General features: G+C 42.0%; 3 protein-coding genes across 5 annotated transcripts; all 3 read left to right on the top strand.

Moving 5' to 3' along the window:
* Nucleotides 1–3,752: 3,752 nt before the first annotated feature.
* Nucleotides 3,753–108,495, top strand: BCR (BCR activator of RhoGEF and GTPase). Its single transcript, XM_010121129.2, has 23 exons — nt 3,753–5,657; nt 53,628–53,812; nt 64,065–64,169; nt 64,682–64,867; nt 68,508–68,615; nt 70,365–70,425; nt 71,323–71,375; nt 71,723–71,863; nt 81,220–81,341; nt 82,577–82,745; nt 84,120–84,239; nt 85,161–85,236; nt 85,834–85,938; nt 86,757–86,831; nt 88,020–88,117; nt 88,608–88,739; nt 96,421–96,480; nt 96,619–96,728; nt 97,568–97,707; nt 99,208–99,342; nt 99,926–100,031; nt 101,031–101,193; nt 101,776–108,495. The coding sequence occupies exons 1-23, from the start codon at nt 4,142–4,144 to the stop codon at nt 101,863–101,865; spliced, it is 4,056 nt and encodes a 1,351-aa protein (XP_010119431.1). The 5' UTR covers nt 3,753–4,141; the 3' UTR covers nt 101,866–108,495.
* Nucleotides 108,496–112,074: 3,579 nt separating this feature from the next.
* Nucleotides 112,075–181,314, top strand: SPECC1L (sperm antigen with calponin homology and coiled-coil domains 1 like). Of its 2 annotated transcripts, XM_086761228.1 has the most exons (16): nt 112,075–112,204; nt 127,488–127,677; nt 132,329–132,488; nt 133,466–135,099; nt 136,059–136,266; nt 141,590–141,663; nt 142,131–142,306; nt 144,129–144,292; nt 146,221–146,312; nt 151,870–151,960; nt 153,876–153,959; nt 155,792–155,948; nt 159,518–159,620; nt 170,378–170,494; nt 171,385–171,444; nt 173,660–181,314. In XM_086761228.1, exons 2-16 carry the CDS (start codon nt 127,525–127,527, stop codon nt 173,747–173,749), a joined length of 3,363 nt encoding a protein of 1,120 aa, XP_086617354.1. In that variant the 5' UTR covers nt 112,075–112,204; nt 127,488–127,524; the 3' UTR covers nt 173,750–181,314. The 2 variants fall into 2 exon arrangements, with proteins under 2 accessions (XP_086617354.1, XP_086617355.1); XM_086761229.1 differs by lacking the exons at nt 133,466–135,099; nt 136,059–136,266.
* Nucleotides 181,315–188,204: 6,890 nt separating this feature from the next.
* Nucleotides 188,205–216,704, top strand: ADORA2A (adenosine A2a receptor). 2 transcript variants are annotated; one of them, XM_086761749.1, is made up of 3 exons: nt 188,205–188,257; nt 204,289–205,181; nt 212,694–216,704. In XM_086761749.1, exons 2-3 carry the CDS (start codon nt 204,832–204,834, stop codon nt 213,652–213,654), a joined length of 1,311 nt encoding a protein of 436 aa, XP_086617875.1. In that variant the 5' UTR covers nt 188,205–188,257; nt 204,289–204,831; the 3' UTR covers nt 213,655–216,704. The 2 variants fall into 2 exon arrangements, with proteins under 2 accessions (XP_086617875.1, XP_086617874.1); XM_086761748.1 differs by lacking the exon at nt 188,205–188,257 and adding an exon at nt 188,500–188,622.
* Nucleotides 216,705–239,201: the final 22,497 nt, after the last annotated feature.

Below are 239,201 nucleotides of genomic sequence, written 5' to 3'. Positions count from 1 at the left end.
CTCCATCTATGATGGATGCTTTGAGACCAGAGTTTTTTTGGTTGGTGGGGTGTTTTGGGGGTTTTTTGGATGGTTGGTTTTGGGGGGTGTGTTTTAGCCGCACCGAGACTTCCCCTGCAAATAACTCACTATTAATAACTGACCATCTAAAATGAATCTTGGCTTGTGTTGCAAATGACGAATTGCTTAGGACCACACAAAGGAAACCAACTAATTTGCAAGTTTTTAAATGTTTCTGGCTGGTTTATGCCATAAATGTTTCTGTTTTATCTATGGATGTTAATCTATTCTATCAGTAACTTAATTGGCTCCGAAGAAGCTTTAATATTGTGGAAAACAGTGTCGGAGCAACTGTATTAACTCTGAATATAGAAATATAATTTTTATAGCAGTTGAAGCTCTCATAGTGATCATGGCAACAGTTGCAGTGCCAGCTTCCTTCTGGAATTTGCAGCTGAGAAATTGGAGAAGTGAAATTCGGAGGCAGTCTGAAGCAAAGTTAAAGAAGCAATTGTAATAATTGATTTCCCAAAAGAAGTGCTACTGTTATGCTGTTTCTTATCTTAATAAGTAGAAGCTAATGTGTTAATGAGTTTCTATTTAAATAAGTATGCCTAACTGTTTGAGCAAAACAACTGGTAGTGGATCAAAAGCCATTTAAGAAACAGTCACCTTGCAGGCAAAGTTAATTTCTTATTATAAAAGCTTTTCCTTTTAATTTTAGTGATGTTGTTTCTGTCTTCTGAATGATTATTTGACACTCTAGGAAATTATTATTTATATTCTTATAGGTAATGTGATTCAGATCTTTCCTTTTGGTTCCCAGTTCAGGCTCGTTTCATAGTGGTATGACTGGAATCCATTCTTTATGAACAAATCTGTCTCCCTCTGTGTCTTGTCAGGTTTTCATCAATAGAGGTTGTTCTAGGGAGTACAGAACAACACACCAGTGAGCAAATGCTATAAATTCCTCTCTGTATCGTATCCTCTGAGCGTGTGAGTTAAAATGAAGTGTCTGGCAAGTTGAAGTTGTAGCAGAATCCACATTTCGTAGTGGAGATGGTTGATCAGGTTCTTGTATTTTTGGCCAGAAGGTTGTTCTCACAGCATGAAATCGCCATTCTCGGTATTCTAAGAATGAGAGTTCCCATTTTTCTGGGTTCATGGAATGATTTAAATTGGATGGGTCTTCTTGAGATGTGGTTTCTTAGTTTTAGTCAGACACTAATCAGAAATCATGTTTTATTTATCTTTAAAAAGACTCCTCTTATGTGCTTTTTTTTTTTTTTTTTTTGTCTTACAAAACCTTTGATTCTTTCGTGTGGGATCGTGCTGAATAAACCGTTCAGAACTGACAGCTCAAGAGTTTTTAAGCCCAAGCCGACTGGCTCCTCATCCCCACATGAGGGAGCTCTACGGTCACTGCAGTGTTAGTACCGTTTTGACTGGGAAGGGCTTTGCAATCTCCTGTAGGCCAGCAGAGGGTATGTGCTGCACAGTCTGTAGCCCCCTTATCACAGGATTCTTAGCCTCCCATCACAGATCTGTGTCTGCCAGCGTAGCCTTAATAAAATTTTGTATCCTATTAAAATAATACTCTGTTGAATGCATAAAGTATTAGCAAAAATCCAGAGATCCCTTCAGTTCCCACTGGAATTTCTGATGTTGTAGTATCTCAATAGATAAAGAGAGTGCAGTTGTTTAATAGTACGATTCACTAAAAGTTAGGTGTACGTATAGAAATCCCTCCTCTGACTCATCAGAATTCTTGCTCCCTCCAGAGAGGGCACAAATTTCAGAAAAGTGAACTCAAATAGAAAAAACTCTACACGTAAAAAAAAAAAAAATCAGAAGTTATTTCAGTAAGAGCAATGTATGAATTCAGAACATATCCTTATGATGCAATATACCTGTCATTATTACAACCGTGCCAGTACAGTCTTAAACTTCATACTACTAGAAATACATTGCATGTCAGAATTTTGTTGTTCAAACTGGCACTAAGGCAAACAAATACCAGATATTATCAATTTATTTTATTTCTGTTAAAGACAGAATGTCTTGAAAGATTTATAGAGGTATTTACTAAGCATATATATTTATTATGATTTAGATTGTAATCTCTTTTCCATATAGGTCAGCCAATGCCTGTTGTGTGTGAAAAGCTGAGGAAACAAGTGCAGGAAAAGAGGTTAAAGCCAGGAAACAAAAACCAAGAGGGATGAACTGTGAAAAACTGACTACATGATTAGCCATTTATGATGACATGTCTGAAAATACCCCAAAATATTTTGTTTGGTATATAAAAAAGCATGAAGAGAAAAACTATTTAATGGATTATGAAGCATTACATATCTCAAAGGTAAGAGAGCTGCTCCTGTGGACTTGCGCTTTTCATTCCTATGGGATTTTGTTAGTTCTTGTTGGGATTACATCCTGCCCTCTTTTCTAGTGACATGTACCAGAAAAGGTACACCTCCCTGCAGACATGAAAGAAGCAGGTTTAGAGGGGATAGGAGGTGTACATATCTCACTTTTTCCTGTCATTGAAAGGGACAAGATGGAACTTCAGGTGTATTTGTTACCACTTGAATTAGTACATGGAAAGGATACAGGGCTTAAGCAAGATTACGTACTGTGATTTCAGAATGAGTAATGCTCAACAGCCAGACTTTTGTTTAAATCATTTGCCACCCTTCACCCAGAGCTGAGGCGTGGGACTGAGTTATTTGGGCTAGGGTAATAGGCAGGTCGAAAGTGAGACTAATACCTGAACAAAGCAGCCTTTATTGTTAACATCATAGTGATTCTGAAGTACCAGTTGCCCATCTCTGAAATCTAGCTTGTCGTTTAGTGGCAAGGAGGGAAGGATTGAGTGAATGACAAGCCTACTACCGAACAGCGCTTACATGACTGGGGGAAAACATGACCTTTGAAGGTGAACTGCATCGGTGCCTGAGGGGAAGAGTGTTGCTGTGAACACAAGAGAGAGTAGGGAGATGTGCTGGTGTTTATACACAGTATATGAGGGCGTGGGTGGAGGTATGGACAAGAATGGATCCCTGGCTATGCACACAGGGATGCGTGTATGACATGTTTTTGCCCAGGCTTAGATATAGCCATGTCTCCCTACAGTGATGGCCAGGCCCGTGGCTGCAAGCGTGAGCAGACCTGAGTGTACTCGAGTTTGCAAATATCTGCCTTTGTCTCTCAGGCAGCACCGTCGAGACGGGCGCAGGGCCAGGCCCGGCAGAGTCCCGCGGGCACGGCCTCCCGCAGCCGGCCCGGGCTGCCCCTTTAAGAGGCCCCAGCCCCGTGTCAATCGTCAATCGCTGCGCTTGGCTCCTTCCCTCTCCTCCCCTTCCGCAGCGCTGCGAGTCGGAGCGCCGCCGCCGCCGGAGCCGGAGCCGGGCCGCGCCATGGGCAGCCGCGGGCAGCCGCTCCCCCGCCGCCAGCCGCCGCGCCGAGGGGGCTCCCGGGGGGCCGCGGGGCGCTCGGGCACCGAGGGGTAGCGGCAGCGGCAGAGCTCGCCGCGGGACGCGCCGCCGCTTCGCCGCTCTTGCGCGGAGGCTCCGGAGAGCGTGTGCGCCCGGGGGACAGCACAATAGCCGGGAGGAGGAGACAGGGAAAAGGGGTAGGGGGAGAGGAGGAGAGAGAAAGAGAAAGCACAACACGGGGGCTGGCGAGGGGAGGACGGAGCGGAGGACTTCTGAGCGGGGCTGCGCCGAGGACCGTGCCCAGGACGGCGACGGCAGGAGGTGGGTGGGTGGGTGGGGGGCGATATTTACCTTCCCTCCCCCGCCCTGCGCCGGCTTCTTTGTCCAGCCACTTCGGAGTGCTCTGGGATCGCCGGGGTGGCAGCGTTGTTGTTCGCTAGGAAAACATCGGTCATGCCGGGGAGAGAGTAGCGAGCGTACGCGGGGCTGGGGTCGGCGAAAGCTGAAGGAAACGGGGAGGAGAGACTGCTCCGAGGATTGCCGTTTGCCTCCCAGTTTCCCTGCATGAACCGTGGAAGAGATGTATTGAGTTGACCCTGCCGGAGCTGTTTTTGCTTTTACATGTGAGATCCGGTTGGTTTATTCTCTCCACCTATCTCTCTCCAGCCTCCTTCCCATATTCTCCACTTACTCCTGTATGCAAAATGGTGGACCCTGTGGGGTTTGTGGAGGCTTGGAAAGCACAATTTGCAGACTCTGAGCCTCCTAAAATGGAGCTGAAATCTGTGGGAGACATTGAACAGGAGCTGGAGATGTGCAAAGCATCTATCCGGAGACTGGAGATGGAGGTCAACAAGGAGAGGTTCCGCATGATTTACCTGCAGACTCTTCTGGCAAAGGAGAAAAAAAGCTATGATAGACAGAGATGGGGTTTTAAACGTGTTTCTCAGTTGCCTGAAGGGAGTGCCGAGCAGCAGATCCAAGACCTGCAACATCACCAGTCTGCTGACCAAGACGAATATGAAAAAAGCAAGTCACACCACGGCGAGGAAAAGTTCAAACCCAGGATACCCTCTCTGCGGAAGCTGTCTACCCAGAGTGATGGGTCAGACCTGTCGCCTTTGGACAGTCCCCATCATGGAGAGGGAGAGCAGGACAGGTGTAAGTACTATGGTGAAGAGAAACTGAAGAGAGTTGTAGAAGATATGGAGAATCGCTGTGATACAGATGGCTCTCCTTCAAAACATAGATCGGCTTCCACTCGCAGGCTAGTGGGATCTGCTGAGAAGGAGGGATCATTTGAACCTATTTCTAAGGAGAGAGGGAACAGTACCAGTGTGGCAGCCCTAAGGTCCAATTTTGAGAGAATTAAAAAGGTTAATTCACATTCTTCTGGAGATAACAAGGATGTTGTTGAAAAGCCCTTTTATGTGAACATGGAGTATCATCATGAGAAGGGTCTAGTAAAGGTCAACGATAAAGATGTTTCTGATAAAATAAGCTCTCTTGGTAGCCAAGCCATGCAAATGGAACGCAAAAAGTCTTTGCACTCCCTCCCTTCTAATATGGTACCCAGCTTCAGTGAGTTCCAGAGGCCTGCTTACAGGGGAAGGTCCTCGGAGACCAGCTTTGGCTATGATGGAGAATATGAGGATGCTGAACTGAACCCCAGGTTTCTCAAAGATAACCTGATTAATGCCAACGGCAGCAACCGCTCACCTTGGCAGCCCATGGACTTTCAACCCTATCAAAGTATCTATGTTGGTGGAATGATGGGGGAAGGAGAAGGGAAAGGACCTATTCTGCGAAATCAGGGCACAACTGACCAGGAAAAACATCTCACTTGGCCCAGGAGATCTTATTCCCCTAGGAGTTTTGAAGATATTGGAGGAGGATATACTCCTGATTGTAGCTCTAATGAGAACCTTACTTCCAGTGAGGAAGACTTCTCTTCAGGGCAGTCCAGCCACGTCTCCCCCAGCCCCACCACTTACCGCATGTATCGGGATAAAAGCCGTTCTCCCTCCCAGAACTCTCAGCAGTCCTTTGACAGTAGCAGTCCACCCACCCCGCAGTCTCAGAAACGGCACAGGCAGCAGCAGGTCATTGTGTCTGAGGCTACTATTGTGGGTGTACGAAAAACGGGACAGATCTGGCCAAGTGATGGAGATTTGCCTTCTGGGAGATGTCACCAGGACAGCTGCTTCCATGGGGATACAGGTGTGTACCAGCTTTTTGTTTAGCCTTTTAAATGTATGAAGCAGGAATTAGCATCATGGAAATGAATGGGAGAGGTTTTCTAGGTGGGCCTGGGTGAATCACTCGAAGGGGGGAACCGTTTAATGTGAGAAGTCTGTTTGATTTGTAGTGGGCCTGTTTTAGGAAGGTCCTGCACAGGTATAGGTCAAACTGTGTTTTAGGAATACATGTTTGATTCCCACAAGGGTTGATTCAGGCTTCTCTTGAGAGGATCAGCAGAGTCCCATGTTCATCAGTTCTCAAAGTTTCGATGTGAACACTCAAGTAAAAAGAAGCCAGAGCTATTCAGTATTCAGCACCAGCTTGTTCCTTCCCTCTTATTCTTGCGCTGAGGAGCAGCTGAACTCTACCTCAGAGGTGGTAGTGTGCCAACATGCTACAACCTGAGGGTTTTACTGGAGCTTTACCAGTAATGATGCTGTTCCCACAATCTTGTTTTTTTTCCTGTCTGGATTAATTGCAGTGCTAGTTTCTCGTTCCGTCTCGTGTCATCCTTCAATTAGAGCTGATTGGAGGTGTTGATTGTGCAACCCTGTTCTTGAAGCTTTCTGCTATCACTAAGTGAAGGCAGAACTTGGAATATCAAGAAGCCCTGAGGGAGAGCTGTAAATTTAATTTCAGCAGTCAATTTTTTTTTTCTTGGGGAAGAATCAACAGTATTGGAACCCATTCTTATGCAAGCCAGTTAGGCATGCAGGTGTGTCTGTGGAATCACAGTGGATTTATAGTTGGTGGAAGACACAAACAGTGAACTATATATTGATTCAGGTAGATTTATTGAATGTATGTGGACATCTGAATCTGTTTAGAAAGGCACATAATGTAAATAGTATCTTGTGCTAACACTTGTAGTCTTCTGTGCAATAAATGAAAAAGTCAAATCCAGGAATGAAAAAAACTCAGTATGATTGCTTTTATATACTTCTGTAATTCTAAATCTGTGAGTTACCTTGTGGGTTTTCTTTGTCTCTTTGAATCTGTCATTTTAATAAGGGGTTAACGTAAGGGGTTATTTGTCAGTGTGGCTGAACTCATGAAGTAGTGCGTGAATGCGAGCTGTTCAGAGATGTCAGCTTCTCAGGTTGTCTGAGCTGAGTGTTTTAGTTCTCAGAGGAGTAACTTTGCTGGAAGGAGATGCCTGGTTTTACTTTCCCTGCTGAGTGTTTTTTACCAGCAATACTTTTGGGAGCAACAATGGAGGGAGAACTCTTCCCTGCCCCCCCCCTCCATCCTTACATCCTGTTGTGTTATTGGAAGGCTGTACGGTTGTAATGGATGTTCACTATATGTGAAACCTCAGTACCCTGTCTCCTCACAGTGACTTCTTCCTTATCAGATTGTATGCACGTACTTGTTTGCTAACTAGGATGACTGCATTCTTGTTCGGTTTCATGCATATGTTTGTGTCTTATGGGTAATACTTGCAATGCAGAGGAGAGGCTGGGTCTTGTACTGGTTTAAACTGAGCTGCAGCCATCTGTTTCTACACTTGTTTACTGATGCTCTTTAGATGACTGGGAAGCCTCCTAGCAGTTGCAGTTTTTGCAGAAAGAAACAAAGGAGCAAAAATAACAAAGGTTCATAAAGCTTGAGGATAAATTCAGCTTTTAGAAAGGCAATAGATTATTTTAAATAATTTAGCTGGAATGCAGTGATTAAAAAAAAAAGAGGCTGCTGAAAAGTCGGAGCAGTTATAATTCCTGGTTGTACTGGAAAGCTTTGTGTCTTGTTCCTAAGGATGGACTCACAATTGCAGGCAAGGACAGAATGTAACTGATCCACCTGCTGCTTTCCTCAGCATAGGGGCTAACATGGCAAGCTTAGCAGGAACCTTTACCAGATGGCTAATCAGTACTGTCTTGCACATTAGCTGGTGGCAACTTTTTCCTTAACCAAAAAGGCTTATGCCTTCAGGAGGGCTATGTTTTTGATTATTTTCTACTGAGCATCATTTTATATAAATTTTCTTTTTTTCCTTTTTTTAGGAAGAATTTTTGATCTGAAACCAACTGGCAGAACCTCTCTTTCATAAAACAAACAAAAAGCATGAGAGCTCACTTTGTGATTAGTTGGTTGGCTACCATTCCCAGCTATCACGCTCTGATGCGGACTGTTCGCTATCACCATGTGATGTGAAAACAGTTCATGGATCCAGCCAGCTTTTCCTGCACCTGTGATTCTGCCAGGCTTCCCTGAAGTTTTGCTTGAGCAGAGAGTGCAAGTTTGAATCACAGCAGGTTCTGGCCAGCCTTAATGTTAATTAGCATCAAGTGGGATTTGTTCAATAGTATTTGGCTTCTCTGTGCATTCAGATTTTTGTGTGCTTGCTGGCTCTGCTTTTCATGGCTATAGCCATATTAATGCTGAATGTGGCATGGACAGATGCGACGTGAACTTTCTGTCTGGATCTGCCATCTCAGTGCATCTTGAGCTTGGCCAGCAGACATGTGCTGTTTTATCCAAATTCTTGAATTGACAATCAAGTGATAATTTCCTGCTTTTATATTACCAAAAGGGACTAGAAGGGGATCACCTAACTCTCAAATGAATGGGATCCAAGCCAAAATTTGGATTGGGGTTCTTGGAGATGAGTTATGAAAAACCTTACATCAGACCGAGGTAGTAGGCTTTTAGTTTTTCCCAAGGAACAGAATGAGAGCTTTAGGGTTGAGATTTGGTAATAACTGTACTTACTATTAAATGTACTTAATGGAGCCCGGGCTCCAGATATTTGTGTTAGAATGAATTATGTATCACTAGTTTCCTATAGTGGGAATAGAAAAAAAAATCACATCTTAACTCTGCATTAAGCTTGAATATTTTTAGTATGATTGTGAAGGAAGAACAAGATTTTTAAAGTTGCCTACTGTTAAACATTAGTTGCAGAGACAGACACAAGAGAGGCCGCCCATTGTGCATTTGTTCTTATAATCAAGGGGAGAGTTGCATAGTGCTGTTACGCAGTGACTAGGCCTCGCAATGGCCTCAGTTGGGTCAGTTTTTAACTAGCAGCAGTTTGTTAATTGAGTAGAACGCTGGAGTTGTTGCTTGGCTTTGTTGCTTACTTCACAAAATCAGTGCATGTTCTCTCATAGCTCTGTGCATGAAATGATTTTATCTACCTGCATAACAACATGGGAACTGTATCTGGAGTCCACATAGATAAAATTTACCTGTAAAGCTGCTTCCTTAAAGAGCCCCAGTAGTGATTTCTGATCACCTGAGAGGATTTGATAGCGCTCCCACAGAGTTCTGCCGGGCTCTCCCTATAGAGAGCTACTAATAGCCATAGTGCTCAATGTAAGATCAGTTTGGAGATATAATTCCATTGGGAGTAAAGTTTTACTTATTTTAGCTTCTAAGTGTGGGAATGCTGAATGTCCCTTTCTGAAGACCATGGAGCATTCTCCATGTTTTTAGTGAGTTTGATGTAGACAGAAGAAAGAGTGCTGGAATGTATCTATGCATGTGAACCGGGAGATTAAAAATCCATGTTCTCAGCTGAGCAGAATGCCATTTTGAAGTGCATACTTAGAGCTGTAGATTCTTCAGTTTCTGTATGCCTTAAATGCCTGACCAGATAGGCAAGCATCTGAATTTCCTGCTTTTAAGGCAATCTTTGACACTACTTAGTTTTAAAGCTGCAAGAGAGCATGCAATATGTTGTTTCATGCAATAAATGATTTCTGCAAGGGTCTCTTCCTCAGTTACTTGCACGTTCTGAGATCTTGGATAAGCTTCTTAATTCTACACTTCTTCCACAGTCTATTGTATTCTCTGGATTTTACAAGATGTAGTTTGAAAAGTGCTTTGCAATGTTTTAGCAGTGAAAGGATGACTCATGAGGGAACAGGCCAGTGCTGTTGCTTCTCTTTGGAAATACAGCTTTCCTTTGAGCAACTGACGCAGACTTCAGTCCACTGTGTAGTGATTCTTCTTTCTGAGGATCTGAAATGTTAGAACTTTCATAATGTGCAGCTTGCTTGTTAATTTTAAGGGCTGCTAGCCACATGTCCTGCTGTCAGTCTGTGACTTACATTGGGTCAGGAATGAGGTTTAAGTTTTCTGACACTTTAGTTCATTTTGCTGTTACTTTTTACACAAGTTTCAGTCCTCTGCTGTGTTATCAGTGGATTTCCTAGGAGCACTAATAACAAGATGCTGTTTAAATACCCGCCCTCCCCAGCTTTCCAGCGATTTAGTGGCTTTTGAGATTATAAAGCTGCTTGTGCCACCACTCCCCTCTTCTTAGTCTGGAGGAGTGAAGAGCTCCCTCCTTTCTCTGCCAGATTTCTCTTTCCCTCCAGCTGAGTTTAGTGGAATCTATGGAGCTTCTGCTTTATGTCCCCAGTAACTACAGCGTACTCCGCAGTCCTGTTTGCTTGTTTTGTTCCTTCTTCCACAAACAGTTGTTAACTTTTACCTCAGGCCTACCATAAATAATGGCATGGAGATAGATTTTATTTTTGTTTTTCTTAGGTTCACCCTAGGTGATGGAGTTTCTCCTACCCCAATGTTCAGGTTCTTTTGCAATCACAGAGCATGTGCTTTGCAGTGAGAGTGTGAGTGAGATATTTCTTGCCTGTACTGGAAAGCCCTGGAGAGGGCTGATGTCACCTGATCTGTGTATGTGAAGCTCATTTTTGTGGTCCATGACAGATATATTGAAGTGGAACTGGCTTTCCTCTGGAGTAAGTAGACAGAGAGCTATGAATTCTGCTAGTAATGGGTTAGGTAGGAAGCTGCTTGTCATCCCTGCGTAGTTACCAGCAGTTTAAAAGTGGCCTGTGTGGCAGTAGAGATGAGCCCACTTTGTGCAGCTGCCATCGCTGTATGAGGGCCTAGCAGGCAGGCAGTGATCTGTGACTTAGCAGGTGAAACACAATACCAGTGCACACCTAAAGTTTGGGAGTGTTGTAGGAACTCAAGGCTAGGAGCAAGCTGCAGCAGAGCCATATGGATATTTGTGCAGCATCCATACTGTGGTGACTGTAGACTAGAATGCTGTTCTGTGTGCCAAAACAGTTGGACCTAGGTGATTTCACAGAGCCAGGGGCTAGAGCCCTAAAGCGTTGCAGTGATTGCCACACAAGATGATAAAGCCTTTCATCTGAGCAGGAAACGTGTAGGCAAGTGGAACCACAATATTAAGCCTGTAGCTTAGTGAGCTGCTCTTATAGTCCTTGCTGACTCTGTTCAAAGTACTGGAAAAGCACTGGTTCATGGCCAAAGCAGTTGAACTGACAGATGTGTATGAACTGTGCTTCACAATTGTCAGCCTCTGTCCAAATGCTTTCAGAGGAAGAACACAGTGAGGCTGCTGTTTGGTGCAACATTTTGGTCCTGCCCTGAGAAGTGGCAGGGAGAACTGGGACCATCTGTGAGCTTACTGCCTGCATCAGTGTGTTACCTTCTCAGAGATGGGTGGCTTCTTTGTAGCTTGCTGAAGGAAAAAGAAGAGAAAGAAGGAGCAGAAAAACATGATGTCTTGATACTTTTTTTGCACTGTCTTCGTTTTCTGGATTAGAAGACTTTTCAGCTGTTTTTCCCTTGTAGAACCGAAGGTGCGCAGGGGAGTGAAGAGCTGAGGATGGGGATGGGCATGGTAGAATTGTTAGGGTTTGGAACTAATGAGGAGACTGGGCTGGTGGAGTGAAACTGATTGCTGTGTGGAGGAATAGGCAAACATGAGGAGAAGATGAGTCTGACTAGATTGCTGTAAGCACTGACCATGGCCTGTGGAGTGATTTATTTGTGCATGTGGGTGATGGACTTTAAAGCAGTGAAATACATTGGGGAATGAGGTGCTTTGGTCTCCTCTGTTTTCTCAACTCTAGCAAAGCAGTTGCACAAGTGTGTTGTTTTAACCTTGAAGATTTTCACTGTTTAGTGTAAGTATACATCACCCTTTGTACGGACTTCCACAGGTGCAAAACTGGAACACTTTCCTTTTGATTCTTGCAGTTCTCTGAAGCTAACGTTGAGACAAAGAAAGCTAGGAGTCTACTGATTTGTAGAATTAATTGCTCTACCACCTTTTCTAAGTGCTTCCATTCATCTAATATCTCTGGTTTGGATATTTGGATAAAATGCTAAGTATTGTGTTCAGTCACTCATTCATTGACAGCTTGCTTTTCACTGCCACCAGGAAGCTTCACTGAGGTATGAGCAAAGGTAGTAAAATGAGTTGGGTGGAATGGTGAGTACGCATCCTGAGTAACAGACTAGGGGAGTGGGGACAAATAAGGTTTAATTAGAAAACTTGCTAAACCTTCAAGTGTGGGTTAAAAAATGCTTATTGGAATACTGGGCAGCACACTATAGCTAATGATATTGACTCTTAAAATAAGTTTTTGGGGAGGGTGATTTGTAATCCAAGTTTGGTATTGCAGGCTGTCTGAAAGATGGGCCAGCAAAAGAGACAGAAGCCTGCGAAGGTTTGGGCCCCAGTAATAGCCTGGAAACAGGTCTCTATCTTTCAGTTCTAGCATGTTTAGCAGTTCTCTCTCTAACGCCCTCCCTCTCTCCCCAGCCTCTTAGGGATAAGCGGTTATCATGCAGAGGCCAGGGGGACCTGTATTTCGGCTTCAAGGAATTTTGGAGGTCAGTCCATAAAGGTTAATGAAGTGAGACTTGGCAAGCTGTTTGAGGAGAATTGCTCCATTTCAGTTACCATAGGGACGCATACTACTCTTCATGAAAATCAGACTGTTGATTGAAGGCACAGCTTATTTGGAGCTTACTTCCCCTTAGAGAAACCAAAACTAGCAGGTTTTTTTTTTTTTTTTTTTACTGTCTCCTCTTTGATTTGTTCTGCCCAGTCAGATAGGCATGGAAAGAACAATAAGGACCTCATCCTGTTCTTTCCCTGTTGAAATATCATTGACTTTTCTAATCTCTTGCTGGCACACACAGAAAAAGAAATGGTGTTCTGGTACAGGTTCAGTGGCAACTTTGCTGTGTGGATAGAGGGGTAGACTCCACGTTACAACAGAAACGCTGGCATGGATTAATTTGAGCGAACTACATGTGAATTAAATACTTCCAAAACAACAATTTGAGTGTATTACGTTATTAAGCAGGTTTTGGCCAGCTCATTGATGACAAAGTGAATTGCTTTCCTGATCATATCTTTAAATTATATGTAATGTGAAAGTAACCATGAACTGTAAGTAAATCCTTGAATGTTGGTCTGTCTTACTGCTGAGGCAGTTTACAAGTTTATTAAGTTCTTTAAATTTGTTTTGAGTTGTGCTATGTGTGTTTTAAACAGTAAAACTGTCCCATGCAGGATCAGTATGGTGTACTACTTTCACAAAATCTGGTTGCAGTTTGCAAATCTTCCTGTTACTAAAATAACGAAAGCATGTCCCTTTTGTCTTCTTCCCAGCTGCCAAAGTGGTATCTCTCAGACTCTTTCTTAACCAGGTTACGGCTGATGTAGTAATCAGATTATTGCAAATGTAATTGGAATGTCTATTTCGGAGAAAGCTCTGCCCAAACATGGCAGCTGGAGCCCAGTTAGTTGCTCGTGGTTACACGAATACATGAGGAGTATGTGTGTGAGAAGCCACAATGTTTGCCCTATAGGAAGAATGAATTAGTAAAGTTCAGTCTGTTGGTTTATACTACTGATTTGTTCCTGTTGGTATTGCAGGCCCTTTGCCTAGTTGTTATCTTCTGTTGTTTTGTTATTTGCAGTCGTTTCATCAATCCTTGTTGTTTCTGGGGTTTTTATTTATTTATTTATTTATTTATTTTCTGTTTTTTTAATTTTGTGGAGGGAGGAATTATTTTCTAGGGAGAATAAATCCACCACAACCTTCCTTCTTTTAAAAATAGTACATTAAAAAACCACATTCTCTTTTGGAGCTTCTGCTCACATTAAGTCTCACTCTGAAGTATCCAAAAGCTCCAAATTACTTGTAGATTGGTCTGTGACAACTGGATAGTAACAACTGTAGCAGGCTGCTGTGGTACTCACAGTGTTATCTGAAATCTAAGAAGGCAGCTTTTGCAGTGGTTACTTAGTAGTGAGCAACTTGTCTGTTTGGACTAGGCAGCTCCTCTATGTTTGTGACCTGTCCTTGATGTGTGGAGGAGTGCACTGTGCAGCCTTGACTTGCTATATCTGTTTACTTCTTCTTAAGGACTTCAGAATATTTTATGCTCAACACTGAAATGCAGCTACTTCTCTGATGGGGTATGTGCCAGCTATTATGTTACCAGAAATTATATACTCTCTTGGCTGCAAAGCTAGGTAAGGAGTGCCCATTTTGAACCCGCAATACGGGTGAGGCTGGAGCAGGTTCTAGTTGTTAGGATAGTTAAAAAACGAAAACAAAACCAGGAAAAAAACCCACAAAAAAACCACAAAAAACCCAACAAAACCCACAGTTACCTACGGTCATACTGGTGTGTTCTTTTAAAATGGGCCAGCAGCTTCCTAGAATAATCAGTTCTGAAGAGAAATACCTCATTCCCTGGAGCATCAGGCTTCAAACGTGTCTGAGCTGCTAAAAAGTAAATGTGATTAGTCTCTTGTCACTAGGGAGGTATAACATACAAACACAGAATGGTATCTGCTGCAGCCTGCAATTACATAGGACGGTATGATTTTGCCCAGGAAGATAGTAATGGCCTGTCAGCCTGGCTGTGCTCATGGTTTCCCAAAAGAGATTAGATTATGGTGCTTCGTATGAGCCAAGGCACAGAAAAGCATGTTTCTGTGACTGCTAGCATCCAGCTGCCTCAGTTCATAGCAGTCTTCATTTTTGCTTCCTGCTAAGCTATCTGTGTTCCTGATTATTATTATTATTATTATTATTTTTTTAATAATGATCAGCACTGACATTACCACATGAAGTTTCAGTAAATAATATGCTGAGAAAGTGAGTTTTTCACTGTTGGAAGACTTCTGTGTGTTGCCCCTGTGCTTGCCCTTTACCTCTTCTGCAGGCTGTCCCCTTTGTTCCAGTCCTTCTAGATTGAATGTTTGAATGTGGGAGTTCCCTTCCCTTCCCTGAGTGTCTTCTCTACTTTGCTTTACTGAGGTGATCACTGGACTTCTCAGTCTGATAGGGATGAAATCACTGTCATCACTCTAAGAAACCATAGTAGTGCCTCAATCTGGCAATGTTCTATCATTCTCTTTGAGGAAATTGTAATATTTGGATGAATATATTCGTCATTGCTAATTGTACTAATGACTTACATGAATTTGTGGATTAGCCAGCAGAGAACATCCCTTTGTAAACTTCTGTGGAAGTTCTTGTGTCTAAGCCTAAATGTGGTGGATAGCAAGCCCAGTGCTTAGCTATGATTAAAGGAGCCTTGTATAGATGGTGTGCAGCCTGCACTGCATCAGTAACTGCAATGAAGAGCAGTGCATCTTACAGTCTGTTCCTTGCTTTACTTTTATTTTCTTTAATAAAAAGCTGATAAGTGAAATCTGAACTGGAAAGAGGAAAAAAAACTGACAATACCTTCTTAAGCCTTGAGAAATACACCACTTCTCTAGTCTAATGTTCATCATCTATAGCTCCTGATACAGGGTAGATGGATATCAGGAAGAGAATGCTTTAGCCAAGTCCAGAGTATTGTCTCAAAGGTGCTCTTGACTTCCTAACTTGCTGGAACAAGTATCTCAGCTCATGTAAGCATGCTCCTCAAAGGCCTTCAAGAGCTGCTTCTAACTATGACAGACAACTAGTACACTTAGCACAAGCAATACATTGGGGCTAACAATCACCCAAATTACTGTTCAGGTGAACCTTTTGTTCAGCCTTTTCTCTGCTGGCTTATTTCCTAAGGAGCTTCCCCATAGGAATGAAGTATGCTGAGAACCGTGTAACTAGTTTGGGTGCTCCATGGTCTGCTGTTGCCCTCTTTCCTAGGAGACCTGTGATCCCTTGGTTGTAATAAAACCAAAAGGCAGATGTTGCCAACAGCACTGCATGATGACTGTGTATCTGATCAGATGGAGGGGTCTGGTGTGGGAGAAAGGGGACTACGTTTAGTCCTCGTGTGTCTCCAGAAGAGCCAGCGTGTGCTCCCCTCAAAAGGGAGCCTTGGAACCACTTGCTGTCTTACACTTATGCGACAGTTCTGTTTTTATAAGCACAAAGGCCTTTGGCAGACCTGACTGATGGTCCCCGTGCTCTTTTCTGATGATAGGGATAAAAAAAATGCCATGTTGTTCCTTTGATATTTCAGGTGGAGTATTGAGCTACAGGCCTGGCTGCCTTCTTGAATTGATCTGTACTGAATGACAGTGATGACAGCCTGATTGCAATTTTGAGATTGTTTACATGGTCTGATGCTCTTGTCATTCAGATGAGGGCTGAGTTCTGCTTCATGTGAGCGCAGGAGCTCTCTTATCTTATGAATTTAGATCAGGGCATATTGAAGAAAAGTGATGTTTGAACACATAGCCGAGAGAATGCAGACCTGTCATTGCAGCCGTTTAGTCTTTGGAGAGGCACTTCCTCAGTTTGATTTGCTGAATTTCTTGAAGATTATCCTAAGTACAGCTGAGCAGTTACACAAACCCATAAGCCTTTCCCTTTGCAGTTGTTGATAAACCACACTGCTTTTTGTAGAAAGATACATGTAGAATTTACATATCACTCTGACTCCTCCTAATCCAAATTGATATTGCAACTTCTGTATGTGCTGAGTGAAAAAACTTTATATTAGTAAACTGATGGTCAAAGTAAACTAAAGATTTGGAGCTACTAGAGTACTGGCTACCATGAAACCATGTCAGTTTTAGGTTGATGCTCTTTACTTCAGTATTAGGGAAGAGAAGATGATCTTCCTTCTCCTCCAGTGGTAGCACTTGTCCGTCTTGCCGGGGGTAGGAGTGGGCAGAGCTGTAGCATCTGTCAGTCATGGGAGGAGACAATGTTAAGGTGAGGGGACTTGTATCCCAGGATGGTGTAGCAACAGGTCCTGTTGCAGCCTCCACCTCAGGGTGAGGAGTATGTCTCAGCCAATTTCGTCTCATCTCAGCAGAGTTTTAGTAGATGGTTCATAGTATCGCAATGTTTCTTTAGTACCCCCCACTGTTAGCTTGAGAGCACTATGACAATGTCTGCAATTTGATATTGATTTTATCTTTATTCTCCAGTTTGTGTTCAATGTCTCTCACCGCTGAAAAACTCTGCATTGTACTGAAAAATTCTGTCAAGGAGGTGAATGGGTGAAATAATGCTGAGCCCAGGAGAGGATAAAATCTAGCACTCCCTAAGGTAAATGAGGAACTGGCTGTGCCTGGAAGAAGCAGGTGCCTGTACCTCTGCTGCAGAGGGCAGGCGGGTATTGGTACACTAAACTCAGTTTCAAAGGGAGCCCCTTGAGTACATCCAGGGGAGCAGGGCACTGAAGGGCACCTCCAGTAAAATCCACGTGGTAAGGTGCTGAAAATATGAATTCTTACCATGCAGTCACAGAGCTGAAGTCAACCTGCCGTTACCAGAGTTTCCTGCATTGCTAAAAGGGTCACAGTTCCCATCAGGAGAAAATATTATCCTAATGGAAAAGAGGTAGAGTTTGGAATAAGTAGCAAGGAAGGAATTAGAGACCTTAATTAATTTTGATTTTTTTTTTTCTTTTGCTTGGACTGTTGTTTTTGTTTTATTTAACAGTTGGACACACCAGTGCCTACTCTTGAGAGCTGTAACTATCTCAGGAAAGACTTGATCCAGGACTTGTTAATGTCAGGGAATTTCTAGTGACTGTCTTGCTGTGACTGAAGCTCCACAGCACTAGCTGTGTGTTTCTATATAACTACCTGAACCAGAATTTCCCAAGTTACCTTGGTTTTGAAGTGTGGGCTTGATCTCTGACTTCAGAAGAGCTGGTAGGGTTTTCAGAGGCCTATGTTATAAATGTTTTAAAACTTACATGCATGCAGCTTATGCTGTCCAGTTTCAGTAGCAGTACTGCAGATGTGATTGAGAGCTATCTGTGAACTATCCTGGGCAGGCAGTTCAAAAAAGCAATTCTATTTTAAAGTTTCCCTTACCTTTCATCCATATGCATCTGCCATGCCTCCTGGACAGGTGTTGTGGAAACACTAGTGCAGTTTGGAAAGCATTTTTAATTTAACAATTCTTTCAGCACTTCTCTGCCTCTGCTGTCTTACGAGGCAAAAAGGCAAGAGAAAGTGATAAAATTATGTTTACATCAAAACATCAGATATGCTTTTTTCAGTTTGTCCAGTCCTTGGAGGTGAGGACTCCTGTCAAAATAAATTTTGGTGAGGTAGGTTTTTTTTAGTAGGCATGGAGAGACAAATATGTCTATTATGTTTTTAGAGTATCTGAGACAACAGAAGAAGATGCCTTCCATTCAGCTGGGCGATCATCTCCCACAGACTTGAGTTCTCTTACACCGTGGTGTGATCTTAGCTGTTTGAATGTGACTGACCTGTCATGTTTGTGTTCAGCAAATATGCCCTAGCCCTGACCTTGACTACCCCAAATTTATTCAGGCTTGAGCACTGACCTATACATAATTTGTTGTGGTCTCACGTCTGGTCAAACTAAAATACATACTAATGTGATCTAAGCTCTGCTTTGTTTTGTGCTTAGTATGTAAGTGTAATAAAAGTCATACTGCAAAGAAAGGATTACACATCTTTCCACAGTTAGTGCCTATCCTCCATTTCAGTAATTATAAGAAACCTCAGTATCTCCACTTAAAGCAAGGAAAGAGACTTGATTATCTGTTATGTAAAAGCATTCTGAATGTATGTGTGCAGAAGAAAAATCCTAAGAGGAAGAATTTTTGAATTTAATTTTTTTATTCTGTATGTAGGTTTTCCAGACTTGTTTCAGTTATGTGCAAATACGCACTGACGCACAGATAGAAGCACCTTTATAAAGTTCCACCGAATTGTAATTAGATCAACAGCTGGTTAAGGAAACATCTGATGCTAAGTCTGTTTTTCCCATTAATGGACACTTGCCGTGTAGGGCTGGTGCACTTGCAAATAGGCTTGCTTAATAGTATTTGATAGCTGGTTGTGTTGTGGTCGTGTTTTTTTCTTTTTAAGGAAACCAGTCCTTTGCAATGGTAGTGAATGTAAATGAATGTAAAGAATGAAAAGTGGACCTTAAAAGAAAAACAGCCTTAGGTTTATAACAAGTTTTGATCTTATATAGTGATTTGCAGAAATAAATTTCCAAATGTTTTAACAAGGAAGTATGCAGCTCAGTCCTTTGAGATGCTGAAGCTCAGGCTTCTACCTGAATGTTAGCGTCCTGGAATCCAGTTTGGAGCATTTCTCCTGGACCACGCTTATTGTAGCTGGTAAATGAATTAACTTCCTCTATATGTATGTGTTTAGAAATGAGTTTATATCCATATGTAACTTTCAAAGGAAAATACTGTAAAAAAAGAAAAAACAAAATACAACAAAAACCCCTCAATTCTGTTGCTGGAGACTTGCCCTTTCACTGATTTCTAGAATTCATATACTTCCTTCCACTGCTTCTTTCTTTGTTCTTAGTTCTGTGTTCCTATTAACTCATTCAGTTTCCCCTCTAAATAATTAAGTTCAAAGTCTGGATTGCATTTGCCTACCTAAGGCTGTGATTGGTTCTGCTTATGTATTAATCTCTGTTTTTTTCACTTTTAACTTTTCCTCTATTGGTTTTAAATTTGAAGCAAGGGCTGCTTTGTGTTACAACCTGTATTTGTATGTGTCTGTCAGTATTTTCATATTATGCCCCTTGAGGCTAAGTCTTGATTCAAATTGTCTTTGGTGATAACACTTCATGCTGTGGCATGCTGCCCTGTCAGCTGTGCCAAGAACTGTTCATTTCTAGGTTCATGCTGAGAACTGGATCAGGCAATTTATCTGTGGGGTTTTTTGATTTCTTTTTTTCCAAGCCAAAACCAAACAAAAATCTCAAAACTCCCCAAACCAAAACCCCTCTAACCATGGGTCCCATCCATCCTCCCACAAATGTTTGTGTTGGAGCAGCAACTGATTGGTAGGTGTTAGAGGGGAGAGAGTATAATGCCACGAAAGACAATGTACGCTTAAATCCCTGGTCTGCTGGGGCTCTGAGGTTGTTAATTCAAATAACAATGGGAACGTTAATGCTGAGAAGTCATGTTTAACTTTAGCAATTTCACTTCTGATTAGCCAGCTGCTTTGGGATTTCATGAAGAGGTTTGGGGTATCCTTTGAGGAGAGTACCTCTTCCCTAGTCATATGCTTTCTTTCTGCTGTTGGGGGAGGAGCGGTGGGGAAGGGAGAAAAGGCAGCCTAAGGGCTTGCTGGTGTTTGAAATACTCTGTTTTGTGGAATAAATCTAAGCAGAATGCTAGGACTGGAAATAGGGGAAAAGATATATTTACAGTCAGTATTGTTTGCAAGACAGACCAGATGACATCCTAGTCTGTCATTGATTCCCCTTTCAGTTGCCTATGTAAGTACTTCATGGTTTTAATTATTATATCAGCAAATACATTGACTGTTTACAGCCAGGAAAAGAAGATACAACTATTCTTTTCACTAAGACTAAACAAAGTCTCTAGCTTCTGATAAAAGATTGCTTAGGTTGTAAATAATCCGAAAGGAGGACTGTATGTATGTCAGGTCAGCACAGCTTTTGGAGGAAAGTGGATCAGCGTTAAGTAACTTGCATTTGTTTTCTAGGAGCATATGTGTGAGTGTTCATGGGCTAAGATTTTGTTTTATTTTTTAATGATGTAATGAGACATCTGCAATATTACATCTTAGAACTACGGAGTATGTGAGTATTTTCCCTTGATGAGTGTTTCGGGGAAGGGGAGCTTTAGAGGTTATTGCTAGACCTTCTTACACTTCTTTGTTTTGAAATATAAAATATCATTGTCCTGGCCTAATAGTACAACTAAGACTGTGTCAAATAGCATGATTTGCTTAAAAAGCTTGGTCTAGAATAAGGAGGGAGCAAGGGTCATCAGGAGAAAATATAGGGAGCTTACAGCATTGAAATATCTTTACAGTTTCTCTTTTCAATTTTATTTAGGATGTTTACTTGACTCCTAGATAAGACTTCTATTTTTACCTGAGAGTGCTGGCTCTGCACAGATTTGTGAGCTCTTCTGACTTAATCCTGCTGAATTCCTGCCTGTTTAGCAGCCAGGTGCTAGATTTCTGGCTTCCAGCTTCTTTTGCGCTTTCTGTTCCTGTTCAGTCCACAAACATGGAAAAAATTGCCCCACCCTGCTGACTCATTGTGCCCAGAGCACTCCCTGTATTCCTGAAATAGGATTAATATCTGAGGCAGTTTGAACAACTCAACAGACACGGATCTGGTTCTCTTTTGCCAAACCTCTTTTTAAAATAGCTGGTTTCTTCTCTTTGGCCCATCAGTCTTGTCTACGTGCTCTACCAGGCCTCAGCCCCAAGGTGATTTCCTTATCTCGTATTCATTTAAAGGGCTTTTGCAACAAATACAACTGTTGTAGAAATCAACCGGTATGTAGAATAATCCTTTTAACAGATTTATTCTGATACTCTATTGGGTATTTAAGTGGATTTCACTTCATCATTGAAGTTGATGCACGTCCTTGAGGATGGTTCCGAATGAAACCTGCCACTGTCAAATGCATACCGAGTGTGCCTGGGAGATGTCAGGCAGTGCTGTAGGCTTGGGGAGGGATTGCTATTTATAGGGGAAAACTAGGAGTAGCAAACTGCTTACACTGTTTACCATTGTGCTTTCTACAACTTGGTCTCTCAGATAATACTCAGAAAGTATAGTTGCTCTGAAAGGACTCAGAAGTTCCCTGTTACGAGGGCAAACTCACGTGCTTTTGCCTGCTCTTACACAGGCACCTTGCACAGTGTGCAGTTGTCTAGTGGCTCACCCCAGAGGCAGCTGTGCTACTGTATGTATCCCTTTAGCTTGTTTTGCTTTGGGATCAAAGGACTGTGTGAAGGCAAATGTCAATTATTAATTCTTGGTTTTAAAAATACACAAAGTGACACACTTCTTCCCTTTGATTGAAGCAAACAGCAGTCTACCTCTTCCCGTCAGCATACTGTACAGCCCTGTTGTAAAGTCTCAGGTTTTGAGTTCTTGCAAACAAGTGCATCCTGCAAAGGGCCGTATTTGGCAGTGAAATAGTCAGCAAAATGCCTGGAAAAGAACGTTGCAACCTTGAGCACAGCCCTTTGGAATGTAGCAGGTTCCTGATAAGGCAGAAATTAGGTGGGTGAATGTTTTTCAGAGAAGCAGGCCTGTAGAAAGGAATAGTGTTTAAGATGTTGTGAGTTCCGTCTTTAAAGAATCTTGGATTTTGTTTTAAGTATATTGAAATACAGTTTTAATTATATTAAAGTCTGTGTGAAACTTGTGAGTAAGGTTGGTTATTTACCTTTAAAAGGATAGCTTATCATTCTAACATTACAAAGGACTGTTTTGGAGAATGGCTTAAAAAATCCATATAAGGGTACTAGATCTGTCTAGGGAGCAAGGAGGAGAAAATTCAAGTCTTAAGATTTTTTGCACAGAAGAGGAAGTATTTTTCTTTCCAAATGTTCTCTTGCAGTATTGTAACGATACAAGCTTCTCTGCTCCTGGGATCTGTGTTTCAGAAACATGGATAAGTTAGACTATCTATAGCCTGTTCATCCAGGGAAATTGGCTCTGGTAATTCCATATAAAGTGTCCAAGATCCTCTGTGATGATCACCTATGGATGATAGGTTTGGGATCTTGACCCTGAACTTTTGTTCTTAGTTCTAGAATTTAACCTTTAAGGCGGTCTCTACTACATGCATCTCATCTGTGAAGTGGGGTGGTAACATAGATGCTAAAGGCTCATCTCAGTCTGGGGTGGTTGGGTAAGTATGGTTTGACCTTTTCTGTTTTCAGCAGTTGTGCTAGAGCCCTGCAGTGGATAAGGGCCTAAAGGGAAAAGCTAGTTATATCTAAAATCCACATAACCGTCTTGTCTTTCCTTTTTCTTGGCTTATTCCACAGTTACTTGGATGACAAAGAACCATACTGGTGACCACAGCTGCTTTTATGTAACCAACCAGACAGCTATTTTTTAATTACTAATGCATGTAAATGGACTGAAGCTGTAAAGTAGTTTGTGTCTCATTACCAGACTCCTTACTAGGAAGCTCTTCTCTCTGTCTTTCTCTCCAAGTGTTTCTATGGCACTAGCACAGTAGAATCCAGGGTTTTGACTTTTGTTCACTTAATACAGTGCAAGTGACACTTTTTTTTCCCCCGTAACTGTTGTTAATTGAATTATACTTTGCAATACAGAAATTATGTGGCCAGAGAATATTTCAGGGTGTACAGTCTATTTTCTCCCTGAGTTTGCTTAAGAAATCAACCCAGCCTCTAGCTGGCAACAATAAAGCAGACAGGAATAAAAAAAAAAAAATCCAGTTTTCCTGTGCTACAAGATTGACTTCTAGACTAACCGGCTTTTCTTATTTACATTTCTCCAAAGGCAGATCTGTATGTTGGGTTTTTTAAGGGGAGTGGGTTGATGTTTGGTTTGGGGCTTTTTTTTTTTTTTGTATGTTGTTTGTTTTTGAACTGCTTTGGAAAGGTGGATTTACAGTAAAGGTGATTTGAGTTTCAGATTGACTTACTAAGCACTAAGTTCCTGCCAGAACAGTACTCCCCCTAAATTTTAAAGCCTTCCAGGTAGGTGTCATTAACATTCTGGTGTAAGATCAGTGAGAGAAGCTGGTGTACTTACTCAGCAAAGGAATGCAGCTGTATTGTGACTGTGGTATACTAGTGAAGCCTGGAAACTTTCTGTATCTTCCCTGCAGCAGCTTTGCCCAGCTTTTCACTGTTTGGTGATCTGATTTATACTCCTTGTACCTGTTGGTTGTTGTTTTGTTTTGTTTTGTTTTTTTCTCTGTTATTTTTGTTTCCAAAGCTCCTTTACTGGGCCCTTTGCTTATTCTACCTCTTAAGGAGAACTTTGAAAGCTCAAGTTGCTAATGCTCTGCATCGGCAGCTCCATAAACCAGTCTTTGTGGTGAGTCTGTTTACTATCAAGAAATAAGGTGTTACTGTTCAAAGGAAAAAGAAATGCCCAGCCCTCAGGGAATGTACTGTCTGAGGGGAACAGTACCTACACAGCTCTATTTACTTTATGGTAAGTAACCCTGCAGTGCTAAGCCCTCCTGTGTATGCACCACGTTACTCGTCACAGGCTTTTAATCATTAGAGTGCGCTCTGATGTGCAGGCATCAGTGTGATAGACTTCTGCAGTGGCACAGTTCCTCAGAAAGGACTGGACTCCTATTTTGAGCTAGTTTTGGTAGGATTCCTACCCTTCCTAATGCAATGGAAGAGCAAACTTGATTTCAGCATTGGGAAATTGGTTTTATCTTCTGAGTTATTCTGCTTTCTGCCCAGCTGTGCAATCTGAGCTGTCAGGTGTTGAGCCTACTCTATCTCCTGATCCTTTTCTATGATAGTGGTTGCTTTTTTCTTGACCACTGTGATATATTCATTTTTGTAGTCCCATAAGGTTAAGATTACTTCTGCCCCACGCCTGGGAGCAGAAATGTATCTTCCTCGGAAGTGGCTGTGGTCATCTCGGATGTGTACTTCCCTCTTTGTTGACGGGGTTTTTGGTTGTGATGTTTTTCTCCCTTCTCAGTGCCCTTTATCATTCCAGTCTCTCCTGGTCTCCTGTCTGTACATGCATCCATGGTTCAGTTTCACATGTGATTAGTGATTCAGTTTCACATATGATCAACTCCTCTTTGGTGTTGATCTCTCTATCCTGAGCCTAATTAAACCCTAATTGCTTTCTGATACCTGAGTAAGAATCTTCTCTGTGTATGGTTTGCTGCCGCACAAACCCACACTGGCTTATTAGACTGTCTTAACCATATAATTGAGCTATACTCTCAACTGTCTTCAGAAAACAAATGCGTTTCGCTTCTGAGTCTTTGTGTCCCTCTCTCAACATTTTGCTTCTTAGTCTTTGCTTTTTTTTTTTTTTTTTCCCTTAGTCATCATCTGCTGCTAGCACAATGCGTTGTCACCTTTGGGGCAGCTCTACAATGTGACTGGGAGGGCGGAGGGTGGGAAGGTTGCAACTGTAGCAGCAGCCTTAGGGAAGCTGTGCATCATGTGAATAGTGGCTTGTGAACTGTTAGAGGGGGTAATGGACTTGTTGAGGATGCTTCTAACTCTGCATCTGCTAAAATGGTTATTGTTTATCTTTCATAGGCAGCACATGCATTTGAGAGTCTCGAGTGACTGACAGGAGTTGAGCTATAGTAAAGAAGAACGAATGAAGTGAGAGCAAATAGCTTTAGATACCTGAAAAAGTGTTGAAACAGTAAAACTGCACTTTATCTACTCAAAGCCAATTGTTCTGTTACCCTCAACCTTTGATATCCCATGTGTTTATTGTCCCCAGGGGTCATGATACTTCTGTAAGTTGCAGAAGAGCTGGAGCTGTACTGAGTAGCAGTTTAGTTGTAGCAACTGTACTGCATCTGAGTTACTCAGTAAGTACAACCTTCATCAGGAAGGTTTGTAAGACTGCTGCCAGGGAATGTATAAGCAAAGCCTTAAGGAAAGGGCTGCAGTTCTATGGATTGCATCCTTCTAAATTGTTGACAGAACTTTTTTTTTTTTTTTTAATTTTATTTTTATTTGACTACGTTTTCCTGAAAACTGAGGACCCAGGACTGAGGTGGTGGGGAGACAATATCTGCAAATCAACAGCATAACAAAGAGTATCTGGGTTATATTGCTCTGCTTTCATCTCTAGGAACTGCTGTGGCACCATTTCTAGCTACAAGATTTAGGCAGGGTTTTCCAGAACAGGTTGTTTGTGATCCAAAATGGACCAGCCAGAGGGAGGGTAAGTAACTGTCAGAAACCAGGATGAATAGGTTGCCTGTCTGATCCATCTTGAAATGTCTGACCTGTCAAAGATGTCAGAATCTGGGTATATGCTGGAGGATAAGCCATACTTGCGTAACATCTTGGAGGGTGTTTGAGAGAGAGGTGAGGTTGGAGGGGAGGGGGAAAGAGATGACATTTAATCCCTTGCTTGCTGAACCATAAAGGTTGGCTTTGTGTTGGTCTGCTCTCCTGCACTTCCCTCCTACTTTAATGGCTGTGATGAATAACAAATGGAGGCAGAGCAGTGAAAACAGGAAACATAATCCCTCGGAAATAACTGGTGGGAAAGGGAGAGAAGAAACTGTAAATAAAGGAACCTGTGCTTTCATGGGGCAACCCCAGAGAGCAGCTAGTGGCTTGTCAAGGACAAGCAGCTGCTATTCTCTGAGGTTACCAGGGGGTCGTCTTGAACTCCTAATAAAGAGAGGAAGGCCTAACAGTAGGAGAGCTGTAGTCTGTCCTGTTGGTATTGTTGCTTGCTTTGGTTTTGTTTCTTTTTAAAATGAAGATTCAGAAGTGCTATTCTTGCCTTGGCTACAGCGTGAAGTTTGGATAGGATATAATTTATATTCACATATTGTTAATAAGCTGCAAAAGCCCTCAGTTTTCTCTGGCTGTAAGAAGTGAATATTGCTTCTGTATTGTTGTATTTAGACTAGACAAAAGGAGAAAAAAAATGTGATGATGAGAGTGGTAAAGCACTGGCACAGGTTGCCCAAAGAGGTGGTGGATGTCCCATCCCTGGAAACGTTCAAGGCCAGGTTGGACGGGGCTCTGAGCAACCTGATCTGGTTGGAGATGTCCCTGCTCCTTGCAGGGGGGTTGGACTGGATGGGCTTTAAAGGTCCCTTCCAACCCAAACTATTCTGTGAGCCAGCAGTGTGCCCAGGTAGCCAAGATGGCCAACAGCATCCTGGCTGGCATCAGGAGCAGTGTGGCCAGCAGCAGCAGGGAAGTGATTGTGGCCCTGTACTCAGCATTGGTGAGGCTGTGCCTCGAATACTGTGTTCAGTTTTGGGCCCCTCAGTAGAAGAAGAACATTACGTTGCTGGAGCACATCCAGAGAAGGGCAACGAAGCTGGTGAAGGGTCTGGAGAACAAGTCTTATCAGGAGTGGGTGAGGGAACTGGGATTGTTAAGTCTGGAGAAGAGGAGGCTGAGGGGAGACCTCATTGTTCTCTACAACTGCCTGAAAGGAGGTTGTAGGGAGGCAGGTGTTAGTCTTTTCTCCCAAATAATTTGTGACAGGACAAGAGGAAATGGCCTCAAGTTGTGGCAGGGGAGATTTAGGTTGGATATTAGGAAACACTTCTTTACTGAAAGAGTGATCAGGCACTGCAACAGGCTGCCCAAGGAAGTGGCAGAGTCACCGTTCCTGGAGGTGTTCAAAGAATGTGTATATGTGGCACTCCAGCATATGGTTTAGTAGACGTGGTGGTGCTAGGTTGATGGTTGGACTTGATGATCTTGGAGGTCTCTTTCAAACTTAAAGATTCTATGATTCATGGAAGCCGAAGATGATTATTTCCTTTGTAAATTGGTTTGAACTTTACTTAACATGAAGGGAGACAAAAAAGCATGCCAGAACTGCCTGTGGGTGTGTTTGAACTCCACCCCATGGCAGCTCTCTTCATTAGGAATGGCCAGCAGCACTACAGAACTCTGGCTGAGTTCGCTTGTTCCAGTTAACTTTGGTTTGGATGCCTTTCCTGAAGCATGCTGGGCATGTCTTTTTTTTTTTAATTTTTTTTTTTAATTTTTTTTTTTAAACGTCTGTATGGATATGGGAGCTCCAACAGCTGTATAATATCTCCTCTGTCATAGCCAGAGGGAGAAAATAAGTTTTATGGATCAGTACTTTGAGCTTTTTGTTCCAAGGGGGAGCCTGTATTAGTGGAAGAAGAGGTCTCATACCTGTGCACATGAACTGAAGTCTGGTGGTTAGTAGTTGTGTTGTGTGGAATGTGGCAGCAACTTGGATGCTGCAGAGCCTGGTCTTGATAAAGTAATACAAGAAGGGAAGGTGAAAAACTGGGTGACTTGCCCGTTTATTGCCTGTTTCCTTATGACTTCTGTTGGTGGAGTATGGATCTATGTCAGTGTTTAACTGTAAGTCAGTCAATGGTAGAGAAATTTATCTGTGTATATTTTTAGCAAGTTTCAGCCACTACTTGTGTGTTTGTAAACATTGTGAGAGTTTGAGAAATACCGTTTGGGTGGCTCTTGCACTCTGGCTGCTGTGCAGCTCTGCTTGCATTCTTGACTTTCTCAGAGTGCTGCTGCTTATGCATTTGCCTGATCTAACCCCTGTTAATCCAGGAGTTTAGTGCTCAAACTTCTGCTCACCTCTTAAGTTTGCAAGGGTACATACAGAAAACAGCTGTTAGACCAGCTGACAGCATTAAAAACCAGAAGATGCTGTCAAAGCTGAGCTGCTGTTAATTAAATGAGTTGAGCTGTAGAGTGTAACTGTACTTAGCTTGAAAATTGCAGGGCCAGTGCCTGAGAGGTGTGGTATGTCTACATCTGAGTTTCACTGCTTGGGTTTTAGAGGGATAGCGACTGTTTAGCTAGTGGAACACAGAGAACCAGAGGAAGGTGCAGAAAAGTTTTGAAAAGGAAACACACCTTGTAAATGTTTTCTAACCATGTTATATTGATTCTTCTGTTGTCCCTCCCACAGCTACTACGCTAGTTTGGCTTACCATTTTCTCTTGTATTTCAAGGATTGAACTTGGAGGACTTGGCTCTGGGGAAAACTGTAGCTTTTCCTGCTGCTTAGATTCACTTGCTGCTGCCACCACCCTCCTAACTTGCTGCATTGGGTTCTAGCTGGGGTCTGTTGAGACCTTTCAGCTGTTCTGCTGCTCCTCCCCTTCTGTGGCTTTTTAACTGGCCACTTGTTCTGATCCACCTGTTGCCTGTGGTATGGGAGCTTGCTGCACGCCCCATGATGGTATCTGCGTGCTGGCTGCCTGGCTGTGGGGCAGGACTGAGCTCCTCTGGCAGCGTGCCAGTGCTGGCATAAAGCTCGATGGCACTTTTGGTTTGTTCCAGTCATTGGTCACCTGGATCTTGCCAGAGACTGGCTGGTGGAGGCTGTGGGTTACTGTGGCTAAGATGCTTTGTCAGACTGGCTTTTCTCCTCTCCTTATCCCAGAAAGGCTGCAGGCAGGCAAGGTACTGTGCTTAACTTTTTCCTCTTTTAAATTCTCCAGCCTTAGGTGGACTTGGAATTTCCACAACATTAAAAATTAGCCCTCAGAATAAGTAAGTACAAGCTGAATGGAAGGAGAGGACGTCAGTACACGGGCATCTGTGTGCTTGTTCCGTTGCCTCCCCTGTTTTCTTGAGTCCTTTTTTTCCATGCTTGCTGATGCTCTCCCCTGGGTGTGTTAGGGGAGAACACCCTCCTCCCAGCCCCCACACCTCTCCCCTGCAGCTGCCAGTGAGAGGCACAAAAGATGTCTGTCTGCTTGCTTCATGGGCACAGCTGACGGCTCAGCAGTGCTTCAGAAACATGCTCTGCTACAGGTGCTGGGGAGGGAGTTGTAGGGATGAGTGCTCTGGTGCTGTTTTCTTGGGGACTGGGGAGAATTCCTGAATTTTTATCTGCTGCACTGAGAAGCAACAGGAAGGGTTTCTCCTCTCACGTACATGCTATGAAGCCTTTGGATCTTCAGCCCTTTTCTGCTGAATGTAGGGATTACTTCTGCCAGCTACACAGATCTGTTTGTGAAAGAGCTGTACGTTGATTTTAGACTATAAGTGCCTTTGTCAAGGTTATCATGCACGTCTGTAAGAAGGGTTATTTCTTTTTTATGGGGAGAATTTTGGGGTCCTGTTTGCTTTTCAAAAGTTCTGTGCATTGTCTCAGTGGTACTCGGTCACTTGTAAATATTCATCACCTTTGAAGGGATTAGTGAAGAGGGTTATAAGAAACTTCCCCTAGAAATACATTTATTTGTAATTATTACACATTCTGAACAACAACACTGTGAATTCTTCTACACAAGAAAGTCTATTTCTTCCTAGACAGAAAATGTCTTGGGGGCTGCAAGTTCAGCTCTGATTAACAGCTGCTTGGATCAGTTTGGAATCTGCTGTAAGTTAAAGTTTACAGGCAAACTTTATTCTTCCATTGTTTGTTTGGACAGGGGAGACTGGAGAATGATGAGAAGAAGTAGAGAGGAGTATGGAAGACAGAATATTGTTTTTGATTGTGATAGGGATGCCGAGAAGTTCTTTGTGTAAAGGCTGAAGTAAAGGAGCAATCATCTTTGATAACAGAAAGGCTTTCTGTTCATAGTCCTTGTGTTTAGGTACTGCAGAGAGTGTGCTGTCTCCAGTTACAAAGGAGTGAGCTAAGGATAGCATGAAGTGTGACAGAGAATTTCCTGCTTGTGTTTTAAGAAGAAAACTGTCACCTTATTACATGAATACAGTTTGGATTTATAAAGCTTGAGAAAATTACTACATGAACAGACATTCATTGAAAGCTCTGAAGATGAAACAAAACTGAAATTTTATTTTATTGGGTTTGTTTTTGCTGATGCGCTTCATGCATCATCTATTAATCAACAGGAACAGAATGATGGCTGGCTGTACTCAGGTGCAGTCAACTCTAACTTTTGCACATCTGAAGTCAGTGCTGCTCAAGATGACACTTAGTATCTGTTACCACAGGTTTCTGGTTTTAGTTTAGTTTTGTTTCTATCTCCCTGGCAAAACATGAAGTGGTTCTTGCATTGACTTGTTTCTTTCCTTCAGTTTAGTGGTAACCACACCCATAGTTCAAGCCTCAGCACACTTTACATTCCTAATTCCTTAACTGCTGAAATCTGGCCAGAAGTGCCAATAAATTTGTTTTGGGGAGTATGGTTTTTCTGTATCAGTTAAAGTGTCTGGGAACATACTGTAACCATGAAAATCTAAACGTATCGTGTATACCTATGAAATCCTGAAAAAGAAGATATTCAAAGCTCTGCCTGGCATATTTTAAGCCCTGTCTGTGTGAAACATGATTTAGAAAAGCCTTGTAGAACCAGCTCTGAAATTCTGTTCATGTCTCATGTGTTGATTTGTGCACGTGAACATAACAGAAATCAACTCATTTTTGCTCAAAAGAAGTTGGTCTGCAGAGTATGACACCATTTATTTAAGTCTAATTCCAGAATGTTTTAAAGCTGAATTGTTGCAACTGAATCAGGATATTCCCTTATGGTGATGGTTAATTAGGGATACCCTTTTCACTGGAGACTGTGTCTTCTTTCCGCTGCAAGCTGGATTTATCAATGAAAATCAGTGGACTAGCTCAATGGAAAATTTGCATCTTTTGGCTTACTTTTCTGTAGCATTTCTTTGTCAGTCCAGTCTTACAGCTTAATCAAGGTCAGGCTTCATACTGAAGCTGAAAATTGGTATGAGACGAAGGTGATTTATTAAATGAAATGACTTTGGGAACACCTCAGTAATGTAATTTGTCTCTTGAGTAAGCAGCCAAACTCCTTGTGCTGGTAGAGTGACGTTCCCACAGCGCTCTCCAACTGGACTGGTAAACTGTGACCTCTCCTGCCAGGAGCGGATTCTCCCTGCTTTTTGGTGTCCACTCCTTTCTGGGAATGTAGATCTGCTGTAGTCAGAACTAGGGCTGTAGAAATACCTAAATAATTTCTTAATTCCACGTGTCAGAGAAGCAGCACATAAAGCATGTAATGTTACCACTTTTTTTTCCTGTAGCAATTTATAATCTGTGAATACGCGTAGACCTGTCATCTGGCAAGATTCTTCATTTGAACTGGCATCTGTCCTTTTTGGTCTCTGTGGCCTCTGGGGTAATCATTTGCAGAACCACCTCTTTGCCACCCTCCTACTCCGTAGATGTCTACTTAAACAGACTCGTGACTTCTCTGTTGTCTGTTCAGCTTGATGTCCCTGCTGTCACTGCAAGGTGATGTAGAGGGGAAGAGGTTTTTGTCACTGCAGTAATCCTCAGCCAGCTGGTTCTTCTGGTGGTGAAAAACTACTTCATACTCTCCAGGAGGCTAATGTCTTCAGAATTTGTTGAATAACTGTGTTATGACTGCAGCCATAATAAGCTGTAATTGCAGACAAATGCATGTACAAGTTGGCTGACACTATTTTTTGCATGCATAACGTCCTTATCTGTGTTCTTTTGCGTGACTGTTGCAGTCTGGTCTTACTTACTTTACTGTGGCAATGTTGAGAGGCTCCTTCTCCAGGAAATCTGGTTTTATAATGTTCTAAAAGCAAGACAGACACACTCCTTTACATAGGCTCTAAAAGGTGTAGTTCTGATGTTACGGTTTGCAATGCAGATGCTATCAAAAGTTTTAAATAACTTACGGAGTATGTTAAGTTTGGTTTTTGTTCTTGCATCACAATGTGCAGAATTTTTTTGTGCTTCTGTCATAAGGCTTTTTCTCATTTTTTTGCAGTGCATGAAGTCTGGGTTCCTTTGAAATTCTTGTTTCAGGAAAAGGTACACAGTCTGATTCATTGACACGCTGATGTTTTGGCATCCAGTATCGTCCATATGCATACCATATAAATTTGTTTAGTTAACATAAGAGCTCTGACCATATAGGACTTTGAACTGTGTAACTTTTTCCTACTTGCTAAGTGTGCAAGACTTCTTGAGGAGCAGTTTGGCCACCTGGAGCATCACCTCTTCCTCTGCCACAACTACCCATGCAGATGTTGTCATGAAGGTGAAAGTTATCCTTACTCAGGGCAGAGCCTGTGCAAAGGCTAATGTATACCTTCTCTTCCAGAGTCAGTGGAAGGAGGCAAGGGCTCCTGCAGAGCTTCATGCTGGCCCTAATTTCCTTAAATATTTAATAACGTGGTGTAGGTTATCCATTGATGTGTGTGCAGTGTCGTCTTCCTTATCTGTGTGTGCTGCACGGAGCGTACTGCTTGTATAGCCCCTGAGTATGTTGTGTGACTTGTCAAATCTAAGCCGGGTTTCAGTGACTTGCCCCAGGGTTACTCCTTTTCCTCGCTGAAGGGTACTCTCCTGCTTATTTTAATTACAAGTGTTTCTTCATTCTATCTTAAATAAAATACCGGATCTTTTAGTTTTTTCTAATTTGCCAGGCAGTCTTATAGCACGCTGTTGGGGGGGCATTGATTAAACAAAATATTTGGATTTGCTTATCTAAGTGCCTTATTTTACAGAAACATTATTAAGAATCAAAATAGGTCAAATGATCTGCAGATCCTAGCTGTGTCTACTTGTACATACTGAGAGCATCCTGCTTTGTGTGTTTGTGTTTCTGGAGGACTGGTTTTGTTGTGTTTTAAATTGGATTATTTTGCAAATGACTTTCTTGTCTCTTAAGGAGCACATGCTCCAAAACACTGGAATATTTGACTTTTTAGTATTTCTTATAGTGTTTTTAGTGTTTCTTCTAACCATGTGTTCTGACATATTGTCCCACTGGCTTCGGTAAAAAGAGTTTCCTCAAATGAATTACAAGAATCTTTTTTTAGTAACAATCTCTTTTGTATTTCTTTGTCTGGACCTACACGTATCTCAAACTTTTAATTGGGGAAAAAAAAAAAAAAAAAAAAGGAAAAAAACGGTTCCTGATGGAGAGACCAGACCTGTACGTTGTTAAGCCCACGGTAAATACTTCAGTGAGTTATGTGTAGGGATCACCTCCAGAGTTCAGATTAGAAATGCCTCTGAAATGTAGATTATCTGCTGAAGATCAGTGCTGACGAGCATCCACATGGGATTTGATTTAGCAGGAGAAACCAGCTTGGAAGTGGTAGCACAGAGGAAATCTACATAAAGTACTAGGCAGCATTTTGATGAACAGAGCAGATTCTTCCAGTGCGGAAACATTGTCTCAGCTGTTTGACTAAGAATTTCCAAATGTTTGATAGTTACAGACTTGTTTTTTTCCTTCTCATTTCTGAGACCTTATTTCGTCTTAAGCCTAAAGATGGAACTCCAGTTTTATAATGGTAATTGCCATGCTGATAACTGTCTTTAGGAATGTGGCAACAACTTAAAAGCGTTGGAGGATGCCACGCGTGAGCATGAGAAACACAGTTGCGGAAATAGTTTTAGCAATTCAGTTAATCTACTTCTGTATTTCTCAAATTGCTGTCTTTTTTTTTTTTTTTTTTTTTTTATTCCAGGGGACAAGCTTTCCTTAGCAAAATTTGCAGGGTGACATGAGTGCAAGATATAAAACAAAAGCAAATTTTAAAAGTGCATCTGTTCCAATATAGCTTGAGGTGATAAGAAATCAAGGCTTTACACCGCTGTGCTGTTTGGAGTACAGTTTCTCTGCCTGTGGGCAACAATGTATGCAGTTAAGGTTCACCAAGTAACTTTTCACACACCCTTCTTAAATCATACCATTGTATTTTGGGACAAAATAAGAGGCAGGACTTTGGAATTTCCTGGCATTTGTTGAAGCACTAGAACTGCAGTATGTTTTTAAATCCTCCCCCTCTTCTTTTTTGGTCAGTCTCCTCTTTGACACTTTTAAGTGTTGCTACCTGTGCCTCCTTGCGAAGGATGAGATGGCAAAGCTTCCTCATCTGTTAGACTGCAGTCTTCAAATTCCTTTGTGTTAAAGGGAATTAATGGGGCTAAAGGGCTGGCTGAAAAAGCTTTGCCAGTACGTATTGCTCTCCAAAGAATGGTTATGCACATCAGCTATTTGCCTTCAGTTTTGCTAGGGAGGAGAACTAATTTCTTTCCTGCAGAATTTTAAGATTTGGTTACTTCTTGAGCCTAAAATAACGTGCCCTGTTGCTTAAACCTTGGTAGTAAGCTGAGACTTAATGAAGAAGCATTTGGTTCTTCCACTCCTTAACATGTCAAGTTTTCAGATTTTCCTTGCTTGTGTTCTGCTGGTAGAGACCAGGTGGAAAATAATAAAGCCCCTGTGCTTATCTGTGGTCAGCACTGACTGAAAGGGAGGGCTTATCTCTCCTCCCCATGTGTCCTAGAGGAAGCCAGGCTGAAGCAGTGAATCCCAGATCTTAGCAACAGGAAGAACCCAAATTTGACTTAAAGGGGATGATTGATTGGAGAAAACAAAAAACAAACAAAAAAAAAAGACACCAAATAATTGGGATTGATGTCAAGTGGCTGAAGCTCTGTTTGTGGTGTGCTGAGGTATGGCAGTGGCCCAGCTGCCTTCCCACTGCAAATACAGAACTCCTGGAGTGGTGGAAACTGCTCAGGCTGAACCAGCAGTCTGGTCATGTGTGCTGGAGGTCAAAGAGCATCATCCTGTAGATCTAGTTTTATTTATTGATTGAAATGCCATTCCGTAGAAGCATGCATAGCAGGTTTCAGCTCAATGTAGTCAGTGAGACTCCGGATTGTCTTTATACAGCCTGTGTGTGTGAGTGGAGGGATGGTGGTGTGACATTTACAGGAGCTGGCTTAATCTTTCTCTTTGTTCAGCTTCCTCATGTTGCAATACCTTGATAGCGGATGTGATGTTGTATTCCAGAGCATGATTTTAAGAGGAGCGGAGGATGTGTGGGAGAGCGATGCCCTCATACAATGACCTTCCTACCTGTAAACTCTCAAAATAATAATGTGTAAGTGTTCAAGAAGATGACAAGTCAATTACTGTCTAAGCTTATCCAAAGACTAGCTGCTGGGACTGGCATCCATGAAATCACAGCTGAAGGGAGGGTGTAGGGGTAAAATCTGTAACCGTTATGAATTTGTGACTGGTGCAGTTTTTTCTCCATGCCCTTGCATAGGCTTTGATTAATGAATTGGTTGTAGGAAAGGTAGAAGAGGAGTAAAGCATGGCATTCATAAGAGCTTGGTTGCAAAATAGTGCATTGCGGCTTGGAGGTGATGGGAATATATGTAAGATTTTGAGTGTCTTGGATTTATGTAATTCTGAAATTCTGCTGTTGTGTGTGGTGGTGTGTTTTGCTTGTTTCTGTAGTAACTTGAAGTTGTCTAATTTTCCTTGTCTCAAAAAGCTGTTCCTGAATGATGCTTTGGAATTTCCCCTCTTTGCAATTGAATAATTCGGTCCTTTGCTATGCAGACTGTCCTAATTCACTTACCAAACCCTCCCTGCTATGAACATTTATTTTTTTTGTGTATGTACATTGTGGCAAGTGGCTAACTTAAGCAAAGTTGTGTTAATGTTACCAGTAATAACTGACTTTTGCCCAAAGATCTCTAAATATTTTTTTAAAACTTTTACTTTAAAGTTCCAAGTATAAGTAGATATTATCTCAGTTTAAAAATGGAAGAAGTCTAACTGCTCACTTGCAGAACAAAATACCCCAATCTTCTTAGCTGTTGTCTTTCTGTCACATGTCCTGATATTAATAAATAAAATAATAAATTTAGCACATCTGTACATTTTAGAAAGATAAGAGTAACGGAAAAATCTCGGATTTGGACAGTCACGTTTCTAAAATACTAGGGCTCATCCCTGTTGCATGAAAATAATTGCTATCCCAGATAGTTAAACACAAAGGAATTAAATATACAGCAGGATTTTGTGCCTTGTATTGTCTCAGTAACCATGGTGCCACACTATCAAACTTTGCAAAAGAGTCTCGTAGATGCTTTTCCAGGGATTGCTGTGAATCACTGACTTTTTTTTTTAAGTCAGACTTTGTACCTTTGCAAGATACAAAGAAGTACAAGTTAATTGTGCCACTTATGAATAGAGAACTGCCCAAGTTGATACTGGAAGTAGTGATAGGTTTTCCCAGTTTCTGGAGCAGTCTGTTTGCATTCAGAGCTGTAGTGTTAGAAGCAATTGAATTTAAGTTACTGGAGTACTCCTAATTTCCAGCAGTCCTGGAGGTGTGGAAAGTGCTTTCTGCCTTGGATTTCCTGTGTGCCAGGGCTTCCTTTCTCCAGCTGTCGTACTCAGAGAAGCCACTTTCTCTTTGCCATCCTGTCTCTTTGGATTGAGTTCTCTGTTTGTCACCACTCTTCTACTCTTCTTTTTCTCCTCAGTTTGAAGTTTTGTTCCTGCCCTTGCACACAGAACCATACCTAAATTAAGCTTTAGTCCTCCTAATTTGCAGCTCTGACTCACTCAGTGCAAAGCTGTTTCCCCGAAAGTTTTATCATTTGTGTTGGAATTTTTATATAATTCTTATGTTACCAGGATCATCCATTAACTACTGCCAGGAGAGGCATTAACTCACATGTATGTATAATCTACTACACAGATGACATTAAATGTGTTCCCCATGTAAGGAGGAAAAAGGTTTCAATTCTTCTAATGCAGTAAAAATCTCTGTAGGCAGGAATTCCTGATCCTTTGGAAGGAATGCCGAAGGAGCATTCAGAAATTATTGGGATTGTTTGCTTGTGAAAAAAAAAAAAGTTTGAGTTTCTGTTTAAAGCAACTGCTTTTTTTGTAACTTCTACTTCAAGCCTTTTCTTCAATCTTTTCTTTCGTTTCTTCTGAACAGTACTGCAGGATGTCTGTGCTCCATGTCTTGCAAGTAATGACGTCCCAAGAAATACTGTTTCTTTTTCCATGTTCAAGCTCTTTTCATCACTGATTGAGAGCCTTGCTTTGTAGGATCGCTCTCGTGGGCTCTACTGTTTAAAGCTTGGAAGTGTTTTTGGCATTGGGTGCCATTGTGTGTAATACTTCTTGTATCTGGCATGGAAGCAAAGGGAGGGACTAGCACTGGGAACTGGGAAATAGGTTTGACTATACTCGTTGTGCTAGAAGTAATTAAATACATAAAATAAGTAGCTGTAGTAGTGGATTATGCTAGTTTTCAGTTACATATGGTGAAACTAAATGGGAACCTGTTACTATTTAAAGAAACTAAGCAGGAGGGGCTTGTCCAAGGTGGTTCCCTCATTCCCTTATATTGAACTCCATAATCATGGGCAGTGGAGAGGGAGACATTTAAAATACCCACCAACTATATGGGGAGTAACTCCTGACATAAAGGCTTCTATTCATGGCTTCATTTTTTTTCCGCTCTGTTCTCACTTCCCTTAAATATATATTTTTATATACAGCATTTGGGCCTATTGGTTGAGCTGGTTTTGGTAGGTTCAAAATGGGAACGTGGTGTTTTTAGGCTAGGCACTAAACCACAAAACTAGCTGAGCTGATTGCATGGTGCCTAAGTCTTCCTGGCGTGATGCAGCCTCGGCCTCCCATTGTTTGCAGGCCTCCAGATGTGGAGGGCTGTGTGCACGACCCATGCTGTTGCATTCTTAGGATCTCGGTAATGTATGGACAGCATTCAGTAGGAAAAGTGGATTATTAAGAGACTTTGAAGGAGGTGAGAATCTTTACTGGATGTGTCCTCTTCAGAGTTTCTTACCAAGTGACGCAGGGCAACCTGTTGTGTTACAGGCCAGGTGTTCTAGCATCTGTACAGCTATAGGGGGTAGCGTTCTTCTTGTTATACAAAAAGGCTTGGACAGTGAAATAGGAATATTCACATACAAAAACTTTTCCAGCCTTGACTTCTTGACTGAGCTTGTGGGCTAAGTAAGAGAAGTCTTGAGTTTCTTGGAGGGTACCAGGCAAGAAGAAGCTTTACGTTCTGGTCAGAAAGAAGCAATGGGGAGAGGCAAGCCTGTACTGTCTAGAGGGCAGATTAGAGAGAAAATATCGTTACTGGGAGCAAGGTACATTTTAATTCTGGACTGTTTATGTGTCTGAAAGATGAGTCTGGGTTTGGATAAGAAATTGTATATCCAGAGGGGAGCTTATTTTGCAATATGATCATTCCAGGTTTTTGCTGGGAGGTGGGTTTTAAACAGCTGTCTCTTGAATGCACAAGCTGTCTTAGTGCGTGCTGGTGCACGTCTCTCCGTACTCCCCACCGTAAGGCACAGCATGATGGCCTGCACTCCCATCTGCCACTGCTGGTTGTTTACATGCACCTGGTGAGAAATAGCGTCGATCAAAAATGTACTTGTGAGACTAGTTCATGGGATGCCAAGACATATGATGGTCTCTGGTAAACTCTGGTTCTGCTTGTGCCATTTGCCTGCCCTGGAGTTGAGGAAGGAGGCCTAAGCTCCTGTGTTTAAGGGAGGCTCTGGGCTTAAGCACTTTGGTGCACTGCTAGTAGCTATAGGGTTAGTACTGTCATCTGACAAGACTCCCTGTTGCAGTAACTGCTTTTTCCCGGTTCTGGAAGGTGGTCCATCCATAGCGAGTGCATGCTGGGTTGTTATGCCTCTGTTACTGAGTGTCTGCATCATCCCCAACACCTTCTGCTGGGAGAAGTGCCAGCCTCGTGTAAAGAGCCCCCTCTGAGAGTGGCTGATAGCCAGTAATCCCTTTAGAAAAGTCTGTGTGCTGCAAGACTGCTGTGCTGCAGATCCTGCTGTTGCTAAATTTTGCATTTCACCCTTGGCTTTTTGCCAGGTCCCATGAGGAACTTGGTTTCCAAGAAGCAATTACAGAGAAAGAATGGTGGCTGCTCCTCACTAGGGACCTATCAGTCAGTGCTGCCCTTCCCTGTGGGAAGGGGGACAGCCGTGGAAGGAGGCTCACATGTTAGGCTCAAATCCTCGTAATCAGGACACAACAGCAGCAGGAATACTTTGTGCTACTCTGTTAAAATAGTCCCTTGTGTGAGCACTTCAGGTCCTGAGACTCTCACTGCGTTTGCTCCTGTGACCCTTTGTGCCTCTTTGAGGCAGAACAGCTGGTGTGCATGACTTCAAGTTAACTTCAGGTTCAGTTTAAGATTAAATCTCCAGGCTTTGGAAGAGGGACCTGGCAGCTGTAAGGTCCTGTAGTGACCAGCAGAGAATAGGGGGAGTGACTAAGGGTGAGTAACCAAATCCTTTGGTTAACATCCAGTGTATGTGATGTCCAAGCCATCATAGTGCCACCCTTTGACAAGGGTCAGCTGTGCTTTTTTCCCTTCTTATTCCCCTCCCATTTGTCAATGTCAGATGCTGATCATAGGCAGAGGAGAAACTGTACCTAATCTTGCAATAGAGTTGGACAGTGTGGATTCTCTTGCTCCTGTTGAAGAGGGGTGTGCTAATCAAAGGCAAGAGACTCTATCTGCTTGACATAAAACTGAAGATTCAGTACTTCAATATTTGCAAGAGAGTTTGTGGGTTCAAGGGTTCTCTGGCTTCACCTAGAAAGTTCTTACCTTGCTTACTGAATTCAGCCTCCATTAACACACATGGATCATCGGTGCAGGTGCTTATGAAACTTCATGTATTTTCTTGGCTGTAACATTCAGGAGTAATATGCAAAAGGAATGAGTATTGCTTGGTTTGTTTCTCTTCTGCTGTCATTCCTATCTGTTAAAAACAAGGCCATAAACAAAAATGAGGCTATTCCATAATTTTACATCTCTACCAGGCTGCTGTTAAAAGACAGCTTGCCCTTTATGAAATGATCAGTTGGTACTGAGCTCCAGCCCATTGTTATTTTAGGATAGAAGAGGCATGTGTCACTTCTTGTAGCTCCTTCTTTGTCTAGCCACTTGTGGTCCACAAGCCCTGTGTTGCTGATGTGAAACTAACAATTTAAATGGTTTTGATTATTAAGAGGAAGAAAGTGCCTGAGGATATTTGTCAACTGTTGTGTGAACTGTTTCTTCCATTACTACTTGATGTCATTCTCTGTGGCATCTTTAACACCTGCTGTTTTTATAGTCTGCGCATTTTTGATTGAAAGCTTCTTGGCCAAGGATCTGAGCTAAAATTTGCTCAAGTTGCTTGGGTCTAAGTCTTATTTTCATTAACTACTTGGGTTATCAGGTACCGGTGCGGTTCCAAAAATTCACGTCCCAAGTAGAACACATTCCAGTTTAAGGTTTGGGGGGTGGTGGTGGTGGTGTTTTAGTCTGTCTTCCATTCTGGCCAAACCCTGCTCTTGGGGCAGGAAACAGCTTTCCACTTTATGTGAGAGGGTACCCTGCTTGGTACATGGGATAGCTAGTCCCACATAGCGACTTACAAGTAGTAAAGTAGTAGTTCTGTCTTTCTACTGTAGTACTATTGACAAGAATCTTGTCTTGTCCCACTAATTCTTCAAGTTGTCTCAAACCTACCAAAGTACATGAGTCTGTCAGACAGTGTAGTTGTTATTTAGAAATGCTGCTGCAAATTAAACTGAAGCATTAATCCAGGAAACGTAGCAGTGTGCAGAGAGGTTTTGTAAAAAACAGTTACTGTGCTGTTGAACAGTATCTGCTCTGTGCAGCTCGCAGTCTAAAACGTCAGAACTTCTATTTCAGGGCTGTTTCACATTGCTTGAAGCATTTTAGGGCTGGACCAGGGATCAGCACAACACGTCTTCCAAGTTTCTGTAAAAGTCCTAGTAAAGCAGTATCTAAATATAGTGCTGATGTACAAGCGTTCCTTTATTTTTCCCCTGTTGTGTTTTACTTGCTTCTGGTTGTACATTTATTCCATTTAAAGAAGGTTAGGTTTTTCTCTGAAGTTTTCACTCAAAATATTTGACTGCCTACAAACACAATATGGAAGACGAGATTAAAATAAATAAATACACTTCCCATAAAAGGCATGAAGATATGAGGCAGCTAAGCAGGCCACAGCTGTGCTGCATGGAGGAGCACAGCCATCCTTCTGGGTGTGTGCTCTGTTACTGGCACAAAGATTAGCTGTATGTCCAGTTTACTCAGTTCAGAGTAAGAATCTGTACCTGGCTGATATTTTCCCTTCCAAAATGGTCCAGTCAAGTCAGAAATTGTGGCCTGGATCCTCTCCCTGTGATGGAGGGAGCATAACTGTGAGGATTTATTCTGTTGTCAAGCCATTGGTGCCCTTCCAGTAAGCGGTTTATCCCATCTAAGATTTTTGTCTGCTTCCAGACATGCCTTTGGACTACATGGGGAGTTTAGATTGACACCTTTCCTAAATCATTTGTTTTAGGGTAGGTGAGATGAAACCAGCTTCCAGTGCAACACAAATGGATGTGAATTGGTATTTCCCCACCTCTGTTAACTTCAATTGAGGCCAAAGAATCATTTAGGTCTCTGTTCTTTCTAAGATTCTAGTCACTTTATGTGTACTTGTAATGCGTTTGGGCACAAAGTTCTGTTATCTCTTGCTTCACACAAAGGGCTTTTGGCTTGAAGATTTTGGATTTTGTCTCAAAAATCTGAGATTTTTCTGTTTGTAGCTGTAGGTGGCCCTCCCTAGGGCTTCTCTTAGTGGTTGTTGGATATGTAGATTGTTTTTCCTGTCAAAATACAGATTTCAGTGTCAGTTCTTGCATGGTATCTAATAGCCAGGGTTTCCATGGCCCCTGTTCAGGTGCCAGTCAGAGGCGTTCAGGCCTGCTCATTGCTTTGGCTGAGCATAAGATGCCCCTTGATTGAGTGCTGCAGTGAGCAAAGGCGTGAGCGGCTCAGTGCTCGTGACGCAATGGGAGCTGGTTCTCATCACCACCTGCCTGCTGGGAGGTGCTGGGGCAGTTCACGAGCTGCCGATGTGGCGATACTGCCCGTGGTTGATAGCTCATGCAAGACAGCCCCTATTCCAGCTACTCCCACTTACTTTCCTTTTTAATGCTTTGTTCTCTAGCAAAATGTTGCTTGTAAAAGGGGGAGGGAGGAGATCCCAGGCTATTATCTCCTAAGTAGGTCATAATTCTGGTAAATAATTGATTTATTTTTTTCAGGCTTGAAATCAGAAGCAGGCCTTAAGTGCCAGTGTCAGACCACTGTGATTATCACTCCTTCTGGAGTTTCAGTGCTTCGTCTTGGGAAATGGTTGTCTGGCTCTTTTGGAAGGGGAATGCCACTAGAAATAAAAGGAGAAAATAATTCTAAAACCATACAGAGAAAGTGTTTCTTGCTGCTATATTTTTTTTTAAGTTTTTTTTTTTTGGCTTTGAACCAGGTCCTCTGGGGTAAACTAATTCTCTAGGTCTGCTTCTAGCTTGTGTTATGCTCTAGACTAGCTGTGCGAACTCTCTCTTTACCTGTTTTTATTAAACAATGGAATTTGGAAATGAAAGTGTTAACAGCAGCAGGCGCCATCATTGGCTGAGTCTGCTCTGTATGTGAGTGTCCATGCCGTCTTTTAAAATCTTGTCCGGCTGCGCAAACTGCTCTGCAGGGGTCTGGTGTGGATTCCTTGGGTTCAGCCTGTATTTTGGCACAGCCAAATTCTGTTCCCAGATAGATGGGACAACTGTTCAACCTTCTGCTGGGGCAGGGTCTGTGTGCGTGTACGTATGTATGTATATGTGTGTATAGATATAGATGTGTGTGTGTACACACGTTTGGCGTATATATTTTGTGTTTCTTGCCACTTTGTGTCCAGAGTGTTTTCCTAACAAGCTTCCTTCACCACTAGGGAAAGAGAAGATCTTCTGCGGGAAAGTGGGGCGTGGGGACACCCCCAGCCCCAAAATGTGTTTATTTTGTGACTCGCCTGGGAATGAGTCCTCTTTTGACGATCCTTAGCTACATCACAGCAATAGTGCAAAGGCTTCCCTAGGGCCTGCAGCAGAGAGCTGTTTTCACAAGCAAGTCCCTCTCCAGCACCAGCTGATGTGAAATAGTTTCTGAGTGCCCTTGAAGAAGTGAGTATGTGGCAGCTACAGATGTCTGCAGAGGCAGCCGGGCTCTGATCCTGCCTGGGTCTGAGTGCCTCTGCATATCCAGAGCTCTCCTTGAAGCATTAGGGAGCCACAAGAGCTCAGTTCTTGACTTTGGTGCAAAGTTACTGCCTGAAACTACTTTATGACTTGCTGGGCACGAGAACCTCTAATCGTTTGCTTTGAGAGCTACTGTCTGAGCAGGAGCTCTGCTTTGTGTATGCAAGTTTGAGTACAGAAGAAAGCTGTTGGGGAACACCATCATCTCCATAGGTTGTTGCATCTTAGTTGGGACTGGTGTGGTCCTCTTTTCCATTGGATGAAATTCATTAGCCTTTTAGTGCTTCCCCTTGGCATGGCATCAAAATCACTTGTTGGCTCATTCATACTGTGGGGTGGCAGGGCTTAATGAAATGATCGTGTAACACATCTCTGTTACCAAAATAAGCTCCCTCTTATCCCATATTTTAGTAAAATCTGAACAGCAATGAATCAGTCAATGATGCTGAAGTGTAAAACAGCACTGTTGGTGTCTGGTGGAGCACATCAGATTGAGATGTTTCCTCTCATCTGCTCTTCAGCTTCTCCGAGAACTGCGTCCAGCATCACTATGCTGCTTGTTTTTGAATTATGTTTTTCTAAATTTATTCTTCACTATCATCATAATTAGAGGGGGACTTCCACTTCTAAAAGCAGATTCTGCAAAAGAAGCATGCAGTTTGACAGGAAATGTGGTATGATATGTTGAGTGAGAACTTACGGAATAAATCTTGACATGTGACCATAACTATCCTCATCTTATCTAGTAGTTTCAAGAGAAAAGAGATAGGGAGTAGATGGTGTTTATTAATGCTGGTAAGGAGCTGTGTTCTACCTTTAGCAGCTTTAATTAAAAAAAAAAAAAAAGTAATTTGTGTAACTGCCTTGCCATGGTTATGAATGACACAAAACTGTGTTGTTTTTTCTTCTCCAGCCAGATGACAGGAAGACACTGAGCTTGGGCAGCAGCTGTGTTCAGGAAAGGTTGTTAGTGGTGTAGGCAGAGCCATCTGCCTAGCAAGGCATTCAGCTTGGGTTGCTTGTTCTAGGCCAAGATGGTAAATCAATAGCTTATTTTTTTACAATGTAACAAGTAAGATGTCAATGGCTAAATTTACAGTATGAACAGGGAAATGGTGGCTAGCTTTATTGGCTTCTTAGTATCTCAGCTGCACTAGTGAGAAAACAAAACAGTATGGGAAAAAAAAAAAGCCGAAACAACTCATCCTGAAAGAGGCTGAAGATCTAGAAACAGAACAGTATTCTTAGTAGGCACGTTTACTGTTTTTTTGCATAGACTTTAATACGCCCTGCTACCTAGGGCTGGTCCTCTCTTCCCTTCCCACAAACCTGTCAGTTCAGTTAAACTCTTGTTTTAACAGGCGCTTTCCTCTCTGCATGGCAGGACTTTTGGCTTACTCTTATTAAATACAGGAAATGGAATATATACATTGTGGGTTTTTCTGTTAGCGGATCATGTTGTGGCAATTAGTCCATTTTGTTTCTATTAATTTTCTAATGTCTTTTGCTTCTCTGGAGATTCCTGTTGCCAAACATTGTTTGAAGTGACTGCAAAGCTCTGAGACAACTGTGAAGAACAAAATAGTAAATAGTATCCTCATCATGGCTGGAATGTTCATCCGTTCACCTGACAAATCTTAGAGGCACACTAGGTAAGAGAGAAGCAGACCCCCAATGTAGTTAGTACACGCAGTTTCCTTTTAGGCTTTGTTACTAGATTTCTTTTGAGAAATGAAACCAAGGCAGTAGTTTAGCACAGCAGTAGTACTGACCTGAACAGTCACGTTTGCTCCATCCCACCTCTATGCTCAGTTATGCTGATGCATTGTGTGGAGGTGATCAGTGAAACGGAATAGGGAACTGCTCTGGCTTACAAAATAACACTCTTGACAGTTATTTTTAGCTTAGCCAGCTCCCACTGTGGTTTGCTGTGCTCTCTGCAAACATGTCTGTTGTGGGACAGCGAGGGATACATGGACAGGAACCTACAAAGAGGGTAGATGCTGCTTGGGTCCTAAAACTTTAGCTCTCCTAATACAGCCCTTGCTTTTGTTGGGAAATAGCCTGATTTCTAGGTTCTTCCCCTTATAGCTCAGTGTGGTTAATTGCTGTTTACTTGGTTGGCTTTGTTTTGATTTTTTTAACCTGATTTTTCATGGAAACCATTTCTCGATTTCAGTCAGCTTGCACCTCTGATTTAGTCAGTGCTAAAGTTCCTCGTGCCTTCGGTGCAAAGCTGCATGTACTTATGGATGTATCTGCCTGTCCATGTATTTTTATATTGAAAAAAGTCTTTAATTCTGAATGACCAGGCCTAAAATTTGCTTTCTGCCTGATAGGCTTGCAGTGAAAGAGAGCAGCTACACTTGGTGCACAATCCTGAATAAGGAATGGAAAAGAAAACTGGAAGGGCATTCCAGTTTGCTCTGGGATTTACTTTGCCAAGAACATTCAGTGGCCTGACTGCCAACATGAACTGAACACGGAAACCTTTCCAGCCTGACTGGGAAAACATAGAACAGGAGAGGAATCTAAAGACACAGACCCTGGATGGAAATAGATTCCCTCTCTGCTCTCTCCCAGGCAGGAGTCTGGGAGGTTATGTTACAGGGTGTTACATTGTGCCATATGACTTCGTGGTAAACATTTAGGAGAAACAGTAAAAAAAAAAAAAGAAAAAGACAAGAGGAATTTCACTGTTTTGCGCCCTGCCCTCTGAGTTAAGTATTCTCACACTCTTCCTTGAATGGATGGTACCTATGTAATTCAGGCCTGACCAGGATTTCTGTCTTTGCCTGTTGGCAGCATATTTGCAGCCACTCATGCTGGGCACATACCTGATTCATACAGTGTTTTTTCTCACTGATGTTTAGGGATCTAAGTGATGGTGATTAAACCTTTTAAGTGCTTTGGAGGGCAGGTGGCAGCCAGTAGGACATAGACATTGTCAGCCCTCAGAGAAATGTTCAAGTCTTCCCTTCTGCAGTAACTCTGGGTAGCTTGCTTTCCTGATGTTAGTTACATACAGCATGCTTGTACTATATCTGAACACTTACAAATTGCTGTGGAGACACCCTGTATTTGAAAGGCCACATCTTCTAAACATGTAACTTGTTTTCCTTCTAATCATGACTGTTATCATCAACTGGACTCCTCTGTCTAGTTTGTGGTGCGCAATGATTGTGCTTCCCTCCCAGTATTTCAGTTTGATTGAAACTGATGCAAGCGTCAGATGCCTTGGAGAGACGGGAGTTCACACCTCTGCTGCTCTCCCCTTGCCGACCTCCGTGGCATGCACTGTGTCAAAGCCTGGCGGAATGGAATGTGTGGGTGATAGCTTGTTCTACACTCCTTAGCACATAGCACTCCATGGTTGCCAAGCCAGAGTTGTCTGAAGCAAAGATGAGCTGTGGGGAAGTTGTGTTGGCTGGCAGAAAGGAAACCTTTGGAATTTGCATGCTACAGTGCAGTCTTGTCTGGTAGAAGCTGGACTCTCCTGGATGATCAGTTTAGCTTCTTGAATTTTTCTCACATGATAACAAGTCTCTAAGTAGCCTTAGTGAGCAGTTCTTTCTGTTCTGGGTGAGGATGCCTTAGGCTTCCCTGAGGTGGAGAATGGCCTCGGTAGTCCCAGCTTTCACATCATGGCTGAATCATGGACCCTCACTCTACATGCATATTAGATCTGTGTGAATGTTGAATCTGCCCCCAGAAAGATGCCAATTAGAGCAAAATGCAACAGCATCTCTTGGTAACAGACTGCTACAAACAGATCAGACCTGTCCTCTGTCTCCGCGTTAACTCTTCATGGAATATAAGGGCAGATTAAAGAACTCTGATCATCTTTTTTAGATGTTTAATGATCTAAGTTTGACACATCTAAAAGTTTAAAAGTGGTCTGCAATTAATTCGTCTTCTAAAGACTTAAGGGCGCTGTCTGCTCCAAGGATAAAGCTCATCTATGGTAGAGATAGAAGTTTCTTGGAGGCTCGATAACGTTTATGGCCTGAGATCCCCTGGGCAAGGGAGGGTTGAGAGAACCACTAGCACTCTTGCTTCCTTATGCAAGGTGCATTGCTTTCTCCTTCTTCTAGCTCAAAAATAAGATGCAGTTCTCAATCTCTGTGAGCACGCACACACATGCACTCACATGTGCGCACACAAACACACCCTTAAAAGAAAATGAAACATTAGATAAAGTTTGCATGTGACAGATACTTAGTTCTGCAGCTTCCTGACATGCTGCAGGAAGATGACTTCTTACAGTGGGAGAGGGGAGGCTGTAGTTGTCATTCCAGTGCCCAGCTATGTATTTAGAAATCTCCATTCCTGCTGTACTAACCCCTCTTTCGTCCTATTCCCTAAAGAGTGTTTCATTGCAAGTTACCAACATACAGCACGCTTTCAGAGCCCATTTTGTGTCTGCCTGCAGAAGGGAGACTGCAGCATGGCTGCATTGTGCGAAACCGCTCCTTTACCGCTGCCTTGGTTTTGTGTGCTGATGGATGTCACCTGTGGGTGGGCTGTGTTATGTTTTTCACTGCAGTTCTCCTTCTGCAACCTATGCTCCCAAACAGCTTGTTCAGCAGTGGTAAGCAAGATTATCCCCTGTGGACAGTTTTCTTCTACGGCAAATGATGGGATGCCTTGAGGAAGTCTAACAGTTAGCACTGAGAGTTGAATTCTCTTCATATGTTTAAAGGAGACGTACAGTTTGAGGCCATAGGCAGGCTGGAGCGAGCTTTTGTGACTTTTTACCTTTCTGTTTTCATGGTCATCCAATACTAAATAACGTATTTGCAAACTAATGGGATTTTTTGTAGCTAGATTAGTTGGTTTTGTATTTGAGTAGGGGCTTAAAGTTTCACTAAACGTATTTAGATATAGAGGTACCGTCTTTACATAGAGAAGAGATCGAGAGCATGAAGGAGAGAGTTTGCTTTGAATCGTTTACCATCCTAGTGGAGCCTTTTCTTTATCAATCTGAGAAGAATAAAGCCATAGGGATTTGACATGGCAAGCGTAGGGGTTTTGTGTGGTGGTTTTTTTGTTTGGTTGGGTTTTTTTTGTTTTTTTTTTTTTTTTCTCCTTTTGATACTTCATTCTGGGACAGGCTCCTGATTAAGGTAGACAGCATAATTATTGTTTGTGGATCTGAGTTTTGTGTAGAAGCGTACAAAGTATTGCATGCACTATTTCCTGTTTTTGGAGATGATGATTTAGAAGGTGTCAAGGAAATAAGCAAGATGCTTAGTTTTCCATAGTTTAACTCTTCTATTTTTTTAGTAAGAGCTGCTATATTCCCTAGGCAACTGCATTCACAGCCCATCCATACTGATGTACTTCTACATGTGCTCAGCAGTGGGCCCAAATCCCTGATCCTTCTCCAAGTAGGCTGGCCAGCACTAAGAAGTAGAATTGCATGATTCTGTATTGTTTATCACCAAGCAAACAGCAGTATGTAAAAACTGGATCTAAGGTCAGTAAGGCATATTAGTAATTTAAAGGTTTAAAAAAAAAAAAAAAAAAAAAAGTCTTGCATTCTGGTAACTTATCCCCAAACCATCCAAGTGTAAATCCCAGGAATTGACTAAGCTTCAGCCTAAAGGAAACTCAAGCAGTGTTTTGTTAATATGATGCCTTCAGTTGCAGTACAAGCTTTTAAGTATACCCACCCCTGAACCAGAATGCATACATCCCTTCAGTTTGGATTTCTGTGTCATGAACTAGATCAGAGAGCTGATCCAGCTTAGAATGGAAGTGTCAAAGATATTTCTCTTTGAGCTGGCTGAGTTCTTTATCTAAACCATAGACGTCTGTGGGGTTGCAGAGCTACGGGGGTAAGAGGGAAAGAGCCATGCAGTGGTTTATGGCTTGGTGAGGGAAACCTTAAACCCCTATTGCTGCCAAGACAGTGCACTGTCAAACTATGGTCTCACGCGTTCCTTGGTATAGAAGCACACAGTCAAAGCGTGCAAACTGCCTTAGCTCTCTTCTGCTCTGCAGCTGCAGGAATGTTTTTGGAGTGAGTATAGAGATTCCAACCTTGTGCTAGCCTTGGTACTGTTTGCAATGAAGCCACACCGATGCGGGGCTTTGGCATGAGGTGCAACTCCCCTTCCCCCTCCAGGATTCTAGGTATTTGCTTAGGCAGGCAGGTCTGAGCTGCTGTGGCTTCGCTGCTCTTTTAGCAGGATTAGCTGGAGCACAGCTAGCTTGGAAGCTTCTCTGCACGGTGCTCTTAAGCCTCTCAAGCAGCTATGGATGTTGTGGTACTTTGAAAGTATGACACATGCGTTTGAACCATTGTGTGGTCCTGGATTAGATGCAGCTAATCTTTCGTTTTACTTAGAAGTTAATTTCTTTTTCCTTTCCTGTTTTCAAGTTAGATCTATGACTTGATTTCATATTCCCAAAGAATGAATGCGGCACGCAGCAGGAAGGGTGTAGGCCACAGGACAAGGGAGCAGTGTTGCTGTGCTGTCTCTGAGTGCCAGTAAATTTGTGACTAACTGTAAACTTGTTAGATTCTTCCTTACCCCCCTCGGCAGGTGAAATCTGAGGCAATGAGGGAGAGGAGCAGTTTAGAAGAGGGGAGGGACAGGATAATGAAGAAAAGGAATATTAAGTTTGAGAAAACCAAAAGAAAATGAAAAGGGAACAGAGGTGAGAAAGGAGGTGAGAGGATGGAAGCAGTACCTGAGGAGGGGCATGGTGGAACAACAACAACAACAAAAAGCTGGAGCAAAGCAAGGCCAGGGAGGCCACTGCTGTCAGCACCAAAGGTGGAGGTGTATGCTTGAGGGTTTTAGCAGAATGTATGAATTGATGATGAGCCTTTGTAGCCCCAGGTAGTCCACTGCACATTGTACTGGTGCAGGAGAGCAATACTGTAAGAGAATGTCAGAGGGCCCGTGGTAGAAATAGCTGCTCTTAGGTGCTGAGAAGGCTCTTTCTATGAGTCACAGCTGCTGCTCTTTCTCTGTGGGACGGGATCTCTTACAGGTTACCCAAAGAGGAGGGGAAAGGGGGCCTGCTGGTGAGGTACAGAAGCATGACACACATGGAGTAGTGTCCTCAGTATCTGTCTCTGATACTCTCTTAATACATGTGTTTGAGCCCATCATCCTTGTATGCCAACCGTTTTTCCTTAGTTGTTCCTCTGTTATTCCTGTATTTCGTCTTTCTCTGGCTTTGATGGCTCGGTTACTGGTGATTTACTGGCTGGCCCTAAAAGGAGAATAAGAATGCTCTTAATGCTTACCCCATCTGAGACACTGGCTAAGAAACTAAGCGCCCTTGCTTGGGCCAGCGGCTGTCTCCGCTTGCCATCTACAGTAGCAGCACCCGGAGCAACTGGAAGTGTCGGAGCAGGTGAGCTCCGGGCTGTAATCTCTTTGCTGTAGTCTTTGTGCTGCCAGGTAGAGCCTGAACAGCCTGTGCAGCATTGTGCTGGGTTTAGGAGATCTGAATAACCTAGTTTCCCTAGCAACAGTGGTCTCTTTAATCACAGAGATACAAGTCTACCTCTGTTATTAGTGTTAAGACTTGCGTAGTGTATCTGGCTACAGTAATACGTTGCTTCTGTTGGAAAAAATGGTAGAATAAAAGCAAGACAGTCCTTCTGCCTTGACGATAATTAAAATCTTCATAGGTGGATTTCAGTGCTGTATGCAGCAATAATAGGAAAAAGACAGCTTATAACTACTTCTAAGATTTTTAACGTGTGAAGGATCCCTGGAGAACACAGAAATAGTTTTAAATTCTGTATAGAGCTTTCTGTGCACAGATCTCCCGGCAGTCTATGACGCTGATTGAGATGTGTTATTTTCATTTTTATAGATCGGGAGATGAAGTGATTCAAAAGTAGACTGAATCTTGTTGCGAAACTAGGAATAGATATTCTCTTCTGAGCCCAAGTCCTCCATCTGCCCTTTCCTGCAGTTTCAGATAAAGGTTTCCCTGTGCAGTAGGAGACAGAACATGTTATGGAAAGTAGAAGTGTGAAGCCTGCTTTTTAGCAGGAGAAAGTGAGGAAAGTGAAAATACTGTGAATCACTGCAAACCTTTCTGCTAATATATTTCAGTCTGCATTCACTCCTCCATTAACAGAAGTGAAGCAAACTGTAAATTTTGAAAGTGAGCATTGGAATGAAAGAAATATTCCTGCTTTAATTTCTACACAGCAACATGGACATATGTGCAGGAGAGATTGGTTTGGATAAGAGTAGTTTGAAGAAGCTTCTACGTGAGGAGGCTATTTTTACTTTTTGGTGTTTCCTTGCCTTTTTGAGTAGTGCAAGGTGGAGGCCATGCTGTTTTCTCTTCTGCATTCTTTTAGCCAAAGAGCTTTTGAAAATTTCAGCATGAGACTGTTTGGCTTGCAGGTGTTGCAGATATTACCTGGCTTTGGAATATCTGAAAATCTCTTTTGTTTGTGACTGACCGTCCTTATTTCAGCAACTCCCTTTCAAGCCTCTGTTCGCCAAATCAATTTACTAGTGTGTCTTCTAAATGGTTGAGGAGCTCTGGAAACATCTAACATCTAGAGAAAAGTCTCTTCCAGAGAACAGGTGCCACCTTTCCACACCGCCCCCCCCCCCCCCCCCCCCCGCCATTCCTGCACAGTCTAATGAATCCTTTGAGGGGCTCTGAGAGCTTGAACACAAGGTGATACCACGAGTGGGTGGGTGACATAAAACTCATTGAGCTTGTTAAAATAATATTGCTGTGGTCTTTCAGCAGCCTGAAGGCCTCGTATACAGCTGTTATTTAGCTGGGTGGTATTTGGTATGAACTGAGACAGAGGCTCACTTCTACAGTGAGTTTATTGTTGGATTTTCAGTATATTGTTTGCCTAAATTCCCTAGACCAGCTCTCCCTCCTGAATAAGCCACATGGATCAAGTTTTATTCTGTTCCACACAAAGTTCACATCCTTTACTGGAATGAGTCATGCTTTAACTGAGTTTACTGTGAAGGAGGAAAGTGGGCTTTAAAATGTTACTCCTCCACCCTGCTTTCGTGATGTACAACAGGATTATTAGTATACTTGGCAGCTGCTGCTTATTATTTTTGCAGAACCTGGATATTTGTGAAAACAAGTAAAAATTGGTTCTACTTGTGTTCAAGTGTGAACTTCATGCATAATTTTAAACTTGTAAGACAAAAAAGCTGTTCTTGTTTGGGGCTTTGCCTTCCCTAAGGCTTGCCTGCTACTGTAAAAGTGGACCTAGCTTTTCTCTCTGTGGTTATTCTTCAGTTTGGGGAGAGGAGTGGCATTTTGTGACTTGTAACTGAAGGGGGAGGAGGAGCTCTACCATTTTGTGTTCAGTGGCCTGTGTGTGGCTATTGCTGTTACACACAGGACGCTTATGGGCATTGTCAGGTGAAAGCGCTTCACGGGCCCACGTAACTCATATTTAAGGTTGTCTCCAGCTTCTCTCAGGCAAGATAACGTGTGATGTGCCACTGTGCAGAAAGCAAATCTTGGTCCCCTGGATGTATTTCTTTATGCAGAAAAGTAAAAGACTTTTTAACCTACGGTAGAGGGAGCTGCTCAGTGTGTGTCCTTGATACAGATTTTTGCAGAAACAGTCTCTGTGTGCTGCTGCTAGAGATAGCAGAACCAATTTTACTACTCATCTTTCCTGCAGAAATTCATTAATATCTCCTGCAAGGATGGTTACTTTGATTCTTCGTATCACCATACTTCTTTGTTTGTTTCTTGGTTGGATTGGGGTGGGGGGTGGGGCGCGTAGGAAGGAGCAGGGTGATGGATTGTTCATTTGTTTGAGGAGTTAGTCTCAAAATTGAGGAGGAGGAGCAACCAATAGAAGAGAGCCTCTTGGGATTTTCTTTTTGGCAGTAGGCCAGTTCACTTGACATGTGAGACATTTCTCTCCTAGTCCTCTTGTTCCTGAGAGGTGTGGAAAGAGTTGTGTTTCTCCCCTGAGCTATGTATTATCTGTGATTGCTAAACTGGCACTGTTCTTGTTCTACAGAAAAAAACAGGGTCTGTTGCCCTAACCCACTGCATTCCTAAACCCAGAGTGCGTAACTTTTGTGGAGCCTCCAAAAGGATTTATTTTGATGCTAATGCTTTTGAAGGAAAACTTGAGGGAAGGAGCTGTAATTAAATGAACACCAATGGTAGATATTAAAAAAGACTTTATCTTTTAGGACTTAGAATCAGTGAAGTGAATGTTTGGTAACAACATGAGTTTAATTAAATGTACATGTCCATTTGATACATATTTAACTATCACTGACTCTGGGTTTACTGATAGGTAATCATAATGGCTGGGAGACAGACAGTGCCTTGATTGACCAGCCTGTCTCCTGTCCAGCTTGACTCTGACCAGACAGATTTTTCTCCTCTGTTTTACAGATGCTTCATTTGGTGGCACACCACCCAGCTATGCGTATGATGCAGACCGTGCTGAAGAACAGAGGCGACATCATGATATGATGCCTTATATTGATGACTCGCCATCGTCTTCACCCCATCTCAGTTCCAAGAGCCGGGGCAGCCGAGACACACTATCTTCAGGGTCTCTGGAATCTACGAAATCAGTGAGTCCTTTCCTGCCTTTTTGTAGTCAGCAAAGCCTTTTAGGTTTCTAAGGGCTCGACTGCTTTAACAGGAAACAAAGACAGTGACTACCAGCACCGTAGGACAGATTATGTGACATAATATGGCAGAGCCTGATTGATACTATATATTTAAAGCTAAATTGAGGCTTCTAGCTGATACTAAGCCTAAACTTCAGGGGTAAGTGTTGTGTGTATGATTTTTAAGCCTCCATTTTTCATGCTTTGGGAATTATAGTGGAGAGAACTGGTGATTAGTTACTGTTGAGAGGGTCTCTAAATACCAGGTAAATATTTTTGAAAGGAGACCCTGAAACAAAACATCTTTCATTAAGATGTTCATACATCTGTGCATGTGGGATGTCATTGCCTTTCACATGGAAAATAAGAGTTATTTTCAGGTAGATTAAAGGCTTTGATAAAGCATCTGGAATATAAGATATGTTTCTTTCACCCTGTGAAAATGGAACATGAGGAACTAAAGCTGCTAGCTCTGAAGTATGGTGGCTTTGGGTGAGAGATGGTCACTTCTCATAATGAATCTGGCTATTAGTTAAATCATTATCTAGTTACTCAGTTATGATAGATTAAAAGTTCAGAAGGCACCGTCCAGCCTGACCTGTGGTTTGATGTGGACCTTCAGGCTATCTTGCTTTATTTTTGCTTCAGGTTCAGTAGCATGACTGTATCTTGGAACTTAAGGAAAATTTCTATTTTTGTTTTTACAGTAGTCTTGGTAGAGAGTCTGCTGCTTGCCTTGGTAAATAACTATTGACTCTGCTGTCTTCACAGTCAAAAATGTCTTTGTTTCAACTTGAATTAATTTCTTTGACTTTCAACCTTTGTTTCTCTTTATTCTTTTACTTCCTAGATTGTAGAGCACTGCAATCCCAAGTTACGGTTTCCCAGAATATCTTTGTCATCTGCAAACTTTTGTTTTTCCCCAGGTCATTCATAAAAATACTTAACAGCACAAAGATAACTGTCACTTCCTTCCTACTGTATTTCTAAGAAAGTGTAGCCAAACAACCTTGAATTCTCACATTGTAAATGACACTTTAAAATCTGTCACTTAAGTGGCTTAACTTATGTGTTGGCTTTCTATTGTTCTATTCTATTAATTGAGATGTCACGGGAGAAGATGATGGGTATTTTACAGATATCAGTGTACATGTACATCAACACCATCACCTTTATCAGACAGTTTTATTTATCTTGCATCAAAATTATGTGAAGAGTCTGACAAGTTCCACAAACCATTGCTACTTAGCATTCATTATATACTTCCTTCTATCACTCTTTATTAGTTAGTGCCATATCATCTGTTTCCTTACTGTTTCTAGGATGAATTAGATTAAGGAGCCTACTTGAGACAGTGTTCTTGTTCTTTTTTCTCATTTATAAAAGTACATTGTCAAGATCTCTTAAAGCATTATCAAGTACATACATTGTTGATGTTTGCTTAATTGTATTTGACTATGAAGTATGGAATCTAGTTAGTGGCTTATGCTTTAGTGTGTTAATTCTGAAATGCTTTTCTTAGCACAAGAATTCTCATCTTGAGAGATATGTAAGAGGCTTTTGAATGAAGAAACAATCATTAGTAAATTCAAAAGCTCCAAGAACATTGTAATATCAGCTTGAGATTTCCAGGTTATGTTTTTCAGGATGAAGGAAAAATGCCACGTGACTACATCTGGCTGAGAGTTATCTTCAAAGAACCAGTTGTAATAGTGTCTGTGACTGGAGGCCTGGAAGAGATGCTGCCTTAATATTTAATCTTGTCCTTTATTTGTTTTAATATTGTCTCATAAGCATTTAACAGCAGTTAATTTCAAAGTTACTTTAATAATGCTAGAAGGCTGCCTTTTTAAACATAATTTTGAACATAAATGGCTGGGTTTTTTTTCTCTGACTGTAAAAAGATGTTTTATGGCTTCAAAACGAAAGACATGTCCTGATACAGATTAGACTTTTAATCGTGAACTTCAACTCCTTCAGTTGATCATTTCTGTAATTAGTCCTGAAATGACAATGCCACTCATGAAGGATGGTGCATGACAAGGAGGAAGAGACTGATTTTATATATGGTTGCAGTATTTCCCAAACAAGTTAAACTTTCTGTCATGACAAGTTGTTAGATGGCTTTTGCTGTATGTTTTCAGCTGTAATGGAAAAGACATCAGTAACGAAATTAAGTGTCAAACTCACTGTGCTGAGCCAAGCATATAAAATATGTGGGACCAGAAGAATACCAGGACGTATGTCTTTTCTGCTTTCTTTTTCACTAAGCTTGATTAGCAGAAAACTTTTTTTTTGTTTACATATGTTTGCTTTTGTAGTTGTCTCCTTGCCCTCTTACTTCTTTCTTAGGTGCCTGCAATTACTTCTGAAAATATTAGATTATCTTTATGACCAGAGCCTAGAAATCAGCAGTTAACTGTATGTAACAACACAACACATGCAGTAAATACACCACTTTGACAAAATATCAAGATTGTGAAGTCATTCAGAAGTTAAGAAATGACTGTGACTATCCCGCCATGCCTTGTGCCTGTAGCCTTGTCTTGAATCTTTATGATAACTTTCAATTACTCAATCATGTCCTATTTTTTTTTTTTTCTCTGGGGCTCCTGCATTATTCAGTCTATATAGTAAATGATGCTCACTGGATTCAATATTTTATCTCCAGAGCTCGCTATACGTACACCTTCTTTACAGGACGCTGTGCTGGAAACTCTGCTCTGAGTACAAAAGTACTCACTTCCTTTTGGCATGACCATTAACTCCAAATATAGCTGGAATGCTGCACAGGTTTTAATTATCCTTGCAGTGTTCCTGTGAGATAAGAGGATGCTGTGATCGCTAACCACAGGTAATCAAGGCAAACAGATTGTAGAAAAAGTGTCTGCTAATTTTGGGTGCCTAATGTGAGATGCGTAATGTTCTGCAGAACAAGATTCTGACTTTTAATGCACTTTTCTTTACATGTAAATTTAAATCCATTTAATTTCACGTGCAGCCAAGAGTTAGTAACACTCCAGTCAAGCACCCAGAAAATGGACCACATTGCAAACAATGTTTTGGTGGTGGTGTGTTTTTTTTTGTTTTGTTTTGGTTTTTTTTAAATGTAAGTCATTTGTTTACCATCCCACAGACACAGCAGCATTCTGGTGTAATGTTTTTCTGCCTTACCCATGAAACCAGCTTTCCTCTTGGAGTTATTGCTATCTGGATATTGAGGGTATTTTGCTTTGACTTACTTTGTGGGCTTGCTCTTGGCTTTCTATTTTTCTGACAAATGTTTGACTGAGTCCTTCCGTCTCCTTATAGCAGCTATGGCCTTTGGTTGCATAGTGCATCAGGGTTCCACCTGCTCTTACCAACCATCATAGAGAAAGTGCAGAGTGGCAAAAGCAGAGTCTTTTTCTAAATGAGGATGTAGAGATACCTCCTAGACTACTTGTGGAGGGGCTTCATGTTGTTCCCTCAGTGTGTAGGGTGACCAGTTCCCAGCACCTCATGTTGTGTGTTCCAGGAAGGGAGGGCCGCAATTGACTTCCAGAAGGGTTGTGGTGTTCTACACCGTGTTATTTGGGATCTGTTTTCCAGTCCCCTCTCCCACCTGCATCGTATAAGGAGACTAAAAGACTTTTGCTGGTCTGCCTCCAAACTATACCACTTCAGCCACCTCTTACGTGTTCATATTCCACCAGCTGCGTGTCTGTTGCACAAACATCTCTGGCTATCCCAGGAGTGTGACAAGAGGTGCACCAGCATTAGTTTTGTCTGTGACCCAGAGAGGATATAATCAACTTGGGTGTTTATAGTGTGGATCTCAGCATCCCCTGACTCATCGTTTTTGTGGTGAGGAGGCTTAACGAATGCTTGCATTGAGCAAGGTAGGTTGTACACCCTCTTCTGGCTCTTCTAGAATCTCGTGCTGAGCTGCTGACGTGTGTCCTGGCATAAAGCCAATGCTTTTGCCAAACTTTGCCTGTTGCTGTGAAGCAAGCCTACAGGGGAAAGAGGAAAAAGGAGAAATATGTTCCACTAATGCTTAAGCTGTTTGTTTATTTAACTGGAGAAATTATTTAATTTTCCTGAACTTTGCTTTCTGTAACAGTTCAACTGTTGTGATTGAACTTCCAAAAAATTCTGGAAACCTCTCTTGGAAAATGTCAGCCCAGATGTTTGCCAAATAAGACAATGCTGGTAGCTTCAGAAGGTGTCAGACTATTTGTAATAGGTAGTGATAATTCACTCCCAGAGACAGAGAGAATGTGTTTGTCTTCCCCATCCAGCTAGACTGAAAAGTGGAGAAGATAGTTGGATACAGTTAGAGGACAGAGTGAAAGCTTGCTACACTACTTTCGGGGGACAGGGAAGTGTTGGGATAGCTGGAAAGTTAGTGACTGACATCCTTCACTAGCGAAGAGTTATTGCCAAGAATTTTGGAGTGGGTAGCTTGCAGCTTGGAGGCTAAAGAGACTGAGAGAGCATGGGAAGCTTCAGTCAACGTGATCCTGTTGCTGCTACTCAAGTAGGGAGAGATTGCACGATAGGAAGAGTAGAAATGAGAAAGGCCTTTCAAGATCTGCTCACCAACAAAGCCAGGCTCAAAGACACTTGTGGAGCTGAGGGTGTGGGGCTCTATGGAAGTGGGTGCAGGGCAGGCAGTGGAAAGGCAAAACTGGTTCCACTCTCTCAGGAAATTAGGGGAGTCGCTTTTCTAGAGTTTGAAAGATGAATTTTTTGCCAAAATAGATTTTTCCAGTTCTTGTATATATCATACCCAGGGAGGCAGGAATGCTAAAGCTGAGCTACTAACTCCTACTTTCTATTCTGTTTGGAGGGGAAATTGGCTGGCACTTAGAGATTTCCAGGTGGGATTTCTCTTCCCTTTCCTGCTGTGCATTCCGTGGTTGGCACAGCATTGGCAACCATTGCCAGTCCTCAGAGCAGATTCTTTCGTTCTCACTTTCTGCCAGCTATGTGGAAAGCAGGACTCTGGCAGAGCAGGTTGTGGAGTTTTCTCCTAGCTTGGTCCCGAGGGAGTCCAGAAAAGTTGACCTCTGAAGCTACATTAATAAATAGGAGTACTGGTCTGCTTGGTACTGCTGTTGCTAGCTTGTCCTTCCCTCTCCAACGTTTACAAATCCTTCTCCTTTCTTCCTCTCAGTATTTAGTTTGTTTGTTTGTTTTCTTTTACGGTCACTTTCCCTTCACCACCCCAAAAGATGCAACTTCCCTTTTTATTCTCCAGCTCTTTGCTCCTTAAGGGCTCTGCCTGGATGTACAGCCCTTCCTGAGGAGAGCTGGCACACCAGCGCTGATGTTATAAATAATGTTGGCTTCTCTCTCTGCTCCTTCCCCTCCCTGCATGGAGCATGATTGGCTTGGTTACAGAATTTGCCCTGTTTAATAGCACCAAGATGATGGGACACCTCCAGCCTGTTAGCAGAAGCTTTCAAAGATATTTACACTTTAAAAATTTGAACGAATACTTTTGCATAGGCTGTCAGCTTCTCTGTGAGATTCTGAGCTGTCCTTACGGGAAACCTCTCCCTTGAACACGTTCATTGCAGAGCATATGAACACGCTGTACCGAAAGAAGGTCTGAGAGTTAAAGTGCCTTTTAAACGCCCACTTGGAATCACTGATTCTCTTCACAGAGCTGTGCCGGCAGCAACCACTTTGCAAAATCTCGTGTGTTGTGGTTTCTAGATTCTTAATCTGTGTTCTTCTAACATTTGCAAGAAAACAATTATTGCCGTTAATTTAAACAACAACCAGAAAGCCGAGAGTTTACTTTAAACAGAGTCAGGAAGAGCTGAATCTGTCTAATCCTTGGAGCTGGTAAATCTCAGGCTTGCGGTAATTGAATACAACATGCAATGCCAACCTGGTTAGTAAACTAAAGTGCTTAGGCTGACAAGCTGTAAACACATTCAAAACAGCCGCGGCTCGGAGCCAGTTTATGCACGCTCTCTAATATCTCCAGTGCTTCTACGTGCTCTGACTAGCCTTGGTTCAGGTCGCAGGATTGCACTTATGACTGTGACTCAATCTTTTGGTTTTTAAGTCTTTGAAATGGCGAGAAGCACCTCTCAGTTGAGAAGAAAACACCAGAACGTTATAGGCATGAGATGCCTGTGAAACTTCCTTTATACTGCTTTCCACCTTCCTTTCTGTTTTCTCTCTCATTTATTTATTTATTTTTTTTTATAAGTGTGGTTCATGAGGAGTGGGACCAAAGCACTGATTTACTGCTTGCTTGTTCAGAACTGGCGTGTTGGGTCCTCACAGCTCCCATGGCAGACAGACAGGAATGCTCTAGCTGCTGCCCTGTGATAGTCTTGTAAGACAGATTTATTCTGAAATGTGTGGGAAGAGAGGTAGCCACAAGGTGGAAGGGTAATGGAGAAAGGCTAGAAATGGATGCTGGCATCAAAGGCAAGGACAGAGTCAGAACATGAAATACCAGTCAGACTTGTACAAGTCAAAAACAGGCTGACCAAGCTGGTTAGGAAGCATGGGATGGACTGCTGACCACCTGGCACTCCCTGCTGAGTGGTTAGAGTTTGCCAATACAGGCTGCTCCCACATCCTGCTGGGAACACCCCATCTGCACTTTGATTAATAGGTGTATTTTCCCCTAGCTAATGTGGTCTGGTAGATGTGGTACCAGCTCTTCCCCTTGCCACAAGCAACTCAAATTCTGACTGCTTCCATCTTGCCAGGGTAGGGGAAAGGAGTCCTCAGCCTTGGCAGGTCTCCCTGAACCAATGGGGAGCTCGATACCTACGCCCAGGATGTTCCCTTTCTTCACTGCCCTTCTGCCTGGAGTGCAGAAACAGAGCAGTCAGTCAGGCTGTTGGGGCCACAGCGTTGCTCTTTGTTTCCCTTTTTTATCAGGTATGGGAAAGCAAGAAAGTGCCCTTGGTACTAGGTGCATCGCATCTTGGTGTGCTGTAAGTGGAGTGGAAGGACAGTCTCGCAGTATCTCTGTCTGCTGATTACTCTTGTTTTGGGTGAGCAGGTGAGCCTGTTCCTGGTTCTGTAAGTGAGGAATGTTGTAATAGCAAATAATAAACTTGCTCCTGTTCTTCCTAATGTTGGCGCCAGCTCCCAGTGAATTTGTTAGTCCTGGAGTACATTTCCTAACAAGTGAGACTTAAAAAGCACCCTGAGGCTGAAGAAGCACAGGGGCTATTTTCCAGATGTTCATCCAGCAGCGAGAGATGCTGCTCAGTGCAGTCCCAGATGACATTGCCCAAAAAGCCCTCCCTCAGCAGGAAACTCCTGTCCGGGCACTGGCTCTCAGGAGGAGATACAGAGCGGCAGCACAACGCAGACAGCAGTTCGTATTGATCCCTTATGCTGCAGGAGCAGCAGGAGATCATCTTTTCACAGATAAGGAATCTGTATGTAAATTTGAGGTACTGCATTGGAAACCTTGTAATGTGCTATATGATTATTGGATAAACTCCCCGGGGGTTTTGTCAGCAGCTGCTGCACTGTGGCTTAAAGCAGACAGGCCCTGCTGCATCAGGGGCTGGAGTTTTGCAAGCATCACACTTGGAGAATGTTCCTGTTATAAAGGGTTAGGACAATACTGTGGGCTTTGCAAAGCGGCCTTGCGGTAACAGCCAGGAAGGCAGGCCTCTGGTGTGTCCTGGGAGATGTTTGTCTCTCTGAAAGCACATCTCTCTTAAAGAGAGGAAATTAACATTCAGGCAGAAAATGCTGTCTCTGTCAGCTGACAGTGCCCGGCCTGGCTTTTAATTAAAGCTTTTCTTTGTGAAGAGGAAAACTGTTCTCAGTGCTGTAAGGAAAACTGTTGTGCCACTGTCGTAATGGGGAAGTCTGAATCATTTAAATAACTTGTCATTGTGTGCTACTCTTCTTAGATGTTGCAAACATACCCAGCTGGTTTTTAAATCCTCACCTCCTCCAAGAGAACCTACTGAAGATAATTATAGTGCTGTGTCAATATTGACCGGTTACCTCATCCGCAGCAGTGGGGACTTCGGAGCACTGTTAGTTTTTCTCAATGCTTCTTTATGAAGCTGCATTTTTCTTCTGTAAGTGTTGTAAGAAATCTTTGGAAAGCAAGAAGGATTGTGTTTTTCTTGCACAAGGGCTGCTGGGAGCTTCCCACAGCTAGCTACATCCCTGCCTCTTCGGATGAAGGCAATCTTTGTTAAACATTTTGGGGCTGTCTGTCTTGATTATGTGTATGTACCGTGCCTTACAAAATAGTCCCTGAGGTGGACATCCAGGCACTATTGGTACAGAAATCATAAGGAATGGTCATAACGTTGTTGCATGTTTCTGATCGAGCTGTAACAGGCCATCACACGGGTGCTCTGTAGGTGCACAGAATCTGTCACAGCATTCATTTTACCATGTAGTTTGTCACTGGTATTTTTGTGAAACCTTCTGAACATGACTGCTGAATTACAAATTCCTAGCTTCTTTGAGATGCTCTTTCAAGGTTTTAAAAGGCACTGTGCTTCTTACTGAACCTCATTGAAGGGTAGATGCAAAGACATGCTCTTCTTTCCATACAGTATCTGACATGTGTGTAGATTTTACTCATTTCCTCAGAACAGCTTCTGTCTGCAACTTCTATTTAAGAGGTGATGGTGGTATTTGACACCTCACAAAATTTTGATAAAGTAGTTGCTGCAAGGTCTTTTAGCCTAGAAAATGGCTTGTGAAGTTTAATGAAAGCATTCAAAAATCAGAATGGTTATTGATGAGGCAGAATCCAGAAATTATCTAGGAGCGTGAGGATCCGTTTCTTTCTTAGTGTGGTGCGTAGGCTGAAAGTCACACTCAGTGTGATCGTTACTGGGTGCTTACCTGTAGCCAAGACACCTCCTCTCCACAATGAGCCTCATATGTACATCTGCAGGGTTCAAAGCACAGGACCCTAAACTAAATGGAGCTTTTTTTGTTAGCTATTAAAGGGCCTTATGTACGCCCTATAGACTGGAGCATACTGCTATGTTTCCTGATCTTCCTGCTGCTGAAATCGATAGCTGACGGTTCCTCAGGGTATTAACAGGAGTAGGATGGAGCCCCAAATAGCCTACCCAAAGCCCTTGTAAAGTATCTGCCCTTTCAGATCCAACTACCGACTCCATTCTCAGGGACATTTAACAGCCTGAAAAGGTTGCAAGAATTGTAAAAAGCCATTTCTGTGAATGACAGGAATAAAAAGAACTGGAAATAAGATTCTGTTAAAGGAGAGTGTTGTTATTTATAAGCTTAATTGTTTGGCCACATATTTTTTTGAGTTTATGGAAATATTCAATTTCACTTTATCTGGTTTAACATTTTTCAGGTAACAGTTTTGAGAGGAAGGATAATTGATATTCAACAGAGGGGATTACTGCTTCTCTTAACACTCAATGCTAATCTTCTCTTGATGTGTGCATTTGCTCATTAATGTATTGGGTTGGGGTTTGGGGTTTTGTTTTTTTTTTTTCTTCTCTTTCTTCAGTTATTTTGGTTAAGAACTCCTTCATGGAATCCCAATAAGAAAATCAGCATATGCGTTCCAAGCAGTGCTGATTATTCCATCCTCTAACTAAAAATACACATTGTGCAAGCTGGCACTGAAAAATAATTTAGTGAATAGCAGAGAGTATGAGAAAGAACAGCCATCTTAACAGCGATGTCAGGCTGTAACTGCTGTATATTCATGTGCATCTGTGTAGATGCAGGGGAAGTGATCCTGTCTGCTTAGAGAAACATGGCTTTGGAGTAAGATTATAGAGAAACTCTCATGGGAGGAGGGAGTGAATTGCACATAACTAAGAGTCTCTAAGTTTTTTTTTTTTTTTTAGATGGATAAATTCTGAATTTTTAAGTTCTGTGTTTTCAATTTTGTGAAGAAATCTGGGCACCTAATTGAGGCACCAAGGTTGGATGAATAAAGCTAACACCTGTAAATAATCTAAGTGATATCAGTTGCTGGTAAATCAAAATTTTCCTTAATGTTTTGTGTTTGCATATTTCTAGAAACAAGACATTGAGCACACGTGGGTTTTTTGTTTGGTTGGTTTTTTTAATCTGAAAGTAAACAAAAAACCCAAGTATGCTGTGGTCTGCTGAATACCTTTTACTCTCCATCCTCATTCTTGTTTTTTTCTTACTGCCTGTCTTTTTTTATCTTTCTTTTTTTCTTTTTCTTTTTTTCTCCTTAACAACCTCTTTGTAGAGTGAGCCAGACCTGGAGAAAGGCCTGGAGATGAGAAAATGGGTCTTGTCAGGAATCCTAGCCAGTGAGGAAACCTACCTGAGCCACCTGGAGGCTCTGCTGCTGGTAAGTGCTGGTGGCAGATACCATTTCCAAACACTGGTACTTGAATTTTCACTGCTGCTTCCATCCAGAGGTTCCCAGAACTTTGCATACTAGGAGTTACAAGTTGCTGGGTGCAAAGGGTACCTCTTCTTCAGTAGAGAAAGAGAGGCTTAAAGAAAGGACTGGATATGGCACAACAAGGGAGTTATTAATGTGGTAGTATCCAGGAGCCCTGTCTTTTGGTGTCCTGTGCTAATTATTAGACACTTTCCTGTACAGTTGAGCAGATATTAAGGAAATGGAGTGCAAAGGGATTTTAATCATGCCATTAATATCCTGGGAAAATCCACCTACTAGGGGTGGCTGATCCCCATGAGAGAATTTGTTGATGTCTAGCTTTCAGGAGTTGTGTGAATGCAAATATCACTTATTAATAGGATGAAAAACAACTCTCTGGAGGGATGTGTTGTAATGTAGTAAGGGTGAATGTGCTTGGTTTGCATGATAACGATTTCCTTCATTCCTCATTTCAGCCTATGAAGCCTTTGAAAGCAGCTGCCACCACCTCTCAGCCTGTGCTGACTAGTCAGCAGATTGAGACAATATTCTTCAAAGTGCCTGAGCTCTACGAGATCCACAAAGAATTCTATGATGGGCTCTTCCCCCGAGTGCAGCAGTGGAGTCACCAGCAACGTGTAGGGGACCTCTTCCAAAAGTTGGTGAGTCAGCTACCATCACCAGAGGTTCTGTTACCTCTCATTCATCTCGCAGGTGCTGCTACGATTTCCTTTGGTGACTAGACCGAAATGATGAAAGCCCGTAGCTGTATTAGATGAGAGGCTTCTAGCTTTGCCTCACTGCAGTGAGGGGCCTACAGCAAAAGTGGCTGTTTCATTGCCTTTAATTAAAGACTCCAGCAAGCTATGCTACTAATACAAATACAATTTCAGAGAAATGTTGAATCTCCAGGGTGTCTGCAGTGTCATTAAAACACTTACTGTAGAGGAAGATGGGAGAATGGCAGTGTTTAAAAGGGTACTTTTTAACACTGATAGCTAAGGGTTTCTCGTTATTGCTGAACTCCCTCACACATACTTCCTTCTCTCTGTGGTGCTTTGCTCTATCTTGTGCCGATTTTCTCTGTTTTATGGTCATCACCTTTGGCTTTGCTTTGCTACCATCATCATGGCCTTGATATTCCCCTTGCTACTATGCAGATGCAGTCAACCCCTGCTAAGAACCCTCCAAGCAACCTCTACAAAATTCTGAGTGCAGAACAGGACAAGGATACATACAGCATATTCCTGAGGCTGAATTAAAATTGCTGGATTTCTGAGCCAGATGACAAATTGTTTGCATTCTAGGAGATTCCTTTGGCCCCTTTAGCCTCTCCCCTAGCATGTGCAGAGAGCAAAGGATTAAAGGAGCTGTTTTTTTCTTTTTAGAAAAGAAAAGAATCTCTGCATTCCTGAGGTGCCTCTGATACTCAGGGTAGGAGTGACATTCCAGTGAGGGGTTTATTGGATGGGGAGTGTGCTTTACCAGGGTCACTCAATTGTTAGCAGGTGTGGAGCCCAGCACCAGCCCATCCCCTGTGGAGCAGGGGGAGATGGGCCTGGAAGGTGGTGTTTTCCATGCACACCATCAGCTCAGGATCAAAATATGGGAATCTACTTTTTACTGCCAGCATGTTTTAGCCAGGAGAGGTCAAGTTTGGTGCCTTGGTGAGTAGTTCATGGTATGCAATTTGAGCAACTGGTTTAAGAAGACAAAACCACCTGCTGCTGGTTGCTGAAGCAAAGATACAGAAGGCTGTTGAAAGCAGAATCCTCACAAGCTGTATTGAAAGTATAGTGCAGCAATGACGACAGCAGTAGTTGAAGGCCTGAATATATTCTCTACCACTGCTGGCTGTTGAGCAAGCTTTGATTCATCAGACAGCTACTCGGGCCTTTGTTTAAGACCATTTTTTGCTGCTGGTGATCACAGGTCCAGGAGTTCAGCCCTTCTGGCCCTCTATTTTTATGTTCCCCTGATTTTTATGTATTTGTAACAGAATTGTTGGTTTTGTTGAATTAGTATTGGAAATAAAAGAGCAAATTACCCTAGTGCAGGAAGCTTTGAGCTAGCTTAGCAGGTTCAGTTTCTGGTGGTTTGGTACAGTATCAGTGGGAATTGTGAACTCTGCTGGATGAGATAAAGCTAACAATTCCTGGCAGGCAGTGGGAAGCAGCTACATGAGAGAGACAGCAAGAACATCAGGCATGACAAGACATCTATACAGGATGTACATCAAATTTTTTGGAGCAGACTGTTTATTTGTGGTCATGTCATGCAATCTGTTGATAAACACTGGAATCCTTGTTATTATCCTGAGGTCCCTGGGGACATTAATTTCCTTGACTATCATGCAAAACAAAGCACCGTAGATTGAAGTTATAGATAGTGCATGCAAGGATTTTTAGAATTTCATGTGGTCTGGCACAAAGTACGATCCATTTGCAACATCAGTGACTGTTTTTTCACCTTTTTCCTGTTGAAACTAAGGAAAAGAAAAAAGACACTAGGCATGTGGGAGTGAAATATGCTTCTCATTTTGGGGGAATATTTTGTATGTTGTTTTATAACTAGAAAGGAAACACTTTAGAACTGTTTTTAGAAATGAACAAATATTATCATTGATTGTTTTCAGGAATGGAAAAAAAATTAACCAAAAGGCAATTATTTCTACCAAAGCTTGTTTAATTTTCAGTGTGTTCTTTTTAATTGAAAAAGAGAAAACTTAAACCATCATGAAAACTGTACGTAACCATTATTGCTTTGATTGGAAGCTCAGTTTTTAATGAGAAGTATGTTTTCATGACGGCATGTTTAGTAGAGGAAAACAAAAGCTTAGAAAGACTGTTCAGGAGTAGCAGGAAATGAAAGAGCCACACAGGAATGGAGAAACTTTAAAGCTCTGCCATTTTAGCTGGCATCATCTAAACTTGAATGTCATAACCCCTGCAAGTGACTGGTAATTCTGACAGCATCGTCGTCAAAGAATTGTGCCCCAATGGCAAATACAGACTTTATTCTCTCCACATTGCTAGGTCTGAGCGCAGTTCCCTTCAGCTTCAGTCGTAACTGTATTATTTTGTATAAGGGTTGAGATTGGTTCCTAATCTTTCACCAAAATGTGCCCTAGGAAATAGCTTGCTGTTTCTTGGCTTCTGTTAGCTAAAGAAATTTGTGCAGGGAACGTTCTCCTGAGAGTGGCTTTTTCTCTTCCATCGTTCTTGCACAAAGTCCCATAGAGAATGGAGAACACAATGACTATGAGAGAGCAGGAGAGGAAAAGAGCACTCTCTGGGAAAGTTAACTGCTCTGCCTGTTGCTCATCATGGGCAGAAGTGTCAGGGAAGTTGCAGAAATAATAAGGTAAGTGCAAGCTCTTCTGGTAACAAACTTTTAAATGAAGCCTTTTACGGAACTCCACCTGTTGGCTCGCTACTGACCGTGCACTTGCAAGCATGTTCAAGCTGCCAAGGTGTTTACAGCACAACCTGTGCAGCTCTGCAACACAAAACCATCTCTGCAATCCAGACAAGCTTGGAAGCTACCCAGGGATTCCCCAAGCTGGATCTTAGTTCTCTGGCATGAATATGGCTGCAATTCCTAAGTCAGCAAACGGGCTCACCGCTAAGACTCAGTGATAACGGTGGTTTATTACTGCACTCTGAGGCCTGCTTCATCTTCATCTGGACCAACTGCATATTTCTTCTGCTGGAAAAACTGCCATTTTCTGTCACCTAGTGCTGCAGTCACTGCCTTCCAAACACTTTGTGCTCTGGATCTCTATTCTATATTTTCAGCACTCTGCTGCCCTTACAACAATGTTCACTAATGCAGATATGAGTTAATATCTGGGTTTTATTTAGTGTGTCCATCATGCAAAAGCCAACAAGTAGCTTACTGGGGTCACATTTGTGCTGTTGGGCTGAATCTTTCCTGTTTGATTCATGTTTTGTGGCAAATAGCCAGAAGCTCCAGTTACATCAATGAGCTAAAATATTAATAGATTCTAATCTGGCAGTTCAGACTGGAAAAATAGATGGCAGTAACAAGGATGTGTCATTCTCGCAGGCTTCTGCATCCTTCACAAGTGAACTTGTTCAGCAGAGATGGAACTGAGTGCATGGGAGCACCTGCACTGGTTAAGTAAAGCTGCCAGGTTGGAGATGTCTTTCTGAGCCTGCTCAACATGCCCTGCAATGCTTTGGCATGAAGGAACATGACCTGATCATTAGAATCTGGGGCTGACCATCCCAAACTGTCTTCTTCCCCAGCATTCATTTTATTTTGTTTTGCTTCCTGCAGGCCAGCCAGCTGGGAGTGTACCGGGCCTTTGTGGATAACTATGAAGTTGCTATGGAGACAGCAGAGAAATGTTGCCAAGCCAATGCTCAGTTTGCTGAAATCTCTGAGGTAATGTCATGGTATTCAGACACACGAGCTGTCTGGATCTGACTAATACCCTGCGATGTCACTCCTGTCTGTCCTCCAAGTATCTTTGCAGCCCTCACTTCTGGAGTTGTGAGCCTCCATAGGCTCACTGCTTCAGCTCATGTTGTTACAGCCATTTCTACTTTGGAGTAATAGAGATTATCAGAAGGCACCTTTATGTGCTGTCCCCAGCCAGGGAATCTTGTAAAAACTGGCGTTGCTTTGAACTTCTCAGCAATGTGCTGCCTTCATGCCTTTCTAGAAGAGAAAGCTGTATTTGAGTTTCTCAAATATTTCTCTTGCTAATGATAATGCTGACTGTGGTGTAAAAAGCCATCCTTAATGGCTTGCGTTATGGCTGTCAGTGGAATCGCAGGCTCCACGGGCGTGGAGAGGAGGAGAGGGTAGCTCTCTGTTTAAAAAGGCAAGTGTGTCAAGCATAATCTATAATATTATTAACCGAGCTGCTCTGACTTCCTCTCCTTGAAACGAGTACTTTGTGTTAAAGCATTTTGAATACCTTTTTAGGTTTCCCAGGCCACCAGCTTTGCCTCTAGTGCATGGTCTCATTGACTCTTTGTACTGCAGTGATTATATCTTGAAGAATTTGGTTGCTAAGAAAACATGAGCTTGACATGTCTGTCCTTAAAAACAAGCAGATAAATAATCAGAACTAAGTAATACTAGGGTGCTTATTGCTCTGAAAAAACTTCCGAGTACTTTCAGTATTACATGTCCCTTTAGATTTTTACGATAAAGAGGAAAAATAGAACATCTTTGCTCTGTGAAATAAGGGAAGCAAGACTTCCCTTTTGGGATGTGCTCATCAGAATGCAAATGTCTGCTATTCTCTCCTTTCTTGAGGATTTCCATCAGGTTCTAGTCCCTTCACCACTTCTGTGCGCTAGTATGTCAGCTCATTGGTAAAGTAGCTTCCCCTGTGCTTACTTTTCTGTCAGTACTAAAATGCATTTCATGGACTTTCTCACTTATTGATGGTAATATGTATAGTCAGTATTGTGGTAGTCACTAGAAGACAGAATAGAGATTAAGGCTGCAGGGTCCTGGGCTCTGTGCAAGTGTGATCCCTGGGTTGTGCAGTTTTCTGAAGGGTAATGCTGAAATCGTACTAGTATCTGCTGTATTTGGAATGATGGTGGTGATACTTTTGCATTTGTGTCCTGGTGAGGATTTCAAAGTTCGGCACATTAATGCATATAGCCTTACAGTTCACGTGCAGAGTCACTGGTAGTGTTCCTTTGCTGCCATGAAAGAGAGCTGACTTGTCCAGCGTCACCCAGCTCTGATTACAAGTATAAGAAAGTGTAATCTGGGGGTACTAAATCCCAGTCCTGAACTTCATTTGTTGATGGTGTACACATACTGTGATAATGGCTGTATCCTTATGGACCTGCCTTCCTTCTGCAGGTGATTTTAAAACTCCACCATCCGTGTGTCACTGTAGGTGGTTCCCTGCTTTGCTGCATTTCTGTTGACATGCACACCGAAGAAAATTGCTTAATATTGGAGATGTGTGGGTGCCTATGACATGGCAATGGTGGATTTACTGGGAAGGAAGGCACATTTTTCCTTCACTGACTTGAACTGTGATAGGGCTGTCCTCCATTCACACTGAGGCCCTCCCTTGGAGGAGCAGATAGTCTCTTACATTCCCATGTGGTATTTCAAGGTGATTGACTGTCTGCTACGTGGGTTTTCTTTTTCTTTTAGAATCTAAAGGCTAGAAGCACAAAGGAATCTAAAGATCAGACGACGAAAAATTCCTTGGAAAGTGAGTGATCCATGCAGAGGAGACTGTGGTTTGTCAGGACTGTGTGGGGGCTGTTGCCAAACCTCCACTCTCCCGTTTTCTTTTTAAATGCTGGAGGGTTACGGAGTTTCTTCTGGCTCTATCTGGGAAATTCGTTCCCTTTTGCTAAGTAGCAGAGCTTGTGCGTAGTAAGCTGCATGCATGCATGCATGGGGAAGCCCCTGCCCGGCTTAAAACCTCATCAGTCCTTTTGGGCAAAACCAGGCCAACCAAAGGACCGCTGTGATTTTAAGAGAACATCTGCTACCCAGTGAAAGCACAAGCACAATCCTAGCGGTTATTGTTACATGGTTTTTGCCCTGTGGTGGCATCTAGGGAGCCTGGTCAAGATCAGGTTCCATGGTGCTTGTGTCTATGCACATAAGTAGAAGACAACCAATGTTACAAGCAGCTTCCATACTCACTAATACAAAAGCCAGTCCCCTTCCTCTTTTGGCCTGTTATCAGGGTTTGGAAGCACTCAACGTGTCATGCTGAACTCCAGAAGGAGGGATTTGACTTTAAGAGTGCAAGGCCCAGTTCTGACCTGTGGGACCAGGCAGGTGCCAGGGAATTGGCAGAAGTGTGCCACGCTGTGTGCAGTTGTTCTGTACTAGCTGGTGTGCTCCACACCCACTGGTTGGCAGGGCGTGGGCATCACAAGTGGGCATCTCTTTGCTGTGGAGCATGTTTATTTCCTCTGTATGTTCATGTGTGTTTTATTGGCTGTGCAGCACATTAACCCTAGAGAAGGGAATTTTCCAGTAGCTCACTGGTTAATAAACCTGTACCTGTACATTCAGGTGCATTGGACAAGTTGCTCTGTAGAGGCTGTATCTAGGTACCCCTTCCTTATGTTCCTGCTGCTTTTTTTCACAGCTTTATTATACAAGCCAGTGGATCGAGTGACTCGCAGCACACTTGTCCTGCATGTAAGTATCTGAAAGGTATTTTTCAAACTTTAGGCCACTTCCCTATTTTCTCCACCCTTCACATTTTCCATGGAGCGGCAGGATTGCAAAAATAAACCTGTCATGCTGCATGAGAGCTTCTTCCCTTTATGCTAAGGGGAGGGAGTCCATAGGTAGGACGCTGCTACCTCTTCAGTGGTGTTACCGAGAAGTGCAGAGTATTATCCTCTTCCTCTAGAGATAAAGCCTCACTCTAACTTGTAAGGAGAGGCTGGAGCATCTCGTTCTAGAGCTCCAATTAGGGGCCCTCAGACCCTTCTGCTTTCCAGTGCTGCTCATGGTTCTGTTCTTTGTGTTTCTGGTGTCAGGATTTGCTCAAGCACACTCCAGTGAGCCACCCGGATCATCCACTCCTGCAGGATGCTCTGCGGATCTCACAGAACTTCCTCTCCAGCATCAATGAGGAGATCACTCCTCGTCGGCAGTCCATGACTGTAAAGAAGGGGGAGGTGAGTCTTCCTGCTTTGGTTATTTGCTCAGTTTGTAAATACTAGTTATGCCTCTTCTGTAGAGCAGACTAGGAGTTACGCTGTTAATTTGTTTGTTGCTAAGATACAGTTTATGCAGTGTCCTTGTTCTCTGAAGGATGTCGTACAGCTCCTCTCTGTTTTATATTCAGAAAACAGTTTGGAAACCCAGAGGAAAAGTATGATTAGAGTTTTGTCCTTAGCATTGTTAAAATAATTTATCATATGTAATTTCTATGATGCATATTGCTATGCACTAAATGGATTTGTATTTTTTGTGCAAACTGAAAACAGGAAGCCTGGGAGGAGAAGAAATTAAGGAAACATCAGAAGTCATAAAAGATTAGGAAAATCTGTTTTCCAGAATCTTCGTTCTCACCATACTCATTTTTTGCTTCCTCATTTGTAAAGAAGAATATTGTAAACAGGACTAGGAAGCAAAACAAGTGGAATGGCTTGGGAAAGCTAAGAGACGTGATTGACTCCTGAGGGTGTAATATAGCTCTTCTTAATTCTGCTAGGAGCTGGAATATAACCAGAAAGTTTGAAGATGTGCAGTTCCTTTACCTGCATGCCATCTTGTGCTAGGAGGGCACAGAGCTACGCAACAGTGAAGTCCTGCATGCTTCAGTGGGCTTGATTCATCTGCCTCGTGATTTCATTAGAAAGCAATTCAGTCCTTCCTGGTGGGGAAAGGCCAGGACCTACAGAAGTATTGAGGGAAGGATGTAGGAGACTGAACAAAAGAGAGACGCAGCTCAGATAGTTTATGTGTAAGAGGAATTGTGGCAGTGTGCCAGAGACACTGGCTGATCAAAAGTGACCCAAATTACCCTGTACAAAACCATCTCTTACAAAGCCCAGGAGATTGTTAAGATACTGTGAACCTTCATGATGTATTCCCAAATCCTGCCAGTGAAACATGCTTGCTTTTAGCTGTTAAACTGATTTTCAGCTGACAAAGATTTCCTAGAAGCTGCAGTACTGGGAATTTGCTGCACTTTGTCCTGCAAGTCTTGTTCATTGTCTCATTTTGTCAACTGAAGAGGTCTGCAGCTGAGAAGAGGAGGGGCTGAGCAATTTGAGTCTGAGGTAGAAGCTCAGACATCAGTCACTAGGGCCTCTGTGATAGTAGATGGCCTCATTAAAGTGGATGCTGATTGAGTTGTAGCAGAAATTGCAGGCTAGAATGCCCCTTTGCAGGGGAGGGAGCATTTTGTGTTCTCCAGTTGTCTGTCAGCATCTCAATGAGGGATGCAGGCTTTGAAAAGTGTCACGCAGAATCCTAATGAGGTGCCGGAGACCAGGCAGAGGGGCAGGCTCAGGAGGATGTTCCTGTTGATCTCTGTTTGGAGTGGTGCATTTTTCAGATCTTAGAAAGCGGGAAGCAGAGGCTTGTCAGGACGGGGCTCAGCAGGCCTGTTCACACTCTCACTGGTCCTGCAGCGACTCAGTGTATGATGTGGGGAGGGAAAGAAGGGGGCATAGCCAAGGAGAGGGCTGCGGGTCTGCTGGAGGGGACTGGGAACCCTTTGTGCTCTGCCTCGCTGCACACAGCTCGCACTGAGCCCAGGGGAGAAAAGGACTTGCTTCTGATGCTTCCCAGAGTTTGCCTTCCACTCTGTGAATCTGATGGTGGATGCTGTCTTTAATCATTTGGCACCAATATCCCACTATTTTCAAATGGGTAGCGCCCCAGTTGACACCACTCTGTATCTACAGAATAGGTATGTTCACTCTCTGCGAAGTAATCCAGAGATACGAGCCTGTTCCCAGCTACTCCCTGTGACTTAGCAATAGCTGCTCCTTCCTACAAGATTCTCAGCTTGGGGTCATAGCTGGGTTTTGTTGATGCCTGTAAATCTTTCCTTTACTACTTATCCTTTCCTCCCACTTGCCTTGCTTATGCTTCCCCTAGGGTGACAGGACAGTGTGCAGTTTGCATCTCCTAATTGACTGCTCTCAATGCATAATGCATTTTTTATTTTAATGAATCACTGGCTTGCTTTGATGGCTTTTTTCATTATTTGTCTTCCTCCCATTGAAATTTCCTTGGTGGAAAGGAAGGAGAGAAAACAGCCCTTTCCCCTCATGTATTGCTTAGGTGTTGATCTCAGTTATCTTTTTTCCCCAGTCCTTGCCTTTTATGTGGAATATTTTTCCCCTTTGAGTGTGTCGTGGGGAGGAGTCAAATCTCCTTTGCCAGCCTCTTGCTTGAGCTATTTTTTTCAGGATTGCTTTGAACTGGGGAAAGCAGCCAGTTGTTAATCTCCCTAGTGACAGGCTGCTAGGAAGAGGAGTGCAGGTCAGGAGAGAGTACAAGCTCATCAGCACAGTATTCCTCCCTTTTGTAAAAGGTGATTCCCTGCTCCAGGAGCATCCACTCAGTCTGACCTACCTGCTGTCTTCCTGCGTGCTGTCAGGTGTCCTTCCAGAACCAGCCTTCTGGTTCTGCTTGGCTCAGTAGGCTTTTTTCTAATTTTAGAATAATGCATATAAACTGGAAGTTTTCTTTGATGTATGGACCTGGTTTAATTTGCTGGGCTGAATGAGTATTTCAGGTAGAGCAAGGAGATGGGAACAAAGGGAGTAAAACCATTTACAAGAGGGACAGGAAGGGCTCCAACAGGGAAGTATTGGTGGGTTAAGCCTAAAAACACATAGTCTGGTCCTTGCTGCCTGCCAGGCTGACTGTAGCTAGTCTTCTCTGCTTTGTGGTTTGTTGAGGGCTGTGGAACAGAGCAGCTGGGAGAGCACCAGCCCCAGCTTGGCAACACAGCGGGAGCCAGGAAGGCTTATCTGGGCCTTTGGGACTGTTTCCATTCAGTCTGATCTGCTGCATTCTCTTGCTCCCTCCTTTTCTTCCCAACTTTCTACTTTTGTTGGTTTACTTTTTAGGTTTTTTGATGGATTATCTGAAAGTATCCACTTCACCAGCCCTCTAAATAACCAACAAATGCATGGAGGGAAAGGGCTTCTGAGTAGCACTGCATCTTCTAACTCGGAGTGTGAGTGGTGGAGAATCTTCCACCCCTTGGGACCATGGAGCAAGCATCTTAATTGCTCACTGCTGATCCTTCTTCATCACTATCCTCTTGGCTTAAATAGGGAGCCTGTTTAAGTTTCTGCTGGGGATGGTCTCTTGGGGAAGCAGGAAAATGTGAAGGTGAAGGATGTGCCACTATTATGTGCCAGAAGGAAGGGAGTAATAACCTTTCTAGTCTTATTAACAGACCAGCTGTATGGACTGCATGTTTTTTTTTTCAGCTAAGCCTGGATGCAAATGACTGTAGAGCTTATGTTGTCTTTTCCTGCTGGAAGTAGAGGCTTGTGTTTCCAGCTAATTCAGCCTGTTCTTGTAAAGCAGGAATTCATGAAACTGCAAAAAAAAAAAATTGTGGAGTGATGGATGGTGGTTCCTTTCTTGCCTGCTGCTCATCTAGTGCTCTTTGCAGGATGTTGTTTCAGGGCACTTCAGGCCAACCTCAGTGGTGATGGCTGCCATTTTGCCTTGCCCCTGGCCATGGAGTCCCACCCTCTCTGAAGTGTTCCCATTGGTATTTGTGATCCCACAGAGGCATGGAGGAATGGAGTTGCCTAAAAATGAAGCCTTTTGGAGTTTTGGGTCACTCAGCTGGCTGAGTGCCTTAGTGTCTGGTCTCATCAGTACCAGTCCAGACACAAGAGGGCTGACAGGCAGTTAGTTCCTTCTGGGATCCAGCCTACTAGATCACATGTTGGATCAGTTTATGCTACTGTGCCCTGGGGAGAAGAGGCTGCTTGGCAAGCTGCTCTAAATGTGGTTTTAAGCTGCAGTCAAGAGAGTGGGTATCATTGCCTTAAGCTCCTATTTGATTTGGTAGAGACCAAGTGTGCTAGGGAAGGGAAAGGACAAAGGACATTTGCAAGGGAGAAGTGCCAGCTAAAGCCTTTGAAAAGCTGGGAGCTAAGCTCAGACACAGGCAGCCATGCACAGCTTGAGGTCTGGTGCCTACTGCTTCTGGAAGCCTTGGGCAGATGTTGGCAGTGGAGCACTCCATTTTTGAGCATCTTGGATGCTTAACACTCTGTCTTACAGCTGGAGTCAGAGTGCTCCTGGTGACAGGAGCTTTGGAAAGAAAAAAGAAAAGCTATTAAAATGCTCAAAGAGCAGCCAATTTAGCTCCCTAGGCGGAGCATCCCTTTATTCTGCAATGCTGGTCTTGCAACACATGCGCACACACAAGGAATCATTTTCTTCCTACGCTCTGCAGAAAGCCAAACCACCTCTTCCTCACTGACATATGCCAATACCCATCTCCCGCTTTTACCTTCCTCCTCCTGCATCACACATGTTCCAGTCCTTCCCGGGGCTCTCGCCCACACATGCTGCAGGCCTCTGCTGCCACCACATCGGATGAGCTCTTTCCTCAGCACACAAGTGAGGAGATGGCCTTTTGTACAGCTGTGTCTCTGGATGAGTAGATTTTTAAATTCTGCTTTTTGTAATGCCTCAGACAAGCTGGTCTCCTGCCACGCTTCCTGGAGTTAAACAGTACGTGACAGCAGCAGGATTTATCATACGCAAACAGCACAAAAACACTGTAGGATGAATAGATGAGCACGCATGTAGTCGTGAGGTTGGTAGCAGAGGAGAGGGAGATGCTCGCTGACAGAGGTAAGAGGAGGAGGACAGCAACAGGCAATCCAAAGAAGGTATCCAAGCACTGAAAGATGTACAAAGAGAGCTCTTCTGTCCAGAGCACTGAGGTGGGTGGGAGAAGCAGCAGGTGAAAACATGCAAAGGAGAGCTGGGCCTAGGAAGACTACTTGGGACTTATATTGCAGCAGTACAGGAGCTTTGCAAGAGCCACTGAAGGTAACAGCCAGCCCAGGCTCTGTTGGAGACATTAAAGATGATCCTAATTCACACCGTTATGGTACAAAATAGGAAGTTTTCCCTGAGGCTTCCTGGAACGTTAGCTGAGCTGTGCTCCTATGCACCTTACAGTCTTGGGGCTTTCTGTGGAAGAGAGGGTGGGGGGGGGGGGTCACTCTGCCACTGTACTGCCACTCTGATCCTAAGCTTGTTTTCTTGGATGTTGATTTGGTGTTTCTGTAGTCTGTATGTCATTTCAGGACAGATAGGAAACTTTTAGCACCTTTGGTAACCTTAGCAAACAGAGTAACTTTGGAAAGAAGGTAGAGAGATGGCTTCCCACGCGTATGTATGCTATTGTATGTCACGTATAGCGGGATCAGCCAGCTGAAGAACCTCATGTTTGACAGGAGGCTGCCAAAGGAACAGCTGTTGCTGGCCCTGAGTGGGAGGAGTGGACCAAAGTGGTCTTTGGTTCCCAAACTGCTAGAGAAGGCCTGTGGAGCTGAGGTGGCACGTTTATCTTACCAGCATGAGTCCTGCCTGAGGGGGCTGCTGGCTCCCCAGAGTGGGCTAGGATGGGCTGACTCATGTTGGGAGGTCCAGGAAGGTGCCCTGCGCTCCCTCACTGTGGAGTTTGGCAGGGATCTGGCAAGCCAGTTGGGAAATCCTTTTATTGTTTCCCTCTGACCTGCTGAACCCTCCCAGCAAGATGAATCATTCACAACAAAGGATATGACCCTTTGCTGGAAGTGCTCCTCCTCTTCTTCAGTGATGCTGAGCAGCCTGGGGCATGCCTGTTGTGCCAAGTCTTGTTTTCCAAGAGAAGCTGGTAGTTAGATCTAATATCAAGCTCCATACCTCTGTGAGGAGAGATTTCTTGACTTGATCCACAAATGTTTTCTCCTGTCCTCTCCTCCCCAGATACTTGGTTGTTTTTGTGGCAGTTTACCCCTGCTGCTTGCTGAAGGGAGACCTTCCCAACTAGCTCATGAGCGAGAAGATATGAAGAATGAAATGTCTGGGAAGCTCAGTGTTTTCCTCCCAGTGGCTGGCTGAAATACATCCCTTTCACCTCTTTACTTCTGTTCCAGTCAAGCTTAGGAAATACAGTCTTGTCTTCTTCCCACCCAGCTCTCTTTCTGTGAGATGGTGCTGCCAAAACGTTTTTGCTTCCTCATGGTAGTGCTGTCTCTCATGTCAGTCAGGGTATTTTGTTCCCAGGAGCGCTAGCCGAAATAAACTCGGTGCAAATGAGTGGTACCTCAGTCCCAGGTGGGAAGTGTAAGGACTGTTGAATCACACCCCTGTTTTGGCATCGTATGGCTGAGCTTTCTGCTGGGGTTGTGGGGAGATGTGGGACAGAGAGCATGGCTGCTTGGAGGAAGTCTGCTTGGATGGTGACAGCCAAGGGCTGCGCAGCAGCAGGTTAGGTGCAAATTTAGAAGGCGGGAGAAGGGGTGGCCTGGTTGGACCAGGCAGACCCTGTGAGGAAGTTTGTAGCTTTGCTGCAGGGAATACTGATGGGCTTTTCTTTTCTTACTTTGTGGAGGCCTGACACAAGGGTTTCCAGTCACTGGTGCCTCTGAATGGGCTTCCCCTTCACTTGAGGGCACGCTTGTCTTCAAAATGCCCTGGTCTAGGTGATGGTGCTGGAATACTGACAAAACCAGGGGCTGACCCAAGGCTGAGCAGTAGTCCTCCAACAGCTCTCACGGGCCTGTGCTCTCCATTGCCTGTGAAGAAACACGTTGCCACATTGGTGGCCATGTTGTTGGCCTGTCTGCCAGCAGAGACATCTTCCCAGGATGGGGTGCTGAGTCCGTGCTCTGGACTGGCCTGGGGTGTTTTTCAGCTAGGAACTCTTGGCGGGGTGCCGGGCTGGGGTCTTGGCTGATCTCACACACTGCCAGCGCCTGGCAGAGGGGGACAGGGGGCCAAGTCAGGACTGCGCCGTCGCCCTGCCAGGTAGGGAAGGCACAGTGCCACATCCTACTGGGTAGCAGAGATGAGCGAGCTGTGAGAACATTTTTAAACCTAGGAACAATGAGCAGAGGTTGAGCTGGCACAAACAGATATTCTCATTGCCTCGGAGGAGCTGAGCTGATTTGCAGCGTAATTAATATGCATCAGATCTAGAAACCTGAGATTAGGGTTTTGGCTTCCTCAGAAAATATCCTTCCCTGCTTCATTATTGCTCCTGAATGAAATTCTTTGCAACTGTGGGGAGTGTTTTTGCTACTGACAACATACCTCCTCCTTTTAATTTATTTTTAAAGCTCAATGCTTCTAGTTTCCTACCTAGGGTTTGTTCACCAGGCAGGAGGGGGAGGCATGTACAAGTGCACATCAGCAGGAGAGACATGAATGCAGGCAGGCGTTCTCTCCAAAACCACTGAGGAGAAGCCAGGAGGATCACGCCCACCTAAAAATAAACATTAACATATGTACGAGTCTTTCTGAGCCTGAATCACTGCTGGATACCAGATCTTTGCAGACTCCTGCCCAGAGATGGTGCAACAGTCTGCTAGGGAGCAGCCTTGCTTCCTGGCACTATGGGAAAGGGGCAGCTTTTGCTGCTGCTCACAGATTTCCAGGACCTTTGTGTAGTAGAAGGCAGCACCAGGCTGAGGTGCTGGCAACTGTGTGCGTTAACAGCTAACCATGGTGCTAGTGCAGCTGCAGACAGGAAAATGCCGACTCCTAGTCTGTGCCAGGAAGTTTAGGGCACTGTGGAACAGAGCGTGGAAACAAGAATTATGTCTGCAAGGACATTTCTCTGCCTTATGTTCATTGCCATGATGCCTGCTGGGCGCAGGACTGATGTGGTTTGTTTTCATTTTGGAAAGCCAAGATGGGAAGGATGGTAGGCAGAAAGAGAGGCAGCGTGGGGGTTTGCACTCCCACGCCCTCCGCAGTAGATGGCTCAGGGCTTGTTATGTCGTGTGGCAAACAAAACCCATAGGGCATAGCCCGAGAAACTGAGGCAGCAGTGCTGGCTGGGATGCCCTGACCTTGCTCAGGTTAGCTGCTTTCCTGTTGCGTACTGCTGCGAGCTGAGCACAGCTGCCGCTTGGAAATGAGCAGTTTTGTGTAGTGTTTCCCAGTGTGGGGATCTCAGGGATACTGCAGGTTGGAAGGAGTCATACTGACAAGTCCCAGGCCTGGGCCTGGAGAAGGCTGGCCTGAAGTGAGGCAGCAGGGGCAGGTTGGTTAGCGGTGGACACTGGGAGCAGATCTCTCCTATCCTCAGCCATGTTGCTGTCTGTGTATGTACAGTACGTGTAACGTGTCGCTCGTTGGTGCCAGGGAAGCATCCTCTTAGCCAGAATAGCGAGGAAATAGTAGAAGTTAGGGAAAAGTACCATACCATAGCTGCGTGCAGAAGCTGATGTGCCAGAAGCTCTTGCACTGACTGGGAAGCAAGGCAACACTGACAGTTGTACGTATTGGTGGGAATAAAATTTGCCAAAAGTTGAATACCCCTGAATTCTGTTTGAAAATCAGTGGGAGATAGATATTCCAGATGTGCACTCCAAGTCCTATTGGTCCTTACATCAGAGCAGAAGGCCTGAGCGTAGGGCAGAGCTTGAAACTCTCTGGCTTGGTCGCCAGTAAGAGCACACAGCCATGTCTCAGTGCCAGTGCTCCAGCCCTTTTGTCTTTAACTATGGTGTCCCCATAGGGAATTAGGAAAGCGATGCTTCTGCCTACCAATGTGTGCCTCTTATTTAGGAGTCTGTAAAGCTCCCTGGAACTGGAAACAGGAATAAAGCCATCAGGGTTGTGCAGCTTCTTTGCATCTTCTAGGTTTGAGGAATGTTTACATGATAGATAAAAGAGGTTTAAATAGGCATTGGGTGGGGGCATACCCAGATGGTCCTATTTAAACACAGGCTGATCAGGGACTGCTGAGAAGTTTGCTAGATACCTATTTTGTTCAGGAATTATCCCTTAACAGCACCTGTAGCAAAGCAGCAGCAATGGCATTCAGCTGTGAATGCTGACAAACTACTGCTGTGAACGGGGAGTGGAGGTGTTCACTCCTCTCTCCCTGTGGGGCAGCTTAAACTGGATTCAGGGGCTGGGTAAGTGACTTCTGAGAAAAGTGGTGTTTGCTGCTCTCTGCTGGTTTGAGGGGCGATGATGTGCTGTCAGTGATTCTGGTCCTTGGGTACACAGGATCTGGGCAATGACTCACAATAAATTACACTTAGGCTCAGGAGCAGGTGATGGAGGGAAGCCTGAAGTGTGACCCAGAACCAGATAACAAAGGAGATGCATGGCCCTTTCTGCGCCTGGGAGAGAGGGCAGCAGCAGGGAGCAGAGCTTACGGCAAGGAACGTTTAATAGCCTTTTTTCTTCTTTCTGAATTAGACCAGTTTGGTAGGAGTCATGTCCAAGGCATGTGTTGCCCCAGTGACAAATCTGGGGCTCGTATTGCACTAACTGAAACATTTTTATCCTGTTTTTTCACCAGCACCGGCAGCTGCTGAAGGACAGTTTCATGGTGGAACTGGTTGAGGGTGCTCGCAAGCTACGTCATGTCTTTCTTTTTACTGATCTGTTCCTGTGTGCCAAGCTCAAGAAGCAGATTGGAGGGTGAGGTTTTCTTTCTGGACTATGTGCTTTGCACCTCAGCTTCAGCAGAATCCTGGGTTTAGCCAGCAATTTTAGTTGAATGTGAATACCCCAGACCTGCGTAACTGCAATCCACAAGATGCAGTTAGACAAAAAATTATCAGCAAGGTAGTACTGTCTTTTATGTGAGACCTTGGCCAAGTCCTGATCCCTCAGGAAAGGTTAATTCCTCCCACCCCTGCCTCCCTGCCTCAAGCCTTCCTAGGAAAATAGGATGTGCTGTAGCTGCTGGTATTCTGGACAAATGCCATTCATTTTTCTACCTCCCCTTTCTTTTAAGAGCTGATATTCCTCACTTTCTTTTGTTACTAAGGTTATTAATTTTGGCCTTGCAGCTACAGCCAGTGGACAGTTTTGGAGAAAAATGGGAAAGGTACAATAAACAAACTATATGTCGGCCCCAAGGTGCAGCTATACAAACAGTTTTGTTGATATTTGTCAGAAATGAAAGGGGAGGAACCTTTACCAACATACCTGAGTCAAACAGGGCTTCTCTTCATTTCATAAATGTTCTGCTTGGGGAGACCCCTCTCATCTTCTTGCTTTCCTCGAGCAAAAAGTTGTCCCTGCCCCTTTTGAAGCACATGCTTGTGAGGAATGAACCTTCAGAAGAGTGGGAGGTTCCCAAGAGTGGAGGTACCCAACAGTAGAGGTGGAGAGGGAGTAAATCACACTAACCATCTAAAAAGTAAACTGGTTATCCTGGTGAAATCACTGGAGAATGGCAGTTATGAGCTGTAGTTTTTTCTGGTTGGATTACACAGGGGTTTATGCATACTGGATCACCTGCCGCACTTGGCCCTCCTAACTCAAGCAGAAGAGACCTGGTTTTAGATCACTGGTAGCAGCCAGATCAGAGGCATGGCCTGGCTTTTGAGCTTTGCCTCTGTGATGGCTTCAAAGGGAGAGCATGCAGGACTGAAAGGGTTTCCAAAAGATCATTGTGGTTTCTTAGGATAAAAAGAACTAGATGACAAAGCAAATTGCCTTGTTCTATTGTCCTTGTGCTATTGGCCCTTCTAGGCTTTCTTGCTGGGAAGCAGCCCTTTACCAGGCTTTTCCCACATGGGAATCACAGTGAGGTTGTGCCAATTTCTGAATCTTATGAACTATAGCAGGGAAGGTCTTGTGGGAAGAGGGAGTGGGCATTGCCAAACACCAGTAATAGTAAAAGGTTTGGACCTTCTGTCTTTCAGAAAAAGCCAGCAGTACGACTGCAAATGGTACATCCCGCTCACTGACCTTAGTTTCCAAATGGTGGATGAGTCTGAGGCAGTGCCCAATATCCCGCTGGTACCTGATGAGGAGCTGGATGCCATGAAGATCAAGATATCCCAGATCAAAAATGACATCCAGCGTGAAAAGGTAAAAGAATTTGAGCACTCAGTGCCAAGTACAGACCCGGTGTCTCTGCTGGGATGATGTGCTGTTAGAATCAGCATTCCCAGAGCTGCACAGCATGGGGGTTCATGCTAAAACAGACTATTCAGTAGAGGCTTGTGGTGCAGCTTTTTATCAGTGATATCCAGACGCTCTGCAGCCCATCTTTGCTCATCCTAGTGTATGGCTTGAACAATGGTGTTCTTTGAGGAGGCAGAAGCAAAAGACCCTGTAGTTGTACCCACTAGCTCTTCTGCTTGCGTGGAACCTCCTGTGACTGCTATCCCTGAGCGTCCATGTGGAGGACGTGGCTTTTAAGCTATGGACATGAGAAGGACTGGGAGTGTGGCATGCCAATTTCTGGCTGTTAAAGTATGATCCTGCAAGTGCTTTTGGTCAGAAGCCATGTACTTCTCAGTTTTTGCAGGCTCAGTTATGCTTTTGAAGCTTTTTCTGACTTTACCGGTGTCAAGGCACCAGCAAATATATGAAGAACACCAGATATGCAGACTGGACAGTCTAACACAGATACAGTGTCTCTGGCCCAGGCTTCTCTTTGCTTGCAAGACATGTTTTCTCAGAGGTGTTAGACTCCAAACCTTCCTGTAACCCAAAAGAGAAATAAGACTTTGAAAACTGTAAGCCTGCTGGTATGTAGAACAGGATATGAATAACGTTGCTTGTACTGTGAGAAGACTATCCCCTGCAATTCCAAAGAACAAGCTTCAGCCTCTCTGCCCTAGCTGGCTTTCAGAGAGGGATTCCTGGAAAAAGTAAGATATTAGGAGGAACACCATGTGGAAGCCTCTTACTCACAAGGTGCAGGTGCCTAAGATACACGCTTCAGTGCATCAGTGCCAACCAATATACACGGTTGGGTTTGGGACTGGGTTTTATCCAAGAAAAACCTTTGTTTTCACCTGACCTCTGTTGAAAATGGATCACTGTGTGGCAGGTTGTAGAGAACTTTGACAACAGACTTTTGAGGAACTTCAAGAGAAGTTCCTTACAATCTCCTTAGTTAAGGATGCTTGTGGAGGAGCTGGCAGTGCTATGGCTGCCCAGTGACATGATGCTGCTGCAGCTTCTGAAACAGAAAGTAGAGGGTATAGCTGGGACAGTGGGGCAGCTGCAACTGGGGAACAGAGCCAAGTCTGAGTGTAGAATTACTGCAGTTAACACCTTCCTGAGCACCTGGGAGCCCTGTGGATCCTGTTGACAGCATTTCTCCTGCCTAGGGTCCTTTGGCTACTCACAGAGGGAAAGGAATGTGGATCTTAAAATGTCTGTCAGTGTAAATGGAGGCAGACATTGGAGAATGATGTGTGTCCTCTGTCTCCTCTCTCCTCCACCCTTCAGAGGGCCAATAAAGGCAGCAAGGTCATTGAGAGGTTGAAAAAGAAGCTCTCAGAGCAGGAATCCCTCCTACTGTTGATGTCTCCCAACATGGCCTTCCGGGTACACAATCGCAATGGCAAGGTGAGTGGCTCTTCTGGTCTCCCTCAGTGTACAAGAGAGGCCAAGGGGAGGGGTGCGTGTTTGTATACTCTGTTGTACAAGGAGGTCTTCTTACCCCCCTGTCTGGCCTGAAAGCACTTTCCAAGCAGCAGACACCTAACTGTTCCTACACCAAAGGTTAGGATGACATCTTGTAAGGCTATGACTAATTTGTTTGTAACATTGACATTTAAACAATGTTAGAATTTAATCCCTACCTCAGCACCTGCCTGGCAGAGCAATAGGAACAGCTCTTTTCGTCTAAGATAAAGCTCTGCAGCAGCTGCCTTCTAGACTCCCCTTCAAGTTGAAGGCTTAGTGCACTCGGGGCTGTCTCCTCAGGACTGTGGGCTGCAGTCAGTACCAGGGATGCAGAACAGTTGTGAACAATCTCCTTTAGTACCGTGGGATGCGCAGTGTGCCCTGCTCGGCAGTGCTGTAACCTGTCACTGTGGCCTTTCTGTGCACGTGGCAAAGGATGCTCACAAGATCCTGTTACTACTCAGTGAAAATCCACAAGCTGGTTGTGCTTCCTCAGCTTGCATCAGTGTGTGCACCAGTCTGGGCTGGAGGCCTTTGGGTTTCCTGGTGCAATTGTTATGAGTAGCATGCGGCTGCCATGGGAGCTCATGCTGCCAGGGACGCAGCTGCTGTTTGCAGGGTGGAGCTCTGCGAAAGCTCTGACCGCAGGGGTCCGTGCTGGCACCGCTGGCATGCTGCTAGGAAGGCCCAGTGCCAGAGTCCTGCCTGTCACTGACAAAGCTGTGGTGCAGGGCAACTGGCAGGAGTTCTGTAAGGACAGTACAACAATTTCCACTGGAGGAGGGTGGGAGGCAGGCAGGCCTGCTCTCAGTGGTTGGTCATTCTAATGCATACCTCATTTTCTTCTGTTTTCCTGGGTAGAGTTACACGTTCCTCATTTCATCAGACTATGAAAGGGCAGAGTGGAGGGAGAACATCCGGGAGCAGCAGAAGAAATGTGAGTGTCCTTCAGCTGGGCATTGGTACAAATACTGTGATCTTATTAGAGAGCAGGAGTCGGGAGGATGAGGTGTGGAGCAGGGTTCCCTGGAAAAAGAGAGATGCGTCAAAATCCACAGCACAACATGGATGTCTTCTGTCTCTGCACATCTGAGCCTGTCTGGGGGACTTTTACTTGCAGCAACGTGTAGGGAATGTATAGAGAGAGCGCTTAGTAAGTGTGTGGAGGGATTCTCCTATTTACCGTAGAGATCAGAGCTCTACCTGCTCCAGGTAGAGGGAACAGCTGCACCCTTTTACCTGGCTCCAGTCTGAAGAAATTTATTTACTTTTTTGGCATGGGTGTCTTTTGGCTTTGAAAGAAAGTAAGAGCCTCCTTTGTTTCCTGTGAACCATCCTGAGACTTTTTACTCTAAAGAGTAACTAAATATACCTTCAGTAGAGCTGGGCTGCGGCAGCAATACAGACCTGAGCATCACGGTGCTTTTGCTGAGCATTGCCCAGGGAGCAGCTATCCCATGTATGGGAATGAGGGAGCATGCATCCAACCTCTGCTTTGAATTTTAATTCCCCCTGCTTTGAATCTCCTTGGCAGGCTTCAAAAGCTTCTCACTTACATCGGTAGAGCTCCAGATGCTGACAAACTCCTGTGTGAAGCTTCAGACAGTCCACAACATTCCCCTCACTATCAATAAGGAAGGTGAGACCTTTGGTTTATGCTTTCACATGGTACAGCTGCGGTGGAAACCTACCTCTGCCTGCCTTTGCATTTCCCCTAGAACTGCTCTTACTGTTTCTTTTTGCTACTGGCTTCAACCTGATGATGAGTTAAAAACTGAGAGTTCCTGTAAAACAAAAGCTGAGACCATATGTGCCCAACTTGTGAGTTTAGTTGAAGTAGATGATAGTGTACAAAAAGAGAGCAGCAGGAACAGGAACAATCTGTCATCCCAGTGTTACTTGCTGCAGTAATAAAAATACAAGCTCCGAATGATATATATGGCTACATCTAAATCAGTAAAATATTCCTGGACATCCTTCAGTGTATAGTGATTGACTATTAAATGGTCTTTACATACAGCCATCATGCCAGGGATTGGAGTGCCTGTTAGAGTCCTAGCCTGGGACAACTTTGAACTATACCTGGGAATCCTTTGGAAGAACACTAGTTGCCAAAATTGTGTCCAGGACCATCCCAAATTATGGTTTAATCTGCTAGCATAGACTTAGCCTCCATATTTTACTTATTCTCCTTTGAATTTCTTCCATGCTGTCTTGCTGACCCTAGCAATGTCATTGTAAAAGCCGCACATTGCCAGAAGGCATTACAGGTGAAACAGGCACTTAACCTGGATCAGCCTCCTCTTCTGCTGAAATGGTGAGGTCACGTGCTCCTGCCATCCTTTCTAGGGACAGTTTACCTTCTGCTCGTTAACCTGGGTAATATCGGTCTCGTCACTCTGTCTCGCTCTTGGCTCTTCTGTGCACCTAACAAAATTCCTTGGGTCTTTTGTACAGATGATGAATCCCCTGGACTCTATGGATTTCTGAATGTCATTGTCCACTCTGCCACAGGATTCAAGCAAAGTTCAAGTGAGTTGCAGTTTGTAATACACAGAGGTATTGACAGGGGTTAGATAATGCAGGTGCTGTGACAGCTGGAGCGGGCTGGTTTAGGATTGCAGCATCTGGGATAACAGTGAGGAAGAGAGGTGATTTGGGAAACTGGAAGTGAAATCAGGCATTGATGTAAATTTAGGGGAATGCAATTTTTTAATGCTACTATTAATTCTCAGAAGGATCAAGGACCAAGCATACAGCATTAATTTTCAGGCCTAGTCTGTTGGTATATTTTTTTTTGAGCAGTGTTTCCTAATTACCCAACAGTTTTAGATACAGATCAGCCCTTATCCTGAATTCTTTCAACTGTATTTCATTTTGCAATGAAAGCATTCTCTGATATCCAGAATTTTTGGTGTGAAGGACGTGGTGTTAAAACTCAGGGGAGTGATTTGATAGAAGGATCAAAAAAGGTGAAAAAATAGAGTGAAGGGGACACCTGCAGAAATAAACATGCTTCCCAGCCATTGGTGAGGATAATCTAGGAAAAGCTGCAAAGCTTACCTTGTCATGTGCCTGGGGATCCTGTTCTTATCTGAGCTGCGTGTGCAGTCTTGGGAGGAAAGGAGTGAGCTCTCCGTACGTGCTTTCTGTTAGCCTTCCTCCTGCTGAGCAACTGGCTTCCCAGGTGCTGGTTAACATCACTTACAACCTAACTTTCAAAGAGGGGCAATGTCTACAGCTCATTACTAGCTCTTCAAAAACATCAGATATCACACCACTTTGCGAAGATAATGAGTTTTTGATGGCTGGCCCCTAACCTGCTCTCTGAGGGATATTATGCTGCTGCTCTTCTCAGTGAAGTTGGTTCTGATGTGTTGATGGGGTCCAGTATCTACCTGGGGAAGTTTCATTTCTCGTTGGTATACACCTTCTGCTCATTGTGGATTGATCTGGGAAATACTGGGTAACAACATAAATATCTGATTCTTGTTAAAGGTGAAGGGCTTGTCTGTGCAGAGGTCATTTATGGAGCTTTGCTGCTACTTCAGCCTCATAAAGGCAACTCTGCTGGTCCAGATGGTGAGATTTGGGGTGGACAGTGTTACGAGTACTAATATGAAGAAGATGCAAATGAAGACACGCCCTGAAAGTGATTAATACAAGTTAGGAGATTCTAGAAATTTTTTAAAAGTTTCTGTGCCTGTCTCCCCCCCTCAGATTTGTACTGCACATTAGAGGTGGATTCTTTCGGGTATTTCGTGAACAAGGCTAAAACTAGAGTTTACAGAGACACCACAGAGCCCAACTGGAATGAGGTAGGTTGGATTTTTCTTAATATGACTTGCTCCATGTGCCAAACATCAGTGCACAATGGGCAGAAAACCTACAAATGGAAGAACTTGCTGCGTGCTCAACACTTGTGCTGCATATGCTGCCTCTCAGAAAGAACTTTTATGCCAGGTTCATTTGGCTGTCAGGGCTTGTGGATTTTCTCTTGGATTAGCTGTAGTTAAACAAACATTTTAGTGCAAATGAGTCTTGTCCAGCATTTCATCGTTTGAACAGATGCGTGTTTCAGTGAAAGCTGACTAAGGAGTCAAGCATCTTAGTCTCTGATTTGACCACCTTTTATATACAAAACACAATTTCAGTTTATTTCTAGGCCAGCTCCATTAGAGAGGAGATTTTGGTCAGTCCCTAAGTGCTCCCTCCTGATGAATTTTACGGAGACTATATTGATTATTAAGAGACTAGTGTCCTGCTGTGATGTATTCATTGCTCTTTCCTTTTCCTGGTGCCCTCCAGGAGTTTGAGATTGAGCTGGAAGGCTCACAAACTCTGCGGATTCTGTGCTATGAAAAGTGCTACAACAAAACCAAGCTCACCAAAGAGGATGGAGAGAGCACAGATCGCATAATGGGGAAAGGGCAGATCCAGGTAAGACTGTGCTCTGCTACCCTTACTGCAAAACAACAGGACTTTTGAATCCTGGAGCACACCAGGGAGACTTCTTTCTGTCTTCTGGTTTTCTCAGTATTGGAAATTTTTCTCCAGATAGTGAGGAATACAGTGCGATTCACAGGTGGGAAGTCAGCAGCTTTTCCCCTCTTGCCTTGTCCCCTGTGCCTATGTCCGTACCCTTGTGAAATAGATGGTTTTTCATGAAAATTTACATCTTGATCTCTGATTTGCCTGTTAACTTCAGAACTTCCAGCACAGTATATAGGAACTGCACTGTCACTGAGCCCTGGGCGCTTTTGAGGATGCTGCATTTGTGACAAAAGGGGGAGACTATACTGTCCCCTTGGTAAATCATGTGGAAGAAATGCTGCTTTCTGTACGTGCTGGAAGCTGGCTGATGTGGTAGCAAGGCCATGGAGGACAGGCTTATTGTCCTGATAACTGCTATGTCCAGAGTGTAGCGTCCATGACAGCAGGCTGCATCTGAGAGAGATTTCCACTGCTCAGAATCGGCATGGTACGCTTTGTGTGTGTGGTAAATTTGTAATACAATAGGGGAGATGATGAGATGATTGCAAACGGATGCTGCTCTCAGGGAGCTGCTAAAGCTCCATGCAGGAGAAGTCAGGCCATTGATGGAGGATGACATGGAGAACATATGTTCCCCCTCTTCTTCTAGTTTGTTGCACTGTCTGTCCACAGCTTTAGGAGGGTGTTTAAATCCTTGCTCTGTGGACAGATTCTTTGCGTTGGACTGGCTGTTGAACAGAGCAGAGACCCTGCCCAGATACCTTTTTCTTTCTGGTACGCTGAAAAATACCACCAGTTCTCCTCCGTTTACGTTTGCCTCTTTATCACTCCCTGGATGACAGCTTTCTCCAACGTTTGAGTGATGGTCACACAGGCCAAGGCCATTTGTGGGATTTCGGAAAGAGCTCCGATTGAGGGCGGCCTGCAGGATCATCTCTCACCTTTACCTAGAAGGGTTCCTTGTCTACCTGAGTTTCATTAGGCCTCTTCCTCTCCTTCCCTCCTTGCAGCCCTGAGGCCGGCATGCCGTTTTCAGGGAAAGCTTTTGGCATCAAACGTGGATATTTGAAAGAAAACTTGCATACAAATCAATAAATACTTACACAGGGTGCCTCCTGTGTACGTCTCAGGGTAACCAGAAAGCTGTATGTCCCTTCTGCTAACAAAAGCTTATTTTCCATGGAGCTGAGCAACTACAAAATAGCAAGTTTTCAGCCCTGAAATGCCCTGGAGATTCGTGTGGTTATAATGGAGAGCCCTGAAATCACTGACCCTCTAAATTAATCAAATATTTTACATAGAATGATTGAAAAAATAATAAAATCTTTTAAAATTTGTAACAATTTTTTTTCACAAGGTTGGGCATTTTTATTCACAGCAGTTGTACATTCTGTTAAAACATTTTATACTTAAGTTAATAAGTAAAAGTACTCTTTCATAGAATCATAGAATCATAGAATGGTTAGGGTTGGAAGGGACCTTCAAAGGTCATCTAGTCCAACCCCCCTGCAAGGAGCAGGGACATCCCCAACCAGATCAGGTTGCTCAGAGCCTCATCCAACCTGGCCTTGAATGTTTCCAGGGATGGGGCATCCACCACCTCTCTGGGCAACCTGTTCCAGTGTTCTATAACTCGCATCGTAAAAAATTTTTTCCTAATTAGTGACACTTGAATATTAATTGCATCTTGATTCTTTTATAGAAGCCTAAACAGTGGGAAGTTTAAAAAAAGCCCAAACATACAATAAAAATGTTTTTGATTAGTGTGCAAAAGTTGCATTCTATTGCAAAAGGCAAATGCAGAATTTCTCTTGCTTTCATTAAATCCTTTTTAACACTATTGAATAACTGCAGAGAGAAGTCGTAAGAGAATCTGGTAAGATTTTGGGTTGATAAGAATTATTAAAGGTTTTTATTTAGTTTTATTTTTAAAGCAACCACCATTTCTCCATTAAGAAATCATAATAATGCAACAACAAAATCAAATTACAGCCTGTGGCTGAAGGTTGTAATTTCAGTATTAATGCTGTTCAGGATTTTCCCAGGTGCTTTTATATTAAGTTTTGTTTACTTCAGAGTTGCTAGTGCATCTACAGCTTTCTGTTTTGTTGTTGTTGTTGCATTGTCACTATTCAGCCAAAGCCTGTCTAGTGTAAAGGCAAGGTCTGGGAGCTGGATGAGGTTTTTTATTTCCTAAATTTCCTTTAGTTAAAAACTCTGGGAACATCAAGAGTCGTGTCTGCATCCTCCTGCTGATGAAAACAGGGAAATTTCTATGTTAGCTAAATGGCAATGTATTGTTAAGCCGTGTATTATTGTAAATCTACAACTTCCCACTACTGGGATTTCTGACTCACTTGCTGCAGTGATGAAGACAATGCATCAAGGAGAGGAGGACTGTCTTGGCTGTGAAATGTTTATTAAATCTCTCCGTTACATAATGGCACTGGAGGAAGGAAGACTGAAAATTGGTCCATGTGGTCAGAAGCTTCCAGGAATGAGCAGCAATTTTAATAGCTCCCATTACTTAAATTTATTTTCCTATGGAATATTTTATTTACCTGTCTTTATAGCCACATGCAAGATCATTGTTGCTTGCCAACCTGTAAGTTTTATCCCTGAAAAATAAAACCACAAGGTTTTAATATGGGAGAACCTCCTGTAAATGTAGAAGTGAAGTCCTCATCAGACCTTCTGGGAATGGCAGCATTGGGTGTGCAGTGTTCTGTTAGATCTCAGGCGTGAGAAACACAGGGAGAGGAGCTGTACCTGGGTACACTGTGAAACTGAAACTATCGGGGGGCTTTGGGGAGGAAGAAATGGACATCATCTTATAGGAGGAAACATGGGGCTTAGCACAGTTGTAAGCATCAGCTCCTCTCATTTTGAATTCTGTTTTTTTTTTTTTTTTTTCCTTTCTATTGTTACCTTGCAATCCATCTTTGGCACTTGGGAGGCTGGCCCTTTTACTCCTTGAATCTTGCACTTCACGTCGCAGGCACATCCATGTGTTTTGAGTGTAGCAGCCTTTTGTTTGGTCCTGAGACTCTGCAGCTAAGTGGGCACATACGGCAGCAAAGCTGGCCTCTGCCTTGGGAACAGCCTGCATGGGTAAACTGATACTGCATCCTGTGATCCATCTCCTCCCGTTGGTGCCTCCTAGAAACGGTTTCCTTTGTTGGTTTTTTTTTTTTTCTGCATGATCAGCTTAGGCAAACCATTTCCTTCTCCCTCGCAGCAGTGCTGGAAAATCAGAGAGGATATGACCTTAGATCAGTCATTCTGTGGTAGCAGCGCGACACTGTTCCTCTGTTGCCATGCAAAACAATCACTGTTATCGGTGTAATTATCTGGGATGTCTCATAGCAGCCCACATGGCTATTTTGGACCTCTAGGTTGTCTTCCACGTAAAACAGATTGTCACATGCTTTACTGCCCAGGTGTCAACTCAGAAAACCTTTTACACACTGGAGTTTGTTTAAACAGTTTGCTCATGCGGAACAGTATCCCGGCAGAGGAAACAGGGTGGAAGTGAAGAAGGCAATGGATCATGTCTGAAGGGTGATGGTGGGAAAGATTAACATGTCAGTGGGGAGCTTTGAGAAGAATGGTGTTACGGCTGGAGTAGGAGTTTCCAGCAGCAGTGAGACTCTGACAACATGTATGTCGCATCCGTTACAATTAAAAATTGATGGAGTGTAAATTGCCAGGGAGATTTAATAAAGGGAGGAAGTAGTGTGAATAAATAGCGTAAAACACACTAACTGTAAGCTTGCCTCAGTCCTTGCTCCCAGGCTTTTCATTTCCACTGATGCTTCTTCGTTTTTTCCTCTTTCTGTATGTTTTCCTTTCTCTTCGGGGCGGGGGGGAAATCATAAAACTCTCTGTGGTGGTTTCCTAAAGCAGAGCACAGACACACCAGTTCTTAGTGCCTGGCTTGCATTTGCCTTTGACCAGCATCCTCAGTTTGCCTTTTTCCCAGGTCCTCACCGCTCTGCCCTGCACGCTTAGGCTCCGCTGGCTGCTGTACGCCAACTGCTGTCCTCATTCAGCACTGAGCTGTGCCAGGGCCAGAGACTCGCCCTCAGAAATCCCTGTGGTGCGGAGCTGCTTTGTTCTATTGTGTTTTGGGCAAGGTACAGAGAGGCATTTGTTTAATTCATCAGTGAATTTGGGGCTGTAGTTTGCCACTGCAAATGCGAAAGAACAGGCCACAAGAGGACTGGAGGAGTAAAGACGAACTGGTTTGTTTGTATTTTTCCTGTGCAGCGTGCGCTTTTGGTGGGCACTGTGCAAACGTGCCCATGAGATACAGTCTTTGAGGGCTTTAGCAGGTCTGTCTTGTTTGCATAGGTCATGGAAACAACACAATTGTTCACAGTTTTGGTGGAGATAGGACAGGTCCTTTTGTCACTTCAACCAAGCAACTGTTTGGAGGAAATGTTTAGAGGTGCAGTAAATTTCACTATCAAATTAACACAGAAGCAGCCATTTCCCAGTGCTTCCCACTGCGTGAGCCGGCCAAGCGAGCGCTGTGTGCTTGCTTGCTCGCTCGCAGCAGCTCCCTTTTGGCACGCTGTCTGCAGCTTGCATTCTTCTGCTCAGTGTTACTTCTTCCAGGTCATTGATCTCTAAACCAGGACAGAAGACAGCATGACCCCATTTGTCACAGGCCCTCTCTGTGCTGGAGCATCACGCTCACTCCCTCTGTCTTCAGCCTGCTGTGTCACCTGTCTGCCCCAGCTGCCCTTTCCCCATTTGCTCTTGCTGGCCTGAGGAGGCCAGTCAGCTGAGGGTCCTGGACCGAAAGCTTGCTCAAAGTCTAAGTGCCTTCTCAGTTTCCTGATGACTCTGTTACTTCCTGCTGTGACTTCATCAGACTGTTAGACCTCATGTTCCTGTCTCTCTGTGTTGCTGAGAGCTTATTCAAGCTTTGCTCTTTTATTAGCTCCATCATGTCACTTTGTTATTTAAAAAGCACCGGGGGGGGGATTTTTTTTTTTCTTTTTTTTTTTTCTTTTCTCCTTGCTGTTGTTATTACCAGTGATTGATGGCGGGTTGGCTGGGGTCAGCCAGACGTGCTCCCTGGTGATTGTTCTCCCCAGCTGTCTCCGTTCCACACAAGCTGTTTTCCAGCAGGAGTCACGCAGTGGGTGGGGAGGGCAGGGGTCCTGCCAGCCCTGCAACAGCGCTCAGAGATGCAGGGAGCAGCAGGTACATGCGCAGTCCTTGTTCAGCTGCAGTAGTTACCCGGCAAAGAAGAGTCTGCGAGCTCTCAGCTCCAGCACACTGCTGTTGTTAGTCGTTTGCAGCCATATGATACTAAGACAGAGTAGGACTTTGTTTGGCTCGTACTTTTTACCAGCTATGTACTTGCGTTCGTTTTGTACAGTGGTAGGAGTTCTCTGGTCATCACTGAGACATAACCAGTAATACCTGTTAACTTAAATAAACTGTAACTGGACCCTACTGGACTCTTCCTTTAATCTTTTAGGGAAATATTCAAAATCCTCTTTCCCCTTCAGTTTTAAGCAGGCTCTCCCTGCTATAAATAACACACTCTCAGTGGCTCCATTCTAAAAGCCTATGGAAAACTGCTGCTGAGCCGGAGGATGGGCTGTGACTGTGTGTCAGCACGGCCGGTTTGGCAGCTTAACACTATCACTGTTTAGGCAGCTGGAGATCAAGCTTTCAGGAATACTGAGCGTGGTTGCTCTTCATAGGAAACCAGACACTTCAGAAGTGGTTTCCTCTTGATTCTGGGAAAGAACACAGTTGTTGAAAGAAACCAAACTTCCAGCTCGGAAATTCAGGGAAGAACAGCCTAGGTTCTGGCCAACTCGTAGGGACCTTGGCCAGCCACGCAGGCGGGGGCGGATCTGTTCCACGAGTTATAAGCAAACCCTCTTGGCCAGCAGTCTGTTATTTGGGTTTGCTGAAGCACTGAAGCTAAGCACTGCTGCCCGTTGCCTATCTGTGCAGTCCCAAAATGTGGGAGCTACTGGTGACTGACTATTCCTTACAAGGGGTCTTCAGGAATTTCTGCCAGAGTTGCACCTACAGGAACCGGTCCAATTCGACGGGAAAGCACTTGTGTGCTGGCAGCATCCCGCTGTGGGCTCACGTCCGTAACAAAGTGCGCGGTGATAAGGTTGGCCTGACTTGCTTGTCTGTTGCTTCTTGGGGTCTCTGCAGCGTGGCAAGCAGGGAGAAGCTTTTGTCTCTGCTGGTTGTCTTTTTTGGGGAGTGGAGAAGGTTGTGGGGGGACTTTGTAGCTGTCAGCAGCGTTAGGCTGGTTTGCTGTTGATCTGAAAGAGAGTGTAAGCATGAGTGTACCTAAGATCTCCCGGAATATACTGCCGCTGCCATTGTTTCAACATTTACCTCTGCCTGTCAGAGAGCTCTGCTTCTGCATGTGGCTCTCTCTGCGAGGAAGGAGCTGTGCTGCATACGTAGCTCTAGTTACTGAGTGTCTTTTTGTTTGCTGATGACAGTAAACTCAAAACACGGAGTCTACTGCATTTGTTTCCTGGTCTTACTGTGTCTCAGTGTTCAAGAGCCAAGTGTTACAAATCCCCCACAGGAGGCAATGAAGTCTGCTTGCTTCGGCTGGGTCTGATTGCTGCTAGAAGTCCCCATACAGGCAGGTCTTTTCTCTCTTTTGCCAGTCTAGCTTGGGCCGAGTGTCACTTGTCAGCCGTTCGGATGTGTTTGGCCTCTCCCAGGCAGTATTGGAATTGCTGGGTGATGGTTGAGTATTTCAGTCTGCTGCGCCCCAGCCTCACCTCTGTCCACTCAGATCAAGCAAAGCTGAAAGTGGGAGATCAGAGCTTTGCATCAGAACTTGTTTCTGCTTAAGGAATTCTTGCAATAGCAGGGCCAGGTGTTCTTCTTGCCTCCATCCTCAAGTTGACATGAAAAGGAATAGGCAGGTTGACGTGGGGCAACTTTCTGTGATTTCTGGGCTGATTTTCTCCATTTTGGGATCCGACAGAGGTTTGGTTTGTTTAAAGTTACTTGTCTCTATATATATCACTTAATATTTCTCCTTCCTCTCACTATTAGGGTCATCACGTCTTTTGAATGCAGGGGAACGTAGTCCTTCATGGAAGCTATTGGCTTCATAGCCAAGAACTATGAAGTTCTCCAGCCTGGCTTTTTATTTCAGTGCAGTAATTTCACACGCATCCAACCTCACCTGTCTCTAGAAAACTGCAGAGCCAGTCAGTTTCCTCTATTTCAAATCAGTTATTTCAGACATCTCTCCTCCCCTTTTCTGACTCCTGGCCCTGTGGGATGGGACAAATCTGGCTTCTGTTAATGTGCCTGTTGTGCTACATCAAGGAATGCAGTTTCTCTTTCTATGAAAGCTGAAGTTTTTGACTATGCAGACAATGCACACATGTTGCTGGATTTTCCATGTGTGTGAGTCCTCACCAGCCCTGCTTAGAGAACTGCACAGTGCCCCGTTACCTGAAACCTGGGAAACCTTGGAATATGTGTTTTCCTATGGAAAAGAAGTACCATGTTAAAGGCAGTAGTGCTCTGCTCACTTGCAGAAGCCTCCAGGCTAGCCGATTTCTCTGAAGTCTGTTCCTAGCTTACAGGTAACTTCCATGTTTTTCAGCTGGACCCACAGGCATTGCAGGACAAAGACTGGCAACGCACAGTCATCTCAATGAATGGAGTAAGTATGGAAAACAGCGGTTAGCACTGCTTCTGTACCTCTTATGTGCTTTAGTTCTTTGTTCTCCATTGCTGCATTAAAAAAAAAAAAAAAAAAAAAAAAATGTTTGAAATGTAACAGCTCTTCTCTTGTACTCAGGTTGAAGTGAAGCTGTCGGTGAAGTTTACGAGTCGGGAGTTTAGCCTGAAGAGGATGCCATCCCGGAAACAGACTGGGGTTTTTGGGGTCAAGATCGCTATCGTCACCAAGTGAGTTCATGGGTCTCGTTTCTCTCTGTTGTTTTTCGAAAGCCAGTTGGCCAGTGTGTTGCACCTGTCTTTACCCAAGTGAGGGATTTGTCAGTCCAGCCTGTTCCACCTGGGTCATAGTGTAGATGGCTGTGGCTGCAGAAAGGAGATGCTGCACATTCTCTGAGCTTAATTTTTTGCAGGGGAAAAAAACTAGCCTGCACACAGGCTTTGAAACCCAGGGTGTTTACTTACAGCATATCACTTTTCTGGGTGCCAGAAATACCCCTTGCCGCCTTACTCTGTAGTTAGCTGACTTGGTCAGAAATTTCCAGAGCCACTGAACAGTGATGTTTCCTTTCCATAATCAATGGAAATGTTCAAGTTCTCCGGAACCGGCTGTATTATTTTAACCCCTGATCTTTTGTCATGAATTGTTTGCCAGAAGAAACCTGTTTGTTCTGTTATATAGTTTGGCAAGTGTGGCATTTCCTCCCTATGGAATTGCATTAATTTGAAAGCAGCAGTGTTGCTATGAATCCACGGACTGTTTGGGAATCCTCTGTTTACCTGCACAAAGTCACAGACTCTAGGGGCACTGGGACTTGGCCAGAAGCTCAAGTGCTTAGGGCAGCTGCAGAACAGGCAAAGCCAGGCTGAGACACTCAGAGAACCCTCTCTGGTATGAAAAGGCATTTTTAGCTAGGTCTTGATTGCGTTCTCAGACTTTCTGCCACCCCATTTTCCAGAAGAGGTTTGCACAGCAAAATGATTGGGTGAATTTAGCCGGCCTGGCTGGCTAGGGTAACGAGCATTGAGGGCATGGGCTGTACTGAGCAATTCTATCCGGCTTTCCTAAGGAGAGAGAGATCGAAGGTGCCTTACATAGTGCGCCAGTGTGTGGAGGAGATAGAGCGGCGTGGAATGGAGGAGGTGGGCATCTACCGCGTCTCTGGGGTTGCAACCGATATCCAAGCTTTGAAAGCTGCCTTCGATGTCAGTAAGTATTTGTGTCTGATGTTTTCCTTTGCACTCTGAGAACCTGCATGAGCTCCGTGTCAGGTGGCTATGCTATTTTTAATCTTATGTTCCCCAAGAAGCATTAAGAGGTAGAGATTCTTGCACAAGGGGGATAATTTTAACCCTGGCTGCATGTTTTATTAATATTCTTCAGCTACAGATATAACCCAAGACATACAATGGGGTGGATTCTTATACCAAATAATGCATTTGTTATTCTTCCCAGCAGACTTGAAATGGTGGATTTGCCTGCCTTGCCAAATCTTTGTAAATGGGCAACGCCTTTCCAGGAGAAGCAGCAGCAATCAGAAATATTAATTTCCTCACTGTTGTGAGGTCTCCAAATTAATAGAAGTCCTTGAAATGAAGAATGTTTTGTGAAAAGAAGCCAGCAAAAAAAAAAAATTTCTAAGGTTTACTAGGAAGGGTATTCACAAAACTGGAGTTGGGTGGACACAGGGCTACTGAATTCTCTTCTATGTCTAGATTGATGTGCACAGATTGTAAAATTTGGTAATTTTGACCAACCGTTGTGACTCTTTCTTTGACCTTGAGCAGAAAAGGGCTCCTTACTGGTGCTGCATTTAAGAATGGCATGTATGTCCCAAAAGGAATCCCAGATCAGGCAGATGAAACACCTCCAAACTGCTGAGGTACAAAAAGTAAAATTCTGCCCTACTTCCAGCCTTCACATGATGGACCAAGGACTGCTCAAGCCACACTCAAGCTCTTTTTTGAGGCAAGCAGTCATGAGGTCTGTGCCAGGTGCCCAAATTCAGTCTCCCTGCACTTTTTTGTCACTTATTTTGTGCAATTTCTTCCTTCTTGTATTTTCTTTTCAATCCCCTGAAGCTACCAAACACGTTGATTTGTGACTCTTCACCAGTGCAAGTAAAGGTGTTTCACGTTTTGAAAACCAACTTTTAAAATTTATATTAAATGCTGTTTTACACTGGGTTTCATGGCACTGGCACTGCTGTGGTCTGGTCTGTTTGGTTTAGGGAAAGGGTGTGGTTTTGTTGTTCTTAATAGTAACAAAACAGAAATGTGAGCCCTGAATTGCCGGTGTACTTCAGCTGCAGTCACTGGGGAGTTGGACAGCCTCAGAGTCTCTTATTCTAAGCTGTTAGAGGCAGGGAATTGGAATAACAACTGTTGTCGCTAACAAAAGTTGAAATGCGTATAAACACAGTCAAGCAGGGCTCGTTCCAGATCTGGCCGAGGCTGCTGGCACAGCATAACTGACCTCGGGTAGTGTGGGGTTCCCTCCACTTGATTTAAAGCTGTGAACTCTTTGCAGTCATTTGTGCAGCACTTCTTGGTTGTCAGAAAGTAGCTCTCTTAATCTGGAGAAATGTAAACAGGAAACTCTCAGCTATTTGGGCAAAAACAAAGGATAAACAAAGAGAGCCAAGGCAAGAAAAAGAATGAATGCAAGGCCAGCAGCTTCTTTACCCTGCTTCCCCTCTCCCTCTTTCAGATAACAAAGATGTGTCGGTGATGATGAGCGAGATGGACGTCAATGCCATTGCGGGCACCTTGAAACTGTACTTCAGGGAACTGCCTGAACCCCTCTTCACAGACGAACTGTACCCCAACTTTGCTGAGGGCATCGGTAGGTAGCAGCAGAAACACCCCTCCATAACTGACACTTTACTGTAGGAGGCTGCTCCCAAAGCAATACAAAACCGTATTTGTATGTTGGACCAAAGCCTGGAACAAGCTGTTAGGGAAGTGAAACGGAGCTCAGAAACAAGCCTTGGAATGACATTTTCTTCCTGTGAGTTTGAATATGGGCAATTGCCATGTTTTTTGTAAGTCAAAAATGTCCAGGTTTCTGAAGGACAGGTTAGTGGAATGACAGCCCACTTGTTGAGGCTGTGCTTCCCGTCTGCCCCATTCAGCCTTCTTTGGCAAGGAGGATATTCGTTGTCTTACTGTGATGCAGGGGAAAAACATCATAATAGTTGCAAGTCTGAAAGCACTTGAACTGTTTGAGCGAAAAGGATTCTCTACATATCCATGAAATAAAGGAAGGACGTCCTCTGGGATATTGATGTGCAGTTCTGATCTTCCAGCCTGTGACGTAATCACAGTCCGTACAGGACCATCCGTATTTGTTGGTTTGGGAAATCATGCAGTCAGTTAAATTTTCGATCACTGCCTGTGGTGATGTTCTGTTATTTTCTGTCTTGTAGCACTTTCAGATCCTGTTGCAAAGGAAAGCTGTATGTTGAATCTATTGTTATCGCTTCCAGAACCCAACCTTGTGACATTCCTTTTCCTTTTGGACCATTTAAAAAGGTAATATGTGGATCCTTTAGAGACATATTTAATGTGTAAAGCATCATTGTTTTGAAAAAAGGGAGCTTTTTCCTTGAATTCATGCTGAATTACACAAATGAAGCAGCATTTGCTGTGAATGCTCATCAGATAACTATTGTCTCATACTCACTTAGTGAGATGCTAAATCCTGAATTCCATTCCCACTCATATTGAAAGGATTACGACTGAAGGAAAGGGGTAACAAAAGTCTTGGGGTTTATCTAGTGCAGATGAAATGCAAATTTCTGCTGCAATATGACTGCAAAGCTGCACCTGCATCTGGATACAAAGATCAGGAAAGGTTTTAAGTGTAAATCATTAAGCTTAGGCCATGTTTAAGGGCTTGTGTGCCTTGTCTCAAAAGGTGTCTGCGATCTAACATATTTTTAAAAATACCAGCTTTGCACTTCTGCTAACTGGAGTTGTCAGTTCCTTGCTTAGACTAGTCTCTCTGATTAATGCAATAGGCTACCTTAATACATGCACAATGTGTTATTTACATATGTATTTTGTACATACCAGAGACTGTCACTGGAGAGATGAAAGATAATTTTTCTTTCTAGATAATCCAGACTGAGGTTCTGGATTAAAATCCAGGAAATCTGGGTTTTACTTGTTTCTGCTGCAGATTTTTCTGCCTTTGGGTAAATTTTTTAACCTGTTTGTCTCAGTTTCTCACTTATGAAACTGAGATGAAAAACACTCCTTTATTCCTGTCCCACTTCTGCCTCTCCAGCCAGGAAGCAGCAGTCTCTTTCCCAAGTTTAAGCCGTTTCTGTAGAGTGCCTGGAGACTGTGGTTGTGTCAGATCAAGGTGTTGCTGGTATATGAAATTTATTGAGGCACGCATGGATAGGGTGGTTAACTGAATGCATGTAAAACTTTTTACAAAAGGAATAAATATGGTTTCTTACTTAAGGACACTTCCAAACTCAGATATTTATGAAGATCTGCCTTGGTCATTGTTTCTTCTCCCAGGGTTGCTGAGAGGGAAAGCATTAACAAGATGTCCCTGCATAATCTTGCAACTGTCTTTGGACCAACGCTGCTCAGACCTTCAGAGAAGGACAGTAAAATCCCTGCTAACCCAACCCAGCCTATCACAATGAGTGACAGTTGGTCACTAGAAGTCATGTCCCAGGTAAAATCCTAAATGTGCTGTTGAATCTTGTGAGAACAGCGTGTGGGAAACTGCAGTCCTCTAGCAAGGCCAGGCTCAGCCACCCTCCTGTGTTTTCTTGACAGTTTTTCTTTGAGAAATATAAACAACTTTCACCCTTACACAGACATTTTAGTCTGTTTCTTCAGGCAGTTCAGTTTGCATCTATACTAATGCAGCTTTTCATGAAAAAATATCAGTGTGCATGCAGTGCTGTATGTTTTGTGCTTGTGCGTAGGTTTTTGAGGGCTGTCTCACAGCGCCGTATTGCTAGCCTGGGGTTTTGTACTTTCTTGATTGAGTAATGGCAAATTATAGATGAGATTTTTTTCAGTGCAGTGGATCACAACACCATTTTTATACCCTGGAAACTGAAAAGAGTGTCTCTGAAGCACTGCAAGTTTTAACTTTCCTGCTATCATACACTGTATTAAAGCACATGCATAACTGCAAGATGTTCCTGTGGAGAGAGCTGCAGGCATGGCTGCCAGCTCTCAAATAGCCAGGGTGAGAGTGAGTTAACAGAGCTTTGTTATTATATTACCTCTTTCTTTCTCTTTCCAGGTTCAAGTTCTTCTGTACTTCCTGCAGCTAGAGACTATCCCTACCCCAGACAGCAAGAGGCAGAGCATTCTCTTTTCCACAGAGGTGTAGGTGCCTGTAATACCAACAGGACACACAAAAATGCTCTTGGCATAAATCTGCCACACCTGAGAAAAAGACGACTGGTGTTTCTTCAGACATTACTGGCCTGTTCCTGTCCTGGGGAATTGTGGTCCTCAGTGCTTCTGCTGTTTGTTAACCAGAGAAAAGCTAAAGAGAAAGGAGAAAAATCTCTACTTTTGATTGGTAGGACCAGAACTGAACTGGAGAAGGAGCTGTGCAGGATCTCCACTAGAAGGAGCAATAGGCACTTGAATAAATGCACCACAGAGTATGGCTGTTATTCTTGTTGGGAATGTGACAGAAGGTATTCCTCATTTTATGGATTTAATTTATCATAAAGAAACGTCAAGATTTCTACTGGACCACTTGATAGGATACCCCTTTTTGGGTGAGGGGGAGCTAAAGGACATATCACAACTGTGTCTTTAATAACTGCTGTTTTTAAAGTACTGTTCTAGGCCACAAACATAGCATTGCTTTGCAAGAGGAGAGGAGAAGGGAAGGGTCTGGGATCTAAGATTCCCTCCTCAGAAATTCAAGTCTGGATTTGAAAAAAGTTCAAACAAAATGAAACAGTTTTGTGTACAACTAGAGCTGTTGGCTTGTTGGGGGTTTGTTTTTTGTTTGTTGGGGGTTTTTTGTGTCACCCGCCCCTTCCCTTGCAAATGTCTATGCAGCTCTGGGGAAGGAGATGCCCTGCTTTTGCCTGTGTTGCACTTCTGATGGGTTTTCTTAGGTTAAGGGAGCCCGACCCAATGATGTCACGCTATAAATAAATACAGCAAATTGAAGAGAGGCAGGGAGGATTAAAGTAAGCAATTCTGTTTGATTCTAAGGTTTATTTGCTTAGAAAAGCAGGGGCAATATTATTCAGGCAGGATTGCTAAATTCTTCAGACCCCAGCAAATGTAATGAAAATTAACTGGGAAGATACTTAATTCCCAGCACTCCAAAGAAAAGATGTTATCACTGCAAAAACAACTAAAGCATTTGTGGGCAACAAAAAATAATCAATGGCTATCAGTTTGGCTGGCTGCTTAATCCAAACTTTTATCAGAACATCCTTTTTTTTGATACTTGAATTTTCGGAGGCTTTGTACGTTGCTTCTACAGGAGTCTTTTTCTGATAGATACAAATACTTTGATAAAATGTGTCAGAATGTACTTTATGGACAATCCAGCAAGTGGCATGCATTGTGTGTCCTCCAAGTTGTGAAAATTCCAGTCCTGTTTTAAATATGAGCAGTGAAGAAATTCCTGTGGAATACAGCAGTACAAAAGGTCTAGCTAAATACCAACTTTGTGTTTCCCTGCCTACATCAGTTAAAGCCCCAGGGGTTACACAGGCGGAAAGGGCAGCAGTATTTGCCTGGGGAACTGAAAGCACAACCTCATCGCTGGTATCCAGAGCAAAGTATTCTGGCTATGAAGCAGTTGTGCCAAATATCGTGGGGGGGTGGGAGCGATTCCATTTCCATAAACAACTCCAGCCCCCTTCACTTCCTACCCAGTTATGCAGCATCCATTTAGGGGCATCCGTCCATTGTCATCCTGGCGAGAAGAAAAGTACAGCTTGAAGACAAGGGAAGGAATCAGCATGAGAAGGGGAGGGAGAGAGGGAGGGACAGATTTTGAAAGATTGGTAGAGTTAGGTTGTCAACATCATTTGAGGGGAAAAACAACAAAGAAAGCAACCCCTGTTATGCTGAATTTCACATTTTCTGATGGGTGATCTGCAACCTCTCGATTAAAAAAAAAAAATCGCAAAACAAAGGGGTCTTTCAAACAAATGGAAATAAAAAAATTAAAGGGAAATTATTTTGTAGTCACTGTAATTCTGACTGCTGCATAATATTAGAAATTATTGTACTGTGAAGCTTCAAATTCCAAAAGGAACCAATACAAATTTCAATTTTGTGAGTATATTAATATTTTGCATGCTTTGTATGGATTCTTATAGGAATTTAATATTGCTTAGTATCCCTCCCTCCTTAGGTCTGGGAGCAAACCTCTTTGTAATGTAATGTACAACTAGAAATTCCTTCTCTCTTCTATGTATTTCCACTACATTCCAGCTTCTGAACCCATAAAACAGAAAAAGTGTGTATAGTAGGAGGTGCTTTTTTGGGGGAGGGAGGGAATGAAGGCAAGGAAACTTGAAGGCTTAAGATTTTGATATTTTTAAATTTTTTTTTTTTTGCCTTCTTTGAAGGTAAAAATTAGTCACAATCCTGAAAAACATTGACTTAAGAATAAGTCATGCAGACCAGTAAACCACACTCTATGGTTTTGTTTTTATGTATTTGTTCTCATTTTTCCATAGTGGCTCTATAGCAATCCTCTGACTGCAAGCTGCACACCTACCCGTTCCAAGCTGTTGTTTGATTTATCTGAGGCAGCAGCACTGCCGATGAATTAATTTAAAAGGAAAAAAAAACAACCAAACCACACCAGGTGGTTGGGTGACAGCCTTTTCCTTTTGGTATCTGGAATCTGTGGCTGCTCTGTGCAGTGTTGAAACTGGAAAGCAATACCATAATGACTGTGCCAATTTACTTTTGCCCAACTTTTTTTATTTTTATTTATATAGGAAGTTAATATTAATATTGAATTACTGATTTATAGTATGTAACCATGAGAAAATGGCTTTTGCTTTGGTTACTGTTACAGGTTGTTGCTTTTAGTCTCTCATTACAGTGCTCAGTTCTGATGTAACATTATCTAACATGCAGGCATGTGGATCAGGGAAATAAAAGTTAATTTAACTTAACCCGTTAATTATTTCTGTTAAGTATGAATATGTTTTCCCCAAAGCTGGTAATTTTGGGCTGGAAGAGATAGCGCATCTTATTGCTGATGATGAAATCATGGACTGATTTGAAGTACGAGAATTGATTTCTTGAATTTCCTTTAATTTTGCAATTAAGTTTTTTCAAATAGTCTTATGTTTTCAGAAATTAAGTAGTTCCAAAAGTCTTTTATGTTCTTTTCCCAGGGATGTTGGTTGGTTTTGTTTTGAGAGGTATTTCTGTTATTTTTTTAAATAAGCCTTATCATACTTAAACAAAAAGGGACTTGCAAAGCTTGGTTTTAGAGAAGGCTGCCTGATTTCTACTCTTAGATAGTCATTCCCTTGCGAGTTGTGTCAGAAAACCTAACTCTTCCATTCTCTATATTAAAAGGTACAATATAAACAACAAAAGAACAAACTAGCAAAAAATTACCCTTTGCATGTGCACTGGGAGTTCATGCTCTTCCAGTTTCTAGTGTATTGGAGAGACCTTTCTAAAAATATAGGTTTTGGTAACAGGAATCTGAAACGTTAAAACTTTCAACTAAAGAAACTGAGTGTGTGTATCTCCAGTTTAAGGAGAGGAATAAGCATCGGTTTCCTGGCATTTAGAAACTATTTTAAAATTCCCATGGATGATTTTTAAACACAGAATAGGTTTTTAAGTAAAATTTTTAAAAGTTGAGTAACACAAACTACGGGAAAAGTTTTCAAGGATGACACGCAGTAACAGTTACTAGGTCAGTTTCAGCTTTGTGTTTGTGTGTGCTTTGTATGGAAGGGGAGCATCTGAAACCAAATTGAAACGCATCCATTAAAATGCTGCTGCTGTTCTTTATTCTTGCACAATTTTAACAAGTTGAGGTAGTAGCTAAGCTGTTTCAGGCTGTATTTTAATGCTGCTATTTTTCAGTGTATCAGCTAAGGGCAAAATACAGCAGTGTGGTGATTATATTTGCTGGTGCCCGCTGCCTGCCTCGGTTCTGACCTGCAGTTGCTAACACAAGGCAATCGGCATGCACCGTATGAAGTAAAACAAGTAAAACTGCAACTTTTTTGTTGGCCACGAGGTGGTGGAACCACAGAGTATGTTTATGGGAGATGCAGTATTTTTACAGTTTATTCATTTTATCTGTTCAAAAATTTGGTTTGTGGTTGTTTGTGTTAATTTTCTACGAGTTTATTTAAACAAATGTACTGTCCTTTAAAGCATCCATGGATCTCCAGATCTGTTTGTCACCTTGTAACACTGGAAGGCATCAAAATATGTTCATTTATCTTAATGTGCCATTCTTTCAAGTATGTATAAAATGTAAATTGACCAACATGGCTTTTAAAAATGTTAAAAATTTGATGGCAAAAAAATCAACCCTCTCTGATTCCTCCTTGGTTAATCCTTTTGTTTCAGTGCTTGGTCATTACTGGGATAATGTTATCAGATGTGGTATTCTTATTATGGAAATTTTAGTAAGAAATGGGAAATGTTTAAGAAAAACCCCTACCCTTTCTACTTTAATTCAAGAAGATGGGGACAGAAGACCAATACATTCATGATAGACTTAAGGGATTAGCTTCAGTTCCTTGAAGAAGAAAAATCTGAAAGGGCAATTCCTAAGTAGATACAATCAAATTAAACAAATTCTTTCTTGCTACTGAAAATTCACAGTTCAGTGCTAAGAAAGTAAAGCTTTATCACTTGCTTTCTACCTTTCCCCCCTGCTCCCCCCCGACTCCGGCAACAGACAGGGAGGAGCAACAGAGTCTGTGTATTACCAGAGATGAAACACCACTGCAAAGGAGAGCACCAATAGAACCAGAAAGGTAAGACTACTGTTAAAGCTAAAAGGCCATTTCTGGGCTGCAAGGATAAAATGACACAACGCGCTGTAATGATGAAATGGTTGAAAGGGTAGGACCAAGGCAAACCTGAGTGTACATGCTAGCTTGATTCTCCTCCTTCCATGACCTTATCACTACATTTAGGCATTCTAGGTCAAGCAAAGACATACATGCTGTTACCAAGAATTAGAAAATTATTAAATGACCTAGTTTGCCTCCCTCCATCTCATAGTGGGATTGCAGGAGATTGTTGTAAAAACATGCACGTGAACCACGTGAATATTTTCCATGTCACTTATTTCCTACTGTCACACTTCACTTTTCAGTAAGACAGACACCTCCTTTTCCAACAAAAAACACTTCACACCATTCTGTACTGTAGAAACTACCACAGCGGGAGGCTTAGTTTGTAGAAGAGCTATCCCTAGAGACAACTAAAATATTTCGTCTTCTGGTGCAGAATGGACAAGGTACTGCTAAATCTCTGGGCTCGCGTAGGCCTGTTCTGCAGGTTAAGTAAAGATTCTATTATTTACACCTGTTCAAGCATATTTGGGAATTAATATGATCACAGAGTCCCCAAACCTATCAGAAGTGTTCATTCTGTTGCGTTGTCTTAATTGCAGTCATGTTCAAATCCTCTTGTCAAAAGTCATTCATCGGAATGGAGAAAACTTTTTTTTCATTTTCCACTAGAGCTTTTTTTGTGTAACTTGCAGTGTTTTTCCTTGGTGGTAAGGTGTTCCAAGAGCCAAAGACATTCTGCAGATGAACCATTTCTCTGATCTGCAGAGTGATTTATATGACAACGCCATTTTATATCCCTGTGGATATATGAAAGGGCAGGCTTGTGTACAAAACAGCTTCCTGCCTGGAAGGAGAATACAGCAGCTTTCTGCAGATGACCCAAATCAAGGATCACAACGGGTAGAGCCCACCAGTGAGCAGATGGCCTTGGTCTGTAGATGCTCATGTGTCCCCTGGAGCAGTTTGAGTAAGATCCAGAAGGCAGGTATGGGAAGAGACTCATCCAGTTCCTTCTTACTGTGCCTAATTCAATGATCAAATGCCAATCTACATAGAGGAGCTGAAATTTTCCTCAATTTTAGTCCCATTTGGGGAGAAATTGGGACTACAAAAATGGCAGGGATTATGCAAATAGTCATCTGAAAACTCATCCATATCTAAAAACGTGCAGAATCCTGGATAAGACTTAGCTATGCAGGGACAGATGTTTCCAGATTCAGGATATCAGTACTAAAAGTGATTACCAAGGCAGCAAAAAGAGGGTGAGGAACTGTAGCGTTGGATGACTGAGAAGCACCAGAATGAAACCGTGAATTTTAAAATGATCCCACAGCAAGATACTGTGAAATGCTGTCCTTCCTGTGAATGTCCAGCAAAAAAAAAAAAAAATAAAACTAAGCCTTCTCTTGCCTAAGTTGTGTAGTTTGTTCTTATCTCTAGTATTACAAGTGTTTATAATCCGTGAAGAATTGCAGGGAAAGGAGTTAAGACTATTTATTTAAATATAAATACAATGAAATTATATAATTAGTGCTAAATTATCAAGTGTAGAAGACAACTTGTTATTGTTTGGATAATTTGGGATTTAATCGGTTAATATTGTTGGCATTGTTTTAACAGTACCATGTTAGGGAGTCAGTTTTTGACATTTTATACTGCTGTTGCTAGTGCTTCAGTAGCTAGTGCTCTGGTTTTGGAAAACAAATCCTAATCCTAATAGTTTAATGCTGAAAGGTGTTGAAACTGTACTGCTAAACATCTCTCAGTTTAGGCCCAAAGAGAGGGGAAAAAGGAAAGGGAAAAAAAAGGGGGGGGGAAGTGTCAGTCTGACTTTTTTTTTTTATTTTCTGAGAAAAGTGGTATGAAAAAGGGATCAAAAAACTGTATTTAGGGGAAAAAAAGTCTAAGGCATTTGTAGCCTTTCTTTGTACACAATGTTAAATAAAATCTCCTGTATCTATGTTTGTCAGGTTCTTTTGGTCTTATTTAATAACTGGGCCTACATTAAACTGAATGTGTAAATTACATTCAGTTTGCCAGAGGTAAGGAATTCAATGCTGGTGTTTCAAAATAAAAGCTATTTAATGTTTTACAAGGTAAAAGCTACGTCACTTAAAATCTAGAGTTTAATACAGGGTTATTGCTGAATTAAACTAACACAACTATAACGTGTGGAAATCTTTTACATGTAAGGTAGAGAAGAAGCTGAGCAAAACACTCCATTTTCAGATCTGTATTAATCCTTTTGTAGGAATACTGCTTCAGAATGCAGCCAGTCTCAAACCTTGGAACCTTTACATGTGCGTGCAGAGCACTTCAGCTGTAGTTACTGTAGTATTTGCTAAGAAAGCAGCTCTGGCCTCTAGTTCTTCAAATACAGCATTAAATTTGCGCTCTTTGTAGGAAGCACTGTGGAAACTGAATCAGTTGCTTAAACCAAGTTCTCTTAGTGCTTTATTTAAATAAAATATTACTTAAATTATTAATGTAATTCAAGTACATTTATGTTTCAATATATTCCAAATTTAATAAAATATATAAACCTTTCTGTAATAAAGAGATACCTGCTTGAAAGCTCTCTAGCTGATTTTCATTCAGCGTGGATCACGACGACGACATGTCTCAATGGCAATATGCAAAGCAGAGAAAAATTTGGCTGACTGCACAGTATTTAAAGCTACACTGAAGGTACAGGTCAAGAAGAAAACGTATCATGCTTATGCCTGAATTGGGAAAAGAAGGGGAAACTCAATGACTATTAATACTTCCTACCAGTGGTGTATCTGTATAATACAAAATAGTTTCAGAGCAGTTTTCAGATACCTCCAATGTGGAACTCTTGTCCAAAATGGTTCTCACTCAAGGAGAAGGCATTCCTTTGCAGTGCAGCCACACTGAACCGTTGGAATGCCCCTGACTGAGCCTGGAAGGTGTCATGTCCCACACCAGGTGCTGGCTCCTTCCCCCCAGGAGCTCTGCTCACACAGCCATGCTCCTACCCACCAAGCTCTTCACTGATTACCAGGCCGGCGCTTCCGAGGTGCTTCCAGTTGCTTTCCCCAACCTGAAGACCCTGGGTGAGCAACACTGCCACGGGCTTGAGACGAATGGCAGAGTGCGAGCTTACACAAATTCGGCCAGTACACACAGTGCGCCACTTCCCTGTAACGAGGGAACAAAAATTAAGGCTGGAGCAGGATGAGCGTATGAGTGCATCATCACCATGGATGCTCTGTGGAAATTGCTGCACAGTCCTCTCCAGAGCAGGTGTCTCTTTGTTTTGCAGGCAGCCTTCGCCCTGCTTCTGAGGCTTGGACAGGCTGCCCTGAGGCCTGCGGGATACAGCTATCAGTCAGACAGGATCAGCTCTACCTGCCCCGCTCCCCAGAGACGTTTGTCTGCTCCTTGTTAGAAGCCTCCAATTATGGAGATTCTGTAATCCTCTTGGGCAATCTAATCCAGGACATAACCACAATGAGAAAGTTTTTTCTAGCAGACAGTTAAACCGCTCTTGCACACATTACAGGATATAATGCTGCAATATAATGCTTTTTTTTTTCTTCAGTGACCGTTTGAGTTCTTTAACTAGGATACCAGCACTACACGTACTGTCAGCTAGCAGCTTGTTCATTAATTCACTAAGCTGAACGAACCACATTCTGTTTCCTGCTAGAAAACAGAAAGCAGAGCCCTTTTGTGGGCTACTGTGAGAAATGTATCAGACAAAACAAATGCAGATATTTTTCACATCCCTAACAAAGAAGTAATGCTGCTGATTATCATCAAAATGCCATTCTTCTACTGATAAATAACTTAAAAATCAACCCAAAGGTGGAAACACAGACTAACATTTTGTTGAACATATCATGGATCAGAAAACCTAGTGGGATTACATTGATCATACTGTTAGAAAACAAACATCAGAAATATTACTGAAGTATAAAGGAGCCTTTCAATGTCAAACAAGTAGTACACCGTGTCTGTGCAGCAGCCTTCCAGGGGAATCCTCGCCAGCCAAGAACAGGAAGACCGACAGAGAAACAGATTGGGAAGGACATCTAAGTAAAATGACAGACTTCGTAACACACATGAATAGGAAAATTTTCCCACAATGTAAATCAACCTATGCTGTAACATCTGGAAGCATACACCATCTCAGTTTTAAAGGGAACGCTGATGAAATATAGATGTTGTTTACTTTGATTTAAAATTAAAAAAAAAAAATTACGTTTCACCCAAGATACAAGGGGACTGCAAATCACACTTGCCCTCACCAACCTGCAGCCCTATGAATTCTAGGGGAGCGTCTGCAATGCAATCTTACACTGAAGCATTTCTTTTGCTAAAATAGCTGAATTGCTGTTGGGAGAGAGGCTTTAACCCGTGGTCTGAGCTAAACAGAAACCCTGATGGGGAAACTTCCACAGGAATATGTCAAATCAGCACATTTTCTTAGTTACTGTGTTCATAGCACTTTCCAGCCAATGCCTGTAAAACAGACTCTGCTATACCTCCCACTAACGCACCAACGCTGTAATTTGGGTTTATTAACTGCGGTTGCTCGTTATTCATGACAACAGTCATATGTCCTGCACAACAACGATGAGCTACAAAGCTCAGCTTAGTGCGGTCTTTCAAAAGCAGCTGAAAGTCTGAAAGCTTGTGCTCACACGCAGTTCTTATAACCTAAGAAGACAAAAACATTCTCTACAGCATTTAAACGGTTTTTATTTACTTCTCACTCCACTGAAAAGCTGTAATTATCTAATATTGCACTGTAAAGCACGGGTTTCGGACACCCACAGCCCCTCCACTCCCCCCTCGGCCGGTTGCTCCGCCCGCCCCGGGCAGGCCCGGGCCGCAGCCGCCCGTTCGCGCGGGCTCCGGCCAAAGCCGTTGGACGGTTCCGGCCGTACCGGCGACGCCAGGCAGCCGCGCGTTTACCCCCGGCTTTGCTGCACCTTGGCGGGTTCCCTCTTCAAGGTTTCTCTGAAGCTTAAAATCTACGCGTTTACTCCCGGAAAAAAAAAAAAAAGAATTTTTTTTTTTTGTTTTACCAGAGTGAGACCGTGGCCTCGGGCTGGGGCCGCCGCCGCGTCCCACAGGCCCGCCTCAGCCGCCGGGCAGCGCGGCCCCCTCAGCGCCGGGCCGCCGCCGCAGCCAGGGCGGGCAGAGCCCCCGCGCCGCCTCGCCGGCGGTTTCCCGGGCACCACCCCCGCAGGCAGCGCCCGGGGAGCCCCAACCGGTTGCCGCCCCCCCACCCCCCGCGGGGCAGCAGCACCCCCGGACCCGACGCCGCCCTCGCGCCCTCAGGTGCGGTGCGGTGCGGTGTGGCGCGGTGTGGCGCGGTACGGCGCGAGGCGCCTCGCCCGACCACGCCCCCTGCGGGAGAGGCGCGCGAGGCAGGGAGAGGGGGCGACGGCGCATGCGTCGCCTGTGCCGGCACACACCCCCGCCCCTCGGGCGCAGGGTTGACGCCTGCGCAGTGCGGTGGCACAGCCCGCGAGGGGCGGGGCGGAGGGGGGTCCCTGGCTGTCCCCGCACGCCCCTCCGCGCCCCCTCCCGCTCCCGCCGGCGGCGCTCGCGGCCCGGCCCGGCCTGGCCCGGCCCGGTCCGGTCCCCCGAGACTCGGGTCGCGCCGCGAAGAAGCGGGAAGGAGGCGGCTGCCCGGTAAGCGCCGAGCGCAGGCGAGCCTAGCCTAGCCCAGCCCAGCCCAGCCCAGCCCCGACCCCCGCCCGCCGGGGGGTCGCCCGCGGCCCCGCAGGCCCCAGCAAGGGCCTGTGTCCCGGGCTCCTGCCGCTCGCCTCGCTCCCGCCGGCCGCAGCGCCTCACCGCCGCGGGGAACCCCTTCCCGCGCTGCCCGCCCCGGGGCTCGGTCTCCTCCTCACCCTCCCTGTGCCCCGAGGGGCCGCCGGCCGCGCTGTCAGCCCCACCGCGCCGCCCGCCCTCTCCGCCGGCCGCCGCGGTGACAGCCGCCCCGCTCCCGCCTCGACTCCCCCCGCGCGCCTCGGGGGCCGCCCGCCCGCCCCTCGCTGGCCGAGCGCGCGGCCGCGTCCCTGTCACCCATTTTGTGACGGTCCCAGCGAGGCGCCGCCGGCGAGGGCTGCCCCGGGGGAGGCCGGCCCGTCTGCCCGGGAGGCGGTGAGGTAACGGAGGGCTTCGCGAGTCCCGGCTAGCGGGGCGGGCTCGGGTGTGCATCCCACGGTGAAATCATTTGTTTCGCGCCACTGGCTTGTTTCTGCGGAAAGGGGGTTGGTGGTGCGTGTGGGAGCTTTCTGAGGAGAGGGGTAGAGTGGCTGCTCTTGAGCACCTTTGTAGCTTGGTTTTGGTGTGAGGGGGAGGACCTTTGTCTGGATTCTGGTCTCACACTTGTCTGGAGTGCCGTTTTTCTGCGTTTTTATAGCTGAAAGATCCTACAAGTTCCAGTTTTGTGCTTGTTATCTGCCTTCCTGTGCCTCACAGTATTCCTTCTTGCAAGCCTTGCATGACCCGGTAGGGCCAGGGATGGAGGAAAGCAGCTTCCTATAGCTGGGCCAAAATCAGAGAGCCTGTTCTCAGAGACTTCTGTGCTCTGTGTCCTCAGAGAGAAAAGCAGTGCAGTGCTGATGCTCAGCAAACTGCATGCTTCTCTCCGCAACAGCATCTCGCCATCTGTGATTTCATGAAGTGTCTGTCTGTGCTAGGATCTGGAAAACATAGCTCTCTGGTAGCAGAAAATTTGCCTTGTAAATGATTCCACTGGGTGAAAAGTGTTCTGAAGAGCCGTAGGTTCTGCCTGTGGGACGTAGTCTATGCAAGCTCTACTCGCCCCAAAAGCAAACATAAACCTTCTGTTGCTGCTTCCTGCTTAATTAATGGTATGGACTTTGGCTGCTGAGATGTAGGCAAACTAAAGCCAGTGGCTGCTTTTAACACTCTGTGGATCACAGTGTAGTTCTGCAGTAGCTCAGAAGTACAATTTTTCCTCCTCACTCCAGCCTAGTTGATTGTTGTTAGGTAGTTGCTAACAAAAATAGAAAGAGCATGTTGTTGTAAATGGTCTGAGATTAAAATTGAGGACCTGAGATGGGAGTAGTTGCTTGTTTCTTGTAACGCTGCCACTTAATCTTCAGTTAATGGAAAAATCAGATTCTAGACTGGTAGACTGTGTGAAATAAGAGAAAAGAAAACTTGATTTTTTCAGATGTTTTTGTATGCCTGAAGACCCATGTCTATTTTTCTTTCATTATTGAATACAGTACATAATTGTGGGGAACAAAAAAATCTCAAGTTTTTTTAATTTATTGTACCATTTCTGTCAAATACCGTGCCATCTAGATAAACACTGCAGTCCGCATTTCCCAGTTACTTTGTCTGCTCAAGTTGAAGAACCATTTGTTGACATGAGTTTTGGTGTGATCACTGATAAAGATCTGTGTTCTATCTTTAGTGAAGTACTGCTTTATTAAAATTTGATGATGATGGAACATCACAGTAGGCAAACCTCTGTGCAGGGATTTCCAGTTTTCATGGACTGTACTTTTTATTGTGTTTTGCAGCGTACTAGCTCTGCAGTATTTTCTCTTTCCCTCCATGTTCCAAGACCGCGTGATCTCTGTGGCCTTGCAGGCATGCTACTGAAGGTGTCTCCTGCGTCAGGCTTGAGGAGAGGCTTGAGTGAAGGTTTCCCTTAATGGAGAGTGTGTCCATAGAGGCCAATCAAAGAAAGCTTGGGTGTTAGACTGTCTGGTGTGTGATCATTCGTGCTAGAAAGTTGTCAGCACGGTCACTAGAGTATGGCTTTAGCTAGGCCACCTAGCGTTTTCGTAAGCCATACCTGGGCGTCATGCAGAGGTCGCAAATGCCAGGACTTCTCCAAACACACATGGGACATGGCCACCCTTTCTGGATGGGGGAGAGGGAAAAGCAATTTTTGTTGTATAGTCACAAACCAAGCAGTGCAGATTTGCTTCTGGGCTTGAGAACAATCTCTGGCCTGTGTTAGTTACTAGTGTAAGGTGTAGCAAATGAGTTTTAAAAGTTTCTGTCTAAGTGCACGTTGGAATATTTATTTTTATATTGCAAAGATTTCATTATACAGAATAGATGAGGTGAGGTACAGTTAACATTTTAGGTATGAGTAAATATATACTTGCAAGTAACATGGTGAAGGGAAATAAGTTTGTGCCATTTTTGCTTTACTGTTAGTATGAAAGAGGAACATTATTCTCAGAAGGTGGAGGCGTGCAATGAAACTCCTTAAGAGATCTTTCACGAATGTACTTCAGAAGTTCTTTTTTTCTTGCCTTGATCTTGTGACACCGGAGCCTGTCTTGCCAACTAGGATCCAGTTCTAGAAGTGTATAATGCTATTAATGGGACTGAATCTCTATTGCTCAGTGGGAAATACAGCATAAGAAATGTTATGCTTGTACTTCCTGGCTTCAAAAATCACTCAATTTGGTCTTATTTTTAGTCTTTATACTGAAAAAGGGAGGAAAAAATGAGTGTTAGAAGCTGAGTTATACACTTAATCATAGCCCTAAGTGACTAGTCACAAGGAATGTATTACTTGTTTCTTTTGAGCTTACTCCAACTGAAATGATCAGAGAAGCCACCATTTGGAGCACTTAACAGTTCAATGCAGGCTGCAGGTAATCATAGAATACTATCTTTTAATGTATAAATAATTAATAATTAGAATTTTCACACACAAATACATAATTTTCTTTGGGGAAGAGGACTTTTTCCTTTACTGTAAAGGCACTACAACTTTTGATCTTCATCTTTGCAAGTAAATGTCTCAGGATACCTTAGTTTTGCAAAGAACTGACACTGTGTTGCAAATAAGTGGCAGAACTAGTACCTTCCCAAATTACAGAAAAAAAGTAATACATTAATAAATTGTGAAGTTAGGTAAAAGGACACTTTTAAAACGAGATCAATCTGCAAAGTTTCGGTACCAAAAAGGAAATAAATTTAGAACTAGCCATTTGTTACATATTAAAGGGTTCTAAAGCCACTTAAGCAAATTTTCAGAAGAGAAAAAACCTCATTTTTACTTACTTCAAGACTTGGTTTGACATTTATGAAAGATCTTGCATGATCCTCAGTTGATTTTATTTTCCAGGACTGTTTGCCATAATGAAGCCAAACTAATGATCGCTTGCAACTCTCTGGTATGTATGCTGTTTTATTCAGGAAAATAAACTAAGCATCTAACATCTACTATTTAAATAGTATTAAAAAAGAATAAAGGTAGTATTGAAGTACTTGTGTGACGTATTTGATGACATCAGCCTGAAAGTATTGGTATTTTTTCTGGTACTGAAAACATTTCCTTCGCTTTGGTTACTTAGCCAATGTGGAGTACGTGTTCTGCCCAGGTATGTGTGTGAATAACGATTTCCTGTGGGATATACATTTAGTGGGGCGGGTGGAAAGCTTGACCAAGAGGCTGGCATTCTTATTGCTCCTTGAAAATTTCTGTGTTCTTCGTAGTACATTTCTATATATGTTCTTAATTAAAAGCACACAGTGGTTTTGGCAGAGCCTTCTTGAAACTTCAGCTACAGAATTTCCTTGCCATGTGAGGCTTGGTGCTGGAGAGGCTCCTTCGACATATTTCACTGTTTGTTTCTGAAATGTTGGCAGTCTTCATATTGACAAGTCTTAACTGACATGGACAAGTTTATAAAAATGATCTATTAGATCTTGACGTCCTCTGTTTAGCCATAGGATTTTTTTTTATTATTTTTTATTTTTTACTGAGTTGCCAAGTTGTACTGAGCTTAAAGTTTCTTTTATTTAGCAAGCTAAATGACACTGAGATTTGATAATGGGTATACATTTAAAGTAGCATCAGTTGTGCAGTGAAAAATCTTTCTTTCTTTGCAAACAATGGTCTTGTCTGTTTCAATTTGCTTTTCCCTAAGAAGTAACCAGTGTTGTAAATAGTTAATGGAAAATATTTCCTTCAAGTCCCTGAAGGAATATGGGCTTTTCTGGAGGAAAAGAAAAGAAAAAATAATTATACTGTTCTTTATAGACACAATTGCTACCTCAAATCTGACTGAGTAACTCTGCTCACTTGAAGTTCCAGTTTTGCTTTTTTTTTTTTCTCCTGTGACAAAGCAGCCTTTCTTTCCTAGCAGTGATAGAATCCTGCAAAGCTACTTTTTATCTGCACTCACTTATATCAGATTGACAATTGCATGTCTCTTCTGGAAATGACTAACTTCTTAAGTAGGTACAGTTGCTGGAAGTTGTTGTCATCAAATTATTCTTGATTTATGATTTGTAAATATGAGATGCATCCTTGAATGTGGCAATATCACCGGGTTTGACTATACTGGGAAGTTTTCATCAAGAATTAAGATGTTGAAATGAACGGTTTCTAACATAAACTTTTCCCCCACAACTGTTGCTATTCTTCTTTCTAGCCTTACGCAAAGCTACGGGAGAGGGTTTTCTCAACCTGTAAGTATGGGCATCTCTACAACTTTGAAAATGTTTAAGGGTGCTGTTGTGCTGTTCTCCAAAGGTTTTGATGGTTTGCTGTGGTAGATATTACTGTGATTTACAACCAAGCTCAGGCACAAGGAACTGGTTATCTCAAAGCCATAGAGGAAGATGGGCAGATGTAGGAATAGAACCCAGAATCCTGATTTAATAATGAAGTATATTTGTTTCATAGTAGATAACGTCCTTTACCAATATAAATCTGCTTAATTAAGTGAGCATTATGGATTTTCAAGGATAGCCTATTGCCCTTTCTTCAGTGCTGTGGTCCTTGGTCTTTTTCTTCTTCCAGATGCAGTCAGTACTGTGAGGAACACACTAAGGGTAATGGAAAGGAGAGTAGAGCTGCTGGAGGTCCCTATGGCTTGTGCCGTTCCGTGGTGTGGCCAGCCCTTCGTTCCTGTGGCCTCAAAATACAGGGGCTTGGTCCCATATCTGTGGACCACTGTCTTTTCATATACCTCAGGTGGCTCTCCTAACTTCCTTTTGTTTCCCACTTACAAGGTTATCAGTATTTTCAGCCCTAAAAGCTTTTCATTAATGGCAGGAATTGATTTACTGTGTTTATGCATCAGTTGTCACAAAGAAACAAAGCCTCCTGTTTATACCACGTGCTCCTAAGCTCTATATTGTGCTTTCAAAGTTTGATCTTCTATATGCTGATATTCTATGCTTTGTACCTTTTTTTTTTTTTTTGCGTTTTAATTCTGTGTGTCTCCTTGAAAGATACCCAACACTTTCAATTCATAGTAAACAGTGTAAATTCTATTTGTGAAAGCTCACTCAGGAAAAATATTAAAAACATTTTAAAGCTTATAGTTCCAAGAGTGCACATGAGATTTCAGTCTACTTTCATTTCAAGTTCCGAAGTAAGCTTACTATATTAAAAACATAAAATTATACGGATATGCATTATAAGAACTTTTTGACAGTTTTCTGAAAATATTTCTGATATATACCTGTAAAAGATAAATAGGATCCATCTACAGAAGTAATTTCCATTAAGTCTATAACTTATGGACATTAGTGTTGTAAGTAAAGGATATTTGAAGGAAAAAATAACTATAAAGGCTTCAGTATAGCCTCTTTTAGTAGAAAGACTACATTTTTCTGGAGGCAATGGGAAAACTATTCCGAGGCCTTCATCCAAACATCAAAGGCTCACCACAAAACCTGGAGGTATAGGAGCTTCTCAAAGAAATACCGTAGAAGTGTTTCACAATGGAAAGTGCTGAAGTGTTAGGCACTTGGCATTCCATGGCAATATCGGCACATCAGCAGTCACAGCGGTTAGGGATGCTGTACTGATCCTGGGCTTTTACTGCTTTCCCAGGTTCCATCCCATGTATAGTCATGTGTTGCTCCAACAACCAAACTGTCCAAGGAAACAGGGACTCCATAAACTCATTAGTGATTCACCCTTTTCTGGAAGGTGTGGAATAAAAATGTGGAGGAGAAACAGTGTCTTATCTTTTCTCCTTGGGGATTTTAAAAAAAATATTGACTGCAGATGGGAGCCTCTCTGTCCTGTCCCAAAGGCTTTTCTCCTATATGACTCAAATGTATGTCCTTGGGGTAGGTAAGTGCTCCTCCCTTAGCAATACCAAGGTATTTAGGAAAGATTTGCATGCAGTCCTGTCTCGTCTCTGTCTGCCAAGCCTGAAGGATTTTAAACCAAGTAATGAGTGTGCTGCTGACAGGTCTTGGAGGTGAAGGAAGACGTGGGTCAGAGCACAGAATTCAATTCCATAGGTTTGAATTGAATTGAACCCACCCACAGACCCCCTGTGATGGTCAGTGCCCTGTTTTGTCTTCTGATAATTCTTAAAAATAACAGAGTTCATCTGTTGCCTCCTCTATCTTAACCACAAGGCTCCACAGAGTATTGCGGCTTGGAGAGTGGTGGTGGTTGGGTGGCAATAAGAGGTTCATTTAAATCAGGGCTGTTGCTGAGTGTCCAATAGCCTGAGACTGAATTAAAACAAATTTGGGGCTACATCATCCCTGAAAGGGTGAGCCTTCCTTCTTGTTCCCTGTTCACAGTCCCACAGCTTCCTTCCTGTGGTATCTAGCAATTATAAGGTGAGGCAGATCAGTCCTGATCTGACTGAAAGACAACTCATCAAAAAACAAGCTATGATCCTTAAAATTGAAAGAAAGGAGAGGGCTGAGGAAGGGGTGGGACTGCCTTTTTTGGTGACAGGGTACAATTAAATTATTTTCATGACTAGCTTGAGCAATCCCCAGCCAGCACTTCCTTCCCCCAGCCTTAGCTAGACTGGCTTGTGGATGGGCCATTCCCTTGGTCCAGCCAAGACTGGGATGATCCTCCTGGGGCTGGGAATCCCAGAGCTGTAAGCCCCTGGGGGCTGTGAAGGTCCTCGGGGGATGTATCTCTTTATGCTTCTCCTGTTCTCTATTTTTTTGGTGCAATGCCTTCAGGAATGTTGCCAGACCAGGTCGATGGTGAAGCGGACATAGTGAGCACCCAGTCACTTCCCAGTTCCAGAAATCCAGGCAATAGAAAGCTCTCAAGTTGAGAATACATTAGTCAACAGCTATTAAGAACAGATTTGTTGTCGTAACCGTGCTTGAAACAGGATTTGAAGTTTTTTGGTTTTGCATGAGCTGAAGATCTGATGGAGTGTTTTGGATGAACATTGGACCTGGTCAAAGTTCTTCACTTATCTTACAGGTTTTACCTGTAACATACTTGTGCTGGGAGCCACTGGTCTAGCTCCTCAAGTAATGCGTTGTGCGTCCTATCTCTGTCCCTCTTTTTCTGATGGGACCTAGGCTACTGCCTGCCTTTCTTCTCCCTGTGAACTTCATTCTGCAGAAGCCTTAGCTGCAGTTGTTGATACAAGGGTTCAGCTGACAATGTTTTTGATGGACAAAAGGGAAGAGGTCACCACTGGTCACCTCCTCTAGCCAGCACTTCTGGGAGCAGCTGTGCAAGAAGCAGAGTGCACTGCAATGAAGTGGCATTTACTGAGCTGGTCAGTTCGAAACACGAGGAAGCTGTAGTGTTAGCTGTGCGCCTTTTGTTGTGCTGTTCTGCCAAATTCCCTGATTTTAAAATTGTATGTTCCTGGTTTTGAAAGTACTTCCCTGGCAGTGCAAGGAAACCTTCCGTGTGTGCAGGGGAATCTGATTGTTAGTTAAGGAACACAAGATATACTTAGGGTTATGTGGCACTAAATACCTTTGTAACTGGAGGGTTATTGATTTTTGTAATAGCACTTACTTTAGAGCATGCTGGGAATGATGATAGATCAGAACAGTTTCAGTTAACGTGACTGGCTGACCAAGTGTCACTTTTTAGACTGACTGCTTTTATAATTAAAGTTGGCCAGTCTTTTGGGAAATTTATTGTGGTTTTTTTTTTTTTCCCAGACAACCTGTAGTACCAAAGTACAAGTTGGTTCTATTTTATTGGAATATTTACCTGAGAGTTTTACAGAGAAGGTTTATATTTCTGCTAAGTTTGTTTAAGCCTTTAAAATCTGACATAGAGGTGTAATTATTATCCAGGAAATAGGTCCTATATTACATCATCTGTTAGTGCACAGCTTGAAATTTGGATGCAACTGTGAAATTTACCAAAAAGAGTGAAAAATCACAACATAGCCAAAACCGGCCTTAGTGTCCCTCCACGTTTATCATACTAATGTTCTGCCTATTATATTCCCTCTTCTGTTCCTTTGTCATCTTCTGCTGGTTGAGTTTTGTCTCAGGCTTGCACTTTCAGGGACATACAGCCTGCCTTCAGATACGAGGGTATTTTTCGTGACGTGTCTGATCCAGACAAATGAAACAAAACCTGTAGAATAGCAGTGTGGATGGTATTCTCATCTTTAGTGTGTGCAGTCCTGGTTAATGGGCATCCTACAGGGTACTTAGCCCACTTAGAATGTTTTTTTTTTTTTTTAATTGGCTCTAGGATGGATACCAATAAGATGTAGATTTACCTGGTCTTTTGTTCTGGTTTCCAAAACTGCAATTCAAATAGTAAAGCTTCTGAAGGTGCAGTCAATGTGCTCCCCTTCCTCGTAAAATGGATTCCACATGCTAGGAAGAATCCGTTGGATTTAGTTGATGAACAGTTGTTTTTTCTTTCCTCAGCAGTGGTTTGAAATAGCAGTTGTTTAAAGTAGGAGCTTGCAAACAAGACTGCATTATTTAATTTTGTTATGAAAAGGCTTTTAGAACACAGTTTGTAAGTTCAGGAGTTCTTCTGTAAATGTTCCTGTCACTTGTCTGGAATGTTAAGTATTGCAACGGTTACACATTGCTCACAGCAGTTACTGCTCTGAAGCTTTCTCCAAAGAAGGAGTAGAGAAATTTAGGTGTATAACAGCCAATTCTTGCTCAAAACTCTGGTGTTTGCTCCCTTCTGTTTAAAAGAGAAGTAGCAGTAGCAAATGTGGCTTGAAAACAGTGTATGGATAATGTAACTTAAAGGTAGAATTCCTATGTTTGTAATTCTGCTTGTAATGGAACGCTGTAAAGGGCCTTTTGAGTTTTTAAAATAGAAAGTTATAGGAAAGTCTTTCCTCTCCAAATAACTACCTGCAGCAGTTGTTCCAAGTTTCAGCACCCATAAATTACGTTGACATCTGTATATTTTCCTTATGGCATAAGAACACAGCAGACACTGCCCTGACTGGAGCAGGGATCCATCCCACCTGGTGCTCTGGGTCCAGCCGCAGCTGTGAGCAAATGCCTCAGAAAAAAAAAAAAAAAAACAAAACCAGAGTCTTCCCTCCTACCCTTACTACGTTCCCATCCTGCAATTATTTTTGGCTCAGAGGGGTTTCTGAGCCCTTTGTGCTCAGCTATTTAGCACCCATTAGGGAATTTCTCTACCCTGTGCATGTCCAGTCTCCCCTTCTACTTGTGCTTTGTGCCGCCACAGCATTCTTCCAATCTTCATTAAAAATACAGATAATTTTTCTTATTCTGAACCTGTTTGTTGGTTCTTAGTTTTAATACTGGAAGAGATGATTAATGGCCAGTCCCTGTCTGCCTTCTCACTGCCGTTCAAGATTTGATAGGCTTTTGTCATATTCCCTGTGAGATGTCTCACGGGAGCTGTTATATACCTTTGATCTTATTTTTGCCCCTTGCTGAACCTCTTTGAGGTCTATAACAAATCCATTGTTAGAGGTTGAGAGACCAGAACTGCACATACCAATTAAAGTGTGAGTAGATCGGCAAAAAATTGATTTGTTGAATGTGATATTTCAGTTTTATGGTTTCTTTATTCCTTTCTTTAATAATTCCTGGAATTGCTTTGTTTTTTTTTGCCTTGCTCCAGACACTGTACCGATAGTTTAATGAAATTGTGAATCAAAACACTGAAGTCTTGCTGGGCAATACGGATGAGTTGAGAGCACATTTATATATGAAGCTTTTATATATGAGGTTGCTTTTCCCCAAGAGATAGAATGTTTTGTATTTACCTGTATTTAATTTTGTTTGCTAGTTTTATTGTCTGCTTAGCTTTGTAAGGGTCTTCTGTAATTCCATGCAGTTTCCTCTTATCCTTGGTATCTTAAATAACCCTCTAGCATGAGCAAACTTTCAAGTCACTAAAACTGATGTCTTGATGTTAAGCAATAAAACAAATGTACTGCTTGCTCTGGGCTTCTGGAATCCAGTGGTTAATGGATTCTGGTTTTGGAGTTATTGAGCAAGAGACATCGTTTTAGACTGCCCGTGCAGCTTGCAGTGGGAGCTGTGGACGTTGTAAACATAGAGAACTCTGTCTTCACTACGTAGCTTGTTTCATGTCCCAGACATTAAGTTGTTGGTGGCTATGCTGTCTTGCCTGCAGAGACTTGGGAAAGTTCTGAACCTGTGTTTTATAGGGGGTTGAAGAGGCTGCATTTCATAATCTTTCTTCACAGTTCTGCCATTTGGGACTGTGTAAGTGGCCTAAAAATGTCATTCCCTAATTATTTGGGCACAAGTGTCAGCCTAAATATATCAAGACCAAAGAACTTGTACAAATAGAGAGTGAAAGTGTACTGACTCTGTTGCTCTTAGATGTGAATATTTCTATTTTCGTCTGTATTTTGGGTATTTGATGTTTCAAAAATGCTCAGAATCCTCAAATTTGAGGGATCAGTTGTTTTTATTTTTCTGGAACTCTTAAAAGAAAATTCTAAGATTATAATTTTCTTAATAATCACAATTTTTTTTAATAGATAAAGCTGCTTAATATCTCTTGATTCTTTGTATTTTCAACCAAAGGCAAAAGGCTAATACCTTCTTTGCTGCTTAACCCTCTCTCAGCTTACAGGCAAAGGAAACTATGGAGCCTTACTTTTGTGACAGCAGTATTAGCATAAGTAAGCATAGTAAATGATGAATAAGATTTAAATAATCACAGTAAGAAATCACCACCTCCCTCCCCCCGCTTCAGTTTTCAGGTTTCCAAAGCGTCCATAAGAGTAGCCCTGAAAGCACTGCGTCTTGGCAGCGTGGAGGTATCATATCAGTTTACAGTAAAGAGCAGAGCCATGCTATTGGGCAAAACACTTTTAAATTATTATTTATGGAGTTGTGTTTGCAGTTGGTATAAAATGCAGGACTGGTTTCACATGCCTCCACCAGAGCAAGGAGAGCACGCTCTTGAGCAAGATTCTCTTTTGTTGCCTGTACTATGTGTGCTGTGGAGAGAGAGACGTCTGGGAAAGGATACAGGTTAGAGCAAAGAGTTACATTTGAGTTCAGGAATGCAGTCTTTCTATCTGATATTTTGGGCTTGTTTTGGCTTTTTTCCATCCTGATTAATTTTTATAGTTGATGCTGTAGTGCTACCATTAATCAAATGTTTTCCAGTAATGTCTTGTGTCTGTTGATGGATGAGTATTTTGTTTAGTAGTGTGATATGAGGGATATCCAAAAGTCTCTCTTGATTGTCTCGTGGAGAGACTGTCCATGAGACTCTTAATTCCATTACAGGATTAAGCTTCTATTTCACTCTTTCTTTTTTTTTTTTTCCTTCTTTTTTTTTTGAGGTGGGAGGAACTATGTGTAAAGGGAAAGGAAGTCTTCAGTAATTCATTCTTTCTCCGTAGGGCAAAATATAAACTACAGTTTTATATGCAGTATTTGCTTTTTAAAACAATAGTGTAATAATATTTTAGCTTTCATTTCAATTATTAATATTGTGTGTTAATCTTCAGAAACTTTCATTTGGCTAGTGAGCATTTTATTTCTTATTTTAAAATTTAAGTGTTGGGCAGAGACAGATTTATTGTTGGTTCCTAATACTGAGCCTTCCTAAGGAATGTGGTGTTACTCTTTGAAAACATAAAGTTAGTCTTTATCTGTAATATCTGCCTTTTGAGAAACTGGGTGAAGTAGGGCTTTTTTCACTTACAGTTCAACAGTATTGATGTCTTCTGTTTTCAATGTTGAAATCCCATCCTCTTTTTCCTTTCTGGAGAAGGCAGGAGGGGAGGAATGGGCACCGAGAGGTCATAAATTCACTTTAGGAGCCTGAGTGAGCAGCTGGTTTTAGAACCTCTAAGGCTAATTAATGTCTTGTCCTTATTTAAGTTAAGTTGGACTCATTTGTATCTTTTTATCAGTTTTTAAACTATAATTACACAGTCTTTTTTCAGTAAGAAAGTAACTACCAGAGCTTAGTTCCCCTGGAAGAAAACCAGCAACAGCGGTACCTACCCCTCCCTGTCCCTTAAGTATCTTTGAAGTTTCTACCTTTGAGTTTCAGTAAATCACAAATAGTGTTTTTCAATGTCAAATTTATGGATCTTTTAAAGTAATGCTGTGATGAAACATGAGGATTATGCTTAGTTACTTTGGTTAGTTTCACTTACTTACATCACTTTGCTATGCAGTTGCTGTTCTTGAAGCAAATACTGTTCAGTGTTTTCAGGAACACTTCTAAAACATGCATTTAAAAAAAAATCTGTTACGGATGAGAAACACTTGACTTTACACAATCTTTTGTCACTGATGGCCTCTGTGATATATTTATAAAAGTATAAACGGTTTGTACTGTAAAAGCAAATCTTAGCCTGTGTTTGTTTTTGAGATTGTACATCCAATGGCTTATGTTACTGTATTGCTTGCTATAATAAGCAGATCCCGAATGTATTGATCTTTTGCTGTGCATGCAAAGATCATGTGTGCGATGTGTGTGTGGCATGTTGTAGGAGGTGTCAGGCGTGATGGAAGTACTGTGTAGGCTTGATAAATGTGTGTTGCAAATGGCCATTGCCGGGTGTCTGCAGGCCAGCTGGAGCTACTGCTTAATGCAGATCGCCAGCCAAGGCTGTCAAGCTCTGCCCACAGGTATGATAGCCATATTGTTGCCAGTACCCTCACCTTCATTATAGCACTGCTTTTCTAGCTCTATGAGCTGTCGAAAAGCTGGGGTTCTGATTTACTGGCTTTGTTGCAAGAGTATAGTTTTTTCTTTGAGGTAATTTTTTTAAATGCAGTCAGCTTCACAACAAGCTGTGCACTGAAAATGTGATTATTTCTAAAGCATGCTATGGGCAACATTTTTAATATAATCTGTAGAACAGCAAATTCGATAGTAGTAGTGCCAGTTTTACTAAACAGCTCTATCCTCTTTGGCCTTTTCAATTTTAGTTTTCAATTTAATAACATCAAAAGTGCCAGTAAGTGTTCAACTCGTAAACATGAAAAAGGCAAGAAAGAAAGTGTGGCAACTTGGGCCTACGTGTAAATATTAGCATCTGCTTCTGGAGTCTAGTAGGCAGTTGTACCACTTAAAATTATGTGTGTGCAGCAAACATAGTACCTTCATGAGGCTTTTCTCGTTTGGGTTTTGGTTTTCTTAGGAGTGTCTTATTTCAAATTATCTCTCAGTTATTTAATCTTTTGTGAATACGTTGTGGTTAGTAGTAGCTGTACGGCAGGACCAGTGCATTTTTGACATTCTGGTGATGAAACTGCAACAGCAAACAAAGTTTTCTGTGTCTGTTCATGCCAGTTTTCAGAGCTAAAAGGAATCTGGAAGCTATAAACAAATATCTTCAGTGTCTTAAAATGAAACTTCCTGTTGTTTCTTTTAACAGCACTTAGGGGTCTGAGGAGGCAAAACTCCTGGAATTTTACTGACTTCTATCAAAGTCAGGCTTGAAATATACTTGTATGCAGCTGAGGTAGTGATGGGGAGGAAGGAGAGTGTGTGAGTGTATGGTGTTAATTTTGTTAGCTGAAATGAGTAGTACTCCTGATCACTGTGATTTTGTGTCGCACGTCTGATGCACTCAATCATGAGTCTGCTTTTTGTGCCTTTGAAACGCTTCACTTTTTAAGAGATGGAAACAACTAGATGTGTTTCATGTTTCTAATCAGCCACAGGATATTGGGCTCAGATAAACCTGATCACCTACTTCCACTCAGAATCTGTAAGACTGAAAGGGGAGTTGGAAGTTTCCTCCTCTTAATCTTCCATCGTATGTCTTCTGACTCAGGGAAGATGAAGAAAACAGCTGTCAATTGTCTCGCTCTTGCAAGAGGGAAGATGATCCCAATGTCTCTAGTCTTTCTGGTAGTCTGTGATTGAAATTCTGGCTGTTGGCTAGTCTAACCTTTCTTATGTTGTCTTCTGGAATTAGCAGTTCTTGGGATAACTGCAGTGTTTGGCTCAGCTGCAGCTGCTCCGGGTTTGAGTAATGTCAGCTTTGTTTTCTGAGGTTTCATTTCTTTGCTCGTGTTTGGAATGACAGTATTGACAGTTGTCTACTGTTTGAGAAAACTTGAAGGCAAGGTAAAGATGCTGATGTGTCCCGACTGCAGACCATGAAATTAGGAATACTTCTGGTTTCTTCTCAGAGATTCCCCTCTTAATCGTATGACTATTATTAATTTTTGTAAAATCCCATGTGTTTATTTATGTGATTTTTAATAATAAGTGCTTTCAGGGAATCTGAATTTTTCAACTTCTTTTAATTTTTATGAAGTACTTTCTTCTCTGCAACTGCTGTTACTCTCTCAGTACTTTAGTTACCAAGCTGGTGGTAATCTTTTCTCAGATCCAGTGTTGTTGGTAGTCAGGCTGTTGCCTGAATACTCCCACAGTGTTTTCCTTCCCACAGTCAGAAATAAAGAATGTTGCTGCCCTAATAAGCCTTTCTTTTGCTTGCTAACAAGTGAACTCGGGTCAGTTATAAAATATCCTTGGTTCAGGGCTATTTGTGGAAAGAGAACTGGAAAAAAAAATGTAATTAGGAATGGAGCTGTAGGAAGTACATAGTTCTTGGTAAAAATTCCTTTTTAAAAAAAGCAAAAAACATTGGTCAGTCACATGCGTTCTGTTTGGCTCTAATTTGTGGTCTTTACTGCTATTCTGAACTGCTGGTCTTAAGTAGAGCGTTATAAAAAAAGACATTTGCTGTTCATTTTTATTTTACATTTCAAATTTCTTTCTTTCTGCTTGTAGATTTGTTTGTAAATGCATCATAAACAGACAGCCCAGAATGAAGAAAGCAAGCAGGAGTGTTGGCTCAGTGCCCAAAGTGCCTGGAGTAAATAAAACTCAAACAACTGAAAAAGCCAAGCCGGAAAACGGCTCCTCAGTGTCTGCAGTAACAAAACTCTCGAAAACCGGGGGATCAGCATCTCTTCTAAAGGTAATAACCAATAGAATGTTCTGATTATTTATATTTTTTACAATAAGGCTTTAAAAAGAGTAGAATTTTAAGGCATGTCTTTAATGCAACTTAGACTAGAGGTTTGTTACATGAATAACTGAAGGGAATTTGGAGAGTTACAGAGCACTGGGCAGGGTAATAGGACCCTGTGTGGCATTCGTGCGGTATTTTTCATGTTGTTATGTGTGATGTGATGGAAAGCAATATATTTTGCAGAACTTGGCTATTCTGCAAAAGAAGCAGAGTGGAAGTTGTGTTCTTATGAATGTTATTGGTAGTGTCATGTGTTATGCCTGAATGGTGCGTCAGTGACTAATGGGACTTGATAAGAACTATTTATGACTTCTGAAAAAAAGAACTAATGAGGTATCTAACATGAGAAACTTTTTGATATCAGTGATCCGTGTCAGGTCAGTGCAGCTGCATTCTTCTAGCTGTTTTGGCCTTTGCTTTCTGTGAAGCTGAATTTCTGCTTGAGCTGAATTTTCACAAGTTGATTCTTGCTCCTAGAACAAGTTCAAAGGTAGAGCTTTTCTCTTATATTAGCAAAACAGGGCAGTAGATCTAGGAGCATATATGGTTTTCAACAACCAAGAAAAATAAGACATACTGAGGTATGCTGGTGTGGAGCTCTCATCTGGAAGCAAACACATCTGGGTTGGATGGATGGTATGAGCCTGCCTGGTCTGCCTCCCTCTCCTGGTGTGGAAACATGGCTGGGCCCACCTCCTTCTGCCTTCCTGCAGCCCAGCATGCAGAGCTGCTGCACTGCTGCTGCTGCCCTGGAGCACATGGACAGAACAAGGAAAAGGGCTGGTGTCTGCAGGTGGGACCTGAACCACTGTCACCTACAAGAAGCCAGCTAGGCCATTTAAATAACTGGCAAATAAAGACCAAAAATTAAGGAAGTGGTAAAGGTTGAGATGTCTCTGTAATAGCTATGCAGGATTACTGAAGTCAAAAGGTGTGTTCCCTTTCTCTCTTTAAAAGAACTGTTAATACTTTTGCTGATGAACTTGCAAGCCAAGTTTCAGCTAGATTTTCTACTAGTGCCTCCACTTTTGTCTGCCACCCAACGTATCTTGCAGTTTTCTTAACTTTAAATAATCTTTTGATGCTTATTGACACTACTTACTTAGTATTTCTAGAAACCTCTCAAAGAATACAGAAACAAAAGTCCTTTGTAGTTTACTTATCAGAGTTTTTTATGTCGTACCTCTCAGGGAGATAAAGGAGGAAGGTGATCTAACACTGAAGAAATTTGACCCAGTATGCTTTCAGTTTTACTTACATTAGTAACACTTCTGGCTATGTTTGGGTGTAGGATTAGAATTTATGTAAGTTTTATGTTTGAGGCACAATGAAAATTTTTCTCTTAATTACTAAGACTTACCTCAGCTTTATGTTACAGCCAATCTTATTCATACAGATGGATGTCTTCTATTTGTTAAGCTGCTGTTGTGCCAACTATGTGGCTTAATAATAATGACAACTCTTATCTTCCTTGAGTGTTCCATACTTATACAACAAAGTTAGTTTGCATTTTTTTGACTTGCTGATACTGGCAAATAACTTCAATTGCAACAGCTGATTAATTTATTTAGTCGTCAAAGTAAATGTGCATATAGATATCAAAGACTTTGAGTTGGATATTGAATGAAAGGCAACTATTAAGGAGTAGAAATATACACTTACAGTACTATACCGATCTTTATTCCGTCAGTAATAATGTTGCAAAATTGAAAATTACTTAGGAAAAAATCCGGACTATAATTACACTCTCCTTCATGATTTAACCATAGACCAGCATTCAGCTTTGGGTGGGCTTCTTTCGCTATGTATTGTTCTATAGATTTGTCCTTTTCTGTGAGGTTTTCAAAGTGTGTTGACAATGAGCACAGGAAGAAACTGTGAGACCCACCCTTCTGTACAGCTGAACACTGTTCCAGAGGTCGGTCAGTCTGCTTCAAAGCGTTTTTGTTGGTTACTTTTTTGTAGGTTTTTGGCTCCCGCTTTGCCCAGGACTTTTGTAAACGTTTAGCACTCCCCACCACCTCACACACATTATTACAGCAGAGGGTTTACTGCCAGCCACTTCTAATTTTTAATCTGTCAAAATCTGTTGTTATTCTGCAAATAACAACATATTCTTATTTTTAGGGTAGTTATTTTTTTACTTCTTTAGCTAATGAGCTTGTGATCATGCTGATGCTCACCACTGTAATTAGATGGCAGCTGTACTTCATACAAATGGATTGCAAAATCCAGTGTCCCTGAAAAGCCAGGACTTGGATACCAACATTTGAATATTAAAAATTAGAATATGTTTTCAGTATTCATGTGTCTAGGCTTCAGTATTCTGTTTGCAAAATGCAGTAACTTAATTACAGATTGTTGTGAAGTTGATGTTTGAAGCACTCAAATACAGCAACAACAAGCATCAAAGAAAATCCCAGGCAGGAATAATTAGATATACATATATATATATAAAGGGATTTGAATGAGGTGTAGTAAATAAGATATACGTGTTGAGAAACTAAGATGAAATGAATTGTAGAGCTGATCATTCAAGTTTCATTGCACTGAAAGCAGATGTGGGGGAAACGAGAGTATGAATTGTATAATTATGAAGTGGTTTTTAATATAGAAAATCAAAATAGGTCTGGATGACCATTTCTAGTTACAATATTTTCTCTTTTTTTATTTTAATGTAGAGTTTTTAATGTTAAGCAGGATTACATTGTTTTCAGTAAATGGGAGAAACTGTTCTTCCTTCAGGGAAAAGCTGTTTAATAAACATAGGACATAGATTTTGCTTCCATTAAAAATATACGCCTCAAAAATACTTAGATTTTGAAAGTCAAGAATGATTGCCATTATGGAGCCTTAAGAAAAGAGAGCTGCTGGTTTGTAATTTTTCCAAAGGTTTGCTAAATAGTTTTCTTTGCCAAGAGTATAGTGTTACAGTTTTGAGAAACGGTTTACTAATTGGCTGCAGAGGAGGCAGTGCCTTCCAACCCTGACTAGAAATAGTTTATGGGTAAGTCAGAAGAAGAATGGCTGTCTTAAATTCCTTTGTTCAGCACGGACTGGAGATGACTAATGTCAGAAAGTGTATATTTTACTTAGCTTTTTTTTTCTTTCAAGCTGAGTCACATCTTGACCTATTTGGCTTGATAACATGTACTTGTACTATAAGTGTCTGAAAGCTTGATCTAATTTCCCCATTCTTTCAACAGGGTAAAAATGCTGACAGCTAATAGTCCATTTGAACTATCACATTCACTGACTGATGGGCAGACTAAGTAGCAAAATAGAAAATCACTGTTCCATGCCTTTTTCTAACACCGTGTTTTAGGTGATAGTTGCATCACAAGGTTGCTTCCCTCCCTCTCTACCCCCATGCCCACAAAATTAGTTTAGATATGAAACCTGATTAGATTGCAGATTAATGGAGGTTTGTCATACAGTAGCAGTAGTAGCCAATGTACCTTCATTCTTAGTGTATAGAATCGTGATGTCTGGCATATAGTTTTTAACATGAATATGTACGGGAGCTAGAAGTTATGGACCTGCAGAATTTGAATGTCACAATGTAAAGCAACTGGTAAAGTCCTAAGCTCTCCCTTTTAGCTGGGATGCTGATTGAGACTTTAAATGTGTTATCCAGCTGAATAATACAGTTTCTCAAGGAATGCTGCTAACACAACTGTTTTTTTTTTTTTTCTTGCCTTTATGATGGAAAGGATGTTTAGCATATTTTGATTGTTTCTCCATTTGAAAAATTGCATTTTATAGAGTTGTAAATTTTGCCAATTAATGCTTAAGGACTTAGTATTTCTAGAGCTCACTTTATTCTGAAAGAGGTGTTCTCTATTTGAGAATCCAGTTCTTGAGACTCCTGTGCTTACTGCCTTGTTGCATTCCAGGCAGCTTTTGTGGCTAACAGTATTTTCAGGAATGATCGTATGAAGTCAGACAAAACGTCCATCAAACAAATATCCCATCTCTGAGAGCACCTGGTAAACAGCATGAAAACAAGGCAAGGATACATGGTGAGGGTGGCTTTCCTCCCCGCCCACCTCCCCATACTTTCTTAGTGTCTAGTGATTTGTGGATTAGTATTTTGAGCTCGAAAGGATATTTTACTAATGTTGGATTGGTTTCTGTTGTTGCTTGGTTTTATCTTTTTGTAGTAGGCTTCTCCACCAGAAAACCCTTGATCATATTCTATTAAAGGACATTATACAAACTTCCTAGTATTTGCTGCTTTAATTATCTAAGAACTGTCTTCATTTTTACGCTTAAGCAAACCTTCAGTCAAAACTGAGAAGTGTTACACTGCATTGTGTTATTGTGCTTTTCTTTTTTTTTCTTTTTCTTTTTTCTTTTTTTTCCCCCTCCTGGGTATTAAAACATTAGTCGTTTTGTCTGAGAGAGAGAAAATTCTTTTTCTATGGTCAATCATATGTAAGGAATTGAAGTTCAGTTTCAACTTACCAACCAGCACGGCGCAGTACATTTATACTTTTCAGCATTCTTGTGTAGACACATGGCTAGTCAAATATGGACTTCTAAAACTGATGGAATCTTTAACAACTTTAAAAACTGCTTTTTCCCTTTCTTTCAGACTAAGAGTAATGATGACCTCTTAGCGGGGATGGCTGGTGGCGGTGGAGTGACAATGACCAATGGTGTCAAGGCGAAGAAGAGCACTTGTGTATCAACAGCATCTTCAGCTTCAGGGACGACCATGAACAGTCTGGAAAGTAAACCCAAAACTATTGCAGGTGAATGGATATGTTGATCCATAAAGATAGTAGTTGGGTGGCTTTTTGTTTTCCTATCATGTATTCAGGATCCAGGCTGCCTAATGAAGTGGTCAGGAAGGCCACGGTCAAATCAAACAACTCCTGTGCTCTTTTCCTGTTTTTTAATTGCCTTTTTGGAGGGTATTCCTTTTAATTTTTTCAGTACTGATTATGCAACTACTATTAAAACTAAATGATGTAATTAATCTAGAGAATCATGGATTTGTCTAAAATTGTTTAATTTGTTTAAAAATTTCCATGCCACAAGCACTAAATCATTAAGATTTAGCCATCACTTGTTGCAGTCAACATTTTGGACATTCTGTATTGCTTTATAGAAATAAAGTAAGAGAGCTTTCAGAAAAGTTAAATTATTTAGTGCGTTATCAATATGGATGGAAATATGTCTTGCCTTCCATTGCTGTGTTTTGAATTCAGTAATGGCTGCAAAGCTTTAAAGCATCTGGGAATAAAATAGTAATAATCTATCCTCATCTTTATGAAATTAAATGAAAATACAAAAAACCTTAAATTTCATTTTGGGGAATCATAATATGCAATTCATTACTTAAAAGCTTGCATTCAAGCTACTGAAAAGAGAGACAAATGTGAACTTGTAGGAGTAGCACTGCTGCAGTTTTTATACAATTTATCAGAAGCTGTTGACAAAAAAAGAAACTTGTAAATGTTAAACTTAAATGTTTAACTTGCAAATGTTAAACTTTTCAAAATACTAGTAAAGCATAGCACTTGGTAAAGCATGTATCAATTAAAATATAACTGCACTGATTCATGATTAAGGTTGTATAAATGTTTACTCTAAATGTATTTTATGACATGTATTTACCAGCATGATTCAGAAAATCAACCACTGTATTGCTGATACAAAATACAGTGTCTTCTGTTATAGGTACTATATTTTAAATTAATGTTCCTAACTTTCAAAAAACATACAGGTACAAGTTCCACAACTAAGCGTAGCACTTCATCTGGAAATAAAGAGTCAAGCTCTTCTAGAGAAAGAATACGCGATCGTTCTCGTTTAAGCCAGAGCAAAAAGCTGCCTTTGACTGGACAGGGGACGAATGATACGGTACTGGCAAAACGCTCCCGTAGTCGCACCAATCCAGAATCGGACATTCGAATGAGCAAGTCCAAATCAGACAATCAAATCAGTGACAAAGCTGCATTGGAAGCAAAGGTGAATGATCTTTTGACACTAGCAAAAACTAAAGATGTGGAAATCTTGCATCTGAGGAATGAATTAAGGGATATGCGTGCTCAGCTGGGACTTAATGAAGATCAACTTGAACGTGATGAAAAATCTGAAGAAAAAGAGGCCATTGTTGTCCATCAGCCGACTGATGTAGAGTCTACGTTGCTACAGTTACAGGAACAAAACACTGCCATCCGGGAAGAGCTCAACCAACTGAAGAATGAGAATCGAATGTTAAAAGACAGACTAAATGCATTAGGGTTTTCTTTGGAACAGAGGCTGGACAGTTCTGAAAAACTCTTTGGCTATCAGTCTCTGAGCCCAGAGATTACAGCTGGCAACCACAGCGATGGTGGTGGTACTCTGACATCTTCAGTGGAAGGTTCTGCTCCTGGATCAATGGAAGACTTGTTAAGTCAGGATGAGAACACTTTGATGGACAACCAACATAGTAATTCCATGGATAATTTAGACAGTGAGTGCAGTGAAGTTTATCAGCCACTAACATCAAGCGATGATGCCTTAGATGCTCCGTCATCTTCGGAGTCTGAAGGCGTACCAAGCATAGAAAGATCTAGGAAGGGAAGCAGTGGCAATGCAAGTGAAGTGTCCGTAGCTTGTCTGACAGAACGGATACATCAGATGGAAGAGAATCAACACAGTACAGCTGAAGAGCTCCAAGCCACACTTCAAGAGCTTGCAGATTTGCAACAAATAACACAAGAGCTAAACAGTGAGAATGAACGACTTGGAGAGGAAAAAGTAATTCTAATGGAATCTCTGTGCCAGCAAAGTGACAAATTAGAACACTTCAGTCGTCAGATTGAGTATTTTCGGTCCCTTTTAGATGAACATCATATTTCATATGTAATTGATGAAGATATGAAAAGTGGTCGCTACATGGAGTTAGAGCAACGTTACATGGACCTTGCAGAGAACGCTAGGTTTGAGCGAGAGCAGCTGTTAGGTGTTCAGCAGCACTTGAGCAACACTTTGAAGATGGCAGAACAAGACAACAAGGAGGCCCAAGAAATGATAGGGGCATTAAAAGAACGAAATCACCACATGGAACGGATTATCGAGTCAGAGCAGAAAAGCAAAACAGCGATAGCGTCTACCTTAGAGGAGTACAAAGCCACAGTAGCCACTGACCAGATTGAGATGAACAGGCTGAAAGCTCAGTTGGAGCATGAAAAGCAGAAAGTGGCTGAGTTGTATTCTATACACAACTCTGGAGATAAATCAGATATACAAGATTTGCTGGAGAGCGTCAGGCTGGATAAAGAAAAAGCAGAGACGTTGGCCAGTAGCCTGCAAGAAGAGCTGGCGCACACTCGCAATGATGCCAATCGATTGCAAGATGCCATTGCTAAGGTAGTGTTTGAAACAAACTGTTATATTTTAACATCCTGCATACACCATGACTTACTGTTGGTCATGGTAGTTCTTTTAGAAGTAAAGGGTTAATTACTAGGTTAATCAGATTGCAGTAGTGTTAGGATTGATTACTTTCTCTCTTTCTCTTAACATTTGTTATCCAAGTGACAGAGGCCTTTAAAAAATTATATGGACACATGCAGCCACAGGGTAACTGTCATCGTTACCTTTAAAAAAATACTGGTCTTTAAACTCCACAACTTATTTCAAGGGCCAAACTGAAACAGTATTTGAGATACTTGTTACTTATGTTGCAGGTTCATGAGGCAGAATAAAATAGCCTCCCTGCTCCTGAAGGGAGAAGTCTACTACCTCTTCCTTTCCCTGTTTTGTTTTGTTTTGTTTTGTTTTTAATTCAGTTCAATAGCTTGTAAGACTCCCCTGGGAACTACTTCAACTCACTAACACATCTCACATGCAAATGTGAGTCTTAGTTAAGGATGAATCATCTCACAGGTCCAGCAAGCACTAAAATTGATGCACAGAAGAGAGCAGGCTTCTTTTTGTGGCAAGAGAAAGAAAGGGTAAACAGTTTCCCCCACCAGCTCCTCCCTATTCCAAGGCAGCTAGATGTTAAATTGGATCAGCTGCCTATGAAATCACAGCCTTGGTACTATGGTGTTGTTGCTTCACTTGAATGCAGGATACTGCTGTTAAGAGTAGCTGCGGAATGCTCATCTGTTCAGCTTGGGAATAAAAGAGTTGAATTCTGCCTTAGAAAAATAGTTGCAGTAGAACAATACATTTTTAAAGGCTTATACTTAACTTCTTGTCCCATACATTTTTATGGTTGCAAAAATATATTGTAAGTATATGAAGTATATGTAAGTTATGAAATTAAAAGTATGTTTTAAAATGCAGCTTATTTAGTTATTATAAGATATGTTCTTTTTCAGGTTGAAGATGAATACAGAGTGTTCCAAGAAGAAGCCAAGAAACAAATTGAGGATCTCAATGTGACTCTAGAAAAGCTTCGGACAGAACTAGATGAAAAGGAGACCGAGAGAAGTGACATGAAAGAAACTATCTTTGAGTTGGAGGATGAAGTGGAGCAGCATCGTGCTGTGAAACTTCATGACAATCTCATCATATCTGATTTGGAGAGTAAGTGTTAGGAGTTTCTCTTCTAAGAGAAATAATAATTTAAGGACATCTGAAGCAGAATGCTGAAACAGTGAAAATATTTTCACTTGTCTTCCGTATGTCTGAATGCAAGTCACACTGGGCTTTGCAGAACCCTTATATGTTGGGGGAAAAAGTCAAGCTGGCCTTGCTTTTCCAGTCCCAGTAGCAGCTGGTGTGGGAATGAAGACCTGTGAATTGAGAATAAATATGAAATCTGATAATACTGTGTTCAAAGTAGAAAAATATATAATTTCAGACTTAACAATAGTGTGCTGCTTGTGCCTTTTGGAGACCGGATGATTGATTTAGTGTTTTGGTGGTGGTGTTTGTTTTTTAAGAATGCTCACTTTTTCAAGTACTCAAATATTAGGAGTTATCAGGTGGCTTGAGAATGTGTATAACAAATTATTTTTCCCACCTGAAGAAAGGTGTTTTTAGTGGAGAAATGGGTGAATGGAGGCTCTGAAGTTACAAATGTCAGAGCTGACTGGGCAGCATGGATGTATTGTGTATCTCTTTCTGTGTGGATTTGCTCAAGTCATCAAACTGACCTGTGAACCCAAAAGTGAATCGGACAAACTTCAAGCAAGGTAGAATAAAACCTTATCTGTTGACTTTTGCCACTGTAGAAGAAATGGTTGGGACTTATAATGAAACTAATGTTTACTGTATACTTGTCTAGCTCTTTGTGCCTTAGTTCCCTCTCAGATCTCCAAGACCTGCTCAGACATTCCTACCATGGGCTGGAATTCTGCAATTAGTCTCCATCTAAATAAGAACTTGGGCAACTGTTCCATGGCAAGCTGCATTTGCGTAGCGCTACTTACAGAATTCAAGTGTCTGCTATTCTTTCATGGTATACAAAGACTAAACAAGATAAGAAAAAAAAAAACAAAGCATAATCCCTTTAACAGCAAGGGAAATATTCATAGAAAGGATTTTAAATTGGCCTGCTGTCAAGAAAAGGTAGTGTCTTAGGCAGGCTAAATTGTTTATTCAACTGAAGCTCAGTGTCTTCAGATGTGCAGCTATCAGCTTGGTTTTCCTAAGCAACCTTCTTTATCTTGAAAGGCAATTACAGTTTCTCTTTACAAAATTGCTTTAGGTTTTTATTCTGCAATTTTTTTTTTTCATCTTTGTGTTCCAAAACCAAGTTGTTTTGTAGCAGTCTTAAAAAGGTGGAACGCTTTTTTGGTTGCACTGTTTTGTCCTTTAGCAGAAATACATTCAACCAGAACACAGCACCGTGGTCGAATGGACGTTTAGGTGTCTGTTCAGTAGTGTCTGATTACAAGGCAGCTCTGATTTTCAGATGCTTGTGCTCATCGCTCTTGGAATAGTTTGGAAAATTGTAACTGTGGTTATGCTGGGTGATGCTCTAGGGACGGGATCGGTTATGGTTGCAGGCAGCAGAGTGGCATCTAGAGGCGGCCGGGGGCACGGCACCGCAAGAGCCGGGTGACCGCAAACGGCGCGTGGCGCTAGGTGGCGGGTGGCCTCTGCTCCTCGGCCCCGGCCGCGGCCAGCGAGCCGAGCTCTCGCGTCAGCCGGCTGCCTTGGCTGAGGGGGGAAAGAAACCCGTGCTGGAGCTGACAGCATAAGTTTTAAACTCTGCTGTATCTCATTTGAAAAGGATCTTGACAGTAGCTGGGAAACTAAATTTTTACATTACCGTATTTAGGCCTTTTCTCCTATAGTGTTGGAAAAGTAAATTGGATGTTACTTTTCTAATTGTTAGTACTTTTTTTTTTTATTTGGCTAATGTTGGGCTCTGAAGTTGGAGTAATGTCAGGGTCTTAGAGCTATTGTCTGACAGCGATGAGCTCAAAAGCAAGATTGGTACGCAAATTGCCTGATCTTTGGTATATTTGTAACCAGTGCCTCTTCCTTATATAAGGAAGCGGTAATTCTGAAGTTACCTGTAATGCTGGCACTACACTGTGTGGTTGAGATTATACTGCGATAGCCATTTCTATGCTAAAAAATTGCAGTGCTAGCCTAGCCTAAGGCAAACCAACATAACTAATACAAAAACTGCCAGAGTGCCCACTGTGGATCTGCCTGTGTCCGGGATTACTTGATTTAGTGTTGCTGATTGGGAATTGTGATGTCGTGTGTTGAAGCCACTGTGTGTATCTGAATATTGTAAATATTTTTTCCTTTTTTTTTTTCTTTCCTTTTTTTTTTCCCCGTGAGACTCTTGAAATTAAACAATTGAATGTTGACACTCATTTTTTTATTTCATAGTGATAAGTTCTAACTGCTGACTATAATTAGTAAAAGTTACAGAATACAGTGATACGTTTTGTCTGGCAACCTTACAAAATTCAGATGATACCTTAGTTTCTCCCTCCCACCTTTCGCCCTAGTTGTAATGTTTTCTTTACCACTTATAGGCTACATTTCCCATAATTTATTTTTATAGCTTTCAAAAAGCTCGGTCTTTTCAAACTGTGATTTAAATAATAACATTTTTAAAAACGTAGACATAATTGAATCCTGCAGTAAAACAGAAGCAGCTTGCTGATTTGCCATTTTTTATTATCCCGTTCATTCATCAGAATTGTCTCCTTATTCCTCACCTACCCTAAACAGTAGTTACTTTTTCTTTTATCATCTCAATCCACTTTCTTGTCTGTGCTCCTTAAAAGGAGGAGACTGGGTAATGGTAGAAGAGGAGCACCTGTCCTAGTATAATGAAAATTGCAGCACATACAGGTGGAAAGGGTCTGTGTGTGTTAGAGAATTGTGGAGGTTGTGAGGATGCAGAAAAGAAGGATACCACAAGGCAGGTGTACAGAGAATTGCTGCCCGTGTGCCTATTTTGGCTACTTTAATTTTCAGGCTGTAACTGGTGGCACAATGTGAAGAATGGAGTTCAGGCTGTAAGAGGTGAAATCGCTTCTCTTAATCTTAATTTCTCACTACCTGTCATATTCAGTTGCAATTTGGTAGTTCTTTTCAGTTCAGGGTTTTGTGGTTTGTTTTTTTTCTCTCTTCGATTGATTGGGGGAGAAGACTGTTTCCAACAACTGCTGTAAAATGCTCTGTATTGTTTACAGTAACTACAGAATATTCAGGCCATTGTGTTTTACTTCAAAGCATAAATATACTAAAACTTAATGGTGCATTTCATATCTCACAAAAGCTGAAAACAATGGCATTACACAAGCTTTACCTCTGGATGCATTTATAGTTTCTGGTTTGTGGTTATTTTTAGATGAACTATAGCTTGCTTTTAGTAGTAGAACAAATTTTATTTTAAAAAACATATTTTCTTTGCACTGTTTTTAAAAGAGAAAATAGTCATCCACTAGATTTTGTTTTAAAATGCTACTGGGAGCTCTTTAGGGCATATTGACTTGCTGTCACTGTTGAAAGTTATCTAATTTGCAGCAAGTTTTTTTAGAATGTGTTTAAATGAAAAAAGAGTGGGGAAGGGGAGCAACTTGTATAACTTTGACCCGAAGCTGGCATCTCAGTGCTGATTTTAGCTCAAACAACTTATGTATACAGAGACAAGCTTAAAATTGGAGGGCTTTCCTTCAATATCATGGTAGCATGCGATCTGAGTAGCATGCTCTGTTAGGCTTATCTTCAAAGCTTGAAGATCAGTCGGATGCCTCTTAAAATGTGCGGTTTTGTAAGGAGGAGATAAATACAGAAATAGCTGTTTAATTTTAGTGTTTCAACTTTTCCAAGCCTGGGAGGTTATCATGTTTTCAGGCCAACTGAGATTTATATCATTCTTGTAAAGAAATTAGCTGTGGCATTAAAAGCCTCTGTGCATGGGATTGTTGAGGCAATACTCAAGAATTACTTCTGATGAAGAAACCAAAAGGAATTCCATGGCTGAAAAATGGAAATGTTCTTATGAGCATAGTTGAGGCTGAATGTAGACATCAGCATTAATCGGCTTATATCTATTCTTAGTCTTAGTCGCATCTGATTTAAACATTTTGCAATGCCTACTGTTTTCCATTTAGCCTACTGTAGCCTCATTTTTATTGTTAGGAAAAGCCTTTTGACAGAAGACCAGGAGTAGTGAAGGCGTAGGCTTACTTGGGAAGACACTGGTAGATATTGGCAGAACAAGTAACTTTGAATAAAACCCTGGTTTACTGGTTTTCCTGAGACCTGATACCCAAATAAAAGCACTGGAAAGTTTTTCATGTTAGAAGGTGAGAGCTGCAAAACTTTACTGTATCAGTCTGTTTATATGAACATATCTACCTATCTTCAGAGTATTCAAACATTTATTATGCGATTTCATAGATTTTTGCCAACGTTTTGTATTTTGAACAGCCTAAATTTAGGAGGCACCTTCAATCTTTTTGTGGAAAGAGCATTGCTAATATATAGGAAAAATATTTGTTTCTGGCAAGTCTTGGAATAATGAAGCTGAAAAAAAATGCATTCAATCAGTTGCCCCATCATTTTTACAGTTTGGAAATAGCTGTACGATGCTGTAGAAATAAAATAATCCTAGAATCCAAAAATCAGTGAAGTGACACACTAAGAAATTTATCCTGTGTTCTTCTTCATGAGTTGCTTAGCTGTTAAGAATGGAGTTAATCAATCACATATCCTTGTGTATTGAGTAAAGTAACAAATGAATAATAATTGCAGTAGCCAGCCTGTCAGACGCCACACGAGGAGTTGATGTTGAGCAGGCTGCATACCCTTTTGTATAGCTACTGACAGATTTAGGGGACCATCTCTTTCATAACATGATCTCACAGACTGTTTGTCCATTTGCTGTAAATATAGCTTGTTTCAACTTCAAATAGTATCTTGATAGACAAGAACGTAAGATTCTTGAGGACACAAGTAGAATTTTATCCCTGTTGAAGGCATGGCTGTGAATGTTATGTCAGCTGCTTTGCGGGGGGAGTAAATTGTGAATCAAAAGGCCTAATGTAGCTGCAGTTTGCATTTGAAGAGAGAAAACCCCTAGACATCCATGTGTTTAGGATCCTTCCACATTAAATTACCTACCTTGTGTATTTGCTATTTGTTATTGCTTTGTCATTTTAATATTGTGAAGGGTAGAGAAAGAGAGTGGGATTTATATAAGAATTGAGTTTGCTTATGCTGTTCCACTCAGCAGTCATAGAGAAGTATGTACCTATTGACAGTTTCGGACAAATCATTTCTGCTCAAACTGTTTTCCTCCTTTGATTATAAAAATGTATTCTCTGAGTAAGTTTCTAAAAAACATTTGCAGGTTGTTTCAGTTACTCTTTTTTAGATAAATAGATCCCTGATTAAGATCTGACAGATAATTTTATTTTCTTTCCAGATACAGTTAAAAAACTTCAAGACCAAAAGCATGACATGGAAAGAGAGATAAAGAATCTTCACAGGAGACTCCGGGTGGGTTAAAACCTAAAAACTCAATAATTTGTAAACTTGGAATGTCATAAGACCTGCATATGAATTTATGAAAAAATAATACGATGAGATGTAATACCATTACTAACCTACAGACACTAAAGAATTAACTTCTGAAAAATTCTCAGTGTCAACAAAGAGATGGTGTTGGGCTTCAGAGAAAATGTTCCTCTGTCTTCTAATGCATAGTTAGTATTATTTTTTTTCCCTCCACTTTGAACATTTTCTTTGTTTCCAGAAAAAAAAATACATGACCTCGGAAGTCTAGTTATTTCCAGTAAAACTTCTTCAATTTAACTTGTAAGTTAGGTTGTGCCTGCCTACTGCTAAAGATGAGAGCCTTTTTCATTCCTGTAACAGCATAGGGAAACTATGAATAAGGATAACTTATATTTTTAACTTCAAAATTATTGCTGCTGCTTTAAATTAAAAGTTTTATTTACTTATAGGAGGAGTCAGCAGAATGGCGTCAGTTCCAAGCTGATCTACAGACTGCAGTAGTTATAGCAAATGATATCAAGTCTGAGGCCCAGGAAGAGATAGGAGACCTGAAGCGTAGATTACACGAAGCTCAGGAGAAAAATGAGAAGCTCACTAAAGAGTTGGAGGAAATAAAGTCACGCAAGTATGCAAAAGACAACAGGGATATTGTCTCTTTGGTAGGGGGGGTACAATTTTGGAAATCCAGTCTCTTGATTATTATTGAGACTCCAGAAGTTCATAAATCCTCTCACTGTGAGGATCTGTATTTCAACCAGCTCCTTTATGCAGTCGTTCAGGAGTTGAAATAGGTAAACTTATAAGAACAATATTTGTTTCTTTACATTGTATACTTAATCCGTCCAAGAATATTTAGTTTGATGCTTTTACAAAACCAGATTGAAGTGGAGGATTTTTCCTATTTAACAGCTGGACATGATTTAACTTTCCTCGGTGAGAAAAACAAGCAGTGTTGGCTTTCCTCGACCACCATTAATACTAACTATTAGCAGCCAAGGCTTTTGGTATGGTTAAAAATACGGCTGGATTTCTACCTGAGAAGAAACCTTTGTCTAATTCTGCATATATCTTGTACTGTTTTCTTTCCACTGATAATTGTTTCTGAAAATAATTAGAGATGCTTTGTGTGTGTTTTTAATAAAAAGAATTCAAACTGTGATGTATTGTGGCTTGAAGTAGGTGCTGCGGTTATTTAGAAACGGAGTCATATGTCTTTCAGAAGTACTAAAGTCCTCAAATCCATACAGTAGGAACATTTTTGGACAGAACAATTTAAATGCTGACTACATTGTTTCTAGGGATTGAATACATGTATAGCTTACAGTTACAATAATTATGTTTGTGATGAGTGTATATTAAACAATTTTTTTCCACATGGGTGGGCATTTTATAGGATACATGACACTTAACCCACATACAGGAGGATATGAGATAATACAGGCTGTGGAGCTTGGGGACAAGCTGATGGTAGGAAGAGCAGACTGGTTACACTGAAAATGGAAAATTATCTGGATGAATGAGTGGTGGGTGTAAGGCATCTTATCTGAAGATTACTAAACCACATAATATGAACAATTCGTACTAATACATTTCAGCCAGAATTGCGATTGTTCAATTACTGCTTGCAAGTGAACCTTTGAGGTTATAGCTGCACTTTTGACGGTAGAACTGGCTCACTGATTCCAGTCAGTATATTGAATATATTGTGTATATTATTTATACACAAGCATCTTTTGACATTTGATTCACTGCAGACAAAGAACAGACAGGCAACTGAATCAGATGCCTTGGAAGTGGTATAGCTACTGTATTGGAGGGAAGGTGGTAGGAAAGTCTATTACAGTGTCTGAAGCAAAAATCAGTCAATTTTTAATTATTGCAGATTGTAGAGAATAGGTTGCTTTAAACTATTCTTGTTTTGTGAGTGACACTGAATACAATAACAGTCAAATATTCTGTACTAAAAATCTGATTTTCTTTTTTGAAACTGATTCATATGCTGCCTGAAGGTTTATGTCAGAAATGTATTCTTACCTCCGTAGTATTCATTTAAATTGTTTTCTCTTTATCCAGGTGAAAAATAAATTATCCCCTCTGAGCTGATTATTTTAATGTGAAATGCTGAAATACTTAGGGCTCAATTTTTTCCATCCATCTGTGTGTGTGTGTTTGAGAGACAGGAGCAGAAATCAAGCCTTAAATCAAGTATCGATTTGTTAGAATTTTCACCTGGTGCTCAAGCTCTCTGACAAATATTAAGAACTTACAGTGATATTTTAGGTTGGTAATCTATTTCTAAATTACAGTGGAAAGAAAACTAGGTTAATATAATGACCAATTTGGACTATAAATTTTCATTTGACTTCAAATTTGTGTTGATTTTTTTAAGGCTTTGCTTGTTGAAATGTTTTTTTAAATGCCTTAAATGGGCTGCATATTGATTTCAGGCAGGAAGAGGAACGTGGCCGAGTGTACAATTACATGAATGCTGTAGAGAGAGATTTGGCAGCTCTGAGACAAGGAATGGGCCTGAGTCGCAGATCATCCACCTCCTCAGAGCCAACTCCTACTGTAAAAACACTCATCAAGTCATTTGACAGTGCCTCCCAAGGTAATTATTTTCAACTAGCGCAGTAGCTGTACCAAGTTACAATTTTGCATATGTTGGCACGGACACTTGCAATGGCTTAGCTAATTCAAAGGTAAGTTGTTTTATTGTACTGCCCTGACATTTAAGTGATGGCTGAAACAATCCAACCTAAACTAGATTGCATAACAGATCCTTCACTGCGGTTAAGTGCAAGCATCCTTTTTTTGTCTTGTCCTTATTTTTTCTTCACTGTTGCATTGCCAATGACTCATACTAGACGCTTGGACTCAGTGCTCCTGTATATTAGAACACATTACACACATAACTGTAGCTGGAAGCACACCTGATTTCAGCCTGACTATTAAAATGTGAACTTAATGTGCCAAATTAAACATTCTAAAAGCTGTGTAACAGCTAGAACCAAGTTTGTTTCTTTTAATAACTTACATTCATATAGTCAAAGTGCTGATGAAAGCTAAAAATAAAGTCCAGCCAGTATCACATGTTAAGAGATCTAGGGAATATTTTCTAAAAATAAAAGAATCGTACTGTTGAGACAGTGGATTTTATTATAATTCTTTGATTGTAGAAACAAGTGCTAGTGTCTTTATCTATAGGTGAGCAGAATCAGGAATCCAAGTAATTATCCTGAAATGAGAAACACTCCAGTCTTAGCTTTGACTGCATTGACTTTGTACGGATTAAAATATTTCCCTCACCAAGCCTTTTGGCTTTGAATTTAATTTACAGTAATGTCACTGTAAGTCTCTGATGTAAAAAGACTTGACTGGAAGTAGACTGTATTACCAGAGAGACTTAAAGTACTGTACTGTGCCTGGAAAAATATTTTTAATTGCTTATAACCTGAAAATTTGTTAAGATGTGGAAGGATCTCCATATTATTTGGCAATTCTGTAAATGATTCTATTGCCATACTTGTTCTCTTTGTTCATAGATATTTATAAATTTTTACTTTCATAGTGTTAATTTTGAAGATTTTTTTTAATTGGTTATTGGATAAATGTGTTTTCTTGCCAGAGTTAGTTTGGTAAAATGATAAATCACCTCTACCTCAGTTGGGCCTGTTGTGACAGGACAAGGGGTAATGGTTTTAAAATAGAGGGAGATATATTTAGATTAGATATTAGGGAAAGTTTTTTTTACAACGAGGGTGGTAGAACACTGTCCCAGGTTGCCCAGAGAGGTGGTTGATGCCCCATCCCTGGAAACGTTCAAGGCCAGGCTGGATGAGGCTCTGAGCAACCTGATCTGGTTGGAGATGTCCCTGCTCCTTGCAGGGGGGTTGGACTGGATGGGCTTTGAAAGGTCCCTTCCAACCCAAACCATTCTGTGATTCTGTTCTATGATTCTGTCTCCCTTCTTCGTCAGCATTCCTGTCTAATCATGCTGTTAAATAATCAGATTCACCAACTCAGTATTTGTCTCTTTCTACAATTCTAAACACGTTATTTGTGTAATCTCAAATTTCAGGGACTGTCATATCATATGTAGTACCTGTGGATTTTGATTGGAAATGAGAAAGGAGGAGGTGGTGATACATGTTACCTATCTTGTCTTACTGGCAGACCCAGGAGCCTGCTACCATCTCTTTAATTATCTGAAGATCAGAGAACTAGTAATGACATCATTTACATCTGCCAGGGCAATAGTATCGTGCACCTTAGCTGGGTCCACCCACAGTAAACTTAGAGTTTTACCAAGGATGATATATTCAAGACAGAAAACTAATATAATTGCAGAGGAGTAAATGTGTAGGCATACTTTTAAATGATCTTGCCGTTAGTTACTAATTGAAATTCTGGAAGGTGTGATCTGGTAAAACTAGTAATGTAATGTACAAGGCGAGAGTTCGCTATAACAGCCAGTCTCCTGTTTCACTGCAAAGCAGTGCAGTGCTCACGATGGCTTGCTTTCTGTGTCTCTACTAGTTCCAAGCCCCGCTGCTGCCACAATTCCTCGCACTCCCCTGAGCCCAAGTCCCATGAAAACCCCCCCGGCTGCTGCTGTGTCCCCTATGCAGGTAGGTGTTCTATGGCTGCACTTGATTCTTCTTTGTAAAGAAGAGCATGTGAAACTACAGGTGGTAATATACAAAAATTGACTGACTTTGTGGGGACATAATGATAAAATGTTGCCTCAAGTAAGTAATTACTAAAAGATTCAGTCTAACAAGAGAGTCTTTCACTAAGAATCAAGTTGTAAATACAAGATTTGGTATAATTTGGAAATTCTTGTTAAATATTCCAAGCCCTTACTATTCCTGTGCTACTGAAAAGCACGGGAGGAAAACTTTTTCTACATTCCTTAGTTTCAGAGTTGCTGTTTGTCAGTTCTTAGTCCTGCGCCTGGCGTGGACTGGAAAGAGCAGTGATCCCCTTTGGGCAATGGACTGAGATCTGTGCAGAATCTGTCAGCAATCATCAGTATAAATGTATCCCATGTTACATGGGCTTTCGATAGCAGACCTGACTAGAGAGGAATGGAATCATTGTGAATTTATTATCTTTTTTCATTTTGTACTAACTGAGAGTTTGGCCAGTTGGTGATTGTACGGTGTACTTTGTCCTTTCCCCTCTGAACCTTTGTCAGTTTGTTCAGCTGCTGCAGGAGCCTAGGTACACTAAGATTGCAGCATCAGTACTCTAACGCTCACCTTTATAGATCACTGCTGGTTTTATTATCTCACTGGCTGCATGAAGTGAGATTTTGGCAAAAGCCAACAAGTTTAAGGACAAAGCAGATGGGACTAGATTCACAAAGAAAAATCAAAGAATGTACTATATGTTTTAGTCCTTTAATGTCAGTAATTCTCCTGTTGCCTTCAACATATTACTAAGCAGAAGTACCAAAATTTGATTTTCACTCTAGGTCAGCATAATGTTTTGATCATAAATCCTCTCTCTGTAACTGACAAATCTATATCCATATTGGGTTTTAGTGCTCAGGGAACAATGCCTGGAACATGCTGGCTGTTCTGTGCTCAGACTAGTGCAGCTTTTATTCATTTAAGAGTGAATTTCATGAAACAAATAGTCTCAAAGCAAAGAGAAGGAATTAAATGTTTGGTTTTTTTTGTGAGAGCTTCTGCTACTTCCTGTGGCTCAGTCACTCTTGACAGCAGTTTTCTGAAGTTGTTAAATATGGCAAGTTCTCTGACAAATGCTTTGTTCCTATTGATTTGTCTTTGTATTTCTGTTTATTTCTGTGCTGTTGTAGAAAGAGGCGCACTTAATCTCATGTTCTAAAAGGCTAGACCAGAGCTTAGGCAGACAGAAGATGTTTTGATGAAGCCTAAGGCTTATTTCACTTTGTTTTCCTGTAAATTAACCATGAACTTAAGTAATCTCTTAGAATACTGCAGACCTGCTCAGGCTGATGTTCTCAATCTGCCAAAATTAAATTTTGAATTTAACTTCTGCTTTAGAACCAAGTCATTAACAGCTGGATACTCATTAGTGGGAAACATTGCCTGAAAAACAAAGAGAAGGGTGTGTAAATGAAAACAGCTTCTGTTGTCTTTTTGAAGATAGGTGGTTTTCTTTGTAATTATCCAGAAGGCAACTGGGTTTGTGACCTCAATTATGTAAATTGTATTTAAAGAATATTTTCTGCTCAGGAGAGGAGGAGTTTGCATTCAAAACTGATTTTCATAATCTTTTTTCCTTTTATTTGTTTTCTTATTATTACCTTTTTTTCCCTACTGTTGTGTTCTATGCAAGTTGTGTTTTGTTTGTTTTTTTTTTTCTTTTTGGCAATGTTTTTTTTTTCTCTTACAATTGAAAAGCAAGATTTTAATAAGGAGTCACTATGTGAGTCAACCTGTTGGCTCCCACCTCATATAGAAGTCCTCCACGATTTAAGATCTTGAGTAAAGGTGGAAGGGTTGATCTCTGTATGGGTGTTGCAGTGCTTATTATCATTAATATCAGTTGCTTTTACGTGCTATCACAGGGGAAATATTTACATGGGCACCTACTGAGAAACGGGCACAATTTTGATCTTGTGATAAGATGGATTGGTTGCAAAAAAGATTCTCCAAGTACAGATGCATCAATATGTGCCCCAGCTGAATGATGCATATCACTTCATTTTTGCGTTGGACTGTGTCATGAATTTCCTCAGTCTTGGGGAGTTTTTGTTTGCTTTGTTTGTTTTTTTTTACAGTAATATGTGTATGTCGAAGGAGATACATTCTTGGATACATTTTTGCAACTGAAAACAAAACAACCAACCCCTATCTGGCTTCAGGTCCAAGCCTGCAGTGGAACATAGCTGTTTTTACCATAGAGATTAGCAATACTGCAAAACAATTTAGGAAGAGAGGTATGAGGAGAATGCTCTTCAGAATGTCAGAACAACCCTGCTGGGCTAGCTAAGCCAAAGCTTAGCTGGTCTGGTACGCTGCTGAGAGCGACCAAAGCAAATGCCTAGGGAGGACTATAAGGACAAGGAAGCATATCTGCTGCTTCCCCCAAGTACTTTCTTTTTCTGTTTCATAGCTGGAGGACTCTCTGAGATAGACATGATTTCAGATTCACTGGTCACCACTGAATGTCCTGCTTTGCTTTGAGCACATAACCTTTCGGCACCAAGCAATTCAGCATCAAGGGCTTCTTAACTACTTAATATATGAAGAACCGTGTTTGTTTTGAAATTGCCATATGTAGATGCATTGGTGTGAAGTGCTTCATTGAAATACATACTGAAGTGCAAAGTGATCAGGAATATGTTCCCTTCCATAGCCACAACAGATGCAGGGATGAAGAGTCAGAAGCAAAATATTTGGAGTTTAAGAGATTAGTTCGTTCTGCCTTAAATCTGAAGTGTCAGGTGTTTGTCCTCTTCTGCTTTTTTATTTTTTTTTTTTTTATCTTAGTGGTGTGCTGGTTTCTCTTCTGGAGTTATTACTCATCTTATTAAAAAAAAAAATTTGAAGAGAGTCATAGGTAGCTAGCAGAAACTTTACCTTCAAATTAGGAGTGGCTGTGAGAAAGTAACTGTTGATCTTAGTATCTTTATCTGTTACTGTAATTATGCTATACAGAGACTACTACATAAAAACATGTTACTTAACTCTGTGAACCATTTTCTTTATATACCTCATTAAAAGCGTTCCTTAATGTTTCTAGCATTTTAATCTGCTAGACCTCAATGTAGGGTGAATAAGTAGAGGATCAGATTGCAAAGCACCTTTAGTAATTTCTGTCCCATTAGTAGCCTTCATAAATAGCCTCCAAAGCACACGATTCCTCTGAACTTACTTTGTTTGGTTGAGGAGTTTGAACACTGGTGTAAATGACAAAGGGTGTTCAGCAGTTTAAGTAAGTTTTAGGATGTGTTTCTGGTTGAAGAAAAAACAATATTTATAAAGGGATTGGTAGGATCCATACATGTGTGATTGCACATCAGATGTGTTTTCGTTTGTAAGTGAAATGCGGCATGGCTGATCTGCAAATTCAGCAAAAGTTCAGTCAAGCAGAAAAGTTTCTAACACTTGTAAAATGTTTCGGGAGAAATTATTCTGGAAGAGACTTGTGCACTAGTACTATATAGATATTGCCAAGTGGAACTAGATAAACATTAGTTGGTTCATTTTCCTCTGATTTGCTGTGTATTAGTCACTATGTTACTACTGGTAGTTGTAATAGTAAAATGTGTAATGAGAAATTAGCATTTGTAAGCTATTTATAACAAGACCAGTACAGAGCAAGTTATCAGTTGAGTAATACGACCACTTTCTGACGATATCGGCGCAGGATGTTTGGTTTTAAGTGCTATCCGGAAGCTGAGAAAGTGATAAAGGTATGTGGTTATCCAGCGCCGCGCTGCTCTGTGCGTACCTTTGTTTCCTGGCTGAGGTGCTATAACTCTGCTGTCTTTGTAAGGACAATCTCAAAGCTAGACAAAATGACAGAATGAAATGGTTTTCTTTTAACTTCATTATCTAACCCTATTATAGTGGCTTCTTTTTTTGGGAGGGAGGCTCACACTTTGGCAACCCTGTTCTTTATTTTTTTCTTAAAAAAAAAAAATCCTACGTAGGTGAAGTGAACTTTAAAGTTAATGCAAGTTTGAAATACCAGTTCTTTGGGAAGCTGTTGTAGATATTTCTGTGAATAGCTCACAATTGGAGTCACTTTCATCAGCATGTTTAAAGGAATAATATTTATAGTGCATATGCGGCACTTTTGGTATATGAAGTGATGAAATTCTTCAGGCTGTATTTTGGAGTTAGATTCTTAGATGGTTGGCAGTTGTTTTCTCCATTTGATTTCTAGCACAAAAGCATAACTCTAGTTCGACTCTAAAGGATGAATAAGTAGCCCAGTAATCCTGGGCTACTTATCCTGCAGGATGCTGCAAAGTATATACTGTTAACTTCTTTTAATCACAGTCTTGGATTTGTCTGTCTTGCCTGCATGATTTGGTATGAAAGACATCTGACCTTTATTATAATCTTATGAAGATAATACTCATTTAACCTTCTCATATAATCTTGGTCCAGATGGAGAGCTGAAAGATTTTTCAGGATAAACACATTACTGGACTGGTTGTGATTAAATATAAGAATCTAATAGAAAGGACAGAGTGAATAAAGAATGTACTATAATTGGCAGTAGGCTCTTTGAAATGATTGATTTTTAAAAAATAATTGTGGACAATCTTCTCTGAGTCTTCAGCAACTGAATATGAGTTTCAGTAAGTGTAAGGGTAATTATTGCATTGTACAGTTCATTTGTGTGACACTAAAATGCTTATTTCAGTGCTGTTCCGTGGTTAATTGTGTGCAAGACTTACCACATCTATGATAATGTACTTACACTTCAAGCTGCTTGAAGCCATTTAGCATTGCTAAATATTTTACATAAAACTTGAAAAATTCATTTTGTAGCTAGTTTACAGCAGAACAGAAAACTTAATTATATTTGTATTTCATTACGTATTTGACAAATATTAAACAAAATGTCTTTCTTCACTTGTTCACAGGGCATCTTGGTTAATTAGGTGGTAACAGAAGCTGTTGATATTCTAATAAAATACAGCTTTTTTCAGTAGGGTTTTTTTTTAGCAAAGGTAGTTTGTATCACTACATTCAATACACCATTATCCTAATTTTCCAGGAAAAGCCACAAAGCTGTAAAGCCGTATGTTAATAACAAACCAAGCACTAAAATCTTGGCTACATGGAGGAGGCTGTATTAGTTTAATTAAACACATCAAGTTTAACCAGAACAGATTTGTACAAACAAAATATAAATGAAGGTGAAAATTAAGACAATCTGCAAGAGAATTCATAACCTTAGTTTGCAACATTGGTTTGAGGAACCGGTTTAAGTTCAAAGAAGTAAATGTTACAGTATCAATGCGTAGTGTATGTAAATACGTTCAGATGGACAGAAGCAAGAAGTAAAGAGGACAGATCCTTTTTCACCAAGTATTTTTAAAAGTTCTTTTATTTTTTTAGTTACTTAAAATCAGTAATAATGTTACATCTGAGTTCCTAAAACTGATTCTGCAATTCCATATTTGTTTTTTAGCTTCAGATTATATTTGACACAAGTATTTTTCCATTTCAGAGGCATTCTATAAGTGGACCAATCTCAGCTTCAAAACCCCTTGCTACGCTGACAGACAAAAGACCAAGCTATGCTGAAATCCCCGTTCAAGGTATTGAGTCAAGTTGATTTAAAATTTGGTTTTAGAATTGCAGTTAATACTTTTCTTTGTATTTTTATATCATTTAGTATCAAAGTATTATCATATATACTTTTTATTGCCATAATCTTTTCATAGAATCATAGAATATTTCAAGTTCAAGTTTTTATTACTTACAAGTTTTATCGCACATCATAAAGATACTTTTAAAAATGTTCAACAAAACCATGATTGCATCCTGATAACTCAGCATTATTCTGACAGTTTTCAGTGTGTGCATAAACCGAGATCACTTGCAAAATCAAGACAAGATTATTTCAGGGACATGGCTTGCAGCTGTCTTCCAGATATTAAAAATACACACCACTGAGGTTACGTTATGTATTGTGTGGGGTCGTTTTGTTTTTTGCTTTTTTTTTTCTTTTCCCCCCCAAAAATGAAACAAGGATGATGGTTGGCATTGCATTACATGTGAATAACAAAATATAAACTTATTAAGTATTGAATCTTCAGGAGCCAGATGAAAAAATTTAATTCAATTAAATTGAGTGTTGATTTATCTGTTTCCCAATATTTCCCTGTTCTGTCAACTTTGTTTTGTCTCTCAAAACACTGGTCACAATGTGCTCTTCCTGTGAGAATGAATGGCTATCATGTGTTGGGTGTAGCTCTCTGATTTATGCTCACTTTAGGGGTTGGGTTTTTTTGTAGATGTTTCTCAAGATAATCCCCATATGACTCCAGGCTGAATATTTCCTCTCAATTTGGTATTCCTGAGGTCTGATGCTTTCTAAAGGGTTGGGATTTTTTTTTTTTTTTTTTTTTTTAGCACTTCATAATAGTCTGTATGTGCCAGATTTCCTTCTTGCTTTTGTTGAATGCATATTGAGGTTATTTGTACAATGCAGCTGGAGTTTTAATTTTAGAAACGTTGATATTTTTAGGAATATTGAAATGCCTTTCCAAGAAGATAGTTTAGGATTCTTTAATTGTTACAGAGTTCATGGGTAGACATAAACTTAAACACAAAATGAGTGGTATGCTTTATATAGTTTTTGTGTTTTCCTTGTAGTCAGTTAATGCAGGAGCAGGAATGCATTCAAAAAGAAAACGTGCCAGACAGAATTCCTGTTTACAGTCATATGTATTTTTAAAATATCTCTGTAGCAATGTATGTTTCTTATGTCACGTTTTCAACTAATGAATGGAATCTCACACTTTTAAAAGTCCTCATTCTTCATTTTCCTGGGGTTTTTTTTTTTATTCAAATTACTTCTTTCTTAAGTGTTTCTACATAGGAAAATGTAAACCTTTTTTTTTATGGTCTGAAGGTTTTATTTGAAGGTATATTTCTTGAATAATAGTTTTCAATTTATGCCACAAAAAATGAATTTTATTGTAGTTTGATTTTACTCATTGACAGTAGGCAGAACTAATCTTTTTCTACAATATGTAAAATTCTAAAAATTTGTAAGATTTAAAAAAAAAAAAAAAACTAAAAAAAAAGACTCAACAAAGACTCAACAAACCAAAGAGGAAAAAAAAAAACCACGTGAGGGACAAATCAATCTGCTCTACCAATCCACATTATGAATGGCACATTGAATATTTTTGGCCATGTGCTGAATGAGGATTCCTTGATCAGTTCTTTGGTTGAACAATTTGTTTTTTATAGACCAGAGCAAGTGGTTTAGTAAGAGGCCTTAGGGAAAAAGGATTAAGAAGGTCATCATGTGTTCATATTGATATTTATTGGTAATGAGCAAATTTAGACTTTTTTTTTTTTTTTACAGATAAAATCAGTTGCTCTCACTAAGACAGCTAAACGTAGGCGCTGGTAGACAATAGTCATGACTCACACTTAAATGTCTTACATTTAACTGGAACCTTCGTTAATGATGGTCTCTTTTCTTTCTTCTTTGTCCAGAACATTTGTTGAGAACATCTTCTACCAGCAGGCCAGCGTCTTTGCCAAGAGTACCTGCTATGGAAAGTGCCAAATCTATTTCTGGTAATATCTTGGTTTTTAGATGATTAGTAAAATCAGGAACTCTGATTTCAACACTGTACTTGCAGATATACTTTACTTTTTCAAGAGAAAACTTTGGTCTTTAGACCATCAAGCTCTTGTCAAAAAAACTCTATTTGGATATTTGGAATAGCTTATTTTTCAGTGTTCAAGTTTTCTATTGAAATATTTGGGGAAAGAAACTAAAGTTCAGTGCTAAAATAATACTCCATTGTATTGCATCCAGTGGAACTGAAGAGATTTATTTTTTTAATTGCTCATCTCCTTATTGTTGCATATATGACTTGCACCAACGTAGCAGATGGATGAGTATGAATCATGCACGTAACAGTTGACTTCTATGTCATCTTTCCTTGTATGACAAATAATTTTGATGTGCAAGGTACCTGTGAGGAAATAAACTGTTCTTGGCTGTTACCTTTTACTGCTTGGATGTAGGATTGTTTTTTAAGTGAATGAGGCAGAGAAGTATATTATTCTTCTCTAAGTAAGCAATTCCATTTTTGTTTATGGAAAGAATTATTTTCAATGGTTTAAAATAGGAGGATTGTTTCTTTTTAGGTAACAAGTGCATCATTATAGATTATCTAATGCATATAAATGTTTTCACACATTACCTAGCAAAACTTCTACCTATTCTGCAGGACAAAAGAATGTTTGCGATAAATTATTCTAAAATAGTCCATTTTGTGACTGGCATAACCTACAAATATTAAGAAGTATTACTCATAGTGGTTGCTGGACATTTGATATTAACTTTGGATTTTTTAAAAATAGAGTTACTAAATAGAAGTTTATGCAGAGTGTTTTTACTATCAAGCTGATGTCTCAATATCAGCAGGAGCTTCTAAAAGCAAATCTTTAAGATGTATGGTACAAATAGTGTAATACTGTGAAAATAGTACTTTCTATAAACTAGGCAGAACTATTTGAGAGAAATGTTTTTTAAAAACATCTATATTTGAGTAAATGGTTTCAGTAAGAAAATATGGTTTAGATAATTTTGATTTCTCCTTAAAAAATCCACTCAAGTTATTTTTTTTCCCAGCTTCTTGTGTTTAGTATTTATAAATTAATGTACTTGCCCCACGTCATTAGAAAATAAGTCTCTCATATATGTGGAGAGTTATATCTTTGATTTGTCCAAACATTAAGTAATGCTGACTATTTAGGTACAGAAGGCAAACCTCATACTTTTAACTGGAAATTCTTCCATGTAGAGAAAACATAACTGTTCCAAATTTGGTTTGTGCTTTCATTCCAAAGAAAAATTGTCGTTTGATAAAAGGAAGCAAGCTCTGGAATGTGGCTGAACAGTCTCAGGTCAATCTTTGATTTGCTTGCTGATGATATTTAATTAAAGTCTAGAGCCTCACATACATGTTAATTCTTGATTAAAATTAAGTGGAAATAAAGCAGATGTAATCACTAAAATGTTTTGGGTTTCTTTTTTTCTTAACTACTCGAAGCTTAGCAACGTAACTACATGGACCAGAGAAAAATCAAGTAGTTTGGTGTTAAAATTCCTTCTCGTTCATAAAATCCTTCAAGGGGAGGTAGTGATATTCCATTAAGATAGATTCATCAGATTTTCTTTGCTTCAAGATACAGGCTTGGTCATAAATGTTGGTAGTGCAGTGTAAATCCTCGATATTTTCTAAGTGGAAAGTATCAAGAAAAATGTTGAAGAAAAATGTATTGTATGTGGGTTTCCATGTATGATTTCTGAACTAATGCTTGTCAGAGAGCAAGAGTGAGTTTGAAAAGTTTTTTATGTTTGCAAGTGATAAATATATGGGCATTCTCCCACTTAGTCTCTCGAAGAAGTAGTGAAGAAATCAAACGAGATATCAGTGCAGCTGATGGAGCATCTCCAGCGTCTCTAATGGCAATGGGTACCACCTCACCACAGCTGTCACTCTCATCTTCTCCTACGGCATCAGTCACCCCTACAACCAGAAGTCGAATAAGGTAAAAACCCTTTTTTTTTTTTTTTTTTTTTTCTTTTGTGGTGCAGTGAATTGTATAAATTTCATAGATATCTGTCTGCATATATATCTGTTATATAATATTGGCACTAAGACTGCAGACTCTACTCCCACACATATGATAACAATCATCAGTAATCTTTGAGAGCTCCAGAAAGTGCTTTCTGCAGCTCAGTGTATGTTTTAAAATTTAGACCAGAAGTTAGGCTTTTTAGAGCTTATGAGGTTAATGCCAAAACTTTATGCTCCACTAGAAAACCAAGCTAAGTCATGTCACTAAATAATAGCATCATATCGGTTCAAAATACCATGAAGCCAAGTTCAAGAAATGAGCTTAGGTATGTTGAACAAATCTTTCAGAGTGGCTTGGACCTAGGGAGGCCACATGATAAACCTTAAGTTTTGTAATCGCAGCTGAAGACAAAAAACAGCACGACTAGGTCTTAATTCCAGACACTGCCAAGTCTTCTAAGTAGCCATGAGTGAATGGGCCTGGGTTATTTGTCCCACTGATGAAATAATAATGCAAATCTAGGTAACAAATGGCCAGACAACTCCCTTTCATTAGTAAGATAAAAGATAAGTCTGTGATAAATTTAAAACTTTTCCTATCTGTAGGTTATCAGTCAAAGGACTTCTAAGTAATTAAGCCTCGTGTTATGCACGTGAAGTATGTACTTAGCCCTGCTTCATAGATTGGGAAATTGGTAGACAAATGTTAAATGACTTTCTCAAGATCTTTTAACACTGAGCTTCCTGACAAAACTTTTGTACAGCAGAAATATTAAACCATTAATCTTCTGAGACATTTGCAATATGTAATAATTACATTATAAAAATTGAAGTTATTTACAGCTGTGGGTGCTATTGAAAATTCTTTCCTTGAAATGAGCTGAGGCATGCCTCACTGCTGCTCTCCTTTCTCTGTTCAGAAATTAAACTGATTTTTGATTTGTGGGTACTTTACCAGCAGCAATTAATATTGTGCGTGTTAGCACACGCAAGTTTAGACTGAATACATCCAGAAATAAAAAAAAAAAAAGCCTAACACTAAAAAAAAAGACTAAAACTATATGAACTTTGAACTGGTAATGTATAAAATTGCATTGATGGCAGCCTGCAAAATGTAGCAAATAGCGTGGCATTTCAAGGTAAAATTGTACAGTTATAATTATGATATTACTGTGCCACCCAACCATTGATTGCAAGGCTAAGCAGTGAGAGCGCGGTGATGAGCATGCTCTTTGGAACTGTCCTAAGAATGTCACTGCTGGACTTCAATTTGTTGTGTGATCAGGTTTCTTTTTCTCCCTACCTTTTTTTCTGTTGTAAAATAAACATTTATTACTGTAGTTCACTAAAACAAATACTTGTACTTTACTGTTCCCAGTTGAAACTTGGTTAGCTCTTTGATTTGGAATACAGTTGACCTAATATACTAACCTGTAAGATTTATGTATCAAACTGTTTCTCATTGTCTCCATACAACTTCGGCTAATTTATTTTCTTCAGCAGTGTTTTCACAACTGTGAGAACCTGATATAAACCATGTGCTCTGACTGGAATTTAAGAACAGGCTGTACAGCTCCCTCACAGCTAAACAGTATGCTTAGTATAAAGAGAGCGAGCTTTTGATTTGAGTTCTCATATGTTGTCCCAAATCTCTGTTCTAAAGCTCTCGTAGCGTTGCATAATCTTCGTTGTAGGTTGAGTAGACAATCCCATTGTTATTTGTTTCAATCACCAATGAAAAAAATACACCAATTTGGGTTGTTGAAGTATGTTCTGATTTAAGAACTGAAGTACAGAATTTATTGAAGCATCATTCTGTCTGTGTGTTACCTATGAAGTTTAGATACAGTAACCTATTCAGGTAATTTATTCAATATTTTAAAATAACAAAATTAGCAACTTCCTTGTTGTGTTAAATCTCTCTGAGATTAGCAGTTAGGTTGGAAGTCTTATAGTGCTGTCTTTCATGCTGAAGGGCACTTACCGTTTCCTGTTTATTGTTCTACGGTGCATGTATTTTCATGGCTGTTTCAAATGTCACCACCGATATCTCTTTCTAGGCAACTTTGAAATCTTGCCATCTGTATTTCAGTGAAGACTGGCCAAGCAAATTGCAATACACATAGTTAAGATTAGTGCTTTAGAACATTTTGTTGTATGTTGGCACATGTTCTCTTCTTTTACATGGTGAGTGACAGATGCTGACACGTGGAACAGTCTGTGGTGTTCCATTGGTAGCATGCATGCATGAAGAAATCCACGTTCGCTGGATGCTTTTTTTTCTCAGAGCAGGACCTGGAGAATTGCTACCTGTAAATCTGCAGCAGAGAATCCACTGAAAATACTATGTATTTCCACTCTCCACCCCTCTTTCCAGGCACCAAATGGGTTGTAAAGAACAAAGAGTTAAAGATTTGAGAGTGAACGTATATAGTCTGTATGCTGCCTTGGAAATACTCAAAAGGAGTAACTTAGGGTATCACCTTTGTGGATCTTGGGAAAATCTTGCTTACATCTGCACAGACTTCTTTAAAAAATGACAGATGAGGAAATCTTTGCAGTATGGATTCACTGATAGCTATCTTATTTTAATTGTCCAAATGGAAATTATTAAAAATAAGAACAACTGCTGGCACACTTTACATCCGTAACGAAGCTCCATAATGCTGTAATACCTAGTCTTCTTGTCAGAGACAGTTCATTAGAGTACCTATAGAAATACTGAATCATGTAATTAGCCCAATACCTAGTGGGCTAGTTTAACCTCTGTAATACATACTTTTTGATCTAAGCGCTCATTTCTGAAGCCTGGTAAAGAGATGCCTGTAATGTAAGATGTATGTGAAAAACCAGCCAGCCCAGAAGTGATCGTTCTTTTCTTCCTCAATCTTTCCTTAAGGAAAAAATGACTTAAAATAGCTTGACAGACTGGAAGTGAAATTAATTGATAGCTTTTATTGCTAGTTGAACATTGTTATTTTTTTAAAAAGTGAACCATTATTGTGTCAGTATATCAGATGGCAGATCAATCTAGTTAGATCTCCTCCCTCTTTTTTAAGAACTCCGGATCTCAAGCAAATGTTCTGTTAGTAACAGCATGCTGCTAATACGCAAACTTGTTGTTTCAAGGTGACATTTCTAATCAGCCATGAGATGCAAAAGAGATAGCATCAGTTTATTCTCTTTCTAAATACAAAATAAAGTCACTTGAGTTAGCTTAATGGTTCGAGCTGAAACTTACGATGTTGTGAGTTTAATTTTCTGAACTCAGAAAAAAATATCATTGAGGTTGAAAGACTAAGGGGAAAAAAAAAGTTCAAAGGAAAAGGTAGTATGATTTGCTAATGAAAGAATTGTTCCAAAATAGCTCCTAAGTCTCTGCAGCTATTTCTGTGTATTCTGTTTTTCAGTTGGTAGTGCTGTACTCTACTACTTTCACTGTGACAATAATTTGTCCTTTTTACAAAGTTTTTACAATATGTATTTATGTTGCAAAAGATACTTTACAAGCTCTAAGTTCCACTTCTGCCTTGTTCCTAGGGAAGAGAGGAAAGATCCCTTGTCCGCCCTAGCAAGAGAATATGGAGGATCCAAGAGAAATGCCTTGCTGAAGTGGTGCCAGAAAAAAACAGAAGGATATCAGGTAACTGTAGAGCTGTTTAATGTAGCATACTTCTAGCTGCAGCACATTAGAGTCTGCCAATGGCATAAACCAGGCTGCTCCACAGTTCAGTGCATAGATTGCAATGGCACTGGTATGTACTGTACTCTCTTCTTGGAACACATGCTACGAGTCCTAACCTAGCTAACATTAACAGCTCTTTAGTCACTCAGCTGCATGTTGATAATAGATTTTTTTTCTTAAGGGGGCAGCTGACCTCCTGTTGAGGCACTTGAAAACAGCCTTTTACAGATTGCTCTTTTGAAACTGTAACTGAAACTTCAGCAACTTGAAGTTTAAATTAGTGTTTCCCAAATGCAGTTAGAGTACCATTTCTCGGATTTCAGAGATTTTTTTTTAATAGGTAATTAGTGTAAGTTGTTTGGTTTTTATTTTTTTTTTTAATCTTTCAGTGTGCTCCCATTTAGTCTTTATTTAGGGACAATTTGTTTTGTGAAGGGTGCATTGTCTTGCATTTTGAACTTGGCTTTCTGCTGTGGTTCCAGACTTTTTTTTTTTTTTTTCAGTTAGTCCAAATGTTATCAGAAGCCAAAAGAACTAACAAGATAACTATCCAGAGTTCTCTTGATTACATTATTTTTTCAAAAGAATAGTGGCTTCAGCAAACTAAACCAGGATGTTAATAGTCTGACCATGATGTATTTGTTTAGTTAACTTGTATTGAAAGTGTTTGGAGTTCCCAACACAATCCTCAGTTTAAGAACTTTACTCTTTCCATGACTTGAGGCTCACAATGCAGGAGGAAGTTGAGAGCCACATAACAGGATGATCGCCCATCCATAGGAAAAGTCGTCTTTCAGTTACAATGGACAGGCTTGTGATACAAGCCCTGCCCCCAGCTTCCTGTGGCACGTCTAGACCTAAACTGTGCTGTTTCTGAGGATAAGCTGCTTTGTGGAAAGAGCCTTTCTCCTTCCCCACATTTTAAGAAAGACAGGATGTTCTATTTCTTTATGAATCCTTTAAAACTGAATGCAAAAATATGTTCCCGTATTGTCTTGAAACGAAGGATGAATTTGACAAATTCTTTATCTGGTTAGGAAAAGCAGTAGAAAGTATTCCAAACTTTTCATTCTATAGTTGTGTGCACATGCAAAAGCATGCTTTTGTTTATATAGATTGCTGCTTATAATTACTTGAGTTTTATAAACACTAATAGAATAGTAGGTTTTGAGACTTACTGTACTTCAGCAACTGTAATATGGTTCTCCACTTATGTTGCTACTGAGAAACCAAAGCATATAGCATCGGTAGAACCAATGCATGCCTTCTTTTGAAAGAGTAGGTTAATATCAGGAGGTTATATTGAGATACTCTTCTCCAAAAACTAACTTTTCCTTTCCACACACTCATTTTTTTTCATTTCATTGTTGTACAGAATTTGATTATTTTTAGCATTCCCTGAAATTCAGTTCTGGTTGAGCACCATTTTAGTGGTGTTCTAATGCTTTAAATATACCTAGTACTGTATTCATTGTGAATAGGGCTTATTCAGCTTTCTGGCATCTCGGCAACATCATCAATACTAAATAGGATTTTTTTTTTTTTTTTTAATTGAAGCTTCACTTAGTTTTAATTTAATTTTAAAATTAAATTATGTGGATTCAGTACTGACAAGCAGTAAACAAGCATCAGAATAATGAACCTTCCTCATTCAATCCTCCTTAAGGTACTCTAGCTCTCTTGCTTCTTCCCTGTCACCCAAAAAGTGATAGAGCACCTTTTCTTACCTCCAGCTCCTCCTAGTGTCTTATACTCTGCCACAGTTCCCTTTTATCCCCAGCATTTCCCATCATTATAGCTTCTACTTTTCTTCTATCCCACTGTTTGCTTTTGTTTGGCTCAACATCTGGGCAAGAGCCAGCACGTGCTTTTTAGAGCTACCTGCATTCTGACTGACCAGCCACCTGCTGCCTCTGAGCTGCTGCGTCAGCCGCACAGGACTGCTAAATCTCCCATCCTTTTCCTCTGGAGTAGGTCCACTTTCTCCCTAGTCACCAATTTCTATCCTGTTACCAATTTAAATCAATGTTAGTTATTGTTTAGTTAGTTACAAATATAATGGTTAAAGGAAAAATACTTGCAAATTGAGTCTGTAACAAGTTCTAAAATGACCTGGAAGATGTTAACCATCATTTGGAAACAAGGAAAAGAAAAAGAAAGTCTTAGAAGGCTTTTGTTTCAGAATTATTATTTTGTTAATTTTTTCCTATTCATATTACATTACTTTGTTTCTAATGCAAACCTAATTAAAGAACCAATATTTAAGTAAAACTCAGCCCTGTTAGCCAATATTTTTCAAGTATGTCTTTGCCCACATGTAAAGATGTGTTTACTTCTTCATCAGTTGCCAACAGCAATCACTTTTTTGGTCTTGTTTTCTCCCTCTCACCTGCAGGTGATGTCTCACTGCTGTAGCCTTTTATGCATACATGTGTGTAAAATCTTTATAGAGAATTATTTCAGCTGTTGCTGTTTAATAGAGAAGATGAAGCTCTGCACATTGAGTTAAAGCCCCATTTCTAAAAGAGCCATCTCTGCTCCTGGCTATGCGTTACCTTTCATGTCTGGGATTATATTTGGCACTAGATATTGGAGAGTAGTTGAATTTCTGGTTTGTACATGGACTAATAAATAGTAATTGCACAATAGCCAGATACAAATCTTAATTTCAAAAATTTTGTTTAAAGTGTACAGAGTTATAGGTGAACTTAAAATGCTAAAACCAAGGTATGATGTAGTTGCTCACCCTTATGAATGAGCAGCAGCATACGATTGAATGTTATTCTCACTGGAGGCCAGCTGTAGTTCCTGAGCTGCTTTTTATGCTACGTGTTGAAAACACAGAGAGGTTTCCTTTATTCACATGATACTTGTGGAGAATACAGTGCTACTTAATGGCTTGCTACAACTGGTATTTTTCTGGTCTGCTCAAATAAAATGGAAGAATAATAATTTGTGCTCTCCTGTCCCCTCTAGGAAATTGCTTTTGAGCTTTTGATTAAAAGTGTTAAGTATCTCTCTTTTAGAAGCTTGAAATTTTGGGAATGCTAAATAATTCAAAGATGATATTGTGGCGAAGCTCTAATTTCAGGCCATTATAGTGGAAGGATTTTATTTAAAGCCTTTCACACACATTCACAGACATTTACGCCAAACTGTGCTTTCCACTGCTGACAAATATATAATTCCACATAGCAGAACTTTAAGAAGTATCTTAAGACTTTATCTTTTGTGAATGCATTATGATAAACAGGCTAATACCGAACCCTTTTAAAAAACTATAATAAATTACTTCGTTGTGCAGTTTTTTTCATTTATTCAAACAAATTGGAAGGGAATAAATTAATAAATTTACTGAAATGTTAACATTTAAACAATATTTAACTGTGTTCCAAATCTGGTATTTTTTAAAGAGTACATCAATAAAAAAAAGATAAGATTAAAATAGCTAATGAAAGTAAGGTCAATTCTTACTGATGTAAAAAATGGTATGGCTTTTTCTCTTACTATAGCGTTGCTTTTAGTATATATGTTGTCTGAATGTTGTTTGCAAGCAGAATTTCTCCTTGAAGCTTAGGTTCGGAGAATGGCGATCTGCAGAAGGTCATTGCAGAACTGAGAGCAGGCAGGTTCTGTATTAACTTTCATCTAGAGCCTGGTCAGTTTAGACAGTATGTCACTCACTCAGTTACTGAGTCTAATTATTTTCAGGGCTGCAGCCATGAAAGCAGAGAGTTGCTCTCTTAAGATAAGGGTGGGTTTTTAAGCATTTAGATAAAGGAGGACCAAATCACCTTTCATTTTCAGATGAACAGGCACAAAATACTTGGAATTTGATCATGTGTTAGCTTTGCTCAGGATCTGACATACTGATTCACAGTACAGTGCCAAGTGCTGCATATTCCAGAGAGAAGAGAATCCTTCTGGCTCTTCTAAAATATGTGCAGTGTCATAAAACTGTCATAAATTCCAGATATCTTCAAAGTATAAAGTAATCCTGTCCAGCTGTTATGGAGCATTTACCCTAGCTGGAACACAGTTACTTTCATTTTGAGCACACAACTAATAAAAGTCCAAAAAAGGATGTGAGCATGCATGTTTCATGTTAAGAAGGGACCAATAAACAGGATACACACATCCTTACCCATTCTTATCTACAGCAATATTTCAATTTATTTTCCATTTTTTTTGTCAGCATTCTGAGAGATAATTCACTTCCAGAAGTCTGACATAAAAAAAAAAAAAGTAGTTGTCACAAGATAGCAGCAAGAATAGACTAAATTTTCTTTTTAAGCTTTCCACACTTCCTAATTATGGATACACTGAAAGCCCTCCTTAATGTAGCCTTGTAGTACCTGTCCTCTAATTCACGTAATGCTGCTTTTTCTGGAAAGACCACCTACTTTTTACCTCCTATGCAGATCAAAGCTACGTGTCTTACAAAGAAAAATTAAAAGTTATTATCTACATGGCAGCAATAAACAATAAAATCTTTAGTGACTGAGTGTGAATGAGTATGACTGTGTACCTAATGCTATGCTGAATGCACCTTGAACTCAAGCAATGCTTTCATTTGTACTCAAGTAGCAAGTGTAGAATAACAAAATTAAAGATAAAAGATGCTTTGGGTTGGTTTTTTTTTAAACCAATTCTTATATACACATCTTTCTCAACACTAAGCTAGATCATATTCTACTCAAAGTATTATATTGATTTTTTTTAAAAAAGCACAAAAACAGGCCTTATGAAAGGCTGTGTTCAAATGATGATTCCAGGGTGTGCATGCTTTCTCTGGTGCTGGCTGGTTGATTCAGCAAAGTAGTCAGGCTGCCAAAACACTTCTCTCCTTGGTTTAAGCTGTGATGCTTTAGCCAAAAAACTGTTGAGTTAAGGAAGGACATGCTTCCTTTTTCTGTTTGGATTGGATTCTGATACAAGAGAAATGTCAACTTGTTAGATTTAATTACGACAAAATTTAGAATAAATTATTAAGCTGTCTGTATCTCTGTAAGTGCTGTCTGTAATGTCTGAAGCTGAAGTTGTGGGGCTTTGGTTTTTTGTTTTGTTTTGTTTTTTTTTTTTTGAGAATGACTGCTCCTTTTATGGTTCTTTTTTGTGCCAAAGCTGAGAAGTAACATGTCTTTGGTATGGAAGGGAACATTAACGGTGAATATTTAAGAGTTCTGATGGTTTATATTTGTCATTTACTGCCTTTTCAGAAGCTGGGATTGAAGAGCCACTAGTTGAGACTGCTGTTAAGTCTATTCCAGAAATACTTTTACATTCTCACCTACTGCTAGAAGTACTGATAGCCTCAACTTTAATCCAGGATTTGACAATCAGTGAATCCTGATTCAGTGGAGAGTGGATAGCAGTTATTTTGTAGCTTACCTTTCTAATTTTTCAAATGGATGCTCTTTTCTTTTGTGTGTGTATGTGTCTTTAAAAGCTTTTTAATAGTAATTTTCTGCCATGGGAAGAAGCCTGCCAAGGTCTGTACACTTAAGCCTCCAATCTTGATTTAATGACTTAATATATCATAGTACAGAATCATATTAATGCTTTTGCTTTCTCAGCCCACTTATTTCATTAACTAATTCAACAGAGACATAGGCACATGTTTTTATTTTCTCCCTGTCCTAACTCATTTGTGAGCCAAACTGAGTTAGGATATGGGAACCTCTCCTCATTGTGCAGAGCAAGGGATGGAGGAATAGCTGCTATGCAGTGTTCTCCTCTGCTCAAATTGTAATAGACATAGCTCAGGGAGATTGAAGACAGCTGTGGGTATGCCCGCTGAAGAGATAGTTAAAATAACTTTGTTCCTAGTTTGCAACTGTAAGTTAAAAACCATGGTTTCTATAGCTGGGGTTTTTTGGTGTTTGTGGGTTTTTAGCTGTGGAGTTTTCTGGGGAGAAAAAAGAAGAAAGTTGAATCACTAGGTTATAATAGTTAATATCTGATTCTTGCTTTTAAAAAAAAAAAAAAAAAACATTCTTTTTACTGATTATACAGGACCCTCAGTTAATTTAGGATTATTGCACAAGGCAATAGGAGACAATTTCAAAATTAGCACTACACTGGTTAAAACGCTTTAAAACTGTGAATTCTAGAAGAGTCATAGGTTGGGAGAGACTTTGGATTGGTGGTATGCAGAGCTCTGTTAAGCAGTCCAGAATGTTTCTAGTGGATTCCTCCCCTTCTGTGGGCAACCTAATCCAATGCTTAATTGTTTCATGATGAAGACCTTTTTTTGTTGTTTTTTCTTTTTAACTTCTATCCAGGCAGAATTTCCCTGTAAAGCAATTGTGCCTGTTGCATCTTGTTCTGTCACCATGTGTCCTTGTGAAGAGAGTACCTCCATCTTCTCTGTAACTGCCTTTTCGGCATTAGAGGATGCTGATTACTTCTCTCTTGAATCTTCTTTAGGCTAAATAAACCAAATTCCTTCAGCCTTTTTTCATCTGTCAAGTTCTACAACCATTATCTTGGTAACTCTCTGCTGGACCCTTTTTTATTCTTCACTAACTGTTTTGAACTGGGAGGACCCAAGCTCTATACGGTATTCCAGGTGTCAACTGAGAAGGGCCCGGTAGAGTGCAAGAATCCCATCCCTCCATCTGCTGGCTGCACTCTCAGTGGTGCAGCTCAGGATACACTTCACATCCTTTACTGCAAGGATGCACTTCTGATTCATGTTCAGATTCAGTTCATTTACCATTTCACCACTATTGTATTTCAGCCTGAGCTGATGGATCAGTTTGTTCCTATTACGTTTCAGCCTTGTTTCTGGAAGAATCTTCTTACTCCTTTTTTCTCTCTCTCTCTCTCTTTTATTTTTTTTTTCCCTCCTCTATGTGAGCACAAGGGAATACTCATTTTGTGGTGACTGCTCCTACTCTGCACTTTACAGTTTAATAGGAGCTTGAGTCATGCTTGAAACGTTTTTTGGTTAGGAATCCACCAGGATGTTCCTCTGCCATCTTTTTTTTTTCCCCTCATGGCTGTAGGATGGACTGTAGAATTTGGTCTGTTTGATTACATCCAATATTACGTCTTATGCTCTGTCTCTAGAAAAGTCCTACAAATTTTTAACTCTGTTTTTTATTCCTAGTTGGAAAGTGTATTCCACAGATCTTTTATGACAACAGCCTGTTGTTTAACTCATTTTGTAAGAATTGCCTTTTTAAAAAAAATCGCTCCAAAATACTAGAGGTGACTTCACACCTGTCCTGAGTATTAAACATTAATAGATAAGGACTGATAAATCTCCTTCTAGTTCACCTATCTCTAGAAAAGCTTATTCCTCAGGCTTATTCCTAAGGCTTATTATTGACAGTTTATCTGAAAGTATGTCTTTCAATTGCTTTAATACTTTGTGGTCTGAAATGGCTTGAAGAAAAATTCTGGATTAGATTCCAGCAGAATTCTCTTAATAGAGCCAATTACTTAATAAAAGCAGTAACAAAGATGAAATTATGTCAGAGATTTTAGGCTGATGTTCTGTTTACCGTCAGTTCTTTGAGAAATAGGAGCTTAATGCAAGATTGATTTCATTATACTGACCAAGCTTTTTCAAAAAACCACAAGTAGTTAAAAGCATTTGGGAAATAAAATTGTGCTGTATTTAAATGTGCCAGTTATGTGCTCAAAGCCCTACATTAAAAAAAAATTGAATTTTCAGTTTAAATGACAATCTCTCCAGTTTCTAGATTTGTTTTTTAGTGTCTGACCAATATCATACTTTTTTTAGTCTGAGAGGTAATAGTAATTCATAATGCACAGAGCAATTGGAAACAGAAACCAGTCCCTTTTAATTGTTTCCTTCCGTCGTATTTAATTCAGCATCTCTGGATACATTAAGATTCTTGGATGATGGGTTTGTTTTCTGCATATTGTCTTAATAATAAAAGCTGGACCCTACAGGAAGATTTAGAAAAATAGGGTATTCCAAGTTCTTTTTGAACCAACCAAACTGCAGGTGAACTTTTTAAAGTGGCTCTTTTTTTCCAGTGTTTATATTCAAAATTCAACATTGCATGGATGCTACTAATATTTAAAGTGACATTTTTCATTTATATAACTATAATGTTTAAGGGAAGATTACTTTCTCTTGTTTTAGTTTCATTTACCATTTTCAGCACAACTCTATCCTGGTTTTTTTTGCTCAAATGTTGGGATGAGGGAATGTACTTACAAAACTAAGAAAAATGTCTCTAGATTTTGGAGGTGAGCTGGAAGAGAACAAAGACATTGTAGGCTCTGTGAGACAAGGTATGATCAAACTTTTTTATTTGTACAGTGACTGATGTCTGGCTTTAATCGACTCCCGGTCTATGGTAAATAGAGCATATTCTGCAAGAATACCAATTCAACAGGGACTTGTTGAAACTATACCCAGCATTAAGTCACTAGATTGGAAACGTGTGTGTTAGAAACAGTTAATCAGATTCAGCAATGGTTCAGCATTCCTCCTTACTTTAACAGGGAGTGTCACCTCTGTCCTTGAAGTGCTGAGGCTACATTTGCTAATGCTTTTCAGTAGCTTTAACTACCTCGTTATGGGGGGGGGGGGGTTTAATCGTTTGGCTCCATGCATCTATGTCTGAGCAGATCTGCATTTAACTTAACTGTGGCAATGCCAACGTACATATTTCTCCTCCCCTTCCCACAATACTTGGCCATCCTGCAGAAGAAGAGAGAATATTTCAGCCAAGGGTTAAAAACCAGGACTGAGCTTTTTCTCCCTCAGTAGACTGTGCAGCAAGGGAAATATGGTCATTCATATTTGACTTTTATAACTAGCTTGCCACAAATGACTGTGTCAAGAAAAAGCCTCTATCCCTACCTTTATCCATCGTACTGATACAGATGTGGTCTGAGGCATTACTGGTTGCAGGGTAGGGGGAAAGAACTTTAAAAAAACTAACTCTGTAAACGTACACAGGTAGGAATTTATTTGCTTTACCAGTCTGATTTTTATTCCCTGTTTTTTTCCTTAAAGCCTTGTACTGTGGCTTTTAAGCATTTGTTTGCCTATTTTAAGTAATGTTGAAAAAGTTTTAACTAAGCAATAATTTAAAACCAATTTCCTGTCTCTCTTGAGGAGAAAGGAGGGAGAAGAAGGGAGAGCTTTTTTTTTTTTTTTTTTCTTTTGCTTTCAAATTTTCCCACCCCTGTGGCTTGAGGAAGCTGTGTGAAGAACATGTTCCCACAGACTGGGGGTCTCCAACAATGACATTTCCGTTTGCGAGCAGGCAGCGGGACGGCAGGCGAGGCTCAGACCACTGCCTCGGGCATTGTGAGCCTGAGCACGTACGCTGACGTCACCAGAGCTTGAACCTGCATTTGGTGGACTTTGTATAAAAAGTGCTAAAGCTGAGCAGGAAACGGAGATTTCCCTCGCATTCTTCTAGAAATTGCCTTTAGGTTTGTTTTTTTCCTCTGTTGGAGGAGATTGCAGTTGTTTTCCATTTGTAATCCAAATAATTAGTTTGACAAGAAATACAACTGCCTTCGTTCTCAGCCTGGGTCGTACAGTAACAATGATTCCAGGTGGATTTTTCTACATTAGGAATGACAAGCTTCAGTGTCTTGTAAAAAAAAAAAAAAAAAGGTGATGACTATTAAATTGCGGTCAGGTGGAAGTTTGATTTGTGTGACTGCATTTCTGCAGCTCTGTGATGGGAGGTTATAGTTCCTGCTACGTTACAATTTTAAAAACTAAGGGGAGCTTGTTAGCTTCTGCTTAAGCAGAGTTAGATATTAAAGCATATTTCTATTTCTCCATCAAGGTCTAAAAGATAAACTGTGAGTTGTTGTTACTGGTTGTTTCTTAATTAAAGTTTAAACTGACTGCTGTCCACTTAGCCTCTTTACCATTGTTTGACTGCCAACAGCCGTCAATACAGTCATTTTAAAGGTCACTGAAGCATCTTGTTCATAACTCTTTTGGACAAGGCTGATTCTTCTTACAATAACAGGTACAGTTTCAGGAGATGCTTTTACCAGTGCTGTTGAATTTCCTACTGGAACTAAAAGATCAAGAGTGCAAGACTGGGTTTCTGTTTCAGTCCCAAAGATAATGATTCCCTGCCACTGGCAGCATTCAATCTGTTGGAACATCTCTATTTCCAGCTGAAACTTTATTTTTGTTCGTGACCTTGTTCACATAAGTTTCTTTATAGAAATGGTTTGTTTAGAAGAGAAAATACTTGTCTTCATCAGTTAGAAATTTTATCTGGATATTGATGCAGTAGAAGCAGAAAAGTAAAATCTTACATTAACAGAGATACTATCCCACGGTCTGTTTCAGGGATTTTTAGGCATACATCTCTAACTCATTTGCTTTTCTATGATGTGCACAGTTGTACCAAATCTATACTACTACCCTCTTTAGCACAACATTTTGCACCTTTTTTGGAGGGGGGAGAGCTGGGAGGGTGACAGAGCTTAATATTACCTCAAAGGAATAGGCAAGATAACTGCCTTTCTTATCACTGCATTTCTCTGTTATTCTCTGTAGCAGTGGGGTTTGGTTTCTTACAACAGAACTTTAGTATTAGGCTGTTCACTTTCTCTGCTGATTTCTTGAAAGGTATTAAAAAAAAAAAAAAACAACCACACACAAAAAACTCACAAGTATTGGTGGATTTGTAGAACTAATACACGTTAGATTATAATTTTAATATTGTTTACATTTTTTTCCCTTCAAGAATATCGACATAACAAACTTCAGCAGTAGCTGGAATGATGGCTTGGCTTTCTGTGCAGTTCTCCATACGTACCTCCCAGCCCATATTCCCTATCAAGAACTAAACAGCCAGGACAAGGTACGACATTAAAAACTCAATTTCTGGGACTGCGAGACTGTATAATTAATATAGGTTAATAAAGAAGAATCAACAAATTTGAGTTCTAAAAACACCAATATTTCTAGGAATCGTAATTGAAACACTTCAAACTACCTTGCTGCTGTTTTTATTATAACATTTTCATATTATGAGATCATTGGGTTAAACAGAACTTTGGAACAGATAAAAGAGAAAAAATAACAGAACGTCATAAATTTAAGTCTGAGACATTTAACCCAAACAGTTGGGAAGTGTTTGCACTTTGGGTTTTGGAAGCAAAGAGTAATTAAGCTTAAAGATTTTAAATCCATCAAATTTGTATCTTGACATGTTTTGTTCATCTTTCAACATCACAAGGATGTTGTTTTCTCCTCCTTTCTCATACTGCTCAGTGGCTGTGATACTCTTAAGTTATATGTATCAAATAAAGGTAAACTGGAAGATGTCAAGACTGCAGAGTAGTCTTGTATGTATTCTAGTGTGCTATAGTTAATACCTACTGGTGTGCTGCTTGGAGATATATTATTAATGATAATTCCGTAAAAAATGTAAGACTATTCCATTAACACATAAAGAGTTTTTTTTATTTATCATTTTAAAAGAATAAATAATTGATTCTTTAGCATTCTTCACTGACAATGGTTTTGCAGCATTTTCTTCTGAATGCAGAATTAATACAAATTTTCCATAAATTTTTGGATTATATCCGGACATGTTCTTTTCTATTGTTCTTTTTAAATTACTATGGCCTATTATAGAATCCATTTGAAGCAAAAGTAGCAGCATCACTATGAACATTCTTAACACCACTTTATTATGTTTGAAGTAGTATTTCCTTGGATTCTGACATGTTTTTATATCTCATCCAGAGAAGAAATTTCACTTTGGCTTTTCAGGCAGCTGAAAGCGTTGGCATCAAATCTACTCTGGTAAGTTGTAAATGCATACTGAATTAATTATGTCCCATTTATAAAAATCAAATTATTCTATTTTGTACTTTTGAAAGATTTTGGTCCTTTATACTTAGAAATAGCAGCAGATGAGCTCAGCTAGAGGTTATGCCACCATATCATACTTAACTGGAAAACAAACGATACTCCCTACCTCAGTGGCTTTGTTTAATAAACCCACTGTTGTCAACAACTTGTAAGCTTACATGTTTTTTGCATTAAATAGTGACTGAGAGACAGACCTCCAGTATCTCCTACTGAGATCTCCTACTGAGATACAGTACTCCAGCTGCTGCAGGAAAGGAAACAAGATGCTAGCCTATAGCAGATAAACTCTTAAGCTTTAAGAGAAACATTCACTAAATCTCATCTCTCAATATCATAAGAAATAATAATAAAGACAATGGTTTTGCTTGAGAATAATTTGAGAAATAGTTATGTGATAAAATCCTCAAGAATGCATTAATTCTCTTCTGTCTCTGACATACTATAAAATTATTTCGTTTTTTGAATTCTAAGGTACAAATCAAGCTATATAATTTCTTCTTTTGCTGAGTGTAATATTAGAGTCAAGATTTTAACTCTTAAGTTTAGACTTTTAATTGGTCATCATTGTAAATAATGGAAAGGGTTTTTTTTCAATTATTTTTTATAATAAGCTTTCTTATACAAATTTTAGCTTAAAATAATTTGTTTTCAGTAGTATAGTATTTACTAGAAAAGGAAGGTTTCTGAAGGGATAGAATTGGGAGACTGCTAAGCCCTGGTGAATAAACACCAAAATTCAGCTAAAATTGCCAGTATCAGAGATGATACTTAAGTGATACTTTTGTAACCGAAATTCTAACAAAGCTGCCATAGTTAGCAACTAGTAATACAACAAAGTCAGCCATTTTTAAAAATAACACTTTCCCTGATCCTTACCTGAGCCCTTACCCTCCAGTATTCTGTTTGCTGACAATGGCAGTGCAACTGTTGAGCTTTAGGACGTTGACTTTGTCGGTGATTTGAACCATGGAAGTTTCTTACCAAGTGCTGCTGTAAGAACTAGATTGTGGAAAATAACTGCAGGAATTCTTACATAATTTAGCATTAGTCTAAATGATTGCTGTCTGACATTCTTTTTGTAATGTACTTAATTACAGATACTCTGAAAAGACAACTTGAATGGAATTAAATCTAAGTGCAAATTGTGTCCATCTTAAGGATTTAATATCTCTTTACAGACCTACATAGGCAGTGTTTACGATGTCTATGTTTGTGGATTTTTTTCCTTGTCCATATTGCATGAGTTGAGGGTGAAAAAGGGTGTGAAAACTACTGTGTGGCAATAGTAGTGGTAATGGAAGGGCAAGTTATTTGTTCCCTGAATAAGAAAATGTTGGGCTACTTTCATGTGGAGAATTTTTAAAAATTACTTTCTGTTTTTTGAGTTTTGGAGTTTCCTGGACCCAAAGCTTACAAAATAGACCCTTACAGTACACAAAAATTATTAGAAACTATGTCACTCTGTTTTCCTTTGTACATGTGCTGCAGAGGGTAGATCAGGCTTTGTTTACCCTGCTTATTCACAGACAATCTGGTGTACTGTTACTGTGACATACATGTGAACTGGTGTACCAGTTAGACATGAGCTGATTGCTTTGTCTCTGGGATATATGCAAACTGGTAGTAAAGTAAACTTCCCTCTTCCTTGCTTCTTTACTCAAAAATATGTATAAAGTAATCTAAAGTTCAGTAGTCTACTGTAATATGGGATTCAATTATTTATTGATGCTGACTCTTACCTTGATATGAATTTGGAACTTTAGCTTCAATTAATATCTGAGCCTTGATTCCATAACTCCCAGTTCCCAGGTGACTGCATTGACTTGCAAAGCTGGTTAGGGCTGTGTGAACACTGAAGTCTTGACCACCATAGTAATTGTACCAAGTGGAGGGCAACTCAAGTATGCACAGCATTACACATTTTGATCTTAAGTCAACAAAATAGCTATCTGCAAACATGCTATTCATAGCTGTTTGCATTTTGTAAGTAATACAGAGATGTGAGGAAGAAAACAGAGCTTTCTTCATCATTACTTTAAATTGTGGAAACTTTACAGATTTAGCATTCCAAGGAATTGTACAAACACTATCACATTACTCACAAGGTTATCATTCCTGATTTTGACCAATCTGTTTTCTGTGACAGGACATCAATGAAATGGTGCGAACTGAGCGTCCAGACTGGCAGAATGTCATGCTGTATGTTACAGCAATTTACAAATACTTTGAAACCTGAAACTCTTAATAATTCAACAGATCCATGGGATAAAACCAACATGAGCTACCAGATGGAAATCTTACTGCAATGCTAATCCCCATTTCACTGAAAACTGGCAACATTTGAGTCCCCTCAAACTTCAGTGACACTATCCTGGATTGCCTCAGATTGCTTCAGCTACTAAGCCTGGAAACAACTGTTTAAAAGCAAGAACTTGTTGCCACAGTGCTTGGAATAACCCAAGTTGTTATGCTATTCAGATTAATTATGTCGCCTAAAGAGCATGCACTACTTATGTGCTGCCTTTCCAGCCAGACTTCCTGAAGCTTTCTTTCCTAGGAGAGTGAGACAATGGATCCTCTAGCATGTAGGAGACTGAATGTCCAGCTAAAACTTTGAGAAGGAAAAAGATAACATGGCATCATATTACTGAACTTTCTGTAGCATCCTGATACCACAGAGTCTGAATATTCTACCCACAGCATATGGCACCCCAATACAGTAGAGTTCTTAACGGTAGTTTAGTTACTGCCTTTACAGCTATTTTCTCTCCTTTAAAATATGCACAATATTCTAGGAAAACAAGCTTTTATTTCATAACAACAAATCGTGTGGAAAAGAGCTCTTGATACTTCAAAAACTTTGGCACAGAAGAACTCCTCATTCTAAAGCTTCATTATTAGCCTACCTCCGTCACAGTGATGTGGCTTCCACCTTTATCTCATGGATTGTAAAGACTAGCACATACAGCTCCTGGTTTTCAGGGTACGCTATACTTCAAGGAATCTGTCCAAACTCCCTGTGCTTCCATTATAGCAGAAATGATTCAATAATCAACCCTTGTACAGCTCATTCTTTCCCCTCTTCCTCCTTTCCCTGCATAGCACGCACAGCTACCCCAGGCTTTACTCTACAGCAATACGAGCATACGCCATGGATTTCTGTGGTAGAATTTTGGAACTGGGATAGTATTTCCTCTGCAGAAAAGATCTTTTCAATAAGATGTAATAATGAAGTAGTTGTCTCAAAATCCAACTTTGCCATGTTTTCTGTGTGTTTTTCATTGATCTTGCACATCCTCATCTGACTGACAGAAGGTGAGACGTTCTCTGACAAGAACTATGGAGGAACTGATGTCATGTGTATACTGCCAGTAGTCTCGAATATTGCATGGAAATGACTCGCTGTCACAAGAAAGAATTGAGAAACTTTAGTCTGCTCAACCTTTATTTTCCTAAAATGTAGCTGAATTTTCATGTAATAGCTCTCGGGCAGAAGAGTTCAAGTAAGTGCCTTAGTGATCATTGAATTGATACATCCTGGCACTTCGGGGCCTCGTGCAGAATGTTAATGGCTCAGAATGATTTCATATTTCATTTGTCATAAGCTGTTTGTTGTAATCTTGTTTGTCAAATCAAGGGAAGACTTCACTCTCTCATTGCTTCAGCCTCTTATTTTTTTGAATACTTAGCAGCAGTTAAGGCACAGTTGAACATCTCTCATTAATATTAAGCAGAAGCTTACTTTAGAAGTGAGTTCTGTAACAACTGCTATTTATAAGCACATGCTCTTTCAACACAGTAACCCTGTTACAAAGAAAACGAATCTGCCATTCCTATGGTGCTCTTATGACTGTTAAGGACAGTTTGAATGTCATAGATGTTAACCCAGTGAATGCAACTGTGCTTGGCATCTGTGAAACTTCATGGTATAAAAGCACAGATTTGACTTAAAATTATTGCCAAGTCCAAAACCCTAGCATCTGAAGAACATAGCCCATGTGAAGAGTAATCATTCAGCATGATTCTAGCAACTAGCATTATGTAAAAATACACGCTTACACTGATATGTGCCTGTGAGAATTATGAAAATTTGCAAAATAACTAGGTAATCCATGCTGAGGACCTTTGGAGAAGTTTTCAGAGCAGCAGTGTCTCATACATTCTCACAGTTCTTTAGAACCCTAAAAGCAGCTAGATACTCTCAGATTATTAACTGATGCATTTGAAGAGCCAACGTAATCTAAAGACAATTGTTGCAAGAGAGGCTTCAAGTGAAAAATCTTCATTAACAGTTTTTAATAAAAGTCTGAAATACAATTTCCTCTCCCAAATATTTCTTCAGAAATTTCTGTTTACTTCATTTCTTCAAATGAGTTTCAGTAAGAGTAGCATTATTGGAAATACACCTTATTGCTGTCTTGCATTCCATCTCTTACTACTAAATTCCAAGTTTTCCCAATTTCTGTTTAAAAAGCTTGCTATTCATCCTCTGAACAGTCATTCTTATCTACAATTGTCTTATTCATTGCCTTAGATTTTAAGAAAATATTTTTCTAATTAAAAGGATAGCATTTCTTGGTCTAAAGTCACTCATGACCTGTTTTATTAAGGTAATTTGAGATTTAAGGTGATTTTTTTTCTGTCCAATGGTCAACTTCATTTATCTGGAATCTCGTATGAGTCCTTACATGAAACAACACTAATAGTATAACCATTTGTAAAAGGGGAAATCACATTTTCGAGATACTTTCTATTAAAAAGATGAGCTGCTGGTCTCCAGAGAGAGAGAGAAAAAAAAGTTATTAGTAATTACAAAAATGATCTTGTTTTGAACTTCAGAGCTCTGTAAACTTCTTGGTGTGATGTGTCTTATAAACCTCTGCTGAATTCATATCTGTAAAGGAATATCGGGCTCCATGAAGAGGCTTTGTAATAATAATATACCTGAGCCTTTACATCTAAGATGCTGCACAGCTGTCCAAGTGGAAGTAATGAAGCAATGGAAGATCTAAAACAAACATAATGCCCTGCTGCACTCTACAACTTGTTTTTTTTCTGAAGGTTCAAACAGCATTAAATTTTTCAAGAGGAAGAATAGCTGTAGGCCCTCAGGATGTGGACAACACTGTTCTGTTTGGTTCCTGCTCATAGTTAATCCTGAAACAGCCTGGGTTTTTGTACATATAAAGTGCAAATTTATCCTGACTTACTTTCCTTTCTTTTTAATCCAGAAAATATTTCTGAATGTACTAAAAAAGAAAGACAAATATTTTATCACCAATTTTATATTATTGTGTTTTACTATGTGCCTTGCAAATGCCTGTGCTGTTGTATATCAGGGTTACTCATTGCCTGGGGTGGGCAACAAAACGGAGCTGTCAAACATGTTGATGCAGATACAGCTATATCATCTTCTAGATCCTGTTTAGGAAAGACTTCATCGATCAGAGAGGTCAGTTTAGAGCCAGATGCCTGTTCAGTTTGGCTAGTTGTCATTCTGATGCAAGATCATCAGCAGTGACCTGAATGAAGAGTTGTGAGGTTTTCTTTACCAAAAAAAGAAGGGATTGGAGGAAAAAATTAATTTTGGTTATTCAGGAAGATTCTCTCAGAGAAGTTTTTATATGGATCGTCTAACAATTACAGAAATGGGGTAACTTCAGAATGGATTACACTTGACTTGGTTTTCGGTTGGTTTTGTTTGATCCAGTTTGATTTGGTTGTCTTGTACATTTGAATGGAAACACTAATTTAGTATCCCTGGTGTGAATCTCGGTGGCCGTCACAAAGATCTCTCATTCTTATGCCTTTGAAAAATTGAGAGTCAAATTTTCCCTTTTCAATTTTTATTTGTGGATAGGTTATCCAGAGTATAGTATTTAATTACGGTATGTTCAATAAAAGTAAATTTTTGTCTTTTTTGCATAAAATATATTCCTCAAGTTACATGTAGCATTTCTGATAATTTTTTGTCTCCAGTTTTGTAAAACACTTCCGCTGTTTGTGTTTTTCTGTAAAGTCCATTATCATACTTTAGAGTCCCCTTGATTTGCCAGAGGTTAATGAACTCAGCTTTGATGTATTGGTGTGAACTCATATGAATACCACTGGCACAGGTCATACTCTGGTTTTACATGCATAAGGAGAGATAAATTTTTCCCTTGCTCTAATGAGGCAGTACAGTGGTTTTGACTGTTGAGGATCTGCCTTAAGAATTCCATAGCTGTGACAAAAAATTCTCATTGGCAGCTCGTTTCTGTTAATGATCTCAATGTTGAGTTCTTATTTATTTTTTCAGTTCCCTAATTTAACACTTCAGACATTTGGCTTCTGTTGAATCTTTTGCATCACTGAAGAATTACTTTTACTCAATTATCTCTATTTCTGTACAGTTTTGGCCCAGGGTACAAACTTTATTATAGCCTAGTTTTAAACAAGATTTTTTGGGAGATTGGACAGATGGAGAACTGATGGGTGTTTTTCTTACTTTCTCTCTTCTGCTTGTGATGGGTTTGGGAACGCTGTCTGGTTTTCAGGTGATACGTGACAGTATCTTCCAAAGCTGCCCCCTCTGGATGCCTGGCGTGAAGCTATGCATAGGCTGAAGTTAAGCCTTTAAAACTGTGTTCATGTGATGCACATGGTGACTTTACTTCTGATTTATCTCTTGCAGCTAGTACAGTCACAGCTCAACTGCAGGCTGTGTTGAGCAGGAGCTATTAAGGGGCAGAATTCTTCTGAGAAGGAGTCCAGTTGTGTACAACTTTAGACTATTTTTTGCCTGTTGTGAGTAATACTCTTGCTGAGGTGGCCTGGGACAAGATTTTAAAATACTAGTGTTCATGTACAGACTGATTTAACTATATAGTTTGTTTGTGGTCCTTCCCTTTACTTGGTAAATATTTATTTCTGTTTTATTTTTATGTTCTGCTAAGCTCTGTTGCTGCAGTTCCTTACTTTAAGCTAGCATTAGTGTATGAATACTCAGTGATATTAACCAGTTTGAGAAATTTTTTGGTGAAAAGTAGTATTAAAGCGTAGTTGTCATCCTCAAGGTCTGGACATGCCACCGTGCTTTCCCAAGTCAGTGTGCGTTGATTGGCAAAACAGGTTAGAGCTGCTTAACTCTCTCATGACTTCCCTGTCTCCCATACAGCCTGTGTCACCCCAGGGGTCCATCAGGTGTTCTTAACCCCAAATTATCAGCTCCTTAAACGAGTTAAGGGTTCATAGACATCTCTTAATATATTTAATTGTCCCTATTTAGAAAGATACCTCTAATAGTGTTTCTGCTTTCAAAGGAGAGTGACTGGATAGGTTTTAAGTTACTGTCTGGCTTGCTGAGTATTCCCAGTCCTTCATTCACTTAATTTTTTTCTGTTGTATTCCCTATGATTTCAGTATTGGTGTCATAGTACGCTTTGTCATTGTCAAAGCCAAGATGTTAAGCATCTGGAATACGTAGCAAGTCTGCTTTTGATAATTAATGCTAAATAACTTAAAGGATCAGGGTTTGTACAGTTCTGATTTCTGATAGCCTGTTGATACGAGTGTCTTTTTTCCCCTTATGTATTTGTGCTTGCCAGTTTTTGGGATGCAACACCCTTGAACTCAGTTTGACAAGGCCACTATCCTAGCCTCCATAAATTAATTCATTCTGTGATAACAGGATTATTTCCTCACACTGAAACTTCAGGAAAACCTAGGAATACCAGATGACTTCCAACTGACATTTATCTTTTACTTGGAGTATTCCTTACACTTTAGGGCACTGTCTGCCACGGAGCTGCACATAAAGTTCCCACCAGTTCCAGCAGGACTTGTGGATGCAAAACAGTAGGGTAAACTTTTGGCAGAATGTTATGGCAGCCTGATGCAATTAAGCTGTTTTCATTTTAATCCCCTATTTTCAGGGGGTTTCAGTTTAGCCAAAATCCCTTACGCAAAGCTGAAATGTGGCACACTTGTTCTCCACTGGGAAGTATGCTTCTGTTTAATAATATTTTTTATGAGACTGTATTTATGGAAACTGAAAGAAAAATGTCATGAAGCTAGTTTTGTTGCACTTTTCTAAGGCTTTTGTATTTTGCATATAGTTCTAGAATATGACCAAGTTGTTTGGGGAAGTCAAGGCTTAAAACCTACTGTGCCCCAGCATGGCAGCGTATCACGTGCATTTTCATTCTAGTGCTATACGTATTATTTTAATGGCATGTAACTGGTGTATTTATGTGGTGGTTAGGAAGCCCAGTGGACATTTCCTGCTGCAGAGGAGCCATTGGCAGTCCTGGTTCCACAGTTCATGGAATGACCTGTTTTGGCAGTAGACTGCATTTGCAATAATGGAATCGTCAATTTTTGTTTCTGAACTCTATTTCAACAAATGGGGAGAACGAGGCTGCTCTTTCTTTGTTCCATTGTTGAAATTTCTCTAGAGGCTTTTACTGGTTTCCAATTATTGCATATGTTTAATTAGGATAATTACTTGGAAATCAGTTCAGTAAAGAGGGCACAAGTACACATAACATACTCAAGTAATTAATCCTTGTAACTTAACAACATTTCAGTCTGTTAGAAACTTCTGGTTTTTGCATATATTGTAAGGTCAATTTTACTATTTTTAAGTAGCACTTTTATACATATCTGAAGGGTTTTCTGAACAGAAATGTTTTTTTTTTCTGTATGTTATCTAATGGAAAGAAAGTATAACACTACTAAACAAAGCATAGACTAGTTAGCCTCCAGACTGTCGGTTCACTTTAGGTCAGTAATGATCAAGAGTTGTTCAATGTGTGTGAAATAAACCTGTGATCCCCTTTAATATTGGACAACTCTCCAGATCAAAGTCAGAAGGGCATTAGTTGGTACCCTCCAACTCTTTGATGAGGGTACTTTCAGTTCAAGTGTGAGGCAGAATTGACAGAACAGGGTGATGGATTCTGGACTTCATGAAAGAACAGAATTTTATTGATGTCTCAGTCTAACTTCACAGCACTGTATTGGGTAAGGACTAATCTTGTTTGAGATGACACTGCAGCCAGTACTAGTATCTCCTAAATAGCTAATTTAAAGCTTATTTTCCATTACTGTAAAGATGATGTAGAAACAGTGATTCTTAAAAGCTCTTCTCATCCATCCAACTTTTCTGATTTGTATTGGTTTTATACTTCCTTGAAACACAACTGTTAGACTGACCTAACAGTACATGTTTGGGTTTAGTAATTCTTATTCTAGATAACAAGCTCTTTTCTCTTTTCAAGAACCCTTTCAAATTATTTACAAACACATATTGACAGAGAGAGATTTTACATAAATGTTTGTATGTACATATATACACACACATACACGTGTGTGTACATATATGTACATCCGCAGGTTCTTAATAAAACTGAACATGTTTAAAGAAGTGCTTGCATCTTGAATGCTTAGGGTGGTGTATTAGCTTATATATTTAAAAGGTAAGGAGGAAAAAAAGCATTTTGTTTGCTTCTGGTTAGAGCTGAGAAATACAGGTTTGAGAAAAAAAATTGGAAGTATGTTGAAATTGTATTTCACCCTGTTTCTGGTTTGAAAGGCACAAGCTGTTAATCAATGGAACTTAAAAGGTCAGCAAGCATATTTTAAGCTAAACCTTTTGGAGGACCAATATGCTTTTAGTTTGCAAGGACCACTAAAGATCTGGGCATTTACTTTCTCCATAATGTATTCTGTATGAGTATTTAGTATGTATGCCTTCAATTTGCCAGTGTTGCCATGTTTTCTTCTTAATTATTCATGAAATAAAGATTACAAATAGCAAAATGTGTGTTTACGTTTTCTTGAGTGAAGCCACTACAGAGGCAATACTTTAATGCTATTTCTGGCACCATGGTTTTTCAGGAGTAAAAATTACGGGAAGTTGATTGTGGCGGTTTATACGGTATGGATGAGAAGTACATGCAAATGATTTGCGTGCACGTAACCTCATGACTTTTTGAAAGTCACGTCTCTCTTGGTATACCAGCACACTTTGCGGTATCTGCCCCTGAAGGGTTTTAAATTCTAAGATGGTGAATACCCTGGATAAGAGGTACGTGTTTTGGGCATCTACTTAACTTCTGTTGTTCTAATATTGCATGTGAGTATCAGAGAAGGGAATTGCAGAGAGTATCTTCCATTTAGGCAACTTCTGTAATACACTGCAGGATTAGAATTATTTAAATGTTACTTGACCCAACCCAAGTAAGGCAATGCATGCGTGTGTGCACGCTCGCTCCCTCGCTCTGTAAAGGAACTAGGCGGGGGAGAGACTGGGGAGTTAATCTCTAGGACAGTTCAAAGTATTTAAAGCAGATGCCTAAGAATAAAATTTCCAGGTGAAAATAAAGGCTAGAACACCTTAAATCTGATTTGGTCTCAATCATCCTGGATGGTAACTGTTTTCAAATGCTGGTTTAGAGCTTTAATTTCAAGTGTTCTGGAATAAATCGGATCCAGAGGTTTGGACTGAGCTCCTATTTATTTCAAATGTTGTTCTTAAATGCATGGACTAGTACAGGTATTGTAATTCTACCTATTTCTTACATAATTTTTGTGAGGTTTTGTGTGGTGTTCTCTGACTGTTCTGCAATCCAGAAGTTTTCATACTTGTTTTAAATATAAATGTTTTAAAAGTGTAGTGTAGTAAACTCATATCAGAAAACAGATGTTTTTCTTTTCTATAGCAAGTGCATGACAGCATTATAGAAGTGACCTGTATGCCTGCAACTGGCAATCTGAATGTCAAGACAGAAGCAGTGAGATGGAGACAGGCCAGGCCTGAGGTATGCTAAAACAGTAGTGCCTGCACAGTCTGTAGAGCTGGAATTTTTTTTTTTTTTTCCCATATCCACTGAAATAATATTTCCTAACCAAAGTGTTTTTTGTGGATTGTCTTGCAAGCTGTCACTACAGAATTTTGTTTAAAATGTGAAGCTAGCTCCGTAAGTGAGATTTAAGTGGAATATAATAAAATCCGTTAAATAATTTTTGACGGCCTTACTGTAATGAAAAACTGCAGCTATATTGAGTAGTAAAATAAAACCTCAGAAGCAACAGCAATATCATATTCCACTGTATTAAATGACAAAAGCTTATATTGGAGTTATGGTTGTTCTGCAGTTAAATTCTTTGTAGGAACTAGGTTAGCATGACAGAACTTTCTGCTAAAATTCTTGTCATAAATGGTTTCACAATTGCTTTGATCAACGGAAGAGACTTGGATTATATCATGTGTGTTGCCAAGAGCTGTGTGTAATACCAGAAAGTGTACAAGAGGGACTCATGAAGATGTAAGTTTTTCCCACACAAAATTCTTTTAAAACAGAGACACTAACTTATCATAAAAAGTTAACTCCCTTCTCCAGATGGGAAGATATTAATAGCCAGCAGCCACTGTTAAGACTGTAAAAAAAACCGAAACAAACAAAAAAGGCACTGAATTCTGTGCCTTTCACATTGTTCACCCTCTCTTAGCTCCCTTGCTTCGTGTTTTGTCTAGGATAGGGGTTTCAGCACTGGTTTTCCTTGGGCCCAGGATTTGTGTTCTGGTTTCTTAAACTGATATGTTTTCTTTTTGGTCAATACTAAAGTATGAGTGAGGTACAGAATTCTTTTTTTAATTGCTCAAAAAGTAGTTATGGTATTGTGGAAAGCTCTGGTACCTTCCATATGAATTCCTGCTTGATGCTGCAACTCAACACCTTGAACAGAAAAGTGAACTAATCAGTGTCTGTATTCCTAGCAGCTCAGAATTGGAAGATCATTTATATCAAATTAAATGGTTTTTATTAGCTTCACTTCTGTTAGAAAAGTTGCTTTGAAACTTCTCCCATGTGTCTTTGTTTAGAAAAACAAAGAAATTTACAAAAAAAAAAAAAAGAAAATTCAATAAGGAACTGATGCAATCAATGCTAATCCAAGTTAAGGTTTTTACCAGTCTTTGTCTGCCACTGCCCTCTGCATCGCCATGGCTGAACTGAATTTCTGTGTATGAAATGCCCTGTTTGAAAAACGTGATGTTGACTGTTTTTAGATATTCTTTACCCTTCAGGATTTTCAGTTCTTTGGAACCTCCTTAATCTCATTATGAAAATAGGATTGAACACACAGTATGTCTTATCACACTATTTTTACTTCTAGACATCTGCATAGGTTATATAGCATGAGGAAATACTTGTATTTCTCTCCAGTGCTGTGCATAGCTCCCTCTCTTGTTTATGTTTCCTTTTCTTAAACCATTTTAGGCTCTTTCCTCACGCCAGAAGCCTAAAAGTTAAGCTCTTAAAAATGAAAGAAACTTGAGAAGGAGACATAACAGTCTGGAGACAACTTCACTGAGCTGTTGACAATATCATATTTTTCAAAAATAAATATCCCACAGAGCACCGAAATGCCAGTGTGTTGAGTTAATATTGTGAGTCTCTGAGACAGCGTTCAGAGTCCATCAAGTGCCATGGAGTACAGCCCAGGGTAAAGCCTGCGGTGCATATAACCAGTGCTGTCTCTTGAAAAAGAAAATCACAGCATTGGAGGATCTTATCCTGAGAGGTGCTGAGCATCGGCAGTTTTGCAGTTCAGGAGCTTAGGCGTTCAGTCCTCTGGAAAAATCCTTCCTGAAAATGGCTGGTCTAACAATAATATAGCTGGACTATTGTCCCAGCAGAGAAGAAACGTAAAGGGAAGACATGCTGCAGTTTTTATCTTGGCCAGAGGTACAAACGTTATACAGGCACTGCAACAGGGTGTTAAAGCACTAACTTCACTTCATAAACCTATGAAGTTCCATCATTTTGCACCCATGTTTCAGGCAGACGCTATTCCCTAGCAGGGAGTGGTGGGGAGCGGGGTCAGTAGCTACTTTTTGTCTCCACTGTGAGAGGAGCTTGGATATACACAATATGGATTTTGTCAAGTTAAATAAGGATTGCCCTCTCATTGCTCCTTAGAATAAAATAAGAATAGTGTAAGTGAAGAAGAATCATCTGACTTTTTCTGCTGGGCGTTGCAACTCCAACAGTTCCTTTATTGTATAAAGGTAACTTCTATATATTCTAGAAAATAAATAGCTGTTGCTCTGCAGCTCCCACATGATGATTCAGGCTACCAGTTTTTCTTCTATTAATAAGTCTACAAAGAGTGCTTAAATTTAGATTGAACTCCTTCTCAGACTCTGTCATGCTGAACAGCATTTAGAGAAAAGAAGCCACAGTCTGTTTGGGCAGTGCCTTTTACCAACACTAGTCCAACTCAAAATATGAAATTACTGAAAATCCTTCTTTCGTTCCTGACCGAAGTGCAAATGGCAGGATTTAAACAGCGTTGTGGATATAGGTTTGCATTTCCCTGTGAGCACAGCTCTTGTCTTGTTTTCCTTCTGTTCCAGATGAACTGATGATCATTTTCAGTCCTTCACATGGAAGCCTCAATACACAGCTATGATTTTCCTGCTATCTTGCTGTTTACCAGGGTGGCAGGCTGATTTTTGTTACAGTCATTATATATGAGTCGGGTTTGTGTTTACAGTGGCATCACTGATGTGCCCAAGCAGACTGTCGTTCATGCCGTAGCAGGAAAGAGTGTGAAGTTTTTATTTACTTTGCTCTCCTCTTTTTGAAGGAAGCGTTTTGAGGTTTATTCTACACCGTCTTTCTAGAGCTTACTACTTGAGCTTGGTTGGTAAGTCTGAGAAGTGGAAATAGTCTTCTATCACTGCTTTTCAGCTGCCCAAAATTCAGGAGTCTGGTTTATTCATTTAGGAGATAATGTACAGTATGTTACTGCAGCTCTGCTTTTCAGGAATGAAAAAGCCCTTACTGGCTGTACACAGGAGAATCAGATAATTTATTTTCTTGCAGTACTGGACTTCTTTCAGCTCACAGCCTGAGCCAGCAGCAGGCTCTGGGCGTGTGGCAGTGCCTTTCCCATGGCTGCTGAGGCTGCTGGAGGCTGTTTTTTTGCAGGTATTTTCAACCTACTTCATGTAGTCCCTTCTCCAACTGTTACCTGGCCACAACGGTTGTAGTGCTGGGCTTTTCCCTCATTAGTGACTGAGAAGGGAAAGGAAGTCACCATCCCTGGAGGTGTTCAAAGAACATGTACGTGTGGCACTTCAGAACATGGTTTAGTAGGCATGGTCATGTTAGGTTGATGGTTGGGCTTGATGATCTTGGAGGTCTCTTCAAACCATAAAGATTCTGTGATAAAACAGCAGCTGCTCATTATAAACACATTTACTTGTGCAGAAGTGAGAAAATAGCATGCAAAAGTAATAGAGGAGTTGACTCAGTTGGTCTGGGAGGTGTTAATATTGATTTTTAAAATCTTGAAACACTGCAGAACTCCCAACGGCACAGAGAAAAATCTGTAGGTGACAATAGAGACCTGATATGCCATCCAAACTGGAATGGATGGTGAGGGAAGGAACTAGTGGTTTGGTGGTTTTGGTAGTGGTATCAGAATGTTTTTATGGAAAAAAAAGTAATTTCTAAGAAGCATTAGAAGCTTGTTAGGGTACCATATCAGCCACCTGTGAAAGCACTTGGGATCATTAAATCAGCAAGTCATATCTTTTATGACTTGCTGCTCTAAAAGAAAATCATAGTCTACATCAAATCATCTTAAAACTGCTTAGCTGCAAAAATCAAAGAAGAGTTATAACTGGGAAAAGAGACACCCAATGAAGCATTTATGGGGCCCTTCAAAGACGTGTTGATCAACATCTGTGAGTCAGGAAACGTAAGATGATGTGTTGAGGATGGGACTGTTGGAAGAAACCAGGCTGACAGCTTAATAAAGGGAGCTGACTGCAGCAGCTTTGTTTTTAATGTATTCAGGGCAAAATCATATTTAGAAACTGCATTCCTTCTCCTTGAAAATATTTTGAGTCCCAGCTTTCATTGATTTCAGTGGGAGAGAGTCATTTGGATGTCTTTGAGGATCTGGGCCAAAGGTGAGAGGCAACTTCTACAATGTAGGAAACACTACACTGGAAAGGAGCAACGCAGGAGGCCCTGGCAGACAGCTAACTGCTACAGCATGACCTGTCCCTCAAGTTCAAATACAATTGCACAGCATAAAGTTTCATGGAGTGAAAAACTAGGAGTGGGAAAACACTACCTCTTGTACAGGGCAAAAGTGAGACCAAGTCTAGTGTCAGCATTCAGCATTTTTCAAAAAGCTCTGGCAAACCTCATGTAGGCAGGCAGTGTTTCTAAATTTATCAGTATTGCAGCATGTTTTGATGAGGCTTCTAAATTTCTCATCGTCTCCCATTTTTGCTTTTTCTTTTGACTTGGCTAGTCAATATATGTGGTCCTTAAAATCACTACGGGTTAGTGTGTGGAAGATTACTCCAGCCTTTTCTGTAACTTCCTAGGGAAAATTCCTTTTTTTTTTTTTTTTTCTTTCCTTCTTCCTCTGCAGGATTCCCATTGTTTGGAGCAGCGCTTTGGTCTCCACTGAGCTGTCATTCATTCACAGCTGCGTGGCTGAGGAAGACCGTGTACCAGCCTGCCTTCCTGGCTGCGGTAAGAGCGGAGGGCAGGACAGCACAGGTGCCAGATGCTGCTGCCAGTGCTAAATTTTTAATATTTAGATGCTCATAGGTTTTGAGGTTGGTGCTGAAGTGGCTGGTGCTGATTCTGCTACTTTTTTCCTACTGTCTTGATAGACTGATAAAACTGAAAGCACCGTTCATGCCCTTGCTACCAGAGAAGGCTGGGTAAGCCAGTTTCCTGTGGGTCAGCGTAACGTGCATACATTTCTGGCAGATGTGACGTAAGCAAAGCATGTCTGGGTTTGGGAATCCTGAAATAAAAACTTTTGCTGCATGGCACAAGCATCCAAGCTGCGGCGGTCCCCTGTGCGGAGGGGCTTGGGCTCTTTGTCATTGAAATGAATCGGTTTTTCATAGGCTGGGGTCTGCCATGGGGTTGGTGGGAAGCGTGGAGTCACGCTCGTGGTTTTTCCTGTTTGTAATGTCCAGCCGATAGGAGCGTGTAGATAAATTACTTGCTAAGATGTAAAGTTGAAAAATAGCAATAAAAAAAAACTTAGAAGATACCCAGAAAGAGCAGCGGCTTCAAATTCTTGCGAGGTTCTCTCTCCGCTTCAAAATTGCTGTGAGATGAGTCATGGCTGTTCCCCAAGTCTGCTCCTGTGGAGGAGCAGGAGAGGGCTGGGGACTGGCACAGCCCCAAGGGCCACGGCCACCGCAGGCCTGACTCCGGCCAGGAAACGCATGTGCGCATGCTGGTGGGATCCACAAAGACCTGCTCACTGGGAACTGGGAAACTTCTGTGAAATATTAAGTATCTTTGCTGAGAACTCTTAAACACTTGCAGAGCAGTAATGCACAGGGTTTCCCTTCCGTTGGTAGTAATGACAGTTAAGCAGAGAAGAGAAGGAAGTGCAAGCTTCTCTCTTTCAGATTTCCACACAGCACTGCGCTGTGCCACTTGGTGAAGCTGCGGGCTGAAACTCGCTGGGTGGGTTCTCCAGCCGGGAAAGAAGTAGATGCTTAAAACAATGTGCGGAGAAAGCCCTCCTTTCCTCTCCTACTGTCATTGTATGCAGATCACGCACAGTAAAAGCCCGTTTCTGTCCCTTGCAGGTCCCTCAAGACAAGAGCTGGACGCCTTGAAGTAAGTGGCGATCTCTCCTCCAGCCGCTTTGCGAGGTGCTGGTCCGGCTTGGCCTTGTTGGCGCGGAGCTCCCCCGGTGCCCGGTAAAGTTGCAAGGCTGCCAGGCGCCCGGCTGGACCTTGGCGGGGGTGGGGGGGCCGCGGGACCCGACGGGGCTCGCCGCCTCCGTCCCGCCGGGGCCGGGAGCGGGGGTCGCCGCGCCGCCCCCGCCGCGGGCCCTCCCCGCCGCTCCCGCCCCGCGCCGCCCGCGCCGCCCTGCAGGGGGAGCCGCCGCCGCCGGCTCCGCGCCGCCGGGCTGCCCGCGTCCTGCGGCGGGAGGGCGCCGCGCGGCGGGAGCGGGGCAGCGCCCGCCGGGGCCGGGGCTGCGCACCGCCACACGCCTCCCGGGCGCGGCGGCAGCGGAGGCGCGGGCGGAGCGGCGCGGAGCGGAGCGGCGCCCCGAGGGCAGGTGGGTGATGCCGGCGTCGCCGCGGCCGGGCTCCACGGTGAGGGGCGGCGGGTGGCCGGGGCGCAGCTTTCGGGGCGGAGCGGGACCTCCCGGCCGGGGCGGGCTGCGGGTTTCGCCCCGCTGCCTCCTCCCGCCTGGGCGGTGCGGGCGGCCCCGCTGGTGCATCCCGAGCCCGGTCCTGGGAGCCGCGGTGGGCAGCGCGACTTCCCTCGCGTCCTTCGCGGTGTTGGCGGCAGCCCCGGTTCATCTCCTGCCTCTCCCGCGAGTTTTCAAAGTGGCCGCCCGCTGCCCTCTCGGTACTGCCTGACCCCAAGACGGGGGCGATTTTTCTTTGCCACCACTTTCCCGTGCCCCGGCTGGGATGGTTTTTCCAGCGTGGAGCCGATGCTCTTCACGCCGGGCTGGTTCCCAACTGTCAGTCTCCCGACACACCCCCGCACTCGGAGATGTTTGCTCCACGGATCTTCCCTCAAACATGAAGTGCTGGACTTTGCCCCCTGCACCCAGCCCTCCTCCTAGCCCTTCAGCTGATATTTGTGCTTGTGCTTTATCACAAAATAGCGATTCCACAGGAGCACCCTGCATCCTGTAAACCTCTCCGGAGTGTTTAACAAAGGAGATTTCCACGCACTTTGCAATCACACTAAGGGAAAAAAGGGCAGGGACTGAACAGGTGGCATTAAACCTGTGCAAAGGCTTATCCCATCCTTTGCCCCCAAAAGCCTTGATCCTGCTTCATCTGTGCAAAGTGATTGAAAGAGTTTTTCAGTGGTGTCCCGTCTGCGGCGCCTGGGAACTCTCTAAGCTTTGGTACTCGGTGAGTCTGTTAGCGGAGCTGCGAGTCACAGAGGGGCCTGGTATCTCTGTGCTCGGGCAGAGGGCAGGTGAAGAGAAGAGGAACAGGCTGCAAGGTGGTGATTGTCTCCAGACCTATTGGGAGAGTGTGTGAGAAGGCTTTCTGCCCTGGCAGCCTGGGCTCCGGGCCCTGCCGGGGTCATCTGCCATCCTGGAGGTGCCGGCAGCCCATCCTGGAAAAGTGCGTTAGGCACCTGTGTTCCCACTGTGTAGCTGCTGGTGTGTGGTGCCCTCACAGGGGATGCTCCTGGGAGAATTTTCTGCACGGTCGTTTGCATGGTCTAGGAGTCGCCCAGAAGGATCGTAGTTGTTTTAACACTCTTTTATGTCCTGGTGCAGTATGAGCTTGAGGTAAGTTTCGAGTGCAGAGGTGTTGCAGGCTTTGCTGAAAGTAGTGAAGGTGGTGGAGCACCCTCTTCAAACTGCCTTGGGCAGAGGGCCCACAAAGGAGAGAGGAAGGGTTAACTTAAAGAGAACGACATGACTCACTTAGTAAATAGCAGTTAATAGAATTGCCGTAACTACTTAAAATTATTTTCCCAAGCAGATGGTCAACTATTAGATAACACGATCTTTGGATGTATTTGTTTTCAGGTTTCTTATCAGGCTCGTAAGTCTCAGACCTGCGTAACTCAAGAACTATAGTAATTGATAAATTCATTCTCTGCACGAGAGAAACTAACAGAGAGAAAGAAAGCGTGGCCAGCTCCTGCTGTTAGAGAGACATCCCCCAGAGCATATTGCCAAAGTGAAGGACAAAAAGATTAGATAAAGTGACCAACGGGGATGTGAGAATATTTCAATTGAATTAGATATGTGGAAGAAATACCTTATTTCGAATCTCAGTAAAAAAGACAATACAAATGTAATCGCATATCACAAAAATACTATGAAAATGAAATCCTGTCTGATGTGGCAAATGGATTAAATTCTGAATTAACCAGGAAAGCTATAAGCCTCTGAATTTGTAGAGAAAACACGTGGGTACAAACTGCAGATATGTATGTGTGTATATAAAATAAAAATTACCTATTCCAGGGTGTAGGGGGCAGGGGGGAGGCAAGCAGGCCTCCTTTTTAATGCTCTTCATGTGGTAGATTTGTAATTTACACACGTACATAATCTGTCTCACTTTCTATATGTATTTTTAAACATAAAAAATAGAATCAGCACCATCCTGTTCCAGGTCAGGGGATGTCGAGCCCAGTAATGACATTTTTAGCCTCTGTCCTTCTGTCAGTGGGTGCAAAAGACACTAAAGATCTCAGCTGAAAAGCCTGCTGCCAGGTCTCACGTGTTTGCATTTCTATTTTTGCTGATATTTTAATAGGATGTTTCCATAAGGGCTGCTGGCCCTATTGCCTTTGGATGTAATCAACTTTTGAAAGCTATTCATCTTTTTTGTTTAATCTTCAATAACGGATTTTATGTAGAGCCATGTGGTTAAGTCCTCTTAAGGACTACTGGGAAAAGCTCAGTTCAGCAGAGGTTTGGAGGCACTGTTTTGAATATTTACTCTTCCTTTCAGTTGTGTTTCTCCAAAGGGTCCGGGCTGGCTGGCTGAGTGCATCCCCTTTGGTCTTGAGCCTGGCAGCTTTTCCATCTGGTGAGGAGGGAAAACCTCCTCCTTTGCCACTTCCTTTCTGCACGGGCGACTGATGGCTATATGATTTCTGGTCTATACAGGATGTTTAAGGCTTCACAGATTTTCCACCAAACGCTTTCTTTCACTATGCTTCAGCTCTTCGCTTTGGTTTGACATTTCCACCCACGTTTTTACACGTGAGATGCAACAAGGCATAGTGTGGCTAAGCTCTCTTTAAGAGTTCTGTGCAGCTGCAAGTGAGGTGTTTTCCATTCGAAAGCTGGTATCAACATCTCTCTCGGTGTCCTGCAAAGTTCATCCTTGTCTTCAGCTTGAACGGATTTCAACTCTTCTTGTTCATTCTCTCCATCTGATCTGGATGGTGAATAACTCTCTAGGTCCTTCTTTATTGCGTACTTTGCATCTGAAAATGGAGATGGGCTATTAAAGCTTTCTTTTTTTTTCTTTTTTTATTGAACTAAAACCCAAGAGATCTTGAGCTGTGCGTCAAGGAATCAGCGAGGATTCTCACAAGTCAATGGATAGTTACTCCCTTTCATTGGCATCTCATATTTAGGAACAGAAGGCTTGGTTGTCTCATGCATCACCTTCAGGTTTTGCATCAGTGCACTGGAACAGTCTTAGTAAAGTAACCTGAACACAACAGCACCAGTTCCTTGCCTCTCTGCTCATTTTGAAAAGGCAGAGAAAGCTACCCGCTTACGGACATGCTTGTGTAGCTGAACGTGGAGGCTTGGTCTGTTAGGGGTAAAGAACCCGCAGCATTCTGCCTTGGGAGGGCAAGAGGATGCACAGGAGGTTTAACCTGTGAAGGCTTCAGTTTCCTCTCTAGAATCAGAAGAAACCTCTGCCCTCACAAAGGTTGCATCTGTGTCAGGAGTAATTATTGCTTGTATTGCACTTTTTTTTTTCCCCTGAAGTAAATCTCTGTAGATGAGAATGGACAGATGGCACATACAACTCTCAATTGTGGAAAATATCCCCAGAAGGTACTTCAGGGTCATCTAATCCATGCCTCTGTCCAAAGGCAGGATCAGCTATGCTTTTCCCATTCTTGACAGCTATTCCTCCATCCTCTTCCTAAAGACCTGCAGTGGAGACTCCTTACTTTCCTGGCATGCAGGAAATACCCTGATGGCCAACTTGAACCTCCTTCCTCACCCTGACCACAGCGGGCATCCCACAGAGCATCAGCAAAGAGTATTTAGGAGTGGCAAAGAGGATTTAGAAGTGCTTCAGCAAGCGCAGGCATTTGGTAAATGTGAGTAAAGGTGTGCTCTCTTTCACTCCTCAACCTGTGCTCTGGAAGGAGCAAATCGTACGAAACCTGGCTACCTTGTGTCTGGAATGACTGGAGATCTGCAGTAGCCTAGGAGGGATGGGGTAAGCAGGCTGCGCTACAGCTCCATGTCATGATGCAGTTGCAAAGTCAGGATCAAATTGTTTGGATAAACACACAGTGATGAGGTTATGAAAAGAGCTGAGGAGCCACTAAGTGCTTAGGAGAGTTCAGAGAAAAACCAAATGCAACAAGATGGCTTCTGTAAAACCTAACGTGTTCAGTGTGATCGTTGCTGTCAGGCAAAGTGCTCACAGTGCTGCGGCATGTGTCTGAGTGCAGGCTTTGTCCCTTCCTGTTCAGGACGCCTGGGGCTTGATATGGGTGCTATAAACAGACATCTAGTGCTATGTGAGACATCCCGATGGCGCTGGCAGAGAATGGGATAGGACCTGAGGGAGGCGGCTCTCTTTCTAAAGTGACAGCAGAGGCTCAGGTGACAGCTCAGAGCACTTTAGACTTCCCTGTTCACTCACATTGAAGCAACTAACTCAAACCTTATCAGTTTAGTTTATGACTTGTTTGGGAGAAAGGATGCTTTTCATCATTGGTCCTGTTGGTTGATTATTAAAAACAAAAATTACCAGGTAGCATAAAACACATTGTCTCTTATGTAAAGTACATGCTAATGACGTTGTAGAAGATACACAAGAGCAGGAGTACTGGATCCTCCTTGCCCACAAAACTGCAGTAAATCTAGGACCAGGAAGGCCACATTTGAAATTTTATGTTTCTTATGAGGCTCTTGCTGATGGTTTTTAAATTTTTTTTTCTTAAAGTTACACATTTCAAGACAAAATAAAATAAGTAATTTCTTACAACTACAAATGCAGTAGTAGAAGGCAGAGTTTGAAAAGAAATGACAGCTACAAGTTTGAAAAGACATGACAGCTACAAGATGGATCGTATTTATCTTAGATGGTAAGTCAGGGGTTGTGTGCAGTAGGTTTATCACTATCTGACAGGTAACAAGATAAAGTCCAGGTGTTACATAAGGACATGGAAAGACCTGAAACAGGAATAAAGAATAGCATTTTTAGGGGACATTTGCAAACAATGCATCTGAGACAATGGAGAAGTTAGCAGGGAGTGAAATTTCTTGCAGGGATGGTTTAAGCCAGGGACAAGGGGGAGGGAAAGGCATACAGAGGATGAGGGAATCTTCCTGTCCCGCTCTGATACCAAGAAGAGGAAAGGGGGATTTTCCTGGAGCTTTGGAGACGTGAGGAATGACATGCTGGGCTCCTGCCTGTGTGTTGATTAGCATTTGTGATTGCACTCAAATCTGGGATGGAAGGCACTCAGGCATTCTCAGGAGGCCTCTCGTACTTGCAGATTGGGGCTGGTTTATCTGCCGGCTAGCTGAGATACAGCATTCCCTGTCTCCCTGTCCCCTGTGTTTGTCTCAGGCACCGCTCAGAGGGAGAGTTGTGGCTCCTTGTTCAGCAGCTCTTCAGGGAGGGCAGGAGAGGGATCGTTCGCTAGTGGAGCCATCCGGAGCTGTGCTGAACCTGAGCCAGTGTCAGCCGGGGGTCACGCCTGCGTATCTCCCTGGGCACAGTCCCTCACGCGTTTGAGTGAGTAATGCTGTTGAACAGGGGGAAGTGTAATTTGGTCCCATTCTGCTCTTTTAATGCGTCCCTTTGGGAGTGGCAAGGTTTGCACTGTTTTCCCTCTTAGAAGATTCTTTCCTTATTTAGTATTCAGACCTCACAGACTCTCCCATTTTTTGCCTGATTTTGCTTCTTTGGAGCTACTTTGTTTTGGTTTTAGACTATTGTGTTCTTCTCTTGCTTCTTGTCTCCCCTTTCCCACCCCCCTCCTTTTTTTTTTTTTTTTCTTACTAGAGGAGCATAAGTGTTTCTGCTCTTTTTGTTTGTTCTGTAATGTTGGCCTGTTACCCACATCCCTCTTCTTGTACTGGGAAAGTCCTCTACAAACTGACCTATCATTTTGGTTATTGACGTTTCCCCAGAATGGAATTGTCAGATCCTGGTATGAATCAGTTGTTGAGGTTAAGGAGTTAAGGGATGTACGCTGTTAAATATCATATTCTGTGGTGATAACAACTTTGGTTTCAGTATGAGTTCCATATACTTGGGCGCAGACTGGGATTTTTCCATAGGAAACATTCCCCAGGATAAAAGACAGCTAAGAGGTATGTGGCTCTTTAATACAGTCTTCAGAAGAGAGGCACGTGATTGAAATTTATTTCAATAATTACAGTTTCCACATACGTCCAATCCACAGATCAGTGCCCAGGTTCAATGGGACGATGGAAAATCACATCAGACTGACTTGGGCTGGCACAAGCACCACTACAGTTCCTGGAGCATGTGCAGGGAAGCACGTTGACTTCTGAAAGTTTCTTAAATGTTTTGCAGCATGGCAAAAAAAAATGGCCTGTGCTAATGGCTACCTAGTCAAGGATTCCTTAAAATACCCTGATTCCAAAAAGTGCTTCCCTCCCAGAAATCAGAGCTCTTTAGCTGGACCTGTTAAAACTGAGGCACCTTTGTCAAACACGTAAAAAATTATAATCTTCTGTTTTATGTCTTCCTGTGTCTTACTAAATACTCATCCAAACTCTGCTTGACCATTATGATTCATTTAGGGTTATAACATGGGTAGACATAGAGGGTTCTGGCAGAATCGTGATTCTTTTTCTCTGCTGCAACTGTATGGTGTCAGCTCCTGCAGGACATAGAAAGGTAAGAAGCTGTGTTCATGGGGTGGAGACTGGAAAGAGGATTCATTGACAGTTTTTATTTGCTTTCCTACTCCGTTCCTAAAGGGAAACCTTCCTTTTCCTCCATGTGGCCTCAGTACAGCCTAGCTGTATGATTACAGTAGGCACGAGATGGACACAGTCTACTTGGGAGAAACCACCTCAAAGTCTTGGGGATGTCTGTTCTCGGCACCTCCCTGGGATCCATCTCTACTTGACTAACAGCTTTTGTGTTTGGAGTCCAATGCTGCAGTCCTCTAGGAATTTACCTTGGGAGTCTTTTTTGGTTTATCCTTGTTCAGGCAAGGTGTGAGGATTATGGTTGTCATGCATTTAAGAAATGATTGCAGATTTCTTTACAGCTGGAGCTTTTTATGATCTCTTATTGTGCAGAAATTGTAAAATATCTTATGTCTTCATAGGAGAAAAGGGCTGCTTCCCAAGCACGGTAGAGTTGTCTCTGTTGTAGCAGAGTACTTGCTGCTGCTCTCCTTGCCTTTCTTCCTTCCTCTAGATGAGCACACTAACTCATAAACAGCTAGCAAGTCTGGTAGAATGTTTTCTGAAGTGGTTTATGAATGGCTTGGTTCTCCAGTGCAATGGTTTGATGCAGAAGGAGAAAAACTGATGACTAAAAATATCATTACCCCATCAGCGTCTCTGGCGTGAGCATGGAGAAGAGGAAGTGGGCAGAGGTCGCAGGCTGTTACTTGTGAGTAGCACAAGGACTTAGGAAATGAAGGAAGGACTTGGTTAGAGTCCTCAGAGCACCAGCTGAACACTGAGACTTTGGGATCAGTAAGAAGTGATACTGGAGAGTTCTTAATAAATTGGATTATAATCAATGACTTGGAAAAAAGTAAGTCACTTTGAGTACCTCTAGAAAGGCTTGTATTGACGTGGCTGGCTGAGAGTGAAAATGCAAGTCACTTTGAAGAGTGACAGAAGTATGGTGCAAGTCATAGCAAAGAGAAGAGGGAGGGGCAAACTAAGGGCATATGGCCTTGAGACATCAACTCCTCCTTATCCACAGAGGGTGGCAGAGTCCTAAAAATGCCTTAAATAGCTTTGAGACTGAGAGAGAAGCACTAACGGGATGATGAGGCGTGACACAGAGCAAATAAGCATTAGCAAGTGTCAGGGTAAGTACCTTGAAAAATGGAAGAGGGAAAGTTTCTGGAAACAAACTAAGGAGGCAGAAAATTTGTTGTTGTGGCTTTTGCCTGTTTTTGGGATGAACACACACCACCAGCATTGTCACTCTGTCTAAATACTTTTTCACTAGTAGCTGATTGACACCCTGAGGTGAAATGAGTTGGGTAAAACATACTGGTGCGCAGGGTGGGGGTGCGAGGGGCCAGGACACACCCTGGGGCATGGGAGGAAATAGTTTCTTGCCTTGGCCGAAAGTCAGCCAGTATTGCCAGGCACAGGGAGTGCGTGGTTGATCTCTGTGACTGAGCTAGCAGTGAACAGCCCATATGGAGCAAACGGCAGCCAGTGAGGTGGGCTGTGCAGGGGCAGAGGACGGGCAAGCTCTGGAGGTGTTCGGACGGGCTCTGCCACTGTGTCAGCGGGGCAGGCTCTGCGGAGCTCGGGCTGAGTGCTGCTGTGTCACTGCTTAAACTGATAAGGGAGCAACTTGGGGAGGAAGGATGTGATGAGCTGTGTTAGCGACCCCGTGGACTCTTGACTGCTTTTCATACTGTGGGTGTGTATGAGTCAAGCCACTTAGGTGGTAATGGGAGCTTGATGGTGAGTCCTCAGAAATAAGCCTTGCTCAGAGGGGTCGGCGTATGAGCCGTGGATGAGCTAATGCAGCTTTGCTTTGGCTTAGAGACAGGTAGAATTTGCTCATCTCTGTTCAAGTTGTACGGTGCCTTCATCAGGATAGGGCAGGACAGCTAGGGAATCATTTTAAATTACAGGGAGAGAAATGGAAAGAGTTATATTCCTTCTACAGTAGAAGATGGGATGTTGGTTGACCTGGTACAACACCACTCCCTGCACTGGAGTAGAATGAGTTCTGTTTCATTGGCAGAGCTTACGTAAACACTACTTGCAGCCTGCAGAAGGACGCTGCTTGGAGGAAAGGGAGCAGGGATCACAAGGCCTGGTAGGGAGCAAGCCTGTAGTTAGAGAAGGCAAATAGGATTTGGGAACAACTGGATAAAAAAGCAGGAAATGAACAGATGTACCCAATTCTCAACTGCCTGCCTGGAAACTTCATATAGAAATGAGAGGTGAAGTCACATCTGGAGAGAGGTCTATTCCATTATTTTAAAATATACCAGAACGGATGCATTAGCAATATGATAAATATTTTCAGAGCAGATTCCTCCCTTGCCTATATTTCTGAGTGGGTCACCTCTTCTTGATATCCTGTTTCCTCATTTATCTTTTTTTTTTCTTGAAGGAAATGCTCCTTATGTATGAACACAGCTGGCTTCAGTAGGGTTGTGGGGAGGCAAAGTTTGCTTTTGAGTTATTCCCTCACACAGGAAAGGAAAACTGGCTCCTCAGAGACATTGTGGATGAATTGGCAGTAGTAACTTGTTTCTGGCCATGGTACGTGGTTTTAATTATGCTTTTTTACATATCTGTCTTATGAAAGCTTATCCAAATGCTCCAATTTTTTATTTTTGGAAATGCCACTGTAGGTAAATCAACATCATCAATCCTGAATACAAATTCTTTGTTCCAAAATCCAACGTGTCTCTGTGCCTTTTGGCAGTATATTATGATGCCTGCTGCCCAGTGAGACTTTAGTCTGGTGAGCACAGGGGAACCTTTTCCCTTTTGTTTGTTTGTTTGATCTGGCTTATTTAAGTGCTGGTCATTCAGCCTTACTTAGTTTTGTCCTCCCTGGCTTTTTGTGACCATTAGAATGGGAATAATTACTGTGGTTTGGTTTTTTTTTTTTCTTGCTTTTAAACATTTATAACATCCACTTAGGAAAAAAAAAATGGTCAAATGCATTCTGTTCTAGTCTTCTCTTCCGCTACTGCAATAAAAATTAATCCACTTCTAGCACTTGGAGGGCAGGAGGCAAAGCTGAAATACAGGGTTTGGATTAGCCATTCCTGTTAGCCAGCCCGTCTGTGTTACGACCTTTGCTGGTTGTCCAGTGGGGTTTCATTTTTAGGACGTTTTTGTTTTGTGATTTTTATATGGGGTATAAACAGGAGGAGAAGAAAGACGCGAGACAAGCGAGAAGGGTATGATTTTATTCTGCTTTTTGTTGCTGCCACTGCTGCAGTGGTATGAGTGTCTCTAGTAATCTCCTAATTGATAAAGGCTTTACACCCAGATTACCGTGCTTGTTCTTGCCGTGAGCACAGCCTCCTTTTTTGGCCTGGACTGCAGCAGAGATGGAAGTGTAAAGCAGAAATGTTGTCCCTCTTCCCTATTTCTGCACTGACACACAGAGATCAGGGGCAGTACAGATCTGTGAAGGGCCATTTCTTTTGCCCTTCACAAGTATGTGGAGTGAAGGTTTTAAGTCTTGGAGGGTTGCTGCTTTCCTGCAAGAGGAGATTAGACCAAGTTTAGCAAAGCTGAAGCCCTCATTTTACTCAATATTTCTGGAGAATTTGCAAAGCCAATCCAGAAACCTTGTTACCTCACTGTAGGGTTTACACTGGAAGAAGACTTTACTTCCCAAATGGAGACAAGCTCTGTGCTTCAAAAGATCCTTGGCCTTGCATTTATTGCAAGTCAGAGCGTCAATGTCTCAGATGATGTTTTGGATAAAGTCTGAAACAATCCTCTGGAAGGGTCAGCCAGCCATGTGGAGCCCCTTGATAGAACAAGCATTTCCAGACTTGTATGGGTGTCCACGTAGGCAGGGACGCAGGACACTGGGCGTCTGTAACTCTGAGGAAAGTTGAGGGAAACTGCAAGTGCTCCAGGTACCTGAAAACCAAGAGCATGGTGTGCTGATAATTTTGCCTGCTTTGTTTCACTTGTATCCTTTGTTAACAAAGAGCAGTCTAGAGGGAAATAGTCTATTATTAATATTTAATTTCCTCCTATTACTGTAAGCAGATGACCTAAAAGATCATTTAGCCAGCAGCCAATAATAAAGCAAATAGGGGAACAAGAAAAAGTATGTCTTGGTTAGATGGGTGATGCCTCCTTCCTCCTTGCTTTCCTGCCCCACCAGCCAGATCCCTTCATCCTTCAGTAGAAGGCAGGGGTGAGGATGCTCTCTGACAGCTCCATGCACACTGGCTTTGTGTGAGCAGTCAGGGGCATAGGGAAGCTGTTCTACATGAAGTATTTGTAAAATACCGAACTTCAGAAAGGAAACCACTGAGCAACGCGGAAAAGTTCTACTGCTGCCTTCCCTATCGTTCTCCCCGAAAGGACAGCTGTTTTCGTTATGTTTTACAGCCTGAGTTGTTTTGCAAATGTGTGCACTGCCTGTGAGCACATTGGCTCATTTATTGTGACTTGATCCTCTAAAGAAATGGGGAGAGACAAGATTTCTTCAAGCCTTTGATTTAAAAGATAGGGAGATTCTCTTTGAGCTGAAGGGATTTCAAAGGAGCATAAAAACTGACAAGCATCTCCCCCTCTAGGCTTTGGGAAGTAGGAAACAAATGATTTAGCAGCGCCAATTTTTCTGCTTAGTGTGGATTCAAGGGTTTTCCCTAAGGGAACTGGGTAATCTGTACGTGGCTGGTACCTGGGAAGGATCATGTTGTCAAAAGGAGATGCTAGATCGTGATCTGTGGAATGAGCCTTTATGAAGGCTCCCCCATGGCCTCATGAGCTGCCTGCTGCCTTGCTTGCTCCGTCCTGAAGCCAACAAGGAGAAACCAATCCTCTCTGGAGCCCGGGGGAGCTGCAGCCTGTCACTTACGTGCCCATAGACTGTCTTGGGTGCCCTGAGGGCTGCTTATCCCCTGCAGATTTTGCAAATATCTGAGAGCAGCTGTCACACTGAAGCCTTGCAGACATTATCATATATGTCAGCCTGGCACACGGAGCAGAGGGTGCATCTTCTCTGCACCCCTGTGACAGAGTGTGGGCATCCAACCCTGGGATGCTTGAACTCAACCTAAAGGAGCTGAAATCAGGAAATGAGCTTATCTGAGGTGGGTGATTTGAACCAAGCAGTGGCCAAGGGCTCACCTCAATGCTTTTTACACTCAGGAGAAAGAAGGGGCAACACATTAGTCCAAAGCCAACTGGAGATGGCAAACAAAAGCTTGCTGAGGCTCCAGTGGTGAATTGCTTCATGGGAACATGCTGTTCAGATGCTTTATTGAATTTTCAAGGAGCAGTTTTTCATTGGGGCTGAAATATGAGAGAGAACAGAGTGTTCCAAGTCACTAAAAACGAGCAGAGCAACAGCTTTACAGGTTTGTGAGTGGCAAAAAAGGTTTATTTAATAATGGGAAAAAGGCCGGAACATAGCCCAGGGTATCAAGAAGGAATTAATCCAATTAACAAAAATAAAACACAGGCTTAAGAAGAAATACTAATGGTAACCGTCTAGCAGTTGTGTGATACAGATTATTTTTCTTAAATTTCAAGAGACTTGCAATATTGATCCCTCAAGGGCCTGAAATGTTAAATATACACTTCCCCAGTGAGTAAAGCAGGTTGGTAATTAATTTTGTCTTGTCAGACCTGGCTGCTGAGCCTTTGAGTCTTGCATGAAGTAGATGATTCTGTAATAAATTTTGTATTGCCTCTGGTTGTATGTCGTCTTCTCTAGGTGGTCTGTTTTTCATTTTGTCCCTGTGCAGTAAATCTCTAGCCATATGAGCAGAAAGACTGAGCTTGTTCTTGTTTTAAAGCAAGTTGCAAATAATTCTACAATTAAAGACTTGTTGCCCTGTTGGGTGAAAGCTACAGCAGGCTGACACTGCAAGAGATGAATGGGGCGAGATGGGTGAGTTTGGGTTGAACATGGGAACCTCCTGGGTGGTGGCACCTTCGGCAGCAGGTGAGGCCTCTGATGTGCTAGGGTTGTGTGACTAGTAATTGCTTTGCTGATATCAGTGGCTACTGCAGAAGCACTGACACTGAAGGAGACACAAAATGTTGTGTTGTTGTGGCTGGGACACCTGCTCAGCTCCGGTCATTTCTCTTCTGAGATGTGCTGGCTCTGCAGAACGCACTAAAGTGTTTTCCAGTCCCTCTGAGAGCAGAGGGGGGAAGGACATGTTGTCCTTTTCTGGACGTAACATCTCACACATTGCTTTGGCGTAAATGGCTGGGGCTTGGGGTGAAGAATCAGGCCCCTGTTTGTGAAGGGGGATGGGAAACAAGGGACTAAAATTCAGAGGTAAAAAATTCAAATTTAACATCAGACCATAAAACAAACAGTTGAAGCAGAAGAGTAAAAGCTCTGGTTTGTCAGAAAATACGATGTGGTCATTAAAATCCAGATTCCAGCATTGTGCTTCATCAGGATACATGCAGATCTGTGGGCAATTCCAGTTTTGTGTGTGTGCTGAACAATTAATATGTGGGGAACCTCTACAGCGTAGGTTTGTTACTTCCCTCCATGTCCTGTTGGAAAATGAGTTTGACATGAGACAATGAAAGAGTCAAGGCTGACTCCTTTCAAGAAGTGATTTATTTGGTTCTTTTGACTTCACCTCAAAGTAGCTTGTCGGGCTGTTCATGGTGGTTTTATTTTACGTAGCAGTTATTTTGGCCTACGTGTTTCATAGTAATTTGTTACATTTTTCTAAACTTGCCCTCACACTGGAGTTTGGTCATGAGCTTGACCTGCATGGAAACATGTGAGCATGGTAGGAAGCGGAGAGGTGTATGGTCCCTGCTCCCTTGCCAGAGTATTACCCCACTGCCACCTCTGCTGCCACGGTGCCAAGGGACATGGGAGCGTCCATCCGGATCGGAGCCTTCGGGCACAGCCGGGTGTTCCTCTGACAGCACACACACTGGCTTTCTCTTACAGGCCTGTTTTGCCCACTGCTTCTCTTGTTTGGTTGGGTTTTTTTCTCCTACCAACTTTTTCCTCTCTTTTTTTTTTTTCCCCCTTTCGTGCTCACACACATGCACAAAGCATTGTTTATTTTTCATCTTGCCCTTTCTGTTTTCTCTCCCTCCAGATTTTCTTTATTTCTGTCTTATATTAAATCTAATCCCCTTCCCTGGAAGGCAGGCTGGGAGCAGGGGGGCTTGTTTTCAGTATCACCGCTTTGAAACAAACCTTTTGGGATTTATAACAGACGATCAGATGCTAGCGGAGTGATGTAGGAGACACTGGCATCCCTGAAAATCAACAAAGTAGAAGCAATCTTTAGGAGGTCAGTGGAAAACTAGAGTTTCTGCTAAAGGAAGATAGACAATATAGAGACTTCTTGGAGTTTTTTGTTCTTTAGAAAAGATTAAATGGATGATCTTTATCTTCCTCTTAAAAGCTAGATCACAAACTAATCTCTTCTGTTGATTTCTTCCACACAAACCAAACAAAACACATAAATGAGATTGCTGAAGGTGGAGAAAAAGCTAGGTTTTTGAAGCACTTCCAAACCACCAAGAATCATTCACTTTCCTTTCAAATGCAGCATTAGCAATAGAGCTCTAAATCAATGAAAGGTCTAAAATTAGATTATATTCCTGAGATCAGATGTGAATCAGAAGTTAATCATATTTTCTTTTATTATCACTGTCTTTACCCTTTTATTTTATCCTGAGAAATTAGGTTTCTAACTTGAAAACAGAGTGAACTGTGAAGGCATGAAACCCTGCTGGGTTAGACCACACCAAATCACCGGGGGATGGCGTCCCAAAATTCTTTGGGTTTGGAGGTTCATGTTGCACCCAAAACCGAGCTCGAGCGTTTTGTCAGCTAGTGCTGTGTGTCCTTCTGCCCTAGCTCTCTGATGTTTCAAGTAGCTGTTTTCTTAAATTAATGAGAAAATATTACTGCTAAAGTTCACTAAATAAGGTTTAAAACCCACTCTGGAAGTGACAGGGTAGGACAGCAAGCAGTCACCTCTTGGCTGTGGCATGAAGCTCAGGGAACTGTACTCTCTGTTGCTGTATTTTAGCTGAAACTCACATCTGAAAGCAGAGGTACGAGGTGACCTGCAAGATAAGTGTGCAAGGGAGGCACGCAGCGTGCAGATGATGTGTATCTGTTTATATGAAACGGCAGCTGTAGGGACTGTGTTTCCTTGCGAGTGGCACCAACTTCAGTCCCAGATTTGTGTGTGTGATACTGTAGGAATGTGAATGTATACTTGAGAGATGGCGTTGGCATTGTGCCTGTGCGCGTGTTTCTGGGCGAGGTGTACCTTGGTGGATGTTGCTGGCTGGTTGTAGTTGAAGAATGATGCTGACCTGAATCTGTGGATGCAACAAACACTATGGACAGTGCAGGCATAACGAATAAATGGTTTGCTTATAGGATAAAAATGTACATGAACAAAACCAGTTGTGTTGCAGGAGAGGAACCTGTGGAGACCCTTGCAGAGAGTGTGCGTATTGAGCTGGGAACTTCTCCAATCTGTCCCTGTCTGACATACCTCAAACTCTTCTGCCTGCTGCTGATCACCTTCCAGTATCTGTGCACTTGAAGGAAAGACTGGGTATGGCATCAGAGTGGTGACCACACATGCCAGCAACATAATCCACTTACGAATGAAGGTTTGTGTCATCACACAGAGCAGCGTACTGGTGCAGCATGCTTTTGTGGCAAAGTACGTGAGGGTGGGCAGCATGTGATGGCTCAAGTCTTGTGTTTGTGATCAGAGGGAGACAGGTGTATGTAAAAAGGCTCCTCCACCTTTCCTCTGTGCAGCCACAGCACTTGCCAAGGCGTAATTAGTGGGGCTCTCGTGTTTCAGGGCAGACTATTGAGCAGCTGCTGAACTGCCAGCTCAGTTGGTAGCCTCAAAAACAAAACATCCCTTGTTTCTCATTGCCACTGTGAAATACTGCCTTCCTGAACCTTGGGTTCAGCCCCGCAGCTTTCAGGATAGACAGAATGTGAGATTTTTGCCAATGATGTATTCTTCTAGGTCTGTTTAATATCCATTATCAATTTAATGTGCCACTTTAATGAGATTTTGCTTTTTCCATCTCCTCCGTAGAGCTGATTACTTAGCATATGTGGTTGGTGTTTGTTTTTGTTTTTTTTTTCTTAAGGAAACTACAAGAGAAGAAGTTGAATGTTCGCTTCAGTTGAAGAGAATATTTCCCAAGTCCTAGTGGAAAAAGGTGAAAAAGAGAACTGGAGGACCTTGCTAGTAGGTATGTACATGACAGGAAGCCATGACTAGCAGTGTCATTGTCAACAGGAAGCAAAAAGTCACAGCCGGTGTGACGCTGCCATACACGACACTTTCTGCATTGCATTGCCTGCTGGACTTTGTGGCCTGGGAAGCAGTGTATGCCTATGTGAGATATTCACCTGTCCATTCATCTGCTGGAGTTTGAATTATTCTGCATCTGGTTAATCCACTTTGCTGGAGTTGACAAGCCCTGGCTTTCTTTCTTGACACTTGCTACTCTAAAGATCTTGAACAGCTATGGGGAAAAAAGGGTGCGTGTGAGCAACCTTCACCATCTGGCAACGGAGTGCTCTTCAGATCCCAGGCAGCTTTGAGGTGTCTTTGCTGTTCAGTGCTCTGCAGATATGAACGCTGAGCTTTTCTGGCACGTTCTCACATTGGCCTGGTCATTCTCACCATGCTAGTACATGGGAAAGAAGACTTCCTCTCAGACGTAGCTTACATCATCCTAGAACTGGTTATTGCCGTGCTGGCCATCCTGGGGAACATCCTGGTCTGCTGGGCGGTCTATTTGAATAGCAACTTGCAGAACGTCACCAACTATTTTGTGGTGTCCCTGGCTGCTGCTGACATTGCCGTGGGCGTGCTGGCAATCCCCTTTGCCATCACCATCAGCACTGGCTTCTGTGCCTTCTTCTATGGCTGCCTTTTCATTGCCTGCTTCGTCCTGGTCTTGACGCAGAGTTCGATCTTCAGCCTCCTTGCTATTGCCATTGACAGAATCATTGCCATCCGCATACCCCTCAGGTAAGCACTGGCTGGGCTGGGGGACAGAGGGGGACGAGGGTTGTGAGGGGTGAACATCAGTAAAAACACCAGATCTGGAGATGAATTGAGGAAATAAAAGTTAAATGAGGATCAACACCTTTTCCCTTGTGATTTGAAAAAACCTTTTCTAGGCCTTGAAGGCTGCCTGGGCTGCTGGATCTTCTGGTTACTTCTTTTTCCAGTTCTTCTCTGTCCACATATGGTGTATGCCCATGGCATTGCTGTGGCACTGCCTAGGAGCTGTCGTTCTGTGTTCAGACAGGATCGTACGGTAACATCAATAACCTGCACTCTGAGCTGCAGCCAACAGCACCAGAAGGATCACTGCGGGAAAAGGGCAGAAAGCAGGGGAGGTCAACTGGTCTCCTTCCCCATAGCGAGAATGGGAGACTGCCGCAGCTGTAGCAGCAGGGTTGTGGAAAGTGTGGACGGGGGTTTTCTCTGAGGGGTCCATTAAATGTGCAGAGGGGAGAAGCAGCAGCCTACGAAGAATTGGGCCTTAGGAAGATTTCAAATAGCTTAGGCACTGCCTCTGGAAGCTAACTGTGTGTTAAGTCAAGGCAGAGGCTTGGCCCAACCCGGACCTGTGGTCTCTACTCTGGAATTTAAAGGAAGAAAGCACGTTTCAGTACTAGGGCTTGAAAGCTGAGTATGACTTGTTGCTACTTTGTGTGTGCCCAGGGAGGCTGACATGGGACAAGGGGAAGTTTTGCCACATGCACAGGGGCTGCTACTCAGCTCCGTTTTCCAGAAGCACATTGTTGTCACAGGATTTATGGACCGTGGGCGTGATGCAGCATTGCATTTTGTGGGCTGGGTTTGAATGCTTTGTGACAATGCTTCCAAGTCATTCAGTAAGCTCAAAAGATGTAGAGGAAGCCCCGAGAGAGGCCGGTGCAGGCAAAGTGTAGGAGTCTCCTTCCTTCCTGTCTTGTCCTTGGGAGGAAGCAGCACGTTCTCAGGAATGGAGAGACTTGCTTCCTATTCTGAACAACAAATGTGGCTGTAAAACTGGAACAAGTTTGTGATTGTTGTGCTCTCAAGTTTGAGGTTTTGGCTATCCTCCCTTCTGTCGAGTTTAAATCGCTTATGTTGATTTGTGCAATTTAGTTTTGTCTCTTGTGAATACTTCGGTCACCCAGCACTTATGTCGATTAACTCAAACCTCCCATTCAAAAATAGAAAGCATTCTTTTCCCTAGAGCCATGGAGATTACCTTTCCATGTGGACCAGTGCAGCATAGTCTTTCCTGAAGCCTTGTCTCAGCAACCTCATGCTGCTATAACATTACCGTTAGTTACTGGTTTCCAAAGCTGTTGTACCTGCGGCAGCCTCTGCTGTTGCTGTAGTTGTAAGGAAGAACTATGCCATTTCATTGCAGAGAGAACGGTCAATATTAGTTACCTATAAATTGGACTGTCTCCACTTTTCTACAGCTCCCCATAGAGATGGTTTCAGTTTATAAACCAAAATAATGCTAAATGGTACAAAGGAACACATGTAGAGTAGCCCTCGGGAGCTTGCCTCTGAAGTTATTTTCAGAAGGGCTAATGTCTTTAATTCATCTCTCATGATCTAACTCTGAAGACTTTTGCTGACAGTTTAAGTGCTCTTATTGCTAGAGGATAACTTGCCAGGAAAAGGATTTTAAAAATCTGGATTTCTGCCCATGTTTTAGGGTATCACTGTAACTATATTAGCTTGAAAATTTAATTTCCTAGAATAACCAAGGTAAAGAGTCTTTTAGAAAAATCTGACTTCATCAGTGTTGGGCACGGTAGCGGTTTTGCTATTGTGTTTTTGAAAAAACAGAGCACACCCTTTTCCGCCCCAGAAACAGGGGAGTTGATTGGGTGCAGAAACCTGCAGGTAGGTCCGTGTGTTCCTCCCCCTCCGTGTCCTCTGCTGGTTTGTCCTTTTGCAGTAGGAGCGAAGAACTTGTCAATTGTGTTTCCCCTTGGTAATTTATGGATGAATAAACATTAGATTTATAGCCTCAGATATGCTGAGAAAGTGGAAGCTGATTAGCTGAATTCAGAGAGAAATGTGATATGATTCAGACTGCTCACATCCTCATTTTTTTTCTTTTTCTAGTATCTGGTTGTCTCAAAAATGTGTCAAACCATTGGAAGGAAAGTTCTCCCACTAAAGATGCAATGTTCTCAGCCCGTCCTTTTAATGCCTGGGAAACCCTTTCCTCTCCTCCTCAGAGGACAAGAAAGGTAACACCAGGCATTCCTAATGTTCATTAGGTGAGCGCTCTTAAAAAAATAATAAACCAGACTTCCTTCACTCCAGTGAAATCGAAAAGGGCCAAACCTCTTTTTTTTTCTTCTTCTTTTTCTTTTTAACTGTTTAACATCTGATTTGTCCTAAGGAAGGGGACTGCACATCTCAGTGGGTTCATATGTGGATGTCTATTCCCACTGAAATAAGCTGTCAGTATTAAGGAGGCAGAAGAGTGGGATTTCTGATACTGCTTGGTTTTTGACACCTCGGTAGGTAATGAGAGTTACCTTTGGAATGATTTTTTTTCTGTGGGTAAAAGACCCTTCCCTAAAAAAAAATTGCAGTGAGGAAAGATATCTATAGGTAAAATTTAAAAATACTTAAAAAGTAATTTGTCTTATGGATTCTACCTTTCAAATGATTAAAACATTGTATAGAATTTGATAAACTTTCCAAAAGTTCTCAAACACTTTGCTGAGTTCTGTCAAGTTTTATACAAATGTAACACTTTGGAAATGGCAATGAGCACTCCCAAAGAAGTGAGTCTGAGCCATTGTTCCGTCTAGGATAAAATCCCAACCGAGTCTCTAACATGGCAGGTACCTGAAGACCTGTGCTTGCTGATACAGAACCCCTGGGTGTTCTAAACAAAACTGGCTGCGAGTCTGAGCTCCAGGATGAAGTCATGGGCCAAGAACAATTGCTGCTTTCCAGGCTCTTTGGTGCCAGTAAATGCTCAGCGGGCACAGTGCCCAGCCACGTGTGCTGTGCAGGCGTTTGTGGTGTAGATCCTCCTGTGGTGAAGGACAGGTAGCTCCCATGCACTGGAAAAAGAGGAGAAATTTTTCTTCCTGCAGCCAAACGGAAAACTTTTCTCAGGTTACTGCTGGCTCTGTGTGCTGGATTCAGGTATTCACCTGTGGCATAAATATTTACGCAGGTCGTGCAGTGCCAGCTACAGTACCCTGCTGAAGTGCAGGCCTTTTCTTCTGATGAAGGTTGCTTTGGAGCTGACTGCCTAAGCTACTGGGATGCTTCTCTGGGAAAGCATTGCTAAGGTGCAGCTCCCTGACACTGGGAACACTGGGAGAGATTTATCCTGTGCAGTGGTGATTGAAGCTGCAGCTCTGAGGTGGCATTGGGATGCTTTTCTGCCAGAGACTTGGGGAGCTGGACATGAAGAACTGGCTTCTCAAAGTCTGGTATAGGAAGAACAGGGGAGATGAACGCAAACCCTGAATAAAGTGTAGGAGATGGAAGGGACCTTTGTGCTGAGAACCGTCTGTTTCAGCAGTTACTTTAATTCTCTAGGGCTGCCTTCTCAAATGCTCGTATGTGAACATCTGAATCGGTGAATCAGGGATTTGATGTTTTATTGTCACCTTGAACCATATCTGGACTTCTTTCCCTGCTCACCATAAACTTTTTGACTTTATGACAATCATTTCCTACATGCGCTCATGTTTGTGTCAGATTATGGGTGGATTCAACCGAATAGGAAAGAAGAGTCATCCGCTTCCTCCTTTGAAGAAGAATGGGCATGGCTTTGAAAGCAGTGACAGCTGTCTATGGCTTCATGGGCTGCAGTGGAACTTGATGGTGCGAGGGTTTCAGTCTGGAAGCTGATCGTCCCACAGGAACAAGAATGATGCTTGCCCATTGTCCTGTTCGGAGCTCTGTGCCGCGCTGTGGGATTCAATCCTACCCTGTCTCCGTAGCATAGACAAGCACCTGTATCAGTTAGCACCTGGTAATGGGGGAGAAAGTTCCTTGACTGAAAGTTTTGGAAGAGGGTTGTTTACGTGGTGCATGAGAAGGTCTGGATTTGGTTTCTTGCTCTTGCCACAAGATTCCCTGGATGATCTGGGATTGCCAGTGTCTCTTATTTCCAGATACATATAATTGGGATAGAAAATCGTCCTTTTGTCTTGCCCCCTATGACTGCAGCTGTCTGAGGAGTGGGCTGTCGAGTGGATGTGTTCAGTGAACAGTGTCTTGTAGTGATTTGTTAAAAACCATTGAGCACTGGTGGAATTCAGATGAAAGCCCAGTGCCCTCAATGCTGGTGTGATGCAGTAAAGGTGGCTGACACGTGCTCCATGCTTGGCAGAGCCATCTGGCCAAGATGTGCAGTGCTGTTGGCCGGAGGTGGGTTTGGAAGATGAGCAGCAGAGTGGTTGGATGCTGTGATGGTGAGTTAGGCCAGCTACATATCACACAATGTATGGAAAGATTTTAACTCCTACCCGAGGCCCCCGTGGTTCTTATATCAGCTCTGTCTTCCACCCAGCTTCGTAGTTTATGAATCAGGCTGGATTTGTGCAAGAATCATTGTCTCGATGACACAGAGCTTAGGCCAAGGACCCAGCAGCGTCACATCCTCAGCCAAGTTGCTCTAGGCAGCGCAGGTGAGCTGTACATTGACCAAGCGCAGCTGTTCTCCTGGAGTCAGTTCGCCAGCCTGGTGGTTGGGAGAGCAGCAGGGCAGGTGAAATTATTTTGGGGAAAACATACACGTTTTCATGTGTTTGCAAAAGTGGGTTTTGTTTTCTAGAGGAGTCAGGTGACCTTGTCCCCACACCCAACTCCACCGTGAGTGTCCCTGTGCTCTGCAGTAATGTTCTTTGTATCTGGAATTTCACGAGTAGAAGTTGTTGTTTGTGCAGCAAGTCCAGTATTTCCAGGAAGCACAAAAACTGCTTGTGCACAGACAATCCAGTGCTGTCTGGACCCATCAGACATGCTACAAAGTCACCCGCCAACTATGCAGAACATGGGCTGGAGGTGTGACCGGCTCCTTTTGGCAGGCTGTCTCTCCTGCAGCTCACAATGTGTGTGATACTTCCTGGGAGCCCTGAATCTACCGTGTAGAGCCGTACAGCACTGGGGATACAGAGAGTAGCTTTGGCCTGGCTGTTGTGAGCCTAGGAAGATGCCTAGACAGGTGCACAAACCCTTCAGTGCTGGCCCGGTGACATGGACAAAAGGAACGAGTCCAGGAAAGTCCGTCTGGACAATAACCCTACCTCAGCCAAGTCAGCCAGAGGTGTCTCATGTGGATCCTAGAAATTAAGTTCGTCCAAGCAAATGATCGCTTCTCAATGGGTACCTGGCCAACGTAGTGGCGCATGCTATGTCAAGAGGTGCTGGGACTTTTCTCTCTTAACCCTTGGAGATACTGAGCAAGGCGTTACGGAAATGCACGCACTGATGGTTTGATAATAGCCACTGGCAGCACAATACACTGCAGCTGGAAAGCAGGCAGCTGCTTGGGTTAAGTGCTGTTCCTAAGCCTTGTAAAGTTTGTTGCATGGGAATCCCCAGAGGGTAAGAGGGAGGGAGGAGTAGGGGGGGTGTTTGCCTGGAGCACTGGTGAATATATTTTTAGTGGAAGGGAAGGGACATCTCTAGTCGTGGGACAACAGCTGCACAATTTCAAAATTCCTCTGACAAGATGTAGCAAATTCCAGGGCTTCAGGGTTTTGAGGGGGTTGGATTTTTCTGTTGTTTTTCCAAGCTTCAAGTGCCTGCAGCCAATCTCTTGCTCCCTGAATGTACTTTTCAAAGCACAGATGCTGTTTGCTGTGTTGATGAGGTCTGAACGTGAGCAGCTCCCTGCTACCATCCATGCTTTGCCCTGAGCATCCCCTAAGCATTGAGCAGAATCCACTACTTGCTGGAGAAACCTTTTTAGCTCCCGGAATCAGCTGAATCCCGCTCTCATTTCTAGGAGGAGGATTTCCGTGTATTTTGGGTACTGGGAATTGTGGCGTTGGCTCCCTCGCCCACTCCCTCTTTTCCGATTTTGAAATGCAGCTGAGGAAGGGAGGCTCAAGCCTGCCAGGTCCTGTGCAGAGCCAGGTTTTTCCCAAGGCCCGTCAGCAGGGATTTAAAGCACGTGCAGGATCTCTGTTCTGCACTGTGCCCAGCAAAAGCACCCTCTCTTCTCCCCTGTCTTGAACTTGCATTGGGATAGGAGCATGGACCTGTGGGAGCGACTGTTCTATTGAGAGATGGAAAGATTTCTATGACTCGTTGGATTTTTTTTTTTTTAAATGTTTGTTTGCTGAGAGAATTCTGGGGACAGAGGGAGACGGAGCACTGGGTAAACACTGGGAGCCCAGTGCTACCGTTGTCCGATCGCAGACACATGGGGTCAAGTACAGTGTGGGACCCATGCTGGACAGTGTGGGAATCTGGCCATCTACTTTCCATTGCTAAGCATTACCAAGGGAAGGAAATTGCATTGAAATGTTAATCTGTTGCCCTGGTTTAAATTTTCAGAAGGAAGAACTGGTGGAGTCAGCTCAGGACTCGCAGTAACCTGTAAGGCCTTGGGAACTGGCCGATATTTCAAACAAACCAAGGTCCCTGGCTGCACTGTCAGATTCTTACCATGTTGCTTATTGTCTCTTTCAACAGATCTTGGAGAATTTACTGCCAGGAGCACTGGCTTCAGCCAGGCATATCAGTACCTCCACCACTGAAGTCCCCTTTGGTGTGTGCAGTGCAGCCCACAGCCCACCTGTAGTCAGAGCACTGTCCTCAGCTTAGTTCCTCCTTTCTGGGAAAGATATGGGGTCAGCTTAACTGGGCTGGTGAGGGAAACTACTGACTTGTCTCAGTTAGTTAAGGAAGGTTGGTGGTGCTGATCTTCCTGAAAGTGCCATTGTGGAGCAGAGTGAGGTAATGTGGTAAGGCAATGCCAGCCTGGTTTCCTCAGCTAAGTCAGCAGAATTTCCCTGGAGCACACCTGAATGTGGACATGGGTACTGTGGTCTCCAGATTCTTTTGTGCTATTTGGCTTACAGATCTACTGCAAGACAGACCTAGCAATTCCGTGCTACAAGGCGGCTCCTTTGCCAGAAAGGAGGAACTACCTCAGCCTTCGGCAAGAGAGCCACAGTGGCCTTCATCACCAAGGGTCAGAACAGTGCTGTTGGTTATCTAGGTTGCAAGACCTATGTGCGTGAGCAAATGGACTGGTGCAGTGAAGGAACACAGATGAAAACTGTATTAATTTTCCTGTTTTTCTGTCCCCTATTCACTGCCTAAAGGAAAGTGGACAGAAATAGGTGGCATACAGTGTCACCATGGAGACTTTGCTGTGCTGTGCTCTGTGGGTTCCGCCCATCAAAGGCCATCTGAAGAGCAGGTGCCTTTCTTGCTGTCTTCTGGGTCATTGGGCCATTGGGAAGTTGCCTGGGTGTTAGGGGCTTGTTGAATGACACTGATGTAATTCCTGTTTTCTCTGCTTTATAGGTACAATGGCTTGGTGACTGGCTCTCGAGCTAAAGGTATCATTGCCATCTGCTGGGTATTATCTTTCATCATCGGCTTGACACCAATGCTAGGGTGGCACAATCGCTCCCAGATTGAAGAGCTGGGTTCCAATAAGTCTTCTCCCATCAACTGCAGCAACAGTATGGTGGCATGTCTCTTTGAGGCTGTGGTCACCATGGAGTACATGGTCTACTACAACTTCTTTGCCTGTGTGCTCTTGCCGCTCCTCCTCATGTTTGGTATCTACTTGAAAATCTTCATGGCAGCCCGGCGACAGCTCAAGCAGATGGAGAACAAGATGGTACATGGGGAACGTTCTCGCTCCACTTTGCAGAAGGAAGTCCATGCAGCTAAGTCTTTAGCCATCATTGTTGGGTTGTTTGCAGTCTGCTGGCTTCCACTACATATTATTAACTGCTTTACACTTTTTTGTCCAAATTGTGCCCATGCTCCCCTCTGGCTGATGTATCTGGCTATTATCCTGTCTCATGCCAACTCAGTTGTAAATCCTCTAATTTATGCCTACCGAATCAGGGAGTTCCGATATACCTTCCGTAAAATCATCAGCCAGCATATCCTGGGCCGGAAAGAGCCGTTCAAGGCAGGAACAGCCAGCTCTAGGACTTCCACTCATGGTGGGGACGCAGAGAATGCCAGCATACGAATCAGTGAGTATGCGCTAGAGGTATACACCAATGGAAAGATCCACAGGGATCCTGAAAAGCAGGACTTAAACAAATGCAAAGCTGGCTTGGAATGGCACCAGAATGGAAATGCTCTGGACATGGAGACAAATGGGCATCTCCCACATTCCTGCAAAAATGGGGTTCTCTCAGATGCATGCATGAACAGGGAGCTTCACAGTGAAGAGCTATTTGATGCCCAGGTGTCTTACTCAGATCTGGAAAGAGCAGCCTTTGCAGCAGCTGATGTTTCCTGATGAGACTTTCAAAGTCTTCCTGGTAGAATTATTTTTTTTCCATTGATGACCTCTGCCATGGCAGAAAGGGAGGTTGGGGGGCGGGGGGAGAGGTGTGTATTCAGATTGCTGTGGAGAAAGGAGTCCCTAACCAGGACTGTTGGGATGATCCTAAATACTAGACTGGAGAAAAGACTAAAGACCATTGAAGCGGACTAAGGAAGGAGGGACACGTTATCCATCAATGACCTGTCACCAAGAGCAGTGTTGAGGTCAAAGATGGCATTCCCCGTTCAGCACTGGGAGACCCTGCTGATGCAGGGCATAGAATGACATTATGCTGTACTGTGTATCTGTGGTTGTATGCTGTTTTTTCTGTCTTTACCAACAGAAATAAAAGCATGGCTGGAAATATTCACTGAATTGTGAAGAGCAACAGGGAAGGGGCCTTTTAGTACTTTGACCCTGCAACAAACAGAAGGGGGACAGCAACATCTATTGGTCAGGAAGGATGCCAGCAGCTGCGTGGAGAGGGAAGGAATTTACCTGATGGGAACTTTGGATGCCTTTAACCATGGCATTTTGTCTTTCAGTTCATGTTTTTAAAGCTTATACTGCAACAGGTTGCTCGAATGTTTGGGGTTTTTTTTGTCTTGGTAAGATTACTTTATGTTAAGTTATAAAAGATGGGCAGGAACTCTTGTCCATTCCCTGAGCGCTCAAAGGTCCAGATGCACAAGGCAAATATAACCTCATAGCTCTCCACTTTGTCTAACAAATAATGAAAACGGAGTCTGTAATACGGATTTCCCGTAGCAAAAGGGCTGTTAGCAGGACTTGGTACTGCAGATAGTAGACAACCAGGCCGGACTGTGGTCTCTGTCACCAGGGCGGTCATGCCCCGAGGTGCTGTGAAGAGCTATCGGGTGCCTGAGCCGTCTGTAGGCTGGTGGGCACTGTTTGCTTTTCCCTCTTGTCTCTGTGCTTGTCTTCCTGAACTCCTAGAATGCAAATTCTTCCCATGGCCCCAAATGTGTGTGAGGGGAGCTAATTTTCCAGATGTTGGTTGTTTTCATCCTCACTCCAAAGGCTGTGGGACTTTTTTCTTCTTTCTGAGGGTAGGGAGGAACACACACACATACCTAACACTTAATTTTGGAATTCCAGTGAGCTCTATTAAAACACCTTTTCTCCTGTGATTTCAGTTTTTTCCTGATGTGTTTTACAGTGAAACTCAATGTCTCCTTGCGGTGCAGAGGCCAACAGAGCTAAGTCTGTCTGGTTAGAAGATGCTTCTACTCTGAGAAGGTGAAAGGCATCGTCACCAGTGGAAATCAGCTTAGAAACTGCAGTGGTCCGTTTCTGTAAGAGAACAGGCAAATCTGTGCTGCAGCAAGGGTATGCGCTGAGGTGGTTTGTTGTAGAGGTGTTTCACAGCAGTTTGATAATTTTGTGTATCACTTACGAAGCCTGGTAGCTCAAGGACAGCAGAGTGCCACATCCCTTTGAATTCTACCTAAAGATTGTCTGGTTTTTGTTTTCCAGACAAGTAATCCATATCCAATACCAGCAGCTTTCTGGAGAGACAGGCAGTAATAGTCCTAACTGGAAAACTAAAAGTTTGGTCGTTCCAGAGATCTGAAGGTTATTCCCTAGCTGAAAACATCAGAAATACCATCCTGCAAACCTGACTCCTCGTGTCTGTCCACTAACATTTCAGAAACCAAATAATTTCATTTTCAGAAAGGAAAGGGGAACTGACTTTTATTATTTGAGGAAGAGCAGGTTAGGTTTGTGTGTCCTTATTCCATGTTTATTTTAAATATTGTGACCTATTAAAACAAAAAGTCAGTTTTATTTGAGGAGAATTTTCTTTTTGCCCGTCTCCCTACACGAAGATGGGGAGTAGTTTATAATGCTGAACGTGTTCAAGTGTGTAACTGCTCCAGGCTAACACAGAGCTTACTGTGAGATGGATAAAAAGGATGTGGTTGCCACCGCAGTCCTTAGCAGAAAGACAGGCAAGTTTGTAGAACAATAGACTTCACAGTTTAATTGAATTGCTGCTTTCTTGGCACGGCTCTTCCATGTAGTCTAACGTCAGAGGGGTGGATTATCACTCCAGCACCATTAACAAACACTAAGCCATTTCCCTTTGACTGACGTCATAGGTAGTTCCTCTGTAGGGTGACTTGGGATCTTGTTACTCTTGATCTTTCTTAATGGAATATTTCTGTAGGTTGTTTGTGAGGTGGCTCCTCTGACCTCCTGTAACAGTGGCAGAGGAACTCAGTCAGGAAAATGGGGGCCTGATCTCTTCAGGCCTCAGTGGGGAGCTGAAATGTTTCTAAGAATAACATAAGATTACATCCGGTATTCATGTCAATAACAATTAGATCCACAAAGAAGCAGAGCAGGGAAGGAAGTGTGGGAAAATACCAGCATCGCTCATGTGCTGGAACACACGCGAGTGCAGAAGTGCATCCTATTGAGCTTTAGTTGCCATTGTAAGGAATGTTTTATGCAATGTTGCATCAGACTTTCAACAGCTGATGTGGGTTGGTTGCTTTCTATTGTTTCCTGAGCTGCTTCGCACTCAATTATGGCAGCTTCTTGCTTGGTTGCCACAAGAATCAAGTTGATCTATGTCGATGTGATCAACTTATGACTGTCCCTCTGGAAAACTTCCCTGCCCAACCAGATTGCCACGTGAGCTTACTGAGTTTCCAGATGTCTTCAAATTAGCTTTTCTGTTGCTGTTTGAGGTGCTCCCCAAGTGTCTAGTCCCTTTCAATTTTAGTGATCCAGATTTGAAATGAAAAGGATGTGTGAAGGGGCCGGGGGATGTGTGCAGGAGGAAGCGCAGTGGGGTAAGGAGGCAGCGTGTTTTATATAGAATTGGAAGTCTGTAGTCACAGGAAGGAAGGGATGGCAATTGCACCACATACTGTGTGCCTTCTGGCAAACATATGTCTGAGATGGACCTTCAGAAGATGTTTTCAAAGGAGTTGTTGGGGGGAGTATGAGCCTTTTGAACAGAATTTTGGACTTCTTGTTTCCTAGGGATCATGATTTCAAGGCTTGCCTTTTCTTCCTTTTTTTTTCTTTTTTTTTTTTTTTTTTTTTTTTGAAAAAAAAAAAAGAAGCTGTAGGGTCCCATAAATGGTGTGTGCTCTTACCTTCTCCTGACAGTGCTCTCCGCTCTTGAAAAAAGTACTTGTCTTCCAGACTGCACAGGGCAGGGATCATTAAAGTTACATAATTTTTTCCTAACCTCCTCACTCAAGGCCTCATTTTTCTTCCAGCTGGAGAATATTTAGCTGATGAAATATAGCTGTTCTGGATAAACAAAGATGGTACCAAGACAAAGGGAAGAATAAGGTGACCATCAGGAGAGGATAGAGAAGACCTTCTTGGAAATCCAAGGTGCAGTGGGTCCAGAGAGTAAGAGCTGGGGTAAGAAGAGACTAATTTCATTGAACTGGAACTTCTTACTAAAAATAGCTGAAGACCCACAGAGAGATGTGGTGCCTTGTTTGGCGTGAGGGCATTCCATCAATTTCACCATTCCCTGGAGACTCTTAGGCTCCAGGGTTTATTTGCTTTGTAGGGTTTTGGAGAAAGTAAAGTCTGATCACTTGCCAGGAGTCATTTTATCAAGAGTTCTTCTTGCGGCCCTCTCCTCAATAGGGCACTGCTTTTTTTTAATGTGCAAACAAATGCACTTACAACTTTGTCCTGCAGAGTTTCTTTTGGATCAGTAATATTTCATAGCTCTCTGCAAGCTTGAACTGCAGCCCTTGAGCAGAGAAGCAACTTGGCATGGTGGGACAGCTGGGATTGTTGTAGACAGAAAAGGTTTGCCATTGATCCCAGCTGGTACTAGGAATCTTATTGTGGAGATGGACTTGGGAGTCATACGGAGTAGTGTGACTCTTTGAAAAGAGACTCCAGGAGATGCTGGTGGATATAGAAAAGTCTCTAAGGTGTGGAAGCAGACTGGAGGGTTAGGGTTAGATTGGAAATCTTGGTGGTGAAGGAAGATTAGTACGGTAGGTGTTGGGAGGATTTCAGGGGAGTGGGAATGTGCTGGGAGGTGCTGGGGATTGCACAGATGATGCTGGCATGAGACCAAGGTGTGGCTTGCTGAGGAAGGACTCTGGAAATGATGTTCAGTCTTACAGCTCTCCTGGGATCAGCCTTGTCTGATGTGTGTGGAGGGCTGTCTTCATATAGTCTGTATGTGACTGAGGTAGAGATGGTTCTTGGAGACATCTCCTTTCAGATACATTGTCTGATTCCTTGAGCATGTGCAGGTGTAATGAAAGCCCTTCTGCTTCATGAACACAAGCCCTGCCTAAAGCCAAATCAATCCAGCTGTGTTCCATGGGAAGGGTGAGCATGCTGTAACAATGCTGTGATGCATTAAAATTGCTGAATACTCTCTAGTGGTGTTTGCTAAATTTAGCTGCCTAATAGTTCTCTCCCAATTTGTTTTGGGCACCAAACTGCACTGAGTCATACCAGAGAGTTTTTTTTCTTTCCAGCCCTGAGCTTCTGGCCTTCCTTACAGTAAAACACGTCAAGAGTAACTAAAATCATACCAGTTCCTCATTTCCATGAGAGGTGACTAACCCTGATAGACTGAGAATCCCAAAACTGAGGCAATGTTGTGTGTAACTCCCTTATTTGTCTGCTGGGACTGTTCACACAAGGATGTGTTGAAATCAAGACTGGAACCTGTTGATCTGAGAACATCTTTTGCTTCCCCAGCTCTGCCTCAGGAGCTGGTGTTCCTGCCCTCTGTCCTGTGGAGCGGTTTTCTCTGTGGTCTGCAAGCCAAGACACTATGAACACCCTGCTGCACACGCTGTCACTATAAAAGAATTACTCATTTAATTTAAATATTTTATGAATATAGTTGTTGTTTTCCCTCTGTTTTTCAGTTACCGGTGGGAGGGGAGGGAAGGGGGTGGGAGAATCTGTGCATGCAAATGTATTTAAAGTGCGTTGACCAAATTTTTTTTTTTTGAATCTGTGAAGTTTTCATATCTGTGAAGTCATCAGACTGCTGGGCAGTGAGGAGCCGCTGGTGCTGCTGAGTCTGTCTTGGTTACATTTCTTAATAAGCATTAAAATAATAAAATATATTTATAAAAGAGAGTGTGAGTGCCTTTGTCCCAGGAAGATCCGGCTGGCTGGCCCGTTTTTGTACAAGTGTTTTCTTATTATTTTATTAGCCTTTTCCATAGATTGATCCTTCCGGAGAGCTCTCTCCCTGGCACTGTCTGTTCTTTTGCAGGAGATGCTAGCACGGACTAAGGTGACAGACCCAGATGGACTAGAAGACCCCTCACATCTCTGACATCCTGGGATCTGTCTTCTTGGCAATAAGGAAATGTTGATACTTGCGTACTGAATACAAGGTAGAGCTCTGTATTTGCCCAAACCGCTGCAGTGTCAGGAATAGCGTGTTACGTAGCAGGACTGAAGGGTCCATATCTGGACCGTGAACAACTTTACTAGCTGTGACTGGAGCATCCCAGACTGCTGACTCTCCTTCCACACAGCTCTGCTGGTGTACCTCAAACCTCTGTGTAAGGCCATCATGATTTCAGATCTCTGTCCTGTTTTGCCAGTGCCCACAGACTGAACTAACCCCAGCCTGATGTCAACCAAATCAGTCTGGAGATGGAGTCAGTGAATCTGGATGCTACTGTGGTGTCTCTCAAGCCAATGCTGAGCAATGCTGACAGGATGAAGCAGGAATAATCTCCAGCTTTTTCATAGCTGGCAGCTACTAAATGTGTGTGTGAGTAGTTTAGTGAAAGTATGTACAATCCAAAAGCGTTTGGAATTGGGAAGTGATGAAATGAAAGTTCACCAGATAACCATCAGCCACTGGTCATTCCCTCTTTTGATTCACTTTGCAGCTGGGCCAGGGAGCTCACTGGAGGCCCCAGTTTGTGGAGAGGTGTCTGCACCCTGGTGCTCAGTGGCCAGCTGTGCCCAAGCTGTTCAACCAACTGTGTAATTGAAAAGCTTTTTTATTTTTCCCTCCTTTCACAAACACTGTGCGTTTTGTTCTGCAGCATCAAAGGCCAGGAGCTCGGAGGAACAATGGGTGTCTGCAGGAGCCCGGGGGAACAATGGCCAAACCTGGCCCCAGGAAGAAAGCAAGTACTTGAAAGAACAGAGAGAGCTCCCAGTTTAGGAACACAATTGGCCTGATCTGGAAATCTCTGCTCTGAGATTTGCATCTTGGCTTAGTCACCCAGAGAAACTAGACTTTGCGGGGCTTTTCCTGTAGACTAAAAGCTGTCTTTGGATGATATAAGTCAACAGGGTAATATTTACTGCAGCACTGGGGAACTGAGGACATTTCTGAATGGTGAAATAGGATGGGGCCATGGAGGATGGCGGTTTCCCTACTAATGTGTGAATAATGTTTTTGGCTAAAAAGCTTTTCACAGTATTTAAAGCAGCAGGATCTTCCTTGTCACTTCTGCCCCCAAACAGGAAGCCTTTGCTGCTAAGAATAGTGCATACAGTGCCTGCTGTGCTCTTGGCCATCATGTATTTCAGGGAGAAGTTTCAGGAAGTTACAAGCTCCGAGCACCTTTTCTGAGGTGTTGTGGACCTCACAATTTATTTTCACAGGAAAGATTCCCACTGTCCTGTATTTGACTGAAGTGACCAAGTGAGATTCCCCGTGTGGCCTTTCAGGGAAGGGTGAGAGACTTCTGCCAGCTCAGTGTGATCCTGGGAGGAAGCCACCTCTCCGATCCCACAAATAAGTACCTCGAGTTAGATGATGTGACTCGCTGCAGGTTGGAATCTCAATAAATAGTAAGTGGAGCTGTATTCCTCCTTAACTTCCCAATCTCCTCTTCAGTGCTGTTCTGAGGAGAAAAGTGGATAATGCTTGAATATTGGAGATGTTTCCTCAGAAATGACCCAGTGGTTGGGACTGTTGGAGGGGTTTTGGCTGTAAGATGTATCACTCTTACAAGCAGTATCAATCATTTCTCTGCTGTGTGACTGCAGTAGTCACTGCTGAGACCATGCAGTGTGATAGGAAAGTTTCTGATTCGGAAAATCAGAAATTCATTTTGAGAACTGGAATTCTTAAAATGTGTCAAAGAAAATCATCTACGCCCAGTTTGGATCTGAGAGTAGCATGGTGATTTTTCAGCAAGTGAAAGGCACGGACTGGGAAAAGAGCTTTCAGTCCGCAGGTTCAGAATAAACTGTGTGAAGATGAGGTTATTTAGAGTGCAGATCCATACTGTGTGGTCTGAGCCTGTTGCACTGAACTCCAAACCTGGGACTGTGGTTTTTGGGAGTGTCCAGCTGCAATCCAGAGAGGTGACTGCAACTTCTACAGAGCCCATGGCAGTCTTTAAACCTGGTAGCTTGAACACTGACAGCACTGGAGCTGCAATCACTCAGGCTTTGCTTGCCAAGGATTTACTCAGAGCCCTAAGCAGCTCTGATTTTTTGCCTTACCTAAGGCGAGGAGGATTAGATAACAGCTTGTAATGTGCATGGGGTATCTTGCTGCCTCAGCTGTTGATGAGGTCATGGGGATGTCGTTTGGGCTGGTACTAGTCCAGGATATTACTTTCAAGTGGGAGTTAAGCATATCCCAGTTGGATACTTTCTGTTGCTAGAGAACTTGCAGCTACATCATTTGGGCATTTGGCATCATCTGGGTTGTGAAAGCTTATGCCTGTGCTTTGGGGTTCCCAGGGAGGCAAGGCTCTTGTGCAGTGTGGTGATTGTATCCAGGACAAAAAAAAAAAAAAAAAAAAAAAAAGAATCCTAATAGAGAATAGAGCAGCCTGGATCGGTTCTACAAAGAATGCAAAACAAGCCTGGACCATCTCAGGGTAAGCTGTACTCATGGTGCCTCTTGAACCCATGTCCTGTTATTGTTGGTGTGGAACGTGAGGGTCTGGGCCAATGAAAATAAGGAAGGCGGCTTGACAGACACTGATTTTATCTTTTGAGATTCATCATGACCTTTCTAGTGTATAATAAATAAAATTGACTCAGGAATTGGCAAGTGCCCTATAACATGCAGTCCTGGTGTTGGGACTCGGCAGAATGTTCTGCTTAGCAATGCACTCCGTTAGCTTTGTGTGCCAAGTTCCTATTTTGGAGGTGTGCTGAAGGGCTGAACAGTGGCAGATGCTGAGGCCTTCTGCAGGGCAGGTGCGCTGGACCCGGTGTCTCTGACCATGCTGATCCAGGCTGGATGAAGGTCAATTTGAATCCATGCTGATTCAACCTTTTACCACTGGGCCATAAAAAGAAATGAAATGTCTTGCAAAGAAAGAATGCTTTTTGCAGTGGTGTGGATCTTGGGGCAAAGAGGACTCCCATCCTTTCACGTTACTGTAACCCATCAGGCATTTAAGTCAGCATTGAAGAGTATTGCTTCCTGTACTGATGTCTTTGGAGCAGCCCTGCCGTGCACACTGGATCCCGTGATATTAAACAACTCCATCATCCAGAGGATGTGGCCAATTTTGCAGACGACAGGAATGGTAGCTCTGAGACTTGCCTGCTGCCGGGTGAATCCCTGCTATACCATCTCCTGTTAGCCACGACTGAGAGCAATCGCAGCCAGATTTTTTGAGCTAGCCCTGGTGGCAGGGGCTGTGATATACAGGACCTCTTTGCAGACAACCGGGAATCATGTGGTGCTAAATTGGAGCTGTTCTGTGACGGTAACACATCAGATTGTGAAGTTGTTCTGCAGAGCCAAAAGACACTGGGGAGAGGAGGGCTGACATTTGCATTCCCAGTCCCAGAGAGGCCCCAGGGGGAGAGCTGCAGTTAATTCACCAAGGTTATGGCTGATTCAAAGGCGGGGGCCCAAGAGGAGAGCCCCTAGCACTGGCACTGGGGTTGCTGGGCTACATGAGCACTCAGGACCTTACAGGACATCTGGCTGCCTCATTTCTGAGGTGCCTACCATTTGGGAGCAGTCTAGTATTCCAAGTGTTTCCTGCCTTTCTTTATATTCATGCCAAAAGCACTAACAGAATAGGGTGGAGACAAAAGATCTCAGACCTTCCTCACGATCATCCTCTAATTCCAGAAGGATCAAAATGCTAAAGGTTGCATTAGAAAAACAGAAATAGTCTTTTCTCCCACCATTGGTAACTCAATGCCACAACTAAAGCCGAGAGTCAGCTGCTTGTTCTACAGCTGCGTCCTTTCCGAATTCATGAGAAATAGCATTTTGATTTCCTTCCAGAGGAAATATACAGCAATATCCCTAACTTGCACTGAGGCCTTCCAGTCTGCAGAACCAACCCATATAACATTCATCTGCAACTGAATTAAACCCAAGATCCCCCATTCCTTAAGGACTGAGACAACGCTTGGGAATCAAGGCTTTTAATCAGAAATCTTTATAGCTTGCTTTCTCTGAGCACTTGCTTCCTAGGCAAGTTCCCTCCCATTCCAAGTTCTACACTTGCAAATGATCCCTCCTTTCCTGCCGTGTGCCAGACCCAGGCAGCACGAGGTTCATCCGAGCTGCAGGGGTGGTTCCCTGTCCCTTTCTGTGGTTCAGCGCTGTCTGGACTTTCATAAGAACTGTAGCAACAGGGTTTCTGTAGGTTTTCACTGTGCGGCTGGAGGGAGGGATGCGCTCTCAGTATGCTAACAGCAGTCTCTGATTCTCTTGCAGGAGGATCTTTTGATCAGCATTTGATCTGCAAGAACTGTGTGGGACACACGATCCTCCCAGGGAGAGTTCAGTGCTTTCTTCCCATCGAAAGCCTGAGGCTGTGTCCTGGGGTCAGGGCATCGGTGACATGTGGATGACGCCGAAGCCTGAATGTCAATCAGATCCTGGAAGAGGCTGCACTCTGTCTGCTGCACAGCCACGTTCGCTCTCTCTGAAGGGAGGTCCTTGTGCACGTAGCCATGTATTTCATGTTTTCCAGGTGGCTGTGTGCTCCCTACACCGGATAAATCCCAGTGCTGTAAAACATGTGTCCCTGTTCTGCTTCCTAAAGAGACGTATCTGCTGATGTCAGCTTCCAGGTAAGAGGCACAGGAACCTGCTCTCTCTCAGCATCTGTGGCCTTTGGCCTTTGCTGGTAGTCAGGCATCCGAAGGAAACTAGAAGTGACCTAAGGCTATTTTTTTACTAATCCTTGGTCAGTGTTGCAGATGGAGAAGTAATGGCAGTTTTCCAGCAGGTGAGACCCTCCAGGCCAGCTAGCCAGACAGGAAAAATAAACACAGGAAATAGCATCCGTGCAATAAGAAAACAGAGAAAGGAGATGCTGGGAGAGCTTTCTGCTGTGTGTGTGTCGGAGGGGAAGCATGGATCTTGGAGCTCTCTCTAACAGGAGCAAGCAGATGTCAAGCCTTAACAAAAAGGAAGGTTACTGCCTGGACAGAGAGGAAAGGAGAAAAAAGGAGGTTTCTGCTTTGGCCAGACAGAGTAGCAGTTGCTCTCTAAGGTACAGCGTCTACGGAATGAAGCTCTTGGGTCTAGATGTGGGGTGAGTTAGTGCTTTGCTGAGGAGAGAAACTCTGATTAGTTCTGCTCCACCTGGTTGTTTTTCTGTCTTAAAAGCAGTTTTGAGGATCTCTGTGTTGATGGAAAGTCTGGTCTGTCTCACCTGTGAAAACCATACCCTGAACTCCTCCTCTTGGCCTCTGCTTTGGGTCCCATCCCCCCAGATCCTGTGGGCTTACTGGAGCCTCCATGTTGCGCGGAGTTTATCCCTGATGGTATGGCTGGGTAGCACTGTGGTGAGGCATCTGCTAGCTCCATCCCTGTGCTCAGCAAGATGGAGAAACCACCTGTGGTGCCCAAAATAGCCTCTGGCTGGGCAATCCAATCCAAATGGTGTTGATAGTGATGAGGGATTCCCATGCCTCATAAAGAGGCTTTTGTTGGGAGGATCTAAGCTGAGCTCCAGGCCTTGCCAGCTGTGGAGAGGAGCAGATGGATCTGCAGTATAAAAATAGATTGAAGCAGATTGTTCTGCCTTTTTTTCTTCACCAGCTCAAAGTACAGTCCCAGAGGTGCCTGGTCAGCTGAACAAGAGCAGAGAACTGGGTGCTTTGCAGCTGCCAGTCTGCCTGGAGCCCATTAGCTATTGTCAGAGACAGGAATTTATCTCTCTTCAGTCCCATTCGCCTTACAGCTGCTGTGTGGACAATCTTGTTTGCTCACAGCTGTCGACAGTGTGTTACATCCTATTTCCCTGGGGCAACACAAGCAGGAGAATGGGGCATTTCTGTAAGACACTATGTTCCCAAACTCTGTTATACTTTGCCTCAAGAAGCAGAGATAATAATCTGTTGCTGTGTCCTGTGGATGATATCTCTGTACAGCACTTAAGGAAATGTGCTGAAGACATGCACCAGTGTGTCATGGGCACAGCTCAGAGTCATAGAATGGTTTGGGTTAGAAGGGACCTTGAAGATCATCTAGTTCCAAGCCCCACCCAGCTATGGGCACAGACACCTTCTACTAGACCAGGTCGCTCCAAGCTCCATCCAGCCTGGCCTTGGACATTTCCAGGGATGGGGCATCAACAGCTTCTCTGAGCAACCTGTTCCTGTGCCTCACCACCCTCACAGGAAAAAAAAATATCTTCCTTATGTCTAATCTAAATTTACCCTCTTTCAGTTTAAACCGTTGCCTCTCATCCTATGACTACATGCCCTTGTCAAAAGTCCATATCCAGCTTTCTTATAAGCCCCCTTTGAGTATTGAAAGGCCACTATAAGGTCTCCCCAGAGCCTCCTCTTCTCCAGGCTGAACAACCCCAGCTCTCTCAGCCTGTCCTCATAGGAGAGGTGCTCCAGCCCTCTCATCATCTTTGTGGGGGCTCCAGAGCTGGACACAGTACTCCAGGTGGGGTTTCATGAGAGCAAAGTAGAGGGGTAGAATCCCCTCCCTTGACCTGCTGGCCACGCTTCTTCTGATGCAGCCCAGGATGCGGTTGGCTTTCTGTGCCCAAGCACACACTGCTGGCTTATGTTGAGCTTCTCATCAACCAACACCCCCAAGTCCTTCTCCTCAGGGCTGCTCTCAATCCATTCTCCACCCAGCCTGTATTTGTGCCTGGGATTGCTCCGACCCATGCAGGACCTTGCACTTGGCCTTGTTGAACTTTACTACAGTTGAACAGTTTCAACTGGTTTTGTAGCAGTCAAGACCTCTATGTATTGCACATGGAAATCTCATCTTTTCCCAACCCCAGCTACAGAGGGAACATTTTGGAGTGCTATGATCTTTCTTCTTGCTACAAGTGCCTTGGCTGCTTATTCCAGTGCCATAAGTTCATACCAAAGCTCTGAGGTTAAAACACCCTCCAAGGGCACCTGAGGCTCATTGCCCTTGGTCTGTCATGTAGATGAAAATGGGATGTCCTCTGTGGATACCTCCTGGCCCAGTTGTTCATCTCAGCACTTTCCATCTAGGCTTAGACATTTTTCAACTCTAAAATACAATTATTTTAGCGCATGAAAGGGAATGCTAGGCTACGTCTGTACTCAGAATGGAGCAGGCAGGATGTGGTCCCTCTGCACGGTGCCTGCAGAGCGCTGCCGGCCCATCAGAGACATGTGTTTGCATAAAAACCCCTTCTCAGCTGGCATTCCCACTCCATCCCCCCTGCTAACTGAATAAGGATCACATCAATGTTTCCTGAATGGGCTTTCATAAGGCACTAATTTGATACACTCAGGGCATCTTCCTGTAATGAATGTTCCTGAGATAATTGAAGGTGAATTTGCATGGGTGGGGGGAACAGGGAACTGCTGGCAGAGATAATGGGAGGAATACAAGAAAACCCTTTTGTCCCATAAATTCTGAGTCTGTTGTGTTTGTCTACATTCCCTGTCTTCCCAGCTTCTACCTATGCTGTGTTTCAAGGTCACTGCACTCTTCCTCTTCTCCTTACTTTTTGGGGGTGTCATAAATCTTCAGTACCTGTACTGTTCCTTTACATATGCAGCCACAGGAGGAGACAGCACTGCTGTTGAAGTGGAGGGAAGGCCTCCCGCCTGCAATAGTTTCTCTTCAGGACTATTCTCCTCGATCACAGACCCCTGTGCTCTCATTTGGTGCTGGGAGTCAGGAAATAACGGCATGACAGAGCCTTTCCACTTATTTACAGCATTTCCTTCTGCTTGCTGGGGGAGCAGAAAAGGGCTGTCAAAGGGCTTGGGTTTCTTCTGAGCAAGTTGGATTTGCAGAGTAGAGGCAATTTCTGTTCCTCTAACTTAGGAAGCACTTGGTGGGGAAAAGGTAACTTCTGGAGCCTGGGGACACATGTTTTTCCTCACAGATCTAGAAACCCTGGGTTGTCAGAACTGCAGACAACAAACCACCAGTGATGTGCCAGTAAACAGACTAGGAAGCATCTGCGCTGTATTTCAATAGCGTAAACTTGACATTTCACCCCTGATGTTTCTTTCTTTAGCTCCTTAACACTTGGTATTTACAGAAATGTTTCAGACACTAACTTGATGGGATTCAGCTCACAAAATGGCCGTCTCGTCTCTTGTGACTGTTGAGAGGTCTCAGCTCTTCACAGGGGAGGTCAGTGTTGCCCCCACGTTCAACGGTTGGAGGCTGTCATGGTGCAGAGCTGGGAGGGAGCCTTCATGGGATCTTCCAGCAGCACAGCAGGAAAGGTGGGACCAAAACTGGTGGCTCCGGCAGCCCAGTCCAGACCTTGTTTCCATCATCACATCTCCAGTGAAACTCTAGCTACAAACCAGAATCTGGACTAAATGCATGTTTGATCACTGTGTTTTGTGCCTGATGCACTTGGTGCAGGCTGTTAACGGCCAGACTATACAGCAGGGGGAAAAAAACCTCCAAAACACAGCCCTTCTTAAGCCCTGGATTTAGGCATCTAACTTGGTGTAATAATTCAGCAGCATTTGTACTGCAAGTGCAGTGTCTGTATACCTGTACCTCTCTTTTTCTGATGACCACTGAGGGTCATTTTTACTTTTATTTTTGGTCGTTAAACTCGGCAGGATGCTTGAGCGGGAGAACAGGGAGCAGTGAGAGCTCCCTCTGCTGTCTGTGGGCTTTCAGAGTCCCAGCTAACCCGGTCCCCACTCAGATTAAATGTTTTGCTAGTGTGGAGGTGACATTGGCAGCTGTGCAGCCTACAGATGACTCTCTAAAGGACCTGTATCAAATACACTGTTATATATAATGTATAGATGTACTGTTAATATGCAAGGCTCAGTGCATCTCACAACACCCTGTGAGTAGCTCTGTGGCACTGTGGTCACAGCCTGTGTGTGAACGTGAATTTGGACCCAGTGTAATATACCATTGAGAAGGGATGGGTGTTGCAGTTTTGGTATTCAGCAGAGGAAGGACTAGACTGGGGGACACTCACGTAAGCATCTACCCTGATTAGGTGACACCTGTGCTGTGTCATTCTGTGGGAGGCCAGAGGAAATAAAATCCTGTTCAATTTTGGGAACAAAGCTCAGATCCATAAAGCAGCTTGTTCTGTTTACTTCTCTGGTCATTTACTTCAGGCAGGTTTCTCCATTCTTAAATGAGACAATGATGGAGACTCAATTGTCTTCACCAGATACTCCTCCCCAAGGTGAAACTACTTGAGTCAGCATCAGACCCTTATGGAGATGCTAAGAAGTTAGATGGGAACGGGGCAACCACAAAGGATTTTAAAAAGCAATTAAGCAACTTAAAAGCAAAAGTGACTCTAAATTGCTCTGAATGTTGGGCTTATTAAGGTTATTAGCCTAGATCCTTATTTCTTCTGGTGTAGCCTGAAAACATTCCGGCTAGTTGAACTGGACAGTGCCTTGCCAGAGTGTTTGCAGCAAGCTGGGTGGCAACTCTTCCCTTTGTCTTGAACAGGTCAGTATGGCCTCTCACTTCATGTTTATGAGGCTTCCTTTTTCTTTTGGAGGGTCTTCCCCTTTTCTTCCTTTCTTCCCCCCTCCCCCCAGCTCTCTGTCTATGCAGACCACATTCTGGTCAGGAAGACGTTCCTGTGTTTCTCAGCTGTAACATAATCGATCCTTTGTTATGGTATTTCAGTTAGGTGTCCCTGAAGGGTGAGCAGCTCTGGTCAGGAGCAACAAGACTTTCTCTCTCTGACTGTTCATTGGCCTGGAAACTCATAAAAGTGCTATTTTTCTTCACCTCAGTTAAACTGCTAACATGTCCCAGCATGCACAAGACCCGGAAGCTCGGTAAACCCAAAGGGCTCATTGTTAAACAAGGTAAGAGGTTTTCAATGCTTCCCTCTGTTTTTTTGTCAAGGATCAGGCAGTGAGGTGATGTGGCAGAACAGTCCACAGAATGATGCAAAATACTGTGTTCCATTTCTCTGTAAAGGCCCAAGAATAGCCGCCTCGGTACTTCCTGTGTCTGGTTGATGCTGAAGAGCATCAAAGCAACTTTTTCTGTGGGTTAAACTGAGCACTCTGCATTTAAAAAGGGAAATTATCTTCTTAAATATTTTTTTTTTTTGCTGTTAAGTTTGGCCCTTGCTTTGCTAGCAGCTGTACACATTGAACAAGCTAAAAAAGAATATAGTGTAACAAAAGCTAGACATAGAAATAAGACAAAGGAGTAACAGAAACAACAAGCACCAATTTGATCGTATGTCTGAGTTCATCCAGACCATATGAAGTTGTGAATTTTAAGCAGGCAGCTGAGAGACAAAATGGTAGTCATTTTAGTAGTTTTGTTTGAGTGTATGAAAGTAAGTGAGCACATACTTATAGGTCAAGCACACATGGATGAGGGAAGCTGAATCACTGGCAAATCAGAGGCAGGAGGAAAGAACAGTATGCTGAGGTCTAAACTGGGAAAAGTTATTGCCTGGGACGTGAATGTTTTGTCTAATGCATAAGGACATGGAAAAGGGAAGAAAGGCTAAGGCATACTAATTACTTGCAAATTGCACTATGTCCTCTTATTCTCTGCCCAATTTTAGCCATTGTTTGGTGTAGACAGCAATACACGTGCATGCTACATCCATCCATCTTCACAATAGCTGGGTTAAATTGCACAATCATTATGAATACTGTTTGCAGGCAACTCTTTTTGCTGTTCCCAGCCTCTGTTCAGTAATCTGTGGCTCCAGGGTCTGGGCGCTAACATTTTGAAACTGTGGTCAATCAGAGGGTATTTTTGTGCTGCTGCTTCTCTCCCCTTTTTATTCCATCGTTCTGCTAAATCACTGTGTTGTAAGTAAGGATTCTTCTAGGACTGGTAAGTAATTCAAGATCTTGTGATTCAACATGACTAGAGAATGGTTCTTTGTACCTGTAAGAAGTGAGGAATCCTTCCACTGAGATTTCGCTTTTAGCCTTGGGGAGAACTTCCGCACCAAGAACTACAGCTTTGTGTACACAAAGTTTCCCAGGTAGCTTGGTAGTGATTTCTAAAGAAAGCTTGCTTACAGTGGAAAATTACACTATGTTAGAAGGAAGCTTTGAAGACCTGTAATAGTTAACATGAAATTAAGCACATAAAGTGAACAGAGAAGCACGGACCAGCAGATGTGATAGTGTATCATATCTTTGTACACTGAATGCAAGATTCAACTGAATCTCATGCAATTCCTCAGGACCACAGCCTAACTTGACGTTCTTTTGCAGTGCTGAGCAGCCCTTTGGTATAATTGCTTCTTCCCTCCCAAAGCCTGAACATCTGGATTTATAGGGACAAAAGCAATCCAGTGAGGAAGGAAAGAAAAAATGCCTGTGTCACAGCACATGTAAGAGACACTGGCATCCCCCCACTGTCCCATCCCACAGCAGCAGTACCACTGCTGTTCTCCTCAGTTGGAACTGCCCTTCTACCCTAATATCAGTTTATTCATTAACTTCTTATGGTTTAGGTGCATGCCTGTTAATTTTCACTTACCACTGCCCACCTCACTGGGGAGAACATACAAACCTTGTGTTACAGGATCATTAAAAAAAAACTGTGGCTGGAGGGGATGCAGCAGTAACGGAGATGAACATGGTCTTCCTGGGACAATTATGATTTTTTATGCCTTCTGAAGTAGCCATATGGACCCTGCTCACACTTCTTCACCTCTGCTTGACGTGCCTGATAACGCTCTGCTGAGTCAGGGTGAGGAAGGGAAGATGGAAAGGTTGCTAAGTATATATGTGCTCTTCACTGATTTTTCTGATTAACACAGGAGGAGGAGGCTGTGCTAGAGGGGCTTCCCAGATCACAGCCTGGCTTGACGGAGGCTTTAAAAAATTATTTTATTCAGCTTCTGGAACTGAGCTGATGCTGGTGGTTGTCATTATGCCAGGACCAGGAGGAACTAAACTGAGCATCATGTTTGTGAGTGACATGTTTGTGACTGTTCCCCATTGTGGAAGGAAAGATGTAAATGGTGAGCCAGAACGTGGCTCCCTTTTGCTCTGGAGACTGAATCAAGTAGAGTGCATGTTGCGGGAAGATGTGTTGTAGCATTGCCTTTTGTGAAGTAGTGCCTCTTTTTCTGCTACCACTGATAAAGGAAAAAAAACGCTCCTTTATTGTCACTGAGTGCCGTGAATAGCCTGTCTGATCAGTTAGAGATCTGATTTAGTAAGGAGGCTCTGGGCTAGCAGTTCATGGGACAACATGCTAACCCAGCTTTTTATTCCTGCATGCCCCAGTTATCCATCACAGACCTCTGCCACACTCACTTATTCCCTGCACTCCTCTTTCTTACATCTGTGGGTGGACCATGTCTTACATATGATCTGTTCAAGGAGTGTGTATGTTTCCCTCCTGTTCACGTGACTCTGGGGATGTTTGTTCCCTCACCAGTTATTTATGAGATCCTGTGAAAATGTAGGGCGTGAGCTAAGTGGAAATCTCCAGGCATGCAAATGAAGGAGGCTATGTATCGTGGCCAAAAACCATTTATTTCTGGAGTGTAAAAAGGAGAAGGGTCCTTTGCTCATGGTCTTTCTTGCCCAGAGTTGCTTCTTGGAGAGAAGCAAGAGCTAGTGCTTATATTGTTGCCAGTGATTTTGTTAGTATTCTCCAAGGAGATCCTCCATATCTTTAATGTGGGCTCATTTGTTTGTGTGTTGGCTGCCTCCATCCCCTTCAGTGGTGGATTCTCTCTCTCCATCTCTCTCCTCTCACAGTGCCTTCTACCCCTGCTAGCTTTAAATGCTGTCTTTTGAATAATCTTTGCTGACACAAGCTGCCTTAGTTGTAGTGGCTGCTGAGGTTGGAAAGGCTCCTCAAACAAGGAATGTTCAGTCCCTGGGGTCATGGAAACCAGCCAGGAATTTCTGCTCTCCCATTCCCAGGGGCATGAAGAGCCCGCAGAGAAAAACCAAAGGTGACCATTTCCTCAGTTTAAATGTCATTGACCTGAACTGGAGATGTTTTCCAAGACTTCTTAAGATCAAGAGAGCAGTTTTGGAAATATGACTGATATCTTGATGGAAGAGGAGAAGTGATCATTTCAAGTTATAGTCTTATAATACAATATAGGAAATTGTCATTTTCAAAAAAAGAAAGCATCAGGCACTGTTTCTTTCAAGCCTTCAGACCTCCCCCCTCTCTTGATAGGTGTGTGGCTTATTCAGTGAGAGTGCTGGATATTAGATGGCCAAGTATCATTTCTTGCATGCATGAACACAAAATATCAAGATAGGCTAAAAAGTTAGCTATATGCCATATGATCACTGAGGATAGTGTGTTACTCGGAAAGAGAAAGGAGGTGACAGTGGGACTAAAGCTGTCTCTCTTCTGTAAAACTGATATCTTAACAGCTCTCATGGGAGGAAGGACATGTTCAACCTAATAGGATAATGGAATAATATGTTGAACATATCAGCTTTGACACAGACCAGCTGGTGGCTGTAGACACAAATAACCTAAGGAAAACAAATTTGAGATGTCTCAGGAAATGGCTATATGTACGCAGTGCAGTGGCGGGGCAGGAGGGTGCCTTGCATGTAAGAGAAAAAAGATAAAACTCCCTCTCTTTGGCTGTGGGAGGAGTGTCTCACTCATTCCTGGAAAGGACTACATTCCATCCTTAATGATAGTTGGCGCTATTAATTTAGTGCTGTCTTCTCTGGACCTACAGAACTTTGCCCTGTGCGGTTGGACCAAAGGTCCAGTATGGAGTCTAGCTGGTAAACAGAAAAATTCCCAAAACCAGAAAAAAACCCCCTTTCCTACAGTTACTGTTAGAAATTTCCTCAGAAATTACTGATATGGTAACTTCCTCAGCAGGAAAATTATCTCCACCAATAGGTCCTCCACAATCTCTTCCCTCCCTTCTTTCTGCTGCCTTTGTTTTTCTAATCCATCTTGTCTTTTCATCTCTGTCCAGCTAGTTCAAATTTCAGTCTCTGGAGACTGCTGTCCAGCAATGAAATGGTTAACACAGACTTTTTTATTTGTGCCTCTTTTTTCCTTCAGCCACTCTGAGTTTTGGAGCCCAGTGAGATACCTGGGTGGAAGCTCTTCTCAGAGCTTTGATTTTGGGCTCTCTGCAGACTTCAGCAGATGCTATTTCAGCTACTCCATTCTATTCACATGTGAATTATTTTCTTATTATAAACTGCGAAAGATAGACATGTACTCTTCTTTCTAAATTAAAGCTGAGATCCTGAACTGTAGCACGTCAAGCAAACCACAGCCAGTTGGTGGATGAATGCATAACCATATAGGTAATATGATTCTTGCAGTGCCTCTCTCAAGTCAAGAGTTACGTACTGTGTCTTCAGGCAACATACAAATCTGTTCTGTGCTTACAATCCAGCTGTCCAGATTTCAGTATGTTGTGTGATGACCATAATAGATGACTCCAGGTTCACTCTGCTGTGGCTAGGAACAGCATGACATGAAAGAGACTACCAGTGATGGAAACTGCTAACAAGCCTTTGAAAGATGCCCAAGATACCTAAGATCTTGAAGAGGCAAATCAATCCTCCCCTTTCCCCTTGGTGGCTGCAGATCCACTCTTGCCCTGGTACATGCACACTCTCTTTCTTTTTTAAAAGTTTATAGCTCATGCCATTACAAGTCAGCAAGCATTTGTATGTGCTGAAGCAGAAGGATGGTAGAATGTGCTACACTCTTCATAAATGCAGCTTCCTTGTTCCTCATTTGCCAGCAGTGTGTCAGCAGCAAGTATCGCTTTCTTTTGCAAGAATGGCTTTGGTAAAAGGTACACTAGTGAGACATACTCCATTGATGAGTTATTCCTGGCACAGACAGAGCTGGAAGGAAGTCAGCATTACACACAGACGCTCTTTGGCCTGGGAAGGTCTGAGAACCCTTTAAATACTTCGCTCAGAAATGTTTTGTTTTGTTTTGTTTTTCCTTTTATCTAGGAGATTTTTGCTTTCCTCTTAAGTTAATAAAACTTCTGTTTTGTCTTCCTCATGCCCTTTTGCCAGCATCTAGCCTTTTCCTAAAGATACTAGTTCAATAACCATCACTTATATTGCCAAGCTTAGGCTACTACTGTTTGCTAAGTGCAGCTGCAACTGTCTGCCCAGTTTCACGTGTTTCTGTGAGGGAGAGATATTGGCCTCCACCATACAAGTGTGCTGTTGAGGTCTAACAGCTTCCCTCCCATGAGCTGTCCTTAAAAGATGTCATGCTTTATTTTCTTCCCACTTCTCTGAAAAAAAAGGGCTTGTTTACAGTGGACAACTGATTTGGATTGAAGTGGAGTCTGCAGTTCAAGTGAAATATTACTTCTGATTGGCACCTTGTATGGATATTCTCACTTGAGAATAAGAGTATGTTACTCAGTAGATCAAGTTATTTTGCAGCAGAAATCTCCAGGCTGGCTGTCAATGTAAGTCCCTGTACGTAAAAGCCCTGAATGCCTGAAATCTTGAGAGACTGGTTTCCCAAGTGTCTAAGGGTACGCATCAACTCATTGGACAAATTCAGCTGAAGGGTTGAAGGCCCCTTTCCCACTCTTAGCATAAAACTGTGCTCCCACATCATGTTGCAGCAGCTGAAGGGTTGAAGGCCCCTTTCCCACTCTTAGCATAAAACTGTGCTCCCACATCATGTTGCAGCAGAATGATCGCCCAGATGCTCCCTTTTTTCTTCCTTCCCCTGCCACCGAAATCACACTGCAGCCCTAGGTATTTCTGGTCTGTGGGGACTGTGAGTTGAATGGGTATGGTGAGAGACAAACGAGGAAGCATTTTAATATGGAGAGTGGTTTGTCTTTAGGCCAGTCCATGTAATCTGCACTGGAGATCCTTTTTTGACAGTGCCTGTATGTAGAGATCTAACAGGTTTTCCATAATAATCCTAGTGGTAGGAAGGGTCTCATGCTTTGTGAGGGACAGACCTTATTATAATTTCTTACAGCTTGGTTCACAGCTTGAATGCCTTCCCAGAAAGGCAAGATGTTGACTGTTAGTGGCTGTTGTTATTTCTTTTGTGCTGTCAAGTGTGAAACTAAAGATTAATGTAGATCTTACTGACTGCTGTGTGCAGGCTTTGACCTGCCTGAAGAATATTCAGTGCCTATCCTAAAAGTTATCCATTAAGCATTCAGTTCAGTGGGCTGGCTGTAGAAATAAAGCTCTTCAACCTCTTTTTTTGAGTTGCTTTGAATAAGATCAAACCCAAACCCACACAATTGAGAGCCAGAGTGGTATCTTGAATCATTTAATACTACTTTGCTACTGCCAAAGCTATCTCACCTATAAATAACGGCATTTGGGCCATCTAATAAGCTTGCCTGAAACAATATACAGCTTTTTGCATGAAATAATTTTTCAGTGATCTTTTTCTCTTTTCTCTCTCTTCTCTTTAAGGGCAATGTAAGGTTCTTATATTCTGGATTTATTTTTAACTTGGATGGCTCTGAGGTAGCTTTTTGGGATTACTTCACAGTCAAATCCTTTATAGAGGGATAAACAACTGAAAATTGCCCTTTCCAGAATTTCAAATAAGTTCCCATTACTTTCTATATGATATCCCTATCAACCCTATCAAATGCTTTTTCAGTCTTTATAGAATTCACATAGAGCTCCACTCAGAGGGGAACTCCTTGAGGATTTTCAAGTTAACCACGCGATAAATTCAAGACCATCTTTCTCAAAACCAGATTATTCAATCATAAATTACATGTCTGCTAACTCCATTCCCTAAGAATATTCTTGCCAGGAATCTGTCAGTATAGAAACTTCGTGTTCCAGACATGCCTCATCTCTCCACTTTGAAATATCCAATTTCTGCAAGGATTGAAACAAAAGACCTTTCTCCTACTACGAGGGGAGGGACATCTTCCTCTTCCCAGATTATACCTAAAATTCATTCATTTTGGTATAGACTACTACCCGCTTTGATGAAGGATTAGAACACTTTATTTATAGTAGGTGCTTAAAGACCGGGCTTCCTGAACCCGTGGAAAACAAATGCGCCAGATTTTATTCTTTTGTTCTTTTAATAAACTGTCCATGAGATTCTTCCCCTCCCCTCCTTTCCTGCTGGTTTACTTGCATTCTTATATGTTCAGTGTTTTTTCTCTTCTGTCTTTGTTCCAGTTTATCAGCAATTTACACACAGTTGTTTCCCAGACTCCATGATTTCAACAGCAAAAATAACACTGACCTTTTGAGCCCATGAGCAATTTTGTTGGTGGTAATTTAGCAGAAAGTTACAGTAATGAAAAAGAACACTACTTTAAATGTTAGATCATTAAATGTGTTTTATGAGTGTTTATAACTTCTTTAATGCACTTCCTGTGCAACAGGGAGATAGCCATATTCCAGGGAAGAATGAAGATTTTAACTGGCAGAAGTGGTCAATTAGTGAATCTCTTCAGGTTTAGTGATACATTTTCTGGTGTGATGTGGTCAAAGCAAACAAGGAGAATATTTCTAGCTAGAAGGACAATAGCACTAATAACAGAAGAACTCTTCCAAAGGTAGGTTCACTCTTTGAAACTGTGAGCTGGGCTTTTCCTGTGGGAGGGAGGGGAAGGCTGACTGAAAGCTTCTATCTCACTCCCCAGACCTGGGGGTGGTTAGAGACTGCTTTGGTCCCAAGCGTGCCTGAGAGGAGACAAAAAGTATTGTCAACAATAAATTTCCTCAGTTTTCAGACACTTCCCATCGCCCAGCCTTCAGAACGGCAGGAAGCCAAGAGCAGATGACACAAAATGGGGTTTATAATTTGGCTCCCCTACTCTACAGGTGATTGCACCTGTGGCTTTTGCAGAGTCCATGGGAAAGGCAGGGAATCTAAATACAGACCAGAATTTTCCATCCATATCAAAATCTTCAACTTTTCTTCGGTTTGCATACAGAGTAATTTCTAAAACTGGTAAGAATAATTGAAAAGATTTAACTAGAATTAGGAAAAGAGTTCTTTGTCTGTAACCAGTGTAAAGGCAAAAAAAACCCCTCCCAAAACCCTAAACCCCACCAAAGTTAAGTGTTACTAGCAAGAGGTTATGGTACAAAGAGTGACTTTAAAAGGAAGAATATTGATTTTCCTTCATCACAGCACCCTTAAAGATTGTTTCTCTCAATGTATAAACCAAAGTGGAACAGAAAGGAAGTTTACCATCTTTCTTCTTTTAGCTGCGTATTATGTAGCATGAAGCTAGTGTTTTATCTTCCCCTTATATTTTAGACCTGTCTCCTCTCTCACAACTTTTATTTTACTAACTACTTTTCACTGCCGGTTTCTTACATTTGAAATGTAAATGAAACTTGTGTGTTATTTTGCAGTACAATTCAGTAATTTGTTTTATGACCACTGGAAAAGGACAGTGTAGAAGGTCATTTTAAAGGGTGTTGCAGCATCTAGAAAGCAAGCTTAGAGCATCAATATCATGTGGCCTTGAAGGACACATCTCGGTGCACGTCCACCTAAATCCCTTGATAGGTGTTCATAACAAGCAGCATGACCCTGTGAGTGATCTGAGGCAATTATTGCATTAGGGACACATGTTATTCATTTATTTAGCTGCTCTGGGAACTCTGTGTGACCCATTTCAAGGAATGACAGGAGACAAAAGTGTCTGGAAACATGATCCACATGATAGTAACAGGGTTTGTAAGAAGCTGGGTGTTTCAGAGGGAGCATATGTACGTGCTACTAACTTAGGAAGGAGAGATAGAAATGCTGCCTACAATCCTGCCTACTGGCTCTGACCCGTGGTGCTGTTCAGCCTTTGCTCCTATCTTGGGTTGCAGTGGAAAGATTTTGTTTGTTTGTTTAAATCTTTTCTTGGGTCTTTCCCAATTTTAGCCTGAGCTCGAGATATTTGGCTCTTAAATTAAATCTCCAGGGTGCTTCTGACTAATGCCAGGGTGCTATTGTGGGGTTTTACAGGAACTCCTGGGAACAGTCCTGCAGCACAGAGTGTGTGGACCAGTATTATCAAACCTCAGTTTTAGCTCCGAGATGGTATCTGTGCAACAAAGGGTTTCAACACACAAGAACTGCTTTCTCTACAGATTACACTGTGTGGTCCTGACTTCTTTATCCAACTTTGTGGACCACCCTGTCTGAAGGCAATGGAGATGAAAAGCATGCACACTTCAGAACTGTTTTGCAGGAATTTTCCCTTGTTTTAAAGAACTTTTGGTTCCATGAAATACTTACTTTCCTCTAAACCAGTTATTACAGCCTGTTTTCATACCAAAAGGTTCAGCTATTTCCCCAAAATAATTACTTGGTCCAGGTCATGCAGAATTGGGAAGAAGCTTAAATACAGAGGTTTGAAGAAGTCAAAACCAGAGCTAGGATCTGGATTCAAACATCACACTTAACAGATAATTGCAATGACTGAGGTAGAACATTCAGACTTAAATCCAAGCTCTCTAATATGCTTTGTCTGGGATATGGAAGGCATCTTCCTTTATTAGGTTACTTTCCTGTTCAACATTAACGTTTTGTGCTTTGAAGGTTTATTGTGCTGGCTAGAGTTATACCTTTGTATATGCGTAGTCCCTATGGAATAGCCTAAATCCTTTCATCATTATTAGTAATTCTAGGCTTGTCATTTCCTATTCACGCAGTCTGGACCTCACAGCCTTGTTGCAGGATGGTTGATGCGGTGGCACAGGAAATGTACTGTTTTTTCAGGTCTTGACTGTTCGTGAGTATCCTTTTCAGGGGCTTCAGTTTTATTGCCATGAAGTCCATTTCCTACATGTAGTACAATTTACTAAATTACAAACAAACAAGGCACCAATAGAGAAGTCAGTGAAAGTTCACACTAAGAATAGAAACTTGAAGAGAAAAGTTCAGTTACGTGACCTTCTTCAGGAGCTGGATACAAAATAGACCTGCTGTTTTTCCCTTTAATTTGCAGTCCAGGCAGAAAAGAACTTGAACAGTTCCCAGAGAAACCCAGGCCCTTCTGTTTGTTTCTATGAATCCTCCAGAAATGCTTCATCTGTTGGTTGACATCCTGACTATGCTGATATGGAAATGAACTCACTTGATCTCCTCATTTCCCTCCTGTATTGTCAGCTGATTTTTGCATTGATCTCCTGTTTAAAGACCTGCCAGCCATGAATGGAACAAAATGTTACTGACA

This window comes from Chlamydotis macqueenii, chromosome 17, assembly GCF_036417535.1.
Source record: "Chlamydotis macqueenii isolate bChlMac1 chromosome 17, bChlMac1.mat, whole genome shotgun sequence".
NCBI classification, from domain to species: Eukaryota; Metazoa; Chordata; class Aves; order Otidiformes; family Otididae; genus Chlamydotis; species Chlamydotis macqueenii.
The sequence above is the reverse complement of the archived record's forward strand: the minus strand, read 5'-3'. Positions and strand labels throughout refer to the sequence as shown.

What these genes read in the sequence shown, in the direction of transcription:
- BCR (XM_010121129.2), top strand. Translation starts at nt 4,142, where the DNA reads ATGGTGGACCCTGTGGGGTTTGTGGAGGCTTGGAAAGCACAATTTGCA. An exon ending in AGGATTCAAGCAAAGTTCAA is followed by an intron (nt 86,832 to 88,019) that starts GTGAGTTGCAGT and finishes TCCCCCCCTCAG; the next exon opens with ATTTGTACTGCACATTAGAG. An exon ending in CACTAGAAGTCATGTCCCAG is followed by an intron (nt 101,194 to 101,775) that starts GTAAAATCCTAA and finishes TTCTCTTTCCAG; the next exon opens with GTTCAAGTTCTTCTGTACTT.
- SPECC1L (XM_086761228.1), top strand. Translation starts at nt 127,525, where the DNA reads ATGAAGAAAGCAAGCAGGAGTGTTGGCTCAGTGCCCAAAGTGCCTGGA. An exon ending in GAGGAAATAAAGTCACGCAA is followed by an intron (nt 142,307 to 144,128) that starts GTATGCAAAAGA and finishes TATTGATTTCAG; the next exon opens with GCAGGAAGAGGAACGTGGCC. An exon ending in AAAAAACAGAAGGATATCAG is followed by an intron (nt 159,621 to 170,377) that starts GTAACTGTAGAG and finishes TTTCCCTTCAAG; the next exon opens with AATATCGACATAACAAACTT.
- ADORA2A (XM_086761749.1), top strand. Translation starts at nt 204,832, where the DNA reads ATGCTAGTACATGGGAAAGAAGACTTCCTCTCAGACGTAGCTTACATC. An exon ending in GCCATCCGCATACCCCTCAG is followed by an intron (nt 205,182 to 212,693) that starts GTAAGCACTGGC and finishes TCTGCTTTATAG; the next exon opens with GTACAATGGCTTGGTGACTG.